The following is a 280,142-nucleotide window of genomic DNA, read 5'->3' as shown; positions in this document are numbered from 1 at the left end:
GGACATTGACTGGAGACTGACAGGCAGGTGGGCGCTAAGACCCAGCACCCAACCAAAGGGGTCAGAGGTGTCCCTGCTCCCATCTGCCCAACAGCCTCCTCTCCCAGGCCACTGAAACTGGAGACTCAGGGACGCTGAGACCCTGCCTTCAAACAGTGGGTGGGGGTGTCTGCCTGCCAGCATCTGACTGAACCAAAACTAAGTGAAGCATCCTCAGGCTAGGAGCCTCTGGCAATCCAGCACCAGGGCGTGCCCCACAGAGTTACAGAAAGACTCACAACTAAAATCAGCCCAGTGCTCCACAGAAATTGCAGGGAACTAAAGGGCAGACCAGCAGGGGCCAAGCTCCTACTCCCAGAGCCAGCAAGGCACGGCTCCAACCTGGAAGCCCACATTTGGCTGGGCCTCACCCCTGGGAACAGAGCCACAAACTAGCTGCTGGGCTAGGTGAGAGCCCAACTCCGCCCTACAGCCTAAGCCCCGAAACTGCGGGCGCACAGTGGGGCCACTGGTTGGGCTAAGAGCTAGCTGTCAGTGGCACACTGTCCTGGGAACGGGCTGACACACCTGTAAAAGCTGCAAACTCCAATCCAGTCAGCAATGGAACTAATTTGGCTGAGAATCCCATGTATACACAGATTCCCAGAACCACCAGCCCCAAACCAAATAAAGACTGCCACCTACCCACCACAGAGCAAGCCTACAGCTACAATCTCAGCCCCAATGCGGAGCAAATCGCAACGACAAATCATGAAATATATAAACAATCAAAGTCCCACACAAATACCAAAAGGAAACAAGAGTAAAAGGACAAGACAAATGTCACCATCCAAAGAAATAACACGTGAAGGGACACGAAACATGACTCTGTGCAAGGAGGTGATTGTGCACATGACTAAAGAGATCAAAGAAGAATTCCAAAAACAATTCCAGGAACATATGCAAGAAATCAACAAGGAGCTCCTCGATTTCAAAAGAGAAATAGAAAAAAAAATTACTTCCTTAGAAGAAAAGATTAATACCCTCAGAGTAGACATGATCAGCTCAGTGTCTACAATGCAAACAAAAATGGAAGCATTAAGCAACAGATTGATTGAGATGGAGACTAGGACATCTGGAACGGAGGATAAAACACAAGAGCTAGAACAGAGAATCATCAGTCTGGAGAAATCAGTCGGAATTCAACAAAGAGACAGACACAGCCAAGAAATCCAATCTTCATATAATAGTAATCGAAGAAAGGGAGGAGTTTCAAAATAAGGGAATGCAACCCTTATTCACCAAGATCATAGCAGAGAACTTCCCCAACCTCAAAAGTGAAAATACTCACATTATTGAAGGCTTCAAAACTCCAAGCAGACAAGATCCTAGAAGGAACTCTTCTAGACAAATCATAGTAAAAACATTAGACCTGAATACTAAGGAGCTGATCTTTTTTTCATATATTTTTTTATTGTAATTAAAATAAGGGTTACATTATATTTGCCAGATAGCAGGTGCATTACTTCACATACATTGATACCCTTTCTCATGTCTTGGTCCCCATTTCCCTCCCCCCTTCCCCCACCCCTCATCTTGTTTTCCCCCCTTCCTGATCCAATTTCAAATAACCAAATACAAATATATCCAATATATTAGAGAACAAAGTGAGATTTTGTAACAATATGAGATAACCAAGGGACAGCAAAAGAGATGAGAGATAACATAGTACATTAAGGACAACAATCACTCATTAGATGGCTTTTGTTTCTATATCCTAGAGGTCCTTTCATTTAGCATCATACTATATGGCCTTATGTATCTAGGTTTTGCTCTATTGCTAATCTCTGCTAGGAGAGCCCAAGGTTTCTACTGGTTATGACAAATGAGGGAAACCATTGAGCCTATGTTCCTTTGAGTCTGGCTTAGTTCACTTAATATGATTTTTTCTAAGTCTTTCCATTTTAAGGAGCTGATCTTAAATGCCACAAAAACAAAGAAAGAGCTACACTACAATAGAAAAAAATAGAATAACTGCAGACCTCTCTACACAAACCTAAATGCAAGAAAATCTTGGAAAAATATCATTCATGCCCTGAAGACAAACAACTACCAACCCAGACTGACATATCCAGCGAAACTAGCATTTATATTTGAGGGAGAAACAAGAATATTTCATTCCAAAGAGAAGCTATTTGAATACATGCACACCAAACCAGCATTACAAAAATATTATATAATCAAGAGCAAATTGCAGAACAGCAAGAACACCCATCAAGAAGCTATCACCTATAAATCAGTAAACACAAGGGGGGAAAAAAGAGACAGAAACTCAGAAGTAAAGATAAATAATGTCGAAGGACACTAATCACTTCTCCACAATTTCCCTAAATGTGAAAGGACTGAACAATCACATCAAAAGACACAGAGCAGGGGCCGGGAGTTTGGTCTAGTGGTGGAGTGCTTGCCTTGCATGCACGAAGACCCGGGTTCAATTCCTCAGTACCACATGCATAGAAAAAAAGCTGGAAGTGGTGCTGAGGCTCAAGTGGTAGAGCTCTAGCCTTGAGAAAGTCCAAGGACAGGACTTAGGCCCTGAGCTCAAGCCCAGGACTGGCAAAAAAAAAAAAAAGACACAGAGCAGCAGACTGGATTAAGAAACAAGACCGATCAATATGTTAACTCCAAGAGACCCACCTCACTACCAAAGACAGAAGCACACTCCAAGTGAAAGGATGGAAAACAATTTTCCACTCCAATGCACCATGCAAAAAGCAGGAGTAGCAATCTTAATCTCTGACAAATTAACTTCTCAGTAAAATCAGAACATAAAGATGGCCACTACATATTAGTAAAGGGTACAATTTATAACCAGAATATTACAGTTATAAACATTTACTCCCCCAATATGGGAGCACCTAAATTCGTCAAGCAAACTGTCTTAGAATTACAGAACTCAATCACAGTCATAGTGGGAGACTTCAAAATGCCACTCTCACCAAATGACAGGTCAACTCAACAAAAGATAAGCAAAGACACCACCGATTTACATGACACCATAGCCCAGCTGGGCTTAACAAATATACACAGAGTTTTGCACCTGAGGATGAAACTTTATACATTTCTCTCAGCAACACATGGAACATGCTCCAAGAGGACTGGTATAATCCCATGTATTGTATCTTATCACAATGGAATCAGACTTGTTAGAACAACACAGTAAAAGGTAAAAAAAAAAAAAAAACAAAAAAACATTCAAACACTTGGAAGCTGAATAACACACTTCTGAATAACTCTTGGGTTACAGAACAAATCAAAGAAGAAATTCTCAGCTTTCTTGAATGTAATGACAATCAAAATACATCACAAAGGAACTTATGGGACACGGCAGAAGCAGTACTAAGAGGCAAATTTATCGCAACTAAGAACCCATATTAAAAAGACAGAAGAAGAGCATGTAAATAATCTAAGGAGAAATTGAAGCTCCAAGATGAGCAAGAAAAAGTTAATTCTAAAACAACTAGAAGGACAGATAAAACAAAAATAAAATTGGAAATATCAGAGATTGAAATAAGATCCACCATATATAAAATAATAAATCACAAAGATGGTTCTTTGAAAGAGTCAACAAAATTGACTGGCCCCTGGCAAGACTAATCAAAAAAAAGGAGAGGGGACTAAAACAAACAAGATTAGAGACCCTATGAGAAAAATCATGACCGATATCCAAGAAATTCAGTCTATTATGAATAAGTACTTGCAGGGCCTATCATCAAAGAAACAGGAAAATCTAGTAGAAATGGATTATTTCTTAAATAAATATAGGCTATCCACATTGAACCATGAAAAAGTAAGCAAATTGAACAAACCAATTTCATACAATGAAATAGTGGAAGCAATCAGGGAAATAACAACCAAAAGGAGCCCAGGTCTAGAAGGTTTCATGGCGGAATTCTATAAGACTTTTAAAGATGAAGTAATACCTATACTATTGAAACTCTTCTGAGAAATAGAAGCAGAAGAGGCAATGCTAAACTCATTTTATGAAGCTAATATTACACTCATCCCCAAACCAGGGAAAGACCCAACAAAAAAGATAACTACAGACCTATCTCTCTAATGAACACATATGCAAAACTCCTCAATAAAATACTAGCCAACAGAATCCAGAAACAAATTAAAAAAATTATACACTACGATCAAGTAGGCTTCATCCCACAGATGCAAGTCTGGTTTAACATTCACAAATCAATCAATGTAATACATCATATCAATCGAGCTGAGGATAAGAATCATATAATAATTTCTCTGGATGCAGAGAAGGCATTGACAAAATACAACATCGATTCGTCTTGAAAGCACAAGAAAACAATAGGATAAGAGGTACATTCCTTAAAATAATTTAAGCCATATGTGACAAACCTATAACCAGTATTATACTAAATGGAGAAAGACTAGAACCATTTACCTTAATATCAGGAACTAGACAAGGATGCCCACTCTCTCCATTTCTCTTCAATATATTCCTAGAACCCTTGGCCAGAGCAATAAGGCAAGAGAAGGACATCAAAGGGATCCATATAGAGAAAGAAGAAATTAAACTATCCCTATTCACAGATGACATGATCCTCTACTTGAGTGACCAAATAAGCTCCACTCCCAAAGTCCTAGAACTAATAAACCACTTTAGCAAAGTGGCAGGATACAAAATTAACCCCACAAAAGTCAGTAGCCTTCTTATATACCAACATACACAAACAGAAGGCAAATCCAGAAAATGATCCCATTTGCAATAGCCCCTAAAAGAATAAAATACTTAGGAATTAACTTAACCAAAGACATAAAGGAATTATTTTTTTACTTAGTGTGTATTTCTTTAATCGTGAATCACATGTAGTACATGCACATATACATAACAACCACTTCTCTTTCTTTTTTCATATATTTTCATTGTACTTAATAGAAGGGTTACATTATATTCACCAGATAGAAGGTGTATTACTTCACATACATTGATACCCTTTCTCATGCCTTGGTCCCCATTTCCTCCACCCACCCTCACCCCTCATCTTGTTTTCCCCCCTTCCCTATCCAATTTCAAATACCCAAATACAAATATATCCAATACATCAGAAAACAAAGTGAGATACTGTAAGAATATGAGATAACCAAGGGACAGCAAAGGAGATGAGAGATAACAGTACATTAAGGACAACAATCACTCATTATATGGCTTTTGTTTCTATATCTAGAAGTCCTTTCATTTAGTGTCATACTGTATGGCCTTATGTATCTAGGTTTTGTTCTATTGCAAATCTCTGCTAGGAGAGCCCAAGGTTTCTACTGGTCATGACAAATGAGGGAAACCATTGAGCCTATATTCCTGTGAGTCTTGCTTACTTCACTTAATATGATTTTTTTCTAAGTCTTTCCATTTTCTAACAAATGGGGCAATGTCATTCTTTCTGACAGCGCATAGAATTCCACTGTGTACAAATACCACATCTTGCTGATCCACTCATCAACTGAGGGACATTTGGGTTGGTTCCTTATCTTTGCTATGGTAAATAGTGCTGCAATGAACATTGTTGTGCTACTGGATTTAGTATGTCTTGTTTCTGGATGGTTGGGTAAATGCCAAGTAGTGGAATTGCTGGGTCATAGTGGAGCTCTATGTTTACCCTTTTAAGGCACTGCCACACTGCTTTCCATAGTGGTTGAACGAGTTTGCACTCCCACCAACAGTGTAGTAGTGATCCCTCCTGGCCACATCCCCTCCAGCATCTGTTGTTATTCGTTTTCCTGATCCTGGCCATTCTAACTGGAGTGAGGTGGAATCTTACAGTTGTTTTGATTTGCATTTCTTTTATGACCAGAGATGATGAGCATTTCTTCATGTGTCTATAGGGCATTTTTATTTCTTCTTCAGAGAATACTCTAAGTCTTTGGCCCATCTTTTTTTGTTTGGTTGGTTTTTTTGCCACTCCTGGGCTTGAGCTCAGGGCCTGAGCACTGTCCTTGGACTTTCTCTAGGCTAGAGCTCAACCACTTGAGCCTCAGCAAAACTTCCAGCTTTTTTCTATGTATGTGGTACAGAGGAATTGAACCCGGGTCTTCGTGCATGCACGGTAAGCACTCCACCACTAGGCCAAACTCCCAGCCCCTTTGGCCCATCTTTTGTTTCTTTGGAGATTACTTTTGGAGTGATTCAATTTTTGGAGCTGTTGATATATTTTGGATATGAGGCCTTTGTCCGTTGTATCGTTAGTGAAGATCTTCTCCCAGTCTGTAGGATTCCTAAAAGCTCTGCAGTTTAATGCAGTCCCACTTATCCAGCTTTTCCCTGATTTGTTGTATATCTTGGTCCTTATTAAGAAAGTTTCAACCTGTACCAAGGAGGCCTAGTGTATCTCTGATTGCTTCTTGTAAAGTTTTCACTGTGTTGGCTTTTACCTCTAGGTCTTTGATCCATTTGGAGTTAATTCTAGTGCAGGCTGACAAGGAAGGATCCAACTATAGCTTTCTGCAGGTGGAGTTCTGCCAGCACCATTTGTTGAAGAGGCTGTCTTTCTTCCATTCTATTTTTTGGCTCCCTTATCAAAGATTAGGTGGCCATAGGTCTGTGGTTTAATATCTGGGTCCCCAGTTCTATTCCATTGGTCTTCAGGCCTGTTCTTGTACCAGTACCAAGCAGTTTTGATAATTATAGCTCTGTGATAGAGTCTAAAGTTTGGTATTAAAATTCCTCCAGCGCTGTTCTTTCTGCTAAGAAGTGTTTTTTTTGCTATATGGGGTCTTTTATTATTCCATATGAAATTTTGGATTGCCTCTTCTATTTCTTTAAAGAATGACATTGGGATATTGATGGGTATTACAATGAATTTGTAGTTAGCCCTTGGCAAGATTGTCATTTTCACAATGTTGATTCTTCCAATCCAGGAGCATGGGATGTTTTTCCATTTCCTCAATTCTGCTTTAATTTCCTTTTTCAGGATTTTAAAGTTTTCATCGAAAAGGGTAAAGGAATTATTTAATGAAAACTACAAAAGCCTCATGAAAGAAATTAAAGAAGATACTAGGAAATGGAAAGACATTCCATGCTCATTGGTAGGGAGAACCAATATAGTGAAAATGGCCATACTGCCAAAATTGGTATACAAATTCAATGCAATCCCCATCAAAATCCAAAAGACATTGTGTACTGAAATAGAAGATACAAACCAAAGATTCATATGGAACAAGATAAGACCTAAATTAGCCAAAACAATTCTAGGCAAAGAGAGCAATGTAGGTGGTGTAACAATACCAGACTTCAAGCTCTACTATAGAGCCATAATAGCAAAAACCGCATGGTACTGGCACAAAAACAGACCAGAAGATCAATGGAACAGAATAAGAAATCCAGAAATAGAACCACATACCTATAGTCAACTTGTATTTGACAAAGGAGCCAAAGATATACAGTGGAACAAATACAGACTATTCAATTATTGGTGCTGGCAAAACTGGGCAGCCACATGCAGAAAACTAAAAATTGACCCTAGCCTTTTGCCATGCACAAAGCATTAACTCAAAATGGATCAAAGACCTCAATATAAGACCGGAAACCATGAAACTGCAACACGATAGTGTTGGAGAGACACTGGAACTCATAGGCACAGGCAAAAACTTCCTGAACAGAATCCCAGGGTCACAACAGATTGGAGAGAGACTCAACAAAGGGGACTACCTAAAAATAAACAGTTTCTGCACAGAGAAAAGCATAGATACTAAAGTAGGAAGACAGCCAACCAACTGGGAAAAGGTATTTACCGATAATACATCAGACAAATGCTTGATATCCACTATCTACAGGGAACTCAAGAAACTAATCCCCCCTCCCACCGCAAACCCAACAAACCAATCACTAAATGCGCAAGGGAACTAAAGACAGATTTATCAAAAGAAGATGTTAAAATGGCAGAAAACCATATGAGAAAGTCTTCATCATTCATGGCCATAAAAGAAATGCAAATAAAAACAACCCTAAGATACCACCTTATTCCAATAAGAATGGCCATGTTTTTGAACTCAGACAATGTCATATACTGGTAGAGTTGTGGAGAAAACCCTACTGCACTTCTAGTGGGAAGGCAAATAAGTTCAGCCACTCTAGAAGGCAGTTTGGAGATTTCTTAAAGAACTGAAAATAGACCTTCCCTTCAATCCTGCCATTCCACTCCTGGGCATCTATCATGAACATCATAACCCAGGATATGATAAGGACACCTGCTCAGCTATGTTCATCTCTGCACTATTCACAATAGCCAGGCAATGGAAACAATCCAGACACCATACTACAGATGAATGGATACAGAAAATGTGATATATATATATATGTATATATATATATACACACAGACACACAGACACACATACACACAATGGAATTCTACATAGACAAGAGAAAAGATAAAATAATGGCATTTTCCGGGAAGTGGATGAATCTAGAGTAAATGATGTTGAGAGAGACAAGTCAAGACCATAGGAACAAAAGGGGCATCGTATCCTTAATATGTGGCTATTACATCCAAACATTATAAGAGCAAGGAATCAATATTTGAATACCCAATGACCTTGGAGATATAAACACTATATTAACATAAAAATTTATGACTCTATAGATATAATGTTTTATTATATAGATTAATAAATATCTATGACATAAAAACCCTCAGCCTAATTTTAATTGTGTTCTAAAATCTGAGTGCCAGTGATTGTATATAGAGATTCTCTTCTTCAGTACTTGTTTGTTAAATACATCATTTGAAATATGATGGAAAAATCAATGTTAATAAATTTTTAAGAAAGAAAATGGAAAAAAATCATTATTGGTGCCAAGTGTGTGGCCTACGGTGTAGTAGCACACTTGCCTAGCATGCATAAAGTCCTGGATTCCATTTCTTGGTAGCACAAACACAGAAAAAGCCAGAAGGGATATTGCAACACAAATGACATTAGCCTTGAATTAGCCAAAGGATATCACCCAGTTCAAACCACATGGACAGTCAAAAAACAGAAAGAAAGAAGGAAAGAAAGAAGGAAGGAAGATGAAAGAAAAAGTAGAACGAAATAAAAGAAAATGCAGTTTTTGCCAATTCTGAGCTTGAACACAGGGCCTGAGCATGGTCCTTGGACTTTCTCAAGGACAGAGCTCCACTGCATGAGCCTTCCTGTATTTTTTCTACGTATATGGTACAGAGGAATCGAACCCAGACCTTCCCTCATCTAGGCAAGCACTCTATCATTAGGTCTATCCTGACCCAAAGAAAATGCATTTTTTTGTAAAGTGCCTGAAGTGTATTTATGACAATAACAAGAACATTTTTCCTAAGAAATCGTTTAAGCAAGGCAGGATCTTCCTATACCATTTCCCTTAGAGAAGAGATGCATTCAAGTGGCACATTTATTAACTGTCACCTGAGGCTTGTTGCCAAGCACTCTAGTGATCTAGCCTCAGGACAAGCCACACTCCAGGCAGAATGGGAGCACATAAACCTGACCAAAGACGCACATGGGAGACCCAGTCTCTGCCCCTTTCTCACACACACAGGCACCTCTCCTGGGCACACTGAACCCAGGGCAGCTCAGCCTCCACAGAAACTGACCTGTGCTCTGTCACATGTCACTTCTCATGATTCATGGAATAACTGTTACTCTGTGCTGTGATAACAGGGCTTAGAAACTATGCGTAGCAGGAGTTTCTGCTTTGTTTTCTTAGGTATAAACTCTGAGGTGAGGATCCACCTCTCAGTCAGTGCTGCATACCAACTCACGCAGGCCTTGGCATTATTGATGCATGTGAATGCATGCACAGACCCAGAATGGTGTGCCCAGGACAAGGCCATGACAAGCTTCCTGCACTCCGAGCAGGCCTCCTTGCTTCTCTAGAAGGCAACAAGTCACTGCACTGATGATGGACAGACCCAGGCCTGGAATCCGCTGAGCAGCTAGAAAGAGGCTGAGGGGTGGAGCTGAGTGCTGCAGGGGCATTAAAGATGCAATGAAAAGCCAAGCCATTGATCTGGAAGGTGAGTGGGGACAGTCACTTGGCCCAGGGCTGGTCACCCCTTCCTTCTCCCAACCCCCACACTTCTGTGGGCTGTGGCACTCACTGGGAAACAGGGATTCATTCCCAGACCACAGGGCCCTGTGTCAAGGGGAGGGCAGCTTTGCCTCCCTGATAGGCCTGGCCAGCACAGTGCACATAGGGTCTGTGGCTTTCCTTTGCTGAACTGGGTCCCCTTCTGGAGGAATGGACGCCAGCTTTGAGTCCTCATGGAGGATTCATGAGTGATCACATGTCCATCAGTGGAGCTCTGGAAGTGGCAGCTCAGAGGACCTTGGGACTGCTTGCCACACAGTGGCCACTGCTAGGACAGCTGCTCAGTCATCTGTGTTGCTGATCAGCTCCTGCAGGAGCGGGGTGGTGAAGAAGTAGGTGGAGTCTTGGATTTGAGGCACTTTCTGGGTATAGTAGGCAGTGATGCTCCGTAGCTCTGTGAGCACAGCCATGATCTTCATGAACAGGAACCTGTGGGTCAGCCAGAGGGAGAGGCTGGAGACACAGCCTCCCTCTCTCCCATCCACCTGGGCACATATGTGAGGGTGGAAGGTCAATCTCAGGACAGCTACAGTCATCCCAGAGGTGAGACAAAGCTGAATTCCTTAGTTTCTCTACCAGGGGGGAAGAATGCATGCCAGCACTTGAGGTAGAAGCTGGAATTCCACCCTAGCCACAGGCTCCAGTCCTGAAAGCCTTGAGGACATAGAGATCTTAGTGGGAAAGGCATTTATGGTACCAAATGTATTTAGTTGACAGACATCACACACATAGACTAAGGGCCAGGGGTGTGGGGTTCACTTCCTTGGTTAAAGTCCAGGAGCCAGGACCTGCAGGGTCAGATCCCTTCCTGGATTGGACTCTGCATTTGGTGTGGGGACACATCACATGCCTCCTTCCACTCCAGCTGATAAAGACAGATGGCTGGAACCTCGGGCCACCTGGTTCCATCCAGAGGGAAGACTGGCCCAGTAAAGACATGGGCACTTCAGTATCACATGTCTTTTCATCACAAAAGAAAACTGGTGTGGGCCAGGGGAGAATTTTAGTTTCAAGCCAACCCCTTAATATCAGGCCTGGTTGCCTAATCCTCAAGACATCAGGCTTTTTGAAATCTAAAGTTCTCCTGGCATGCCAGCCTTTGGACACAGGATGCAGGAATACTAAGGTCCATTGAGGAGTGGTAGCCCTTGGTGAGGCCAGTTTCCAAGTAGCATTCATGTGAGTTGCAACCAGAACCAGATACATAGTTTCTTTCCTGTCCTTGGTTTGTGTTCTACCAGGGAAATTCATAATCTCTGGTTTTGATTTGCTCTGCTTGGGTCCATGCCAGCCTCCACAAATCTGGAGAGCCCTAGGTCCTAGACTTAAGCCATGGCCCTTTACAGGACAGTGTTATACCTACTTTCTAGGAGGATTAAAGATAATAAAACACAAAAACTGTTGGGCACTATGGCTGGCACTTCCCAATAAATAATACCTGCAAGGAACACCTCACGGCCAGAGGCATTGTTATCTTCACGATCACTGTGGTTCTTTATCATCAGGGCTAGGACACCCTGTAGGAGACTTGGGGGCATCTGGTTCTTGCTACCTCATGTGATGTAGCCTCAGGCCCTTACAGGTGTCATCACAGCTGGCCTGGGGCTGGGGCTGGGGCTGGGGCTGAGCAGGAAGGGGAGGTGTCAGTGGACATCACAGGATGCAGTCCCAGAGCCTTGGAAGTCAGAGGCTCAGGCCAGTAGACAGCTGGAGGGCAGAGCTGCCAGGAGGGCCCAGGCAGCCCTATGAGCCTTCTCCCTGCCGGTTCTCACCGGTGTGCAGGCTGTGGCCGGTTGCACTCTATGTAGGCCTTCAGGGTGAGGGCAAACCTCTCCTGTAGCTGGTCCACAGTCTTGCGCTCCACTACTCCAGGGCGATCTGTGGGGCAAAGGGAAGGGAGTGACATCAGCAAGGGTGAGCTGTGCAAGAGCCTCAGTCAGGCCAGAGACCAGGAACTCCCAGCCCAGGGCCTCAGGGCTGGAGTCACCAGGCAGGCCTGTGAAGGAGGGTTGAGGCTCTCTCTGCATCACCCCACTGACCAAGGAGAAGCCAGGGTGTCTGCACCCTAGCTGTGTGGTGATGGGGGAGCCTGGCCAATGGTGGGAACCTTCCCTGGGGCGAGGGCGGGTGGGCAGGGGCAGATCATCAGAGGCCAGGTCACCAGCTGGGGAGAGCCATCACCTGGGGAGAAGAGGGAGATGGCCTGCATCAGCACATACTCCTCCTGATGCAGCTGCAGCTTCTTCAGCATGTAGTGGAATTTTATCCCAGGTTCCAGTAGAAGTCTCTGGGATTCTCCTGTGGATGGGGATATTGATGGGGAGACAGTGTCTCAGGAAGCTGACCCAGGAGCCAGGCTTCCCTAACCATTGCCCAGTCTGCTGGCCCTGCAACCTAGGCAAGAAAGTTGTAGCTCCCTTCCTTCCACCACCAGCTCCTCCTTTCCCCACCTCCCTCTGCAAGGTCACCTTCAGGGACTTCAAAACAGTAGATGAGCCGGCCACACCCCCAGGTCCTTTTGTCTGTGTTCAACAAGGTGTTGAACCTCAGTTCATACATTTCGAAAGTGGCCCCCTTCAGCAGTGCAATCTGGTCCTGGATGGGCAAATCCCTGGTAGTAAAGATGGGGAGGGGATCAGAGCTTCCAGGGAAACTAGCCAGACACCGCAGGCATAATCCAAGAGGTAAAGGAGGAAGAACAGAAGAGGTAGGAGGAGGAGAGAAGTAAAAGAGGATGGCAGGGTGAGGAGGAACAGGTGAGGCAGTAGTTGAAGAGGAACAAAGTATAAAATGGCAACAAGATCTGAGAGGGCAGAGGAAGGCAGAAGAAAGATGGGAAAGAGAGAGAAAGGAAGGGGTGGAAAGAGGGAACTAGTAGATGGAAGAGGAAGGGCAGAAGAGGCAGAGGCAGAAAGGAAGAAGAGAGGGACGAGCATCAGAGAAGAGAAGCATGAGCTGGACGGGGGGAGAGAACTGGAGAAATGAAGAAGAGCAGGAATAGAGGGTGAGAGGTAGGAGGAAGGGAAGGAGAGGCGATAGGGAAGAAATTAAGTAGGGCCAGGAAGGAAGGGGAAAGAGGCAGATGAGGAGAAGGAAGAGGAGAAAGTAGGAGTAGGTTTAGGAAGAGCAGAAGGAGCAGAAGACGTAGGAGGGAGTCCTCCAGAGGACTACTGTAATGGCATCCTGGCTACTTCCAGTCTCTGCCAGTCACAGGCCAGCCCAGCAAGTTACTGTCTCCTACAACATCCTCTCCTCTCCTCTCCTGCGGCCTTCAGGGGCCATCTAGGTCTAGTTAGCGTGACATCTGGGTGCTTAACAACCTGACCCATCTTGTCCAACTTCCCACATAGCCATTGACCTACAGTCCATGTCTTGGTTCTTCTTTCTCAACCGCACTTTCTCTATTTAGAATGCTTCCTTCACCTGAATAACTCATTCCTATTTTTCAGGACCAGGTATCTTGGCTCCTCCTATGGCTGTTTCCAGAGTGCAGAAGCCCATGGGTATCACTCGTTTCTGGGCTCCATGGGTTGGAAATAATTGCTCCCTGGTATTACATTGGATTTCACATGGGCATGTGTCTGTCCTTTCTCTCCAGGTAGCCTGATAACTTGAGCGCCACAATTAGTGCCTGCTCCCACCCTACTATGGAATCCAGGCTTTCTGCATGTGTGATTCAGCCCCACTTGTGCAGGCTCAGGAGGACAGGAGGCTAACACAAGTGCAAACACACAATGCACCATCTCTAGCCACAGAGTTTTCATATGATGGGACTGTGGTTCTCATCACACAGGGGTGCTGGGTCACCTGTTGATCCAGCTCTCATGAAGGTAGGTTCAGCTCTGGGGAGAACTGGCCCTGTGGATCCCAGTGCCACCCATCCTTCCCTTGGAAGCTATCAGCTGGAAGTCTAATATCTATCCTCTGTTCTGAAAAGTAGAATTGTGATTTCTGCCATTAAGGCTGAACTGGAAAGGGAATTGCCATCTGAATCTCCCCTAAGTGGACATTTCTTTTTTGTTTTTTTTTTAATTGTATTTTATGGTCACTGTAACGTATAGTGGAATTATAGTTACATTCATCAGGTAATCGGTACATTACTTCTTCAACATTGATGCTTCTCATGTTATTCTCACAGATTCCCATCCCTCCAACTCACTTTTTTTCTTTCTTAAAAAGCCTTTTTTACTAGGGGGACAAACTGTCTCCCCAGCAGAAAAACAAAGGGGGCCTGGACACTGAAGTCAATCCCCTAAACTCATAGGTCCTGCCTCAGCTCCTTTGAACCTCTAGGCCATGTCTTTCCTCTCCACACTCGATGTCCAGCACCATGGCCTACCTGAAGTAGGAGATGTCTTTGGCAAAGTTAATGACACCTTTTATCATGTAGGTTGACATGTCGGCCAGGTGTGGCAGCATAGGAATGATCTCTTTGCCGTCTTTGTTGTTAGGGGGATTGTAGTTCCAGACACTGCCATCTTCCCCTTGCAGCTGCAGAGAGAACTTCAATGGACACAACTTCTTCACAAACTCCCTCCAGATTAGAGATAGTTCACCTGAAGCATTCCGCAGGAACTCTGGGATCTCACAGTCACTGCCAAACATATTTGGTAGCTGGAATGCACAATCGGAGGTTGGGGACAGAAGAGTCTGTATTATCAAACAGATGATTCAATGTGTGAGTGGGGGGGTTGGTTCTCTCCCCTCTGGTGGTCCAAACATACCTCTGTTGCACACATCACCTGACACTCACAGAGAAGGCTTAAGGAGCTGCAGGTGGACAGAATAGAAACTGAGATTTCTGGGCTAATGTAATACTCTAGCCAGGGAGGGCAGATCACCTGAGATTCTTGTGCACCCTCAGGGAGAGAGGAGCCAGGCATGGCGGGCAGGGCGAGGGAAGGCCATAAGTCCAGCACACCTGACCCTGTCCTCACCAATCCCCCAATGCCATCCACAGGCTGCAACCGCTTGGCCTCACACCATGTCCTACTCGAAATGGAACCACTGGCCAGAGATTTTCCAACCCAGGGAGTCTTGCCCAATCTCCAGGAGTGCTTGGAAGTGTGCCTTTCTAAAAACTCCCCAAAGGTTCTGACCTTGCTGAGTGCAGAAGAGCCCCTCCTCCCCCCGAGTCTGCCCTGGAGGAAGGCCTGGGGAGGAGACTGGGGTTTGGAGGCTGTGACAAGGCTGGCAGGCCAGGTGCAAAGCTCTTACCCGGAAATCCTTGAAGTGGGAGAAGGTGGTGTCGAAGGTTCTGGTCTGCGCGTCCATCAGCTCGTGGATCAGCGCGCGCTGCTCGTGGGTCAGGCCCTGCGGCCCGGGCGGCTGAGCGTCCATGCGCTCCTTCTTCTTCCTCTTGATCAGGGCGCGCCTCTGCTCCACAGCAGCTTCTGACATGATCACTGCGCGGGGCAGAGCAGCACAGCGCCCTGCTCAAGGTGCGAGAAACCCAGGGCGCCTGCCATCCCACCCAGAGCTGGGCCACAAGCGCCCTGCTCCAGCTCCCAGGAGCCCACGAGTCCCCGCAGCTGCTTCCATGCTTGCGTGCAGCACCGCCCAGGCCCAAGGCATGTGCACGCCCAGCGTGTGCCCACAGCGCCCAGACACCCCACCCAGAGCGCGCACTGGCCTCCCAGGGGCTGCCTGCCCCCACCACTCACTCTCCTTCTTCATGCCGCTCTCCAGGCACTTTCGCAGGCGACAGGCCTGGCACTGCCTCCTCGTCTTCCGTGTGATCTCGCAGGTGCCCTTGCGGAAGGGGCACCGCAGCCGCACATTGCGTTTCATGGCCCTCCTGTGGGAGCAGAGAGAGCACTGGACACCGCGCATGCACACCCCTGGATATGAACCAGGCAGGGCCTCCAGGTCACTGGAGTCTCACCCTCCTTACACCACTGGCCTAGCCAGGGCTCTTCCAGGAGGGCTGGCACCCTGCCGGCCACAGGGAGAGCAGGGAGGTAACTTTCCAGCACACTGTGCACAAGGCTTGGTGTTGGCACCTAGGACTTCTTCCCTCCTGTGACACTGGACCTGGTCCAGCACAAAACTTGCCACCATGATCAGCCCAGGCCTGCAGTCTTCCCGCGTGTCCTGAGGCACACGGCTGAGTCCCATGTCCGCATGGACCAGCACTCCATCTTTAGGGCTGTGGGTGCAGGACTTGGCTTAAAGGTGCGTGAATATTCACCACCAGGAAGAGCCAAGAGGGCGCCCATTAGGCTGGCCATTTGGGAATCAAGGGAAGCTCAGGGTGGCCTTGAGGTGCCTTCATCCCTTCCTGAAGGCAACCCACTGCTCTTCCTCACCCATTCCTCGTCCCCTCCCTTCTCAGTTTGGTTTGAACTCCATGCTCAGGCACCTTTGCTGAGCTGGCTCTCATCTTCCTCATGCTTCAGCTAGACAATCTGATTCTTCTGCCCAGGCCTGTGTTGCTTTTGAGATGATATACTTTAGTCTTTCATTTTTGGGTCATCCCTGTGTTTTCAGATGAGACTATAATGTTCATCTATTCATTTTCTGCCAAACTTTACTCAACTTCCCTACAAGACTGAACTGAACACTTATATTTTGGATTTTCAAATTCTTTCACTTTTCTTGATTCATCTTTTATTCAAGAACACACCAGGAGCTAGGAAAGTTTTAGTGGAAGGGGTCCTGTTAAATCCAGGAAGAACTGAAGATGAAGGACTCCTCTGATATAGAACTGGCTTATCTGAACTGATGAGGAGAGGGTTGGGTGAGCCACCAGCACACCCACTCTCCAGACTGGAGACAGAACAACTGAGGCCCCTGAGACACTGCCTGGAGAGCTAATGGAAGATCCAGTTCCATGTGCCACTGTGTGCATGGCAGCAGGAGAGTGAAGGTTGCTGGTGTCTCTACCTGAAGAACCCCTTGCAGCCTTCACATGTCATGACATTGAAGTGATAGCCATTGGCCTTGTCCCCACACACACGGCAGATTTGAGGACTGTCATCTTCTTCGTCTACATTGATCATGGGCCTTTCTGAGTCAGAGTCTGCTTCTTCCTGGGACACAGGAGCATTGTGGCTCCATCCTTCTCCAGGTCTCATCTCCAGGTTGTCTTCTTGGCCTCTTGAACAAGGAGGGAAAAAGAACAGAGCATGAAATGGCTGGACAGTGAAGGGCTAGGGACTGCACAAGGAACACTGTGCCTTCTGTACACGGCTCTCATTTGGGTCTGATGCTAGGCTGAAGAGCTGACTGCTCATGGAAAGAAAACTGTGGGAGAAGGCTGGAATGACACTGTGACCTTCTGTCCATGACAGACCTTTGTAGTAAAACACTTCTAGGAGAGTCAGCAATAATCTAGAGGAAGAAGAGAGTTGGGAAAGGGAGAGAGGCAGTGTAGGTGTGTTCAAATTGTACTTAGTGTAGAAGAAAGAAACTTCCACCATGGTGGAGGTCGAGTGTGATTGGATAAACAATAGTTTGTGATCATTACTGGCAGCTGTGCTCAGGATGTCTTTCCAGGCCCAGGCCATCTTGACAGCGTGCCATGAGTTTCCCTTGGAATGGGAAGTGTAGATTGTGAGCCGCAAATGGCAAGTGACCCCACTGTGCTCACAAGTGTCTCTAGGGAGCCGGAGAGGTTGTGATGTGAGGATCTCACTGTCAGTGTAGCCCAGGCAGGAAAGTCCCTGAATCTCTTGGAGCAATAGTGGTAGTGGTGGAACAACAGCCTTGAGCAGAACAGTTCAGGGCCTATGCTCAGGCCCTGAATTCAAACCCCAGTATTGGCCCATGTGCGTGGATACACACAGACAAACAGAGACAAACACACACACACACACACACACACACACACACACTCACACACACACACACACACACACACACACACACAGGTCTATCTAGTGCAATCTTCCACAGATGATGCTATTTTTTCTATAATCAAAATAAAGCTCCCAGGAACATTTCCACACAGAGGATAATTTCTGTTGGTATTATCAGGAAAGACAGCAGCCAGCATTTCTTCCCTAATAGTGAACAGGGAATTAACTTGTCCTTGATCGTAGCTCTCTAGAAATGGAATAAAAGAGGTTATTAGATGGTTGAACTGCACTAATATGGAGAGTGGATCTCCTCTGAGTGCTCTAGTTATAATTTTCAGCTTATGTCAGCTTGCAGAAATAAGGTATATTTTAGTTGTTCACAAAACCCTGAAGCCAAGGATTTGATGTAAAATTCTCTTGGGCTCATAGTTCTGTCAGATTCCCAGAGAGGGTGTGTTGCCTCACTGCACTGAAGTTATGTGCATTACTTCCAAGAACTATGAGTAAAAGCTCACTAATCATGAACCTAAAAGGAATAAAACGCCACAAACAAGATTCAACCAAAGCTTACTCTACAAGTAAACATGTTATAACTCCCCCAATCAATAAACACAAACATGCTTAAATAAACATTAAAAGAGATAAGCAAAGAACCGCTAAACAAATGACCATGAAAGATGAGTAAAACTCCATGTCATAATCTGAATAGTGATTATGTGATGCAATAACATAACAATATCACTGGAGTTAGAAATAACCAAGTATGTTTGTTCAAATGCCCAGCAAAATGTGGAGGAATCGAATATTTTACTTGGTGGCTAAGAGGAAAGAAAAATTGAAGGAAGCATTCCACAGAACGCCATGAGGGATAGAAAAGGAAAGCACTAGAAAGAGAACAAGCAGCTAAAAGACAACTTGCATGGAAAACACAGGTAATGTGGTAGAAGCTGAGACAAAACAAAAGGAAAACACCCTAAGGTGGGTACAAACATTTTTATTACACATGTATATACCTATAAGTGTGTGTGTGTGTGTGTGTGTGTGTGTGTGTGTAATCCCAAAACCTAACAACAGAAGCCAATGTACAAAAACAGATTCATATCACATTAAGAACCTTTTCTATGCTAAAAAACTGGAAGAGAGAAGGAAAGTGTAATACTCTTTAAAAAGAAATGTACTTATTTTCTCCCTTATATAAATGTAACCCCTCTGTAATCACTTTTACTCCCTATCTTTCTAAACAATGAAGTAACATGACAGCTTACATTCTCAGGAGGCTGAGATCAGGAATCTTGGTTCAAAGACAGCTTGAAAAAGAAATTCTATGAGATTCTTCTCTTTAATTAGTGACCAAAAATCTGGAAATGGAGCTGTGGCTCAAGCGGTAGAGCACTAGCCTTGAATGAAAAAAGCTCAGAGGCTGGGTGCAGTGGCTCATGCCTGTAATTCTAGCTACTCAGAAGGCTGAGGTCTGTGAATATCAGTTCAAAGCCATCCCGGGCACTAAAGACCATGAGACTCTTATCTCCAATTAACCACCAGAAAACTGGAGGTGGCACTGTGGCTCAAGGAGTAGGGTGATAGCGTTGAGTTGAAGAGCTCAGGGATAGCACCCAGGCCCAGAGTTTAAGCCCCATATCTGACAAAAACAAAAAAGAAAAATGCTCATGGCTCATGCCCTGACCTGATTTTAATCCCCAGGGCCAGTATAGAGCAGAGGCAGGCACTGGTGGCTCACACCTGTAATCCTAGGTATACAAGAGGATGAGATTTGAGGATCAAGGTTCAAAGCTAACCGGGGCACAAAAGTCCCTGAAACTCCAATTAATCACCAGAAAACCAGCAGTGGCACTGTGGCTCAAGTGAGGGAGTCCTAGACTTAGCTGAAGAGCTCAGGGACAGCCCAGGCTCAAAGTTCAAGCATACTACTGACAAAGAGAGAGAGAAACAGAGACAGAGTCAAAGCCTGAGACACAGAGACAGAGATGAAGAGAGAAGGAGGGAGGGAGGGAGGGAGGCAGAGAGGAAGAGAGAATCTATAGTTGGGGGAAATATGTACAAACTGATCATGTAACAAAGGATTGCTATGTAGACTACATAATGAATTCACAAAACTCATCATAAAAATCCAATTAAGAATGGGAAAATAATCAGAATAGACACTTCCTCAAAGAAGATATATAAATGGCCACAAAATATATGAAATCACTGGTCCAAATCACTGGTCACCAGAGAGATTCCACTGGAAAAGACAATGAGATTTCACTTCAGGGTGTCTGGGGACAAGAATGAATTTTTTTTTGGTTCTGGGGCTTGAATTCTGGGCGTGGGGGCATTGTCCTGAGGTCTTCAGCTCAAGGCTAGCACTCTACCACTTGAGCCAGAGCACCACTTTCCAAGAATGATTCTTACCTAAACAAACTAAATACATGTCAGTGGGGTTGGGAATGTTGCTTATTGGAAGAGTTCTTGCCTAGCATTTATGAAACACTACATTTGATTCCTCCAGAAAGAGCCAGATATGGTGCTGTGGATATAGCCCAGGCCAGGAGTTCAAGCCTCAGAACTGGCACCAAAAACCAAAACCAAGAAAGCATGCTGGCAAGCATTCAAAGAATGGTAAACCTCAGACATTGCTGATGAGTATATAACTTAGTAAAGCACCATAGAAAACAACATCAAAGCCAGGCATGGTGACTCACACCTACAATCCTAGCTACTCAGGAGGCTGAGATCTGAGGATCAAGGTTCAAAACTAGTCTGGGCACAAAGGGACCTGAGACTCTTATCTCCAATTAACCACTAGAAAAAGGAAAGTGGAGCTTGGCTCAATGGTAGGGCTATAGCCTTGAGCTGAAGAGCTCAGAGATAGCACCCAGGAGAGTTCAAGCCCCATGACACACACACACACACACACACAAAGAAAAAGCAAAAGAAAGAAAAGAAAAAAGAACAAAAAGAAAGAAAGTCCAAAATTCCACCAAAAAAAAAAAAGAATTTCACCATATGACTCACCTTCTCCCTAATCATAAATGCACCCACAGGAAATGAAATCAGTCTTTAAAAGCGGTATCTCCACTGCCACATCTACTGAGCACTGCTCACACCATCTGAGATCTGGAATCAACTCCCATATCTGTTGATGGATGGCTAGATTAAAACATGTGGCACAGGGTTATCTTATAAAGCCATAAAAATAATGAACTCTGTCAATTCTGGGAATCATGATAATACTGAAATATATTATATTAAATGAAAGGTAAATACTGAGAAAGACTCGCCTGCTCTCCTTTATGGAGCTGAAAAAATGATTTTTTTCTTTGGAAAAGTAAGTAGAATACTGCTTGCTAAAGATCAGGAAAGGAAATGAAGAGGAGAATTAGAGACTAGATAATGGGGACCATGGTATGTTTAGACAGGAAGAAAGATTTCCAGAGTTTCAAAGGTCAACAGGGCAATTACAATCTGCAATAATTTATGATGTCTCTTTAAAATAACTAGAAGAGTCCACATGCTCTTTTATGTGTGTTTGAACACATGGAAGTGGTATTCGATTTGATCATTTTAGACTGCTTATATGTATGGCATTACTGTACTCTAGCCCTTAAAAATGCAAGTGGTATAGACCAATAACAATATTTTTAAACATATTAGTTTCAAAAGACCAATTCGATGCATACTTTTAATCAAATACAGTTGTATTTGCTTCAAAGAAAGGTGTTAAGCCTATGATATCCAAGCAGAAGAGGGTTGGAATGATGATCTCTTGTACTCAGTGAAAGTAAAATACATCTTCAGCTGTTGGAATTTTTAGTCCTGACCCGCAAAAGGGACAAGGAGAACACGCTCTGAGTAAGACGAGACCAAGAAAGGTGAGGTCCGACGGGTGGCCCACACCCAGCCCTCCCTCGCAGGAGGACAGACAGATGCACTAGGGAGATCCGTCATGGCAGGAAGTCATTTACTGGGCAAATACTATGGGTAGGTATATGATGCAGGAGCCTATCAGCATAGAGGTGGGCATGGCAGGGGAAGGTAGGTGCTGTCTGAGAAGGCGGGGGGGGGGGGCAATCCCAGAGTTAGAGGCAGCCTCACTGTACATCACAAACCACAGCCAAGCCTTCCAACCAGGTGACAGGCAGGTTGGACCTCAAGACCAGGAAATGAGCCCATTTATGTGATGTGACGTGCCCCACATTCAGCCAGGCTTTTGCAAGAGAAAAATAATAATAAAAGAAAGAAAAGAAAAGAAAAAAAAAAGGAAAATTCAGCATTTGTACTGAAAAACCATAGGAAGCACTCTGTTATCAGCATGGGAATAAACAATGAATGTGGTGTGTCTCCACAAAGGAGACATGATACTATCAGACTTAGAAGAGCACATGCACTGAAGCCACTCTCTTTGCGTAGAAGAAGGAAGAGGTGAATCAGAGTCCCTCTCAGTCACACTCAAAATAAGGTTTTCTTAATTCAAAGAAAAGCAGAGGCTACTTCCTCTCCTCCCTCAGCCCAGCAATCTTGGAAAATAACAACCACAGTTCATCATAACTCGAGGGCTGTCTCTCAAGAATAGCCACGAGAAACACATAAATGATAAGCAAGCAAGCACCACAGTTCGTGACCTGGAGGAAGAGAGCTCATCTGCTATCTTCATGTGACCATAAATGGAAGTTGGCCTTTGTGCTTTCAGGCACTCAGTCACCAGACCCAAGAGGTCAGAAGGCAGTTACTCTCACCCAGATCAGAGGTGGCAGCTGGCATCAGCTCCCAAGTACACTCTGTCCCCTTTCCAATGTTTAGCAGGCCGCAATGTTTAGAGCTCTGAGTTGACTGCCTAGCCCGGTTCAGTCCATGTAGTGTCTTGTCACCTGCAGCTTTATACTAGGAGTCCCTTGTTTGGAATGTAGAGTGTATGGTGTACTTCACAAGGGGTAGGGACATGCCTCTATCTCTCACGTTTCAGTTGGAATCAGGGTCTGATATTTCCATATTTCATAGAACTGCAGGAGGGGTGGGCAGACGCTCAGGTTCTGGCAGACAGAGAGCTCTACCCAGTCTCATCCCTAAATGCAAAGTGGATTGGGTGGGGGCGGGGCTCCCATGCATCCATCACACATCACCTGGAGTAGGAGAACCAGGCTGGATGGATGGCTCAGAAAGAGGCAGCAACTGCATCAGCAATCTAAACCAACATTGCTCCCCTTCCTGAGTCACTGTTCTTGATGAAGAACTCAGAGCTCTACTATGTAATTAAGAGAGTCCAACCACCCTGCAAATGGAAGAAACCCAAGTCATTCTCTCTAGAACATAGAAGATTGGAGAGCTGAAGATGGAGACAGCTCAGAAAGACCTCCAAGCATTCCTACTTGCCTGCACACAGGGCAGAAGACAACTTTCATGCTTTTTTCTCACCAACTCAACTATGCAGCAAAATATATATATATATATATATATATATATGAAACCATTATTTTAAGTGGACCATTCCAACTATGTTTTCTGTAAATGCTTTATTTTATCAGCACACAATCTCTATCTCTTCTTAAATGAGAATTATTCTAACGTTTCTCAAAGTAGGGTATATTGTAAATATATTTGAAAACTCTCTTCTATCAATCAAATTCATGAAAGATCCCTTCCATTCTTTCTGTCTAACCAAGAACTTTTAAATCTAAATAGGTATTCAGTTTTGCTAATTTTTTTTTCTGAACACTAATTGATTTCCTCATTTCATCCTATGAGAGGGAGGAAAGGGTATGATTTCCTCAACTCTGTGAGCTCTTATTTGGGAGAAACACTTTCATAGCAAAATGCATACTTAAGAAATTACAAGCAACTTTTTAAAAAAAAATATGGATGTGTGGGGGACGTCACATTAGGGAAATGGGTTCATTTCCTGGTTTTGGGACCCAACCTGTCCGTCACTTGGTTGGAAGCCTTGGCTGTGGTTTGCGATGTAAAGTAAGGCTGTCCCTGGGATTGTCCCTGAACTCTTCCGCCATCTCCACAGCACCTACCTCCCCCTGCCCTGCCCACCTTTATGCTGATAGGCTCCTGCATCCTTTACTAGCTAATTGTACTTTCCCAATAAACAATTGCCTGCCTTGACGGGTCTTCCTGCATGTCTGATTGTCCTCCCTCTGGCGAGGGAGGGCTGGGTGCAGGTAGTCAGTCAGCCCTTTCCTTTCTTGGCCTTGTCTTGGTCAGAGCGTGTTCTCCTTGTCCCTCTTGCGGGTCAGGAGGCAAGAAGGACTAAAAACTTTGACATTCTGGGACCTAATCGTGGGACACAAAAAGAACGCTCATCAGACCGGAACCTTCGGCAAGTTGAGACAAGTGGGTTACGAGGTAAGGGTCTCCCTGAAAAGATCGGGCAAACTTACACCAGGAATGAGGACCCAGTGCTTAAAGCATTGACATTTATTCTTAGAGGCCAAGGTTCGGAGATCTCAGATCCCCAGGCTGAGAAGATCTGGGAGACCTTTAACATGTGCCGCTCCCGGGTTAGTGGTGGCCAATGTTTTCAATTGGGCCACATGGGACTGTGTAGAGCACCTGGTGAGAAGGAGGGAGATTAATTTGGGGGAGGATCTTCCCCTTCCCCTAGGGGACTACCCGACTGTGTCTGCCCTCAAGGCCTGCTTCTATCCTGACTCAGTTAAGGAGACATCTAGGGACAGCAGAGATGCCCCCAAGACAGCCTCAAAGGGCGACCCAGTTGGGGAAACCTTTACTGAGGAGCACTTAGGGTCATGGTGAGTTGGCCCCCCCACTGATCAGGAGGAGTGTTTCAAGCCTGCCCCTAAGGAGGGATTGCTGGTCCCCTTTGATCCTGAGGTCGGGCCCCTGGGCCCTACACCACGTGCTCCTGCCCCAGAATTTGCGACCTCCGCCATTTTACTATCCCTCTTCCCCCAAAAACTCTTCACCACCTCATGTTAAACCCGAAGAGGAGGCTAAGCCGCCATTTTACAGCGACGGCTCCTCCCCTACACCGGAAGGGCGGGTTAAGCTGCCATTTTATAAAATCAATGGTGACTCTTCCCCACCATGCTTGGCTTTCCTGGTAAATGCTAACCCTGGGGGAAATAGACCAGCCCTATGGTATTCCTGGGAGGCCCAAGATTTAAAAGAGCTTAAGAAAGCAGTCTCTGAGGATGAGCCTAATTCACCCTGGGCTGAGACCATCCTCCAAGGCCTGGCTCATCAGCAGTGCACCACCCTAGACTGGAAAAACGTAACTAAGGCTGTGCTTCCTGGCCCCCTGTATCTCAAATGGTGTGCCTTTTTTTTTATGAGGAGTGCCATGCCCAGGCTGAGAGGAGCCAGGCTGTTAATACCCCGGTCCCTGTGACTTATGGGATGCTATCAGGATCCAGTGATCACTTTTCCACCGACCCCAGCAGGCTGCTATCCCTGCCCCCTACCAAGAACAGGTGCGGGCTTTGGGACTGGCTGCATGGAAAAAATTGGAAGAAGGCCCCTCAGTGCCTCCAATATCAGGAATTTCTCAGAAGGCTACCGAGGACCCTGCCACCTTTATAGAACGAGTAGAATGGAGGGGCCGGGAGTTTGGCCTAGTGGTTAAAGTGCTTGCCTAGCATGCATGAAGACCCGGGTTCAATTCCTCGGTACCACATATAGAAAAAAAGCCAGAAGTGGTGCTGAGGCTCAAGTGGTAAAGCTCTAGCCTTGAGAAAGTCCAAGGACAGTGCTCAGGCCCTGAGCTCAAGCCCAGGACTGGCAAAAAAAAAAGAAAAAGAAAAAGAAAAAGAAACAGTAGAATCGAGCCTCCAAAGAAAGCTCCCTTCGGGGCCCCCCGAGATCAATTTGTCAAGATGCTGGTCAGGGAGGGGATGACCGCAGACCACAAACTGGCCTGTGCAGGAATGAAGGAGAGATCTATGGGGAGGTGGACAGTTGCCACTAAGGATGTGGGCTCTCAAGCCCACCAGTCACAGATGCTGGTTGCAGCCCTACAAGCCCAAGTGGCTTCACTTGCTGAGGTGCTTTCTACCCCCTTACCTCTTTAAATGGGGCTGCAAGAGGAGTTTGTTTTGGGGGTGGCCAGCAAGGCCACTTCAAAAGAGATTTCCCTAGAGGGCAGATACCTGATCCGCCCCCTAGGGGACATCTTTCAAACCAGACCAAAGGCCAAACTCCACCTAAAACACCCTGTCCCTGCTGCAGGAAGGGATTCCATTGGCAAAGAAATTGTAAACTAAATTCAATATTGAGGGAAAGCCTTTAAACTAATGACGGGGCACCCTCCAGCCCTGTCACCCAAAGGAGGCATCTCTTCTAGAGATCTGCCTAGGGCTCACTGGACCATCCCAGTAATCCCAGGGATTACGCCAAAAATGGATATTTTCATAGTGAGGGGAAGGGGGGAGAAGTTTCGCTGCCTGATTGACACCGGAGCAGATCAGACAGTACTGAGAAAGGAGGAGGTTCTCCCCCCCACCCCCAGTGGAAGCTGATTCCCAGACCCCAGTTGTTAGGGGTGGGGGGGTGATACCAAGTCTGAGAAGGCTAGGGACTGGCTCCCTTGGAAAGATGTGGATGGTAGCCAGGGGGAGGTGCACCCCCTAGTGGCGTCTGCTCTAACAGCCAACCTACTGGGACAAGATATTTTGAGAGAAGCAAAGGCATTCATCACCACAGACCATGAAAGGTTTTGTAATGATATCCTAGAGTGTTCCACCTTTGGAGGCTACAAGGCGGAACACTCCTGCACCCAGTGTAAGGCCTCACTCCCAATCCTAGAGGCCACTGTTCCTACCGCCCCCCCATCCATTGGCTTCCAGGCCCTCCAGTTTGGGTGGAACAGTGGCTGCTTCCTTGATATAAATTACAAAAACTAAGAGAGATAATATCAGAACAGCTGACCCTAGGACATATCAAGCCCTCTCTAAGCCCTTGGAATAGTCCTGTGTTTGTCATACAGAAGTCCTCAGAAAATGGAGAATGTTACAGGACCTAAGAAAGATTAATGAGCGGATGGTTCATGTTGGTACCCCCTTGTGAGGGTTGCCTTAGAATCCTTCCATCCCTCGAGACTTGACCCTCATTGTGATTGATATTAAGAATTGCTTCTTTGCTATTCCTCTGGATCTCCAGGATTGTGAAAAATTCGCCTTCTACATTCCCTCAATCAATTTCCAGGGGCCAGATGAAAGATATGAGTGGGTGGTGCTGCCCCAAGGCATGCCCAATAGCCCAGCCTTTTGCCAACATTATGTCTCACAAATTCTGCAATCCCTTCGGAGGAGATCAGACATAACTATATATGTATACATGGACGATATTATTATTTGGGCAACTGACAACGAGACATTAAGCTCTGCCTATAAGGAACTTCAGATTCTTTTACAGAAGGGAGGATTGAATATATCTAATGACAAGGTCCAGACCTTGTCTCCCTTTAAGATTCTGGGGACTGAACTTAGACTGGACGCTGCCTGTCCTCTCAAACCCCAATTATTCTTCCAATCATCCTACATCTTGGTAGAATTACAGAAATTGTTAGGTGAGCTGAATTGGCTGAGACCTTGGCTTCACCTGTCTACAGAAGAACTCCTTCCGCTTTTTTACTCTCTAAAGGATAAGGCCCCTACAGATTATTACTATGACCTCATTACATCAATCAATATTTAATAAGATTCAGATACCCTTAAATGTGGCACAATTGGCTCGTTATAATTCCCAATGCCCCCTCTGTCTTTGGATTCTCCCCGGCTCTAACCTATTTTTTGCAGCAATTACTCAGCTAGGCCAGCCCCTTCAATGGATACATGTGTTGATAGGAGGGGCTCCTAGAGTTTATTCACAACTTGACCAGTTGGGTAGAGATGTTTCCCTGAGGCATTATGGTCGAGATTCAGACGTGCTGGTAATCCCCTATCGGTTGTCAGACTTCGAGTGGGTCAGAAGAAACCATGGTCGGGTTGCCACTGCCTTGGAAGGTTTCATGGGTAAGTTGGATTGCCATTATGGTACTTCAAGATGGGTGTCGTCATTTTCAAGGTTACAATGGACGCTCCCCCATACTATTTTCCACCAGTTCCCTCCCTGGAGCAGCAAATATATTCACAGATGGGAGAAAGGCGGGATCTGCCATAGTGATATGCCCTGCCTCCCTACTTACCAAAGAAAGGAAAGGCACCCACTATTTTGAGCCAGTCACAGGATCTGCACAGTTGAAGGAGCTGTATGCAGTTGCCTTGGCCTTAATCCATGGATCAATGAACTTGTTTTCTGATAGCCTATATGTAGTCAATTTGCTACCAATGTTAGTGTCAGCCTATATAAAACTGGACAGAAGCCCAATTACTCCCTTAATAATTCAAGTCATATCTCTGTTAAACAAATGAGCTAATCCCATTTTTTTACAGCATCTAAGGGGACACCAGGATTTGCCTGGGAGGCTGACATGAGGAAACCAAATGGCTGAGCAATTGGCATCCAATGGGATTATTACAGCTACTGCTCAGCTCACCAGGACTTTCAATTAGTTCAAGGGTTACATGAACTAACTCACTTAAATTGGAGAGGGTTGCATCAGAGATTCCCCCTGGTCCCTACAAAGGACTTTAAAAAGAACGTGAGAACATGTAAATCGTGTATGCCATTTTTACAAGTCCCACCTCTACAGTCCCCTGGGGTCAATCCCCTGGGCCTTAAACCTAATGTTATTTGGGAGACTGATGTAACCCACTATGCACCCTTTGGGAAATTAAAATACATATTTATGGCTATAGATACTTATTCACATGCTTGTTAGGCTACTGCGCATTCCGGAGAAAGAGCCTGACATGCAGAAAGCCATTTTTTACAATGTTTTGCAATCTTGGGTTTACCCCTACAGGTTAAAATGGATAATGTGCCTTGTTTTATGAGTAAATCATTACAAGATTATTTTCAGACTTGGAATATTAGACATACCCCTGGATACCATATAATCTCAGGGGACAAGCTATAATTGAGAGACATAATAAGACCTTAAAAAATCAACTAATAAAACAAAAAGGGGGAGGCAACCCCCATGATCAATTGAGGACAGCCATGCTTACACTAAATATTGTAAATTTTTCCAAGGATCAGCCTCTGACTGCCTTTCAGAGACATTGGTCCAATCAGACACCTTATTTAAAGATTGAAGTACATTGGAGAGATCCTCTTACTGGATCATGGAGAGGCCCTGATCCTCTCATTAGTGTGGGGAGAGGATTTGGATATGTCTTCCCAGTGGGAGAACCAAACCCAATTTGGGTACCGGCTAGAGATTTAAAATATTGTCGGCAAACTAAAAAGTAATTACCCAAGAGCACCCCCTCTTGAGGTATGATTTTCCTTCTCCCTCTCGTTCACAGGAATGAGGAGACCATACTGGATGCTCTGCCTAGCTGTGATTGGATCCCTCAGTCGCCTTCCTTCTCCTCATCCTGGGCATCATTAGCCACGCTGCCCACAAAGACCTACAATCTCAAATTGATTCCCTGGCAGCAGTGGTCCTCCAAAAGTGCTGAGGCCTTGTTCTGCTTTAAAAGACTATAGGAGGTTCTCAAGTGCCACCAAAATGAACTTGATGCAAACTATCTATGGACTGGACTAAATGGTTGGCTTCCTTACCTTCTCCCCTTTGTGGGTGGGCCCCTTGGTTACAGTGGTTTTTGTATATACGTTCAGACCTTGTGTAATCAATAAACTCCTTCAGTTTCTTAGAGATCAGGATCAGGTTAAAGCTGTTCAGCTAATGGTACTCTGGCAACAATATGCTGTGCTATGAGATGGCAGACTGCGAACACTATGAGGTTGGCCCTGGCCCTTTCCAGGATGTGCAGGTGTAAACAGAAGGGTTTCCTTTAATGACGTTGGCCATCCCCACTATTTCAAATCTCCATTTGGGTCTGCCAACCCTACAGGTAAATTGCTTGAAGCACTAGAGTGGTAGTCAGTGACAGGTAAGATCCCCAAGGGGAAGAACCTAAGACAGGCACACTTCTCGTGTAAGGCAAACACCTGCTTAATAAAACAAAAAGGGAGGAGATGTGGGGCACGTCACATCAGGGAAATGGACTCATTTCCTGGTTTTGGGACCCAACCTGCCCGTCACCTGATTGGAAGGCATGGCTGTGGTCTGTGATGTAAAGTCAGGCCGTCTCTGGGATTGTCCCCGAACTCTTCTGCCCTCTTAGACAGCACCTACTTCCCCTGCCCTGCCCACCTTTATGCTGATAGGCTCCTGCATCCTATACTAGCTAATTGTACTTTCCCAATAAACGAGTTCCTGCTTTGACGGGTCTCCCCGTCTGATTGTCCTCCCTTTGGCGAGGGAGGGCTGCGTGTGGGCAGTCAGTAGGCCCTTTCCTTTCTCAGCCTTGTCTTGGTTGGTGCGTGTTGTCTCTATCCCTCTTGCAGGTCGGGAGGGATGAAGGACTAAAAACTCCAACATGGATGAACATTCCATAGAAGGAAAGCAACTGACTCTGGAAAGAGTGTAACTGCTTGGAACTCTGACCTTGAATATTATGTTTTATTTTTACTATCTTTACATGGCTATACAAAGGAGATACCATTTAACAAAGCAAAGCAATTTTGTTCAGTGCTACCCCCTTCACCATTCTCACCCTTAAAGATTATCTTAACAAGTTCACAGTGGTGGTACATATAGAAAAATTCCAGCACTTGGAAGGCTGAAGCAGGAAGATTATGAGTTCAAGGTAAACCTGGAACATAGTAAGACTCTCTCTCCAAAAAAAAAAAAGTCAAGAAAACTCCTGGAAGGGTAGTCTGCCCCTGATCTCTTTGGACCTAGTTGTTGTCTCTGAAGCCTTAAGCTCTCCTCAGTGATGGAGGATTTCCCTTTTGTCTTTATGAGGGAAAGGGAGGAGGAAGAGGGGAAATATCTTTGGTTTAGTGAAGCAGCAAGAAAATATAGTTTCACATAACTAGTCTGCAGTTGGTGAGCTATACTGAGGTTCAACCCTACTTAGGTGTGTACTCCAAGGTATGGTCCACTTGGTACTGACCCTCCTCCTGCCAAAGGCCAAGAAAAATCCTTTGGAGGAAAAGAGTCTCAACTCAGGGATTCACAATGAGAAGGTTCCAGGAAATGAGTTCAAAGTATGAAATAAGTGACTAAAAGTAGGCAGACGACAAAAGTATCTAGAATATCTAAGTTTTGGTAAGCAATCCTCCCTACAATAGTGAAGTGTGCAAACCACAGGACAGTTTGCATCAACCCTCACTGTTCACTGTGGTAACTGTTGTTCACCAGTGTTCTATAGGCCAAGAAAATGCACTAAGCACAATTCTCTTCAGTTAAGTAAGAGATGAGGAGGAAACACACTCTCATTATATTTAGATAATATGATTGCCTTCCTGCAAAGTTCTAAAGAATATAATTGTTAAGAGAATTCAACAAAGCAACGGATAAAATACCAGATTAAATTATTTTCCTACTTATTAAGAGAAAAGTGAGTAGGAAAAGGCAAAAGCTCCAGTGGAGATTGGCTAAGGAGGAAAGAATAAATACAGAGGAAAAGAATGCTCATGTGTGTAAGTGGGAATTTCTATGATAAATAATAGAGGATATTTAAAATAAGTAGGGAAAACATGAACTTTACATAAATGACACTGAAATAATTTATTCAAATAAGTTGCATGAGGGTGAACAATCTGTTTTTCCAGTATCAAAGCTTGAACTTAGTGCCTCCAGCTTGCTTAACTGGCACTCTGCTACTCTACCAAAATTTTCAGGCAAGCTTTTAGCTGCTTAATTGGAAAGAAAATCTCATGGACATTCTTGCTCAGGCTAGCTTTGAGCATCCAGTCTCTGGGTCTCAGCTTTCTGTTTAAGAAGGATTGAGCCAATACAGCTTGACTTCACACTTTTTCTTTTTTTTTACTCACTCCCACCTTCCCTTCTCTTTTCTTCCTTCCTCCCTTCCTCTCTAGCTTCCTTTCTTTCTTTCTTTCTTTCTTTCTTTCTTTCTTTCTTTCTTTCTTTCTTTCTTTCTTCCTGGTCTACACCATGGTCTTGAACTCAGGGCCTGAGCATTGTCCCTGAGCTTCCTTTGCTTAAGGCTAGCATTCTTAACACTTGAGCCACAGCTCCACTTCTTTTTCTGCTTGTGTGGTACTGGAGAAATGAACACAGGGTTTCATGTATGCTAGACAACACTAGCACTGAGACACATTCCCAGCCAGTGACTCTTTTTCTCTTCTTTTTTTTTTGTTGAGATAAAGTATAGAGGGGTTAGATATATTCTTCAGGTTGTAGGTGCATTAGCTTCACTGTTTATGTCATTGGGGCTTGAACTCTGAGCCTGGGCTCTGTTCCTGAGCTCTTCAGCACAAGGCTACCACCCTCTGCCTTGAGCCACAACCCCACTTTCTGTTTTGTTTGGTTTTGTTTTGGTAGTGATTAATTGGAGATGAGTCTCATGATTTATACTGCCCTGGCTGGCTTTGCAATCCTCACACCTCAGCCTCCTGAGTAGCTAGGATTACAGGTATGAGCCACCATGCCCATTTGACTCTTTTTTTTTAGGGGATGAAAACATTGCAAGAAAGTTTGCCAACGTATGCCGTTTCCTCTTACATAGAGCTCCCCTATGACCCAGGTATTCCACTGCTTAGCATTTACCCAATTGTCCAGACACAAGGACATTCTAAAGCCACTAGCACAACGATGTTCATTACAACACTATTTACCATAGCAAAGATATGGAATCAACCCAGATGCCCCTCAGTAGATGACTGGATCAGCAAGATGTGGTATTTATACATAATGGAATTCTATGTTGCCATCAGAAAGAACGACATCCGTCCACTTGTAAGGAAATGGAAAATCTTGGAAAAAATCATATTAAGTGAAGTAAGCCAGACCCAAAGGAACATAGGCTCAATGGTTTCCCTCATTTGTCATAATAAGTACAAACCTTAGACTCTCCCAGCAGAGGATTACAAAACGCAACACCTCTATATATCTAACTAAAAACCTAGATACATAAGGCCACCATATAGAATGAGGCTAAATGAAAGGACCTGCAGGATATGGAAACAAGAGAAATATAATGTATTATTGTTGTTCTTAATGTACTATGATATTTCTCATCTCTTTTGTTGTCAATTGGTTATTCTCATATTGTTACAGTATCTTACCTTGTTAGCTGGTATATTGTATATACATTTATGTGTTGATTTGAACTAGTAAAGGGAAGGGGGGAAAACAAGATGAGAGAAGGGGTGGGGGACAGAAATGAGGACAAAAGCATGAGAAGGGGTATCAATGTGTGTGAAGTAATGCACCTTCTATCTGATGAATGTAACTGTAACCCTTCTATTAATTACAATAAATAAATGAAAAAAGAAATACCTTCCTTATCTTAGAAGCTGAGAGAGCTCCGTGAAATAAGCTCCAAAGACTAAAATAAATAAAAATGGAAAACAACTTTACTGACTGGAAATTACCACCAGAACAATAGTAGTAAGAATTACATTGACAAAAATATTCTATAATGAACGTTAACATCAACATATGTACCATAGGATTAACACATTAAGAATAGGTAATGAAATGCTGGAGGTATAGCTCAGGAATAGAGTGAGGGGTGGGTACTATCAAGTGTGAATGAGGCTCTGGGTTCAACGCTCACCACCATAAAAATCAATCAAACAACATTAATCAGTCAATCACTCCTACAAATAAGTAAAATAATGCAATAAAAAAATTAACTAATCAGGGCCGGGAGTTTGGCCTAGTGGTAGAGTGCTTTCCTAGCATGCATGAAGACCCAGGTTCAATTCCTTGGTGCCACATACATAGAAAAAAGCTGGAAGTGGTGCTGAGGATCAAGTGGTAGAAAAATCCAAGGACAGTGCTCATGCCCTGAGCTCAAGCCCACGACTGGAAAAAAACAAAACAAAACAGCAACAACAACAACAAAAAAATTAACTAAGAACATAGGTGGGACACTTAAGTCAAGGAAATACAATATCCAAGAATTTGATAAAAAAAAAAAAAAAGTATGTCTAAGCCGGGTTTGGTGGCTCACACCTGTAATCCTAGCTACTCAGAAGGCTGAGTTCTGAGGATCAAGGCTCAAAGCCAGCCAGGGCACAAAAGAATCTGAGACTCTTACCTTCAATTAACCTCTTAGAAAACGGGAAGTGGGGCTTGGCTTAAGGTAGGGTGGTAGTCTTGAGCTAAAGAACACAGGATAGCACCCAGGCCCAGATCCATCTCCATGAGACACACACACACACACACACACACACACACACACACACACACACACACAAACACAAAGGTGGCTCATGTATGCAATTCCAGTTACTTGGGAGGTTGCGATTCAGGGATTTTGGTTCAAGGCCATATGGGAAGGAACATTTGTGTGACTTATCTCCAATTAAATACCCTTGAAACCCTGAAGGAAGTGGAGCTGCAGCCCAAGTGGTAGAGCCCTGGCCTAGAGCAAAGAAAGGCTCAGAGGCAGCACCCAGGCCCTTAGTTCAAGTCCCAGGAAGAAGAAGAAGAAGAAGAAGAAGAAGAAGAAGAAGAAGAAGAAGAAGAAGAAGAAGGAGGAGGAGGAGGAGGAGGAGGAGGAGGAGGAGGAGGAGGAGGAGGAGGAGGAGGAGGAGGAGGAGGAGGAAGAGGAGGACGAGAAGGAGAAGAAGAGGAAGAAGAGGAAGAGGAAGAGGAAGAAGAAGAAAAAGGAGAAGAGGAGGAGGAGGAGGAGGAGGAGGAGGAGGAGGAGGAGGAGGAGGAGGAGGAGAGGAAAGAATGTACAACTTCAATTACAATTATAATATCACAGGCATAACTGGCCTGTGATATTATATCTGGCTAATTTTGGATTTAGACTACGATAGGCATATAAATATTTACATTATGCCAATCTTAGGGCTTGAACTCAGGGCCTAAACACTGTTCTTGGGCTTTCTCAAGACTAGAGAGGTCTACTACTTGAGCCACAGAGCTACTTCCAGCTTTTTCTATGTATGTGTTACCAAGAAATCAAATCTTCATGCATGCTAGGCAAGCACTCTACCACTAGGTAGACTACCAGGCTCCATAAATAAAATATTTTCAGTACTTACATGTCCAGAAAAACCCATATTTTCTATTAGTCAATGAATTAAGTAAGCTGTATTTACTGAGGTCTGGCTAAGAATTCTTGAGAGTCATCAAAGTGGAGATAAGCTATAACCCACTAGCCCCACAGCAGCAGTGCCACACAGCCACCCTACAGACACAGCAGACTTTCATATGACTCATGAAGGCCTTAAAAATATCTTCTGACCTGCCCAAGAGTAACAAAGGTCTTAGGTCACTGCCCCTGGCTCTCACCTTGGACAGGAGGGGTTTCCTGGATGGGGCAGGGGAGGCGGAGAAGGCCTGGGAACACTGAACATTTCAGGGCAGAGCCAGTCCTGCAGGATCAGGTGACCCCCATACAAGAAAAAAAAAAAACCTGAAGTCCAAAACTGATACAACCACAATTCTGAGCTTGGGTAGGATGGGATTGGGAGAGGGAATTCTCCAATGAGGGGCACAGCCTGGTCTGCTGCTGTCCTAAGAACAGAAGCAGCTAACTCTCACCCAAATAAGCCCACAGGACCCAAGGTAAGTTATCCTGGCTCCCATAGGCCAGACCAGTAGGATTTTCCATGTCAGGGAGAGGGCTGTCCAGACAGATGAGTCACAATAACTCACTCCTGCATCTACTGCCTGGATTCCTCTGGCCGGGAGAGGCCAAGGAAGCAGGGCCATGGGCTCAGTACTCAGTGAGGGTCTTCATTCTCTTTTTCAGCTGAGCCATGAGGAGAGTCTCACCTTCCCAGCCCACAATTGCCAACCTCCTGTGTGAGGCAAGCTGCAGCTCCCATGGAGCTCCTGCAGGAGCTGGAGGACAGTGCCCCAGGAAAACCAGGAAAGAAAGGCCATACCTGCTGGGGTGCCGCTGCTTTGTTCCCACTACTCCTTTGGATGCCACTTTGAACAACTGGGAGGCAAAGGATCAACCACAGACCCAGCACAGCCACCGAGGCTGTCCTGTGAGGTGGACCCAGCTGGTCTCACATTTGGTAGGAGGGAAGACTGGGCTGGCAGGACAGGCCTGGGCTCTGCTGAGGAAAGGACAGAGTTTCCTTCTCCTGTGTGGCCTCAGCTAGGGCATCTCCGGATATGAGCTAGGCTTGTCTCTCACCTGCATTGCAGCCCAGGTCCAATGTAGGCTCTAACTGGCTCCATTTGGCACTCCTAAGTCCCAAGTCCAGCACAGGAACTAGCAAACCAACAGATTACCGTATTTACTCTCATTACATTACCCTCCCTTTTTCCCCTCCTGTCCAACACTGTACTGGAGGAGCAGGATACTCTCCACTCTGCCCAAGGAATTCTGGACACACTGTGTGTCTGAAGATCTCTGTGGTCCGGCACTTGGAAGCAAAGATCCTTTCCTTTGGTCAGTCCTGGTTCTTGAACTCTGAGCCTGAGTACCATCCCTGGGCTTTTGTGCTGAAGGCTAGCAGTCTACCACTTGAGTCAAGCTTCAGTTCCAGCTGTTTTGTGGTTAATTGGAGATAGGAGTCTCCTGGAGTTTTCTGCCCAGGCTGCCTCAGATCCCAGCCTCCTGGGTTACTATGATTGCAGTAAACCACTGTTACCTGGCTACAGAGAAACAGTAACATTGGTGACATCAGCATAAAAGTGCCAAACCTGCCCTCTTTTAAATAAAATATTAAAAAGACCACTCCCAGGTAAAACCCAGGGGAAAAGTCATCTAAGTTTACCATGCAGTTGTTTACCAAAAATAGAGGAGGTGAGTCTTAACTTTTGCTCTTGGATTTAAGTCAAGGGACTGTATAGAAGTTGTGTAAAATCAGTATGGAAGTTCATTGTTGGTTTTCTTGCTCAGTGATTTTAAAGAAACTTAATAGTGTGTGTGTGTGTGTGTGTGTGTGTGTGTGTGTGTGTGTGTAATTTCTTTCTTTAGAAAATACTGCATTTCTATGCCCACCTACAGCATGCCCATATATATTGGCTATTACAGTGTTTCAAAAAGTGAGATACTACTTTAATATATACAACCCAGAATGTTGGTGCTTTGTATGGATCACAGGTAGAGCAGTCTCTTAATTCTTTCTACCATTTGTCACAATTGTTATTTAAAGAACCAAGACTGTATTGCATGAAAACATTATGACCTTCTCCTCTTAGTTGAAATAAACTCCAAGATAACTGGACTTTGGAGACATCTTTCTGTTGACCCAAGATCTTCGTTAGCAATAAGTTTTTTTTATAACCCTCTGATTCAACAAAGTAAATAAAAGTCTATTTTATCGCTAGAAAAAAAAACAAAAAACAAACAAACAAAAAAAACCTGAGGGGAAGAAGATGGCACCAAAACAATAGGGACCCAGCTCAGCTCTCTCCCACAAAGTAAGTGAATCAGAAAATCCCGCGAGCCAACTATCTTGAGAAATCCACAAAAACAAATTCAAGAAGCAATGGAGAAGTACACAAACCAGAAAACAAACCCACATAAAGCTTATAGTCAACGTTCTCAAAGAAACTGAAACCCGAGGACCCCCCATCCCGACCCCTTGCTGCAGCTCCAAGCCTAGAAAGCCGGGTGGGTGGGACCGGCCCAGGAAGCTCTGAACTCCAGCAACTCCAGGAAGTGGCAGAATCCAGATATAGGAACCCACACAGACCTGGCAACAAGGGCAGCACAGACAGCAGTGGAGACCAAAGGGGAAGTGAACGACCCTCCAACACCATGGAGCAGCTCACATCTAACCAATAAGTAGTCCAGCGAGTTCCTCCAAAACCATGGGGAAAGCAGAGCTGGAGGCGAGCTACAGAACTTAACTCAGACCCCTCCACCCAAGAAAGACTGGCAAGTGCAGGGGGGCAAGGAATCCAGAATCCTGCCTCTTCCCCAACTTCCCCCTCCCCAGGACATTGACTGGAGACTGACAGGCAGGCGGGCGCTATGACCCAGCACCCAACCAAAGGGGTCAGAGGTGTCCCTGCTCCCATCTGCCCAACAGCCTCCTCTCCCAGGCCACCAAAACTGGAGATTCGGGGACACTGAGACCCTGCCTTCAAACAGTGGGTGGGGGTGTCTGCCTGCCAGCATCTGACTGAACCAAAACTAAGTGAAGCATCCTCAGGCTAGAAGCCTCTGGCAATCCAGCACCAGGGGGTGCCCCACAGAGTTACAGAAAGACTCACAACTAAAATCAGCCCAGTACTCCACAGAAATTGCAGGGAACTAAAGGGCAGACCAGCAGGGGCCAAGCTCCTACTCCCAGAGCCAGCAAGGCACGGCTCCAACCTGGAAGCCCACATTTGGCTGGGCCTCGCCCCTGGGAACACAGCCACAAACTAGCTGCTGGGCTAGGTGAGAGCCCAACTCCACCCTACAGCCTAAGCCCCGAAACTGCGGGCGCACAGTGGGGCCACTGGTTGGGCTAAGAGCTAGCTGTCAGTGGCACACAGCCCTGGGAACGGGCTGACACACCTGTAAAAGCTGCAAACTCCAATCCAGTCAGCAATGGAACTAATTTGGCTGAGAATCCCATGTATACACAGATTCCCAGAACCACCAGCCCCAAACCAAATAAAGACTGCCACCTACCCACCACAGAGCAAGCCTACAGCTACAATCTCAGCCCCAATGCGGAGCAAATCGCAACGACAAATCATGAAATATATAAACAATCAAAGTCCCACACAAATACCAAAAGGAAACAAGAGTAAAAGGACAAGACAAATGTCACCATCCAAAGAAATAACACATGAAGAGACACGAAACATGACTCTGTGCAAGGAGATGATTGTGCACATGACTAAAGAGATCAAAGAAGAATTCCAAAAACAATTCCAGGAACATATGCAAGAAATCAACAAGGAGCTCCTCGATTTCAAAAGAGAAATAGAAAAAAAAACTACTTCCTTAGAAGAAAAGATTAATACCCTCAGAGTAGACATGATCAGCTCAGTGTCTACAATGCAAACAAAAATGGAAGCATTAAGCAACAGATTGATTGAGATGGAGACTAGGACATCTGGAACGGAGGATAAAACACAAGAGCTAGAACAGAGAATCATCAGTCTGGAGAAATCAGTCGGAATTCAACAAAGAGACAGACACAGCCAAGAAATCCAATCTTCATATAATAGTAATCGAAGAAGGGGAGGAGTTTCAAAATAAGGGAATGCAACCCTTATGCACCAAGATCATAGCAGAGAACTTCCCCAACCTCAAAAAGGAAAATACTCACATTATTGAAGGCTTCAGAACTCCAAGCAGACAAGATCCTAGAAGGAACTCCTCTAGACAAATCATAGTAAAAACATTAGACCTGAATACTAAGGAGCTGATCTTTTTTTTCATATATTTTTTATTGTAATTAAAAGAAGGGTTACATTATATTTGCTAGATAGGAGTTGCATTACTTCACATACATTGATACCCTTTCTCATGTCTTGGTCCCCATTTCCCTCCCCCCTTCCCCCACCCCTCATCTTGTTTTCCCCCCTTCCTTATCCAATTTCAAATAACCAAATACAAATATATTCAATATATTAGATAACAAAGTGAGATACTGTAACAATATGAGATAACCAAGGGACAGCAAAAGAGATGAGAGATAACATAGTACATTAAGGACAACAATCACTCATTAGATGGCTTTTGTTTCTATATCCTAGAGGTCCTTTCATTTAGCATCATACTATATGGCCTTATGTATCTAGGTTTTGCTCTATTGCTAATCTCTGCTAGGAGAGCCCAAGGTTTCTACTGGTTATGACAAATGAGGGAAACCATTGAGCCTATGTTCCTTTGAGTCTGGCTTAGTTCACTTAATATGATTTTTTCTAAGTCTTTCCATTCTAAGGAGCTGATCTTAAATGCCACAAAAACAAAGAAAGAGCTACACTACAATATAAAAAAATAGAATAACTGCAGACCTCTCTACACAAACCTAAATGCAAGAAAATCTTGGAAAAATATCATTCATGCCCTGAAGACAAACAACTACCAACCCAGACTGACATATCCAGCAAAACTAGCATTTATATTTGAGGGAGAAACAAGAATATTTCATTCCAAAGAGAAGTTATTTGAATACATGCACACCAAACCAGCATTACAAAAATATTATTTAATCAAGAGCAAATTGCAGAACAGCAAGAACACCCATCAAGAAGCTATCACCTATAAATCAGTAAACACAAGGGGGGAAAAAAGAGACAGAAACTCAGAAGTAAAGATAAATAATGTCGAAGGACACTAATCACTTCTCCACAATTTCCCTAAATGTGAAAGGACTGAACAATCACATCAAAAGACACAGAGCAGGGGCCGGGAGTTTGGTCTAGTGGTGGAGTGCTTGCCTTGCATGCACGAAGACCCGGGTTCGATTCCTCGGTACCACATGCATAGAAAAAAAGCTGGAAGTGGTGCTGAGGCTCAAGTGGTAGAGCTCTAGCCTTGAGAAAGTCCAAGGACAGGGCTTAGGCCCTGAGCTCAAGCCCAGGACTGGCAAAAAAAAAAAAAAGACACAGAGCAGCAGACTGGATTAAGAAACAAGACCGATCAATATGTTACCTCCAAGAGACCCACCTCACTACCAAAGACAGAAGCACACTCCAAGTGAAAGGATGGAAAACAATTTTCCACTCCAATGCACCATGCAAAAAGCAGGAGTAGCAATCTTAATCTCTGACAAAATTAACTTCTCAGTAAAATTAGAACATAAAGATGGCCACTACATATTAGTAAAGGGTACAATTTATAACCAGAATATTACAGTTATAAACATTTACTCCCCCAATATGGGAGCACCTAAATTCATCAAGCAAACTGTCTTAGAATTACAGAACTCAATCACAGTCATAGTGGGAGACTTCAAAATGCCACTCTCACCAAATGACAGGTCAACTCAACAAAAGATAAACAAAGACACCACCGACTTACATGACACCATAGCCCAGCTGGGCTTAACAAATATACACAGAGTTTTGCACCTGAGGATGAAACTTTATACATTTTTCTCAGCAACACATGGAACATGCTCCAAGAGGACTGGTATAATCCCATGTATTGTATCTTATCACAATGGAATCAGACTTGTTAGAACAACACAGTAAAAGGTAAAAAAAAAAAAACATTCAAACACTTGGAAGCCGAATAACACACTTCTGAATAACTCTTGGGTTACAGAACAAATCAAAGAAGAAATTCTCAGCTTTCTTGAATGTAATGACAATCAAAATACATCACAAAGGAACTTATGGGACACGGCAAAAGCAATACTAAGGGGCAAATTTATTGCAACTAAGAACCCATATTAAAAAGACAGAAAAAGAGCATGTAAATAATCTAAGAAGAAATTGAAGCTCCTAGACGAGCAAGAAAAAGTTAATTCTAAAACAACTAGAAGGACAGATAAAACAAAAATAAAATTGGAAATATCAGAGATTGAAATAAGATCCACCATATATAAAATAATAAATCACAAAGATGGTTCTTTGAAAGAGTCAACAAAATTGACTGGCCCCTGGCAAGACTAATCAAAAAAAAGGAGAGGGGACTAAAACAAACAAGATTAGAGACCCTATGAGAAAAATCATGACCGATATCCAAGAAATTCAGTCTATTATGAATAAGTACTTGCAGGGCCTATCATCAAAGAAACAGGAAAATCTAGTAGAAATGGATTATGTCTTAAATAAATATAGGCTATCCACATTGAACCAAGAAAAGGTAAGCAAATTGAACAAACTAATTTCATACAATGAAATAGTGGAAGCAATCAGGGAAATAACAACCAAAAGGAGCCCAGGTCTAGACGGTTTCCTGGCGGAATTCTGTAAGACTTTTAAAGATGAAGTAATACCTATACTATTGAAACTCTTCTGAGAAATAGAAGCAGAAGAGGCAACGCTAAACTCATTTTATGAAGCTAATATTACACTCATCCCCAAACCAGGGAAAGACCCAACAAAAAAGATAACTACAGACCTATCTCTCTAATGAACACATATGCAAAATTTCTCAATAAAATACTAGCCAACAGAATCCAGAAAGAAATTTAAAAAATTATACACTACGATCAAGTAGGCTTCATCCCACAGATGCAAGTCTGGTTTAACATTCACAAATCAATCAATGTAATACATCATATCAATCGAGCTGAGGATAAGAATCATATAATAATTTCTCTGGATGCAGAGAAGGCATTGACAAAATACAACATCGATTCGAGTTGAAAGCAGTAGAAAACAATAGGATAAGAGGTACATTCCTTAAAATAATTTAAGCCATATGTGACAAACCTATAACCAGTATTATACTAAATGGAAAAAGACTAGAACCATTTACCTTAATATCAGGAACTAGACAGGGATGCCCACTCTCTCCACTTCTCTTCAATATATTGCTAGAACCCTTGGCCAGAGCAATAAGGCAAGAGAAGGACATCAAAGGGATCCATATAGAGAAAGAAGAAATTAAACTATCCCTATTCACAGATGACATGATCCTCTACTTGAGTGACCAAATAAGCTCCACTCCCAAACTCCTAGAACTAATAAACCACTTTAGCAAAGTGGCAGGATACAAAATTAACCCCACAAAAGTCAGTAGCTTTCTTATATACCAACATACACAAACAGAAGGCAAATCCAGAAAATGATCCCATTTGCAATAGCCCCTAAAAGAATAAAATACTTAGGAATTAACTTAACCAAAGACGTAAAGGAATTATTTTTTTTACTTAGTGTGTATTTCTTTAATCGTGAATCACATGTAGTACATGCACATATACATAACAACCACTTCTCTTTCTTTTTTCATATATTTTCATTGTACTTAATAGAAGGGTTACATTATATTCACCAGATAGAAGGTGTATTACTTCACATACATTGATACCCTTTCTCATGCCTTGGTCCCCATTTCCTTCACCCACCCTCACCCCTCATCTTGTTTTCCCCCCTTCCCTATCCAATTTCAAATACCCAAATACAAATATATCCAATACATCAGAAAACAAAGTGAGATACTGTAAGAATATGAGATAACCAAGGGACAGCAAAGGAGATGAGAGATAACAGTACATTAAGGACAACAATCACTCATTATATGGCTTTTGTCTCTATATCTAGAAGTCCTTTCATTTAGTGTCATACTGTATGGCCTTATGTATCTAGGTTTTCTTCTATTGCAAATCTCTGCTAGGAGAGCCCACGGTTTCTACTGGTCATGACAAATGAGGGAAATCATTGAGCCTATATTCCTTTGAGTCTTGCTTACTTCACTTAATATGATTTTTTTCTAAGTCTTTCCATTTCCTAACAAATGGGGCAATGTCATTCTTTCTGACAGCGCATAGAATTCCACTGTGTACAAATACCACATCTTGCTGATCCACTCATCAACTGAGGGACATCTAGGTTGGTTCCATATCTTTGCTATGGTAAATAGTGCTGCAATGAACATCATTGTGCTACTGGATTTAGTATGTTCTTGTTTCTGGATAATTGGGTAAATGCCAAGTAGTGGAATTGCTGGGTCATAGGGGAACTCTGTGTTTAGTCTTCTGAGGAAAATGCCACACTGCTTTCCATAGTAGTTGAACGAGTTTGCACTCCCACCAACAGTGTAGTAGTGATCCCTCCTGGCCACATCCCCTCCAGCATCTGTTGTTCGTAGTTTTCTTCATGCTGGCCATTCTAACTGTAGTGAGGTGGAATCTTAGAGTTGTTTTGATTTGCATTTCTTTTATGACCAGAGATGTTGAGCATTTCTTCATGTGTCTATAGGGCATTTTTATTTCTTCTTCAGAGAATACTCTAAGTCTTTGGCCCATCTTTTTTTGTTTGGTTGGTTTTTTTGCCACTCCTGGGCTTGAGCTCAGGGCCTGAGCACTGTCCTTGGACTTTCTCTAGGCTAGAGCTCAACCACTTGAGCCTCAGCAAAACTTCCAGCTTTTTTCTATGTATGTGGTACCGAGGAATTGAACCCAGGTCTTCGTGCATGCAAGGTAAGCACTCCACCACTAGGCCAAACTCCCGGCCCCTTTGGCCCATCTTTTAATGGGATGGTTGTTTCTTTGGAGATTACTTTTGGAGTGATTCAATTTTTGGAGCTGTTGATATATTTTGGATATGAGGCCTTTGTCCGTTGTATCGTTAGTGAAGATCTTCTCCCAGTCTGTAGGATTCCTAAAAGATCTGCAGTTTAATGCAGTCCCACTTATCCAGCTTTTCCCTGATTTGTTGTATATCTTGGTCCTTATTAAGAAAGTTTCAACCTGTACCAAGGAGGCCTAGTGTATCTCTGATTGCTTCTTGTAAAGTTTTCAGTGTGTTGGTTTTTACCTCTAGGTATTTGATCCATTTGGAGTTAATTCTAGTGCAGGCTGACAAGGAAAGATCCAACTATAGCTTTCTGCAGGTGGAGTTCTGCCAGCACCATTTGTTGAAGAGGCTGTCTTTCTTCCATTCTATTTTTTGGCTCCCTTATCAAAGATTAGGTGGCCATAGGTCTGTGGTTTAATATCTGGGTCCCCAGTTCTATTCCATTGGTCTTCAGGCCTGTTCTTGTACCAGTACCAAGCAGTTTTGATAATTATAGCTCTGTGATAGAATCTAAAGTTTGGTATTAAAATTCTTCCAGCGCTGTTCTTTCTGCTAAGAAGTGTTTTTTTTTGCTATACGGGGTCTTTTATTATTCCATATGAAATTTTGGATTGCCTCTTCTATTTCTTTAAAGAATGACATTGGGATATTGATGGGTATTACAATGAATTTGTAGTTAGCCCTTGGCAAGATTGTCATTTTCACAATGTTGATTCTTCCAATCCAGGAGCATGGGAGGTTTTTCCATTTCCTCAATTCTGCTTTAATTTCCTTTTTCAGGATTTTAAAGTTTTCATCGAAAAGGGTAAAGGAATTATTTAATGAAAACTACAAAAGCCTCATGAAAGAAATTAAAGAAGATACTAGGAAATGGAAAGACATTCCATGCTCATTGGTAGGGAGAACCAATATAGTGAAAATGGCCATACTGCCAAAATTGGTATACAAATTCAATGCAATCCCCATCAAAATCCAAAAGACATTCTGTACCGAAACAGAAGATACAAACCAAAGATTCATATGGAACAAGATAAGACCTAAATTAGCCAAAACAATTCTAGGCAAAGAGAGCAATGTAGGTGGTGTAACAATACCAGACTTCAAGCTCTACTATAGAGCCATAATAACAAAAACCGCATGGTACTGGCACAAAAATAGACCAGAAGATCAATGGAACAGAATAGGAAATCCAGAAATAGAACCACATACCTATAGTCAACTTGTATTTGACAAAGGAGCCAAAGATATACAGTGGAACAAATACAGACTATTCAATTATTGGTGCTGGCAAAACTGGGCAGCCACATGCAGAAAACTAAAAATTGACCCTAGCCTTTTGCCATGCACAAGCATTAACTCAAAATGGATCAAAGACCTCAATATAAGACCGGAAACCATGAAACTGCAACACGATAGTGTTGGAGAGACACAGGAACTCATAGGCACAGGCAAAAACTTCCTGAACAGAATCCCAGGGTCACAACAGATTGGAGAGAGACTCGAGAAAGGGGACTACCTAAAAATAAACAGTTTCTGCACAGAGAAAAGCATAGATACTAAAGTAGGAAGACAGCCAACCAACTGGGAAAAGGTATTTACCGATAATACATCAGACAAATGCTTGATATCCACTATCTACAGGGAACTCAAGAAACTAATCCCCCCTCCCACCGCAAACCCAACAAACCAATCACTAAATGCACAAGGGAACTAAGGACAGATTTATCAAAAGAAGATGTTAAAATGGCAGAAAACCATATGAGAAAGTCTTCATCATTCATGGCCATAAAAGAAATGCAAATAAAAACAACCCTAAGATACCACCTTATTCCAATAAGAATGGCCATGTTTTTGAACTCAGACAATGTCATATACTGGTAGAGTTGTGGAGAAAACCCTACTGCACTTCTAGTGGGAAGGCAAATAAGTTCAGCCACTCTAGAAGGCAGTTTGGAGATTTCTTAAAGAACTGAAAATAGACCTTCCCTACAATCCCGTCATTCCACTCCTGGGCATCTATCATGAACATCATAACCCAGGATATGATAAGGACACCTGCTCAGCTATGTTCATCTCTGCACTATTCATAATAGCCAGGCAATGGAAACAATCCAGACACCATACTACAGATGAATGGATACAGAAAATGTGATATATATATATATATATATACACACACACACACACACACACACACACACACACACACACACACACACACACAATGGAATTCTACATAGCCAACAGAAAAGATAAAATAATGGCATTTTCCGGGAAGTGGATGAATCTAGAGTAAATGATGTTGAGAGAGACAAGTCAAGATCATAGGAACAAAAGGGGCATCGTATCCTTAATATGTGGCTATTACATCCAAACATTATAAGAGCAAGGAATCAATATTTGAATACCCAATGCTATGGACATGACCTTGGAGATATAAACACAACTATATTAACATAAAAATTTATGACTCTATAGATATAATGTTTTATTACATAGATTAATAAATATCTATGTCATACAAACCCTCAGCCTAATTTTAATTGTGTTCTAAAATCTGAGTGCCAGTGATTGTATATAGAGATTCTCTTCTTCAGTACTTGTTTGTTAAATACATCATTTGAAATATGATGGAAAAATCAATGTTAATAAATTTGTAAGAAAGAAAATGGAAAAAAATCATTATTGGTGCCAAGTTTGTGGCCTACGGTGTAGTAGCACACTTGCCTAGCATGCATAAAGTCCTGGGTACCATTTCTTGGTAGCACACACACAGAAAAAGCCAGAAGGGATATTGTAACACAAATGACATTAGCCTTGAAGTAGGCTAAGGATATCACCCAGTTCAAACCACATGGGCAGTCAAAAAACAGAAAGAAAGAAGGAAAGAAAGAAGGAAGGAAGATGAAAGAAAAAGTAAAAAGAAATAAAAGAAAATGCAATTTTTGCCAATTCTGAGCTTAAACACAGGGCCTGAACACTGTCCTTGGACTTTCTCAAGGACAGAGCTCCACTGCATGAGGCTTCCCATATTTTTTCTATGTATATGGTACAGAGGAATCGAACCCAGACCTTCCTGCATGCTAGGCAAGCACTCTATCATTAGGTCTATCCTGACCCAAAGAAAATGCATTTTTTGTAAAGTGCCTGAAGTGTATTTATGACAATAACGAGAACATTTTTCCTAACAAATGGTTTAAGCAAGGCAGGATCTTCCTATACCATTTCCCTTAGAGAAGAGATGCATTCAAGTGGCACATTTATTAACTGTCACCTAAGGCTTGTTGCCAAGCACTCCAGTGATCTAGCCTCAGGACAAGCCACACTCCTGGCAGAATGGGAGCAGATAAACCTGACCAAAGACGCACATGGGAGACCCAGTCTCTGCCCCTTTCTCACACACACAGGCACCTCTCCTGGGCACACTGAACCCAGGGCAGCTCAGCCTCCACAGAAACTGACCTGTGCTCTGTCACATGTCACTTCTCATGATTCATGGAATAACTGTTATTCTGTGCTGTGATAACAGGGCTTAGAAACTATGAGTAGCAGGAGTTTCTGCTTTGTTTTCTTAGGTATAAACTCTGAGGTGAGGATCCACCTCTCAGTCAGTGCTGCATACCAACTCACGCAGGCCTTGGCATTATTGATGCATGTGAATGCATGCACAGACCCAGAATGGTGTGCCCAGACAAGGTCATGACAAGCTTCCTGCACTCCAAGCAGGCCTCCTGGCTTCTCTAGAAGGCAACAAGTCACTGCACTGATGATGGACAGACCCAGGCCTGGAATCCGCTGAGCAGCTAGAAAGAGGCTGAGGGTGGAGCTGAGTGCTGCAGGGGCATTAAAGATGCAATGAAAAGCCAAGCCATTGATCTGGAAGGTGAGTGGGGACAGTCACTTGGCCCAGGGCTGGTCACCCCTTCCTTCTCCCAACCCCCACACTTCTGTGGGATGTGACACTCACTGGGAAACAGGGATTCATTCCCAGACCACAGGGCCCTGTGTCAAGGGGAGGGCAGCTTTGCCTCCCTGATAGGCTTGGCCAGCACAGTGCACATAGGGTCTGTGGCTTTCCTTTGCTGAACTGGGTCCCCTTCTGGAGGAATGGACGCCAGCTATGAGTCCTCATGGAGGACTCATGAGTGATCACAGTGTCCATCAGTGGAGCTCTGGAAGTGGCGGCTCAGAGGACCCTGGGACTGCTTGCCACACAGTGGCCACTGCTAGGACTGCTGTTCAGTCATCTGTGTTGCTGATCAGCTCCTGCAGGAGCGGGGTGGTGAAGAGGTAGCTGGAGTCTTGGATTCGAAGCAGTTGCTGGGTGTACTGGGCATTGAGGCTCCGTAGCTCTGTGAGCACAGCCATGATCTTCATGAACAGGAACCTGTGGGTCAGCCAGAGGGAGAGGCTGGAGACACAGCCTCCCTCTCTCCCATCCACCTGAGCACATATGTGAGGGTGGAAGGTCAATTTCAGGACAGCTACAGTCATCCCAGAGGTGAGACAAAGCTGAATTCCTTAGTTTCTCTACCAGGGGGGAAGAATGCATGCCAGCACTTGAGGTAGAAGCTGGAATTCCACCCTAGCCACAGGCTCCAGTCCTGAAAGCCTTGAGGACATAGAGATCTTAGTGGGAAAGGCATTTATGGTACCAAATGTATTTGGTTGACAGACATCACACACATAGACTAAGGGCCAGGGGTGTGGGGTTCACTTCCTTGGTTAAAGTCCAGGAGCCAGGACCCGCAGGGTCAGATCCCTTCCTGGATAGGACTCTGCATTTGGTGTGGGGACACATCACATGCCTCCTTCCACTCCAGATGACAAAGACAGATGGCTGGAACCTCGGGCCACCTGGTTCCACACAGAAGAAATACTGGCCCAGTAAAGATATGGCCACTTCCAGTGTCACATCTCTTTGGGGCCCAAAAGGAAACTGGTGAGGGCTAGGGGAGAATTTGAATTTCAGATCAGCACCCTAATATCAGGCCTGTTTCCATAATCCTCAAGACATCAGGCTTTTTGAAATCTAAACTTCTCCTGGGGTGCTGGCCTGTGGACACAAGATGCAGGAATAGTAAGGTTCAGTGAGCAGTGTGGCCCCTGGTGAGGCCAATTTCCACGTAGCCTTCTTGTGAGGTGCAACTAGAAGCAGATAGGTAGTTTCTTTCCTGTCCTTGGTTTGTGTTCTTCCTGGGAAATTCATAAGCTTTGGTTCTGATTTCCTCAGCTTGGTCCATGCCATCCTCCCCAAATCTGGAGAGCCCTAGGTCCTAGTCTTAAGCCATGGCCCTTTACAGGACACTGTTATACCTACTTTCTAGGAGGATTAAAGATAAAAAAACACAAAAACTGTTGGACACTATGGCTGGCACTTCCAATAAGTAGTACCTGTAAGGAACACCTCACCGCCAGGGGCATTGTTATCTTCACTATCACTGTGGTTCTTTACCATCAGGGCTAGAACACCCTGTAGGAGACTTGGGGGCATCTGGTTCTTGCTACCTCATGTGATGTAGCCTCAGGCCATTACAGGTGTCATCACAGCTGGCCTGGGGCTGGGGCTGGGGCTGGGGCTGAGCAGGAAGGGGAGGTGTCAGTGAACATCACAGGATGCAGTCCCAGAGCCTTGTGTGTCAGAGGCTCAGGCCAGTAGACAGCTGGAGGGCAGAGCTGCCAGGAGGGCCCAGGCAGCCCTATGAGCCTTCTCCCTGCCGATTCTCACCGGTGTGCAGGCTGTGGCCGGTTGCACTCTATGTAGGCCTTCAGGGTGAGGGCAAACCTCTCCTGTAGCTGGTCCACAGTCTTGCGCTCCACTACTCCAGGGCGATCTGTGGGGCAAAGGGAAGGGAGTGACATCAGCAAGGGTGAGCTGTGCAAGAGCCTCAGTCAGGCCAGAGACCAGGAACTCCCAGCCCAGGGCCTCAGGGCTGGAGTCACCAGGCAGGCCTGCGAAGGAGGGTTGAGGCTCTCTCTGCATCACCCCACTGACCAAGGAGAAGCCAGGGTGTCTGCACCCTAGCTGTGTGGTGATGGGGGAGCCTGGCCAATGGTGGGAACCTTCCCTGGGGCGAGGGCGGGTGGGCAGGGGCAGATCATCAGAGGCCAGGTCACCAGCTGGGGAGAGCCATCACCTGGGGAGAAGAGGGAGATGGCCTGCATCAGCACATACTCCTCCTGATGCAGCTGCAGCTTCTTCAGCATGTAGTGGAATTTTATCCCAGGTTCCAGTAGAAGTCTCTGGAAGTCTCCTGTGGATGCGGATATTGATGGGGAGACAGTGTCTCAGGAAGCTGACCCAGGAGCCAGGCTTCCCTCACCATTGCTCAGTCTGCCTGCCCTGCAACCTAGGCAAGAAAGGTGTAGTTCTCTTGCTGCACAACCACCTCCTCCTTTCCCCACCTTCCTCTGCCAGGTCACCTTCAAGGTCTTCAAAACAGTAGATGAGCCGACCACAATGCCAGGTCCTTGTGTCTGTGTTCAACAACGTGTTGAACCTCAGTTCACACATTTCAAAGGTTGCCCCCTTCAGCAGTGCGATCTGATCCTGAATGGGCAAATCCCTGGTAGTAAAGATGGGGAAGAGATCAGAGCTTCTAGGGAAACTACCCACACACAGCAGCCATAATCCAAGAGGTAAAGGAGGAAGAACTGAAGAGGTAGGAGGAGGAGAGAAGTAAAAGAGGATGGGTAGGGGGAGGAGAGACCATTGAGGCAGTAGTTGAAGAGGAACAAATTATAAAATGGCAAAAAGATCAGAGAGGGCAGAGGAAGGCAGAAGAAAGATGGGAAGGAGAGAGAAGGGAAAGGAAGGAAAGAGGGAATGAGGAGATGGAAGAGGAAGGGCAGAAGAAGCAGAGGCAGAATGGAAGAGGGGAGGGACCAGCATCAGAGAGGAGAAGCATGAGCTGGATGGGGAAGAGAGGGAGAAATGAAGAAGAGCAGGAATGGAGAGGTAGGAGGGAGTCCTCCAGAGGACTACTGTAATGGCATCCTGGCTACCTCCAGTCTCTCCCACTCACAGGCCAGCCCAGCAAGTTACTGTCTCCAACGCCATTCTCTCCTCTCCTCTCCTGCTGCCTTCAGGGGCCCTCTAGGTCCAGTTAGCTTGACATCGGGATTCTTAACAACCTGACCATCTTTTCCAACTTCCGACATAGCCATTTACCTTCTGTCAATGTCTTGGTTCTTCTTTCTCAACCTCACTTTCTCTATTTAGAATGCTTCCTTCACCTGACTAAATCATTCCTATTTTTCAAGACCAGGTGTCCTGGCTCCTCCTATAGCTGTTTCCAGAGTGCAGAGGCCCACAGGTATCACTCGTTTCTGGGCTCCATGGAGTGGAGATAATTGCTCCCTGGCATTACCTTGGATTCCACATAGGCATGTGTCTGCTGTTTCTCTCCAGGCAGCCTGATAACTTGAGCGCCATAATTAGCACCTGCCCCCTTCCTACCAAGGAATCCAGGCTTTCTGCATGTGTGATTCAGCCCCACTTGTGCAGGCTCAGGAGGACAGTTGGCTAACCCAAGTGCAAACACACCCTGCACCATCTCTAGCTGCAGAGCCTTCATAGGGACTGTGGTTCTCATCACACAGGGGTGCTGGGTCACCTATTGAGCCAGCTGTCCCAAATGTCATCTGTATGTCCAGCTCTGGGGAAACCTGGCCCTGTGGATCTCAGTGTCACCCATCCTTCCCTTTGAAGCTGTCAGCTGGAAGTTTAATGTCCATCCTCTTTGTTCTAAACAGAAAGGGAATTGCCACCTGAATATCCCCTAAATGGACATTTCTTTTATTTTTTTTAAATTGTATTTTATGGTCACTGTAACTTATAGAGGAATTACAATTACATTCATCAGGTAATGGGTACATTACTTCTTGAACATTGATGTTTCTCATGTTTTTCTACCAGATTCCCTCCCTCCACCTCACTTTTCTTATTTCTTACAACAGCCATTTATACTAGGGCGACAAACTGTCTCCCCAGCAGAAAAACACAGGGGGCCTGGACACTGAAGTCAATCCCCTAAACTCATTGGTCCTGCCTCAGCTCCTTTGAGCCTCTAGGCAATGTCTTTCCTTTCCACAGTCTCCACCCAGCCCCATTGCCTACCTGAAGTAGGAGATGACTTTGGCAAAATTAATAACACCTTTCATCATGTAGGTTGACATGTCCGCCAGGTGTGGAAGCATGGGAATGATCTGTTTTCCATCTTTGTAGGTAGGGGGGTGGTAATTCCAGACACTGCCATCCTCGCCTTGCAGCTGCAGAGAGACCTTCATCGGACACAGGTTTTTTCCAAACTCCTTCCAGATTGGAGATGGTTCACCTGAAGCATTCCGCAGGAACTCTGGGATCTCATAGTCACTGCCAAACATATTTGGTAGCTGGAAAGCACAATAGGAGGTTGGGGACAGAAGAGTCTGTATTTTCATACAAATGATTCCATCTGTGAGGGGGGGGTGGTTCTGTCCCCTCCAATGGTCCGAGCATCCCTCTGTTGAATCCATCACCTGACACTCATGGAGAAGGCTTAAGGAACTGCAGGTGGACAGAATAGAAGATGAGATTTTTGGGTTAATGTAATCCCCTTGCCCGACGGGGTAGATAACCTGAGATTCTTGTGCACCCTCGGGGAGAGAGGAGCCAGGCATGGCGGGCAGGGCGAGGGAAGGCCATAAGTCCAGCACACCTGACCCTGTCCTCACCAATCCCCCAATGCCATCCACAGGCTGCAACCGCTTGGCCTCACACCACGTCCTACTCGAAATGGAACCACTGGCCAGAGATTTTCCAACCCAGGGAGTCTTACCCAATCTCCAGGAGTGCTTGGAAGTGTGCCTTTCTAAAAACTCCGCAAAGGTTCTGACCTTGCTGAGTGCAGAAGAGCCCCTCCTCCCCCGAGTCTGCCCTGGAGGAAGGCCTGGGGAGGAGACTGGGGTTTGGAGGCTGTGACAAGGCTGGCAGGCCAGGTGCAAAGCTCTTACCCGGAAATCCTTGAAGTGGGAGAAGGTGGTGTCGAAGGTTCTGGTCTGCGCGTCCATCAGCTCGTGGATCAGCGCGCGCTGCTCGTGGGTCAGGCCCTGCGGCCCGGGCGGCTGAGCGTCCATGCGCTCCTTCTTCTTCCTCTTGATCAGGGCGCGCCTCTGCTCCACAGCAGCTTCTGACATGATCACTGCGCGGGGCAGAGCAGCACAGCGCCCTGCTCAAGGTGCTAGAAACCCAGGGCACCTGCCATCCCACCCAGAGCTGGGCCACAAGCGCCTACTCCAGCTCCCAGGAGCCCACGAGTCCCCGCAGCTGCTTCCATGCTTGCGTGCAGCACTGCCCAGGCCCAAGGCATGTGCACGCCCAGCATGTGCCCACAGCGCCCAGACACCCCACCCAGAGCGCGCACTGGCCGCCCAGAGGCTGCCTGCGCCCACCACTCACTCTCCTTCTTCATGCCGCTCTCCAGGCACTTTCGCAGGCGACAGGCCTGGCACTGCCTCCGTGTCTTCCGGGTGATCTCGCAGGTGCCCTTGCGGAAGGGGCACCGCAGCCGCACATTGCGTTTCATGGCCCTCCTGTGGGAGCAGAGAGAGCACTGGACACCGCGCATGCACACCCCTGGATATGAACCAGGCAGGGCCTCCAGGCTGCTCACCCTCCTTACACCACAGTCTCACCCTCCTAACACCACAGGCCTAGCCAGGGCACTTTGGGGAGGTCCCACACCCTGCCGGCCACAGGACCAGCAAGGAGTTGACTTTCCTGAACTATGTGCACAAAGCTTGGCCATGGCAGCTGGGGCCTCTTCCCTCCTGTCACAATGAACCTGGCCCAACACAAAACTTGCCACCATGATCTGCCCAGGCCTGCGGTCCTCCCGTGTCCTGAGGCACACGGCTGAGTCCCATGCCCACATGAACCAGCACTCCATCTTTAGGGCTGTGGGTGCAGGACTTGGCTCAAGGGTGAGTGAATATTCACCACCAGAAATAGCCAGGAGGGCGTCCATTAGGCTGGCCATTTGGGAATCAAGGGCAGCTCAGGGCGGCCTTGAGGTGGCATAAACCATCCCTTCTTGAAGGCAACCCATGGCTCTTCCTCCCTCCCCTCCCTTCTCAGTTTGGTTTGAACTCCAGGCTCAGGCAGCCTTGCTGAGCTGGCTCATCTTCCTCATGCTTCAGCTAGACAATCTAATTCTTCTGCCCAGGCCTGTGTTGCTTTTGAGATGACATACTTTAGTCTTTCATTTTTGGGTCATCCCTGTGTTTTCAGATGAGACTATAATGTTCATCTATTCATTTGCTGCCAAACTTTACTCAACTTCCCTACAAGACTGAACTGAGCACTTGTATTTTGGATTTTCAAATTCTTTCACTTTTCTTGATTCATCTTTTATTCAAGAACACACCAGGAGCTAGGAAAGTTTTAGTGGAAGGGGTCCTGGTAAATCCAGCAAGAACTGAAGATGAAGGACTCCTCTGATATAGAACTGGCCTATCTGAACTGATGAGGAGAGGGTTGGGTGAGCCACCAGCACACCCACTCTCCAGACTGGAGACAGAACAACTGAGGCCCCTGAGACACTGCCTGGAGAGCTAATGGAAGATCTAGTTCCATGTGCCACTGTGTGCATGGCAGCAGGAGAGTGAAGGTTGCTGGTGTCTCTACCTGAAGAACCCCTTGCAGCCTTCACATGTCATGACATTGAAGTGATAGCCATTGGCCTTGTCCCCACACACACGGCAGATTTGAGGACTGTCATCTTCTTCGTCTACATTGATGGTGGGCCTTTCTGAGTCAGAGTCTGCTTCTTCCTGGGACACAGGAGCACTGTGGCTCCATCCTTCTCCAGGTCTCATCTCCAGGTTGTCTTCTTGGCCTCTTGAACAAGGAGGGAAAAAGAACAGAGCATGAAATGGCTGGACAGTGAAGGGCTAGGGACTGCACAAGGAACACTGTGCCTTCTGTACACGGCTCTCATTTGGGTCTGATGCTAGGCTGAAGAGCTGACTGCTCATGGAAAGAAAACTGTGGGAGAAGGTTGGAATGACACTGTGACCTTCTGTCCATGACAGACCTTTGTAGTAAAACACTTCCAGGAGAGTCAGCAATAATCCAGAGGAAGAAGAGAGTAGAGAAAGAGGGAGAGAGGCAGTGTACATGTGTTCAAATTGTACTTAGTGTAGAAGAAAGAAGCCTCAACCATGGTGGAAGTCGAGTGTGATTGGATAAGCAAGAATTTGTGTTCATTACTGGGAGCTGTGCTCAGGATGTCTTTCCAGGCCCAGGCCATCTTGACAGTGTGCCATGAGTTTCCCTTGGAATGGGAAGTGTAGATGGTGAGCAGCAATTGGCAAGTGACCCCACTGGGCTCACAAGTCTCTCTAAGGAGCCGGAGAGGTTGTGATGTGAGGATTTCACTTTCAGTGTAGCCCAGCAGGAAAGTCCCTGAATCTCTTGGAGCAATAGCAGTAGTGGTGGAGCCACAGCCTTGAGCAGAACAGCTCAGGGCCTATGCTTAGGCCCTGAATTCAAACCCTTGTATTGGCCCATGTGCGTGGATGCACACAGACAAACAGAGACAAACACACACACACACACACACACACACACACACACACACACACACGCAGGTCTATGTAGTGCAATTTTCCACAGATGATGCTATTTTTTCTGTAATCAAAATAAAGCTCCCAGGAACATTTCCACACAGAGGATAATTTCTGTTGGTAATATCAGGAAAGACAGCAGCCAGCATTTCTTCCCTAATAGTGAACAGGGACTTAACTTGTCCTTGATCGTAGCTCTCTAGAAATGGAATAAAACAGGTTATTAGATGATTGAACTGCACTAATGTGGAGAGTGGATCTCCTCTGAGTGCTCTAGTTATAATTTTCAGCTTATGTCAGCTTGCAGAAATAAGAGTTCTTGCCTAGCATTTATGAAACACTACATTTGATTCCTCCAGAAAGAGCCAGACATGGTACTGTGGATTTAGCCCAGGCCAGGAGTTCAAACCCCAGGACTGGCACCAAAAACCAAAACCAATAAAGTATGCTGGCAAGGATTCAAAGAATGGTAAACCTCAGACATTGCTGATGAGTATATAACTTAGTAAAGCACCATAGAAAACAACATCAAAGCCAGGCATGGTGACTCACACCTTTAATCCTAGCTACTCAGGAGGCTGAGATCTGAGGATCAAGGTTCAAAACTAGTCTGGGCACAAAGGGACCTGAGACTCTTATCTCCAATTAACCACTAGAAAAAGGAAAGTGGGGCTTGGCTCAATGGTAGGGCTATAGCCTTGAGCTGAAGAGCTCAGAGATAGCACCCAGGAGAGTTCAAGCCCAATACCCACACACACACATATACACACACAAAGAAAAAATGAAAGAAAGAAAAGAAAAAAGAACAAGAAGAAAGAAGTCCAAAATTCCACCAAAAAAAAAAAAATTTCACCATATGACTCACCTTCTCCCTAATCATAAACGCACCCACAGGAAATGAAATCAGTCTTTAAAAGCGGTATCTCCACTGCCACATCTACTGAGCACTGCTCTCACCATCTGAGATCTGGAATCAACTCCCGTATCTGTTGATGGATGACTAGATTAAAACATGTGCCACAGGGTTATCTTATAAAGCCATAAAAATAGTGAACTCTGTCAAGTCTGGGAATCATGATAATACTGGAATATATTATATTAAATGAAAGGTAAATACAGAAAAAGACTCGCCTGCTCTCCTTTATGGAGCTGAAAAAATGATTTGTTTCTTTGGAAAAGTAAGTAGAATACTGCTTGCTAAAGATCAGGAAAGGAAATGAAGAGGAGAATTAGACACTAGATAATGGGGACCACGGTATGTTTAGACAGGAAGAAAGATTTCCAGAGTTTCAAAGGTCAACAGGGTAATTACAATCTGCAATAATTTATGATGTCTCTTTAAAATAACTAGAAGAGTCCACATGCTCTTTTATGTGTGTTTGAACACATGGAAGTGGTATTCGATTTGATCATTTTAGACTGCTTATATGTATGGCATTACTCTACTTTATCCCTTAAAAATGCAAGTGGTATAGACCCAATAACAATATTTTTAAAGATATTAGTTTCAAGGCCGGGAGTTTGGCCTAATGGTAGAGAGCTTGCCTAGCATGCACGAAAACCCGATTTCAATACCTTGGTACCACATACATTGAAAAAAGCTAGAAGTGGTGCTGAGGCTCAAGTGGTAGAGTTGTAGCCTTGAGAAAGTCCAAGGACAGTGCTCAGGCCCTGAGCCCAAGGCCAGGACTGGCAAAAAAAAAAATAAGATATTAGTTTCAAAAGACCAATTCGATGCATACTTTTAATCAAATAAGTTGTATTAGTTTCAAAGCAAGGTGTAAAGCCTATGATATCTAGCCAGAAGAGGTTTGGAATGATGGTCTCTTGTACTCAGTGAAAGCAAAATACATCTTCAGCCATGCTTTTGCAAAAAAAAAAAGAAAGAAAGAAAAGAAAAGAAGGATAATTCAGCATTTGTACTGAAAACCATAGGAAGCACTCTGTTCTCAGCATGGGAATAAACAATGAATGTGGTGTGTCTCCACAAAGGGGACATGATACTATCAGACTCAGAAGAGCACATGCACTGAAGCCACTCTCTTTGCGTAGAAGAAGGAAGAGGTGAATCAGAGTCCCTCTCAGTCACACTCAAAATCAAGTCTTCTTAATTCAAAGAAAAGCAGAGGCTACTTCCTCTCCTCCCTCGGCCCAGCAATCTTGGAAAATAACAACCACAATTCATCATAACTCGAGGGCTGTCTCTCAAGAATAGCCACGAGAAACACATAAATGATAAGCAAGCAAGCACCACAGTTCGTGACCTGGAGGAAGAGAGCTCATCTGCTATCTTCATGTGACCATAAATGGAAGTTGGCCTTTGTGCTTTCAGGGACTCAGTCACCAGACCCAAGAGGTCAGAAGGCAGTTACTCTCACCCAGATCACAGGTGGCAGCTGGCATCAGCTCCCAAGTACACTCTGTCCCCTTTCCAATGTTTAGCAGGCTGCAATGTTTAGAGCTCTGAGTTGACTGCCTAGCCCGGTTCAGTCCATGTAGTGTCTTGTCACCTGCAGCTTTATACTAGGAGTCCCTTGTTTGGAATGTAGAGTGTATGGTGTACTTCACAAGGGGTAGGGACATGCCTCTGTCTCTCACGTTTCAGTTGGAATCAGGGTCTGATATTTCCATATTTCATAGAACTGCAGGAGGGGTGGGCAGACGCTCAGGTTCTGGCAGACAGAGAGCTCTACCCAGTCTCATCCCTAAATGCAAAGTGGATTGGGTGGGGGCGGGGCTCCCATGCATCCATCACACATCACCTGGAGTAGGAGAACCAGGCTGGATGGATGGCTCAGAAAGAGGCAGCAACTGCATCAGCAATCTAAACCAACATTGCTCCCCTTCCTGAGTCACTGTTCTTGATGAAGAACTCAGAGCTCTACTATGTAATTAAGAGAGTCCAACCACCCTGCAAATGGAAGAAACCCAAGTCATTCTCTCTAGAACATAGAAGATTGGAGAGCTGAAGATGGAGAAAGCTCAGAAAGACCTCCAAGCATTCCTACTTGCCTGCACACAGGGCAGAAGACAACTTTCATGCTTTTTTCTCACCAACTCAACTATGCAGCAAAATATATATATATATATATGAAACCATTATTTTAAGTGGACCATTCCAACTATGTTTTCTGTAAATGCTTTATTTTATCAGCACACAATCTCTATTTCTTCTTAAATGAGAATTATTCTAACGTTTCTCAAAGTAGGGTATATTGTAAATATATTTGAAAACTCTCTTCTATCAATCAAATTCATGAAAGATCCCTTCCATTCTTTCTGGCTAACCAAGAACTTTTAAATCTAAATAGGTATTCAATTTTGCTTTTTTTTTCCTGAGCACTAATTGATTTCCTCATTTCATCCAATGAGAGTGGCGAAAGGGGTATGATTTCCTCAACTCTGTCATCTCTTATTTGGGACAAAAACTTCTATAACAAATGCATACTTAAGAAAATACAAGCAACTTTTTAAAAAATATGGATGTGTGGGGCACATCACATCAGGGAAATGGACTCATTTCCTGGTTTTGGGACCCAAACTGCCCGTCACCTGGTTGGAAGGCTTGGCTGTAGCTTGTGATGTAAAGTAAGGCTGCTCCTAGGATTGTCCCTGAACTCTTCTGCCCTCTCCACAGCACCTGCCCGCCTTTATGCTGATAGGCTCCTGCATCCTATACTAGCTAATTGTACTTTCCCATTAAATGAGTTCCTGCCTTGAGGGGGTCTCCCTGGCGCTGTCTGATTGTCCTCCCTTTGGCGAGGGAGGGCTGGGTGTGGGCGGTCAGTAGGCCCTTTCCTTTCTCAGCCTTGTCTTGGTTGGGGCGTGTTGCAGGTCGGGAGGGAGGAAGGACTAAAAACCCCAACATGGATGAACAATCCATAGAAGGAAAGCAACTGACTCTGGAAAGAGTGTAACTGCTTGGAACTCTGACCTTGAATATTATGTTTTATTTTTACTATCTTTACATGGCTATACAAAGGAGATATCATTTAACAAAGCAAAGCAATTTTGTTCAGTGCTACCCCCTTCACCATTCTCACCCTTAAAGATTATCTTAACAAGTTCACAGTGGTGGTACATATAGAAAAATTCCAGCACTTGGAAGGCTGAAGCAGGAAGATTATGAGTTCAAGGTAAACCTGGAACATAGTAAGACCCTCTCTCCAAAAATAAAAAAAAAGTCAAGAAAACTCCTGGAAGGGTAGTCTGCCCCTGATCTCTTTGGACCTAGTTGGTGTCTCTGAAGCCTTAAGCTCTCCTCAGTGATGGAGGATTTCCCTTTTGTCTTTATGAGGGAAAGGGAGGAGGAAGAGGGGAAATATCTTTGGTTTTAGTGAAGCAGCAAGAAAATATAGTTTCACATAACTAGTCTGCAGTTGGTGAGCTAGACTGAGGTTCAACTCTACTTAGGTGTGTACTCCAAGGTATGGTCCACTTGGTACTGACCCTACTCCTGCCAAAGGCCAAGACAAATCCTTTGGAGGAAAAGTCTTAACTCAGGGATTCACACAGAGAAGGTTCCAGGAAATGAGTTCAAAGTATGAAATAAGTGACTAAAAGTAGGCAGACGACTAAAGTACCTAGAACATCTAAGTTTTGGTAAGCAATCCCTCCTACAACAGTGAAGTGTGCAACCCACCGGACAGTTTGCTTTGACCCTCACTGTTCTCTGTGGTGACTGTTGTTCAAGAGTATTCTACAGGCCAAGAAAATGCACTAAGCACAATTCTCTTCAGTTAAGTAAGAGAGGAAGAGGAAGTATGTTCACATTATATTTAGATAATATGATTACCTACCTGTAAAGTTCAAAAGAATATAATTGTTAAAAATTCAACAAAGCAACTGATAAAATATCAGATTAAACTGGTTTCCTACCTACTAAGAGAAAAATCAGTAGGAAAAGGCAAAAGCTCCAGTGGCGACTGGCTGAGAAAAGAATAAATACAAAGGAAAAGAATGCTCATGTGTGTAAGTCGAAATTTCTATGATAAATAACATGTCACCTCTGAATAATAGAGGATATGTAAAATAAATAGGGAAAAGATGAACTTTACATAAATGACACTGAAATAATTTATTCAAATAAGTTGCATGAGGGTGAACAATCTGTTTTTCCAGTATCAATGTTTGAACTTAGTGCCTCCATCTTGCTTAACTGGCACTCTGCTACTCTACCATATTTTGAGGTAAGCTTTTAGCTGCTTAATTGGAAATAGAATCTCATGGACATTCTTGCTCAGGCTAGCTTTGAGCTTCCAGCCTCTGGGTCTCAGTTTCTGTGTAAGTAGATTGAGCCAACAGAGCTTGACTTCACACTTTTTCTTTTTTTTTCCTCCCTCACACCTTCCTTTCTTCCTTTCTTTTTTTCTTCCTTCCTTCCTTTCTTCTCTCCTTCCTTCCTTCCTTTTGTTCTTTTGGGTCTAGACCTTGGTCTTGTATTCAGGGCTGAGCACTGTCCCTGAGCTTCCTTTGCTTAAGGAGCACTCTTAACACTTGAGCCACAGCTCCACTTCTGCCTTTTCTGTTTGTGTGGTACTGAGGAAATGAACCTAGGGCTTCATGTATGCTAGACAACACTCTACCACTGAGCTACATTCCCATCCTGTGACTTTTTTTTCTGGTTGTTTGTTTTTGGTTGAGAGAATGTATAGAGGAGTTAGTTATATTCTTCAGGTTGTAGGTGCATTAGTTTGACTATTTATGTCATGAGGCTTGAACTCTGGGCCTGGGCTCTGTCCCTGAGCTCTTCAGCTCAAGGCTACCACCCTCCCCCTTGAGCCACAGCCCCACTTTGTTTTGTTTGGTTTTGTTTTGTTTGTGATTAATTGGAGATGAGTTTCATGGTCTCTACCTCCAAGGCTGGCTTTGTAATCCTCACACCTCAGCCTCCTGAGTAGCTAGGATTACAGGTATGAGCCAACAGGCCTGGGTTGGCCCTTTTTTTTAAGTGATGAAAACATTACAAGAAAATTTGCCAGAGTATGCCAGTTCCTCAAAAGACTAAACACAGAGCTCTGCTATGACCCAGTTATTCCACTGCTATGACCCAGGTATTCCAATTGCCCAGAAGGACATATTAAAGCCACTAGCATAACAATGTTCATTACAACACTATTTACCATAGCAAAGATATGGAATCAACCCAGATGTCCCTCAGTTAATGAGTGGATCAACAAGATGTGATATTCATACACAATGGAATTCTATGCTGCTGTCAGAAAGAACAACATCAGTCCATTTGTAAGGAAATGGAAAATCTTGGAAAAAAATCATATTAACTGAAGTAATCCAGACCCAAAGGAACATAGCTCAATGGTTTTCCTCATTTGTCATAATTAGTACAAACCTTAGATTCTCCTAGCAGAGGATTACAATCCTCAAACCCTCTATGTACCTAGCTCTGAACCTAGATACATAAGGCTACCATTTAGGATGAGGCTAAATGAAAGGACCTGTAGGATATGGAAACAAGAGCAATATAATGTATGATTTTTGTTCTTAATGTACTGTGATATTTCTCATCTCTTTTGTTGTCCCTTGGTTATTCTTATATTGTTACAGTATCTTACCTTGTTATCTGGTATATTGTATATACATTTATGTGTGGATTTGAAATAGGAAAGGGAAGTGGGGAAAACAAGATGTGTGGAGGAGGTGGGAGGAGGGAACTGGAGACAAAAGCATGACAAGGGGTATCAATGTGTGTGAAGTAATGCACCTTCTATCTGATGAATGTAACTGTAACCCTTCTATTAATTACAATAAAAAATAAATGAAAAAAAAATACCTTCCTAATCTTAGAAGCTGACACAGCTTCTTGAAATAAGCTCCAAAGACTAAAATAAACAAAAATGGAAAATAACTTCACTGACTTGAAATTAACAAAAACCAGAAAAACAGTAGTAAGAATTATACTGAAAAAACACTCTATAAACAAAGTTAACAACACCAAAAACAACTGACACATATGTGCCATAGGATTACCATACTAAGAATAGGTAATGAAATGGTGGAGGTATAGCTCAGGAGTAGAGTGAGGGGTAGGTCCTATCAAGTGTGCATGAGGCTCTGGGTTCAAGCCTCACTACCATAAAATCAATCAAACAACACCAATCAGTCAATCACTACTACAAATAAGTGAAAAATTGAAAAATTCAATCAAAAATGAACTAAGAACATAGGTGGTCCATTTAAGTCAAGGAAATACAACAGCCAAGAATTTGATAAAAGGACTACCTAAGCCAGCTATGGTGGCTCACATCTGTAATCCTAGCTACTCAGGAAGCTGAGATCTGAGGATCAAGATTCAAAGCCAGCCAGGGCACAAAAGAATCTGAGACTCTAATGTCCAATTAACCTCATAGAAAACTGGAAATGGGGCTTGGCTTAAGGTAGGGCAGTAGTCTCGAGCTAAAGAAGGAAGGGACGTCACCCAGGTCTAGTTACATCTCCATGAGCCACAAAAAAAAAAGGTGGCTCATGCCTGCAATTCCAGTTACTTGGGAGGTTGAGATCCAGAGATTTTGGATCGATGCCATCTGGGAAGGAATATTCATGTGAATTATCTCCAATTAACTACCATTGAAATCCTGTAGAAAGACGAGCTGTACTTCAAGTGGTAGAGCACAGGCCTAGAGCAAAAAAAGAAAAAAATTCTCAGAGGCAGCACCCAGGCCCTTAGTTCAAGTCCCAGGAATTGCAAAAAGAAGAAGATGATGAAGATGAAGAAGAAGAGGAGGACGAGGAAGAAGAGGAGGAGGAGGAGGTGGAGGAGGACGAAAGGGAGGAGGAGGAAAAGAAGAGGAAAGAATGTTGAACCTCAATTACACTTGAGGTTATAATTAAAATATTTAGTAGTAGGACATCAGTCCAATAAGTCATTGCTTTTTTTCACCCAAGTGGAATAAAATGAGCTACTGAACTGACATCAAGTGCTCTGCTGACCATGGTGGAGGTTGGCCTAGACACTGAGGAGGGCTGCTCAACAGTTCCACAAGCAAACCACACATGAGCTACGATGCAGGGATTCCTCTCCCCAGTGTCTCCTCTAGATACACACCAGCTTCCCCACATGCCACTCACATATGCAAATGAGAACGGCGAGGGCCACCAGTAACCCTGAAACACCAAAACCCTTCCATACCTATCAAAGCAGTGGCTCAATGAAGTGATTTCATGCTGTGAACTCTTAGATAGCAGTACACTAAATGAGGTAGAGCTCCACACACACATAACTAATGTCCAAGCCGTGCTGTGCAGTGGTAAAACACAATGACAAGATATGACAACAAACACACCTGCCAGCACCCACATTCATGTGTACACATGTGTGGTGTGCTAATAAACACAGGAAACTGGTTACTTTTATGGGAACAGGAGGTCAGGATTAACAAGGTGAACGAGAGAGAATTTAGTCTTGTCTACACTGCTTTGCCATTTTGCAAGGAACACAGAACTTTTTTTAAAAATTACTTTACAATTCAAAAAGTGAGTACCTATTTAAAAAAAAAAGAATAGCTAATGTTTGGAGGTCTGTGGTGTTTATTCCAGAATACATTGGGATCATTTGATAGCTAGGAGATATAAATGCTTTCTAGGAAGGGCCAGGTAGTTAACAATTCAGGATATGTGGGCCATGCCATCTATTGTGCAGCTGTTATCTTCTGCCATTGTAGGACAAAGGAAGTGCAAACTGCATTGTAAATGGGCATGACAGTGTTTCAATAAAACTTTATATAAAAAAATACAACACGTAAGGCATTACTGGCCTGTGATATTAAATCTGGCTAATTTTGGGTTTAGACTAAGATACACATATAAATATTTACATTTTGCCAGTCCCAGGGCCTGAACTCAGGGACTATACTCTGTCCTTGGGCTTTCTCAAGGCTACAGAGGTCTACCACTTGAGCTACAGAACTACTTCCAGCTTTTTCTATGTATGCGTCACCAAGAAATCAAATCTTCATGCATGCTAGGCAAGCATTCTACCACTATGTAGACTACCAGGCTCCATAGATACAATATTTTCAGTACTTACATGTACAGAAAAACGCATATTTTCTATTCGTCAGTGAATTAAATAAGCTGTATTTTCTGAGGCCTGGCTAAGAATTCTTGAGAGTCATCAGAGTGGAGATAAGCTATAACCCACTAGCCCCACAGCAGCAGTGCCACACAGCCACCCTACAGACACAGCAGACTTTCATATGACTCATGAAGGCCTTCAAAGTGTCTCCTGACCTGCCCAAGAGTAACAAGGGTCTTAGGGCAGTGCCTCTGGATGTCACCTTGGCCAGGATGGTTTTGCGGGATGGGCCAGGGGAGGGGGAGAAGATCTGGGGACACTGAACATTTCAGGGCAGAGCCAGTCCTGCAGGATCAGGTGACCCCCATACAAGCAGAAAACTCAGAAGTCCAAAGCCAACACAACCACAGGGCTGAGCTTCAGTGAAATGAGATTGGGGGAGGGGAATCTCCAATGAGGGGCACGGCCTGGTCTGCTGATGTCCTAAGAACAGAAGCAGCTAACTCTCACCCAAATAAGCCCACAGGCCCCAAGGTAAGTTCTCCTGGCTCCCATAGGCCAGACCAGTAGGATTTTCCGTGTCATGGAGAGGGCTGGCCAGACAGATGAGTCACAATAACTCACTCCCGCATCTACTGCCTGGATTCCTCTGGCAGGGAGAGGCCAAGGAAGCAGGGCCATGGGCTCAGTACTCAGTGAGGGTCTTCATTCTCTTTTTCAGCTGAGCCATGAGGAGAGTCCCACCTTCCCAGCCCACAATTGCCAACCTCCTGTGTGAGGCAAGCTCCAGCTCTCATGGAGCTCCTGCAGGAGCTGGAGGACAGTGCCCCAGGAAAACCAGGAAAGAAAGGCCATACCTGCTGGGGTCCCGCTGCTTTGTTCCCACTACTCCTTTGGATGCCACTTTGAACAACTGGGAGGCAAAGGCTCAACCAAAGGCCCAGCACAGCCACCGAGGCTGTCCTGTGAGGTGGACCCAGCTGGTCTCACATTTGGTAGGAGGGAAGACTGGGCTGGCAGGACAGGCCTGGGCTCCGTTGAGGAAAGGACACAGTGTCCTTCTCCTGTGTGGCCTCAGCTAGGGCATCTCCGGATATGAGCTAGGCTTGTCTCTCACCTGCATTGCAGCCCAGGTCCAATGTAGGCTCTAACTGGCTCCATTTGGCACTCCTAAGTCCCAAGTCCAGCACAGGAACTAGCAAACCAACAGATTACCGTATTTACTCTCATTACATTACACTCCTTTTTTCCCTCCTGTCCAACACTGTACTGGAGGAGCAGGATACTCTCCACTCTGCCCAAGGAATTCTGGACACACTGTGTGTCTGAAGATCTCTGTGGACCGGCACTTGGAAGCAAAGATCCTTTCTTTTGGTCAGTCCAGATTCTTGAACTCTGAGCCTGAGTACCGTCCCTGGGGGGCTTTTGTGCTGAAGGCTAGCAGTGTACCACTTGAGTCACAGCTTCAGTTCCAGCTGTTTTATGGTTAATTGGAGATAGGAGCCTCCTGGAGTTTTCTGCCCAGGCTGCCTCAGATCTCAGCCTCCTGGGTTACTATTATTGCAGCAAACCACTGTTACCTGGCTACAGAGTTCCCTGAAGACTTCCTGGGTCTAGGCCATCTTCCTGCCTGGTGTTATTTCAGGGAAATTCAAGCCATGTTCTGAATTATGACAGTGTCCACCACTGGGATGTTGATGTGAGAGGAAGGGAAACAGAGGCAGGACAGTAGGGGACAGAGGTCAGACAAATGAGTTGCCTGCTCTCCAGTGTCAAGACACAAGCTGACCAGGAACAGAGCGATTGGACCTACGGGAACTTCTGAAGTTCTTTCCTCTTGCACATCCTGCCAGGGCTGGCAAGCATTGCCTTAAACCCTAACTTCCCAGGAGGTTGCCTCGGGCAGGAAGGATCTAGAACAAGTGAATGCTGACGTTGCTTCTCAGTGAGAGCCTGTCTCGTGTGTTCTGGGTAGAAGACAGCCTGGTCGATGCCCTAGGTGGACGTCCCTCAGAGAAGAAGCTCCAGATCCTCTGCCACAGCCCAAGGACAGGGGGAGGTTGAAGGGGGTTAAGAATCCACCCAGGATGTTCATTTACAAGACAGATAGTAGCCAGGCAGGTCTGTACCCAGGCCAACATGGGCAACATCCCAGCTCTGGAAAAGCAGCTGGAGTCATGGAATAAACACATAGCTTGTATCATCTCTCCGATCTCTTCTGGCTCAGGAGGCCTGGCCTTTCCTCTCTAATATATAAAACATGGTGAATTATTGACAGCACAAACAGGGAGTGAAGGGCAACTGATGCCTCCACTAAAGCGAAGGAACTCGTTGAAGTCAGATCTCTAAAGAGACCATCTGGATCTTTTTCTTCCTGTGTTGAGGTTTCATAGGTTGCAGGACTGCCAGGCTTAGCTAGTAGATAATTACAGAATCTATATTGAGCATGGATGCCTTAGGAGAAAAACAAAAACATCCACATATTAAACAACAGCTTACTGATACCCCCAGATGGGGCCTGAAGTAATCCACGCACATGTGGGTATCAGGAGAAATTGCACCTGACCCACCATTTCTACTGGCAAGAATAAGCAGAGTAAAGCAGATCTGAAAAGCAGGCATACTTTCCTGGCTTTGGAGTCATCAAGTATTTTCTCTTCTACCAGATAATATTTGCATTTAAAAATATGAATATAGATGTATGTACTGTTCTGTGCCAGTAGCTCAAGCCTGTCATCCTAGGTTTTGGGAGGTAGAGATGGAGGAGTGCTGTAGTTGTAGTTTATGGCCATTCGGGGCATAAATGTTCTGGTGATTCCAGCTCAACCATGGCTGCCATAGGTGCTCATGCTTGTCGTGTACAGTGACTTAGGGATTCACAAGTAAGAGGATGGCAACCCGGATATCCTAGGTATCATAGCAAGACTGTACCTCAGAAATAATCAGCATGGTGGGAACTGCTTTCTCACTGCTATTTCCTTGTTACTCAGGAAGCTGAGATCCGAGGATCAGAGTTTGAAGCCAGCCTGTGCAGGAAAGTCCATGCAAGTGTTTTGTGTTTCCCCACTCCTGAATCTTAAACTCAGGGCTAAGTTTCTATGTCTGTGTCTCTTTTGCCCAAGGCTATTGCTCTACGTTGGCACTTCCGGTCTTTTCAGGGTATTTTATTGGAGATAAAAAAAAAGTGTCTCACAAATGGGCTAGGAATATGGCCTAGTGATTCAGTTCTTTCCTAGCATTCATGATGCCTTGGGTTTGATTTCTTAGTACCTCATAAACAGAACAATGCAGAAGTGGCACTGTGGCTCTAGTGGCTAGCCTAGAGAAAAAGAAGCACAGGGTCAGTACCCCAGGACCTGAATTCAAGCTCCAAGACTGGCAAAAAAAACATTCTCACAGACTTACCTGCCTGTGTTAGATTCTAACCAAAATCCTAAGAATCAGCCTTCTTAGTAGCTGGGATCACACACATCTGGCCATGTGACTATATCTACAATTAAACACTAATAAGCCAGAAGTGGAACTGTGACTCACGTGACAGAATGTTATTCTTTAGAAAAATCTTAGGTTCAACATCAGCAAAACAAGACATAACAAAACAAAACATCAAAAAACAATAACAACAAAAAAGCCCTGTGGGCTGGGAGTTTGGCTTAGTGGTGCAGTGCCTGCCTAGCATGCACGAAGACCCAGGTTTAATTCCTGGTACCACGTACTTAGAAAAAGCTGGAAGTGGTGCTGTGGATCAAGTGGTAGAACTCTAGCCTTGAAAAAGCCCAAGGACAGTGCTGAAGCCCTAGGATGGGGAGTGGGTGGAATCCATAAAAACTAAAACCTGAAGGAAGTAACTAAAGGATATACATTGATAATATAAACATTGGAGTAATAGCAGCAAAACTAGCATTTCTCAGCCAACCAAGTGTTCTTTCTTCAAGTCTCCCAATATCATCTTGGGTGTGGTCCAGGGATCAGAGTCTGAGCCTCTGCTGGCAATCTTTGAGGAACCATCTCCTTTTATCCTTCGTGGTGGCAGCAGCAAGGTCTCTAGAAGAGTAGGAAGAGGAAGCTTTTCTTTGAAAGCGGCTCCATTTTACCATGAGTAGAGCAGTGACACATTTTTCCCTTTTTAGACATGGCAGGCCCTTGGAAAGATGACTAAAACTGAGCTCCAGCTGTTTGAGGCCCTCCCATTACTCCTGCTGTGGCTGAAATGCCAATCTTGCTCAGTTCAGAATCTCAGAATGCTTTGTTTTCACCTCATGAATTGCACAGCAGGGTGTGCTGTGTGTGACTTAGTCTCCCTCTCTGGCTCTAATCTCGAATTCCCACAAAGGTCCGTGTGTTACAGGCCTGGCCCACAAGGTAGTGCTATTGGCAGGTGGTGGAGTCTAATGAGAGGACTTTAGGGCATAGGTGGTGATCCCCACAGGGATAAGAGGAGCCTGAGGAACCAGGGTGATTTGGCTCTTCCATTCAATATATATATATTGTCTTATGGTAGACTGAAATCTCCAAAACTGTGTATCAAATTGACATAAGTTCATTAATGCAGATATTAATTATAGCAATAAAGCTCTGACTGGCATAATCTTCTTGGTGGTAGACAGTCTTAACTGTATGTTTGATTATATTGTACCAAACTACTTTGGTAGTAGTTTATTAGGCTTTTTTGTGTGTGTGCATCATGGGGCTTGACCTTGGCCTGGGCCCTATCCCTGAGCTCTTCAGCTCAAGGTTACCATACTACCCTTGAGCAAAGCCCCACCTCCCTTTTTCTAGAGGTTAATTGGAGATAAGAGTCTCAGGTCCTTTTGTGCCCCAGCTGGCTTTGAACCTTGACCCTCAGATCTCAGCCTCCTGAGTAGCTAGGATTACAGATGTGAGCCACCATGTTGGCTAAGTAGGCCTTTCTAATATGGTTTTTACTGATACTGTGGAGCAACACGGGTATGGGGAGGGACACCCAGGGCCAGCCTGAAGTCCCCTGGAGCCGAGCAAGATGGTAAGTATCGATGACCCAGCCCTCCCCCAATTACCGGGGAAGAAACCACACTGAGCCAGGAGCTGTGTCAGCCATGAAAGTGCAACAGATCTCTCTCTTTTATTGCGTTAGGCAATTAGTTATATACTGTCGGGGAAAGAGAAGGTGGGAACTAGAAGCTAGCCAATAGGAAGAGGGCCACCGTGCTACCAGTAAGGGTCAGGGCAAACTTTTACTGGGTGTGACAAGTGCAGGAAAGCCCGCGAGACCTGCGCTGCTGCGGAGGGTCTCAGTCGAGTCATGTACACTGAGATGCCTTAAGAGAGGTATGCAAGGAGCTTCAGGAATGCCTGGCCAAAGCCCTTCAATGGCCTCTGAGCCGGAATGATGATCAGGCCTTAGACATAAAGGTCAGGCCCCAACAACTCCCCTTTTTGTTTTTAAAAAGGGGGGACAAGTGCGCAAAGCCCCTGTCTTAGGTTGTCCCCTTCAGGGGATCTTACCGGTCATTGAGTACTCTGTGGCCTTCTGTCCCACAGTACAGTTCACCCCCAGGCCTGTCTTGGGTTGTCCCCGCTCCAGAGATCTTACCCGTCATTGGCTCTCGGGGAGACATCTAAGGGGAGTTGAGAGATCCCTCCTCGTCATAGGGCTTTCGTTGGTCATAGGGGTCATTGGCATCGGTAGCAAGCCTCTGGTACTGCACCTGTACGTTCATCAACGGAATGGCTTCTATCCTGCTTTGAATGAATTGTATGACCTTATTGATAACACAGGACCCAAAAGTTAAAAGTAAGAACAAGAGGAGTATAGGACCAAGAAATGGAAGGACATAGGGTAGCCATCCGTGCAGTCTGGTCCAGAGGAAGTTGGCTTGTAGCTCTTTTCGGTGTCTTAAGAAGTTGAGTCCTCGACGATTTTGCAGAAGTACCTCAGCCAGGGAGTCCAGTTGTTCCTGGAGATCTAAAAGAGTACTAGCAACAGCTTGTAAATCATTAATCATCTGTTGAAATAAAGCTTTATAATAATGTAAGGAGGTTCCCAGCTCCACCGCCCCAGTAGCGGCCCCAGCGACCACTCCGAGGCCTATAATCATAGGAATCATCTGAATTGCTCTTTTTGCTCTCCCCCCAATATGCTCAATATCGGGGAGCACAATAGCAGGGGCACAGAGCCTAGTCCAGTTTCTGAGTAGGAAACTGAGTGCATCCCCTCCACAAATAAAGACCGTTCTGTTAGGAGGGCAAAAGAAGGTACCATTAATGGTAATATTGTTTTGACAAAATGAATGATGAATATGCCCACATCTATATTACTAGAACTGTCGGGGAATGGGTCGGATTTGAAACATGAGCTCTTGGGAGAAAAGGGGTCCAGATAGACTCTGGGCCTTGGTGGCAAGAGGGGGCACTGGGTATTATGCTGAGAGGAATTAATAAGAATAGCATTGGCCCGTAAAGGCCCACGCCTTATACAAAGCCAGCAGTCTCCTGCTAACTTTGGATTTGTAATGTTAAGTAAATTAAAGGCAGCTTGCAGGATTGATTGTGTCTCGAGGTCAAGAAACAGCTTGCCTCATATTTCAGGTATAGCAAGAGGATGATAGACTGGTGGGGTCTGGTTCTCAATAATTTTATCTACTATCTTTTTAATTAAATATCTTTGAGTTTGGTCCTGTACCCCGCCCCCATCCACTATACCGACAGGGGCAAGGGAAGGCCAGCACACATGATTGCCCCTGCCTTGTTTACAATCTGCATACTCTAGCTTACCCTTAGTGAGTTGGGCATACCAGGTTTTGTTACCAGACATACATGATATGGCTTCCTGGTAACAGTTAGAGTGAATGGTGTACTGAAACTCAGTGCAAGGGCAAGGGGGTAGGGGCTGGCCAGATGTCTGAGGTTTGATCTTGGGGCCAGACCAGCATATATGAGAAAGGACAGGCCCTGGATAGCCGGCTTCTCTTCCCTGTATTAAAGTGGCTGTCTCATTACCATTGGAGCAGGATTTGGTGGCAAATCTCAGGATGGGGGGAGGTACCATACACACAAGCACTGCATGGGTCCCCAATGATCTTTTGTAATAAAGCTCTGGCCTGGTCATCAAACCCCACACTGATGATGGGTATCTTGACTTCAAGAAGAAACAGGATCAGCACTGTAAGATCCATTATTTATTCTGAAAAACAAGAGAGAGAGAGATATCCTCAGGAGGCAAAGAGCCTTCTGGGTCCTCTTCAATATTATTGGGGTCCCTTCCCATTTAGGGACAATATTTAAGATTCCTTGCAGGGACCCAAATTGGCTTTGTTTCATCAGAGGGGAAAACACAACCAAATCCTCTTCCAGCTGTAATGAGGGGATCGGGGCCCCTCCACTCCCCATTAAGGGGGTCCTTCCACCAGACATAGATAGTTCAATAGGGAATAGAGGTTCTCCAGTGTTTCTGGAAGGGTGAGAGATGTTCCCCTTTGGCAAAATTTAAAATATTGAGAGTAAACAAGGCCATTTCTAGCTGATCATGGGGGGGAGGAGGGTTCCCCCTTTTTGCTTTATTAATTGAGATTTAAGGACATGGTTATAACTTTCTACTATTGCCTGTCCTCTTGGATTATGAGGGATGCCAGTAGTATGGGTAATTTGCCATTGTTTAAAGAAGTCATCAAGAGACTTGCTTACAAAACATGGACCGTTATCGGTTTTTATTTGGTCTGGCAATCTGAGAGTAGCAAAACATTGAAGAAAATGACTGATAGCATGTTTAGCTCTCTCCCCGGAATGGGCTGTAGCCCAACAGGCATGGGAAAAGGTGTCTTTTGTTTAAAAAATGTATTTAAGTTTTCCAAAAAAGGGAAAATGTGTAACATCTGTTTGCCACAGATTATTAGGCCTAAGGCCTCGAGGGTTAACACCGCCCATTTGGAGTGGTGGAACCTGTAAGAAAGGGTGGCATGACTTACAGGTCCTAATAATCTTTTTTAGGTCTTTAATAGCAACTTGGGGAAATTGGTGGTGTAGTCCCCTCCAGTTGACATACGTGAGCTGATGGAAAGAGATAGCCTCCTGTAAAGTGTAACATTCAGGATTAGAGGCTAACTGGTCAGCGAGGGCATTGCCTTTGGTCAAAATACTCGGAAGGCTTTGATGTCCCCTCAGAGGTTGAAGAGACATAGGAGCAATCCTTTGTTTGAGCAAATTTCTAGCTTGAATCATCAAAGGAGTGATAGGGTTTTGATCAAGTTTAATATGAGCTTCTATGAGGTTAGGTAACAAATTGACCACATAAAGGCTATCTGAGAAGAGGTTAAGAGGACCAGTAAACTCAGATAGCGCTAAGACCACCACATAAAGTTCCTTAAATTGTGCTGAGCCCAGTATTTCATGAGACAGGGTCAGTGCAGAAGAAGAATTGCCTTTACCTGGGGAGAAAATAACAACAGAAGCCCCCTTCTTGCCTCCATCCATGAATACGGTGGGGAAGGAGGGATAGGCTTCACTTAGAAAAAGTTTTGGAGGGCGCCACTCTAGCTGACTAAAGGAGCTCATCCATTTATGGGGACCATAATGACAATCTACTTTACCTGGAAAGCCTTCCATGGCTATTGCTCGTCTAGCCTTATTTCTTTGTAGCCAAGAGAAATTATTAATCCTAAAAGAGACAATAAGAGAGTGGGGTTCACTCCCAAAAAGACGAGTGGATAAATCTCGTCTTTTGACAATACAATCTGCCATTTAGTCAATCATGGAGTAAACTCCAGGCATTCCTCTGACTGAGAGGTGAATCCAGTGAAGAGATTTCCCTTCCTGGCCTAAAAGGGCAGTAAGGAGGGTCTGTCCTGATAGGATATAGAGCGTTAGGGGCATAGCAGGATCATACCTCTTTAAGACTGCTTCATTGATAGCTAATTGAATTTTATGTAGAACCTCTTTATGATCAGCTGACAACGTTACTATGGAGGTCAGATCAAGACCCTTTAAGAGATCAAAAAGAGGTGTGAGGGTTGCAGAGGTTATGGGGATCCATGGCCTCATCCAATTAATTTTACCAAGAAGTTTTTGAAGTTGGGGCAGGGTGTAGGTATCTTGGATAGATAATTGGGGCTTTAGAGGAGACACAACATCCAGTGTTAGGACAGCTCCCAGGATTTTAAAGGGAGGTATCTTTTGGATTTTTTCTGGGGCAATTTGGAAGCCATTATCTTTTAACAGTTGGAGACATCAATTAAAAAGACAATCTAAATGATGAATGTCTGGGCTTCCTATCATCCATATATACATAGAAAAGCGAGCCTGTCTCCTCGTTAAGAGGGGATAAGGATCTTTTGGGGGAAGGAAGATGGCGCGAGACAATAGGGACGCTGCCTAGCTCTCTCTCACAAAAAGAGAGAACCAGGGAGTCCCACGAGCCCATTATCTTAAGAAATCCACAACAACAAACTCAAAAAGCAATGGAGAAGGACTCAAACCGGAAAAGAAATCCAGATAAAGCTCACATCCAACTTTCTCAAAGAATTCGGAACGCGAGGACCCCTCCCCCACCTCTCTCCGCCAGCTCCAAGCCACGAAAAGCAGCGGCGGGCAGAGGGAGCCGGGCCAGGAGCCCGACTGCTGCAGAAACCAGCACAGGACCGGGCCAGCGAACGGCGGAAGCAGCGGAACCCAGACGCGGAACACAGGCGGCAGCGGAGACCCGAGGGGAGCGAAAGACTCCCCACCACCGTGGAGCACCCACAGACAGAACGCAGAGGCGTGAGTAATACAACGCGTCCCCAAACACATCGGGAAAGCGTGGCTGTGCCAAGCAATAGAACTTAACTTAGACCCCTCCACTCCACCCAAGAAAGACTGGCCGGAGCAGGGGGGCAATGAATTAGGAATCCTGTCCCTTCCCTCAACAGCCCCCTCCCTCAGGCCATTGACTGGAGATTGACAGGTGGGCTACCTAAGACCCAGCACCCCACCAAAGGAGGCGGGGCTGTCCCGACTCCCACCCGCCCAAGGGGCTCAACCCCCAGCCCTCTGACTGGAGACTGACAAGTGGGCGGACCCTAAGACTCAGCACCCCACCAGGGGAGGCGGAGCTGTCTCAGCTCCCACCCGCCCACCAGGCTCCTCTCCCAGGCCCCTGGATCTGGAGAGTGGAAGGCACTGGGACCCTGCCTTACAACAGTGGGTAGGGGGTGTGGGAAAATAGGAGCCAGCATCTGCCCCCCCTCAATTCTTGAGCGGGGCATCCTCCAGCTGGGAATCCTGAGCAAGACAGCACCCAGGGGCCCCCCACAGTCACAGACTCTGACAAAGCAGTGGAAACACAGCAGGGATCTGAACCAGCAGCCAAGCTCCCCTTCTGAGAATCAAAAAGGCTCAGCTCCACCCTTGGAGCCCATGTCCTCAGCTGAGCACCGCTCCTGGGAACAAAGCGGTCTCCTGCTGGTCCTGCTGAGAGCCCCTGGAAACTCTCAAACCCCAGACCCTTGGCTGGGGGCCGCCCCTGGAAGCAGCACAGGAAAACGTCTGCCCAGCGCGCTCAGACTGAAGCTCGCAGATCCATCTCATGGTCCACTGTGAGGCCACTGGTTGGGCTAAGAGCTAGTCATGCAGCAACACATAAGTTTTATTCTAATACTTTCCAAACTTTGTACTCAAATACACTACCTACTTACCAACTTAGGTCAGTTATCCTTACGCTATACCTTTTCTTCATTACTACAATATTCTTACACTCCTACGTTAATCCTCTTGTACCTCCCCTGACCTCTCTCATTCTATTTTTCTATCTCTGGACCTCTGTTCGTCTTTCAACCCTTATACTGCACGGATCTACACTTGATGGCTGTTGAGCAATACTGTATATGTGGTGTTTAATTATTCTCTAGGCTCAGAGGGACTTAAAGACAATAGAGATTGGATTGAGAGGCTTATTGTTTGGGGTATAAATGGCTTATCAGTGGTTGTATTAGACTGGTCTGTAAGTGCACAAAAAGAAAGAGTGATAAAAACCAATCAAAAATTGTGAACATCTAGTGTCTGCCAGCTACAGAGGTCTAGGTTGGTTATATCTGAAAAACTATAATCGTGTTTAGTATTAATCTTGCTCCCATTTTCAAATGGGCAGAACAAGAAACTCAAGAAAAATGTCAAATCAAGAAACAACATCCCCCACCCAATGTAAACAGACAATGGAACAGTCACTGGCAAACCTAGAGGAGAGTCTTCCAAGTGCTATACAAATGCAATTGATAAACATCATTAATGAAAAATGTGAAAATATAAAGAAAGAGATAAGGGAGGAAGCCATAAATAAACAAGAGGAAACCATAAACAAGGTGATAAGTGAAAAAGAAGAAGCCATAAAGGAGGCCATAATAAAGGTTTTTCAAAGAAAGATGGATGAATTCATAGAATCCAAAAATAAAAAAGTGACTGAACTCCAGCAAATGTCCAAAGAAAATAAAGCTAATGAGCTAACCACTCAAATAGAAATCAAGGAGCTAAAGAAATCCATACATGAACTAAAAGACGAGATGCAAGGCATCAAAAATGAGCAATTAGAAGCAAGGGAGATGAAAAATAAAGTAGATAGCTTTGATAGCAGGTTAGACAACGCAGAGGAGAGAATTTCCGGGGCTGAAGATAATTTAGTTATTATAGAGAAAGAACAGAAAATGAGTCAATCCAAATCTAGGAAAAATGAGAGATCGCTTCAGGAGGTCCAAGATACAATTAGGAAGCCTAATTTAAGGCTAATTGGTATTGAGGAGGGCCTGGAGAAAGAGGTCAATGGTATTGGAAATATACTTCAGGGAATCATCTCAGAGAATTTCCCAAATATCCAGAAGGGCAGGCCCATCCAGATACAAGAAGCTTTTAGAACCCCAAACAGACCTGACCAGAAAAGAACATCCCACTGCCACATTGTGATCTGAACTGGATCAATAGAAACCAAAGAAAGGATCCTATAGGCAGCCAGGGAAAGGGGATCAGTAACCTATAAAGGCAAACCAATAAGAATAACCCCAGATTTCTCAGTAGAGACCATGCAAGCAAGAAGTGACTGGAAGCATATATGTCATGCCCTGAAATCAAACAACTACCAACCAAGAATACTGTACCCAGCTAAGCTCTCATTCATAACTGAGGGAACAATAAAAACATTCCATTCCAGGGAAAAGCTGTAACAATATGTTGCAACAAAACCAACACTACAGAGAATTCTCAAAGATGTTCTATACAAAGAAAACCAAAATAAATGCAATATAGGGAAAGAAATGGCACTTAAACAGCATACCATCTAAGGACCACAAGAACTGTCAAGACACAGGCCCTAATAAAAACTTTTAAAAATGGTAGGAACTAATAAATACCTCTCAATCCTAACTCTCAATATCAATGGACTTAACTCTTCAATTAAACGGCATAGGCTGTCTAGTTGGATCAAAAAGCAAGATCCATCGTTCTGCTGTCTTCAAGAGACACGTCTTACCCAAAAAAACAATCATCTTTTCAAAGTGAGAGGTTGGAATAAACTCTATCAAGCTAACGGCCCCCATAAACAGGCTGGAGTTGCCATCCTCATATCAGATAAAATAGACTTCAAATTAAAATTAGTAAGACAAAAAAGGTTACTACATACTACTAAAGGTATCTTTCCTCCAGGAAGACATAACGATCCTAAATATTTACACACCCAATCCCGGAGCTCCGAACTTCATCAAGCCAACTTTACTTACACTGAAACCATACATAGATCGAAACACAGTGATTGTCGGTGACTTTAACACACCACTCTCACCTATGGACAGATCAACAAGGCAAAAACTCAACAGAGAAAACTTAGAACTGAACAACTATATAGACCAACTAGATCTAACAGACATCTGCAGAATATTCCATCCAGCAACAACACAATATACGTTTTTCTCAGCAGCACATGGAACATTTTCCAAAATAGACCACATCTTAGGCCATAAAACAAACCTGGACAGATTTAGAAACACTGAAATTATTCCATGCACACTCTCAGACCACAAAGGCATCAAATTGGAACTGAACACACATCTCCACCAATGAAAACCCTGTAACTCATGAAGACTGAACAACACATTGTTGAATCACCAATGGGTCATCGAAGAGATCAGAACAGAAATAAAACAGTTTATGAAATTTAACAATAAGGAGCACACAAAATACCAACTCCTTTGGGACACAGCAAAGGCAGTACTCAGAGGAAAATTTATAGCGCTGAGTGCCTACAACAACAAGTTGGAAAAATCGCGAACCAACAAATTAATGTCTCACCTTAAGCTCCTGGAAAAAGAGCAACAAACCAACCCTAATCCCAGTAGAAGAAAGCAAATTATTAAAATCAAAGCAGAATTAAATGATTTGGAATCCAAAAAAAACTATAGAAAGAATCAACAAAACAAAGAGTTGGTTCTTTGAAAGAATCAACAAAATTGACAAACCCTTAGCAAATCTTACCAAAAAAAGAAGAGAGCATATCGAAATAAACAAAATCACACATGAAAATGGTAATATCACGACAGAAATTACCAAGATCTAGAATATCATGAGGGAATACTTCTCAAACCTTTACGCCAACAAATTTGAGAATCTAGAAGAAATGGATGAATTCCTAGCCAATATTAACATACCCACACTGAACCAAGAACTAACCCAACTCAATAGGCCTATTTCAAGCTCTGAAATAGAAATGGCAATTAGAGAACTTACACCTAAGAAAAGGCCAGGACCAGATGGATTCACAGCTGAATTCTGTAAGGTCTTCAAAGCAGAGCTCACACCAATACTCCTCAAGCTCTTCAACGAAATTGAAAATGAAGGTTCTTTACCGAACTCATTCTATGAAGCCAGTATAACCCTCATCCCCAAACCAGACAGAGATTCATCAAAGAAAGAGAACTATAGACCTATTTCTTTGATGAATATCGATGCAAAACTTCTCAACAAAATACTAGCCAACCGTCTACAACAACTCATCAAAAAAATTATACACTATGATCAAACTGGATTCATTACAGGGAGGCAAAGCTGGTTCAACATATGCAAATCAATTAATATAATTCAACACATCAACAGGAGCAAGGACAAAAATCAATAGATGCGGAAAAGGCATTTGACAAGATCTAACACCCCTTTATGTTAAAAGCTCTGGAGAAACTAGGAATCCATGGAACATTCCTCAATATAATAAAGGCTGTGTATGAGAAACGCACTGCTAGTATTACACTTAATGGTGAAAATCTAAAGCCATTCCCTCTAAAATCAGGAACGAGACAAGGATGCCCACTCTCTCCACTACTCTTTAACATAGTACTAGAATTCCTAGCCAGTGCAATAAGGCAAGAAGCAAGCATAAAGGGGACCCAAGTAGGGAAAGAGGAAATAAAACTCTCCCTCTTTGCAGATGACATGATTCTGTATTTAAAGAATCCTATAGACTCTACTCCCAAGCGCCTTGAGCTGATTCAAAACTTTGGAAGAGTAGCAGGCTATAAAATTAACCCTCAAAAATCAACTGCCTTCCTTTACGCCAACAGTGAGAGGAACGAGGCAATAACCAGGAAAACAACTCCTTTCACAATAGCCTCAAAGAAAATAAAGTACCTAGGAATTAGCTTAACTAAGAATGTAAAGGACCATTTTGATGAAAACTTTAAAACCCTAAAAAAGGAAATTAAAGCAGAACTAAGGAAAAGGAAAAACCTCCCATGCTCCTGGATTGGAAGAATCAACATTGTGAAAATGACAATCTTGCCAAGGGCTATCTACAAATTCAACGCAATACCCATCAATATCCCAATGTCATTCTTTAAAGAAATAGAAGAGGAAATTCAAAATTTCATATGGAATAATAAAAGACCCCGTATAGCAAAAACACTTCTTAACAGAAAGAACAGCGCTGAAGGAATTTCAATTCCAAACTTTAGACTCTATTACAGAGCTATATTTCTCAAAACAGTTTGGTACTGGCACAAGAACAGGCCTGAAGACCAATGGAATAGAACTGAGGACCCAGATATTAAACCACAGACCTATGGCCACCTACTCTTTGACAAGGGAGCCAAAAAAGTAAAATGGAAGAAAGACAGCCTCTTCAACAAGTTGTGCTGGCAGAACTGGTTAAGCACCTGCAGAAAACTAAAGCTGGATCCTTCTTTGTCACCTTGCACTAGAATTAACTCCAAATGGATCAAAGACCTGGAGGTAAAAGCTGACACACTGAAAACTTTACAGGATGGAATAGGAGATAGATACACTAGGCCTCCTTGGCACAGGTCGAAACTTTCTTAATAAGGACCAAGAATCACAACAAATCAGAGAAAGGCTGGATAAGTGGGACTGCATTAAACTGCGGAGCTTTTGTATGGCAAAGGACATAGCTAGTAAATTAATTAGGAAGCCTACAGAGTGGGAGAAGATCTTCACCAACCAAACAATGGACAAAGGCCTCATATCTAAAATATATCAACAACTCAAAAAATTGAATCAATCCAAAACTAATCTCCAAAGTAACAACCATCCCATTAAAAAATGGGCCAAAGGCTTAAAGTCTTCTCTGAAGAAGAAACAAAAATGGCCTATAGACACATGAAGAAATGCTCACCATCTCTGGTCATAAAAGAAATGCAAATCAAAACAACTCTAAGATTCCACCTCACTCCAGTTAGAATGGCCAGGATCAGGAAAACGAATAACAACAGATGCTGGAGGGGATGTGGCCAGGAGGGATCACTACTACACTGTTGGTGGGAGTGCAAACTCGTTCAACCACTATGGAAAGCAGTGTGGCACTGCCTCAAAAGACTAAACATAGAACTTCCCTATGACCCAGCAATTCCACTACTTGGCAGTTACCCAATTGTCCAGAAACAAGACATACTAAATCCAGTAGCACAACAATGTTCATTGCAGCACTATTTACCATAGCAAAGACATGGAACCAACCTAGATGTCCCTCAGTTGATGAGTGGATCAACAAGTTGTGGTATTTGTACACAATGGAATTCTATACTGCTGTCAGAAAGAATGACATCGCCCCATTTGTTAGGAAATGGAAAGACTTAGAAAAAATCATATTAAGTGAAGTAAGCCAGACTCAAAGGAACTTAGGCTCAATGGTTTCCCTCATTTGTCATAATCAGTAGAAACCTTGGGCTCTACTAGCAGAGATCTGCAATATAGCAAAATCTTGATACATAAGGCCATATAGTATGAAGCTAATTGAAAGGACCTCCAGGATATTGAAACAAAAGCCATATAACGAATAATGAGTACCAAGACATGTGAAAGGGTATCAATGTATGTGAATTAATGCACCGTCTATCTGGCAAATATCATGTAACCCTTTTATTAATTACAATAAAAATATTTTTTAAAAAAAAGAGGGGATAAGGCTCTAGACATATAGTCCTGACATATAGGAGGACTATTGGCCATACCTTGAGGTAGCACTGTCCATTCAAAACGCAAATCAGGGCCTTTATAATTTAATGAAGGAAGGGAGAAGGCAAACTTCTTAGTATCTTCCAGGTGGAGAGGAATAGAGAAAAAACAATCTTTGATGTCTGTGACTATGAGATATTGGTCATTAGGAATGGCAGGTATCCCGGGCATCCCCCTTTGGGGGGGGTCCCGAAAAGTTCCATCCTCTCATTTTTTTTTTTCTCAAATCTTGGAGTAGTCTCCACTTGCCATTAGGCTTTTTAATCACAAATACTGGGGAGTTCCAAGGGCTCAGAGAGTGTCGGAGATGTCCCAAATGGACTTGTTAGTCAACCAAATGATGAAGTTGCTCTAATTTTTGGCAAAGTAGTGGCCACTGCCCCACCCAAGACAGGGGGACCCGGGGTCCAACGTATTTTCGGTGTCCCTGGAGGAGCAGTGGCCCTTAGGATTGGGGGTGAGGCCGAGAACAGGAAAGCGGTTGATCCCTTCTGATTATCGCAAACGCAGGGTGGTCCCTATAATTTCTTTGACCCTCAAGAGAAGACTGCCGATACTTCTCATCATCCAGGGGATTATCATAAAAGGCTTTATGGTCAGTGGTAATAAATGCTTCTGCTTCCCCTAATACATCTTGGCCCAGCAAATTGGCGGTTAAGCCTGAGGCCACTAGGGGGCGAACTTCTCCTGTATTGCCATCGGGATCCTCCCAAGTTACCCAATCAGCCGTCTGCGGCAATCCTGTCTGTCCTCCAACCCCCAACGGAGGCGGGCCGGCAGCCAGCTTCCACTGAGTGGGAATTTCCTCTCTTCTAAGCACTGTCTGATCCGCACCTGTATCAATGAGGCACTCGAAGGGCTTTCCCCCTATAGTGAGCACCACCTCTGGCCTGCTCCCAGACATGAGAGGCACCAGCCAATGCGCACACGCTGGAGTTTTCCCCTTATTTAACGGGGCTGGGGTACACCCCTCTTGGAGTTTAAAGGCCTGCCCTGAATATCAGTTTTGGATTGGCAGTCTGTAGCCCAGTGAAATCCTTTTCTGCACTTTGGACAGGGGGTGCGAGGCATGCTGGAGTCTTGTGATTTACTGGGTGGAAGCAGGCGAGGTGGCTTATTGGGGAAGTCTTTCTTAAAATGTCTCTCCTGACCGCACCCAAAACAAGTACCACCTCTCCCAGGGAGTGCCTGCCTGAGGGCGTAAGCAAGGGCGGCCATAGCATCTCTGCGGGAGGCCTGCAGCACGGCTGCCATCTCTGTGCCCAATGGGAATGAATACCTATGTCCTGGGTGGCCACGATCCACCTCTCCATAGATCTGCTTTTTAATCCTGAACAAGCCATTTTGTGCTCATCGTTCATACCCTCCCAAGCCATCATCTTAACAAACTGGTCCCTAAGCTCTCCCGGGGGGAACTTTCTTTTTATGCTCCTCTCAACTCTATCAATTAAAGTGGACAGGTCCTCTCCTGGTCTTTGGTTAATTCCTGCTATCGGAGACTCAGAGGGACCCTCCTCAAGTTTTCTCCAGGCCACTAGGCCCGGAGCTCTGATCTGGTCCTGATAGGGAGGGGGTATGGCTGCCTGCTGGACCCCAGCTGAGTATTGATCAGAGATCCCTGTAAGCATCCCCAAAGTAATGGGGATTACAGGTTGGGCCTGCTGGTTCCTCTCAGCCTGTTGGCGGCATTCTTCCTTATACAGGGCACACCACGTAATAAAAAGGGGGCCCGGAAGAACTGCTTTGGCCAGAGCCATCCAATCGGCCGCAATACATGGTCGATGAGCAAGGCCCTGGAGGAGGGTTTCCGTCCAAGAAGCATTAGGGCCATCTTCTAAGACATCCTTTTTGAGTTCCTTAAGGTCACCAGGCTCCCATGGATACCAGCCTGCAGAATGGTTACCGCCTGGGTTAACATTAATAGGGAATAGCTGGCAGGACTCCAAACCAGATGGTGGGTGGAGTCCTGGTGCCATGGGGGTTGGGAAGCTAGCAGGGCAGCCCAGGCCCCAGACCCTTATGCAAAACTGCTGAGGCCTCAGGGTCTGGGTATGATGGGGGAGGAGCAGAGGGTGATGTCTTTTGGAGCTCTTTCACATCTCCCAGATAGGAGTCTGGCCTTTCTGTAGACAATGAGAGATTAGGATCTCCGCCCAGGAGAAAAACAAGTCTTTAGAGCATACAAGACTGAATAAACTCCTAGTGGAGGAATCTCACCTGGATTAATCTGGGCATCTCTGATCACTTGCTCTATCTCATCCCTGGTGTTCCAGTCAAACAAGTTGCTAGCTGGCAGCCACAGAGCTATTTTAACTAAAGTATCCCAAGCTTTAGCTGTCTGTGCAGCTAAAATCTCTAACCCTCAACTCTTAAGGAGAATCTTAAGAGAATCAAGAGAAGGGTCATTCTTAGAAAAAGTCTTTCTCATATTTTATGGGAGTATACTTACCCGCAGTCGGATTGGCTCATCGGTGGTGAGTTCTCGAGCACGTGGAGCCCTCACACAAAGTTTCCTCACACGGGGCACCAGTTGTTGCTACTGTAGAGCAACACGGGTATGGGGAGGGACACCCAGGGCCAGCCTGAAGTCCCCAGGAGCAGAGTGAGATGGTAAGTATCGATGACCCAGCCCTCCCCCAATTACCGGGGAAGAAACCACACTGAGCCAGGAGCTGTGTCAGCCATGAAAGTGCAACAGATCTCTCTCTTTTATTGCGTCAGGCAATTAGTTATATACTGTCGGGGAAAGAGAAGGTGGGAACTGGAAGCTAGCCAATAGGAAGAGGGCCACCGTGCTACCACTAAGGGTCTGGGGCAAACTTTTACTGGGTGTGACAAGTGCAGGAAAGCCCGAGAGACCTGCACTGCTGCGGGGCGGGGGGTCTCAGTTGAATCACATACACAGAGATGCCTTAAGAGAGGTATGCAAGGAGCACAAGGAATGCCTGGCCAAAGCCCTTCAATGACCTCTGAGACGGAATAATGATCAGGCCTCAGAGATGAAGGTCAGGCACCAACAATACTGCTCAAATATAATTCTACTTTTGTCAAAAAAAAAACCCACTTACATTTTCTCTTAGCTCATTGTCACTATTAAATGAAGCTTATATTTAGTTTTATTATCATGAGTTGCCGATCAAACATGTGAAATGTAAATTCAAAAAATTTTTTCATATATTTTTATTGTAATTAATAGAAGGGTTACAGATAGAAGGTGCATTAATTCACGTACATTGATACCCTTTCTCATGCCTTGGTCCCCATTTCCCTCCCCCCACCCCCACATAAATTTTAAAATTTAAATGTGTATGATGGCAAATGTCATGATGAAGACAGAGAGATAATTGGGTCATATATATACATATATATATATATATGTGTGTATGATTAGAAAGACTAAGATGTGATTTGGGATTTTACATTTAGTTTTAAACAACCATGCAATCAATCACAAATATCTCATAGTTAGATGCCAGTGACTTATGCCTTAATCCTAGCTACTTGAGGGGCTGCAATCTGAGGATGCTGGCTCAAAACTAACCTGGATAGAAAAGCCCATAAGACTTTTTAGCTCTATTGCTATTTTACAAAGCACTTCTCTGGTAGTCCTCCTTGCCCTGACCTTTACTTTGCACACTGCAGTAACAGAGTCACTCTAATGTTCATGTTTTTCTCTTGGTCTTTTCCTTCTATTCATGCTCATGCTCTGTTTTAATATTGTAAGACATTTTTTAAAATCATACAGTTGGGATTCTTTTTAAAATAAATAAACAAACTACAATATTAAGTAGGCATGGTATTTCGTGCCAGTATTGCTAGCTCCTTAGGAGGCTCATCAGGAGGTTCACAGTTTGAGGCCAGTCTAGAGAAAGAGTTTCCAAGATGGCTTTGTTGAATGCCTGAAAAAATAAAATTTCTTATAATTTTTTTGGAATATATTTTTAAGAAAAAATATTTTTATCTCAACAAAGGCTTCTAAAGATGAAACAATGCAATGAAAAGTTTTAGAAATTTTGTTTGTTTTAGCCCGTCCTGGGGCTTGAACTCAGGGTCTGAACACTATCCTTAGGCTTTCTCAAGGCCAGCCTTCTATCACTCCAGGCACAGGACCACCTACAGCTTTTGTGTGTATATGTGTTACCGAGGAATCAAACCCAGGGCTTTGTGTATGCTAGGTGAGCACTCTACCACTAAGCCAAACTCCAGGCCCTCAGGATGCTTTTAATTGGGGTAAACTAGAATTTGAAAATGTAGATCTATTAGGTCTGGTTTAGAGTAATTATGATAATTAGTTAATAATACTTGACTGAAGCATTCCTGCTAGTGATGATAAGTGCTGCCTCCTCAGATCTGATCTGATGTTTGAAATCCCACTTTCTAAAATAAATCTTTTCTGTATGTGGCTGGCTCTGTGAATGAATAATTCCTGAAGAATGAAGAAGATTAAGTCATTCTGGGAGTTGTTTCAATTTATTTTTTAAAAAAGAAAAGAAAGAAAATGTCTATGGTCAGAGATTTTCACATGTGTTTCTTTTTGTGTTCATATATAGCCTGTATATCCCCTAGACATTTACTCCATAAAGAGTGTAATCACAAACCTTGTGACTAGAATATTTTTTGTTTGTTACCATGTTGTTCTAGAAACTATGGATAGTCATTGTTAGCAAAAAACAGGTATTTTCTCATCCAATAAAATCTCCACAATTAGGTACATAGGAGAGAATAGCCTTTACTAATTCAGTAAATGAATTATGAATATGACAACAATAATTGCTAGGCTTTGAATAATGAAGAATAATAACCTTCCTTCTTTCCTTTTTTTCTTTTTTCTTTTTTGTTTAGTATTGGTGTTTGAGTTCAGGACCTCACACTTACTAGACAAGCATTGTATGGTTTCAGTCAGGCCTCCAACTCTAGAAATAATTTTATTAATTTGAAATACTGAACTAGTTAATGATGATTGCAACTCAGGTTCTAGACCACACTGTATGCTTGGAAAAGAGCCTTGGGTACCAGGGAGGAGTTCATGTTACTCTGAGTTTCCAAGTGGCTAAATTAATTAAGGAAATGCTTTCTATTATTCATTGGATAAAAAGTATATTGGTGACTTAGAAGACAGTGTTTGGGGCCCTGATGCTTTAGATGTTTCTTTTTCCCCTCTAGATATGATACATGGCACCAAAAGAAATATAAAGTGAAGTTCTCATTAGTATTCCAGCAAAAATACAGTAATGGATTTGGGGGATAGATGCTTATTTTTTTAAGTGTTCCAGTCCATGGTCTAGATGAAGAGATTGAGTACATGGTATTAACAACTTCCTGTATATATTTACATTTGTCACCATCTGGAAATGTGATATATATATTATTTAATAATTCCTTAAAATATTCATGCCAACTGCTTTCTTTAGCTTTAATCTCCCTATCCATAAAGTAGAAATAGTTCTTTCTGTATAGAACTGTGAGAACAAGGTTGAAATGTTAAAAGTACTTAGCCCTTTACCCGCTAATTCAGTAAGCCCTTATTGTAAAGAAAGGACAGACCCAGACTTGCTTAAGGGGGAGAAAAACACATTGACAAACTTTTATATACTGACCATGAAAGAATCCGTGACTCTGGGTAGATGGAACCTATCTTTTCCTCACAAACATGAGCAGAGCTTTCCTCACAAAAACATTTCAAGGTACAGAGAAATAAACTTTCAGTCCACAAAGTTCTAGCCCTAATCTATCTGAGAATGGAAATTCTCCAATTTCAAGTCTTCAAAGTCAGAATCTCTATAATCATTCACACTAGTATACTACCATAGTAATATGTCCAGCATGGTTTGGGCTTGATTCAGTAAGAATATGTTACTGAATTAGTTGGCTTACTTGATACAAGCCAGTGTATTAGAGAACATACATCTGAATTAATCGGTATTTTAAGAGGCAGATCCACATGCACTTGTAGTTAACAAAACCTTATCAATAACAGAATAATGCTTATTCCCAATAGCAAATGGCTGTGCTTTCTAATAGTCATCTAAAAATAATTTTGGATCACCAAAGTAGGGATTCAGAACCAAAGCAAAACTTGAAATTACCATCTTCTCATTTAAAATACTATTTCTGCTGATCCTCAGCACCAGTGCAGTTTACATTGTTTGTCCAGACGAAGGTTACAGGAGCACAGGACTACCTCAGAAGCTTCTGAAGGTTACAGGAGCACAGGACTACCTCAGAAGCTTCTGTGTTTATGTCTGGCTTAAACAGAATGAAATTCTTTGGCTTCATATGGACCTAGGATCAAAGCTTAGTCCTAAAGCAGATGCAATGAAATAAATTTTGGATTTGTTTGCTTTCAATGACTAGTAGTAGCCAAAGCTATTAAATGACTTATAAATGTTTAGGTCCTACTGAATTTAAAATATAGGCAGACATTTTGATGAATTATATTGCTCTTTTTTGAAGTGCAGAAAGTAGACCTATTCTGATTGTAAGGTCTCCCGAAAGGAAACTCCACACAGTTCAGGAGAAGAGGGTTTATTGCGTGAAGATAGAGCAGACTCCTGCCACCCAAGATGGAGTCAGGAGAGCAAGAGAGTTTAGGGCGGGAAGTGAGAGATTATATAGGGGGAGGGGTATAGACAGCAGAAGTGGATGTGATCTCAGAGGATGGGGAAATACCTCAGTGGGGACTTCCCACTGCCCCCAGGCATGCCAGTTACAGGTGCTGCATGGGGATTTCCAGGGCGCAGGGGGAGAGCCAAGGGAAGAAGTCATTTCTTCCAATGGGACCTAACATTCCCGCATTCTGATAGTTGTAAAGGGGCACCAACTCTTTCTGGCTACTTCCTGCTGACAAGGAGCATCAACATGGAGGGCAGAAGGTGGGGATGCTATCCATCCAGAAGGAGCAGTTACAGTTCCATGGTAGTGAATGTGCATATGTGTCCTCGGATGAAATTCAAAAGAAGTCTTAAGAGGCAGGGGTGCCATCTTCTTCAGGGTTGCAAGATACCTTGGTGTCATAGAAGGGGCAAGAGCAGGAGCCTTTTCACTCTTGACAGAAGAAACCACTGTGGCTGTCCGTTGAGCTAAACTGCAGTGGGAGCGGTCAGCAGGACCTGATGAGGGCCTGTCCACTTAGGGTGTAAACCAGACAGATTAAGGGTCTTAAGAAAAACTTGATCCTCAGGCAAAATTGGGGGAGAAGGAAAAGGGCTTTAAGGGGCTGAGGGAGTCTTGGATATGGGACAGCGGGATAAGATTAGAAAGGAATGTAAAAAAGGAAAGTTATCTGTTCTACATGGGTAGTTGCAGAGCAAGTAAGAAGGCCATCTACACCCACTACTGAGAACTGGGAAGGAAAAGACAGGCTGGAATACAATGAATAACTGGCTCCCATATCCAAAAGAAAGGATACACATAGCTTGCCTGCAACCTGGAGACATACCTTGGGCTCCTCCATCGTGATGCTTGTGGGATCCAGCGGCCCTGGGCAGCATCACACTTCCTTTGCCAAGCTGAGTATCTTGGATAAGTTGGGCTCCTCCCCATGTGTGGGGGGTAAGGGAGGGACTGGACCACCTTGTAGAGACGAGGAGGGATAGTCAACTCCCCAGTGTCCCAGCTTTGGCAGGGTCCAGAGGGTGGTTGTAGAGTAGGGCAAGCCCTTGCCCAGTGGCCTTCCTTGCCACACTTAAAGCATGGTCTGGGTGGTGTGCGTTGGGTGCTTCTTCTTTGAAGAGCCCGAAGGGCAGCAGCCAGGAGCTGGCAATTTTTCCTATTATGGGCAGCCTTATCAGCTTTTTTCTATTCCTCCTGGTTGTTAAAAACCTTAAAGGCCATGCTCACCAGATCTCCTTGTGGGGAGGGGGGTGTTTGAGGGCCATTCTCAGCCTTTTTCAACTTTTTTTTTTTTAATATCGGGAGCTGATTGGGAAATGAAATGGCTATTAAGGACCACTATACCTTCCTTTGACTCAGGGTCCAGCTTAATATAATGCTGGAGAGTCATTGTAAGGTGATCAAGAAATTTGGCCGGGTTTTCAGTGGGTCTCTGGGTAACCTCCTTTAGTTTATCATTGTTGACTGCATGGTGGGCTGCCTTCTGGAGGCCAGCTACCAGGCAGGTTACCATTCTATTTCTGCCAACCCTTCCAGGCGCATTATTTTCATAATCCCATTTGGGCTCTTCCCTGGGCACAGCTGTTGCCCTTACTGGGAAAGTATTGTCTAGGCTGTGGGTTTCATCAGCATGTGCCTGGGCTGCAACCCAAACCCTTTCCTTTTCTTCAGAGGTAAGGGTAGAGGACAGGACTGTATATAAGTCATGCCAGGTGAGGTCATAAGTCTGAGCAAGGTATTTAAACTCTTTGGTAAAATTATTAGGGTCTTTGAAATAAGATCCCAGTCGCTTCTCGATCTGGGAAAGTTGGGTCATGGAAAAGGGGGCCTGCCCATGAAAATCTCTGTCTTCCCCTGCCACCTCCCGCAGAGAAAATAAGGGGGCTGCTGGAGGCTGTGAGCCACCAGTGAAGGACTGGGTGTGAGCTTCGGGAGGTGAGGAAAAAGGAGATGAAGTGGGAGGAGCAGGAAGGAAAGTTTCAGCTTGGGGAGGAGAAGCAGAGTCTTCAGTGTTGAGCAGGGGATCAGGCACTTTAAGTTTAGGAAGAGGTTCCGGGCTCTTAGGTGATTTGGCAGGGACAGGCTGCCCCTGTGCCAAGAGGATAGGGGAAGTTGAGCAGGATTGGTAGAGAGAAGGGCAAGCATGGAGAGCAAAGAAAGCCTGAACATATAGAACCTCTGGCCATTTAGCATTGCGTCGGCAGAAACTGTCTAAATTCCTGAGAATATTATAATCCAAAGTCTCGTTTTGGGGCCATTGAGACCAATTGTCTAGCTGATACTTTGGCCAGACACAATTGCAATAAAAGATGAGCCATTTTGGCTTTATGGAGTCCCTGAGTAGAAGAACATCTAAAGAGAGTAAAAGATATCCCAAAGGGGTATCCCAGTTTGGGTAAGACTGATGAGACCCCATTGTAATAAGAAACACTAAGAGGAAGTGAAGTCTGTGAGGATGGGAGTGGTCAGTGAGGAGGTAGGGGAAGAGTTAGTGAGGACATGGGGGGGCCCAGTCGGTGAGGACACCAGGAGGGGGTGGAGTCACTGAACATGGGGCAGAGTCAGTGAGGACACCAGGGAGGGGTGGAGTCGGTGAGGACTGTCATTGGGTAGAGTCAATAAGGATGTTGACTGGGAAAGTAGAGTGTGTGTGTGGGGGGGGGAATCCAATCTCACCAGACCAGATTGGGGGTGGGAGAGTCTTAAACTAGACACAGGGAGAGAGCCCTAGGCGGGGGTCGGTTAAAGGAGACAGAAAAGAGGCCTGCAGGCAGGAGTCACTCACCAGGCGCAGATAGGAAACATTGTAGCGAATGTACCTCCAGGAATAGGAAAGGCAGAGGTCTGAGAGTGGAGTTTCCTTTCTCTGGTCCGAAGGAGGGGGGACAGAAGGCGGATTGACCCTCAAGAAACCGAGGGGATCCAGCCACTCCTGACCCTCTCCCCCATCCGAGTTAGGCACCAAATGTAAGGTCTGTCAAAAGGAAACTCCGCGCAGGTCAGAAGAAGAGGGTTTATTGCGTGAGGAAAGAGCAGACTCCTGCTGCCCAAGATGGAGCCAGGCGAGCAAGACAGTTTAGGGCGGGAAGTGAGAGATTATATAGGGGGAGGGGTGTGGCCACAGCAGAAGTGGATGTGATCTCAGAGGACGGGGAAATTCCTCAGTGGGGACCTCCCACTGCCCCCAGGCATGCCAATTGCCAGGGTTACAGGTGCTGGATGGGGATTTCCAGGGTGCAGTGGGAGAGAGCCAAGGGAAGAAGTCATTTCTTCCAGGCGGACCTAACACTTATCTAGATTGGATAAATGTTTAAGCTTTGTGCTTAAAAGTTAATTTTTGTGCCATTTTCAAAAAAATCTATTATGGTTATTCTAGGAATAGATGGATAATTGTTATTCTCTGTGAGCTCTGAAAAAAATCTCTGAGTACCAAATTGCAATCTCACAGTAATTTTTCCTTTTCTTGAAATTTGTAGAGATATGCTGCTGTATCTTCTTAAGCTGGATGATATCACCACTCAGAAAACTTAATTTGCAGGCGTTTCAACTATTCTTTGTGGTCAGGTAGTGATCAATCAATCAGGCATTGATAAAAACTTGTTGGTAAACCCTATAATATATAGCAATCAGAGTTCATATTTTTAATTCACTAATCACAAATTAGAGCCTTTATTTGTATGATAAAACTATTAAAACCAAAAAAGTTACATACAAATAACATAAAATAAATTGAAGCAATCAAATTTTATGTATAACAAACAAGGGACCTGACCTTCTGAATGATCAGCAATAGAAAATATCTCTTCTCTTTCTCCTTTTTGTGCTGGTACCGGGTCTTGAACTCAGGATTATTTTTTTGCTTCCAGCCAGCACTCTCTCACAGAAGACACACCTGAAGTCACACCTGCTGATGAATTGAAGATAGAGTCTCACATTTTTTTTTTTTTGCCCAGGCTGGCTTCAAACTGTAATCCTCAGACACTGGCTTCCTATCTAGGGAGTATCGCAGGTATAAGCTATTGGCAGCCAGAGGGATATAGTTTTCATACACATAGAATCTCCACTTTTATGTGGACATGACAAGCAATTATTATGGATCCTGTAAACATTTACAAAAATATTCTATGTGGGAAAAAATTCTAAAATCTCATGAAACATATTAACAACTATGCTCAAATGTATGTTTGCATGTAGATAAGGATTATATAATTAGTAGGTAAAAGATGGTGTTTTTCACTTTCCTCTGCTCAAACTTTCATATTGTTTTCCTTTTTAAACCACTTCTAGCCAGGAGTTTGGCCTAATGATAGAGTGCTTGCCTAGCATGCACAAAGACCTGGGTCCTCACTACAACATACATAAGAAAAGCTGGAAGTGGTGCTGCGGCTCAAGTGGTAGATCTCTAGCCTTGAGAAAGTCCAAGGACGGTGCTCAAGCCCTTGCTCCAGAACTGGGAAAACCAAACCAAACAAAAAATACTTCAGCATCTTGGGACCTTGCAGTTAAATGTGACTGAATACTGTGAAAGTAACACACAACTTAAGTCACCCTTTCTAGAGTGAGAGTGTTGTGTATGAGGATCTTTGGATCTAGGATCAGGGCAGTTGAATGTGAGATGTAGAATATTTTAGTCTATTGATCTTCTGGGTAAAGTACTTGATTATTTGTGTGTTATTGCTTTGTGTTTTTTTCTAGTTTGTGCAGTGATCATGTTAAAAATAAATTTGAAACACACTGATGTTAGTTCACCTGTTTATTTAATCTACTAGAACACTGTCCTTTCCCAGCACCATCTATTCCATGTATCTCATCTTTGTATCACTCTATTAGAAAGTTTATACTTTGACTTTCTTATACTTGTACTTTATACTTTGTACATTCTTCCATTGGTTAAACCTGTGGTGGGCTACACAAGCAAACACAAATCTTGCTAACATGCCCCTCTCTCATTTTTGCTCTGAGGTGTAAAGTGTTAGATTTTCTACACCATCTGTATCATCTTCACCTGTTATAGAAAAGCAAGCTTTGGGGCTGGGAGCTTGGTCTAATGGTAGAGTGCTTGGCTAATATGCACGAAGACCCAGGTTTGATTCCTAGGTACCATATACCTAGAAAAAAGCCGGGAGTGGTGCTGAGGCTCATGTGGTAGAGCTCTAGCCTTGAGAAAAACCCAAGGGGAGTGCTCAGGCCCTGAGCTTAAGCCCAGGACTGGCAAAAAAACCAAAAAACAAACAACAACAACAAAAAAAACTTGCCAGTTTTGATTTATTTAAGTGCTAATAAAATATATCCAAGGGGGGTTGCTCAAGATTGTTCACTGCTAGCCAACTTATTTCAGGCCAGGTTTATTAGGGATTACTGTTCTTGTGGGGTTGGTGATTTTTTTACTATAGCTTTTTTCTTTTTCTTTTAAAAAAATTTTTTTATTGTCAGAGTAATGTATAGAGGGGTTACAGTTACATTTGTCAGATAGTAGGTACATTACTTCTCACACATTGATACCCCTTCTTATGTTTTTGTCCTCCTTCTTCCTTGATTAGCTCTGGACAAGATTCCCAATAAAAAAGTCACACGTAAAAGAATTTTATTTAGTAAAAGCAAAATAACAACAACAAAACACATAGGAAATTGCAAGTGTGTAATCCAGTTTAGATTTGTTTCTTTAACTATAGATTCTGAACTTAATGATATTTAAAATATGTGGACTGTCCTCACTATTTGAGCAGTATTTTGCTTCTTAGGCTTTTTTTTTGTGATATCCCTTCTAATAGGAAAGGCAATCATGATAGTATTTAAATAAGGCCTGTCTTATCATTTTACCTGGTCTAGGGGCTTGAACTTTTTCTTGATCTTGTGTTCAAAAGCTCTTGGTATATTACCATATTTAAACCCATTCTGGCCTGTCCTTACAGGTCTACAGTGTTGTTTTCTACTCTTCCTTGAATATGTGTTCCCTTCTTCCAAAATCATAGTTCGTTGTTTTTCTTTTTTGTTATTTTTTTATTAAAGAATTTATTAACATTGATTTTTACATCATATTTCAAATGACAAATTTAACAAACAAGTGTTCAAGAAGGGAATCTCTATATAGAATTACTGAGACTTAGTTTTTAGAACAATCCAAATTAGGCTAAGGGTTTGTATGTCATAGAAACATGTTAATTTATGAAATAAAACATTATGTCTATAGAGTCATAGGTTTTTATGTCTGTATAGTTATGTTTATATTTCCATTACCATGTCCATAGCATTGGGTATGCATATATTGAGTCCTTGCTCTTGTACTCTTTGGATTTAATAGCCACATATTAAGGATACCATGCGCCTTTTGTTCCTTAGGTCTTGACTGTCTCACTCAACATGATTCGCTCTAGATTCATCCACTTCCCTGTGAATGCCATTATTTTACCTTGTCTGTTGGCTATGTAGGATTCCATTGTATATATATATACGGCATTTTCTGTATCCATTCATCTGCAGTAGGGCATCTGGATTGTTTCCATCGCCTTGCTATTCTGAATAGTGCAGAGATGAACATAGCTGAGCAGGTGTCCTTATTATATCTTGGGTTATGATGTTCAGGGTAGATGCACAGAAGTGGTATGGCGGGATCATAAGGAAGGTCTATTTTCAGTTCTTTAAGAAACCTCCACGCTGCTTTCCAGAGTGGCTGAACTAGTTTACAATTCCACCAGCAGTGTAGTAGGGTTTCTTTTTCTCCACAACCCCGCCAGCAACTGTCATTGTCTGAGTTCAAAATCTTCGCCATTCTTGTTGGGGTAAGGTGGTTGTTTTTATTTGCATTTCCTTTATGACCATAGATGATGAACATTTTCTCATATGCTTTTCTGCCATTTTAACCTCTTCTTCTGATAAGTCTCTCTTTAGTTCCCTTGCCCAGTTAGTGAATGGTTTATTGGCTTTGGGGGGGATTAGTTTCTTGAGTTCCCTGTAGATACTGGATATTAAGTATTTTTCAGATATATTATTGGTGAATATCTTTTCCCATTTGGTTGGGTGTCTCTCTACTTTTGTGACTATGTTTTTATCTGTACAGAAACTTTTTATTTTTAGGTAGTCCCATTTATCAAGTCTCTCTCCAATCTGTTGTGACCCTGGGTCTGTTCAGGAAGTTTTTGCCTGTGCCTATGAGTTCCAGTGTCTCTCCTACTTTATCATGTAGCAGTTTCACAGTTTCCGGTCTGACGTTGAGGTCTTTGATCCACTTTGAGTTAATGCTTGTGCATGGCGAAAGGCTAGGGTCAATTTTTAGTTTTCTGCATGTGGCTGCCCAGTTTTGCCAGCACCAATAATTGAATAGTCTGTATTTGTTCCACTGTATATCTTTGGCTCCTTTGTCAAATACAAGTTGCCTATAGGTATGTGGTTCTATTTCTGGGTCTTCTATTCTGTTCCACTGATCTTCTGGTCTGTTTTTGTGCCAATACCAAGTGTTTTTTGTTATTATGACTCTATAGTAGAGTTTGAAGTCTGGTATTGTTACACCACCTACATACCTCTCTTTGCCTAGAATTGTTTTGGCTATTCTAGGTCTTTTCTTGTTCCATCTGATCCTTTGGATTATATCTTCTATTTCAGTAAAGAATGTCTTTGGGATTTTGATGGAGATGGCATTGAATTTGTATATCAATTTTGGCAGTATGCCCATTTTCACTATATCGGTTCTGCCTAGCCATGGGATGTCTTTCCATTTCCTAGTGTCCTCTTTAATTTCTTTCATTAGGCTTTTATACTTTTCATTGAATAATCCCTTTACATCTTTGGTTAAGTTTATTCCTAAGTATTTTATTCTTTGGGGGGCTATTGCAAATGGGATCATTTTCTTGATTTGGCCTTCTGTTTGTGTATTGTTGGTGTACAAGAAGGCTACTGACTTCTGAAGGTTAATTTTTTTATCCTGCCACTTTGCTAAAGTAGTTTATTAATTCTAGGAGTTTAGGAGTGGAGTTTGTTGGGTCACTCAAGTACAGGATCATGTCATCTGTAAATAGGGATAGTTTAATTTCTTCTTTCCCTATGTGGATCCCTTTGATGTCATTTTCTTGCCTTATTGCTCTGGCTAAGGGTTCCAGCACTATATTGAAGAGAAGTGGAGAGAGTGGGCATCCCTGTCTAGTTCCTGATTTTAAGGTAAATGGTTCCAGTCTTTCACCATTTAGTGTAATACTGGCTGTAAGTTTTTCATATATGGCTTTAACTATTTTGAGGAATGTACCTCTTATTCCTACTTTTTCTAGTGCTTTCAACATGAATGGATGTTGTATTTTGTCAAATGCCTTCTCCGCATCCAGAGAAATTATCATGATTCTTATCCTTAGCTCTATTGATGTGATGTATTACATTGATTGATTTGTGAATGTTAAACCATCTGTGAGATGAAGCCTACTTGATCGTACACTATGTTGTTTTTCTTTTTGAACTAATGAGGTCATTAGGAAAACACTTTTAGTTTGAATACTTCCATTTATTTGATCAAAATTGGTTTTTAAAAATGATTGTTTTATTGACAACCCCAAATCTTATCTGCTTATTTTCCAAGCTTTTCTAAATTGTTTTCTTAAAACTGAGTTGAGATTTAGCCAATGGCTACAGTGTGCTTTTCTTACCTCTATTTTATTTACCCCAGAATTCCTGTCACCTTTCATATTGCCAGCTGCATCTTCTTACTCAGGTAGAATTACCTCAGAATATTCCCTCTTATTGTTTATATGCTATCATTGTCTTTGAGAGAGAAAATGCCAATAAATTAACTTCATTTATCAGGTGCTTACTTTCTAAAATGAGACTCCTCTCATCCTTCCCCAAGTACTTGCCTTTTGACCTTGTTCTCTGTACCCATTTCAGATGTGCACTGGTAAAGCTGCGTTCCTGTCTTGTGTGGTTGTCGAATCTGCAGTTGTGTGGCCTCCTGGATTTCCTCTTGTAATCCAATCCTTTCTGTTTTTGTTTAGTGTTATAACTTAGCAGCCCGATGTTCTTTGGTTTTTGTTTTTTTGCTTTAGTAAGAATGCTTAACCTGCTTGACCATCTGCATGTGGTTAGGACCACGTGGACATAGTTACACCCTTATGGTTATTGACTGTGGGCATCCAGGTGACAGCATGAAGCGACCATCACCTGAGTGTGGTTCTGATCACCTACGTGATCCTTTAAAAGCTGAGCCCCACTGAAGCTCGAGGCTGCTCTCTATTGACCCAAAAGGCGGAGAGCAGTCACTACACTGACATTAAAATGACTCCTCCCTTCACTGGGTGCTGGTGACTCTATTGTTTGGGGTTCCTGCCCCCCCCAAGTGGCTGGGATATTACACTTAGCTTTATCCTTATGTTGTGCAATTTTGTAAAACTAGATGAGGTTCATTTTTTTTAAGCAGGGATTTTTATTTATTAAAAGAAACACAGGCTGGGTACAAGCAGCTCACGCCTGTAATCCTAGCTACTCAGGAGGCTGAGATCTGAGGATCATGGTTCAAAGCCAGCCTGGGCACAAAAGTTCATGATACTCTTCACCATCAGAAAACTGGAAGTGGCATTGTGGTAAAGAGCTCAGGGACAGCATCCAGGCCCATAGTTCAGCCTCAGGACGGGGAAAAAAAGTAAAAAAAAGTACAAGCTGGGTACAGGTACTACTCATACCTATAATCCTAGCTACTCAGGAGGCTAAGATTCGCAGATCAAGGTTTAAACCCAACTTGAGCAAGAACGTCTGTGAGATTCTTATCCCCAATTAACAACTAAAACCCAAGATGTTGAGCTGTGTGTGTCTCAAGTGGTAGAGTGCTATCCTTGAGCTTTTGTGCTCAAGGACAAAAAAGTACAAAAATTTATCATTTTTAGTGTACATTGATTAAAGGGATGCTTTATTGTGGTATATCTATGTATGAGTGTGATGTTATAATGTTCAATTCCTCTATGTTCTTTTACTTTAGTCATTTCTGTCTCTAATATCCATTCTTTCTTAGCTTCCTTGCAGATTTTTTAATGGGTTTCATGATGACCTTTCCATACGTATATAGAATGTACTTTGATCATCTTTGGCCTCCTCTCATTATTCTTCCCATCCCTAACAATTCCCCAGACCAAGTAGTCTTCCTCTTTTTTTTTTTTTGCGGTAGTGGGATTTAAATTCTGGTCATGGGCACTGTGCCTGAGCTCTTCAACTCAAGGATAGCACTCTACTACACTGAGCCACAATGCTACTTCTGATTTTCTGGTGGTTAATTGGAGATAAGAGTCTCACAGATTTCCATGATCAGGTTGACTTTGAACCATGATCCTCAGATCTCAGCCTCTAGAGTAGCTATGCTTATTGGCGTGAGCAACTGGTACCCAGCTTATTCTCCCTTTTATTTGGTGTACTCATAAGGCTGAAATCATGTAGTACTTTTTGTTTTGAGATTAGTTTATTTGGATTCACATAATGATTTACAGTTTAGTCCATTTTCTTGCAAGTCAGATAATTCATTCATTATGACTGAATAAAACTCTAGTTTTTATGCATGTGTATATACATATGCTTTGATGTTTTCTTTTTTATTGTCAGAATGATATGTAGAGGGTTACAGTTACATTCATCAGGTAGTAGGTAGTAGGTGTTTTCTTTTATCCATTCATCTGTTGTTGGGCATCTGCATTGATTTCTTAGCAGTTTTGAAGTATGCTGAAATAGCATGGATGTGCAGGTGTCTTCTGTGTGCTGACATACAACCCTTCAGGCATTATGTCCAAGAGTGGTATAGCAGCATTGTCATTTTCAGCTGTTTTGAAGAACATTCATGTTGATTTCCGTAGTGTCTGCACCAATGTACATTCCCAGTAGTAGAGCAGAAGGTTTCTTCCCTTTTCCCCTGGATCCTCACAGGCATTTATTGTAGTTTACTTGATGATAGCTATTTTGAGTGAGGTGAGGGAATCTTAACCTTTTGATTTACCTTTCATCAATGGCTAAGGGTGTTGGATACTTCTTCATGTTCTTTTTTTCCACTTCTATTGAAATCTGTTCAATTCATGTATCCATTTATTGATTTGATTTGTTCTTTCTGTATTCAATTTTTGCCATTTCTTAATCTGTAGGCTGTTTACTCTGCTAATTTTTTCCTGTGTTGTGCAGAAGCCAGTTAATCTGTCACAGTCACATTTGTTAATTCATGTTATTATTTTCTGAGCTACTACTGGAGTCCTATTCAGAAAGCTGTGGCTGTTTTCTTATAATACATTATGCAGCACATAATATGTTATAAAACATAAAACAATTCAGGACTTACATGAGGTCTATGATCCATACTGGTTTTATTTTATACAGAGCAGAGCGATCTAGTTCAGTCTTCTACATGTGGAAGTCCAGTTTTTGCAGCACTATTTGTTGTAAAAGCTATCTTTACTTCAACATATGTTTTTGATAGTTTTGTCAAGAACCAGAAAGCTATGTAGCTCTGGGTCCTCTAGTCTCTTCACTGGCACTATGTGTCTGTTTTTCTTCCAGTATCATGCTGTTTTTTTATTCTGTTTCTGTAATATACTTTTTTTTTAGCATTGTATTTTTTTAGTATATATTTTTTATTGTAATTTATAGAAGGGTTACATGATATTTGCCAGATAAATGGCGCATTAATTCCCATACATTGGTACATGGCTTGGTCCCCATTTCCCTTCCCTCCTCCCCCACCCCTCATCTTGTTTTCCCCCGTTCTGTAATATACTTTATTCATGTATTGTGATACCTCCAGCATTGCTCTTTTTGCATAGGATTGTTTTGCTTCTCAGCATCTTTTGCACTTCCATATAAATTTTAAGGTTTTGCTTTTCTGTTTCCATGAAGGACGTCATTAGAATTTTGATGGGGATTTCATTTTATTTGTAAATGAATTTGGTTAATGTAGCCTTCCCCCCCACAGAATTTATTGTCACTTAATGAATATAGAAAGATCTTTTTATCTTCTATTGTCTTCTTTGTTTCTATAGTATTTTGTTGTTTTCACTGTCGAAGTCTTTCATGCGCTTGTTACCAGATGAGTTTATTCCCAGATTCCTAGATGAGTTTATTCCCAGATTTGGTTTTGGTTGTTTTGTCTTTTAGGTTTCTGTGAATTGATTTGTTTTCCTGATTCCTCAGCCTGTTTGTTGTTGTTATTGACAAAAGCTACTGATTTTTTTAAAAAATGAATTTTGATTTGTTATGCCAAGAGATTTTTGATAGAGTCTGTAAGGTCTTAAGTACAGGTTATTATCTATAAATTGGAATGTTTTGGCTTATTCCTTTCCTATTAGAATCACTTTTATTTCTTTTTCTTGCCTTACCGCTCTGGCTACGAATTCTTGCAAGTACGATAATTCAATTTTTTTGTGGCTGAATAAAAGTTTCTTTTGTATATGTATATATACACGTGACAATTTCTCTCTCTCTCTTTCTTCTTTCTCTTTCTTTCTTTCTTTCTTTCTTTCTTTCTTTCTTTCTTTCTTTCTTTCTTCCTTTCTTTTTGCCACTCCTGGGGCTTGAACTCAGGGCCTGGTCACTGTCCTTGGATACTTTTTGCTCAAGGCTAGTGCTCTGCCATTTGAGCAACAGCAGCACTTCCAGCTTTTTTCTGTGTGTGTGGCACCAAGGAATCGAACCCAGGGCTTTGTTCAGGATATGCACCAGATGGAGCAAAACTTCACAAACATTGATACCCTTTCTCATGACATGGTCCCCATTTCCCTCCCACCCTCCCCCAGCTTATCTTGATTTCCCCCCTTCCCTATCCAATTTTAAATAACCAATTAAGCACATATAAAATATATCAGATAACAAGGTGAAAAATTGTAACAATATGAGATAACCAAGAGATAGCAAAAGAGATGAGCGATAACATAGTACATTAAGGACAAGTCACTCATTATATCATGGCCTATAAATATTTTAATGTATTGATGAATTCTATTTTCAATTATTCTATTGAGAATTTTTACGTGTATTCTCAGCGACATCATTGGGGTATAGAATTACTAATATTTTGTTGATATCCTTTCTGGTGTTGGCATTGAGTGATGCTGGCAATACTCCTTTTCTAGTTCATGAAATAGTTAGAGAAGCACTGGTGTTCGTTCTTTAAAGACTGGTAAAATTCATTATTGAATCCATCTGCTACTGGGCTTCATTTCATGGGAGACGGTTACTGCTTCAATCTCATTGCTTTTCATAGTTCTGGTTAAATTGTTTATATCCATTTGGTTCAATATTCATAGGTTATATATGCCTCAAAATGCACCCATTTCTTCTAGAACTTCCAGTTTATTAGAATGTTTTCAAAATATTCTCTGATTACATCTGAATTTTCAAAGAATGCACAACACTAAGTGTTGTGGAAAAATGTCTGTAATCCCAGCACACTCAGGAAAACTAAGGCAAGAGGATCAAGAGTTTGAGGTCAGCTTGATCTACATTGTGAAACTGTGTCTTGAAAAATCATGTATGTGTGTATATATATATATATATATGTATATTTCTAGTTTCTTATTGCCCTTTATATCTACTTGTAGCCTCTGCTGGTATAAAACCAAAAACAATTTAATTTGGCTTGCTCATGAGAATCCTGTACATATATAAACATATGACTGAATTTATTTTACCTTTTTAAATGGACATGCTGGTACTGAGTCATGTCCTTTGGCTCACTCTACTAGAGTTACACCTCTACTTTTGACATTTTGGTACTTAATTGGGGATAAGAGTTTCATGGACTTCTCTTAGGGTGACTTTGAACTGTGATTCTTAGACCTCAGCTTCTTGAGTAGCTATGATTACAGGTGTGAGCCACCAGAGACTGGCAATGAATTAATTTTAAATGTGTTAATTGTTATAAAGAAGCTGCAAGCAACTGAGCTGAGTTATAAAAAAAATAGATAACTACTTAGTGCTCATCATTTTACAGCAAGGAGGATAATACTTGAGAACATGAAGAAATCTCTTAAATGAACGCAAGAAAACTTATTATTTTCCCTACTTCTAGATTCACCAGTCTCTCAATTGGCTTCTTCACTCAAGGCTGGCACTCCATCACTTGAGCCACATTTCCACTTTCTGTTCCTTTTTTCTTTTTGCTGATTAAGTAGATATAAGGTTTTCACTTTCTGCTTGGGCTAGCTCTGAACAGCAATCCTTAGACCTCAGCCTGCTAATCATAGACTCTTTTAATTCCTTTATTTTCTTTGCCAGGCCCAGAACTTGAACTCAGGGGCTGGGCACTCTCCTTGAGCATATTCAAGGCTAGAGCTCTACTACATGAGGCACAACACCACTTACAGCGTTTTCTGTGTATGTGGTACTGAGGAAGTGAACCCAAACTTCATGCATGCTAGGCAAGCACTCTATCACTACGCCATGCTCCCGGCCCAACATTGGGTTTGAAAGTAGGGTCTTATTGGGTTGGGAGTTTGGCCTAGTGGTTAAAGTACTTGCCTAGCATGCACGAAGGCCCGGGTTCGATTCCTTGGTACCACATACATAGAAAAAAGCCGGAAGGGGTGCTGAGGCTCAAGTGGCAGTGCTCTAACCTTGAGAAAGCCCATGGACAGTGCTCAGGCCCTGAGCTCAAGCCCAGGACTGGCATAAAAAAAAATAAAAAAAAAAAAGAAAGTAGGGTCTTACTTCCTGCCTGGATCGTGGTTTAAGTGTCACACCCAGCTGGGATGTCAACCATGTGGGGTGGAGTCTCATGGACTCTTCTGTTGTGCTGGTCTGGAACACCTGATCTCAGTCTCCAGCATAGCCAGGATGACAGGTGCGAGCCATCCTGCCATCTTATTGGTTGAGAAGGGGTCTTGCATGTAATGCTCAGCTGGCCTTGAACTATTGTGCTTCCAAACTTCACTTCCAGAAACTAGCTAACATTACAGGGATGACCCACTAGTGCCCGCTTCCAGTATTCACTGTTGAAACATCCAAGCGGTTCCCCAAACATTAAACCAATGTCTGTACGACCCATACAGATGATAAAAGCAATGTGTCTCAAAACTAGTTGAGATTCCACACTTGGTGCACTGAAGAGTCACAGGATGCTTTCTAGCAGCTTTGTGGTTGTCTACAGGGGGAGGAGCCATTCAACATTTCTATTCTCAAGCATTTCAATTCCCTTTTCACCCCCTTCCTTGAAACAAGAACTAGATATCTCTGTGGCCACTGGCTTCTTTTCTTCTACTTTTTGTTTCAGGAGGGCAGGATTCAGTCTTCAGAATTCAGAAGAAAGATCTTTATTAAGTTACTGCTATCTCCTGGTACTCATTAGCCCTTTTGTGTCTTGACATGGACAACGTATCATGTGGGAAGGGTGAGTGGCCTCTCATTTCTGGAGGAAAGCAGTTACAAGATCCCCACAGAAGCCTGTTCACATTCATCCAGTTCAAGTAGGGATGGTATTTCCTGATTACAGCAGCTATGAATCCATGCCAGGTGTGGGCTTGTGTCACAAGCAATGCTCTTTTGCTATATGTGTTCCCTCCCCCAGTGAAAGGAATCAGTCTAGCATTACTTCAGTAAATAAAGAGAACAAGACTTTATCGAATATAAATTTATTTTTATTGAAGAAGCAGCAGTCACATGATCTTTTATCTACCCTTTAGGTTAGGCCTGGCAATTAAGCCAGCCCTAAGGAAAAAAGATGTTTCTTTTTGCACTAAGAGACAGAACATGTTTACATACATCATCCAGTATTGGAAATGAGCAGTCACACACAATGTGTTGGTTAGTGGGAGGTATTGCTCCACTGTGGTGTTCATGTTTTACAGAGACCCTCCCCAAAGACCATCATTAATAGGTCGAAAGTGAAAAGAAAATACAGCTACACCAAACCATGAACACAGTAATCAAAAGACAGCAGCTTTTACACCTTTTTACAACTGTCCCTTTCGTGGATATTTACTTTTCAAAGCAGTGTCTGCAATGCTTCCTCAGTATCAGATCCAAAGGTTTCCAAGCTGGAAGCTGCACCTCCTGGCTGTGCAGCGGAGTGAGGTTATTTCAAAGAATGAGACATGATGTTGAAGCTTGAATTTTGCAACAAAAAGTCATGTTTCCCTAGAGGGAGGGAGGTGAGGTGACTACATTATTACAGTGGCAACATAGGTAGGGTGGAGAAAGTAGGGTGGGCACTGAAATAAAGACCACACACTTGTGAATTTTAATTTCATTTCCAGACTAACCTACTTTTTATTTAATGCAAATTACAGTACCAGTTAACTATTTCCAAACCAAGTCACATAGAACGAAATGTATTTACAAGGGAAAGGGGGAAAGGGAAAAAAAACATTGAGCATACTTTTCACAAAAAAGTTTATATTTAAAATGAAAAAAATTCAGTCACAGAGGCATTCAAGTAGTAATAATGTTATACAGATTTTGCTTTTCCTTATATCAAGACAGATTTGCACAAGTGTTTGCAATAGTTTGTATACAACCCACAGTCCTTTATATATATATATAATAAATTTTTAGATTTGTTTTTAAGATGGAAGTGGTCACGCTAATTGGTATGTGTACAGGCCCAAGTGATCCATCGGCAACACATTTAGAAATGCAAATTTTACAGGCAAGCACATTTTCATACATCTATCTGTATCTGCCTGTAGACAGATATAGTAAGAAAAAGAAACTTAAAAAATTACCACAAGGAAGTCTACTTTGTCAAGAGAACCCCTCATGTACTGGTTGTCACTTTACTATTATTGTGGAGGTGCAAAACGGAGCAACAAACTTGAATAAAATGGCATAACCTTTGTGAAAATTATCTAAACCCCAGGGATTACTTTCAGACCCTCACATGTAGAATTTAAGTTTGCTTCTAGTTGTTTCTCTTATTTTCAGTGGCTCAGATTTCCACCAGAAAAGAGAATTCATTGTAAAGCATGCTTGTTCTTTCATATAGGGGAGAAGAATGTCAGTCTCTGTGATGACAATGATCACTAACATGAATAAGAATCAGATACAATTCTGATAAAAGTAAAGCAAAGAAAACCCCAAACTCCTGGGGATCTGGCATAGGCCAAACTTCCTTTGGAAGACTCCAAATTCTTTTGAGAAAAAAAAAAAAGCCAGTGTCTTTAAATCCACAGGGTTAGAGAATGAATAATCCTCTCAGAAACCTTTATACTGGTGCAGACAAGATGGTTGGCTAGGCATACTTTTGTTAAAACACAAACCAAAGGGATGACTCTAAAAATTAAGAGGGCCTTTTAAACGATGACGCATGTCATTGGAAAGAAGGTATAGTCTTCTGCCTTGCTGGAACAAACACATGACGTTTCAAAAATAGCAACCTTTGGTTGTTTTTTTTTTTCTTTTCTATTCAAGACATCATATAAGGAGCAGTTGGAGGCAAAATAATACTATTTTTCTTAAAACTAAAAAAAGGCCTTCATTTTGGGCACACAATAAGAATGAATCTTTTTTAAGGAAGAAGTTAAAATGACATTTCATGGAGCAGGGCTAAAGATGGCAGGGTGGAGGGAATGGGTGAAGACTTCCCTTGTTAGACAATGGCCCTTCCATTAGCACGGCACCAGTAACTGCCAACATCTACTTGAAAGCATGTACATGGTTCATGGAACAAAATACAACACTACTAACATACCTTGATTTGTGTCAAAAACAAAACAAAACAAAACCAAAACCCACCTTTTCCCCCTTGCTTTTATTTGGGAAGGAAGTATATAATGAGAGAGCCAGCACAGAAGCCTCTCAGACTCTGTTGTTCCTAGGACCCAGGGCTGGGGCTTGTGGAACAGATATACTCTATTGTACATCCTCCAGCTCTAGGGCTCTCTGGGGTACACTGAGTCCCCACATTGAATGCACACAAAATGAAATCAAAACCAAGGCCAGGCTTGAGTGAAATGAGATTATGAACATGTTTTCTTCTTCCCACTCCTGAGCACGCTGTCATTGAAATTTATCTGGAGGAGTAGATATTGTTATTTCAAAGGGAAACGAGATGGATGGGTGACGTGGATAAAGGAACTCAATTAAAACTTTAAAAATGAAAGCAAAACAAAACAAAAAACTAAACACAAGGAAGCGAAGGCACTCCAAACTATATAGATACACTATACATTGCTAGAGTTATTGTTACAATAATACAGGCCAGTACCTACTGTACAGAGTTAAAACTATATGGCTTTAAAAAGCTCGTCTACATTTTGTCTGATTATTAAACAGAATCACTGCCCTGAACAGTAACTTTTTGCTCATTAATAACAGTTCCTGGGTCCATATATTTACATACAAAATAATAAAACTTAAATTTAAAAACAGTGAAAGAAAATATAATGTACAAGCTTGAATTTGGTGAGGAGCTTTTAATTATTATTATTATTATTATTATTTACACAAAGATATTCAGAGACCTGGATCTCACTTGTATAAAAGAGTTCTATGATCCTGCCATGATCCTTGAGAAAGAAAAATCATGCACCTCAGCCCTCACACATGCATGTGAATGCACACACATGTGCAAACACACCCACACACGCACACTGAGAGAAAAGCATCGACTTTCCTCTCCTCTTCTCTCCCTCCCATTTGTAGGGGGAAGTATTCTCTTACAACAAGCATTGATCTTTCTGGACTCTATCAAGTGCCCCAAGTCCAGCTTAGTGTTTGTACTCAAACATCTGGCTGGGCATTTTGATCTGAAAGCTGGTCCATTTCTGTCATGGACTTGCCTGTTCAGATTCAATATAAATCCTTTCTGAAAATGGTGTTCCAGGTAATCCCCTGCTGCTAAGTAACTTTGATTTCAATTCTTAATGAACTCTTACAAGTACTTTTTATAAAAAGGAAAGTTCATTTGGATTTGGTTTGACTGAAATTTCCTTTCTCATGAACTCTGATATAAGCAGAGGTCTGAGAACCCCCTCTTGTGACCCAAAGAGCTTAGCGAAATAGTGAGTGAAAATTAAGATGGCTCACAGTCATCCTTCTGGGTATCAGCAGGCAGTATGGCTCTTGAAGAGTCACACAAATGGTTAAGCAGAATAGGGTGCTGGGGCCTGTGTGAGGGCTGCCAGGAAACTCCCTTTCCTAACCACCCAGAAGACCAGACCCTGACCTTGACCTAAGGTGGAAAGAAGAAAGGTATAAGGAGGCTACACATAACCTAGGGCACAGCTCTGAAGCCCTAAAGTTAGCATCTCGAAAAGAGAAGTGCAGGGAAGGGCCGGGTTGGGAAGGAAAGGAGGCCATCACTCACGTGATCTTTAAATGTAAGATCTAACTGATTGTGCCTTAAAGATTCATAGGTCAAGTAATGGCCCATAAGCACCAAGGTGACTAAGGTTCATTTTAGAGTATATAAGGCCCATGAAGATACCAACCTTAAAAGTATTTTAAAAAAAAACCTAGTTATGAAAAATCTATTTCCTCACTGCATACATAATCCTTCAATCCTCCTTGTTTTCCAAGGAATATTGCTTTTTCTTCAAAAACAAGAGACTGATTTTTATACCATTCACTGATTAACAAAGAAAACAGAAAATAAAACCTCTGAATGGGGTGTGGGGAAACATTCTTCTCATGCTTCAACCAGTCAATTTTGATACTGTAGACAGAAACAAAAAGGCAGTATTGAATATATGTATATATAACATATACACACATTTATAGAATGTTTCCTATAAAGTCAGCAGGTACAGGTGGCTGTTTATCATTTTGCTGTGTACTTTTTAATATTCCTACCATCTAAAATAATGGCCTATCTGACATGCATCAATAAATAAATTTTAAAAGCATGAGTTTTAAAAAGCTGAAATTAAATAGTCTAGTTTTGGATTTAAAATTAAAACTATAGTAGAACGTGGCAATTCCCATAAGCTTGATTTCCAATTCAAAATATGAAAAAAAAAAAAAAAGCAGTAGACTCTTACAGTTCACATTATTTGCCTATCATGTCCTCTTCTCAAGTGTATCTCTTCAAGGGAAGTAACTTTAGATAAAGCTCTGGACAAATTCATTCACAGTGGTGAGATCTGCCCCTGGCCTGGTGGCTCTTCCCCTAGGCCTGTCAGCCTCTGGCTTTGCAAGCAGATGGCTTGCTCAACACTCTCCAATCTCTTCCTAGGGACCTGGTTTAAAACTGTATGACTTGCAGAGAGCCTTTGGTCAGGCAAACAAAGATCCACTTGCACAGCAGAGTTCTGTGTGCTGCTTCTTTTTCACAAACTTTTAAGCTTTTACCAGCTACTCCACCACTAGCACTGGTTAGGACATAAACAAACCTTAACCAATCAATTCACAAACTCATCTTGTAGTTTCAAAGGCTATTAACCTTCCTGGCTTAAAAAAGATACATGTATCCTTTTTTGTTTTTTATTTTTGTCTGCCTGCCACACCATATGCCAAAGGCAAGTCTTCAAATACCAAGAATATGGATTAATTTTATAAGTGACATTTGAGTCCCTGTTGAGTTATACCTGCTAAGCTCCCAACCAATTTCAAGTTTTGCACTATACCAAAGTCTTATACTAGACTTTAAAAGAAAATAAAGTTCAAAACAACCTCAGCACAGAACAAGGTTTTCTTCTTTTGTGGAAGGGGCACGCGGCAGGAGTCCTGTTTTTAAATATACAACAGCAGACTTTTGATTTAAAAAAAAAAAAAAAAGATTGTCACGGGAGAGAGATTATGTGTTCGAGTGCTCCGCTTTCCCCCTCCCATCAGCCCTTCCTCCCCCTGGATCTCCTACAAAGTGAGAATACAATGAAACTGGTTTGTATTTATAGGTATTTTACAAGGTTAAATAAGAACAATAATAAAAAAATTGAACACTAAAATGAACAGGTTTTTTTTCTCTTTTTAATTTTCTTTCCAAATGTGACCAGTGTTGCTGAGTGACACTCAAGTAACTGGTGGTTTTTCCTGTGCAGCTGGCTACTTGGGACTGTTCAGGTGGAATTGGAAGCTGATGCAGAAGCGGCATTATTGGTCTGTCCACGGTCTCCAGCATTAGCATCTGCAAAATAAAAGTCCCAAGAATGCGTAAGTAATGCTTTAACACTCAAAAGAACAAGTCCATTGCCTCAACTACTGACAGAGCTGCATTATAAATGGGATGAAATCTGTTTCTTGCTGCTTAGACCTAAGTTCATGGCTTTGCATGGTTCTGGTACAGAGAAGAGTATCTTTGAATAAATTACAGACTCAGAGATCATTTCTGTCAAAATTTTGCCACACCCAGGATTGATAGTAGATGAATGCTGTTAAGACTCTAATTTGCTAACATGAAAATAAACCAATAGGGCACAGCTGGAAACTTGTACTAATTCTGAGCTATATTCTAAATATGGTGAATGAGAGAGGACAAAGAAAGACATATGGGTCAGTGTTATAAGCAAGAACACTGCGTATAATTCAAACCCAGTTACTTGTTTTCTAAGTACTCTTATTTTTCAATATTAACAGAGATGGAAGACAAGAAGTTGCCAGTGTAGTCTTAATGCACTCATTCAATAAAGCAGTTTGTAGTCATGTGTCTTGTCTGATCTCCCCAAGGGTAGGATGCATGAAGACCCAGGTTCTATCCTCAGTGTCACATATATAGGAAAAGCTGAAAGTGGTGCGTGGTGCTATGGCTCAAGTGGTAGAGCTCTAGCCTTGAGAAAGCACAAGAACAGTGCTCAGGCCCTGAGTTCAAGCCCTAGGACTAGCAAAAAAAAAAAATATACATATATATGTATGTATATAAAAATTATATACACACACATATACGTGTGTGTATATACATATATATATGTATGTATATATATATGGAAAGGATAAAGACCGTGCTCAAAAAAATTATATATATATGTGTGTGTACGCACACGTGCGTGTGTGTTTTGTGTGTGTGTGTGTGCTGAATAAAGGACAGCTTTTACAACAAATGGTGCTAGGAAAACTGGAATTCCACATGTAGAAGACTGAACTAGATCCCTCTGCTTTGTATAAAATAAATCCGGTATGGATCATAGATCTTATGTAAGTCCTGAATTGTTTTATGTTTTACATATACTATATGCTACATAATGTATTATAAGAAAACAGCCACAGCTTTCTGAATAGGAATCCAGTAGTAGCTCAGAAAATAATAACATGAATTAACAAATGCGACTGTGACAGATTAACTAGCTTCTGCACAACACAGGAAAAAATTAGCAGAGTAAGCAGATAGCTTACAGAAACAAGCAATTAATATCCAGAATAAGAAACAGCAAAAATTGAACACAGAAAGAACAAATCCAATCAATAAATGGGTACATGAATTGAACAGTTTTCAATAGAAGTGGAAAAAAAGAACATGAAGAAGTATCCAACACCCTTAGCCATTGATGAAAGGTAAATCAAAAGGTTAAGATTCCCTCACCTCACTCAAAATAGCTATCATCAAGTAAACTACAATAAATGCCTGTGAGGATCCAGGGGAAAAGGGAAGAAACCTTCTGCTCTACTACTGGGAATGTACATTGGTGCAGACACTACGGAAATCAACATGAATGTTCTTCAAAACAGCTGAAAATGACAATGCTGCTATACCACTCTTGGACATAATGCCTGAAGGGTTGTATGTCAGCACACAGAAGACACCTGCACATCCATGCTATTTCAGCATACTTCAAAACTGCTAAGAAATCAATGCAGATGCCCAACAACAGATGAATGGATAAAAGAAAACACCTACTACCTACTACCTGATGAATGTAACTGTAACCCTCTACATATCATTCTGACAATAAAAAAGAAAACATCAAAGCATATGTATATACACATGCATAAAAACTAGAGTTTTATTCAGTCATAATGAATGAATTATCTGACTTGCAAGAAAATGGACTAAACTGTAAATCATTATGTGAATCCAAATAAACTAATCTCAAAACAAAAAGTACTACATGATTTCAGTCTTATGAATATACCAAATAAAATGGACTGGGGAATTGTTGGAGTTGCAAAGAGTAATAAGGTGAGGCAAAATATGATCAAAGTACATTATATGCACCCATGCAAAGGTCATCATGAAAACTATTTAAAAATCTGCAAGGATATTAAGAAAGAAGAGATATGAGAGATGGGAGCGAATTAAAAATGAGCAATAGAGAGATTGAACATTACAACACTGTACACATAAATGGATATACCACAAAAATCAGAGGGTGGGAGTGTGGCCTAGGGACAGAGTGCTTGCCTAGCATGCACAAAGCCCTGGGATCGATTCCTCCATACCACATACACAGAAGAAGGCGCAAGTGGTACTGTGGTAGAGCGCTAGCCTTGGGAAAGCCCAAGGACAGTGCCCAAGCCCTAAGTTCAAAGCCCCCAGGACTAGCAAAAATAAATAAAAGAAATAAAACCTGCCTTTAATCAATGTATGCTAAAAATGAAAAACTTATGTACTTTTCTTTGTATCCTGAGCTTTTATGTTCAAAGATAGGACTTACCACTTGAGCCAAGCTCTACTTCTTGCTTTTTAGTGGTTCATAGGGGTTAAGAGTTTCAGATGTTCCTGCTCAAGATGGGTTCAAACCTTGATCCTTAGATGTCAGCCTCCTGAGTAGCTAGGATTACAGGCATGAGCAGTACCTGTGCCCATCTTGTATTTCTTTTAATAAAGAAAAATCCCTACTTTAAAAACAACAACAACAAAAAAAACCTCATGTAGTTTTATGAAACTGCACATAAACCTGGGTATGCTAGAGAAAACAGAAGCCAGGCACAGTGGCTCATGCCTGTAATCCTAGTTACTTAGGAGGCTGAGATCTGAGGATCAAGGTTCAAAGCCAGCCTGGGCACAAAAGGACCCGAGACTCTTATCTCCAAATAACCTCTAAAAAAAAAGCGGACCTTGGCTTAAGGGTAAGGTGGTAGACTTGAGCTGAAGAGGCTGATTTCATGCCCTAAGATCCACAAGAAAAGAAAAAAGGAAACAACAACAACAAAAAGGAGAAAACAGGTAGGACTGGATTATAAGAGGAAATCCAGGGAGGCCACACAACTGCAGATTCGACGACCACACAAGACAGGAACGCAGCTTTCCCAGTACACATGTGAAATGAGTACAGAGACAAAGGTTGCAGTGCAAGTACTTGGGGAAGGATAAGAGATGAGAATTCTCATTTTAGAAAGTAAGCATCTGGTTTATTTGAAATAGGATAGGGAAGGGGGGATAACAAGATAGGGGCGCGGGTGGGAGGAGGGAAACAAGGACTAAGACATGAGAAAGGGTATCAATGTTGTGAAGTAATGCACCTTCTATCTGGTGAATATAATGTAACCCTTCTATTAATTACAATAAAAATACATGGGGAAAAAAAAAAAGAAAGTATGCACCTGGACCAGGAGCATGGCCTAATGGTAGTGTGCAAGAACCCTTGGGTTTGATTTCTCATTACCACTATCTTCTATTAACCAGCAAAATGTGTAACTGGAGGTATGTCTCATATGATAAGAGCACTAGCTGGAAGGGTGCGGGGGGGGGGGGGGAGAGGAGGAGGCCCTCCCTGAGTACCAGCACACAAAGGGGACAGAGAAGAGAGATTTTCTACTGCTGACCAATCAGAAGATCAGTTCCCTTGTTTGTTATATATAAAATGTGGTTCCCATACAACTTATACTATGTCTATGCTGTAAATGGTAGCTTTTCCCCTTTTAATAGATTTATCATGAAAATAAAGGGTCTAACTTATGATTAGTAAATTAAAAGTATAAACCCTGATTGCTATACATTATAGGGCTTACCAGCAAGTTTTTATCAATGCCCGATTGATTGATCACTACCTGAACACAAAGAATAGTTGAAACATCTGCAAAAATAAGTTTTCTGAGTGATGATATCCAGTTTAAGAAAATATAGCATACCCCTACAATTTTCAAGAAAGGGAAAAATTATTATGAGATTGCATTTTGTTACTCAGATATTTTTGCAGAGGCCTCAGAATAATAATTATATATTCCTAGAATAACCATAATGGGATTTTAAGCAAAGGGCACAAAAAATTAACTTTTAAGCACAAGCTTAAACATTTATCCAATCTGGATAAGAAAAGGTCAATTTTCTTCACTTCAAGAAAGAACAATATAAAGAATTAATCAAAATGTTTATTTCATTGCAACTGCTTTAGTACTAAGCTTTGATCCTAGGTCCATATGAAGCCAAAGAATTTCATTCTATTTAAGCCAGACATAAACACAGAAGCTTCTGAGGTAGTCCTGTGCTCCTGTAACCTTCAGAAGCTTCTGAGGTAGTCCTGTGCTCCTGTAACCTTCATGTGGACAAACAATGTAAACTGCACTGGTGCTGAGGATCAGCAGAAATAGTATTTTAAATGAGAAGATGGTAATTTCAAGTTTTGCTTTGGTTCTGAATCCCTACTTTGGTGATCCAAAATTATTTTTAGATGACTATTAGAAAGCACAGCCATTTGCTATTGGGAATAAGCATTATTCTGTTATTGATAAGGTTTTGTTAACTACAAGTGCATGTGGATCTGCCTCTTAAAATACCGATTAATTCAGATGTATGTTCTCTAATACACTGGCTTGTATCAAGTAAGCCAACTAATTCAGTAACATATTCTTACTGAATCAAGCCCAAACCATGCTGGACATATTACTATGGTAGTATACTAGTGTGAATGATTATAGAGATTCTGACTTTGAAGACTTGAAATTGGAGAATTTCCATTCTCAGATAGATTAGGGCTAGAACTTTGTGGACTGAAAGTTTATTTCTCTGTACCTTGAAATGTTTTTGTGAGGAAAGCTCTGCTCATGTTTGTGAGGAAAAGATAGGTTCCATCTACCCAGAGTCACAGATTCTTTCATGGTCAGTATATAAAGTTTGTCAATCCTGACTAATGTGTTTTTCTCCCCCTTAAACAAGTCTGGACCTGTCCTTTCTTTACAATAACAATAAAAATAATAAAAAGCAGCTCTCTTTCACTAAAGGCTTACTGAATTAGCAGGCAAAGGGCTAAGTACTTTTAACATTTCAACCTTGTTCTTCCAATTCTACACAGAAAGAGCTATTTAGTCTTTCTATTTTATGGATAGGGAGATTAAAGCTAAAGAAAGCAGTTGGCATGAATATTTTAAGGTCTTATTAAAGAATATATATATATATCACATTTCCAGATGGTGACAAATGTAAATATATACAGAAGTTGTTAATACCATGTACTCAATCTCTTCATCCAGACCATGGACTGGAACACTGAGGAACACTTAAAAGAATAAGCATCTATCCCCCAAAGCCGTTACTGTATTTTTGCTGGAATACTAATGAGAACTTCACTTTTATATTTCTTTTGGTGCCACATATCACATCTAGAGGGGAAAAAAACATCTAAAGCATCAGGGCCCCATACACTCTGTCTTCTAAGTCACCAATATACTTTTCATCCAATGAATAACAGATAGCATTTCCTTAATTAAGCCACTAGGATGCTTAGAATAACATGTAATCGTCCCTGGTTCCCAAGGAGGCTCTTTTCTAAGCATACAATGTGCTCCAGAACCTGAGTTGCAATCATAGTTAACTATTTCAGTTCTAGAGTCAGAGGCATGACTCAACTGTACAAAGCTTCTAACAATTATTTTTCTTTTCTTTTCTTTCCTTCTTTTTTTTTTTTTTTTTTTTTTTGCTGGTCTTGGGGCTTGAAGTCAGGGCCTGGACATTTTGCTCAAGGCTACTGCTCTACCACTTGAGCGGCACTACTTCTGGCTTTTTTTTGTATATGTGATACCGAGGAATTGAACCTAGAGCTTTGTGCATGCTAGGGCAGCACTTACCAATAGGCTATGCTCCTGGTCCCATGAGCAATCATTTTTATAAGTAAGCTATATTCTAAGAAAACCCTGGAAAGGAGCTGAGTAAGTAAATGTGTGTTTACAGTTATGGTCTACTTTTTGTGAACAATCAATACAACAAAAAGTGGCACATGTAAATGAACAGGTCATAATGATTTTTGTTCTAAATAAACAGGTCATAATGTTTGGCTCTGTAACTGCATTTTTACATAAAAAATATAAGGCACATTTTTGTATATATTTGATTTTTGCATTACTTTGGGACAGTACTGCTATTCAAATTAAACAAGAAACTAACAGAACTGGAGATTCATGTGATTTTTTTTCCAGAAAGAATATGTGCTAATGTAACTGGAATTAGGGAAAAAAAAACACACATTTCTTCAGATTTGTCCTGAGAGGTAGGACATACACTATAGTGAAAATTTTTTTTGTTTTGTTTTGTATTTTAAATATTTTTATTTTTTTGCCACTCATGGGGCTTGAACTCAGGGCCTAAGCACTGTCCTTGGACTTTTCTCAAGGCTAGAGCTCTACCATTTGAGCCACAGCACCACTTCAAGCTTTTTTTCTATATATATGGTACTGAGGAATCAAACCCGGGTCTTCGTGCATGCTAGGCAAGCACTCACCACTAGGCCAAACTCCTGGCCCCTAGAGTGAAATGTTTTTTAGACATTATAGAAGATAAACTGAATAGGGGCTGGATACTGCAATTCATGCCTAGCTGCAAGAGCATGGATAGATAAGCAGATTGAGGTCTAGGACTGGCAGTGGGCAAAACCACATGAAACCTTGTGCAAATAAGTATTTTTGTATCAAGCACACATACATCATTATATAAATCACACACACTGTATTTATGAATGCTTTTGTGTGTTCTGGAAATAAATTTAATCCATTGTACTCATTTGGTTAGGCTGTGCTTTTGGTACTTAAATATATAATGGAATTTTACTCATCTATTAGAAAGAATGAGAGTATATCATCTGTTGAGAAATAGATGGATCTGGAAAAAAAATCATATTGAGTGAAGTAAGCCAGGCCTGGAAAGAACAAAGAGTGAATGTTTTCTCTCATATGTGAACTTAGACCCAAAACAATCACGTAAATACACAAAGGGGCACATACATATAAATGTGATCAAGTGGAGTAGAGTATATGCCAGAGTGAAACATTATAGTGCAAATCCTCTGACAGATGAAAAGACAGTCAAAATGAGTATGGGAGTAAGGGGGATGGAAGGGGTGTGTATGAATGGAAAATGGAAATGAATAATAGACAAATAGATATAATAATCAATGTATATATGTGAAAAAGGAAACAGTGTGACTGGTGGGGGAAGGGATAGAAGAGAGGATAATGACAGAAGTGGTGGATCTCATCATGGTACATTATACACATAAATGGAGAAACATGTTCAATTATAACCCCTTGTACAATTGTTTGTATAAAAAAAACCCAAAAAACAAAAACAACAATGAAAAAAACAGGATGGGGTGCTCGGCTTAGTGGTAGGTATGCACAAAGACCAAGGTTCAATTGCTTGGTACCATATACAAAGAAAAGTTGGAAGTGTGCTGTGGTTCAAGCCCCAGGACTCGGTGGGGGGGGGGGGGTGGTTCATACTCTTTGTATGAAGTGGAGACAATCAAAGCTCAATATTTTATAAATAGAAAGGCCTTCTGTTGCCTTACCTGAGGCTGCTGTGGCATTGGTAGGGGTTGAAGCAGCTGCTTGAATCCGGGCATGAGGAGGAATAAGGACGGTAGCCAGAGGTGGATTACTTGACAGTTCTAAAGAATGAGAGACAAGGAGATTATAGACTACTCACCTCTACTTTATATGTGAAAACTTAAAAAAATATAGGATGCTAAATTAAAATACAAGTTCATCAGGAAAAAGACACAATGAACCTCCATGAGATAGTAATCAATTTAACAGTGAAATCTGAAAAAACATGATACACAGCAAAAGCACAAGTTGCTAATATTAAAATATGTCATGAGAATTAAGTATATTTTGGGGAAAGGTAGTAGCTCACTCAGTTTCAGAGAAAGCTTACTAGTATGATATATTTCCATTATTACAGGCATGAGCCACCAAAGGCTGGCAAAAAAAAAAAGGACTACTTTTATGATGTTTGGAATAGGTTTCTTTACCTATTTGTAGGAAGGTTAGCTCTGCCAACTGTATACAATCTAGCTATGTCTAAAGATCACATTCTTGAAATAATTTTAAGATAACATTGAATTTAGTCCTTGTGAGTGGGTATGTATATGACTCTGGTATTAGATTTAGAAAATGTAACTGGTTTTTGACTGCTTGTACAGCATTGAACTTATAAGCATTCGTTTTCACTCCTGCAAATGTCAGTTGGAAGGAATAATTTGAAGGCATCATCATACTAGTTACAGGAAGGTATTATCCTCTCAGCTACAAATCTGACAATTTATAGACATGTTATAGACTAAGAATAGTTAGAAAATAGTATTTTTAATGAAGATAAAATTCACATAGTATATAAATCAACCATTTAAAGTGTACAATTCAGTTGCATTTTATATATTTGCAGTGTTATATAACCGTCACTTCTATGTAATTCTAAAACATTTTCATTACCTTAAAACAACCCTCAAATCTACACACTCAGTTATTCCCAACCAACTTCATCTTCTAAAGTCCCTAGGGAAAGGAAGTAAATGCCTCAATGCTTTAGTTTTTAAAATATTTTTGGATGTAAAGTCCCTTAAAAACACTGACTTACTTAGCTTGCTACTTCATATAAATATTGTTAATTTGATTTTAAATGATAATACAGTCTGACAAAGAAACTGATGTCATGGTTTATGAAAAATGGATAAGAAAATGAAATGGAGAAAAGACTATTGTCTTTTTTTATTGAATGAGAAAAATTAGACCAGCTCTGCAAGCTCTTAAAAGACAATTGGAAAATCACTGCCTTCATTATCAGGTTTTAAAAGATACCATTTTTGGCTAGATGCTGGTGGGTCAGACCTCTATAATCCTAGCTATTCAGGAAGCTAAGATTTGGGTATCACAACTCAAGGCCAGCTGAGGCAGGAAAGTCCATGAGACTCTTCATTTCCAATTAACCACTAAAAAAGCCAGAGAGAGATCATTTTTGTTTCCCACGATGAGATTAAGTGACAGCTTTGATTATTATTGAGCAATACAAAAATTCTATCCTATTTTATTTTAAAGTCAGAAAAAATGGAATCTGAAATCTTTTATCCAGGAAAAAGCAACAGAATTTCTGGTAAATGTCATGGCTGATAGCCTTATGGTTCTAGGAATATAAAAAAACTAATACAGAATGTGGATACCCTTCAATAATTTCAAATTAGTTTAGACTTACAATTTCAATTAAAATTAAAATCTCCTAAAATAGAAATCCATTCATCTACTCACCCACCCACATACCCATCCATCTAATACTGAGCATGAAACAATATTGAGTCTCAGGACATACAGAGAAAATATAACTATCCTTGTCTAATTAACATAAATAGACACTGAAACCAGCGGACAAGAAAGGCATTCAATGTACTTAGGATAGTTTCAATTAAAAGTACTCTATATTGAACTAATATATCTTGTCTAATTATTGGTGGCTGAGGCCTGACCAACAAGCAAGTCACCTTCAAGACTTTCTTTTGCCCATCAGTATAGCCTCTATTCTCTTACCTAAAGAATGTACAAACTCCCCCTCCCATCTTTATTTCCCTTAACATTTCAAAGGAAAAGATAGATTTAGATGGCACCTCAAAGTCTCTTATCCTTGTAATCGTACATCAAAAAGGAAATATGATTGGTTGTACTTTTTCCAGGCTTTAATTTCTGAGTCTTGCCCTTTAGATGCTTGGTAAAAATAGTATAATTTCCCCATTGCCTTATCTTGCTATCCAGCCTGGTTCTGGGGCTGTTTTTACCTATCCTGCAGGGAAGTGTTATTTTCTGATGAGCCTAGGTTTGGATGGGCCTGGAGGGCTCTCGCCCTCAGTGTGTGTCAGAGCTTGGGCCTAACCAGGCAGTTGCAGCCTCAGTGATCTGACTTTGATCTCTCTGGAAGTTAAGACAGTGTAGGATTTTCAGGTGAGGCATAAAAATGGCTTGATAAAATACATTTCTAGTTTGTGACATCTGAAAACAATTTTTTGTGGGGGGGGGAAGGGCATGAACTCAGGGCCTAGGTGCTGTCCCTGAATTCTTTTGCTCTAGGTTGGTGCTTTACTATTTTGAGCCACAGTGCCATTTCTCATTTTTTTGGTGTTTAATTGGAGATAAAAGTTTCACAGACTTTGCTGTCCTGCATGGCTTTGAGCCATGATCCTCAGATCTCAGTTTCCTGTGTAGCTAGGATTACAGGTGTGAGACACACGCGCGCGCACACACACACACACACACACACAGAAGTACTCTATATTCCCAATCTAAAAGAAAACCCCAAAAATGGAAAGATATTAATATTAAACATTTTGACAAAGCCGCTGTTCTGAAAAAAAAACAAAAAACAAAAAACGAGTATCAGCAACCTGTAGTTAATTTCCTATGGTCCACAATGCCCATTTTCTCCAATTCATTTACTCTCTTCCCAACTCATCTATCCTGTGTAACTGCATACTGACTGGTGGCTATGCAGTTTGGGTAAAGGCATGTATATGCCCAGGCACATGTAGGCACAGAGCATTTTTCTTAGGTAATAGTAGTAGACTGTCATTCGTTTTTTAAATTGGCCTTAGGTGACTGTTTTCACTATTTGGGGTCTTCTATTATTCCATATGAATTTTTGGATTGCTTCTTCTATAGCACTGAAGAATATTATTGAGATTTTGAAGGGTATTATATTTGCAGAAGGCTTAGGATAGTATTACAATTTTCAAGATGTTAATCCTCACAATCCAGGACCCATGGGAGATTTTCCCAGTTCTGTAAATCTACTTTCATTTCCTTTGTCAGGTTTTTTTAAGTTTTCCTCATAGAGGTCCTATCTTGGTTTCCCTCATTTGCAATAACTAGAAAGTGACTATAAATCTAGAAGTTAATCTAATGAATAAAAGGCAAATAATTGCACTTGGAGATGATTAAGTAAACAGCACTCTAAGCATTTGCACAGTGACAACAAAGGAGAGTATTCTTAAGGGAGCATCACAGTGGCTCCACAGCTATGTGCATCTGACTATAGAAAATGATGCTAATCTAAATGAACTTGAAGAAATGGAAACAAAGTTGTTGTTTTTTTAACTTGAAGTGTCTAGAGTTATTTCTGTTTTTCTTTCTTTTATCCCTTAGTTTTCCCCTTTTGTCACTGGTTTTTATATCTGTGCCCTTTGTTTTGTATGTAGGTTTAACTGATATGGGGTGGGGAAGAAGAATTACAGAAACAGTGAGAGAAAGGGTGAACCAAATCAGTAGTGATACTCACTAGATGCTGGAAATGAACTTTATAACTGGGGGGGGGGGAAGAGATTCAGGAGGGGAAAAATTGTAATAATTATCTCACTTATGTAACTGTAGCCACTCTGTATATTACCTTTACAATGTAAATTAAAAAAATAAAAAGGTGATATACCAAGTGGTTACAGTTACTTAAGTCAGGTAGAGAACATTTCTTTTGGGACAATGCCTCAGTTTTTCCCTCCCACACCCACCCATTTCTGTGCCTCTTTTAAAAAATATTTTTATTGTAATTAACAGAAGGGATACATTATATTTGCCAGATAGAAGGTGCATTACTTCACAAACATTGCTACCCTTTCTCATGTTTTTGTCGCCATTTCGCTCCCCCAACTCTGTGCCTCGTATTTACCCTCCCAAAGACAGATAAACAAACAAGCATGACCCCCCCCCCAAAAAAAAACCAACCCAGCAAAACAGAGAAAAACTGTATCTGCATTTCCAGGAGTTCATTTTGATAAACATTACTTTATATGATTAGTTGCACATAGCCATTGTGCCTTTGTATTTTGGGTACAGCTTCCATATATGACAGAACATGTGCCATCTGGCTCTCTGATTTGTTCTAGGTCCATTCACTTCCCTACAAATGACATAGTATTACTCTTTTTAATGGCTATGTAAAATTCCATTCCATTTTTTGAATATATTCATTTACTGCAGGGCATCTGGGCTGTTTCCATAGCTTAGCTATTGTGAATGAACATGGATATGCAAGTAACTTTATGGAATCATGGCTTGTGATGGGGTAGATGCCTGGGAATGGTCTAGCTGGGTTGTTGGGAAGATCTAGGTTTAGTTTTTTGAGGAACCTCCAAAGTGCTGTCCAGAGTGTACTAGTTTACATTGCCACCAGTATTGCAACAGGGTTCCTTTCCCCCACATCCCTGCCAATGTTTGCTGTTGTTTGAATTCACAATTATTGTGAATTGCATTTTCTTTATGGCCAGGGATAATGAATATTCCCTTGTGTTTCTTTGCCATTCTTGGCTCTTCTGAGAAGTCTCTCAGTGGCTCCTTTGCCCACCTAGTGATTGGTTTACTAGCTGTGGGTAGGATTGATTTTTTTTTTTTTTTTTTTGCCAGTCCTGGGCTTGAGCTCAGGGCCTGAGCACTGTCCTTGGGCTTTTCTCAAGGCCAGAGCTCTACCACTTGGGCCCAAGCACCACTTCTGGCTTTTTCCTATGTATGTAGTACCAAGGAATCAAACCTGGGTCTTCGTGCATGCTAGGCAAGCACTCTACCAATAGGCCAACCTCCCGGCCTCTTTATTTTTTTTTAATTGTAATATATAGAGGGGTTACAGTTACATTCACCAGACAGTAAGTGCATTACTTCTCATACATTGATACCCCTTATCATGTTTTTGTCCTCATTTCACTTCCCCCCATCATCTTGTTTTCCCCCCTTCCCTTTCCTATTTCAAATAAATAAACACATATACAATATACCAGGTAACAAAGTCAGATACAGTAAAAATATGAGATTAACCGAAGGGCAACAAAGGAGAAGAGAAATAACATAGTATGTTAAGAACAACAAGCACACAAGATAAAGCTCATGTTTCCAAATCCTAGAGATCATTTCATTTAGTCTCATCCTATATGACCTTATGTATTTAGGTTGATTTCTTGAGCTTTTTGTATGTTGTGGATATTAAGACTTTTGTCAAATGTACTGCTGGTAAAGATCTTCTCTCAGTCTATTTGGCTATATCTTTCTCCTATCTGCTGTGCACCCAGGACTCTCTTCATAAAATTTCTGCTTATGTTTATGAGTTCCAGTGTTTCGCCTACTGCCTCTTACACTAATTCAAAGTTTCTTTCAGTAGACAGTTATTCTTGAATTGGACAAGGAAAGTAGGGCAGCAATAATGAGAAAGAAGGGGAAAGAGGGATGCTCCAGAATCCTGAAGCCCTTGCCACACACCAAGACCCAAGGGTTTTTGTTAATTCTTTTAAGTTAAACATCCTTAAATATTAAGAATTATGAAATGTACAATCATTACTGGTTCTACAACTTCTGTATTTCACTGTCTTTTTCCTCAATTATAAGCATTCTTTAAGAATGCACAGCATCCAGCTGTTTGGTCTTTACAACTTCAGAAAACATCAATTCATATGCCATATTTATTGCCTGCACTCTTCCAAATAAGATTGTCTTGCTGCACTTCTCTTATTATAGTCTTGTTCTTTCCACAAGTCTATATCATTTATAAGATGACTATAAGTGTTTCTAATGGGGCTATCACAACTACTTCAAAATGGCTCTCTTTGTTTTTTTGGGTTTTTTTGTTTTTTACTCCTATTGATTACTATGACTTCCAATTACCCTAAAACACTAAACAATGAGGAAATGGAGGATGTGAGTATGGACACAATCTGTAGCAAAAGAATGTAAAACTGGGAGCATTTTAGAAAACACAAACAGCAAAGAAATTACGCTTATCAGGATCAGAAAAGCATAGGTATGCTTGAGGCAGAGCAGATATAGAAATTGAAAAGCTAGGTAGTATTTATTTACTAATTATGAGTGCTAAGAGTAGAGAGATAAAAACTTAGAGCTGGGTACGGTGGCTCACACCTGTAATCCTAGCTATTCAAGGAGCTGAGATCTGAGGATTGCAGTTCAAAGCCAACCTGGGCACTAAAGTCTATGAGACTCTTATCTCCAATTAACCAATAAAAAAAACCCATAGGTAGTGCTGTGGCTCAAGGGGCAAGACAGTAAGTAGTCTTGAGCTGAAGAGCTCAGGGACAACGCCCAGGCCCAGAGCTCAAGCCCCATGACCCACCAGAAAGGAAAAAAAAAAAAAAAAAAAAAAAAAACTGAAAGAAAGGAAGAGTCAGAGATGGATGGTTAACTTACTGGAGACTTAGTTATAAAAAACAAACAAACAAATAAACAAACAAACAAGATGGCAACAGGTTCCAAAAGACTAGGAAAGTTAAGTCATGGTAAGGATATTTTTTTCAACTAGTTGCATTTGCAACGACAATTATTTGCTTTCAAAAAAGAAAAAAAAAAAAAGACCAGACACTGGTGGCTCATGCCTGTAATCCTAGAAACTTAAAGGTTAAGATCCAAGGATGGTCATTTGAAGCAAGCCAGAGCAGGAAAGTCCATGAGACTCTTCTCTCCAATTAACACCAAAAAGCCAGATGTGGAGTGGTGGCTTCAGTGGCATTGAGCAAAAAAGCTAACGAACTGCAACTAATCACCAAGTTTACGCTCCAAGACTGGCTCCAAAATAGGGGAGAGAGAAGAGGAATAACTCATAATAATATTACATGTTGTGATGATTTAGAAATCATTACATAATCCATAAACAAACTTTTTATTTTTTGCCAGTCATGGAGCTTCAACTCAAGTGTCTGAGCACTGTCCTTGGGTATTTTTTGCTCAAAGCTGCACTCTGCCACCCGAGCCACAGTGCCACTTCCAGCTTCTTCTGTGTATAAGGTATCAAGGAATCGAACCAAGGGCTTTGTGAGCACTGTACCACTAGGTAATGTTCCCTGCCCCATAAACAAACATTTAATGCACATTTTAAACAAAGCAAGATGGTATTTAAACAAAGCATAGGTATAGATCATCTTACAAAGACAAATATAAACCAAAAAGTTAATAAAATTGAAATAAAATTTGTTTCACTATTGTTTATACCACAAAAATTCTCATGAAAAGGCAGATTAAATATACTCAATTCTGTCTAGTAAAGCATCTTTTAAAATGTAATAACCTAAATCTAGTTGGCAAACCTGGTTTCCTTTAATCTAAACTTAGGTTTTCTCAAATAAGATTCCCAAGTCCATTAGTAGAAAGGAGTCATCACTCCCCACCCCGCCGGCCCCAGGTTTTTGTTGTTGCTGTTGTTTTCTTTTGGTGTGGATGGGGATGGGGATGGCAGTGGGCAGTGACATTTGTTTGTTCATATTATTGTGCAAAAGCTGAGGATAAATTTAAGACTCACATACAGTATATGAGTCCTAAGAAAGAAATCTGATAGAAGTAGTTTTGAAGCTTATCTTGCATATCACCAGAAGGACACTGATAAACAGGGAGACATCCCTTTCATATGTCGTTTGAGACCTAAGGGATCTAGTAGGATTTCTAACAGGTATATGAAAACTGCCAGTGATTAATCTATATGGCTAAGATCACTTTCTCTATATGTAAAGAGGCTTACATGACTTAACAGTGGAGAGACTTGTCTCATTTTTGTACTTGTATTAGTCATTGATTTAAAGCTAAAATAGTTTTCCTTGATCTCCTACATCCAAGAATTCTGATGTTACTGGCCAATATTTTTTAAATGATTAATTAACCACATCCTTACCTTCTTTACTAGCACATCCACAATGCCCAGGAAATCTATGTCCAATTTTTTGACACTGCCTGCACATTCCATACTGTCAGAAGTTTTTTTTAGAAAATTATGAGTTTAAATATTTTAAAAATATCATCAGTGTCTCTACAACAGAAAGACTAGAGTTGGTAATTTGGTTATTCTTTGTCTGAATTTCTGGCAATTTGTTTAAACAAAGTTCATGTGTTAGCATTTTTTAAATCTAGCAAAATGTTAAAAGTTCTGAAAAATTATAATAATCCTCATATAAAATTGATCATTTAGGGGCCAGGAGTTTGGCCTAGTGGTAGAGTGCTTGCCTAGTATACACGAAAACCAGAGTTTGATTCCTCGGTACCACATACTTAGAAAAAAAGCAGGAAAGTGGTGCTGAGGCTCAAGTGGTAGAGCTCTAGCCTTGGGAAAGTCCAAGGACAGTGCTTAAGCCCCGGAGGTCAAGCCCAGAACTGGCAAAAAAAAAAAAAAAAAAAAAAAAAAAAGATTATTTAGAGTCTAATACCCTGAATAAGTCAGTTGTTTTGGTCATTACTAATGTGGTTTCCTAAATTAAATCTTACTTTCCCCATCTTAGCACATTTTGAATTTTCTTGCGCTCTCTTGCAGAATCTTTCCTTTAGCTTCTATTTTCAATGCCAGAAGAGTACAGCCTGACTACCTAGAAATTTTCTTCTTCTTGATTATTTATAAAGTATTAGAAAAAACATTCTAACATAAATTCCTTTGATGTTTCTACATATAAAAAAATCTGTTGTGAAAGTATGTTAATCCATCGAGACAGAAGCACATTGATGCCTGGGGCCAAAAGATGAATTACTAAGAAGTTACTATTTAATGGAGACAAGGTTTTCTTTAGGAACAATGGAAGTTGTGATAGTTGAATAACACTGTAAATGTATTAACTAGCACCAAGATGTATGCTTTTCAAAAAATTTATCTTAATAGATAAACTTTGCTTCAGATTTTTTTAAAGCTTAGAAATTTATGGATTTATTTTATTTTCTTTGACAATGGAAGATTCAAACTAGTGACTGAAGAATCTCATGTAAACAATGGAACTTAATTCTGAAGGGTTTGTTTATACTACTGAGAGTCAAATGCAGAGTACCCCACCCCTTTTGTCCATTTTTGTTTTTGAGCCAGTATCTCCTACTAACTACTCAAGATGACCTCAAACTTAAGATTCTCCTGTCTCTGCCTCTGCCTCACAAACAGCTGAATTACAAACACACATCACCAAACCTGTTTTTTTTTTAATTGTTTTTAAACCTGACTAAAATAAAAAGATTGCTATCTCTTGTAATGCTGAGGATCAAACCTAGCTAGGGCCTTGTATACACCTACACAAATGCTCTATCAATGAGCTACCATCTCAGTCTAGAGGGAGGTCAACTTTGATATACATGCCCATATACAAAGATGAGTGTGCAGCAACTATTTCCCAATATAAGAGAAATATCTTCAAATGAACCTGTCATAGATCTTACTTAATATCTGAATTTTTGTCAAGTCAAACACCTGATGAGAAGGGGTGTTTTTACTTAGTCTATCCTGAACTACAAAGTTCTCTTTGGTAAGGACAGGCCTTAATCAATGATGGTTTATGAACTTTTAAAGTCATTACCAACAACAAAAAAAGTCCACTTATAGATAACATATACCTAAAATTTATACATGGATACTTATAGACTTTTCTTTTTTTGTCAGTTGTGGGGCTTGAACTCTGGGCCTGGACACTGTCCCTGAGCTCTTCAGCTCAAGGCTAATGCTGTATCACATTAAGTCACCTGGCCATTTCCAGTTTTTTGGTGCTTAATTGGAGAAAAGAATCTCATGGACTTTTGTGCCAGCTTACTTATAGACTTTTCCTTACATAGGTTTAAAGAATGCTTTACATAGAAAAATTTAGGTGACATCATCTAAAAAATTACACAGTTCAAACATAGTTCTATTTCTTATAAAGACACATAGAAGATACACTTAAAGAATCTGAGGAGCTGGGGAAGTGAGGCTGTGGCTCAAGTGGTAGAGCACTAACATTGAGCTGAAGAAGAGCTCAGGGACAGAGCCCAGGCCCAGCGTTCAAGCCCCATGACTGACTGACCTGGAGGGGGGAGGGGCGGGGAGGAGGAGAAAAAAAGAATATGAGGGGCTGGGACTCTTATCTCCAATTAACCACTAGAAAACAGGAAGTGGCACTATGGCTCCAGGGATATAGGGTGGTAGCCTTGAGCTAAAGAGCTCTCTCTCCTCTCTCCTTCTCTCCTTCTCTCCTCTCTCTCTCTCTCTCTCTCTCTCTCTCTCTCTCTCTCTCTCTCTCTCTCTCTCTCTCTCTCTCTCACACACACACACACACACACACACACACACACACACACACACACACACGCACACACTCACAAACTTTATGGCATGGAGCTGGCTCACACTTGTAATACTAGCTACATTGAAGGCTGAGATCTAAGGATAGCGGTTCAAAGCCAGACTGGGCAAGAAAGTCAGGTTAGACTCTTATGTCCAATTAACGACTAGAAAACTGGAAGTGGTACTGTGGCTCAAGGAACTGAGCTTTAGCCTTGAGTTGAAGAGCTCAGGGACAGTGCTCAGACTCAGAGTTCAAGCCCCAGGACTGACAAATAAACAAATAAATAAAAACTAAACCAAAACAAAATGAAAATGAAAAACAAACAAACAAACAAACAAACGAACAAAAAAACCCTGTATGGCATGGAATCATAGAATCTTTGCTAAGTCTACAGTCTATTTAATGCTTTGTCAAATGAGAATAATCCTATCTCCCTTATCTAATAGCTTTCTTTTGAAAATCTGGTTATAGACATTCATATTTCGAAGGCAAACAATTCCACTGTTTTAACTGAAAATTTCATCACTGATTCATGAATAATTTTATTCAGTCTCTTTACCAGAGACTTATACCCTCTGAACTAAGTTCAAGTACTTACTACTTAAGAAACTGTATGCTACTACTTTCATTTTTTCAGTCTGTAGGAAGAACTTATTTTCTCTCTTTTTTTTTTTTTTTGCCAGTCCTTAGCCTTGAACTCAGGGCCTGGGCGCTGTCCTTGGGCTTTCTCAAGGCTAGAGCTTTACCACTCAAGCCACAGCACCATTTCTGGCTTTTTTCTATATATGTGATACCGAGGAATCAAACCCCGGTCTTCGTGCATGCTAGGCAAGCACTCTGCCACAAGGCTAAACTCCCAGCCCCAAGAAGTTATTTTTTTCTTAATAAAATATATCACGTTCACTTCTCCAAGCTCTATATTTAATTCTGCTTCTTTGGGTATCTTACCCTATACACTAATATTCTTAAAATGGGGTAACCAGGACTCCAAGGAACATTCCAGATGGTTTCCAGTTTTAAGTAACCAGAATTAATAGTCCCAGAATGTCTGCATATTTCTTTTAAATCTGAGACAATCTGAGACTGCATCAGTATTGCTAGTGGGTATATAATATTGACAATGGAGTGTATAGTCAATTTTACTATTAACTCAAGTCTTCCATGTATTACTGCTAAGATCATGCATCTTCCCACATTCAATGTCAGGAAAGTTTAAATATGGGAAGAAAAATATGCACTTTAAAGGAAATGTACCTTTTTTTAGTCAATAGAAAACTTAATATAATTTAGTCAATATTTTCTAGCTCAAACCTTACTACAAACGTAATCAATTTATCCACATTTCTATTTATCTTTTTATGGTCAGTTTAAGGGAAAAAACAATCATTTGGGGTGTCATCATCAGAGGAAAAAAGTGAACACAAAACTGAAGAAATCACATATTATTACTTTTCAGAAACCATCACAGAATACACTAATTCAGTCTTCCTTTTAATATTCTTCTACAGCAGCAATGCCAAATCCAAAAGAAATGGGAATTTGCATATATTTATTGTACAAGTTCTTAGAATGTATTTATAGGGTTATAGTTCAACCTCTGTTTTTACAAGATCACTGAGTTCATACAAATACAGCTCCTAATTTATTTCCAGGTTTTACAATGGATATAATGTGTGAGAAATGAGAAATGACTAATAGTTTTTAAGTTTCAGGTTCAAACCCAAGCATTACATTGTATATCAGTTTTTTTGCAAAAAGCCTCACTCATTAAAATCTTAAAACACTTTTCAGATGACAAAATTGACAATAAAATGCTAGAGCTGAGGGAAATAGACTAATTAAAAATTTTCTCTTGTCACTGTTTTGTTCAATACCACACAAAGATTTGCTTAACAAAGTAGAGGGTGCTTCCTCTCAAAGTAATATAACTATAGTTATCATTTATAGCTTAAGGGTATATAGCCTTCCCAGAAACAGTAGAAAGAGGTGTTTGAGATTACCTTGGGTGGTAAAGTTGAAGAGTGCAGGTGTGTCTCGCCCATTTGGTAGTTTGACATTTGGGTCCCGTAATTCATCAAAAAATGAATGTGCACAAGCTTCTAGTGGTGTTAGTCGGGCAGTTGGTGTATACTCCAGGAGACGGCTACATAGTGCAATTGCCTCTGGTGGAGTTCGAGGTCGGAAGACCTAAAGGACAAAGATGGGAAATAACAATTAATGCGTAATAGGAACCCAAGCAAATAACCCCCTTAGTACTAAGTAAATTCCCATCATGTCTAAAAACAAAGGTTACATTTTTGAGAAAGGAGCCATCTAGAGTGACACATTAATCACATGTGATTTACTACAACAGTGTGAACTGTACTATATATGAGAAAAGCTCAGAGAAAATCTGCATATGCTAAGCATAAAGCTCTACAATCAAACTTTCATATAAAATATGATAGGCACATAGGCCGAGTTCTGGAAGCAAACACAACTAAGAGAATATAAAAAAAAAATTTTGAGCTGGGCAGCAGTGGCTCATGCTTTTAATTTTGGCTTTACAGTAAGCCAAAATCTGAGGAATACAGCTGGAAGTCAGCCTAGGCAAGAAAACGCATGAGAGCCTTATCTTCAATTAAGCACCAGAAAGTTGGAAGTAGAACTATGGCTCAAATGGTATAACACTAGCCTTGAGCAAATAAGCTCAGGAACAGTATCTATGCTGAGTGCAAGCTCCAGGACTGTTCGCACACATACATACACACACAATTAGTTCTGACTTGTGGCAGTAAACCAAGGATTGCTTTTTTTTTTTTTTTGGCATTTTTAAGTATATAATTATTGATAATGGATGGTACCCTTCTAATTTGGCAATCTTTAAAAAAAAACAATAAATACCTATTACTGTAGTTCCATAAATGCTAATACTTTGGCATTACCTCTTCCATAATCAAAGCCTAACATTATTTGAAGAAATTCTTGAGTATTTATGTTCTAATGAACTGTCTGATGTTTTCTCAAGTAGCTATCATGAAATGTAGAAAGATTACTCTCATTTTAATGTATTTGAATAAATAAATGGTCCAGAGTTTTAATCAGCAAGAAAAAAATGTATTTTCCATTGAGTCATCAAGTCACAGAAACAGTCAAATAATATAAAACAAATATACTTAAACTATCTTGTTTAAAGAACAGATAGCTTTCTATTCACTATACTTTAAAACAAATCAATACACAAAACAATGAGTAAATATACTTGTTCTAAATGATGGCAATTTAAAGGATTAAAACAGAAGGGAAAGAAATATAAATATAAACATAGACAAAAGATCTTTGAAACTATAGAAAAATGAAACATCTTGATAGAATATACAACCAAATAAAAGGTGTGGCAGGAAGGTGAACAGATATATAAAGAGAAGCAAGCGGCCATAAATGAAAAGATGTTCACTGGTAAGTGAAGTAAAGAGCATGCACACTGTAATAGGGAACAAAGGACTCTGGGAGGCTGTGGTTTCCTAATGAGAATAGCTATGTCTTCTGGCTATTCATTCAGGCTGAAAGCAGGATAACTATAATGTTTGTAAGATGTCCAGGACACTGAATACTCTCTACAAAATCAGTTAAAACTAGTTTCTGGTTTTTGCTTTTATACACAGTGTGTTACTGAAAATGCTTACTTATTTCTATGGAAATTGAGAATTTTCCTCATTCCTTGGATATGTCTTAATTTGTTGGCTTTGTTTAGAAGGTCCTTTGTAAGATAAAAAACTATCTTGCCTTTTTTTCCTCTGAGTATTTTTGTTTGCCTTAATCAAAGACATCTTAAAGTAATTACATTATTATGTTTAACTCTTTCACAAGTAAAAATATTGCCTGCAAAAATTCAAATATAGAGTAGCAAGATGGCAAGTCATTTTAAGTAAAACTTTCCATTAACCAAAGTTTTGTGTTGAATGTGTTAACTTACTAAGTATCACTGCCAGTTTGTTTCTGACTTTGAAAATGCTAACTATGTCTCTTTTGATTTTTTTCTGGCTACATGTGAGCATTTATTCTGATAGTAAAAGACACATAAGCTTTTTTTAAAATCAAGAAATTGGAACTCATGGGTCCAGAGTTAAAAAAACAATAAAGAAAACAGTTCATTCCAAAAAACATTAAATCATAATTTTAAAATACTTTAAAAAGTATTATGGGGCCGGGAGTTTGGTTTAGTGGTAGAGTACTTGCCTAGCATGCACAGACCAGGGTTTGATTCCTCGGTACCACATATGCAGAAAAAAACAAGATATGGTGCTGTGGCTCAAGTGGTAGAGCACTAGCCTTGACAAAACCCAAGGACAGTGCTCAGTCCCTGAGTTGAAGCCCAGGACTGGCAAAAAACAAACAAACAAACAAAAAGTATTGTTATTTTAAACTCTTTGAGAGTCTTGATGAAAAATGTACTCAGTACTTTGTGGAAAATTAATTGGGATCAAAACCAGGCACCTCCCAGAGTTTAGATATCTGACCATAATGTGGAATGTGGTAGCATGCAACTTCCAAAATTATGGTTCACACTGAAAACGAGCTCTTCTGAATTTCCTGTTTTTTAAAAAAAAAAAAGGAAAAAGAGAGAAAGAGAGAGAGAGAGAGAGAGAGAGAGAGAGAGAGAAATTAAAAAGAAAACCCAAAAGATAAGAACTAATAGTTGATATCAACTAATAAACTTTCGCTGCCACATCATGACTTACTTGTCTGAAAGTTTAATGCTCAGAACCTTTGCTTTCCTGAATCTTCATCTATATTTATTCTTATAAAAATAATGACTTAAAAATGCCCCAACTTCAATATGTGTATCAGTGGATCACCTAAGAAATTGTTCATCTAAGTCTATTGTAAGAAATACTAGACCACAACAATAAATGAAAACAAATCACAACTACCTTCACTGACTATGTTTTAAGAATGAAAAAATTGCTTAGTCTTCCAAAAATGTTTTCCCCTGAATTTTATAGACTTGCCCTGAAATTTTGGGGGGGAAAAAAATTTAAGTACATACCCGAACTCCTGAGGTGAAATGTCCTGTTCCTGATGAATCCTAAAGATGATAATGCAGTGAAATAATCCAAACAGGGGAAGTCAATCCAAAAGAGAATAGTCAGGCAAGGAAAAATATATCCACTGTTATAAGAAATCCATGGTGTATGGGGGGACATAGGAAATGTTTATACAGTTATAAACTTTAAACATCAGTCTCCACAGTAGCAAGTCCAAATTTTAAAAATTATTTCACCACAAGTGTATGTAAAAATTTTTAGATTTGTGCAATGGTGAGGCACAGTAAAGAAACATTTCAATTTTAGTTCATTATGTTCCAATGCCAGTGTGTTTATTAAAAAAATATAAAACCAAAAAAAGTTAAAAGCAAAATGAAATCTATAAGTAAAATTCCCAAAGTAAAATGGTCTTCTATGACCTGGATTCATCATCCACAGACATGGCTGGGAAGGGGGCATATTAGTCTGCTTTTAAAAATGTGTCCCAGTTGCACAGTATAAACATTTTTGCAAAATTATTAGCAATGGGAAAAAAAGCATTAAATATATTTGATTATATTAGGCTTTAAGCCAGATATTTTACTTTGTGTGAGCTAAGAAGGATCAGGCCACCGCGGATTATTCTCCATTTTTTTGGATTGACTTCCCTGCTAGAAAATATTTATTTGCTGACATTATCTTAGGACTCTTCGGGAAATTGACATATCACCTCAGGAGTGCGGGTATAAACTTACTTGCTCTATTGTGGGCTTTGTCCCCTCATACCCTTGCACCCATTATTTAGGAAAAATTAAAATAGAACATTCTATCCTTTTTGGAAAAACTGAAAAAATATCTTCTATCTGTGAGCACTACAAATTCAACACAATTCCGTCTACAAATATGCCCAATTCACCCACCAAAAGCTAAACAAAAGTGTATACAATAAACAAAACAACTAAGGGACAGTCACAGTTACAGGTGACATGAATAGCGATGCACAGCAACACCTAGGCACAACGGAGCCAAATACGCAAGGGAGGTAGCAGGGTCCTATTATGTCTAGGTATTGTGAACAACAACGACAACAACAACGAAATAGCAGAACTCACTCACCAGTAGCTGTGAACTCCCTTGGCTATTCTAAGAGAATGTAACATTCTTTTAAGATAGTTTCCAGTGGGAGAATTAAATATTTTGCAAAAAATAAATAATCCGCGGGTTACTTTTAGTCTGCAGACTAAAATTTAGTACATGGATTAAAACTCGGCCCATCAGAATAAACATCTCAAAATAGAACCAGGTGAGCAAAATAGGAAGCTATACTAAAAGAATGGACAGAAGACTCAACTGGGCCAACTAATAATTAGTGCGCAGACTAAGTATGGCCAGGCAAGTATGCAGCAAGGCCATGGACACCCCTTTAGAAACTAAAATGTAAAAACAAAATAAAACAAAACAAAGCAAAACTAAATAAATGGGTAAGAGAAAAAGGAAAAGTAAAAAGAGAAAGGAAAAATTCAAAAGAAACAAAACACTGACATGAACTCTTTAAAGTGATTTAAATACTACCTCACCTATGCAGCAAGGTATTTTCTTAAATTAAAACGGTATCAGCTCTCATCACAAATACTAGTCCATATGAAAAAACTAACAAAAATTCATCCCCCTCCCAAATGAAAGTCTCTATGGCACTAATTAAATGCAAACAAATTCTTAAATGAAGAATTATTCAAAATAAATTTGCATTTGGATAACTGAAAAATAGCGAAGGCAATTTTCTTCTTACACATCCTACAACAGACTTTGACCATCCAAGTTCAAACTAAAGCTGATTGTTATAGCTGAATCTCAAGCCCTTTAAAATGATCATTTATAAACACTCACATACATGTCAGACCATATCAAGGACTAACATTAAAATTCCATCTTGTGAGCTAGGCACTGATGGTTCATGCCTCTCACTGTAGTTACTCAGGAGGCTAAGACCACAGGATTGTAGTTAAAAATCAGCCCAGGAATAAAAGTCCATGAGATCATTATCTCCAATCACTCATGCAAAAAAAGCCAAAAGTAAAGTTGTGGCTCAAGTGGTAGAACACTAGCCTTGAGCAAAAAAGCTGAGGGACAGAGCCCACACTCTGAGTGTCAGCCCCAGAATCAGCCCAATAAAATGCACTGCGCTTCTCACAGCTTCAGTTCACACCACCTCTACTATATTATGCAGTTAACCAGAACAATATAAAATTGGCTGCTTTTAATGGCTATCAACAGAGGTAATTAATCTAATAGTACACTGACAAAAATGCTGTGACTGAAAAACAGTATATCCTCACTAGTTTACATTGTAAGTTTACATTGTTAACACATTTTTCTGTTCACCCAAATGAATCCAAAGTTCCCAGCTTAAAAACATGATAGAACATAAATACTCTGTACAGTAACTCAAATATTGTTTCTAAAGTAATATATTAATCATTTTAAATTATTTGCAACTTGTGGGCTTAAACACAGGATTAAAAGTGAGACAATATAATGAACCTACTGTATAACTGTTTCTATTAATTAGCTAAGAAAAGAAATCTAATTCACTTAAGTGCTTTTATGTAGTATATAATTTAATAATCACTTTACACTAAAAAAAGTCTTTGTTGTTTTACATGGTGTTTGCACATTTATTTAATTATGCCCTTACATGCAAGGTAATCCAACCTACTTTAATATTATAAAAACTGATTACCAGTAGCTATGGAAAATGAATGTTAGAGAGTCCACAAACCAAGTGAAATTTCTTTGTCTGAAATTAGTATCTAACCAAATAGATATATAAACTAAATACAGCTCAAGCCTACTAATAAGATATATTTTATAATCTTTAAAAGCAGGGCCGGGAGTTTGGCCTAGTGGTAGAGTGATTGCCTAGCATGCACAAAGGCCCGGGTTCGATTCCTCAGTACCACATATATAGAAAAAAGCCGGAAGTGGTGCTGAGGCTCATGTGGTAGAGCTCTATCCTTGAGAAAGTCCAAGGACAGTGCTCAAGCCCTGAGCTCAGGCCCAGGACTGGCAATAAGTAAATAAATGCATCAGTACAGGGGCTGGGAATCTGGCCTCATGGCAGAGTACTTGCCTAGCATGCACAAAAACTCAGGTACCACCTATATAGAAAAAGCTGGAAGTGGTATGGTGGCTCAAGTGGTAGAATGTTAGCCTTGAGAAAGCCCAAGGATAGTGCACAGTCCCTGAGTTCAAGCCCCAGGACTGGCAGAATAAATAAATAATAAATGTCAGTTCCTAAACTTTGACAAACATAAAAAATCCTATTTAGCATTCAATAAAGCTCCATAAAAAGGTTAAATGAACTTTCTTGAGAATAAGAGCAGTTAGTTATGTGTATAAGAGCACTATGCAGATGTCAGCACTGAATGATGCAATGTAACATCACTCCCTGATGAAACAGTAAGTACCTGTAGGTCTAACCAGACGAAAGCATGAGTTGAGAATGAGTTGACAAATGCCTATTTAGCCAACTAAATCTTTGTAAAAGTTACTGTCAAACTTATCTTCCCCAAAAGATTAGAGGTAAAATACATAGTCCCTTAAAAGCTTACACTTGGAGCTGCAGTCCTAGTTTGAGAGGAAGAGCACCTGCCTAGCAAGCACGAGATCCCCAAGTACTGCTGGGGGAGGGGGGGGACGGGGGCTGGGAAGCTTACATTCAAAAAGCAGTTCAGTTGAAATAAACAATGTTTAAGTGTTCAAAGGTATAAATGGTTCAAATGGTATAAATGTTAGAAGGTGGACTTGGTGATGAAGGAAAATCTTAAAGATAATAGAGGAGGCCAGCTGTAGAAGACGTAGCAAAAGGCTGGGCTGGAAGCATGGCTCAAAGGTGGAGCACTAAGCTGTGAGCAAGCAAGAAAAAGAGTAAGTTCAAGTCTCTGTGTAAGCACAAAAGAAAACAATGAAAAGGTTAGGAATTGTAGCTTAGGTAAATATCTTTTGGGGGGGTGGGTCATGGGGCTTGACTAGGCCTGGGCACTATCCCTGAGCTCTTCAGCTCAAGGCTACCACCCTACCCTTAAGCCAACCCCCACTTCCGGCTTTCTAGAGGTTAATTGTTTATAAAGAGTCTCAGGTCCTAGTGTGCTTTGAACCTTGATCCTCAGATCTCAGCCTCCTGAGTAGCTAGGATTACAGGCGGGAGCCACTGCGCCTGGCTCACATACACTTTAAAATGCCTACTTTTGACATTCATAGCAGACCGAAATGATATGAAGCTGAAGGAGAGAGTGAGGAGGTAGGAGGTTGTTTTATAGTGCTGATATGACTACAACCTAAACTGAGGGTGGGAGAGACAAGAGGACATATCAGAACTAAATTGGAGGAAGAACTTCTACATTTATTCCAAACCAAAAAAAAAAAAAAATAATAATCCTTTAAGCCTATGATAGTTATATTTTCAAAAGAACTAGAAGAAAAGATGTGGCAGATAATCACTATCTTACAAAAGAGAAAGGCTGAGACATAAACATTAAGAAAAGGCATGTTTAACCTAGATCCTTACTTCATCTTTAGCAAGCTATCATTAAAGTGCATCTTCATGAACTAACTACAGAATTTATACTTCTTCCAACCAATCTCTGACTCTTATTTTTCATTCTTTGAAGTATACAGTATATAACAATGCAGAGGACTTTTATTATCCCACCTCTATAAATGATGCCTGTTTCAAAACAATAGCGTCCATTTCCTATCCAACTTAAAATACAAGTGCTTTATTAATGAATTAGATTGCACTACTATGAGACAATCAAAGGCATCTTAATGGAACTTCAAAGCCTCAGTATCCCTTCCATATACCATCCAAGGATGTTCACAATATTTTCTGTTTTCCTCTAGCTTTCTTATACATCTGTAGTCTATTATCTTGTTTCTAGAAGTACATTTCCCCTCTCCTAATATCCTTGTTTCTGCCCAATTTTTGGGAATAGAAGCCTGCATTCCAGGGATCTAGTTGAACATTGCAGCCTAGGAAACCAGGGTTCACATGCCCCTAGCTTCAGAAAATGGGTACCCCAAGTACAAGATGCTCTCCTTTCTAGAGAACATCATATATGTTTTAAAAATGATTCCCTCTGGCTAACTAGCAAAAGGCAGCAGAGGGAGAGCTATCCTTGGAATCTAAATTTGTACTATCATTTTTAGGTTTTTAAAAAAGCATTACAAGGCTATTTCGGTCATCTAGTTGACAGAGTGGAACCATGGAATTTTTGTACACCACCATCTGATACTGTCTGTAATCATCAGAAATTAACACAAATCTTTTTACTATATACTGCATTTTGATGACATGAAGACCAACCAGATTATGGAAAGGACTGGATGAATGAGTGGTTCACAGTAATTTCAACAGACAAAAAGTATCAGAACTGAGATGTTGCTGTACACATGGTATAGGAATAGAGATCTAAGAAAAAGGGTCTTATACAGATTATTCAAGTTTCAAACTATTAAGGGATGTTAGAGAAACATCAGAATTTCAAAAAAGTGTAGTTAATTTAAACCATACAAATTTACCACAGCTCTACTGTTGGCTATATTTTATTCGCTTTATATTTTGGTTCTATTAGGGTTTGAACGCAGGGCCTTGCACTTGCTTAGTAAATGCTCTATATCTTCAACCTTGCCCCAGCTTTTTTTGATATTGTTATTTTTCAGATACACTCATATTTACCAGGAGTCTACCATTGGACAGTGATTCACTCACTATTCCTGCCTCACAAGTTGCTGCGATTTGAAAATGAGCAATTCCTAGTAGGCATGTTTGGGTGCATTTTAATTATGATTCTTCACACTTCACTCTAGTTAATGCTTCCATTGGAGTTGAGGGGGAACTGTAGAATATGATACATACTATTTTTTTAAAAAAAAGGAAAATGGGTCTGTTAAATAGGATTTCAATTTCAGCATCAGTCGTATATTGAGGAAGCTGAGATCTGAGGATCCTGGTTTGATGCCAGCCTGAGTAGAAAAGTCTGAGAGACGCTTATTACAACACTTGGGAAACAAAAATCCAGAGTGGCATGACTGGAGATTTAGCTCAGTGGAAGAATGCTTTCCTGATAAGTGAAAGGCCCTGAGTTTGGTCCTCAGCTCTGCAGCAACAACAGCAATAACAAGAACAACAGCAACAACAACAAAAACAACAACAAAAACTAAAAACAGCCTTCAGTAGCAAAAGCTAAGGGATAAAACTCAGACCCTGAATTCAAGCCCCAGTACTGGCACAAACAAACAAACAAACAATAAAAATGATTATCAAAGAAAATATGAATAGGTAAAACAAAGAACATAAAATCTCTCACACTGCTCCTACTCAAGCCTGTTAGTATTTTGGTGTAATTTCTTGTATTTATTCATTCAATACACAGAATTATCTCTGCTGGAATCATAGTACGCTAAAAATTACCTATTAGAATTATTTAACTTGTAATAATCTTAATGGATTCAAACTGCAACTCAATGCTTAAATCTAAACTGGTCACCTCAGATTCTTTGGATTTAGAGCTAGTGAGAGCCCCTCAAGTATCTAATAACTCAGAGGCAATATAAACTTTAGGGGCAAAGATCAAAGAATATTTTATGAAAAGCTATTTAGTACTTCAGTGCTTACCATAGACTTTAAAATGGATGAGCTAAGCATTTTAGCTTATTGATCAGTGAAAAAATATAGAGCCTAAATATTACTATGAGACATTAAAATACTATGGAAGTCTTTGTTTCAGTAGGAAAGAAATAATCAGTAAGGGAGCAAATGAGCCTGTGAGAACTTTTCTTAAAGTAATGAGAATCATAACAGAAAGGCGAAGAGGGAAAAAGAATCAGGGATACTTTAATTCTAAGATATTTACATTATTTTATCTATAGCTTTAAATTACTTTATCTTATAAAAGATCTATAACCAACTCATTTATCAATGTATGAAACAAACTGTTAGGTGGACATTTTAAAATATAAAAGGTCTCTGCTAAAAATACATATTAAAAATTGATCATTTCTAATCCCCAAATATATGATATAAACATATGGTTCATGGTACATGACTAAATTTAAAATACCCAGCATTATTAACACATATATGTGCTACTGTGCACATGTGCACAGGTAAGTGAATACACGTAAGTAAATACAAGCCTGATACTAGCTCTGGTACAAGTCAACTATGTAGTCATGAATAATTTACTTGATAACTTTGGCCAGAGTTTCTGAATTTGTAAATGCAGATTTATTCTATCCTAAGACATTCTACTGTTTTCTCTGCATATCTAATCTCACAAATCAAATTAAGGTGGAAAAATAACTTAAGTGTTTCTTAAAAATTTTTTCAAACAAACAAAAAATTTTTCAAACAATACCAAGATGGAAAAGATCATATTGAAAAGAAGTAACTGTACTCTCAAGAACTAATTATGTCTAATGTTAAAATTAGGCTTTTCCAACAGCTACTGACATCCTCTAAACTTACCAATTGCTTTCTTTTTTTTTAATAAATTTTTTTATTGCAAATAATAGAAGGGTTACATTATATTCACCAGATAGGTGCATTACTTCACAAACACTGATACCCTTTCTCATGTCTTGGTCCCCATTTCCCTCCCCACACCCCCGACCAATTGTTTTCAAAGTACACTTCTGGAAAGATTACACCTTTGTTTTTTCTTTTCTTTTTTTTTTAAATACTGCTCCCAAAGTATCAATAAGAAAGTAAATTAACAAAACAAAAACCACATAATACCATATTATGGAAATGTGTGCCTGTATGTGAACAAAGAGGTTAACTTGTGAATTTTATGCTATCAAAACTATACATAAGATTCTTTCCCAATATTTTAATGATATATGTTCATTGTTCTTACCTTACAAATGAAAGCCCAGGTTGGAAACTGTCAACAGGAATCAATGGGAACAAAACTATAAACAGTCAACAGAACTCTGAAATACAACTATTCAACTGTCTTTACATATAGAACTATTATGCAATTGTGTGTTCAGGCAGCTATCTGGTTTCAAACTAGCTTAGTTCAGAATCAGAAAAAAAACCCAACAAGTATTAGTTAACTACTGATTAGTAAGCTTTCTTTAAAAACTCAGTTTGACTCACCTTTGTCCAAGGATGTGCCTTAATTTGAGGGAATTTGAATTCTGTGTAGTTTGGGTTCATTTCACGAATTTGCTCCCTTGTTGGTGTTCCTAGGACCTAGAAAAAAGAAAACAACATTACAAGCTATTCTTTTTTAATATACTTACAAAAGTGTCTTTAAGTTTTAATACACTGGATATGAAAAAAGAAATTCTAAACTTATGTAGGTTACATATTATTATATAAAAGTGGACTCATTATTTGTAATAGACTACAGATTCCATGTTACATTATCTAAGACAGACTTCTCTGATTATGATGTTAACCCTGAATCAAAAAAAAATTAGTAGAAAATATTCACATAACTGTGGCTCTATTTCCTATACCTGATCACTGGTCTTTGTAGTTGTAGAAGGAAAAAAAGTAATACTCAAATGGCCTTCCAGTGCCTGGCATATAAAGTACATGGGCAAGCTTTTAAAGTATTTTTAAGTGATATTCTAAAACTTATATTCTATTTAAGTACAAACCAGGCAGCCTTTATGCTTTGGAAAGAAAAAAAAAACTATCCTATCATTAAGCAGTTCTCTCTACATGAATCAACAATAGTAATGATCCAGACAAAAATATCCATAGAGATAATGTGTGAAACAAAAGTGCTCTGGAATGATGAAGGAAACAGGACAAGTTCTGGAAGGAGAGAAAAATGCTGATTTAAGAATATCCTTCCATATGATTTATTCTAGCTGAATTATATATTTCACTTGTGAAACTGAACAAGAGAAATTCATGGGGGCGGGTGGGGACTGGGAATGTGGCTTAGTGGTAAGGTGCTTGCCTAGCATGCATGAAGCCCAGGTTCATTCCTTAGAACCACATCAGCTGAAAAGGCCAGAAGTGGTACTGTGGCTCACGTGGTAGAGTACTAGCCTTGAGCTAAAGAAGCTCAGGGACAGTTCCCAGGCCCCAAGTTCAAGATCCAGGACTGACACCCCCCCCCAAAAAAAATTCATGGGAGTGGGGAGTAGAAAGATTCAAAGCCTCAGTCTCTCATATCCCCTTGGAAATGCTATTTATGCTTCCCTACTTCAGTCCTAGCCACATTTCTTGGTAGCAGTATTTTTATCATTTCTTAGTTACAAATTATCCAGACACTGACATGACAAATAAAAAATTAGGAACTATGAATCAATAGTTACTGTCTCCAATTAAAAAAAAAACCCACAACGGAAATTCCTATCGAATCTTTTCCAACATAGGTTTTTCTCACAGACAAGCTTTTTTATAGTTCAACACCAGAGGTCGCCAAACTTCAGCAATATAGCCCTATGTGTAGGTAGTTCTGCAGACATTAAGAATGAGGTAAAAGCGGGGCCTTGGCTCATGCCTGTAAATCCCAGCTATTCAGGAGGCTAAAATCTGCGGATCACAGTTCAAAGCAAGCCAGCCTGGGCCACTAAAGTCCATGAGATGCTTATCTCTAATTAACCACCAGAAAACTGGAAGTGGTGCTGTGACTCAAGGGGTAGGGTGATAACCTTGAACTGAGGAGCTCAGTGAGGACAATGTCCAGGCCCAGAGATAAAGCCCCATGACCATCACCACCACCAACAACAACAACCAAAAAAAAAAAAAAAAAAAAAAGAAGTAAAAGAAACCTTATTAGAAAAATATCACTGCTATGCTTAAAACTGTGCAGTGGCTTTCAGTCTCCTGTAAACTAATGTGATCTGGCTACTGTTCATACCTCTTCACTTCTTCCTAAACTCATATTGTAGAATACTTTACTTTCATAACCATAAATTGCAACCATAACTAACATATAACTGATCTGATTTCAACAAGAATTTAACCATGTTCTCCCTTTCTAAATAGAGAAAAACGTTTCCATGTTCAAGATTTAGTTCAAAGGTTGTCTTGTCTCCCCTTCTGAGATAGGGTCTGACTATGATCCCAGGCTGCTCTGGAACAAGCTCCTGGAGTGCTGGGATCACGGGTTAGCACACTGGGCTTTCCCTCCTCCTTCTTAAAAATATAGCTTTGTTATTATTAAGGTATTGTACAGAGGGGTTATGAGTACTTTTCTTCGCTTTCCCCCAGTCTGCCCATCCTTTCCTTGCTCACAGGTTGTACAGTTCATTTTCTACAATGTCTACTGAGTGTCCATGCCTGCATTTGTTCATCTTTCTTCCCCAACCTCTGCACCCACCTTTGCCACCCCATCCAGCCAGAAAATGCACTATCCATTATGTGCATTTCCTTGATGACTAATAACGCTGAGCACCTTTCATTTGTTTACTAATCATATAGATCTCTCCTTTAAAAAACTGTCTTATCATAGATGTTTTCCTTATTTAAGACCATAGTTTTATTTTTGGTGAATTACTAAATCCTATGTGTGTTTTGGGAACCAATCTCTTATCAGAAATTGTAAAATTTATTGTCTTTGAAATTTCCTTCTGCAGTCCTTTATGAAACAAGAATATTCACTTCCATAAGCTCCAATTTATCTACTTTATTATTTCTGATTTTCATGATACATTTGAAATCCCAAATATGTATGATCCCTAAACAGATATGACAAAAAGAGAATCTGTGGTATATTATAGCTAAAACATCAAGAGTACAAGACAAAGAACCGGAAAATTCGAAGCCCAATTTAATTAGAGTCAAACCTGTAAGAGTAAGAAAAGATCTCTCAGCTTAATTTTCCTTAAAAGCCAGATGAGCCTGAACTGATGTGGTTCAAGCCCAGCAACAAAATTACTGCAAACCAAGGCAACTACCTCAATCAAAGTTATACTTTAAAATCAAAGGATAAACTGGGCACTGGTGGCTCATGCCTGTAATCCTAGCTACACAGGAAGCTGAGATCTGAAGATCATGGTTAAAAGCCAGCATGAGCACATGACACTCTTATCTCCAATTAACTGAAAGTAGTATACTATGGCTCAAGCAGGCGAGCACTAGCCTTGAGCTGAAGAGCTCAGGGATAATGCCCAAGCCCAGAGTTCAAGTCCCATGACTGACAAAAAAAAAGAATTAAGATAGACTCAACTATTACTTCCGTAAATCAGCAAACCTCTAAGATGAAAAAGAGAGTAATAAGTACAAACTTCTTAATAATAACAGTATATAGTCTTAATTTTCCAAGAGGGGGAGAGAGGACTGGCTGTATAGATTAAAAACAAGATCTAACTACTGTTTGTTATCTACAAGAAGCTTACTCTATTTGCAAACATATATATACACATGCAAAATGAAAGACTTAAAGCAATATTCCAAATAATCTAAACCAGTAAGCAGCGATAGCTATACTTCTCACTAAGTAGACTTTTTAGACAAAATTAGTTAGAAAGGATAAAAACAATGTTTGCAATTACACGAAACAAAACTGCTAAACATAAGGGGACATTAAGATACAAGGATTTTCACGCCTCACCCCCCCCCTCGGGGGAGTGGACGTTGGTCATTAGGCTTGAAGGTCTGGGCACTGTCCCTTAGCATTACTGCTCACGGCTAGCACTCTCCCACTTGAGCCACAGCACACCACTTCCATTTAATTAAGAGTCTCCTGTGCCCGGGCTGGCTTTGAACTGTCACCCTCAGATCTCAGCTTCTACCACTTTGAGCCATAGCATCACATCCATTTTCAGGTTAACTGGGGATAAAAACTTTCCTTTCTCAGGGCAAGTTTTGAGTTGTGAGTCTCAATTTTTACAGCTCAGCTAGGATAGCAGGCATGAGCCACTGGTACTATCTTACTCTTACTAACAGATAAACTTTATTTTGAGCCCTAAAATGTGATCTATTGTGGAGAAAGTCTAAAGGAAAACAAATGCTATATAATCCAACTATACCACTCTTGGGTATGCACCCCAATGAGTCTAATCACAGAGGTTATTTCTATCACAGAGACACCTGCATACTCATTTTTATTGCAGCACTATTCACAATGGCTAAGTTACAGAGTCAGTCTAGGTAGCCATCAGCAGCCATTAAGAAACGAAATTACATCATTTCAAGAAAATTGAAGAACTGAAGATCACCTTATCAAGTGAACGAAGCCAGATTCAGTTAAATATCATGTTTTCTCTCATATGCATAATCTAGATTTTTTAAAAGACATTAAAGTAGAAAGAGAGCTACTTGGGACCAACTGGAGTGAGGCAGGGACTATAAAAGCAATGGGAGGGGCCGGGAGTTTGGCCTAGTGGTTAAAGTGCTTGCCTAGCATGCACGAAGACCTGGGTTCGATTCCTCGGTACCACATACATAGAAAAAAGCCGGAAGTGGTGCTGAGGCTCAAGTGGTAGAGCTCTAGCCTTGAGAAAGTCCAAGAACAGTGCTCAGGCCCTGAGCTCAAGCCCAGGACTGGCAAAAAAAAAAAAAAAAAAAAAAAAAAAAGCAATGGGAGGGGGCTAGGAGCGTGGCCTAGTGGTAGAGTGTTTGCCTAGCATACACGAAGCCCTGGGTTTGATTCCTCGGTACCACATACACAGAAAAGGCCACAAGTGGTACTATGGCTCAAGTGACAGAGTGCTAGCCCTGAGAAAGCTCAGGGACAGTGCCTAGGCCTTGAGTTACAGCCCAGGTCTGGTTAAAAAAAAAAAAAAGCAATGGGAGTGAATATGATCCAAGTATACTGTATATGTTCATGAAACTGTAATAATAGAAACCTATTTTATACAACCAATCTGGTGTAATAAAGAAATTATTGCCTAGTCGTCTGTTTCCTTTGAAGAACTTTATAGGTCCCTCTATTCCATTTTGAGTTCATTTCAAAAAGTCAATTAATTGATAAATTATAATCATATATAATTATGGGTGTAGTGATTTTTACATGTATTCAGTGTAAAATGGTTAAATCAAGATAATTAACCTATCCATTACCTTAAATGCTTACCATTTATATCTAACTGCAATTTTGTATAGTCTGACCTATGTTTCTTATTCCTATCCCCTAGGCCTCTGGTAATAACACTCTATTCTCTGTGTCTGAGTTCAACTACTTTAGATTACCTTAAAATTTAAGTTTTTTCATTTTATGCTTAGCATATTTCTTGATCATCCATGTTCAATATTTATATTTTGCAAAAAACACAGAATAATATTCCATGCACACATCTGTCACATTTTCTTCATTCACATAACCACTGATGAACACTTAGAATGATTTAATATGTAAGACAATGTTGCGGGGCTGGGAGTTTGGCCTAGTGGTATCTAGTGGTAGAGTGCTTGCCTAGCATATACAAAGACCTGGGTTCGATTCTTCAGTACCACATACATAGAAAAAAGCCATAAGTGGTGTTGTGGCTCAAGTGGTATAGCCCTGGCCTTGAGAAAGCCCAAGAACAGTGCTCAGACCCTGTGTTCAAGGTCCAGGATTGGCGAAAAAAAACACAAAAAAACAAAAAAGATAATGTCGCAATGAACCTAAGTGATTTCTGGTACTTAATATATGGAAGTAGAGCCGGGCACTGGTGGCTCATACCTGTTTATCCTGATCTGAGAATCATGGTTCAAAGTCAGCCCAGGTATGAAAGTCTTATCTACCAGAAAATCAGAAGTAGTGCTGTGACTCAAGGAGCAGAGTGCTCGTCTTGAGCTGAAGAGCTCAGGGACAGCACCCAGGCCCAGAGTTTACGCACAAGAAAGGAAAAAAAAGAGAAGAAGGAGGAGGAGGAGGAGGAGGAAAAGGAGGAGGAGGAGGAGGAGGAGGAGGAGGAGGAGGAGGAGGAGGAGGAGGAAGAGGAGGAGGAGGAGAAGGAGGAGAAAGAAAAACATAGAAGTAGGAAGCTAGGCACCAATGACTCATGCTTATAATCCTAGATACTTGGGATGAGGTCTGAAAATTGCAGTTCAAAGACAATCCACATAGACAAGTCTGTGAGACTCTTATCTACAACTAATTACCAAAAGTGCAGAAATGGAACTGTGGTTCAGTGGTAGAGTACCAATTTAGAGCAAAAAGGCTGGAGGACAGTGCCCAAGGCCAAAATTCAAGTCCCAGTGCTGGCATGCATACCATGTGCACTTGCACATGCACACATGTACACACATACAAAGATATAGGACTGCTGAGTTATACTATAAATTTATTTTTTTGTTTTTTAAGAAACTTTCAGTTTCCATATTCTGTGTACCAATCAACATTCCCATAAACAGTATATTAAGGCTCAGTTTTCTCCACAAACTAATTTTTTATATATGGTGTGAGGTATCTCTATGTGATAGCCAGTTGTCTAATCACCATTTGTTGAAAATACTATTCCTTCCCCACTATGGTGTTTGGGAATCCTTGCCATAAATGTGATTCTGTTTCTTAAATCTGTACAGCAACATTCATACCATTACTACATTTTCTTAATTATAGCCTACATAAGAACTTCTTGTATTTTTTTCAAGACTTTTTTTATTTCGCATACTTTTCTTCCTAAATAAAATTTTAGTAACAAGCTCCTTCTTCCCACCGAAGAGGTAACTATCATTTCGCCCAAAGTTTTATGCCCATGAAAAAGTATAAAATAGAAATAAGTATCTGAAGGTCTTAAGCAAAATAATAAAAACAAACTATTTCCAACTTTTAAATATTCTTTTTGTAGCTGGGCGCTGGTGGCTCATACCTGTAATCCCAGGTACTCAGGAGGATCATAGTTCAAAGCCAGTCCAAACACAAAAGGACATGAAAGTCTGTGAGACTCTTATCTCCAATTAACCACCAGAAAACTGGAAGTGGCATTGTGGCTCAAGTGGCAGAGCAGTAGCCTTGAGCTAAGTGTTCAGGGACAGTGCCCAGGCCCAGGGCCAGACAATAATAAGAATATTAATATATAATATATAACTTTGTCTTTTGGGGGTTAGGGGAAAGGAAGATACTGGGATTTGAAGAGCTTGGCACTTGTAAAGCAGGAGCTCTGTTATTTTAGCCATGCCTCCAGCCCAACTCACTTTGAGACATAAACATTTTGTGTACACACTAGACAATTCTTATGGCTTCTTTTTGTGGGGAGAAAGGGACAATATTAGTGAATTCAAGGCTTTACATTGTTTTTTGTACCCAGTATAACTTGAACCATGATTCTCCTACCTCCACATCCCAATAGCTGGGATTACAGAATGAACTACCATGTCCAGCTTGCTTTCCCCCCCCCCCACCCCCACATCCTGAAGCTTGAACTAAGGGCCTAGGCACTGTCCTTAGGCTAGTATTCTACCCCCTGAGCCACAGCACCACTTCCAGCCTTTTCTGTGTATTCAGTTCCAAGGAATCAAACCAAGGGCTTCATGCATAGTAGGCAAGCACTCTACCACTAGGCTACACTCCCCACCCCAGCTTGCTTTCATTTTTGTCGGTCATGGGGCTTGAACTCTGGGCCAGCTTGCTTTTTGAGACATAGTCTCATCAACTTTTTTTTTTCCAGTCAGTTATAGGACTTGAACTCTGGGGTGAGGTACTGTTCCTGGCCTTTCTCAAGGCTAGTGCTCTACCACTTGAGCTATTTCTGGTTTTCTAGTGGTTAACTGGTGATAAGAGTCTCACAGACTTTTGTGCCTGGGTTGGCTTTGAACCTTAATCCTCAAATATCAGTCTCCTGAGTAGCTAGGATTACAGGCTTGAGCCATCGTACCGGCTCCCTCCCTTACCAGCCCCTAGTCTTAGGTCTTCAACAGCCCCTAGGTACTGTCCTTGAACACTTTTGTTGTTGTTTTGCTCAAGGCTAGCACTCTGCCACTTGAGCCACAGCACCACTTACAACTTTTTTTTCTGTATATGGTACAAAGGAATCAAATCCAAGACTTCATACATGCTAGGTGAGCATTCTACCACTAGGCCATACTCCCAGCCCTCTTCTCACCTTCTCAATAGCCAGTTCTTACTTCTTTGGAAAATTAGCAAATCTAGTTCTTTGTATCACAATATGCCTATATTTCTTGATGTTTTTCTTATACTCTATGTATCAATAAAACAGTAAAAATCTTGTCTCAAAAGTTATAAAACTAAATTGGGCATGGTGACTCACAGGTATGGTAGCTCACGCCTGTAATTCTAGCTATAAGGAGGCTCAGATCTGAGGATCAAGGTTCAAAGCCAGCCCTGGCATAAAAGAATGTGAGACTCCTATCTCCAATTAATCTCTACAACAGAAAGTGGGATTGAGGCTTAAGGGGTAGGGCGATAGCCTTGAGCTGAAGAGTTCAGGGACAGCGCCCAGATAGAGTTCAAGCACCACGACCAACTGACTGACTGACACACTGACACACTGACACACACACACACACACACACACACGGATGCTCACGCCTGTGATCCTAGCTACTGAGGAGGCTGAGATCTGAGGATCACAGTTCAAACCCAGCCTAGGCACTAAAGTATGTGAGACTCTTATCTCCAATTAACCACTAGAAAAAAAGAAAAGTGGCGCTGTGGCTCCAGGAGTAAGGTGGTAACCTTGAGCTGAAGACCTCAGGGACAATGCCCAGGCCCAGAGTTCAAGCCCCAGAACCTATGACAAAAAAAAAAGGCATAAAAGTCGGTATGTTTTTAAAATCTAAACAGCCCCTTCTACAAGACTGCTATATTTCCTTGTATTTTTTCTACTGCAACTGTTAATAGTTGTTAATTAAAAAAAAATTTACCATTGTTTAAAAAAAAAAAACCCTCAAAATGTTACTGTACAGAGTTTGCATTTGATAAATAAAGGGTATCATATCCCAGCGAATCATATGGACAAATGAATTAGGTGCTATTAACTATCACAACAACTAAAGTCAGTAATGTTGAGAAAGTTTTCTATGGTGTGGAAAACATTGTTTACATAAATAATGTATAATGGCAACTTAGTAAAAAAATTTTTTCAGTTAATATTTTGGATAAGATTTCAAATGGATGTCATCTCCAAGAGAAAAGCTAATCTGAAGCATATTGCACACATGACAAGCAAGTATATAGAGATTTAACTAAGTGTAGGTTATTGTAGACTGACTGAAATTTCTTAGTATTAGGTCAAAGCTGATTGATCCTTTGGTTTGCAGGAAATATTTTATTGATGTACAATGGTGGGGAACAGTTGTTACATTATATTAATTCCTTTAAAGGCTTCTTTATTCATTCACTTGTTAATACAAGAATATTTTGTCAAAGATTTATGGATGAGTTCTGGAAAGGCCACAAATCACTTGGAATGCTATGCAAAGTTTTAGCATATATGTAGCACAGAATCCATTATTTGGACCACAAAGTCTAAAATATTTTATGTAGCCTATCATAGACATTTTATCAACTTCTATATCAAGAGTAGTTTAGACAAAAGAGGATGCAGAGGTTTGGGGGAACAGAGAAAACTATTCAAACTTAGATATGAGTCTAGTGCAGAAATCAAGTAGTATAGTGTTAATAATATTAAAGGTTCACTATAAAACAAAGATGATTACCACAGTGGTCTCTGCTGCAAATTTTTTTAAATTACATAGATTGTAAGAAGGAACTCTGATCACATGATCACACTGGTCTTCTTTTCAACCAAATGTGTATATAATATTTGGCAAAATCACCTTTTATCAAAAGAGAGTACAAAGATAAAATAACTTGATCAGTCTTGTATTCAACTGGTTTTAATTACCAGAGGAGCTATAACCAAGCATAATAAATAAAATCAAGCTGTCAAACAATGCAATGGGTGCAGCCCAAAGTAGCAATCTAATGTTGGAAATGCTCAAGAAAATATCAGAAAACCATCTGTCAGGAACATACCTGAAAATCTTTTTCATTAGATTGATGAGAAGACTGCATTTTTCGTAAATTTGTAAAATTAAAAATCTCCTTAGAGATAAGGAGATTTTTAATTTTACAAATTTACGAAAAATGGGAGAAACCATGAATAAGGCCCAAACAATAGTTGATATTGCTGCTTTGAGAAAACTGAAACTTTAATTAATCCATGTAGTAGTTTAAATATAGATACTTAAGTTTTTAGAAGGCATGTGTTGAGGTGGGGGGGGGTGTTCCTTTAAAATCAATAGTAAAAACTTTTTTTACATAAAAGTATCCATTCTTACATTTAGTAAATACTGATAAAACTGAATAAATATAAATACCCTTCATGTGTTCCAGAGTATTAGTAGAGTACATAATGACCAAAACCTTATATAGCTTCTGCTTTTATTCAGCTTACATATACTTTAATGAGTTAACACTCTAATTTTTTTTTTTTTTTTTTTTTTTTTTTTGCCAGTCCTGGGCTTACGCTCAGGGCCTGAGCACTGTCCTTGGACTTTCTCAAGGCTATAACTCCACCACTTGAGCCTCAGCACCACTTCTGGCCTTTTCTAAGTATATGGTACCAAGGAATCAAACCCGGGTCTTCATGCATGCTAGGCATGCACTCTACCACTATGCCAAACTCCCAGCCCCCTAATTTTGTTTTTAAGTACTTCCAGTAATTGATAAATCTCTTTCCTGCATCAGATTTATATTTTCCCTTCCCCTGCCCCAAAACATAAAACAGATGAAAAGCTCAAATTCTCAATCTATTCCAATAAATTAGCAATTCTTTTTTTTTTTTTTTTTTTTTTTGCCAGTCCTGGGCTTGAGCTCAGGGCCTGAGCACTGTCCTTGGACTTTCTCAAGGCTAGAGCTCTACCACTTGAGCCTCAGCACCACTTCCGGCTTTTTTGTATGTATGTGGTACCAAGGAATTGAACCTGGGTCTTTGTGCATACTAGGCAAGCACTTTAACCACTAGGCCAAACTCCCAGCCAAATTAGTAATTCTTTTACCTATTCTACAACTGTACTTGCTAAGTGACCTTAGAACACTTTCTCCATTTTTTTTTTTTTGGTTTCTTGGACATATGCTCATGCATGTGTATTTGTGTATATGTGTTTGTGATATATTATTAAAATAGTAACAAAATTACTTTCAATTAAACAATTCTACTTAAACATGCTCACCTTGATTATTTCCACCAACTGATCCACACCACTGTCTCCTGGAAATATTGGTTGTCCTAGCAATAATTCAGCCAACACACAGCCTGCAGACCATACATCTGGTGAGAAAAGAAAAGTAAACTTATTAAAACAAAGTAGCTTAAATGGAAATACTTACATAGTTTCTAGTTTTACTTTGCTTACAGATAAATATAGAATTATATAAAACCTAAAACAGGAGGAAAAAATACTGTATAAGTTACAAAAATAATGAACTTTCTTTTCAGTACTAAGAATTGATAGGGCCTATGATTGCTAAGCAAATTATCTATCACTTAAGCAAAACCCCCAGCCACCAAATAGTTGACTTTTCAGTGAAAATAGGAATCTCAATCCTGAAAGAAAAATTTAAAGAGTAATGTATCTTGTTAATTCTATTGATAAAACCTAAAAAATAATTTAACCCAATGTCCTGGCTTATCCAGAATATGCTGGGGGGGGGGGGCGGTGGCTTATTTTTGCTGGGTTTGGGACTTAAAACTTGGGCCTGGGTGCTATCCCTGAGCCTCTTTGTACTCAAGGCTAGCAATCTACCACTTGAGCCACAAGCACCACTACTTTTGACTTTTACTAGAGATGACTCTGATGAACTTTTCTGCCCAGGCTGATGGTTAAAGGTAGATCCTCAGATCTCAGTCTCCTGAGTAACTATGATTACAAGTATGAGTCACTGGCCCAGCAAGAATACTCTGATTTTGAACTATTATCCTGAGATAGCCATAAATAGGATTTTTTTCTTTCAAATGTAAGTCATTCTGTTTAAAGCCTACTATTAAGACTTCTGCTATTTAGTTCTCAAGTTTCTGGGATTTCTATGTTTTATACAGATGAACACTCAAGTGCAGTTTACAGGAATGAACATAAATCAGTGCTAGTCAGAAAGAAATAATGCTGAATGTCATGGAGATGATTAGGTATACTATCACTGTCTAACAGAAACTGGAAATCTCTATTCCAGGGACTACTTATTTTTTTGCCTTTTTTTTTTTCTGTGTGATCTTTAGTTGTTTACGTAGTGCTGGTAATGGAACTCAGGGTCTTGTACATGTGAGACAAACTACTATTGGTCAAAGCCTGAACCATGACCCTGTTTATTTATTCAGTGACATCCCTATCTTAACTATGCTCTGACTGGTCATGACTCCTGGTTTCAAGGGATCTGTGATTACTTCCTACTCACCGAGAAAAGGATTATAGAATTCATTTTAAAAGAGGCTGGGAGCATAGCCTAGTGGCAGAGTGCTTGCCAAGCATGCAGCAAGCCATGGGTTGGATTCCTTGGTACCATTTACACAGAAAAGGTCAGAAGGGGTGCTATGGCTCAAGAGGCATAGTGCTAGCCTTGGGCAAAAACTGTCCAAGGACAGTGCCCAGGCCCTGAGTTCAAGCCCCAGGACTAGCAAGAAAAAAAAAAAAGAATTCAAAAAGTTGATTGTGACCAGTTGCAAATAATAACTGAAACATCTACTCTGTACTAAGAGTTCTATCTGATATATTTGGAAACTGCTAAATGAGGCAAATAAAAAATTTTGCTAGGGACTTTTTACTTCATGTAAAACCAACACTAAACTTTTATAGTCAAGTACAAATATATGATCTTATTCAATGCTTTTTCTTTTTGGTGGGGCTGGGGTGCTGCACCCTACTACTGACCTACATCCCAAATTTCTAAATTTTTTTTGGGAGGGAGGGGGTGTTAGGCTTGAACTCTGGGCCTGAGGGTTGACCCTGAGCTCTTCAGCTCAAAGCTACCACCTTACTCCTTGAGCCACAGTGCCACTTCTGGTTTTCTGGTGGTAAATTGGAGATAAGAGTCTTATGAACGGTGATCCTCAGATCTCAGCCTCCTGAGTAGCTAGATTACAGGTGTGAGCCACTGGTGCCCAGCCCAAACTCCAAAATATTTTGACCCAAGTTTTAAAATATTCCTTTACCCAGCTAACTAAACGAGAGTAATACATTTGCACCCATTTATTTCCTTTGTGATATAGAATTAATCTCAGAAGTTGCAGTAAATAATTATGTCTCATAAAGAACAATGAAAAATGTTTTCTTAGGATTCAGTTATAAATGTAGAAGATAAATAAGAAGGAATACTAATACCTATCCAAAGATTCACTGTGGGGCCCGGAGTTTGGCCTAGTGGTAGAGTGCTTGCCTAGCATGCACGAAGACCCGGGTTCGATTCCTTTGTACCACATACTTAGAAAAAGCCAGAAGTGGTGCTGAGGCTCAAGTGGTAGAGTTCTAGCCTTGAGAAAAATCCAAGGACAGTGCTCAGGCCCTGAGCTCAAGCCCAGGACTGGCAAAAAAAAAAAAAAGATTCATCGTGAATTTTAAGTACCTTCAAATTACTACAAACAAGATACTTGCTATTCACTTGCTAGGAAGTAACATGGATCTCTTTCTTATTTCATAAGATACAATGACAAACCTCTTCAAACAGAAGAAAACTAAAACAAAGGTTTAGTTAAGCTAAAATGGCATTTTTGCTTCACATTTAACACATGATCAAAAGGTCTTTTGAGACCATTTAGCCAGACACTTCAGAGATAAGATAATAAAGGCATAATAAACCTTGAATGACATGCCAAAAGCAAAATTCATACTGAACAGCACAGGGTTTGGAAGTCATTGTTAAGTCACAATCAGGCAGTCTTAAAAACCCATATACACTCTTTCCTTGTCCTAAACAAGCCTTTCATTCTCATTCCGCTCAGTTAAGACCATCTAATAAGAATGAGAGCTTCTACTCGGGAAGGTGAGATCTGAGAATCAAGGTCCAAGGCCTGGGCATAAAAGGACCTGAGATTCTTACCTCCAATTAACCTCTAGTAAAGGGAAGTGGGGCTTGGTTCAAGGGTAGGGTAAAAGAGCTCAGGGACAATGCCCAGGCCTGGGGGTAGGGCAGCAACCTTGAGATAAAGAGCTCAAGGACAGTATTAGATGGAGTTCAAGTCCCATCACCTATCCAAAAAAAAAAAAGTGAGACCTTCTGTTTTGGTTATTTGATACAACAATAACAATATCTGGTCAGAATCAGTGACTTATATTTCCACGAATCTCAAGATGTACCTATATCAGTATACTTCCGGATCTCTCAGTATCTATTCACCCACTCCCCCCTCCTTTTCTCCCCTCCCTCAGTATGTATACAAATCTGTCAAGGGGTAAGCTTCCTAAATCTCAAAAGAAAAAAAACAAATCTAGGTAAAAGGCCACAGTTCATATAAACATTCCTTAAAGTAGCAGATGATATATTATGAAGGTTTTAGAATAATGAAACTGTCTTTATTTTAGGTGACTAGGACACAACTCAACCAGGATCTTGTATATAGAGATAACAATCTACTTTATAGCTAGCTCAGCAGCAATAAAGCTGCTAGACAAAATAGTCTTTGTAGTACTTATCAATTAATATAATCCACATAATATAGCCACCGTAAGATTTAGCCAGCATATCCATAAAAAGATCACACTTTCCTCTGTGCTGGTCTCAAAATGTAGTCTACAGAGCCCGAGGTATTCTGGATATGCCCAGAAGTCTTACAAGGCAAACCTACTTTAGTTTATTGCTCTTTTGCAAAATAAATGCGTTTTGGTTTAGGGATGTTCACATTAGAAAATTTCTACCTCAAGGCCTGGGAGCTGTCTTGCCAGAGCTTTATTTTGCTCAAGACTATTATTTTATCACTTGATTTACAGCTCCACTTCTGCTTTTATGATGGTTAATTGGAGTTAAGAGTCTCACAGACTTTCCTGCCCAGGCTAACTTCTACATAGGATCCTCAGATCTCAGCCCCTTGAGTAGGTAAATTACAAATGTGAACTTTTGTCTCTATATTTCTTACTAAGAAGTTCTCTATAGAGAACTTCTATATATGAGGAAATGGCGCTGTGGCTCTAGTGGCAGAGCGCTAACTTTGAGCAAAAAGTGTCCAAGAACAGTGCCCAGGCCCTGAGTTCAAGCTCCAGGACTGGCAGAAAGAGGGAGAGAGAGGGAGAAAGAGGGAAAGGGGGAAAGAGAGGGAGGGAAGAAGGGAGAGAAGGAGGGAGGGAGGGAGGGAGGGAGGGAGGGAGGGAGGGAGGAAGAGTGAGAGGGGGAAAGAGAGGGAGGGAAGGAAGGAGGGGGAAGGGGGGAGGGAGGGGGAGGGAGGAAGGGAGGAAGGGGGAGGGAGGGAGGGAGGGAGAGAGAGGGAGGGAGGGAGGGAAGGAGAGAGGGGGAGGGAGAGAGAGGGAGGGAGGGAGAGAGAGAGAGAGAGAGAGAGAGAGAGAGAGAGAGAGAGAGAGAGAGAGAGATAAAGAGAATCATATGAGTAAAATTATTTTTGTCTCCACCTGTATACCTAGCCTAAGCTTACTCCTTGTTCTTTAGCTTACTATTTATATTCAACTAATCAAGGACTCTGTTCACTTCAGGCCACTGCATTAAAATGTGAGGTAAAAGGTCAAAGAAGAATGTAACTAATTGTCCTTGTTCTTACTCTTTCTAAAAATCCCAGATAAAGATTTCTGAAGAAATCAGTGGGTTTAACTCAAATACTAATGACTTAAGTAGACCTGAAATAATTAATTGAGGTGGCAAGTAGGAATTCAGAAATAGTCTTCCTATTGATTTCATTATTAGTATAGTGAAATAACATTTAATTAATAAATTCTTTAATTGCGATTAAGCTCAAAAACAAGCTTATCAGAAAGTAATTTTTTTAAAGAATCTAAGCATAGGGCTGGGAGTTTGGCCTAGTGGTAGAGTACTTGCCTAGCATGCACGAAGACCTGGGTTCTATTCCTTGGTACCACATACTATGCTGAGGCTCAAGTGGTAGAGTTCTAGCCTTGAGAAAAATCCAAGGACAGTCCTCAGGCCCTGAGCTTAAGCCCAGGACTGGCTTTAAAAAAAAAAAAAAAAAAGAATCTAAGCATATCACTTAGAATGTATTTGAAACCTTTAAGGTATATGTGTATTAACTGACCAAAAGAGACTAGTTGCTTTTTTGTTTTTGTCAGTTCTGGGCTTGAGCTCAGGGCCTGGGCACTGTCCTTGGACATTTTCAAGGATAGAGCTCTACCACTTGAGCCTCAGCACCACTTTCTGCTTTTTACTACATATGTGGTACGGAGGAATTGAACCCAGGCCTTCGTGTATGCTAGGCAAGCACTCTACCACTAAGCCAAACTCCCGGCCCCCAAAAGAGACCAGTTTTATAATTCCAATAAAATAAATAATCCCCTAAAAATGGAATAGCAAGTACATCTTAAATCCAAAAAGTGAATTGTTTTGTGTGTGTGTGTGGTATCGAGGAATCGAACCCCAGTTTTGGTGCATGCTAGGTAAGCACTCTACCACTAGGTCAAACTCTGAAAATTATCTTGTCTTTAAGAAAATTTCTATTATACAGGCACATTATTCCTTGCACAGCAGTGAAAACAATAAATAACTAAACTCAAGATACTAACAAAATTACAAGCGTTCTAGTCAATTTGGATACTTACCTATACTAGAGGTATAATCAGTGGCCCCAAAGATCAACTCTGGTGCCCTATAGTACCGAGAACAGATATATGAAACATTGGGTTCTCCTCGGACCAACTGCTTTGCACTAATAGAGAAAAAAAATAAGAAGTAGAGTCTTTAAGTCAATATATTCAAGTATATACTGCTGTTTCATATCATTTTAATTATATAACATAAAAAAGAAAATATAACTATGACTCTCCCCCAAAAAGAGAAATACATATAATTTTATAACATCACTCTGAAAAAAAAAAATTAGAAGAGTAATTTATGGGGAGGGGCAGTGTGCACCAGTCCTGGGGCTTGAAAACTCAGGACCAGTTACTGTCCCTTAGATTTTGTGCTCAAGCTAGTACTCTACCACTTGAACCAGGGTTTCACAACTCCACTTCTGGCTTTCTGGTAGTTTATTTGAGATAAGCATTGCACAGAGTTTTCTGCTTGGGCTGGCTTTGAACTACTATCCTCAAACCTCAATCTCCAGGAAGCTAGAATTACAGGTGTAGGCCAGTAGCTACTGGCCACTGTTTTAGAAAAGTAATTTTTAAGTAAAGTATTTGTCAATTGTCACTAAGGAAAAAAAGAGATTAAAAGTCACAGGAGGACAAATGATTAATTTTTTCTGATATGCTATTCTTTAAATTCAACTTGTAAAACATAGAGAGGGAAGGCTAGAAAAGTGATATCTCTTGCCACCAAAAAGCATGCCAATAGGTCCTAATTAATCTGCTTTTAGGCTACTTGAATATTGAAATAGCTTTTAGCAAAATTGCTAACATCTTAGGGTTGATGATACTGCATCCCACCACTAAGTTATGGATTCAAAGCTCAGCTAAAAAAAAAAAAAGAATATTTTATGGGGCCAGGAGCGTAGCCTAGTGGTAAAGTGCTCACCTAGCATGCATTAAATCCTGGGTTCCATTCCTCAGTACCACATACACAGAAAAAGCCAGAAGTGGCAGAGCCTTGAGCATAAAGTATCCAAGGACAGTACCCAAGTCCTGAGTTCAAGCCCCAGAACTGGCAAGGAAAAAAAAAAGGTAATATTTTAATGCACCCCCCAATCCCCCCTTCCCCTCACCCTATACTGGGGTTTGAACTTAGGGCTTTGAGCTTGTTTTGGTGGTGTTTTAACATTTGAGCCTCTAATCTGAATTTTTGGATTTTTTTTTGCCTCTAATCTGGTTAATGGAAGATGGAGTATCATGGACTTTTCTTCCAGAGCTGGCTTTGTATTGCCATTATGAACTTCTTGAATAGCTAGGATTAGCTAAGTGTCCAGCTAAAAAGTATATTTTTAAATTAATTAAATATAATCAGAAAAGTCGATGTATGATAGTAATACTGAAAGCCCATCTTCTTTATTTTATACATGAGGTTGGAGTATATACACATAATATAATTCAGACAATAATAAAAATACGAGAAAAAATTAAGCTTCTCAAGTATACTGTATTCCCCAAGTTTCCCCTACCAGAAGCAATCAATGTTTTGGAATTATTGTATATTCTCTCAGAAATAAACAATTATATATCTATAAATACAAAGACATATTCACACCATCACAACTCATGTTTTCTTTTTTCATATAATAACTTTTTTACTTACCACCCACAAGATTTTATTATCTTGCAGCTTTTCACCAGGTTCATATAATCACATTTTTGAAATATTGGATAGAGGCACGGCTAGCTTACCTTCCAAAGTCACAGAGTTTTAAGACAGCTGTATCAGGATCCAACAAGAGGTTCTGTGGTTTAATATCCCGATGGCAGATTCCAAAGGAATGGATATAGGCTAAACTTCTGAACAGCTGATACATATACAACTGGTATATATATGTGGGGAAAAAAAACCATCTTATTAAATACTTTCTATTCCAAACAAATCAGAATCATCAAACAGCAAATAAAGTTAACTGCATTTGTCCCTATTTGTTTAATTCTTACAATGGCTTAATGAGCCACACTTTTATTCTCATTGATATATGAGCAGAAATTAAAGGTGAATGAACAGTTTGAATACAGTTCTAAGTTGTCAAGTATAACTCAAGCCTACTATTTCTCTTTTTGAGACAATGGTAAGGACAAATAATAAAATAACTGTGCTGTTTACCATGGCAAAGGAAAAAATGCATCCAGATCTTTTATATACTCAAATATTGTCCTTATACAAGCTTTTTGTTTTTTTCCACTTAAATTAAAACCTGGTATAGTGGTACTACCTGTCACCTCTGTTACTTAGGAGGCTAAGGCAGGCTTGAGCCCAAAAGTTCAGGACCAACCAGAGTGATACCTAGAAATTCTACTTTTCTAAAACAAACAGCTGGGTGTCAGTGGCTTCATGTCTGTAATACTTGCTATCAAGAGAATGAGAGCTGAGGCTCATAGCTGAAAATCAAAACCAGGCAACAAAGTCTTTTAAAGACTCTTTTCCCCAATTAGCACCCCAAAAGCCACAAGTAGCGTTTGTGGCTCAAGTGGAGAGTACTAGCTTTGAGCAAAAGACTTAAGGGGACAGTGCCCAGATGCTGAGCTGAAGCCTCAGAACCAGCAATAAAGAGATACATAGGGGCCCAGGAGGATAACCTAGTGGTAGAGTGCTTGCCTAGCATGCATAAATCCCTGGGTTCGATTTCTTGGTACCATATACACAGAAAAGGCTGGAAGTGGTACTGTAGCTCAAAGTGGCAGAGTGCTAGCCTTGAGAAAAAAGTGTCCAAGGACAGTGCCCAGGCCCTGAATCTCAAGCCCCAAGACCAGCAAAAACAGAGAGGGAGAGAGAGGGAGAGAGGGGGAGAGGGGGAGAGAGGGAGTGAAGGAGAGAGAGGGGGAGAAGGGGAGAGGAGAGAGGAGGAGAGAGGGGGAGAGAGGGGGAGAGAGGGGGAGAGAGGGGGAGAGAGGGGGAGAGAGGGGGAGAGAGGGGGAGAGAGGGGGAGAGGGAGACAGAGAGGGGGAGAGGAGGAGAAAGAGGTAGAGAGGGAGAGAGAGGGAGAGAGGGGGAGGGGGAGAGGGAGAGAAAGAGGTAGGCAGGCAGGCAGGCAGGAAGGAAGGCAGGCAGGCAGGCAGGCCGACATTAAGTTCCTAACAATGATTTTATCTTCTGGTTTAGAGAAGCATCATAAGATCCTTTAAGGGAAGTGGTGCTGTGGCGCAAAGTGGTAGAGCACTAGCCTTGAGCTGAAGAGCTAGGGGACAGCACCCAGGCCAAGTTCAAGCCCCACAACCACCATCAACAAAATAAAGAACCTACAGTATGAGAATGTGACCTAGGGATAAGAGTGCTTGCCTAGCATGCACAAAGCCCCGGGCTCAATTCCTCAGTATCACATACATAGAAAAAGATGGAAGTGGTACTATGGCTCAAGTGGTAGAGCTCTAGCCTTGAGAAAGTTCAAGAGCAGTACCTAGGTCCTGAGTTCAAGCCCCAGGGCTGGCAAAAACAAAAAACTGAAAAAGACCCATTAAGTTCTGAAAGGTGCTTACTAGGAACAAAAACTTTTTGACTGTATCAATTGCAAAAAAAGTAATAGTATAAAACAAGATGCAGAAAGATTCAGACAATAGGGTAACAGAACATACTCAGTGCATGAAAACAAGTCTTGCTTGCTACCAGAGTAGCAACTGCACTTCCTTATGGTTGATCTTCACTTTTTTTTCAGGATTATAAAGTATGTTCTGCACTGTCTCATAACTCTTTTGCTCAAGGTTAGTGGAGCCACCTGCACTGCCACCTGCCAAACAGCCACCAGCTGTTTGTTGGTTGTTGAGAGGTAGAATTTCTAGATATCATCCTGGTTAACCCTGAACTTTTGGGCTCAAGCTATCTTCCTGGGCCACCAAGTGCCTGCCTAATTTTAAATTTTTTTTCTAACAAATTCACACAGAGAAAATTGACAGGTCATCCCTAACAGGATCTAATGAGGAATTAAAGGAACTCTATAAGAATCTCTTAAATGATTCTCAAGTGGAGGTCACAGTAGTATCAGGATTGTTTATTCTCGTATATTCTCCATAGGATACAATAGGTACCAACTATGCTGCTACCATTGATGGGATTTTCCACGTTAAGTAAAAAGACAGTACTAATGTGAACTTATGGTTTATTTATCTTTGAAAAAAATAGATGTACTTTATCTCTGAAAAAATATGCACAAATTTTGCTAAAAAGATCCAAAAATAATAACCCTATGGCAGTGGGCACCTCTAGCATTTCAAATACCAATTTGGTAAATACCAACATGGTCTCCTTAGAGTAGCCCAATTTCAAATATGAGAAAAAAATGTGTAAGACAACCTGAAAATACTGTCAGTCCAAATAGCACGGAAGCTATCAAATAGCATCAATAATTATGACAAGCACTTTAAAATATACAAGTAAGAAAACACCTACCAGGACACTTATCTATGAAACATTCTATGGAACTAACTAATTAAAAGTTTTGATAAGTGAAAGGTGGGACTCATACGTATTGTACGCCTTATCTTTTAATTCTAACTACATCTTAGTATATAAATAAGGGAAGTTTTTCTTTATAGAAAAAAACTACAACTTAAAAAGGACTTAAAAACATTAAAATCTTAACATTTTACAACTCTTGGTGAATAAATTTAGGCAATGGTAATATATAGGTAGTAAACATCAAAAGACTTCTTTTTCCTCAAGTAATCACCAGTCATTATAACTAGTCTCAATTCATATTAAAAATGCATTTAAGCTGGGCACTGGTAGATCATGCCTATAATCCTAATTACTCAGGAGGCTGACATCTGAAGTTCACAGTTCAAAGCCAGCCTGGACAGGAAAGTCCATCAGACTCTTATCTCCAATTAGCCAGAAAACTGGAAGTAGAGCTGTGGCTCAACATGGTAGAGTACTAGCCTTGAGTGAACGAGCTGAGGGACAGAGCTCAGGGACAGTGCCCAGGTCCCAAGTTCAAGCCCAACAACCTCCCATAAGCATTTAATTACTAATAGTCTAAGGAGATACAAGACAGAACATATAGAAATCCAATCAATAAAAGAGACCTCGTTTGCTTCTTTTTGTGATGTTCCTGGGACTTGAACGCATGCGCCCAGTGCTGTCCTTGAGCTTTTATGCTCAAGGCTACTGTTACCACTCAAGCTGCACACAGCCCTACTTCTAGCTTTTTAGTGATTAATTGGACATAAAGAGTGTCATGGACTTTCCTGCACAGGCTGACTTCAAACTGTGATCCTTAGATCTCAGCCTCCAAAGTAACTAGGATTACAGGTATGAGCCCCCAGCATCCAGCATGTCCTAGTTTCCTTAACAAAAAAAGGTGAGAGGATAAGAACCTACAAATTGAAAGAAACATTAAAGGCACTTAAAACATAGGCCTTAACTGGATGCCAATTCATACATATAATTGTCAAACATGGGAAATCTAAACTGCATATATATGGGGCACTAGTGGCTCATACCTTGTAATCCTAGCTACTCCGGAGGCTGAAATCTCAACATCTCAATTTGAAGCCCGCCAGGACAATCCATGATGCTCTCATCGCCAATGAACCACCAAAAAAGTCAGAAAGGGAGCTCAAGTGATAGAGCAAAAAAGTCTTGAGCAAAAAAGCTGAGGGACAGTTCTTAGAACCTGAGTTCAAGCCCCACTATTTACACATACATACACAATTTATTTAATGGTACTGATAAAACACTATCTGTACTGAGTATGACAATAGTGTTTTAACTTGTTTCCTATTTTATAAAAATATACCATAGCATTTACATAAGAAAATAATAAATAATAAAGGGAATATATAATAAAGGGAATAGAGAGTGGTAGACAAGAGATGAAATTAGCTATGAAGTAATATTATTAAAGCTGTGGGATGGGCATATATAGAGGTTATTTTGTTTGCTCTAGTTTCATGTATGTGTGTGTATGTGTGTGTATTTGTGAGTGTATTTGTGAGTCATGGGGCTTGAGCTTGGCCTGGCACTGTCCCTGAGCTCTTCAGCTTAAGGCTACCCCCCTACCTCTGGGCCTGGGCATTGTCCCAGAGCTCCTTAGCTCAAGGCTACTGCCACCTACCCTTGAGCCAAGTCCACTTCCCATTTTCTAGAGGTTAATTGGAGATAAAGAGTCTTAGGTCCTTTTGTGCCCAGGCTGGTTTTGAACCTTGATCCTCAGATCTCGGCCTCTAGAATAGCTAGGATTACAGGCATGAGCCACCACGCTCGGCTGCTCTTGTTTTATATGTGCTTGAAATCTTCACTTGAAACAAGTGCTTAGAGTGACTAAAGAGAAGATGCTTGAATGAGCACAATTTCTGCAGGCAGGTATGAACAGAAAATCATCTGGCATATCTTAGTTAAGCACTGAGGAAATTTATACTGCTCAGAAAGATATCCACCCTGATCTATCAAACAATATATCTAAACCTGGAGGGTAGATTCATCAGAGCCCTCTCTAAATTTTTCTCTTTCCCAAAGATATTTTGACCATTAAAAAATACCTGACATTCCTAGCTTCTGAACCACTTTTATAATACTTTACTTTGTTTATTGTTACTTATGTAGCTGTTTTTTGCCTATAGGAAGAATAATGAAACCTATGGTGTTAAATCAGATTACTATGAAATAGTTTACACTTACTTGCTATTTAAAGAGCTGAAACAAAACTAGTCCAACTACTATGCACACCTCACTGAATGTCCTTAATATGCCATTTCGGATCAAGTTAAAGCCTTCTATTACTTCTACTTTCAGCCCCCATGTGTTTTCTCATATTAAGCTCATTTTACACCCCAGCTATGTTGTGGGGACAAAAGAAATAGTTTTACAAATGTGGAAGACAATGAATGACTCATGCAAAAGTACCAAGAGTATACCGGGCTTCAGAACTGAGTCTCTAGGAGCCAAACCCAGTATTTCTTATGATTCATGTATTTACCAGTATTCTGCACTGTTAGCAAGGCATATTATTCTAAACTAAGCTGTTCAAAAAACTGACCATTTTAGATTTAGGGAATTCAAAAGGATACACTGCTGTGTTAGTAAGACAATATAGGCTTTACTACTCTAAAATGAGAAGAAATTCATACGAAAATCTGTATGTTTTTTAATTTCTACTACCTTCAAGTTAATCATAACCTAAAACAAATTTTGATAAACCTAAATCAAATTATACTGAAATGTGTTTTTTAATCTCCAGTTGAGTTCAACGGGACTCCTGAGCTCCTTAGAAAAACTGATCTAGCTACCAAAAGTATTAAAAGAAATTCTATTATTAATGTTTCTCAAGTCTAAAACTGTTAACAATTAGCCAGATGCCAGTGGCTCCTACCTGTAACCCTAGCTACTTGAGAGGCTGAGGTTGAAAGGGCTGTAGAAGTCAAGGCAAAAAAGTTTCAGAGACTCCATCTCTGTGAAGGGAAGATGGATACAGTGGCATACATCCATCATTTCCATGACAGGAAGCCATAAATAGGTAGATAACGGCCCAGGCATTTGCCTCAAGAAAGAAAGACCTTACTTTAAATACAACCAGAAGAAAAACAGGGCTGGAGGTATACTCAAGTGATAGACCACCAGCCTAGCAAATGCAAAGCCCTGAGTTCAAACCCTAGTAATTCTAAATAAAAGGAAAAAACATATAACTACTAAGAAAATATTCAATTTTAAACACAAAACACAAGTTAATACTATTTGCTAGGTTCCCAAAAGTATATGCCAGTTATACTTAATGATAATATTTATTTCTTCTTCCCTCTGCCACCCTCCTCACTCTTCCATCCCCCTTTTTGTGTCTCACGTATTTCTTTAGGGCTTTTGAACATAGGGTCTTGAGCTATAGGCAAGGGCTCCACTACTAATACCTCCAATGCTCTCCCACTTTTGAGAATATAGAGAAAAACTTGCCAAACTTCTGATACAGCTGCAATATATTTATAACTTGATAATTTATTTACTTGAACTTGAGCTGGGCACAGTGGCTCAGACCTGTAATCCTAGCTATGCAGGAGCCTGAGATCTGAGGATCAAGATTCAAAGCCAGCTGGGGTACAAAAGGATCTAAGGCTCTTATTTCCAACTAACCATTAGAAATCAGGAAGTGGGGCTTGGCTCAAGGGTAGGATGGTAGCCTTTAGTTGAAGAGCTCAGACACAACGCCCAGGCCCAGGGATAGGGTGGTGGCCTTGAGCTGAAGAACTCAAGGACAATGCCCAGGCCAAGGTCAAGCCCCATCACACACACACACACACACACACACACACACACACACACACACACACACACGCTTGAACTTGAATATACTTACAATCATATAATTCTACATATGCAAGTTCATTCATGATGCATTTATTTTGGTTGGAAGGATAATAAAAACATTAGACTTAGCATAACATAACAATGACTATGTGCTATGGCTATCAGAAATAAAATCTAATTTTCATGAAAAATTTATCAAGAGTCATAAAAGTTTAAAAAGGGAAGACTTCATAGGTAGGTATGGTGGTATACACTTGTAATCCCGGATTAGGAAGACTAAAGATCAAGGTCAAAACAGGATAAACGTTAGCAAGACTATGTCAACAAATAAACTGATAGCGGGATTGTGGTCCAAGATCTGCCTGGGCTAAAAACCCACAAGATCCAAACCAAACATTGACTAAAGCTGAGCTGAGGTGAGCTGAGCTGAGCTGAGCTGAGCTGAGGTGGTTCACGCCTGTAATCCTAGTTACTCAGGAGGCTGAGATCTGAGGAGAGTGGTTCAAAGCCAGCCCTGACAAAAAAAAGTCCATCAGCCTCCTATCTCTATCTCCAATTAATCACTGGTAAACCAGAAGTGGAACTATAGCTTAAAGTGGTTGTGCGCTAGCCTTGAGCTGAAGAGCTCAGGGACAGCACAGAAGCCCTGAGTTGAAGCAACATGTCCAAAAAAAGAAAAGAAAAGAAAAGAAAAAGTTGGAGAGACAGCTCAAGCAGTAGAGCATCTGTCAAGCAAGCACAATACCAAGTTCAAATTCTAATAACAGCCTTCCCACTGCATAAAAGTTTTTAAAAGTCTTAAAATTTTTTTAATTATACATGAATAAAAAACTGTACAAATACTTACTCTGCAATTTCCCCCCTCATATTAAATAAAAGCAGTAATAAAATTAATTAAAATATACTCAGTATTATCCCTGGCTCACAATAAAACAAAGGATTGTATTTTTACATACCTTGACATAGATCACAGGGAGTGTCTGTTTGGCTCGACTATAGTGTCTGGCAACTCTGTATACTGTTTCCGGAACATAGTCCAGCACCAAGTTAAGGTAGACCTCATCTTTCTGCAAGAGTTTGTTATAAAACAAAAACATAGATTAGAAGCCAGGTGCAGTGGCTCACGCCTGTAATCTTAGCTACTCAAAAGGTTGAGATCTGAGGATTGTGGTTCAAAGCCAGCTTAGGTACTACTACAAAGCCCATGGGACTCTTATCTCCAATTAATCATCAGAAAAGGGAAGTGATGCTGTAGCTCCAGGGCAGTAGCCTTGAGCTGAAGAGCTCAGAGACAATGCCCAGGCCCAAAATTCAGTCCCACTGCCTACAAAAATAAAATAAAATAGAGCTCTAATAGGAGTAAATATGTAAGTTGTTTATGAATGTATCTCACATATAAGTTCAATATAAATGTATTTCGTGTTTAGACTTGGACACCATTCTCAGATTACTTCATTATGTATAAGCAAATTTAAGAACTGATCTCAAGCATTTCATACAAGGAGACAGATACCTGTAGAAGTAGAGTTCAAAGAGAAAATGTTTAGAAAACTTTGTAAGGAGGCCTTTGCAAATAAATTTATATATAATATAGAGGCTCATAAAAGAAATAATTCTGACATTTTTTTTCTTCCCTGGGATATTATAATCTCTAGTACTTAATAACAAAAATCCATGAATATATAAAATTCCATTATTAGAGATCTATAAACATAACAGATGCTCCATAATCTTACCTGGGAAAGTTCAGAAAAAGGTAAAGATCCATGAAAAGATTAAAGACAGGAACAAAGTGATTACTAGGTTAAGAGGGGGAAAAGTAGCATGACCTAAAGAACTTAGGTGGGTGGGGGGGGTGGGAGGAAGCTCACAATATTTATGAGGGTTAATAAAAGGAGAAATACCATTTAAATTAGCTTTGAAAAATGGAACTGAGAAGCAAGTATCAATAAAGGATCAATTTGTTAATTATGAAATGAATTAGCTAAGATACTATTATTTGTGCTGCATACACAGATATCCTTTCATAGGCTTTGTTTCAAAGGGAGGAATTTTTAAGGAAATGTAAATAAAGTATCAGGAAAAAGTATTAAAAACTAGCAAATCTGGGGGGCACAAGTATGGCCTAGTGGTAGAGTGCTTGCCTAGCACTGGGTTGATTCCTTAGAACCACGTATACAGAAAAGGCTGGAAGTAGTGCCATGGCTCAAGTGGTAGAACACTAACCTTGAGAAAGCCCAGGGACAGTGTCCTGAGTTCAAGACCCAGGACTGGAAAAAAAAAAAAAAAAACACTAGCAAATCTTGTTGAATACTGCAGAAAGACTTACCAAACTAAAAACAAAACAAGTAAGCCTACTGAGGATGCTAGGTTTGGGGTGGGGAATGGGAAGAGAGTGGGATTAAGGGGTGGGATTGACTGGAATACAATGTGAACATGTGTGGAGACTAACAGTAACATCCTCCTTTATATAATATAAGCAAATTTTTAAAATTCTGTCACAGGGCCAGGAGTGTGGCCTAGTGGTAAGAGTGCTTGCCTAGCATGCATGAACACTGGGGTCGATTCCTCCGCACCAAATACACAGAATAAGCCAGAAGTGGTGCTATGTGGCTCAAATGAGAAAGCTCAAGGACAGTGCTCAGGCCCTGAGTTCAAGCCCCAGAACTGGGAAAAAAAAAAATCTGTGACATTAAAAAAGTTATTTGAAGACAAAAGAACTATGAGCTATAAATCAATAGGCATGATGGATCTAAAGTCATTAGATACTAAACTATAAGCATGAAATCTGAACTCCAAAATGTCAACTGAACTTTTCTGTACACACACACAAAAAGTGATTTAGTTGCTACTCCACCATTTTCCATCTTAAACCAATAAGGTGGGTAGGAAAGGGGGGCCTCACAGACTGAAATTTGGCAGAAGGTACAGTCATAGGCAGAACGATTTTTAAAAGGTAGACAAAAGAAATTAGTTTTCTTTGCTTCCAGCTTCAATGAGTACAATGACATTGGTTATTGTACCCTCTAAAGAGAAAAGAAAATGGGTAAGGGATTCATAGCACAGCCACAGGCACACTTAACTTTTGCAAAACTAAATATGATCAGAAATAGTAACTATATACTACGAGCTCTATAATACTATATCCCTTTTCCAACTGGCTAGGGACTGGTTAAGCTGGCTTACAATGTCTAATCCCCAATCTAGTCCAACTAGTCCTCCTCCTTCCTCTTCTCTGTAGTCAACTTCCACTTAACAAAATGACCCAATTTTCCTCCAATAAACAGATGAAATTATCAATTTCATAAGCATATAAGGGCCATAAAATATTAATAAAAGATATTAATTTGCTTGAAAACTAAAGACAGGTGTTAAAAAAAGAAAATTATTTTCCCTCCTTTCCTTCCTCTCTAATTATCCTTCCTTTCACCCCTTCTCCTTTTTCTGAAAGACAAGGCTATGGAGCCCAGGCTTGCCACTAATACTGAGATTAAAAGTATATACCATACTTCCTGGCTAAGACAATTCTTAAATGCATATCCTCTTTTATTTTACATTAACATTTTCTTGATATAACTAATAGTTCTGATGGGCATATTCAGGTTCAGAACCACTGTGGCCTGTGCTTTATATTGTTGTATTCCATTACTAAAACTATTTTGTGGAGGTGGAGGGTGGGGAAAGGTTATTTTGAAAAGTGTTATCACAGTATTTAGTGAACAGTTTTGTCAAACTTACCTTCTCACCGCTTGAGTAGAAGAAATAACGCAATCGGACTATGTTACAGTGATCTAGCTTTCTCATGATTTGGAGCTCTCGATTCTGAAAGGGAAACATGAAAACAGGTTTTAAATATTTTTCAAACTCTTTATTATGACCTGGATGCTTCCAAGATAACACCAAACATTACAAACAGCAGGCGAAAGATAGGCAAAACAGTGAACCAGGTATGGTGGCACCTAAAAGTAAACTCCATACATGGGAGGCTGAGGCAGGACTACAAGTTCAAGATCAGTCTGAGGTCACAGCAAAATCCTGTCTCAAAAAACAATCTTGGGGGATCAAGAATTTGGCCTAGTGATAGACTGCTTGCCTAGCATGCATGAAGATCCGGGTTTGATTCCTCAGTACAGCATATACTGAAAAAAGCTGGAAGTGGTGTGGTGGCTCAAGTGGTAGAGCGATGGCCTTCAGGAAAGCCCTAGGACAGTGCGCAGGCCCTGAGTTCAAGCCCCAGAACAGGGGCAAAAAAAAAAAAAAATCAGATTTATAGATACACAATTATTTTCAAATTGCTAAAAAAAATTCTGAACACTTAACTGCTACATTTATATCCTTGCTGAGCAGTAACAAACAGCAAAGACTTTGCGGAATAGTACTCATCCAAGAGTACTAGGGTTGTGCATGCTAGGCAAGCACTCTGGCACTAGGCCAAACTCCTGGCCCCAAAATTAGAATCTTATAGGTTAGTTTGTATTTATTTATTTATTTATTTATTTATTTATTTATTTATGCATGCCAGTCCTGGGGACTGAACTCAGGGCTCTACCATTTGAGCCTCAGCACACCACTTCCAGCTTTTTTATGTATGTGGTACCCAGGAATCAAACCCGGGTCTTTGTGCATGCTAGTGTAATCTGATTTTTTTTTTTTAATGTTTTCTTCTTGGGGACTGGCACTGGTGGCTCATGTCTATAATCCTAACAGCTCAGGGGGCTGTGATATGGAGGAGTGAGGTTCAAAGCCAGCCTAAACTTTCAACTGACCTCATTTTTAAAATAACCAGAAAAAAGAGGCATGGTTCAAGCCAGCTGAACAAGCTAGCTAAGGAGTCAAGAGTTCAAAGCCTTATACTACAACCCCTCGCCCTTCGAAAAAGCTTACTTATTTATACTGTATTTTGCAAAAATGTCAAGTCCACTGACTACAAATAGCTTATAGGCTACAGTGTGTAAGAAATATCTGTAATGGTTACCAGGGCCAAAAATTTTGCAAATACATTTAAAAATAAACTTCTCGGGGCCGGGAGTTTGGCCTAGTGGTAGAGGGCTTGCCTAGCATGCACGAAGACCCGGGTTCGATTCCTTGGTACCACATACTTAGAAAAAACCGGATGTGGTACTGAGGCTCAAGTGGTAGAGCTCTAGCCTTGAGAAAAATCCAAGGACAGTGCTCAGGCCCTGAGCTTAAGCCCAGGACTGGCAAAAAAAAAATAAAATAAATAAATTAAAAAAATAAACTCAAAAAATGAATTAGAGAAGGGAAGGGGAACGACAAAATGGTGAGACAAAGGACAAAGGGTGAACCAATGTAACAGCAATACGAGACAGTATGCTGGAAATGAAAATTACAAACTGGGGAGGGGAACAACAGGAGAGGGAGGGAAGGGGTAATAATGTCCAACAATAAATGTACTCACTACATTATATAGGAACTGTAACCCCTCTGTACATCACCTTGACAATAAAATTACATTGGAAAAAAAAAGAAATTGGGCCTTAAAAGAAAAGCTTGCAATCCTATTGTTTATCTGAGTTATAAGCAACTGAAAAGTTAACTCCCTGGAAAGAGCTCAGTTAAATCTTAGAAAGAGTTAAAATACAGTTCAGTAGCAACTGAAAGGCCATAGTTTGTAAATTTTCCAATTCATGCTCATTCTTCTTAAGAAACAAACACTAAATAGTAATATAATAGAACTAGATAAAGTTCTTGTATAGGAAGGGGCAATTTAGTACGATATTGCATACACGTACACGATGTACTTCATTAAATTAACTCCATCATTCACCCTTCCTATTTCAGGGCTTAACTATCACGCTATTCTATTTCCGTACATGTCTAAGAAAGACTATATTTAATCTCTCTACTTCCCTGTCTCCTTTTGTCCTCTCCCCCATATGCTAGCTCTCAATATAGAAAAGGTAATCAGAAATACCAAAACATAAGGTACTTTCAGTTAATATGATTCAGAGAGCTACAAAACATGGAATACATGCTTGAGAATCTGGAAGATTACTAGTGTTATGGTCAGGAAAGAGACCAAATATGAGGAGTGTACAGATGTCTAAGAGCCACAAAGGCAGAGGAAAAAAAAATGAATTCTCCTTTAAACTGAAATTCTGGTCTAGGCTTCTGTATGATATGATTTTTAATTCTTTTTATAGTTTAACAATCTGTCAAGACATTACTTATTAAACACGTAAGTAAAGCAATAAGTGACAGTGCAGAATAACTACCTTAACAAATATGACAGGGGATGTCAGACTCTAGCTTTTGGCCTTGGCAGATAGCAGAACACAAAGAACTACCAATTTCAAAACTTCCATTTCCATTCTAAATTCAAACTGTTTCTGAAAACATTTCTATACTTTGCAATTTACATTTAGGTGACTAGATTCGGGGAAAAAAAAAAAAAACCACAAAGCCTGCTGTTAAAGCGAGACTTATCCTTCCCGTGATACATCAATAATAAAACTGATGCTCTGAAGGCAGAGGACTATGGTTACAGGGACTCAAAATATAAATATTTAGAGATAGGCTTGGAAATAACCAGAAAGAAACCATATGCTGGTGGCTCATGCCTGTAGTTCTAGCTACTTAGAAGGCTGTGAATGGAAAGACTGCAGTTTGAGGCCAGCCTGGGCAGAAAAGTTACTGAGAGAACACTTCTCAATGGAAAAGAAGCTGGTATGGTGGTGCATACCAGTCGTTATGCACACCTGTCATCCTGGCTATAAAGGCAATCTTAAAAAAGGTAGAAGCTGGGTGTGGTGACTCACACCTGTAATTCTAGGTACTCAGTAGGCTGAGATCTGAGGATCGTGGTTCAGTGCCAGCCTGGGCACCAAAGAGTCCATGAGACTCTTATCTCCAATTAATTACCAAGAAACCAGAGGAGGCATTGTGGCTCAAGGTGTAGGGGAGTAGCCTTAAGCTGAAGAGCTCAGGGACAGTGCCCAGGTCCAGAGTTCAAGTCCCACAACCAACCAAAAACAAAACAAATAACAGATAGACTATATTCCAGGCAAGTTCCCAGGCAGAAAGTGTGACTCTATTTCAAAAATAATCACTAATAAATCATTTGAGGTATGGTTCATTGACAGAATGCCTATGTAGCACGTATAAGGTTTAAACCTCACTTCTGCCACTACCATCCCCCCCCCCGCAAAAAAACAGCACTCCTCTTTAAAGGAGAATGTGTTTGCATCATCTGAGTAAAGAAAGACCAGTAGAGGATATTCAGAGATGTAGGCAGAAACAATAATGTACATGTTCTCATCTGTCATGGTAAAAAACTGAATTTCACTCAAAATATGCAGTAAAGTAAATGCAGGTTTGAGGCTTTATTTGAATTCAATCTTCTCTCCCTAGAGCTCAAACTGTAGCAGTCAAAGAAAGATAGGACAAGAAAAGTGATATGAACTGGTTTACCTTTCCAAAAGAGCATTCTAAAATCTAAAGAGAATAAATTTGGAGACTCAAGTTGGGCAAGAATTCTGTTATGCTTCTCCTAAAACCAGGAACAGGTAAGGATGCCTATTCTTTCCATTCTTCTTCAATATACTCCTGCAATTCTTAGCCAAAGCAATAAGGCAAGGAAAGGACATAAAAGTAATTCACAAAGGGAAAGAAATTAAACTATCCCTATCTGCAGATGACATGACCTTATACCTAAAGGACCTCCAAACTCCTACAGCTTGATCAACCATTTTGTATCCTGGATAGAAAATTGACCTGCCAAAATAAATAGCCTTTCTGTTTGCCAACAATGTACAAGCAGAAAGGGAAATCATGAAAACTACCCCATTTGCAATAGTCTCAAAAAAAAAAAAATCTTGGAATTAACCTAGCCAAATATGTAATCTTTACAGTGCAAACTATAAAAATCTGAAAAAAAAAAAAACAGTCAAAGAGGATACCAGGAAATGGAAAGATCTTCCATGTTCATGGATAGGTAGACTATATCGTGAAAATGGCCATACTGTCAAAAACGATACACAAATTCAATGCAAACCCCATCAAAATCCCAATGACATTCTTTTCTAAGATATAGAAATCCAAAAATTCGGGGGCCGGGAGTTTGGCCTAGTGGTAGAGTGCTTGCCTAGCATGCACAAAGACCTGGGTTCGATTCCTCGGTACCCCACATACATAGCAAAAAAGCCGGAAGTGGTGCTGAGGCCCAAGTGGTAGAGTGCTAGCCTTGAGAAAGTCCAAGGGCAGTGCTCAAGCCCTGAGATCAAGCCCAGGACTGGCAAAAAAAAAAAGGAAATCCAAAAATTCATATGGAACAACAAAAGACATAGAATAAGCAAAGCAATTTCAGATACCAAAAAAAAAAGGTATCCCAATACCAGATTTCAAACAACTACAGAGCCTTCCTTAATAACAAAAACAGCTTGGTACTGGCACAAAAATAGACCTGAAGATCTACGGAAAGACTAGAAGACTCAGAAATAAAACCATATAACTTAGTTATCATATATTTGAGAAACAAACCAAAGACATACAGCAGAAGAAACATAGCCTCTTCAACAATTGGTGTTAGCAAAACAGGGCAGCCATATGCAGAAAACTAAAGTGGATCCCTGCTTGTCACCATGCACTAATACCAATTCAAAGACTTCAATGTCAAACCCAAAACTCTGAAACTACTGCAAGAAAGTGTAGAATAGAGATTAGAACTTATAGGTATAAGCAGAAATTTCCTGGATAGAGTTCCAGGAGAGAGACTTGACAAGTGGCACTAGATTAAAATAAAAAGTTTCTGCACAGCTAAGGACATAGTTACTAAACTAGAAAGACAGCCAACCAACTAGAAAAAGACCTTTACCAACAATACATCAAAGGCCTAATATCCAACATGTATAAGGAGCTCAAGAAACTAAACCCTCCCAAACTTAAATACACCACTTACTAAATGAGCAAAGAGCCAAGAAGAGACTTGTTAGAAGAGGTAAGAATGGTAAAGAAACACATGAGAAAAAGCTCACCATCCCTGACCATAAAGGAAAATGCAAATCAAAAACAACCCTGAGTTACCATCTTACCCCAGTTATATTGGCCAACACTTTAAAATTGAATAACAATAAATGCTGGTGGATATATAGTGGGGAAGGAACCCTATTGCACTGATGTAAGAATGTAAACTAGTACAACCACTCTGGAAAGCAGTCTGGAAGTTCCTCAAAATACTACACCTAGGCCTTCCCCATAACCTAAACATACCACTCCTTGGCACCCTAAGCATCATGAGCTAGGATAGAATAACGACATCTGCAAATCCATGTTCATTGCTTCACGATTCATAACAGCCAATATATGGAAACAACCGAGATGCTCCACAATAGATAAGCAGATCCAAAAAATCGAGTATCTTTATACAATGGAATTTTACAAACCCATTAGAAAGAATAAAATAATGCCATTTGTAAGGTATAATGGAACCAGATCAAATCACATTAAGTGACCTAAGTCAAGATCAGAGACAAAAGACACATGCATGTTCTCCCTGATATGCACAAGTCAGATCTAAAACATACTGGGATATAAGAAACTACATCGGATTCTAGATACTCACATATAATGAGACCAAAAGAGGAGAGAGACTCACAAACCATCTCTTCATATGTATATAAAATAATATGCATATCAAAACGAATTCCAAAGGACTTTTTTCTTAAGTTGCTTTTTCTTTTGCTGATGATTCTGTATTTTTTACCTTCTTTATGATGTATTCTTGTGCTCATCTGAGGGAGAGTGAGGTGAGGGCAAAGAATCCAAGGGAAAAGGGTGGAGAAGTAACAGTAGTGGAGTGCACTAGACAATGATGAAAGTGAACTATGCAACTCAAGAGTGGAGATGGGAGGGAACAGGAGATGAGGGAACAGTCTATGACACTGTATGAAAGGAAAAATACTTACTACCAGATGTATGCAAATGTAATCCCCACTGTGTATCACCTCTAAAACAACAGAAAAGAATTTTTTTAGAGGGGGTCTGTGGTTAAGTTTAAAATCCATATTATGCGGCCAAGAAAGGCTGCAGGTTAGAAAAATGTAGCTGAAGGTCATCTGCATAAAAATGATTTAAGCTAGGCACAGTGTCTCACACCTATAATCCTAGCCACTCAGGAGACTGAGATCTGAGGATCGAAGTTCAAAGCCAGCCTGGACACTAAAGATCATGAGACTCCTATCTCCAATTTTTAACCACTAGAAAATGGGAACTGGGGCTTGGCTCAAGGGTAGGGCAGTAGCCTTGAGCTGAAGAGTCTAAGCCCCACAGCCCATTTAAAAAAAAGAAAAAAGAAGAAGAAGTTTAAATATAGGGATCTTATGATGTCATTAAGGAAGAAATTGTAGGTGGGGGAATCACAAAATAAAAATGAATAGAGTGGTGTAGAGTAGCTAATGAACCAGAAAAGACAGGAGAGAATGCTATCTTAGAAACCAAAACTTTTCAATCCACCAAGTGCTGAGAGGCTGAATAACAATAATTGACAAGGTTAGTTTCAATACAACAATGGTGACAGAAACCTAATGAGATTGAATTAAAGTGGGCATGGAACATTTTGAAGGAGATTTCCAGCTAGAGGGATAGCAAGATCAGAAAATTCATTCCGCTTCCCCCACAACACCTATAATACTAGAGTATATTATATAAGCCCATTATTTCAGAGATGTGAAAACTGATCAAAAGAATGAGCAAATTAAGAAGCAAATGGGATGCTATCATTCATCTATTACCATTTAATACAACTTGTTTTACTATGAAGGCTGGCTATGAAGAATAGGTATTTTGCTTTGAGAGAATGACCATACTTCAGAACAGAAACAAAAAACTCATGCCTAGTGGCACTAGAAACAATAGCAAATTAATAGAAAACAAAGTGTGTGGTGGGAAAGAGAACCATATCTCTGCTAAGCTGAGGCTTCAGTTTTGACTGAGAAAAAAGACAGATTGGCAGGATATCCACAAATGTAACAGGAAGATTCTAGAAATGAGAGGGGGATAAGGGAACTAAATAAGCAATCTATTTATTCCTGGCTAACTGAAAGCTATATGTTCAGACAAGACTCTAGATAGCCTCAGACAAAGTAAAAGCCAAGGCACTTGATGAAACATGTCTGAATATTAAATGCATTCTCTCACAGAATAATTACCTAAAAAAGGATGGAAGCTATTACAAACTGTATTTCCATACAATCTAATGAACAAGCTGACCAATAAACTATGCAGATGAAAATGTAAACATAAGGAAAAGAGGCACACACACAAAAAAAAGAGAATGAAAATTTTAACTCAGAATTCAAGGGTTTTTAACTGCTATGGATAAGGATTCTACCATTACAACCAAGCAAATGACAAAGACATAGACACCTACAGAAGATTTTTTTAAAAGTTGCTATATATTATGGAGTTGCTATATATTATGTAAAATATTGAAATTTTGAGACATATAAACAACAGAAAAAGTTGCCCTGTATTTATTAAGTTTTTTTATTAAAGAATTTATTAACATTGATTTTTACATCATATTTCAAATGACATGTTTAACAAACGAGTATTCAAGAAGGGAATCTCTATATACAATCACTGGCACTTAGTTTTTAGAACATAATCAAAATTAGGCTAAGGGTTTGTACATCATAGATACATATTAATTTATGAAATAAAACATGTCTATACTAAGTTTTTTTAAGTAATCAATGTAAGTTGACTGGGTATTCATACCTACTGCATTTAGCAAAGAATACAAAACAGCTGCTATAACTACAAATTACAGGAAAGCATGTTTTAAAAATTAAAGATGAGAATTACACTAGAGGGAATTTCAATAAAGGTTAACTTTATAATTAAATTAATCAAGAGTTGAAACCACAATAACAAAAATAGAAGATTTGCAATTAGTGACAATGACTCCTATAATCCTATCTGCTCTGGAGGCAGATCTAAGGATCAGAGTTTGATGGCAACCTGAGCAGGAAAGTCTGTGAGGCTCTTTTCTCCAGTTAACCAACAAAAGGTAGAGGTGGGGCTCAAAATCAGAGAGCACTAGCCTTGAGCAAAAAAAGAAAGTTCAGGAACAGTGTCCAGGCCCCAAGTATAAACCCTAGGACCAGCACCCAAATAAATAGAAGATTAAGGGTTAAAGATTTTAAATGGCATTAAAAAAATCAGTGAACCTGAAAATGGTAAAATAAAATTTATACAATAGAAAAAACAAAGAGAGGGGCTGGGAGTCTAGCCTAGTGGTAGAGTGCTTGCCTAGCATGCACAAAGACCCAGGTTCAATTCCTCGGTACCACATACATACACTGCAAAAAACTGAACAGACTGAAGAAATCACATATATCTTAAGAAATCACACATAGCAACATGTGTGTGAAGGAATTATTAGAAAGACAAGAAAGTAAAAGGAAAAATATGTGAAGGAATAATAACTGCAATCTTCCTAAACTAGAAGGGAAATACAAACTATGAAGCTCAAAGAATCTTAAATATGAGAAACACAGAAATCTACATCTAGGCACATCACATTCAAAGAGTCTGAAGCTAGAAAGTAAAACTCATAAAAATACAGGCACAGAAATTATTTACCATAAATAAAGTAAAAGCAACCCACAACTAATTGGGAAAGCAGGATAGCAGCAGAAAGTAATTTAAAAAAAAATAAAACCTACAAACTGAAAATGCTACAACAAAATTATTACCCATATATTATCAAAATACAAGGAACTTGAGTGAAGACAGTGAAATTTGTTTTAATTATTTTTCTATGAACAGAACTACAATGTATAGTTTATCTCAGTTTAGGGACGTGGTAAAAATCAGAAATCTGGCTAGGGGACTATACCTTAATGGTAAAGAAATCCCCAATCATTAACCCCACAAATCTGAAATCTATTACCTACAGAATGACCTGTCTATAAAGGTATATCTTTTATAAAGCAAAGACAACAAATACTAGTAAATTCTCTTTTTATTATTTTTGTGCCAGTTGTGGGGCTTGAAATCAGGGCTTGGGCGCTGTCCCTGAGCTTTTTTGCTAAAGGCTAGCACTCTGCCACTTGAGCCATATCTCCAGTTGCAGCTCTTTGGTAGTTAATCAGGGATAAGAGTCTCATAGATTTCCCTGCTTGGGCAAGCTCGCTTCAAACTATGATCCTCAGATCTCAGCCTCAAGTACCTAGAATTATTCTATCTCACTTAAAAAATTAAATAACTGGGCCGGGAGTGTGCCCTAGTGGTGGAGTGCTTACCTAGCATGCACAAAGCCCTGGGTTTGATTCCTTTGTACCACATACACAGAAAAGGCTGGAAGTGGTACTGTGGCTCAAGTGGTAGAGTGCTAGCCTTGAGAAACCCCAAGGATAGTGCCCAGGCCCTGAGTTGAAGCTCCAGGACTGGCAAGAACAATTTAAAAATAAAAATAACTAGACAGAATAACCATTATATAAATTATTTTCCTTTAACCAATAACCACTCAAATATTTCCATCTTTTATGTAAACTGTTGTGGTTTGGATATGAAATGCTGCCTCCCCCGAAATGTTTAATTAAGGCTCTGTCTCCAGCTGAGGAGTTCAATGATTGAGAAGCTATGATCTAAACAACTGGTTCATATGTTGATAAATTCATAACATGATAATGGCATTATTGGAATGTGGCCCTAGCTAGGAGAAGTAGATTATGGAGGGAAAATGTATATTCCCCCATACCTTCCTGTTTCCCTGTCACTGCTTCCAAAACAACATGCCATGAGCAGCTCCGCTACACAATGCCCTCTTGCTAGGACCTCCTCTCTACGAGTCTAGAAACAACGAAGCCAGAGAGACATGAAATAAAAACTGTAAAGCCATAGCCAAAATAAATCTTTTCCTTCCTTTAAGTATGTTATCCCTGCAACAGATTCTAACTCACAGATACAGAGGCTTTTGTCCATTTTTACATGACTTGCCACCACACACTTAAAGAAGAAAAATTTCTGGAAGCTGGAAGCATGCAGTCAAGAGATTCCCAGAAGGAATCTCACAAAAATACGTAAAGTTCAGTTAAGAAAAGTCAATTTTAGATGAAGAGACAATCTGCAAGCTTAATGCCATGGCTTAATGTATGGCTGTCTATCATCTTCATCAAAGCTTATTCTATCAGGAGATCTTTTCTCCTCACTATAGAAAACTCCACTTTCAAAAGTGATAGTATATGGAGGGACAACTGGTGGACAAATGCAGCAGTGGTGCTCATTAGATATTATGTTGAAAATGAATAACACAATGAATAAGGACTGGAGGGGAAAACAGAGAGAGAGCAAGGGAAGAGATGACACTGTCTAAAAAGAAATGTACTCTTAGCCAGCCGGTGGCTCCTGCCTGTAATCCCAGCTACTCAGGAGGCTGAGATCTGAGGATCAAGATTCACAGCCACCCCAGGCACAAAAGGACCTGAGACTGACACTCTTATGTCCAATTAACCTTTAGAAAACAGGAAGTGGAGCTTGGCTCAAGGGTAGCAGTGGTAGACTTGAGCTGAAGAGCTCAGAGACAGCACCCAGGCCTAGTTCAAGCCCCTGACACCCCCCCACACACACAAAAGAAATATACTCTTAACCTAACTTATATAACTGTAACCCTTCTGTACATCACCTTTATAATAACAATAAAAAATTAAAAATTAGTATAATAGCATTCACTTCAAAGGTTTTGTCTTAAATTCTTCTAAAGATGAGGATTTTATCCAAGTTCTATTTTCCACTTTTGGTTATCACACTAGTATCAAATCAGTGCTTATATCTAAAGGCTTGATTCCACAGTAAATCAAAACCCCTAAAGACTCTAAAATTGGATTTAAAAAATATCAAAATTAGCCAGGTACGGTGACTCACACCTACAATCCTACTCAAGAGGTTGAGATCTGAGGGTCATGGTTCAAAGCCATCCCAACCACTGAAATCCAGGTTATCTCCAATTAACCACCAGAAAACCAGAAGTGGCTCTGTGCCTCAAGGGGTAGGGTGATAGCCTTGAGCTGAAGAGCTCAGGCATAGTGCCTAGGCCCAGAGTTCAAAGCTCCACAACCAACAAAAATAAACCAAAATAAATTTCGAAAAATCTCAAAATAACTTCATGTATATTTTCTTCCAAAAATATAAAAATTCAGTGTTCAAAACTTTCATATTTTATGAAAGGAACTGTAACAAAGTATGATTAAGTCTAGCTTAATCAGAAAATGCATTAAGCTACTGGACACAGAAGAGAATAAAAGCACATTATTTCTTGGTGAAATTCCTCAGAAAGGTCAGTTAGTCTTAGAAAAGACTGAAAACTTTAAATATTATAAGCTATAAAAAAAAACCACTGATAAGGATGAACAGTGAGATATATAAAATATATAGACATATATATGTATGATATACTATATTTTATATTAATGTTATATAAGAAAGTATATGTTAGAATACAATATAATGCATAATATACTATATTGCACATATGATATATAATATTAAATATTAATAGGTTGTTAAAAATAAGAAAAAAGAAAAAAAAAACACCGATAAGACAGTTATTTTAGGAAGATCACTATGAACAATGCTTTTAAAAAGAGATATGGGATGATAAAAACTAGGGTGGGGCCAGGAGTTTGTCTTAGTGATAGAGTGCTTGCCTAGTATGCACAAAGACCCAGGTTTGATTCCTTGGTTACCATATATATAGAAAGTAGTGCTGTGGCTCAACTGGTAGAGCGCTAGCCTTGAGAAAGGCCATAGACAGTGCTCAGGCCCTGAGTTCAAAACTGGCAAAAAAGAAAAATGAAATCAGAAAAACTATGGCAGTAATTAGGTAGAAATAGTGAAAAAAAATTTATGGAAAAAATAAATCTGAGAGAAAAGTCAACAGTTAACTGACCACCTATTGCTGTTGGATTGATGATGTATGGGGAGGTGACTTTTCAGAGGTCCTTGGCAGTGGAGTCCACTGGCATAGAACGTTGGGGAGCAGGAAAGAATGAATTCATCTTAGCACATGTTCAGTTTGAAACGAAATGAAACATAATAGTTGTATGTTCCAAAAAGTAACCTCAATGTGAATGGTACTTGAAGCCATACAGTATCTAACAACTATTTACAGAGTAAGAAATGACTAAATTTGGCTAGATTTCCAAAAAGCAGAAAACTTATGCCACCACCCCCCAAAAAAAAAAACTGGTCAGGAAATGGACTATACACAGTAGTACCACATATGCCTCAAGAAAGAGCATTAGCTAGGAATGACTTACACTTAAAACAGGAGAGAATCAATATAAAAGATTAAGAATGAATCTTGTGTGATTGTTGTTCTTAATGTACTGTTATTTCTCTTCTCTTTTTTTTCTTGCCCTTATGGTTAATCTCATATTGTTACTGTATCTGACTTTGTTACCTGCTATATTGTATATACATTTGTTTATTTGAAATAGGAAAGGGAAGGGGTTAGGGGAAGGATATGGGGACAAAAACATGAGAAGGGGTATCAATGTGTAAGAAGATGAATGTAACTGTAACCTCTACTATATATTATCCTGACCAAAAAGAAAAAAGAAAAAGAGATCCTAGCAATACCCTATTATTATCAACTCTACTCAGTGTTTGATGTTCCCAAACACATTCACTGTTTATCTGCTGTCTATTATTTACCAAATTATTTGCATAGTTGGGCATGAGTGGATTGGTAGATGTTTTGTTTGTATTAGAATTCAAATAAAGCCTATGCACTGTAAAAAAAAAATGATTGAGAATGAGCAAAGTTGTAAGAGGAGAGCCTCAATAGACTACAGAAACAAAGGAGAATGAAGATTTTTTGGTGGGGGGAGAAAGGATTCCTTCATGGGCTAAAAAAAAAAAAAAAGTAAATGAATTCTATTTCCTGTCAGCTACTTCAGAAATCAGCTCCTTGAATGCCTCATTTGAGAAGACTATGCATCTAAGTTAATAATTCACAGTCTTTCGATACTACATATCCAGTACAGTACTTTAGCAATAATAAGCATAAGCATAACACTAACAATTAAAAAAATATTGAGAATTTACTGAGTCCGGTACTACATCAAGAACATTATCTTTGTAACTTCATTTAATTATCTCTATAAATGTCTCAAATAACCAAGACTAGAATGCTCATTTTAGAGGAATTGCAGGATACACAACGAACTTGCTAGCAAAAAGATGAACAAAAATTAAACCAGATGTGTCAGATTCATGCTGTAAACCACCACAGTGAACTGGAACTCAATTTCATCCCACCTTTCATTTACTGTTCTATTACTGAAGCATACAATGGCAATACAGAAGACCTCAATATTGAAAGAGTTTATAATTCAGAGTGACTGTGGTGGCATTCACCTTTATTACTCAAGAATAGTACAACTCATAAGGTAGAGATGGGGGGCTTAAGGTCCAAGGCCATCAGGGGCAAAAAGTGAGACTCCATCTCAACAACCACTCTTGATGCATTAGAATGTACATATAAGCCAAGCTACATGAAAAGTTTAAGTAGGAGGATCAAATTCCTCCAAGGCAGAACTCAGGCTCCCTTAAATCTATGCCACCCACAGCCTTATATTGCAATACTTTCTCACTTACTCAGGCTAAAAGCCTTTAAGTGAGCATTCTTCTTTTTCTCTGACCTCATATCACCTGTCAAGAAATCTTGTTGGCTCTACCTTCAAAATATACCCAGGATTAGAGCAACTACACCCTCAAGTATTTATTTAATGGAAAGAATTGTTTTTTATATTTTATTTTTTATTGTCAGGGTAATGTATAGAGGGGTTACACTTACATTCACCAGATAGCAGGTGCATTACTTCTCATACATTAATACCTCTTCTCATGTTTTTGTCCCCATTTCCCTCCCCCCACTCCCTCCCAATCATCTTGATTTCCCCCTTCCCTTCCCTATTTCAAATAAACAAATATACAATGTACCAGGTAACAAAATCAGATACAATAACAATATGAGATTAACCAAAGAGCAAAAAAAAAAGAGAAGAGAAATAACATAGTACATTAAGGACAACAATCGCACAAGATAAAGTTCATATTTCCATAACCCAGAGATCCTTTCATTTAGTCTCATTCTATATAATCTCATGTAGTTAGCTTTTGAGCTATTGTAATCCTCTGCTAGGAGAGTCCTAGATGTGTACTAATTATTACAAATGAGGGAAACCATTAAGGCAATGTTCCTTTGGGTCTGGCTTACTGGAAATAAAATTTTTGTGCCACAGAAAAATCTACACATGGATATTCAAACTGCTCTATCTGAACAACTACCACATGTCCTTTAGTAGGTGAATGGATAAACAAGCTGTGGTACATATACACCCTACAATAGTACACTACTCAGTTATAAAAAAAAAAAGAATGATACATGTAACATGCATAAATATCCAGTGAATAATGTATGAGTATTGGCCTACAGATTATAATAAATGTATAACCCCACATGAAGGTATTATTAATACTAGAAAGTTGGGGAAAGTAGGAGGAGGTTTTATGGGAATTGTCTATTCATTCTACTCATTTTCCTGTCAAAAAACTTCCAAAAAGAGGCAAATAATTTTTTGAACTTGTAATTTAAAAAAAAAACAATTAAAACATTAAAAGATTTATTTCCAAAGAAGACATACAAATAGCCAATGAGTGAACACATTAGAGCATGTTAACATCATTAATCACTAGAAAAATGTAAACTAATTTGACAAAGAGGACTAGCCATGTAGTCACTTGCTCTCCATGAGTGAGGACCTAAGTTCAATCTCCAGTAACACACACACACACACACACACACACACACACACACACACACACACACGCACGCACGCACGCACACACGCAAACACACATGGTGCTGAAACCCCTATACCCACCAAGTTGGGTTTAATTTTTTTCAAGTGTTTTAGACAGTTCGGTGAAATTAATACTTATCCACTGATACAGGGTTGTAAAATAGTACAGCTGTTTGGAAAACAGATTAAGAATTCCTTGAATTATTACAAATCACTACATGACTCAGAAGTTCCTTTCTAGATATAGAGGCCCAAAACAAACATCATCTTTTTTCCTCAATGGTGGTCTCCTTAGAACTAAAAGACCTCACCCACCCTCATACCAAAAATGTATTGTAAGGTGTTTTAAGACAGAAAAGTCCTCATAATAGTCTCATTTAATTCACATAACACTGAAGGTGAGAAAAAAAGAAACATACACTAATATTTACTTTATTTTATATGGCAAACACTGGGCTGAATCACTGGTAGAGCAATAGTAATCCCATGTTGCAGATGATAAAACTGAAGTCCATCAAGTTAATAGATATGTGCATGTCTTCAAACCCACTATGTTGGCTCTGAAAAATACTGAGATGAATGGAGGGCAAGAGTGGAAAAATTCAGTCACTATATCCAATGTACATCATTTGAAAGTTGGAAAATTCAGTCACTGTATTCAATGTACATCATCTGAAAGTTGAACTATATAACGTGAAGGTATGGATGGGACTGGAAAAGACAGGGGAGAACAATGAAGAGTCACAATCAAGATGCATTGTGCTCATAATCTGGCTTATGAAATTACAATCCTTTTGTATAACTATTTAAAATTTCTTTTTTAAAAAAGGATACACAGCCAGACACCAGTGGCTCACATCTGTAATCCTAGCTACTCAGGAGGATAAGATGTGACAATGGCGGTTCAAAGCCAGCTTGAGCGTAGAGTCCATGAGACTCTTATCTCCAATAAACCAGAAGTGGTGCTGTGGCTCAAGTGGTAGAGCATTAGCCTTGAGCTCTTAAGAGCTCAGGCCCAAAGTGCAAGCCCCATGACCGACCTCCCCCCTCAATTTTTTTTTAATTTTAAATTTTTTTTTTTTTTTTTGCCAGTCCTGGGCTTGAGCTCAGGGCCTGAGCACTGTCCTTGGACTTTCTGAAGGCTAGAGCTCTACCACTTGAGGCTTTTTTTTTTTCTATGTATGTGGTACCGAGGAATCGAACCTGGGTCTTCATGCATGCTAGGCAAGCACTTTAACCACTAGGCCAAACTCCCGGCCCTTTTTTTTTTAATTTTAAAAAGAGAATATGCACACATATATTGAAGCTGTGGATTTTAGATCAGTAGTAGCATGTCTGCTCAGTATGTGCAAGATCCTGGGGTACATTTCCAAAAACAAGAACAAAAACCAAAAAAAATGGAAAAAAACAGAAAACTAGAGCTACAATCTACATCAAATCAACAATAACACTTTAAATCATCTAATGTTTTACCCACAAAACAAGTGAAAACAAGCAGGAGACCTTAAAATCTAAGAGTTGGTACAAAGGAAAACTGAAATTGTTATGGAAGCTAAGATCACTAAGTAATTAAAAATGCAACTTCCTGAGTTTCAAATTGGAAATGCTGACCATGACAAGCATAAGTAGTTTTGGGGGCTGACTGATCAATTCCTTGTTTTAATGCTAAAACTCTCCATTGATTAGGGATCTAGTTGAACTTTATTTAATATTCTATTAAGCACTTTCAAAGGGCCTATGTGAAGTAGATTGTTTGAGTGAAGTAATATGTCATAATAAAATGAACATTCAAACTGTACACAAAATAGTATTAAAATGAAGCTATCATACAAAATTATTTTAAAAGTTCAGTGCTAATATAGGTATAACTACTCTTTGGATGCCCCCCTCAACCATTATCCTCCTCATCTTTTCACCAACACACACTATCTCTCATGTCACCAGGATTACTAAACAGTTTACTAAGAAACAGGTTTACTTAACTGGGCAAGAACAAGATCCTATTACAATCTTTTCTCTTAACATACCTAACTATTTAATGCAACCCCAAGTACAAACTATTCTTAAATTTAAGAAACTGGTATTGTTTGGTGATAACCAAGAGAAACAAGTTGGTCAATGTATCAGATTTTGTATTTTCATCCCAACTACTTATACAGTTAACATTAAAGAAGAACAAAGAATGTTCTAAAATGGAAGAGTAAGAAAAACAGCTTTCTTAGTGTAAGGTAGCCTACTTTTTAGCATGTATATATTCTAACAATAAACACAATTAAAATCTTTAGGAATAAACACAGAATAGACTTGAACAAAAGGGAAAATATCTTATTCCTGGATCATATGGGTGCCTATATACATAAACACGTATAAACACATTCACATTCTTACTAACTGCCTACTGTAGGCACACATGAGCATGTGCATATACTCATAAGCCATGAATTCACACTTACAGTTTGTTGGCTCGGAGGCCTCAAGAGTTAATTTGAAAGGACTTTCAATAGCCATATCTGAGCCAATTTAGGTAGTTTAAAAAAAAAAAAAAAAGACCAAAAAAGCTGGGTGTTACAATCCTATCTACTTAAGTAAAAAGCTAAGATCCAAGGATTGATGTTCAAAGCTAGTCTAAGCATGAAAAGTCTATGTAATTCTTGTCTTTAATTAACTGCCCAAAAGCCAGAATTTTCTTTTGCGGTAAAGGCTGTTATTGGGGCAACTGGAGACGTTTACAAGATCTGTATATGACAAGATATTGTATGTATACAACTTTTGTGTATACAAATATTACAATAGAGTGAGATGAAGCACTGGGATTTTTTTTGGGGGGGGAGGAATGATTCAGTGATGCTACAATGTAGGAAGGCTCTGGAATAAGGCCAGCTTGGACTGGAAAAATCTGTGAGACTATTGTCTCCAACTGACCACCAAAAAGCTGGAAGTACAATTATGACTCAACTGGAGGGCGCTAGCCTTAAGCAAAAAGGCTAATGGACAGTGAATGCATGCACACGCACACACATCAAAGCAAAACCTCTTTAGAGTATTTTTTTTTGCCAGTCCTAGGGCTTGAACTCAGGGCCTGAGCATTGTCCTTGGGCTTTCTCAAGGCTAAAGCTCTACCACTTGAGCCACAGCACCATTTCCAGCTTTTTTCTATGTCTGTGGTATCAAGGAATTGAACCCTGGTTTTCATGCATGCTAAGCAAGCACTCTACCACTAGGCCAAACTCCTGCCCCTCTCTTTAGAGTATTTTAGGCAGTTTAGAGCAGTAAACATCAGAGTGCTATTTCAGAATAGTAATCACTTTATTTCACTCGATTGAACATTTAGCATAGTCTTCAGTACATGGGAATCTCTCAGTAAAATGTTGCGTAAGTAAGAGAAATAGAAGAGAGGACATCAGCAGGGCTTGTTACTAGCAGAGCTATAACTGAAGCATAGTTCTCCTGACTCCACTACACAATACAAAAATATCATTTCCATGCATATAGTGTGTTACTTCAGGTTCCTAGGGGTACAAGGAAAAGGGAAGGCATCAGAGAATGATGAAGTGTTATGGAGTGGGGAAGGGGTGACAGTGCTGCAAGGATGGAAGGACTTATTCAATATGAAACATATTCAACTGTATCAAATGCACCAGTCAATGCTTCTCTAATCTCTCACACCAGTAAAGCACAATGCAAGGAAGGATTAATTTTCATAGGATTTTATAGCCTCACTTAGCAAGGTTTACAAAAATGTTCATCTTTGGTTAAGTTTATCACTATAAAATATATAACTAGAAATTAAGTAGCTATAGTAATCAAGCTAAACAAAAATTAACACAACAGATGAAATATTAAGCAAAATGAAGCAACTGAAATCAGTCTTTTACATGCATCAAAACAGCAACAAAACACATTAAATACTCCAAAGTCTTACCTTAAATCTCTTGTCCTGCAATACTTTCTTGATGGCAACCAATTCTCCTGAATCACAGAGTTTGGCTTGATATACCACACCAAATGATCCATTTCCAATCACTTTAGTGTCTGTGTAGCTGACTTCTTGTGGCCGGTCTGGACCCTGCCCAGGAGTTGCCACCACTGTGGTCACCTTGCTGCCATCCTTATCTCCTAGAGAGGGGGACGGGGCGGGGGGGGGGGGGAGAGAAGGAGAGAGAGGGAGAGAGAGATGTATTTAAAAAGATAAAGAACTAAACAAAATAATACTACAAAAACTGTCTAAGCATATAAAGTAAACTATGTCCTTACTACAAATCTTTTATTTTGATTTTTTGTTATGGGTAATGAGGCTTGCACTCTGGCCTTGGCACTGTCCCTGAGCAATTCAGCTCAAGGCTAGTACTCTACCACTTGAGCCACAAGATCATTTCCTTTTTTTTTTTCTGGGGGGGGGGGGTAATTGGAGGTAAAAATCTCAAGGACTTTCGTGCCCGGGCTGCCATTCTCAGATCTCAGCCTCTTGAGTAGCTAGGATTACAGGAGTGAACCACCAGTGACCAGCTACTACAAATCATTTTAAAATATTCATCTTAGGTTCTAATACAGAAATGTTTCCTTTTAAAGAACTTTTTTTGTTTGTTTTGGTCGGTCATGGGACTTGAACTCTGGGTCTGGGTGCCGTCCTTGAGCTCTTCAACTAAAGGCTACCACTTGAGCCACAGCGCCACTTCTGGTTTTCTGGTAGTAGGAGATAAGTCTCACAGACTTTAGTGCCCAGGCTGGCTTTGAACCATGATCCTTTGATCACAGCCTCCTGAGTAGTTAAGTTTATAGGCGTGAGCCACCAGCACCCGACCACTACAAATCATTTTTAAATGCTCATCTTAGGTTCTAATACAGAATTGTTTTAATGATAAGCATCTTTAACCACCATCCAGTTACTCTACAGATCAGGTAGCATATTTAATCTATACATTATTATTATTATACATACATAAAATATATGATCTATAAAACAAAACATTATTTTCTAGGAATAAAAACTTCTCATGAAATAAATATACTGTTCCTATATTAAAAGTAGTAAGAAAGCCAAAAGTAGTGACACCTATCTGTAATCTCAGCATTTGGCAGGGAGAGGCATTCTAAGTTTGAGAATAGTCTGGGCTACACAGCAAGGCATTATCTCAATAAACAACAATGGGGGCTAGAGGTATGACTCAGGTGGTAGAGCACCAGCCAATGAGTGAATGCATCAGATGTGCTTGGGTCCCAGTCTCAGAATAAAAATAAATAACAAGGTGAAAGGAAGAATGCTAATTTGCCTAAAGTCATATACAAATAATGGACCTATCAGGAATTATATGTAAATATAAAGGACTCAGTTCTTGCTTTGAGGTCTTTCACCTGAAAATAAAATATGTACAGCTGAAAATATCTAAATATGCTAATTCTACTGAGAACATTCTATCTTTATGGAGGCAAGATTTTGAATTTTTTTTCTTCCCTGTACCTTTTCCTTTAAAAAATAAAATTAACACAGTATCTTTTGGAGAATGGTCAGATGGGAAGAATTTAAATTTGGGATTAATAAATGTAAAACCTAAAAACAAAATCAAACCCATTCTAAAAGTAGTTTACCAGTGTGGTCCTGCTCACTCAGGGCCCACTTACCTTCTTCTTTCTTGGTTTTTCCTCATCTATAGCAACAAGCCAAGGGCTCCCCAATTCAAGCTCTAGAGCCACATGTTACTTAACAAGTAGGGATAGTCAGTCCAAAATCATCTTATTCTTTGACTTCTTCACCTATTTTCAACTATTTAGCATCTGATTTTTTAAAGTTTAAATTGTTCTTGTCAGGATTTTGGAATAAAAACAGGTTCTAGAGACTAGAATTTTTAAGGTAGTACGCCTTCTCCTTCTTACTTTCCTGAAATGTCTGAAATTAATCTCAGTAAAATTTAAGTTCCTTGGACTCATTAGCTAAACGATGCTTTTTCTATTACTCTCCCATTATATTGTAGTCACACAGTACCTAAATTCACATAACCTTATGAGAGAAAAATAGTATCTTATAAGCACTTCCCCTATCAGATAAAAATTGCTTGATAGTGAATATTCAAAGTGTTGCTGGCATACTATAACCAGTATTTATATCCATTTACATTCATCAAGTATTAATACAGACAAATGCTAATAAGTAATGTCTGTGTGACTGACAATTTTGCTTGCTTAAAAGTTTAGTTTATGAAAGATACAAAAGCAATAAGTAAAAGCAATAAATAGTTTATACATATGATAAGTGATTTACAAATAGTGTCATGGTTGGATGTCTTGAACATGTATGCCTTTAGTTCCAAGGTAAAACACCCATCAAGTATCATCATTAATTAGCACAAATCACAAGTTAGCACAATACCACCTGTGGAAAGACAACTCAAATCTTATGGCTACAAAATGTTCATTTAAAGCATTAGGTATGCTTTGAATACATTCAGCTCTCAGCAAAAGCCAACTTAAGTGCTCAAAATTTTCAAATGTTCACTGAGTCTCAACTCTACATAAAATAAATATTGTTACAATATTTCACCTTGTTATCTGATATATTTTATATATGCTTAATTGGTTATTTGAAATTGGATAGGCAAGGGGGGAAATCAAGATGAGTGGGGGGTTGGGGGAGGGGGAGGGAAATGGGGACTATCACATGAGAAAGGGTATCAATGTTTGTGAAGTAATTCACCTCCTATCTAGTGAATATAATGTAACCCTTCTATTAATTACAATAAAAAATATGAAAAAGAAAAAAATAAATCTTAGATACATTTGCTAAAAGCCTAGTTTAATCTCACTGAGTTCTAAGCTATGTCCCATCCCTCCAAAAAGGTTAAGTCTTAACATAAATGCTATCATAAGTTTCTTTCTTTCTTATTTGAAAATTAAACCTTTCTTTTCCAGCATTTCTGCATTCTTGAAGATTCAGTCTTCTGAATTTAAACTCTAAACAAAGAAAAATAACAAGTTGAAATCCAGAAAGATTAAATCCAAATTCTTATAATCCAACTGCCCCAGAAGATAAAAAGCAGAAATTTCAAATTTTAAAACAATCTTTTTCCTAAGTCATCTAAATTAAAATCACCAAAGATGTAAAAAACTTTGAATTAATAATTCCACTCAGGCCAGGCACAGTGGCTCACACCTGTAATCCTAGCTTCTCAGGAGGTTGAGATCTGAGGATCAACATTCAAAGGTTCAAAGCCCACCTGGGCACTAATGCCTGTGCACCACAGGAAAACAGGAAGTGGCAGCGTGGCTCAGAGGATAGTGTGGTAGCCTTGAGCTGAAGAGCTCAGGGACAGCGCCCCAGGCCCAGAGTCCAAGCCCCACAACCAAAAAAAAAAAAAAAAAAAAAAAAATCCACTGAACAAGTTGCTCACAAAGTCGAACAGGCCTAATTCATAAACAAAGCATCATTATCTTAATTAATGTCAAAGTTCACAGACATTAAAGAATGGTTGCAGTACTTCACAATTCTAATTAAAAATGAGCATTACTATGTAGTTCAACCAATTTAGGTCTTTCTACTGTGTGATGTTATTTCATAAAGAACACAAGAGTCACTGTTTTCTATTTGCTCTAGTATAATAACTTAAGCCATAGAAGCAATTGTGATAACCTCCCCCACTTGCCTCCTCAGATTATACTTCTAGGAATGTCTTTAAATTCCAGGGGATTTGAAAAGGAATATAAAATATACCTGCCACAAACTGTGTCTAGCATTCACCATTCCAGCTACTAAGTCTGGGAATATCTGTCCCAGCATGATGATTTCAAATGGGAAAGAGTACAAATGAAATAATTCTGCTGAAATATTAAAAGCACAAGGGAAAGATTAAACGGGAAGGCTATAACTATGCTACCACTGAAAGAGATTCTTGAGGCCTCTTAATCTTAAAAGGGCACTGAATGTAGATACAGACCAATTCTCACCCTCTTACACTGAGAGAAATGTACTTAACATGGTAATAGGAATTAATATTTTTGCTCTGTTTTCCTTCAAAAAGAGAAACAGCAGGAAACTCTGTCTCCAGTATTATCAAACATTAAACTAGATAAACTAAGAGCGATGGAGCTCTCTTAAGCTCTCCAAAGACTTCAAGCATTCTGGAATTTTTATTCAGAAAACATCAAGTTCTTTCCGACTGTCAAACCAAAGATGTGAAATAACAGAGCTGAAAAAAACTACAGGGTAATACCAGGGATGACTTGGCATGAACACTACTAGCACTGGCAGTCTGCCACTAGTGTGCCAAGGCAAAGTATGCCACTGCTTACCGTGAAAGGGTAACTTAGCAATAAAGTAACTACTATAAAATGGCATTGCTTCAAGGAACTTTCTGATTCATTGCCTTATCTACTCCAATACCTACAGTATGTGCAAGAGTGTGTGTGTGTGTGTGTGTGTGTGTGTATAAAATTGTCTACTATTCACATGAAATAAAATGATAATGAGAACTTTAGCACAATTCTTTACATGCCTGGCACTGCCTCTGTTTTACTTTACAGTCTTTTAAAGGATACAAAACCAACTTTATGTCCTTTTTCCAATTCCCTGCCCCCCATGGAGATTTCTGCTAATATAATATAAAAAGATCAGCCCCAGAATAACAGGAAATGAAGAATGAACAATTTACTACATTTTTTAGCCTAAATTACTTGCTCCAAGCAATTTAGTAAGAGATCTGTTTCCAATTGATACTTAAGGAACTTTAAATTTTCAAACTTACATCCTCAAAAAGTCCTTAAAATTATGGGCTAGGAATCTGGCTTAGTGGTAGAGTGCTTGCCTAGCATGCACAAAGACACAGGTTCAATTCCTCAGTACCACATACATAGGGAAAAAAAAAATGGAAATGGTGCTGTGGTTCAAGTGGTAGAGCTCTAGCCTTCAGAAAGCCCAACGACAGTGCCCAGGCCCTGAGTTCAGGCCCCACAACTGGCGCACGCACACACACACACGCGCACACACGCACACACACACACACACACACACACACGAAAAGGTCCTTGAAAATTAAACATTTAAGCTAGGTATGGTGGTTCACACTCTTAGTTCAAAGCCGAACCAGGCAAGAAAGTATGTGAGACTCTCAGCTGACGTGGACTTAGGGTCTGTGGGTGTCCATGTGTGTACGAAAACACAACTGGGCACAAACACAATTGGGCAGGGTGGGGCAAACCTAAAGTCCCAGCTACTAGGAAGGTGGAGGTAAGAAATTGGTTGTATGAAGCAAAACCAAGACTGGGGGGGTGGGGGGGGAGGAAGGATTGATTCAAAACAACTTAGGGGCTGGGAGTTTGGCCTACTGGTAGAGTGCTTGCCTAGCATGCACCAAGACCTGGGTTCGATTTCTCAGTACCACATACATAGAAAAAAGGCAGAAGTGGTGCTGAGGTTCAAGTGGTAGAGCTCTAGCCTTGAGAAAGCCCAAGGACGGTGCTCAGGCCCTGAGCTCAAGCCCAGGACTAGAAAAAGAAAAAAATATTTTAATTAAAACAACTTAATCACATTCAAACAGTTTAACATCTGTCATGAGAACTGGGTTTTTTGTTTTGTTTTGTTTTGTTTTTACAACAGCACAGCATTGCTTGCAAATAAAACAAAATCCTCATTTAAAAAATAAAAATCCCAAAAGTGGCACTGTGGCTCAAGTGGTAGAACACTAGCTTTGAGCTAAAGAGCTCAGCCCTTTTAGCTCAAAGTTCAAGCCCCATGAACAACAACAACAACAAAAAAGGCAAGGACTTTGCCTAATATTGTTCCCAACAATACATGGTACAGTGATTCTCATACTAATTACATGACATACTGGTCAATTTATACTAAAAACTAGTCTTCAGAAAGTCACTGTCAAGTGCAACAGCAGATCAATGGGAATTATTTAAGTTCCAGGCTCTCTCCCTGGCCAGAAGACTTAAAGAGAACCTCTGTAACAATTGGAATCTACTCATGTGGTTTCCTGCTATAATTAGAAAACAGAATTATATCCTTTGCTTTCTACCACAACAGAGAAATCTCAAATAAATAAACCATGATAAATCATGAAACAATGGAAAGAAGGCATACAGCAAACACTTTCTAGTAAACAATTACATAGGATGTAATTTTTTTTAAAGCTTTAGCCAACTAAGTCATATTCTGAAATGATACATGGCCTACTTCTCCAATTTCTCAAACACAAGACTTATAAAGAACATCTTGTTGTGATATTTATTAGGTCTTTAGAAGTAACTCTTCAAAACAACCCACCCTGATTTAAACAAACTGTTCAATGTAGAATAATCAGTGAAATGTTAAAATGCCAGTTTAAAATTAAGAATATTTAAGCACGGGAGGGAGGAGTCTGGTCCTGAGATTCTAATTTTATATGATCAAATTTCAATGTTGAACATACTTTGTTGATTTAACAAAGCCATTAATTTGATGTTGTTGTGGGGTGTGTGTGTGTGTGTGTGTGTGTGTGTGTGTAAGGGAAGGGGTCCTCCCTTAAGGTCAGTTCATAAGATTCAAGGCTAAGAAAAAGCAACAACTGAGACTTTTAGAGAATATTAACCATACCACTGAACATACTAAGCAAGTTATGAAACAATCCAAAAATTTCTTCATTGACTATGCTGTAGGGAACTGAAACTATAACAATTGACTAAAAATCTTCCTTTACCTCACAAAGATTTTAGATAACAGAAGATAATAAGATGGCAACAAAACTCCAGAGAAACCAGTATGCCATCTTGTGACTACAAGGCAGACACAAAGCATCTCCATGGCATTTTATACCTATGAAAATTATTAGTATTGCCAGGCCCTGGGGGCTCACACCCATAATCCTAACTACTCAGGAGGCTGAGATCTGAGGACTGAGGTTCAAAGCCAGCCTGAGCGAGCCTTATCTTCAATAAGGACCAAAGTATTGCGGAGCCCCCACTTCGTGATTAGGAAATGCTTAGAGAATGCCAGAGAGGGGTATCATTTCATTTACCTACTGTTTATCAGAATAACATTTAGCACAAGGGAAGTGTTCAGCAAATGTTTGTTACTCAATTTACAGAACCATTTAAGCAGAATTACTAGGATTTGGGAGCTGACTACATGTCAAAAGTAAGTAGTGCTTTTACTTCTTTCCATATTTGCCATTGGTCAAATATAAACTGATGGGGAGAAGGCAAATAGAAAAGCCTTTACCAGTAGTAAAACAGAATGGAGAACTTACTGAGGACAAAGAGATAAGTAGCTAAAACAAAAGACCCAATCTGGTATATGTTTATCTATTTATAGGTAGAAAAATTACTCTATCATAGAACACTCTTCCAAATAACTGTTTCCTTAGGAATATCAACAATGAAACTGGGAAGACATATCTATGATCTATTTACAATATTTATCAGTATGCTATTCTTTGGAAACTGATTTACAATTTGTAAGCACCACTCACAATAAATGTAAGAAATTCACTTGGGAGAGTTTAGTAAAAAATATTCTGCAATATTCTATTCCCCCCTACTACAAAATTCTATTCCCCCAAAGCCAATGGATACAAAGTGGGGCTGACAACATTATATTCTTTTTCTTTTTCTCTGTTTGTTTGGTTATTTTTGCCAGTCCTGGCTTGAACTCAAGGCCTGGGCACTGTACTTGGACTTTCTCCAGTATAGAGCTCTACCACTTGAGCCACAGCACCACTTGTGGCTTTTCTATGTAGGTGGTACCAAGGAATTGAACCTGGGTCTTTGTGCATGCTAGGCAAGCACTCTGCCACTAGGCCGAACTTCCAGCCCCCAAATTATATTCTTAATAAACATCCCAAAGCAATTCTTAATGTTGTTTCAGCTACACTCTGTGAAAGAATATACGATATGATCCTACAACAATCTTATAAAACAGAGAACAATCATTTAATAAATGGAAGATTATAAGGTATTTTAAAATGTTTGTTAATTTACCCAAGTAACCCTTTCAATAAGCATACCCTACAGAATTCAGATCTGTTCACTCTAACATTTGTACACTACAACACTACTTTGCTAAGGATCATGCCACAAAGGTAACACAAAATTCAACTACTAAAATTAACTTTCCACATTCAACAAAACTGAACATTCTCAACTATTTGATAAGAGTATCTAACTAGCTACTCTGTATTTTGAACTGCCTATGCTTGTTTTCAACTAATTTTAATTGACTCATTTTGTATGTAAATATTAAGTCATTTAATTTTAAAATGTTATGTACATAGTGTTTACACAGCTATAAAGCTTAAAGACAAAAAACTATTCAGCAGTTACACTGTGGATAAGAATTGCCGGGCACCCGTTCACCTGTAAGCCTAGCTACTCAGGAGGCTGAGATCTGAGGATCCCGGTTCAAAGACAGCCCGGACACAAAGGTCTGTGAGATTCTTATCTCCAATTAACTACCAGAAAACCGGAAGTAGCGCTGTAGCTCAAGTGGGAGAGCCCTCGCCTTGAGCTGAAGAGCTCAGGGACAGCACCCAGGCCCAGAGTTCAAGCCCCACAACCAACCAAAAAAAAAGACATATCTTCACTCTGGAGCAAGTCCACGTTCAACCTCAGTGATGTATACAGACTTAATCCCAACTGTTAAAACACTTTGATCATAACCAGCTATACGGCAAAACGACCCTTAACACCTAGTTACCCAACAAAATGACTAACATCAGAAGCATGCTTCAAGAGAAACAAGAAATATAACCCATCTCTTCTGCTTATTAGCAACTTGTCACTCCTGAGCCAGTGCTCATCACCGAGATCTGGAAAGTCTCATTTTTCACACTCTTCTGAGTGAAAGATGGTATGACTTAAGTACAAACACAATATATTGTAAACAATTTCTAACCAGAACTTAAACCAAAGCATTTCACAGAATTTACTACAAAATGCCATAAAAACTGCCTTCACTTAAGTTCTCTTTCTCCCGCATCCGGCGAGCCAACTGGATGCCTTTGGGCATGGTGGTGACTTGGTGTGGATGGCAGAGAGATTGGTATCTTCACACAAGCCCCCCAGGTTCGCTGCAGTCCTCCAGGAGCGCCCCAACGGCTGCTGCGCTGCTCGGAAACCTCAACTGGGCTTTGAAACCCGGGCGATCCCTCACCCACCTCTGAAAAGGCAGCTTCCGGATGAGAAGCTTGGTCCATTTCCATAACGACGAATTGCTTAAACCGCCACAGCCCCTGGTCTGCAGCCTGGTGGTTTCCTGGCCCGCAGGTAGGGGAGGAGGCCCTCTCCCGCAGGTGCCGGGCCAGCTGTTCGCGGGGGGGCGCTTTCCCACCGTGGACGTAGGGGCAGTCGGCTTGGCTCGGGCCATTTTCGTTGACCACAAAGCCTAAGTACTGGACTGGTCCTCGGAGCGCAACAGAGAGCCTCAGTCGCGCAGCGAAAGAACGATGTTCCTCCAACGAACGATCAAACTGCACCAATTGACTTTTTTTTTTTCAATCTTCTTTGAAGACTGAATTTTACTTTAAGCCACACAACGAATCAGAAAGTCAGAGTGAAGCATGTTAATTTTCAGGAGCCTACCCTTAAATCATTTTACTTTAAAACAAGGATCTGCAATCAAGTACATTTTCTTTTTATCTAGCTTCTGTGAAATGGAATGAAATCAAAGCAAAGCTGTAATGAATAAATATTTCACTTGGTCTATGTTCGCTTACTTGAAATAATTTCGAGATGCACTTTAGAAACAGGCCTATTTTCTGTTAAAATCTTGCAATATGTGCATAAAGAACTCTGTCTTTTAGGAAATAAGCCAGTCTTTAAATGTACTTATCTGGCTTAATTAATGAACCTTCCAATTCAGAGGGAAAGAGAGGACAGGCAATATATTTAAGTTTGGGGCTTTTTTTCTTTCTTAAAACATTGGTTCTCCATTATCAAAGAAACAGTTTACTACACATGTGGGAAATGATTAACTGGTAAGTTTAAAAATTGTTTTAAAAAGAGTACCTTATATTTAAGAAATCATAATTAAGCCAGGCTCATGCCTGTAATCCTAGCTACTCAGGGGGCTGAGTCTGTGGATCATGGTTCAAAGGTAGCCCGGGCATAAAATCCTGAGATTCTTATTTCCAGTTAGTCACCAGAAAACTGGAAGTGGTGCTGTGGTTCAGTGGTAGAGTGCTAGCCTTGAGCTGAAGAATTCAGGGGCAATGCCAAGGCCCAGAGTTCAAGCCCCACAATAGAAGAAGAAGAAAGAAGGAAGAAGAAAGAAGAAAGAAGGAGGAGGAGGAAGAGGAAGAGGAAGAGGAGGAGGAGGAGAAGGAGAAGGAGGAAGAGGAGGAGGAGGAAGAGGAGGAGGAGGAGGAAGAGGAGGAGGAAGAGGAGGAGGAGGAGGAAGAGGAGGAGGAGGAGGAGGAAGAGGAGGAGGAGGAGGAGGAGGAGGAAGAGGAAGAAGAAGAAGAAGAAGAAGAAGAAGAAGAAGAAGAAGAAGAAGACGTCGACGACGACATAATTAACTTTATGAAATGCAATGAGTTGCTGATCCTGTAAGTGGTCACTCAGAGAACATCCATCTTGAACAGCCAGAATTCTCAAGACAGCAAGTGGGGGAAAAAATGCTTTCAGCCCTGGGCTGATAGCTCACACCTATAATTCTAGTTACTCAGGAGGCTGAGATCTGATTGTGGTTAAAAGCCAGACCAATCGGGCCCTGGAGTTTGGTCTAGTGGTAGAGTGTTTGCCCAGCATGCAGGAAGACCCAGGTTCCATTCCTCGGTACCACATACAAAGAAAAAAAGCCAGAAGTGGTGCTGAGGCTCAAGTGGTAGAGCTCTAGCCTTGAGAAAGTCCAAGGACAGGGCTCAGGCCCTGAGCTCAAGCCCAGGACTGGCACAAAAAAAAAAAAAAAAAAAAAGCCAGACCAATCATGATCGCCATACATTATCGCACAAACAATATATCTGTGGTATTTCATAATATACAAGTTACCTAAACTATATTATTTTATTCGAGTAATAACCCCCCTATGAGGAAGTTAGAACCAATATGAAATCAGAGAGGAGGGTGTTGAAGCTCAAGCAGTTTAAGATTGTCTAGTAACAACTAAATCCAGGTTAAGTTTCAGGGCTCATATATTTTCAAATCTCTACAAAAATGATAGTGGACTGAGCTATTTATATTCCAAAAAAAATCTACAAAAATAACTTCGCCCTGAGTCAGGAGTTTGGCCTAGTGATAGAGTGTTTACCTAGTATGCACAAAGAACCAGGCTCGATTCCTCGATACCACATACATAGAAAAAAGCCAGAAGTGGTGCTGAGGCTCAAGTGGTAGAGCTCTAGCCTTAAGAAAGTCCAAGGACAGTGCTCAGGCCCTGAACTCAAGCCCAGGACTGGCAAAAAAAAAAAAAAAAAAAAAGCCTACCACCCTCCCACAAGTCTCTATCTACTCTTTTTATCTTCCTTGGATTAAACCCTTTCTCAATTAGGTACCAGGAAAACCAGGAAGATTTTTCAGATATTTAGGAAGATTCTTTCAAAACTAATTCTTTTGCTTTTTAAATTGTTAACTGCTGTTTCTGTAAAAATATTACTTTCCAATATTTGGTATTATAAACATCAGTATTTACAATAACTGGGGCTTAGTTATTAAGCCTCTATAGGATAGCTTAGGAACCTGTTCACATTTACTTTATGTTATTTATAAAACTTTATATGGAAAAAAAAATTTTCCAGCCGGGCATGGTGACTCATGCCTGTAATCTTAGCTTCTCAGGAGGCTGAGATCTGAGGATTGCAATTCAAAGCCAGGCCCAGGCACTAAAATCTGTGAGATTCTTATCTCCAATTAATCACCAGAAAACTGCTGCGGCTCAAGGGGTAGGGTGGCAGCCTTGAGCTGAAGAGCTCAGGGACAACGCCTAGGCCCAGAGTTCAAGTCCCACGACCAACAAAAAACAAATAAACTTTTGAGAACATAATTATTTCAGAATAATGAGGGCAAGAGATAAGAAATACTTCTCAAATAGTCCAAAGTATATTTAAGACTGCTATAATGGGTATAGAATATCTCCTAATAGCTTTACAACTTTCAACTAGTCATGAAAAATAAACTAGTTAACAATTAAGAGTTGTGACATTTATTCTAAATTGTATAAAAGAATCCATTTTCACATAGTGGTTAATTTTATAATTGTTTACAATTACTAATAATGCCATGTTTATAGTTAGTAAATAAAGAACATGCCTAGGACAAAAACAAATTAACATCCCAAATGATTCTAATTATTTAGGATCAAATCAATGTGGGATCAAATCAATATTAGTTTTTATATTTGCTTCATCATCACTCTTTCTTTAAAAAACTGGCTTGAGGATTTGGGAGCCTAGCCTAGTGGTAGAGTACTTGCCTAGCATACATGACACCCAGGATTCGATTTCTCAGTACCACATACACAGAAAAAGCTGGAAGTAGTGCTGTGTTTCAAGAGGTAGAGCGCTAGCCTCGAGAAAGCCCCAGGACAGTACCCAGGCCCTGAACTCAAGCACCAGGGCAGGCAAAAAGAAAAAAGAAAAGAAGAAAACAAAATTGGCTGCAGCCAGGGGCTAGTGGCTCACACCTATAATCCTAATTATTCAGGAGGCTGAGCTCTCAGGATCATAGCTTGAAGCCAGCCTGAGCAGGAAAGTCCATACGATTTTTAACTCTAACTACCCAAAAGCCAAAACTGGAGCTATGGCTAAAAGTGGTAGGCGGCTAGCCTTAAGCCAAGAGCTCAGGGACAGCACTTAGGCCCTGAGTTCAAGCTCCAGGACCAGGCCAAAAAAAAAAAAAAAAGGTTTATTCATATCCTCTCACCATTTCCCTCTCCCCAAAAGAAATAGACTTTCAGGGAGCAAAATAAGACATGTCCAAGTCTACCTCTCCAGTGAGGAAGAGTACTGTTAACTGGGTCAATTTACAAAACAAAACCACTTAGCATTTCACTCTACAAAGCTTAAAAGAAGTTAACTGGGTTCTATTAAAATAAAGGCCACTAAATAACTCATTCCTATAATAAGGGGCCTATAATAAGATTTGCCTCCCATGTTACTATCTAAGCTTTGGCTGCTCTCTTGTTAGTGGGTCAAAGGATACCCCTTAACAAAGTAGCTCTTATCACACTGCTTACCTACTACTTGTCAAAACATAGCAGAGCATAAAGACAAGAAACTTTCAACCTTGGAAAACCTCTACATTGCTATCTTTGCACTTTTCAGATAACCTTTGCCACCTCCAGACAGATATTTCCATTGAAAGTAAAGAGCTTCTGCACTAAGCAGATTGTTTACAAAATTAAGATGTCATACCAGCCTACATTATGAAAATAATAATCAATGAGTAAACACAAACCACATATGCTGTTTTCATTTTTAGAACTCATCCAGGCTGAGTAAGTAAAATCAATTAATACTACACTTATCTAATACTACTAATACTACTCTTGCCTCTTAATAACAAAGAAAAAATTATATTAAATTGAGAACCATGTATATATACTCTCTAACAAGATAAAAAGTAGGTCATGAAAATGCCATGGTCAGGTAGAAAAGGGAAAATTCAGAAAAAAAAAAGTCCACTATATATAGGTTATATACCCCCACCCTAAAAAGTCTCCTACTTACGTATTACCATTTTCCAAGTTAGTATATGAGACTGAGTGAAAAAAACAAAATTCCACCAAATTGGAATGTGCTTCAATTTTGGCAATGAAACAGATATGAAACAACTTTAGAAACGCACAGGGGCAGTCTACGGCCATACCATCCTGAACATGCCTGATCTCGTCTGAAGAACACAGGGGCTGGGAGTGTGGTAGAGTGGTAGAGTGCTTGCCTAGCATATATGATGCCCTGGGTTCAATTCCTCAGTACCACATACACAGAAAAAGCTGGAAGTGGTGCTGTGGCTCAAGTGGTAGAGCACTAGCCTTGAGAAAACCCAAGGACAGTGCTCAGGCCCTGAATTCAAGCCTCAGGACCAGTTTCTTGATGAAGAAACTCTCTTTATTTCAATCTAACACCCTTAGGCTACAACCTATAAAATCTTTTTTACAAATACAGTAATATTTGTAAGTTGCAGAAAGTTGACATGAATAATGTGACTGGCTAAATGTTGGAATTCCTGGTAAAAATCACAGGCTAAATAAGACAGTATTTAGATGTAGGGCCTCAACAGGTAAAATTTAGATAAGAAAGGCCCTCTGTGATAGGTTCATTGTTCTGTAATAAGAAAACACCAATGCTTCCTCTGTCCACCATATGAGGAAACAATGGTGGCAATATTCAAGTCAGGAAGAAAGCTTCCACCAAAAACTGAATCTACTGGAATTTCCAGCCACCAGAATGGAGGGGGAAAAAAAGTCTGTTTAAGCCAATCACTGAATTTTATCATAGCAAGCAGAGCTAAGACAGATCTTTTGAAAATATATTTTTTGGAGTTAACCACTGTTCTCAATTTGTCAGCTCAACAAAGCAATCACAGATCCTAATAAACTAAACCTAATAAATGAACTAGAAACAGCAAAGAACAGAACAATGAAAAGTGGCAGGAGTCAAACTATGATCTCAAGCAGTAACGTGTGAGCCCTGAGGAAAAAGCTAAAAGACAGTTCCTAGGTCCTGAGTTTTAAGCCCCAGTACCAAAACACACACACACACACACACACACACACACACACACACACACACACAAAGTGTTTTTTAAAAAGAAAAATGATGGGTGCAGTGGCTCACACCTGTAATCCTAGCTACACAGGAGGCTGAGATCTGAGGATCAAGGTTCAAAGCCAGTCCCTGGCACAAGGAGACTCTTATCTCCAAATAAATTCTTGAAAACCAGAAGTAGGGCTTGGCTCAAGGGTAGGGGAGCAGCCTTGAGCTGAAGAGGTCAGGGACAACACCCAAGCTCCATGACCCACAAAAAAACAGGGAGGGAAAAAAAATCATACTGAATTCAGAGGTAATTAATGAAAATATTAAACTAATTCTGGAGAACATGCTAAACATAAAGACCTGGAGCGGTGGTTCATGCCTGTAACCCTAGCTGCTCAGGAGGCTAAGATCTGAGGATCAAGGTACAAAGACAGCTAAGACGCAAAAAAATCTGAAACTCTTATCTCCAATTAACCTCTAGAAAACAGGAAGTGGGGCTTGGCTCAAAGGTAGGGCAGTAGCCTTGAGCTAAAGAGCAGAGGGAGCAGAGGGACAGTGCCCAACCAAGTTCAAGCCCCATGACCCACAAAAAAAAAAAAAAAAATAGGCTTAATTTTTTTTTTAGGGGGGGGATGCAGAACTGAGGATCAAACTCAGGGCTTTGCACATACTAAGCAACTTCAGGGCCATGGAGCCTCCAGTCCTAAAATGTAAAATTTTTTAATTCTTAAAATTATTCCCCAACATTAAGCAAAGCATGTTTTAAAAACAATAAAAATACAAAAAAAAAAAAATACTAGGGGCCGGAAGTTTGGCCTAGTGGTAGAGTGCTTGCTTAGCATGCACTAAGACCAGGGCTCAATTCCTCGGTACCACATACATAGAAAAAAGCTGGAAGTGGTGCTGTGGCTCAAGTGGTAGAGCTCTAGCCTTGAGAAAAGTCCAAGACAGTGCTCAGGCCCTGAGTTCAAGCCCTACAACTGGCCAAAAAAAAAAAATTTACTATATAGCCTAGCACCAATGGCTCACACCTGTAATCCTAGCTACTCAGAAGATCTGAGGACAACAGTTCAAAGCCAGCGTGGGCAGGAAAAGCTATGAGACTCTTATCTTTAATTAACCATTAGAAAACTGGAAGTAGAACTGTGGCTCCAGTGGTAGAATGCTAGATTTGAGCAGAACAGCTCAGGGGCAGCACTCAGGCCCTGAATTCAAGTCCCCAATAAGGAACACACATACACACACAAATTTACTATGTAAAGGAAAAAATTTGTTAAGGACAATAAGAAGTTTTCTGCCAGGTGGGGCATGGTGGCTCACACTAGCTACTCAGGAGGCTGAGATCTGAGGATCAAGGTTCAAAGTCAGCTTGGGCATGAAATGAAAGTCCGTGAGACTCTTAGCTCCAATTATACATCAGAAAACCAGAAGTGGCCTTGTGGCTCAATCGATAGGGTGGCAGCCTTTAGCTGAAGAGCTCAAGGACATCGTCCAGGCCCAGAGTTCAAGTCCCATGACCGACCGGAAAAAAAAAAAAATTTTCTGCCAGGGCAGATAAGAAGTATATAGAAGAAGTAATTCTCAACACAGACACTACAAGTCATTGTAAAACTCTGAAAGTGAAAAAGAATCCTCAAACTCATATAGAGATCAACCACTGTTGGTTCAGGAAAACCCTGTCATACCCCCAAATAAATATATACAAATTGATTTTTAAATATGAGCTTTTGTAATAAAGTATAAGCAGGAGCAGCAACAACCAGCTCTACTCTTTGGACCAGCATGTGCCTTTCTATGAATGTGGTAAAAGAAAACAATGAGAAACTAGGATATAAAAATTGACTTACATATGCAATGAAGCTCCATTTACAATATCAATCTAGATGCTCAACAGCAAGAAAAATATTTGAACAGAATAGAATATTAAACTATGAGATTACATGTTCAAGGACTGTCTAAATTATAAGAAACATTGACAAGATCACATAAAAGAGGAGGCTTCAAACAGCTATTTATCATGTGATTTTAATTTTGAAAACAAGTATACAAACAGGTCAGAAAGCAAATTGTTTTGTCTGGTTAATGAGACTGCAGGCAAATTTTTAAATTGTTTTTTGTAACTTTGTAATTTCCAAGTTCTCTGCAATTAGATATACTTTTTTTAAACAAATAAATTTGCTTGAAGTTCTAAATGTGGGATTTTATTTTTACTCAGATATATTCTTGTTATAACTTAAATTTATTTCTCCAATGGGATCTGAAAATAATCCAGTATGTTTTGATTTATATAAACTAAAAATCTGCAAATCTCTTCCTTGTAGGATTCATCCTTTGTTCTAAAATTAATATTATCAACCTTACAAGAAGATGGAGTATCTTATTCACAGTAAATGTTTATTCCTTAAATATTGATTCTTCTATATAGAAAAATGACAAGGAAATAAGTTTGCTAGACTCATGATGCACATGTAAGAGAGTTCCTAAAACATTCTATCTTATTCAGTTCAACTTTTCTCAACTACTATCTGACTATTCATTTAAACTGTAAAATGATCATTAAGTTATTATAACTATTTACCAAAAGAAAGAAGCCAGCTTAGAGCCTTATCACATCACAACTATACTTACCAGCCAAAATCTTGTTTTCCATCAAACTAGTAGAAACCTTCCTAAACTATACCACCAAGGCCATAGAACCTTGCAGTCTAACGGACTGTAAGGAAACCAATCACCCCTTTGTTTACCTAAGACTCTGTAAGACTCACTAGCCTCTCCCATTTGTCAGCTATCTCTGAACTACTCTATCTTTCCTATCTGAGTCAATTCCTCAAACCTAGCCCCTCCAAAGGCCTACTAAACTCTTAATTGTGATGCAAAACTAACCTTTGGCCTTAAGAAAACTGTAATTCTTCCAAAGAGGTTACTATAATGGTTATAAACAAGTTGCTTAATCTCAGTGAAAGAAAATTATATAAATAATCTATTTTCTATTCACATCTGTAAACTTAAAATTCTTCCTTAGAAAACCTATTAAATTTAAATGAAGAGAAAAAGGAAATGATAAAAAAGAAACAAGGTACATGGGGAAAAAAAAAAGAAAAAAACAAGGATAATAAAATGCTTCTAAGTCTTTAGACAGTTTTTCAATGGGAAAGTTTACTCAGTATTAATATTTTAAGGGGACACAATACCTAAGATATATTGTTTAGCTTCATTTCTGTAATCTTTGTACACATAGGGTCACCTCAAACCTAACAAAAATGAAAACTTTAGGAATGGTTCCCTTGTAGATCTATGTTTGTAATGCCCCTAGGTGATTCTATTATTAACTTGATAGCAAACCAGCAGGATTAGAAGTCTGGTTTGACTCTTAATATGCACTAAAGCATAACATTCCTCAAACGTAAAATGAGAGTATTAAACTTGACAGAAGAATGAGCCAGAATTATAGGACCATTTTTTACCTCAGAAGCTCTTTCCCTCTAAAAGAACCTAAGATTGTACTTAAACAAGCTTTAGGTGGGAATACAGCTTCTTGTAAGAATGCTTGCCTAGAGGCATTGGATGTGATCCTCTACCACTGCCAAAACCAACACTATGGAAATTTTCTCTTCATAAGAATCTACATTTAGGGTGGGGAGTGTGGGAGGAGGAGGAGGAGGAGAAGGAGGAGGAGGAGGAGGAGGAGGAGGAGGAGGAGGAGGAGGAGGAGGAGGAGGAGGAGGAAAGAAGGAAGGAAAGAAGAAGGAAGGAAGGAAAGAAAGAGAAAGGAAAGAAAGAAAAAGAAAGAACATTTAGTCTTTCTCAACTTTTTAGCAGGGTATTCAAAAAGATTACCAAAAAGAATCTGAAGCCAGGGCATGGTAGCTCACGCCTGTAATCCTAGCTACTCAGGAGGCTGAGATCTGAGGATCTAGGTTCATAGCAAACCCCAGCACAAAAGGACCTGAGACTCTTATTTCCAATTAACCTCTAGAACACAGGAAGTAGGGCTTGGCTTAAGGGTAGGGTGTAGCCTAGAGCTGAAGAGCTCAGGGACAATACCCAGGCCAGCCCAGGCCAAGATCAAGCCCCAAGACCCACAGAAAAAAAAAAAAAGAAAAAAAAAAAAAAAGAATCTGAGAGCAGGGCAAGAGTGGCTCATGCCTGTAATCCTAGCTATACAGGAGGCTGAGATGTAAGGATGGTGGTTCAAAGCCACCCCAGGCAGAAACGTCCAGGAAACTCTTATCTCCAATAAACTACTCAAATAAAGCTAGAAATGGCTCCAGTGGTGGAGCACTAGCCTTGAGCACAAAGCAGCTCAGGGACAGTACTCAGGCCCTGAGTTCAGGCCCCAGGACAGAGAGGGGAGAGAGAAAAAAAGGGGAGCGGGGAGAATGGGGAAAGGGGAAAAAGAGGGGAGGGGAGAGGGGGGAAAGGGAGGAAAGAGGAGAGAGGAAAGAGGAGAGAGGAGAGGGGAGAGAGGAGAGGGGAGAGAGAGGAGAAGGGAGGAAGGGAGGGAGGCAGGGAGGGAAAGGAAACTGAAATAACTGTAAGAAATCAGTCTCATGTAGGTAGTCCAACAGAGAGCATGCTGGCAACCTTCTCTTATTTCCTAATATTCAGGTGAGGAATGATCAATTCAAACTAAGCCCCATACTAGCACAGTTCTACACTCTTGTCTCAAAAATGATGTATCAGGCCAGGCGTGGTGGCTCATGGCTGTAATCCTAGCTACTCAGGAGGCTGAGATCTGAGGATCAACGTTCAAGGCCAGCCTAGGTACAAAAGGACCAGCAACTCATCTCCAATTAACCTCCAGAAAACAGGAAATGGGGCTTGGCTCAAGGGTAGGGCATTAACCTTGAGCTGAAGAGCTAAGAGACAGCGCCCAGGCCCAGTTCAAGCCCCCTATCCACCAAAATTAAAAAATGGTGTATTATACTAGTTATCAAAAGCCTTCTGGCTAAAATTAACTAAAACTGATCATACATCCTTAATACCTGCTATTAAAACAGCACATGGTTGCTACAGTCTAAGGCACAGGCCACATAATTGCAACTAATTTGTCTAACAGCAACATTACAGACTTGTGAATAAAGCTGAAATTATCTTAAGACAAACCAATACAATGTTAAACAAAATAAAGTAAAACAAAAGATTTGGTTATTACTGATGAGAATAAAGCCATATAAATAATGGTGAGCATGTCCCATACTTATCTATGTAGGTAATGATAAGTTACCAAGTTATACACTTAAGCTGTATGCAATCTGCTATAAAGCTCCAAGTTTTCTCTTTAACTCTGTTAAATTTAACACTGGAAGAAGACATGAGAAAGGGTATCAATGTATGTGATGTAATGCACCTTCTATCTGGTGAATAGAATGTAACCCTTCTATAAATTACAATAAAAAATATATGAAAAAAAATTTAACACTGGAAGATCTATCTCACCTAGCTTCAATGATCATTTTCTCTTAGTTATCACAATTATTAATATACATCCAAATGGAGGGACTCTAAAGCTGCATTGCTACATAAAATTACAAGTTCTAGAATCACATCTATGATTTTGTTTCATTATATATACTTAAGTTCCCAATTATAATGTACTGTTACTCCTACAGTTTCTTTGCATAAACCTAGGCCAAAAACAAACAAACAAACAAAAAACCCTTTTGTCTCAACTCCAATTAAGGGATAAAAACAGAACTAAGCTAACCTGAGTTCTCTGAGTTAAGCATGGTGGCACACAATGGTAATCCTAGCTACTTTGGAGGCGTATTTGGGTGGATGGCAGTGAACAGGCTAATATCCAAATGACAGGAAGGGAAAAAAAAAAAGACTCAAGTAGTAGTACAGTGACTGCCTGGAAGCACAAGGCCCTGAATTCAAATCACAGTACCATTAGGAAAAAGGAAGGCAGGGAGGGAGAAAGGGAGGGAGGGAGGGAACAGAGATCATCTACTACTTATGATAAATCTGTAATAGGTAAAATATATATTACAAAAAAAACAACTCACCTTTACTATTCAGTGCTGCTTCATTTCCCTGCTGGCCCAAACGCCAGAAAGAAGGTAAGGGCTCTCTGCACTCAAAACTGTTCCATGACCCATCCAGAGAAAGGCCAGTGTAGTTACTAAGAGCATATACTCTGAAGCCAGACAGTTTTTTGGAAATTCTGGCTCTACAATTTACTAATTAACCGTCAGTCAGGCCTATTTTTTTCCTTTTTTCTGTGCCTCAAGTTCCTTATCTATAAAATACTGTACGACTTTATCTCATAGGATTGGTCTTATTTCCCAAATCAACTTAAGTCAGTTAATTTATGCATTGTACTTAGAGCAAGTGTTGGTACACAAAAAACACAACCAAGCACATTCAATCTAAATTGTTTCTTACATATGCAATATGCAGAATCATACTTATAATGCTTAACTGATAACAAATTATTAATAGAAGTTGATCATATTCCTAAAACAGAAGGGGAGGACAAATATAACAAGAAGGAAATTAGTGAACAATAACAAAGTCCATTTTCAGTGTGCTTAGCTAGTCTGATTTTGATGAATGTCCAAAAAGAATGTTACGGGGCCGGGAGTTTGGCCTAGTGGTAGAGTGCTTGCCTAGCATGCACAAAGGCGCGGGTTCAATTCCTCACTACCATATGCATAGCAAAAAGCTGGAAGTGGTGCTGTGGCTCAAGTGGTAGAGTGCTAGCCTTGAGAAAAGTCCAAGGACAGTGCTCAGGCCCTGAGTTCAAGCCCCACCACTAGCAAAAAAAAAAAAGAATGTCACTTTTTCAATAACTAAACTAATATTTGCCCCTAGTGTAGATTTAGCATTTCCCTCAAAATCATCAGAGGATATAAAACCTGTCTTAGACCTAATTCTTGTTTTGACAGTCAAATCAGGAAGAATCTAACACAAAGGCAATTTGGTCAACAGCCACTTTGTGAAGGAATAATTCAGTCACTAGCTCTGAGTCTAACACTGTTTGGTTTTAGAAGTCTACTAAAGGAGTCATGTGAGTAAAATTGTACAAGAAAGATGGAATTGTCTAGAGTGTCAGAATACTTCATTATTAATCACTTTTCATTACAATGAAAAAATACCTGATAAAACAATGCAAAGGAGAAAAGCTTCTCTTTGGTTCAGGGTTTCAAAGCGAAGGGGAATGATGACATCCAAAACAAAAATAATAATAATAACAATAACAACTCAAAATAAGAAAGTGAACACACAAGAAAACAGAGCACTAAGAAATAAAACTGAAAAAGCAATTCAAAATCAAATTTAGTCAGTGCGGTTTAGGTTTTATAACTGTAATAAGAGTTTTCAACAAAAGGCAGAAAAAAACCCATGTTAGTGGCTCCTGTCTATAATCCTAGTTGCTCAGGAAGCTGAGATCTAAGGATCTCAGTTCAAAGCCAGCTGGGGCAATAAAGTCCTTGAGATTCTTATCTCTAATCAAACAACAACAACAAAAAAAGGCCAGGAGTTTGGCCTAGTGGTAGAGTGCTTACCTAGCACGCACGAAGACCTGGGTTCGATTCCTTGGTACCCCATACTTAGAAAAGCTGAAAGTGGTGCTGTGGCTCAAATGGTAGAGTGCTAACCTTGAGAAAGCTCAAGAGTACCCAGGCCCCAAGTTCAAGCCCCAGGACTGGCAATAAATAAATAGCCAAACGTGGAGCTATGGCTCAAATGGTACAGCCCTAGCATTGAGGGGGGAAAAAAATCTCAAGGACAGCATTCAGCCCCTGAATTCAAACCACAGGACCAGCATGCATAGAAGAAAGAAAAGAAAAGATTTAATAATATGATATAACCCTAGAGCAACCAAGTATACTTATTTGCATAGTTAACTGAAACTAAAGTTTTAGAATATTTTGTTCATTAGTTCTTTTAGTTTAAGTTAAGGCAAGCTTCCATAAGTTATTGGAACTTCCTATTGTCACTGCTGTTCTCAAAAGTAGCAAAAATAACCTCTTAATATTGTCAAAGTTCACCCCCAAGTTAAAAAATACTAAGCCAAAGTAACTCTGCCTCTTTCATAAATAGTACAGTAGTTTCCTCAACTGATGGGTAGTCAACATTATTTCAACAGTCTACAGAAATTGTTTTGCTTTGCCATTCTAGGAAAATCAGCTCAACTTTAATGATCAAGATTGCTACTTATTGTTGTTGTCTATCAGCTCTTCCTATTGATGGGGGGGGGAACTGTATAAAAAGTCAGAATCAAAGCACCCATGAATCACTGGGTTTGACTATAGACAGGGTTATAAATAGGTTTTTGTTTTTTTTTTCCCCCCCCAGTCAAGGGGCTTGAACTCAGGGCCTGAGCACTGTCCTTGGGCTTTCTCACTGCTAGGACTTTATCACTTGAGCCACAGCACCACTTAAGGCTTTTTCCATGTATGTGGTACCGAGGAATTGAACACAGGTCTTTGTGCATGCTAGGCAAGCACTCAACCACTAGGCCAAACTCCTGGCAAACAGTAATCATTTTTTTAAAAAACTAAACAAACCCTCTAATAACTCATTAAACCATTGCTGAACTTAACATTTTTTTGTCCTAGACTAGGTCTTGAACTTGATATCCAATGTTTTCTTTCATTGGCTTTCACATGACTACCAAAGCTACACCTCCAACCCCTATATTTAACTTTTTAATAAACCAATTATCAGCAAAAGGTAAAAAAACAAGCCAAAATTCCTCTGTGGGCTTAGCAATAATAAACTTTAAACCTCATTAATACATCCTGAAAAATTTGCATAGAGAAATAGTTTAGTTTAATAATTATCAACAAACTGCATTTACCTCTCCTTTATAAAGGAATTCTGCATATGTAAGAATTCAATGGAGGCTGAAATCTAGGATCATGGTTCAAAGCCAGACCAGGCACTAAAGTCCGTGAGACTTATCTCCAATTAACCACCAGAAAACCAGAAGTGGAACTGTGGTTCAAGAGGCAAAGCACTAGCCTAGAGCTGAAGAACTCAGGGACATAACTCAGGCTCCCAAAGTTCAAGCCCCATGACCAACAACAACCACCAAAAAAAAAGGGGGGGGGGGGGAGAAGGGAGAAAGCTATTCTACAAAATAGGATTTTCCACCCAGTCTCAATAGCACTAAGAAACATCCAACAAACTAGGACAATTTACATGATAGATGGGAGAAAAAAAAATAACTATGGTCATAGTCATCATATCCTAGATAATGTGATTCTTCTCTGTCTCTATTTTAAGAGTACAAGTCATATATACTAAAGTCAACATAGGCTTTTTCAACCATAACAAAAAAACCCTATCTTCCTGCCCTCTAAGTATTGCCCTGGGTTAAATTACTGGCTACCCAGGAGTTCTGATACTAAACCTGCAATATTCATGAAACCCAGCAGGTAATGTTAATGTCCTGTCTTAAAATACACTTTCCACAGACCTCCACTGATTACCTCCTACACACACTCAAGTAAAATATCTCATAGTAATTTTTTCATATTTTCCTTGTCTCTCATTTTTAAATACTTTATAGTACTCAAACAGAAAAAAAAAAAGGATTACAGAATCACTTCAAGAAATATGTTCCCAAATGCTTCTAGGAAAAATTTCCCTAAATAGCTGTATTAAGCAACCAATCTACCTCAGAAAATAAAATTTGCAAATGCTGCAATTTCTTACAACCTCTCCAAATATAAAATCTGTTGTATTATTCCATGTGAATCTATTCCTTTTCAAAATAGTATAACTGACTTCTAATCAACATTTCCAAAAAACATCAAGCTTGAAAAATCCTAATTCTGAGAACTATTAACAATGTTTACCTACCAAGTGCACTGTGCAAAGCTGTGTTTTTCTCATGTGTGGTATCACTTTACTACAACAGTTCTATAAGGCAAGTACTACATTCATCGTTTTAAATTTGAAGAAAATTAAGTTCTTAATATGTGTCAGAGATAAGAGTTTGGAGCTGAGATTCTAAAGCAGTTTACTGATAGAGTCCTACATTAACAGACTTTGGCATCCAAGAAATATGGTTAAAGGTCTACAATTTATAAGCTAGGGACTTTAAGCAAATTATTTAACCTCTGTAAACTCCTTTTCTTATTTATAAAACACAGGTAGTAGTATCTTTCTCTCAGTATTGCTATAAGCACTATATTAAGAGAATAAATATATTAAATAAGTATGCTTAATACTAAATGCTAATTCCTTCAAAAAGAAACAAACATGCAAACTCTGGCTCACTAGCTAATTGTCCACCAACATTACATGATTAGACATAATCTTAATATTTATGGCCCACATTAACTTTGTATTTTAATTATATCAAACCTCAAAACAGCCAAGAAAATAAAACCCTTTGCCGTTTAAGCAACGTCAACCTAGAAGCTGCACTGTGGAACAATTTTTTAAATCTTCAGTTCATTACTCAACCATCTCTATTTAATTTTTCTATTTTTAGAAACCTAGAAGGGCCTTGCATATAGTTGGTCTTGAATGTTCTAGTCAAAACCTTTAAACAAAGCTATGATGCAGCAAGTTTTATACAACTCATTTTCTTAAAACATCCAATTTCCAAATGAATGTACTCACAAACACAGTATTCTGGGGTATAATGCCAAAGTAGAGCAGGAGAGAAAGAAAGAAAGATTTCTGATATCTTAGTAGGTATTCATTTAAGAATATTTAAAATAAGCTATTATGACCAGGGAACAAACTTCTGAAATTCTTACTTGCCTATAATTTAAGTATATTACTAGACTTAAAATGAGACAACACTACCATCGAACTATGGAACTGTAAACTTCTGTGAACACTTAATTTTACCTCCATCAATACCAATCCAACTACCTAACAATGCTAATGGCTTCTATTAGTTTATTCAAAGGAATAACTGTTATAATCTCATGTGCCAGGTTGTCGCTTCAAACTCTGAGAGTGTATTAAGAACTAATGAAAATACCAAAAGCCTTTATTAATGGACCTTACATTTTAAAAGGAGAGAACACAAGAAAAAGTAGACGAGTGTTATATTACAAAGTAATGAATGTAACAGACTGGAGTCTCAGTTAAAAGAAAGTGGGTACTGTCAGGTTCTAAGCAGTAATTTTTTAAACACATGGAAGAATACCTAAGAAAAATATTTTAATGAAGTCTTAAAAGATGAAACTACATAAAATTATCAAGATCATCACCCTACCTGGTGAACTCATTTTTTTTCTCTTTTCCTTCCTTCCTTTTTTTTTTCTTTTTTTTTTTTTTTTTTTTTTTTTTGCCAGTCCTGGGGCTTGAACTCAAGGCCTGAACACTGTCCTTGAGCTCTCTCAAGGTTAGCATTTTACCACCTGAGCCACAGCACCACTTCCAGCTTTTTCTGTGTATGTGGTACCAAGGAATTGAACCCAGGGCTTTGTGAATGCTAGGCAAGTACTTTTCCACTACACCACACTCCTGGCCCCTGAACTCATTTTTTCCCCCTTCTTGTAAAGGGTAGGAGCAAGACCAAGTGTTAAACTCAGAAGATTTAAAAGAAACTGACTTTAAAGAAAATGAGTAGCTAATGACTCACACCTATAATCCCAGTTTCTCAAGAAGTGGACATAAGAAGGATCACAATTTGAAGTCATATATAGGCAAAAAGCAAGATCTACCTATCTCAACCAACAAGTTTAATATGATAGTTAGGCATATCCCAATTTCACAGAAAGTAAATGTAAGAGAACAGTGGTTTGAGAGCAGCATAGGCAAGAAGTACACCTGAAAAACAACTCACACCAAAAGAACTAAAGGTATGGCTCAAGTGGTAGAGTGTGTGCAAACACTAAAGCACAAAGCCCTGAATGAAAAACAGTACTGCAAAAATAAGGAAAAGGGAAAAAGGAAAGGAAGAAGCCAGGCATGGTAGTTCATGCCCATAATCCCAGCTACTTGGGAAGTAAAGATTGGAAGTGGCTGGCCTACACAAAAAGTCTGCAAGAGTCCATCTCAACCAATAAAAATGTGGACATGAGATCATGTGTCTAGCATCCCACCTCTATGTGGAGCATAATGGGAAGATAAAGTGTAAGCTTGACTAGGCAAGAGATGTAGCTCAGGTGGTTAACCTATCTGCCTAGCAAGCCTGAGGCTCTGATTTCAAACTGCAGTACCACATACACACATGCACACACAAAGAAAGATGAAGCAATAAATAATGAATAAACAATGATAAAGAACTATAAAGTGAACTATATTCTACTGGGAGAAAAGACATACCTGACTGCAGTATCATGAAAAGGTGCCAATCCATTCATTCATTCATTCGTTCATTCATTCATTTTGGGAAAGCTTCACAGCCACCAACCATGATGCTACTGTCAGGCAACCAACTTTAGATGCTTAAACTTGACTTTCTATTTTTCCCACTTCTATCATCAAAAGACAGGGACTGGGAATTTGGCCTGGTGGTAAAAGTGCTTGCTTACCCAGCATGCACGAAGACCAAGGTTCGATTCCTTGGTACCACATACATATAGAAAAAACCCAAAGGGTGCTGTGGCCCAAGTGGTAGAGCTCTAGCTTTAAGAAAGTCCAAGGAAAGAATCAACATTGTGAAAATGACAATCTTGCCAAGGGCTATCTACAAATTCAACGCAATACCCATCAATATCCCAATGGCATTCTTTAAAGAAATAGAAGAGGCAATTCAAAATTTCATACGGAATAATAAAAGGCCCCGTATAGCAAAAATACTTCTTAGCAGAAAGAACAGCGCTGGAGGAATTTCAATTCCAAACTTTAGACTCTATTACAGAGCTATAATTCTCAAAACAGCTTGATACTGGCACAAGGACAGGCCTGAAGACCAATGGAATAGAACTGAGGACCCAGATATTAAACCACAGACCTATGGCCACCTAATCTTTGACAAGGGAGCCAAAAAAATAGAATGGAAGAAAGACAGCCTCTTCAACAAGTTGTGCTGGCAGAACTGGTTAAGCACCTGCAGAAAACTAAAGTTAGATCCTTCTTTGTCACCATGCACTAGAATTAACTCCAAATGGATCAAAGACCTGGAGGTAAAAGCTGACACACTGAAAACTTTACAAGAAGGAATAGGAGATACACTAGGCCTTCTTGGCACAGGTCGAAACTTTCTTAATAAGAACCAAGAATCACAACAAATCAGAGAAAGGCTGGATAAGTGGGACTGCATTAAACTGCAGAGCTTCTGTAGGGCAAAGGACATAGCTAGTAAATTAATTAGGAAGACTACAGAGTGGGAGAAGATCTTCACTAACCATACAACAGACAAAGGCCTCATATCTAATATATATCAACAACTCAAAAAATTGAATCAATCCAAAACTAATCTCCAAAGTAACAACCATCCCATTAAAAAATGGGCCAAAGACTTAGAGTCTTCTCTGAAGAAGAAACAAAAATGGCCTATAGACACATGAAGAAATGCTCAACATCTCTGGTCATAAAAGAAATGCAAATCAAAACAACTGTAAGATTCCACCTTACTCCAGTTAGAATGGCCAGGATCAGGAAAACGAATAATAACAGATGCTGGAGGGGATATGGCCAGGAGGGATCACTACTACACTGTTGGTGGGAGTGTAAACTTATTCAACCACTATGGAAAGCAGTGTGGCAGTGCCTCAAAAGGCTAAGCATAGAACTCCCCTATGACCCAGCAATTCCACTACTTGGCATTTACCCAACCATCTAGAATCTAGGGCATACTAAATCCACTAGCACAACAATGTTCATTGCAGCATTATTCACCATAGCAAAGATATGGAACTAACCTAGATGTCCCTCAGTTGCTGAGTGGATCAACAAGTTGTGGTATTTGTACACAATGGAATTCTATGCTGCTGTCAGAAAAAAACGACATCGACCCATTCGTTAGAAAATGGAAAGACTTCGAAAAAATCATACTAAGTGAAGTAAGCCAGACTCAAAGGAACTTAGGCTCAATGGTTTCCCTCATTTGTCATAACCAGTAGAAACCTTGGGCTCTACTAGCAGAGATCTGCAATAGAGCAAAACCTTGATACATAAGGACATATAGTATGAAGCTAATTGAAAGGACCTCCAGGATATTGAAACAAAAGCCATATAATGAATGATTGTTGTCCTTAATGTACTATGTTATCTCTCATCTCCTTTGCTGTACCTTGGGTATCTCATATTGTTACAGTACCTCACTTTGTTATCTGATATATTGAATTTATTTGTATTTGATTATTTGAAATTTGATAGGGAAGGGAGGAAAACCAAGACGGGGGTGGGGGGAGAGATAAAGGGTACCAAGACATGTGAAAGGGTATCAATGTATGTGAATTAATGCACCTTCTATCTGGCAAATATTATGTAACCCTTTTATTAATTACAATAAAAAAAAAAGAAAGTCCAGCTCAGGCCCTGAGTGTAAGCCCCAAGAATGGGTAAAAAAAAAAAAAAAGGACTGGATTAGCAGAAACAAAGGTTGTACAAGTAAGCTTAAATTCAATTCCTTTATCATGCACAGGAATTTCTATAGAACTAAATTTCTAAATTAAATTCTATATTAACATTTCTAAATTACCTAAAGGGTTGACTGTTTATAGGACTTTGGAAGTAAACCCTTTTGCAAAAATCAAAAAAGACCTTAAAACATAACAGGGTTTTTGTTTGTTTTCTTTTGGTGCTTTGGTTTTGGTTTTGGGGAGATTTGGGGGGTTTCATGGGGCTTGAACTCTGGGCCTAGGCACTGTCCCTGAGCTCTTCAACTCAAGGCTACCGCCCTACCCCTGGGTCTGGGTATTGTTCCTGAGCTTTTCAACTCAAGACTACTGCCCTACCCCTAGAGATTAATTAGAGCTAAGAGTCTCACATTCTTTAGTGCCTGGACTGGCTTTGAACGGTGATCCTCAGATCTCAGCCTCCTGAGTAGCTAGGATTACAGGCGTGAACCATCACGCCCAGCTTGGTTTGTTTTTTTTTTAATTATTAGACAATAAAGGTTCACTGTAGAAAAATTAGAAAAGAAAGAAAAAAGAAAGATATTAAGAAGATAATTACTTAATTTTAGATATTATTCTCACAGGTTATCCTCTAGATTTATTGCAGCCAATGGAATCACACTCTAAATATAGACCTTCCCAATAAGCTACTGTCATTCATTATTGAAAATTTATTTCTAAGCTAGATGGTTGCTAGTGGCTCATGCCTGTAATCTGAGCTACTTAGAAGGCTTAGATCTGAGGATCACAGTTTGAAGTCAACCAGGGCAGAAAAGTCTGTGAGATTCTTAACTCCAACAAACTACACCAAAAAAGTTAGAAGTGGTGCTGTGGTTCAAGTAGAAGAGCACTAGCCTTGAATACTAAGAGGCTCAGGGACAGCACCCAAGACCTGAGTTCAATCCCCGAATCTGGGGGAAAAAAAAAAGTATTTCCATGTCACACACAACTGTCATCTGATGTGTATCATGTGAATCATAGGACTAAGACTACTTAAAGGAATAATTAAGGTAATATTTGATAGAACTACATTTTAAAAAATATTTCAAATACTGTTATAGGAAAATACCAATGCTAAAATGACAAATAAAAAAAAAGGACAGAGAAGGTTTGCATACTGTGATCCAGTTACAATATCTACAGTGAAACACTGGGGAGAAAAGAATGGAAAGCATGAGGAGCTAGTCGCTGTCCTAGGTACTAGATATCCAATGATGAACAATATAGGCAAGGGGTTTCCCTGTTGGCTTACATCCTTAATCCCGGCCACTCTCGAGACTAAGATCTAAGGATCATGGTTCAAAGCCAGTCTGGGCAGGAAAGTCTATAAGACTCTTATCTTCAACTAACCACCAAAAAGCCAGAAGTGGAGCTGTGGCTCAAGTGGTATAGCTTTAACCTGGGGCAAAAAAGGACAGTACCCAGACCCTGAAAGCAAGCCACAAAACTGACACAGATGAAAAATATATATATATATGTATGTATATATATATAATTTCATTTTAATGGTTAATATGCAGCTTCACTTTATCTGGTTTACTTTTATTATCAAGCCATACTAGATGATAATTTTTTAAATCCTCATTTTTCCCCCCAAAACTAAGTGTGAGTCTTTTAAGGGGAAAGTAAAACAAAATTTAGCAACTCATACCATAGCAAGAATTACAGAAAATTTAGAAAGTACACACATACATATACAGTCTATACATATATATGACAGACAAGGAAAAATACCTCAAAGTCATTTTTTAAAGTCCTATTTCTATTCAAGAATCTTCACCCATTATTCAACATAAAGCTTAACTGACACAACATTGAAGTTTAAAACACAAAAACAACCAAGCAGAGCTAGGCAGTGATACAATCCAGGAAATCAGGAGGCTAACACAGGAGGATCATAAGTCTGAGGCTAACAGGCAATATAGTGTGATTTTCTCAAGAGGAAAGATTGGAAAAGGGAAATGAGAAAGAAAAGAAATTTATCTAGACTCTCAAAAGAGTAGACAAAACATGGTGCCAAATGCCTATAATCCCAGCCCAAAGGAACAGCTAGGAAGACTACAGTCGCAGGTCAGCTGAGACAAAAATGTAAAACTCTCTAAAAACAAACTGAAGAGAGAGAAAAAAAAAAGGCTAGGGGCCGGTCTCAAGCAGTAGAGCACTATAACAAGCACAAGGTATAGAGTTCAAACCTCTATATATCACCAAACAATAAATATGACCTGTACACTACACAGGCAGTGATTTATGCCCATAATCCCATCTACAAGAGAAGCAATCATCTGGAAAATTGCAGTTCAAAATCAGCCAGAGAAATCTTATTTTAATCATTAAGCCAGACATGGTATAGTCATAGCTTGTCAGGGCATACACAGGAAGATGACAGTCTGAGTCCCAACCCTGGCAAAACCACAAGCTCTAAAAAATAACTATGGAGACAGAGTGAAAAGAATTCAATGACACAAAAGTCACCAGATTCTGAAAGAGTTGAAAGAAAAAAGGCTACTGGTACAGTGTTTGCCTAGCGTGCACAAAGACTGGGGTTCAAATCTTCAGTATCACATACATAGAAAAAGCCAGAAGTGCTGCTGTGGCTCAATTGACAGAAGGTTAGCCTTAAGCAAAAAAAAAAGTCAAAGGACAGTGCCTAGGTGGAGTTCAAGTCTCAGGACTGGCAAAGAAAAAAGAAAAAAGGAAGGGAGACACGGACTTTCAACAAGGAGATTTCTAGCTCTATCAGCTAGGAGAAAGGAATCTAGGAATGATCTGGCCAAGGATTGTGGAAGTCAACTTTGGGGAAAGCACACAACCAGCAAGCCTCTTCTCCAGCACCGGGGTCCAGGAAGCAGTGACTAAAATCCATTGTGAGAGGCTGGATTGAGGTAACTAAGAAACTCTGCATCTCCCTATACCTAGGGAGGAACAGTCACCACCTTTAGAAAGATCGTCAGCCTGAAACATCTTAATTCACAGGACTCTGGTACAGAACATGGGCATAAATCAGTTATAAGAGGTGTATGAGATGAGGGAAGAATGTCTATCAAATATTAAAAGCCAAAGGCTGGAGAAGCCAGTGACCGTACCAACACAAGAAGGATTGGAAGTTCAGGCTGACCTAGATAGCAGAGGCACCTGGATGGCAGCTGTGGCAGCCACCTTGGAAAGATCTACAGCACCAAAGAAGCAGAGCACATGCCTGGAACTCCTGACAAGCTACTCCATAGTTTCTGCAGCAAAGGAGGGTAAAGCAGTAACTCAAAAAGAAAAAGAAAAAAAAAACATGTTCACCTCAACTTCGCCAAACATTAACTAGGAAAAATATAGTTAAATGATAGACACGAAGTTAAAAAAAGGGGGGGCGGGAGGATGAGTAGCTAAACCCAATACTAGGGCTAAAAGATCTAGCTACCACCAAATAATAACCAGAGACACTACCTACTGTAAGCTCCAACTTTTTTTTTTTTTTTGCCAGTCCTGGGCTTGAGCTCAGGGCCTGAGCACTGTCCTTTGGCTTTCTCAAAGCTAGAGCTCAACCACTTGAGCCACAGCACCATTTCTGGCTTTTTTCTATGTATGTGGTACCGAGGAATTGAACCCGGAACTTCATGCAAGCTAGGTAAGCACTCTACCGCTATGCTAAACTCCCAGTCTAGCTCCAACTTTTTTTTTTTAGTTTCTAGTTTTTTTCTAGTTCCCTCTTCTACACTCTCTTTAGTTCATAGTAGCACCTTTTATCTTCCCTGAACTTCAGTGTACACAAGCTTTCTTGAAAACATGTGACAAAAACAAAAAAGATGGTTTTGTTTTTTAAACAAGACAAAATGTAAAATACATTTCAAGTATCTTACTTCTAAATACTGAAAGTGAACAAATGGTGAAATATATCCTGACACTACATACAAAGCAGCAGAGTTGGTCTCCTACTTCTGGAAGACTGAAGGTTTTCTCTAAGGACCCCAGGAATGGGCACACTGCCTCCTATTTTGCTTTCTCCTAATAATTGTTCATCTTTCTAGTAAGTTCACACCCAGCAATGTAGAGCAGAAACTCAATAATAAAATAGTTCATCTGTCTAACAAAGTATAAAGCCATTCTTTAACTTTCCAAGAGCAAAGGGGAAATTGCCTATTAAGTCTAAAGTCTTCCAGTAAAATGTATCCCTTATGTTCTAGTGAACATACAGCGAATTTTTGAAACCTGTAGAAACTGTTTTAAGAAGAGAAGGAAGGGGAGTAGGAAAAACTAACAGAAGGGAAGATTAGGATACACTTATCCATGTATGAAAATGTCACAATGAACCCCTCCTTGTATAACTAACATATGTAAATTTTAAAAGAAAAATTAAAAAAGGCCAAGAGCATGGCCTAGTGTTAGAGTACTTGCATAGAATGCACGAAGCACTGGGTTCAATTCCTCAGTACCACATACACAGAAAAAGGTGAAAGTGATGTTGTGGCTCAAGTGGTAGAGTGCTAGCCTTGAGCAAAAGAAGCTCAAGAACAGTGCCCAGACCCAGAGAGTCATATTTTACAGTTTTTGTTGTTGTTTTTCCAATCCTGAGAATTGATGAACTCAGGGCCTGGGCATTGTCCTTGAGCTTTTTTTTTTTTTTTTTTTGCTCAAGACTAGCACTCTACCACTTGAGCCATAGCACTGCTTCTGGCTTTTTCTGTTTATGTGGTACTGGGGGGATAGAACCCAGGACTTCATGCATGCTAAGCAAGCACCCTACCACTAAGCCACATCCCTAGTCCTTACAGTTACTTTTTAAATATTTAGCTACAGGATCTATACTGTTAACACTTTAGGCCCTTGGGAAAGCTCTAAAACTGATATGATCATGTGTTTTAGTTTTCAAAAATCTATTATTAAAGACTCAAGTTTTCATTTCTATCCCACAATACTAGTACATACTTAAGTACACCCATGAAGAAAAATTGTTCTTTTTATTTTTTTGGGGGGGGGCAGTCCTGGGACTCAGGGTCTGAGCACTGTCCTTGGGCTTTCTCAAAGCTAGAGTCCTACCACTTGAGCCACAGCACCACTTCAGGTTTTTTCTATATATATGATACCAAGGAATCAAACCCAGGTCTTCATGTATGCTAGGCAAGCATTCTACCAATAGGCCACACTCCTGGCCCATAAAACTTTTCATTCGTAAATCTTTTATTCTTAGTATCTGCAGACTAAGCTATTTGGTGAAAAGACAATGATGTCAGGTTTCAGTTTTGTAATTCTCTTTCCTATCCTCATCCACCCAAAATAAAATACCAGGACTTGTACATGTTCAATGTTTCAAAGATACTACGTTTACCAACAAACACAACCTAGAACCTGGATTCTTTCCCACTTTCTGCTACCCATCTTAAGAGTTCAGAACCACTCAACGCTAAGTACACAAGGTAACAAGTGTGTATTTCTCTTTCCCTACTACTGTCCCTTAACATTTACGAGGTGAAAAAAATCAGGTTTACATTTTAAGTTCTCAAAAATCAAAACTTTAAATATTCCTAGGTATCAGCAATCAATGTGATTTAGAAATTCCTTATTATATCCCTACTATACAGCATAGCACAATGACAAACTGCCTTCCATAGAAAGCCCTACATTTTACACTGTAGGAAATACCAACATGAGTAAAATATGTATGCCTGTCGGGGTTTTTAGTCCTCCCCGCAGGAAGGATAAAGAGAGAACACGCCCCGACCAGGACAAGCAGAGAAAGGAGAGGGTAGACTGACCGCCCGCCCGCCCGCACCCAGCCCTCCCTCGCCGGAGGACAATCAGATGTGTCAGGGAGACCCGACAAGGCAGGAACTCGTTTATTGAGGAAGTACATTCAGCTAATATGGGGTGCAGGAGTCTATCAGCACAAAGGTGGGCAGGGCAGGGGAGGTCCACGTGTTTACTCTCACTATAGGTCTCAGCAGAGAGTGATAAAGCAATAACACATTTGTACCCAATAGTAATCAAGTCTCAGCAGAAAGTGATTCACAATACCAACAATATAGCTCAAAGTTAGGCATGTCGTTCGTACATGACAGCTCATTTCTTTGTGTGGTTATCTTAGTGATGCAGATTCATGTGCCAGCCTGACCCTGCACTCAGCTCCCAACATATACCATGTCAGAACTTATGAGCTCTTTTTTTTGGTGCCTGTCCTGGAGACTAAAGTCAGGGCCTGAGCACTGTCCTTGGGCTTTTTTTTCCTCAGGGCTAGTGCTCTACCACTTGAACACCACCACCACTTCCAGCTTTTCTATGCAGGTGATAGTGAGGAATCGAACCCAGGTCTCCGTGCATGCTAGGCAAGCACTTCAACCACCAGGCCAAACTCCCAGCCCCTTATGAGCTCATTTGAAAGAAGGAGTTAGCTAGTAAGTTAGCTAGACTATAAGACATATATATTATAAAGGTCAAAGAAAGTGCAAAAGCAGTTATAGCCAAGTGCATCTCAGGCCTGAGGGTAAAGAATGAATGACTAAGTCACTGGGGGTGGCACCTGATATTTCAAAAGCTGAGTAGATCTTCAAAAGAAACATCAAGGGAAAAGAACATATAACAAAGATCATTTGGCCCAACCAAATTTCTTGGAGCCAGGACAATAACAGCAGTGACAATATCCAGTCACTTAATAATTGTACTAAACTATGGGGGAGAAATCATTAACCCACACAATAAGGTGAATATATAAAATTCACCTTATTGTGTGCATAAACTTGTCCTGGGGTTTGGATTCAGGGACTGGGCACTGTCCCTGAACTTTTATGCTCAAGGGTAGTGCTTCTACCACTTAATCCACAGCTCCATTCCTGGTATTTTAGTGGTTAATTGAAGATAAAGAGTCTCATGGACTCTCCTGCCTAGGCTGGCTTTGAACCCCAATCCTCAGATCTCAGCCTCCTAAGTAGCTAGAAGTACACACATAAGCCACTAGTGCCTGGCAAATTCATCTTCTTTAATTACAAAAAACTTCAAAATAAAAACACACACTGAAAACACACACACACACACACACACACACACACAATATAATGGCACAAATCAATTTAAACTGGATATACATTCTATTAACTTGAAAATATTCAAAAAGTATTATTTGATAGGTTGAAAACAGTAATATAAATCCTGAACAAAGTTCTGAACCTAAATACAATACCACTAGAATCTTGTATTTACTTAACACTTGAGATACAGTTACTCAAACCTTCATGATAAATATGAAATACTAGGTTATAAAGATTACTTAAAAACACAAAATAATTTTGTATTCATTACATATTGAAATAATTTTAGATATTTAAGTTAAATAAAACTTAAATTTTATTTCGTGAATGTCTTACTTGAGATGACCTGTAGAAAATTTGAAATTGCCTGTGTGGTTTGCCTAATTCTGAATAGCTCTAATCTAAATAATTTCTTAGTATTAAGAGTTGTAAGAAGTGGTACTGTGGCTCAAGGGGTGGTAGAACAGTAGCCTTGAGCTGAAGAGCTCAGAGACAGCACCCAGGCCCAGAGTGCAAGTCCCATGACCAACAACAACAAAAAAAAGTAACCTGCTGATATCTTTTCTATGTCTCCATACAGAAAAGTTGCTCAAAAGAGTGTCATCTTCCTAACTACCCTTCTGGAGCAAATATAGAAAACAAAATGAGCCCACGGGGCAAGGGGGTGGGGAGGGGGTTCAGTATATCTAAGAGGGCAGAATGAACACATATGTGGGGAAGGGAACAGGAGAGATGAAAGAGGGAAAGCGGGGAAGGGAGGAAGACAAACAAAAAAGCAACTTTTCCAAATTATTTTTACCAAAGAGTAGGTAGTAATTTAGGTACTGTTGGCTAAATGCTGGAAGATTATATGAGATAGTAAATATTTAGTGAAACAAACATACTGGATCTAGCAAACAGGAGAGCCAACCTGACAAACAATAAATGAAATCAGAGGATGAAGCTGTTCAATGCATCCTGGAAAACAGGTCAGATACCAGCAACAGAAAGAGGGCTCTAAGAAACAAGATAATCAAAAAAACAACAACAAAACACGTATATGATTCCAATAGTATCTTCTAAGCATTCCACAAACAGGCATACAGGCAAGTAAAACTCTAAACTGGAATTCCACATATACACCAAGTAGAAAAAATAGTAAAATAAACCTTGAAACAGATAAAGCCCTGTTGTTAAGCAATAAATGTAGACAGCTGATAGAGGAGCTAGAAAGAGAATACTATTGGAACAGAATACTAAAGACTCTAGTATCTTTTTTCCTTATCATTGAAATCCACTGGTCAATAAGGCAACCTCATTTTAGTGAGCAACAAATTTAGAGATTTGATAAACTACTCTCCACAAGATAACTCTTCTGTCTCTTGCCCCTTTAAAAGAGAATTAAAAGCAGGCACCCACACCTATAAACCTAGACATTTAAGAGATTAAGAACAGGAGGACAACCTTGGACAATCTAATTCTTGTAAGATCCCTTTTCAATCATCGGCCGAGAGTACTGAGAGTAGAGGCATGTGTTTGTAATGCTAGTTTTGTGGGAAGCTGAGATTAGGAAAAGGTTGGGTCTAGGCCCAGGCACAAGAATAGGAAGGACTATACTGAAAGGGAACGAGTTAGATATGGCATCCCAACTATGATGAGAAGCCAAAAATAGAAGATCAAGGGCCAGGTATAATCATAGCAGGAAAGTAGACTCTCCTCAAAACTAATCAGTGCAATCTGAAGAAAGGAGAGAGGACTCAGAATCAGCAGAAAGCAAGAGAAAAAGTGCAACAGCAGGGCCTGTCAGCTGCACTAGATGTTAATGGAAGTCATCTAAGCAGGGCTGGGAGTTTGGCCTAGTGGTAGAGTGCTTGCCTAGTATGTGAGAAGACCCAGGTTCAATTCCTCGGTACCACATATTCACAAAATGCTGGAAGTGGTGCTGTGGCTCAAGTGAGAAAGTTCAAGAACTTGAAGTCATTGTATTTTGTAAGTTTTGTACATAGTGCGAAAGTAAAAAATGATTATGTGATGGTACCTAAGTATAACTACACCACAGTACTGCAAAATATGTGATCATTCAATTCTCAATAAAGAAATTAAAAATATTATATTAAAAAACTAATCAGTACAACGAAAGGGGCTAGAAGGATAGCTTTACAGAAGACTGCCTGCCTATCAAGTCTAAGGCCCTAAGTTCAAATGCCAGTATTCCCAAACTAAGAAAAGAGTTAAGTTAGTATGCTTTTTTTCTTTTTCAGGTCAATGGCTTTAACTCACTTGGCACTCACTGTCCCTGAGTTTTTCTTGTTGTGTTGTGCTTTGCCAGTCCTGGGCTTGGGCTAAGGGCTTGAGCACTGTCCTTGGACTTTCTCAAGGTTAGAGCTCTACCACTTGAGCCTCAGCACCACTCCCGGCTTTTTGCTATGTATGTGGTACCGAGGAATCGAACCTGGGTCTTCGTGCATACTAGGCAAGCATTCTACCACTAGGCCAAACTCCCAGCCCCCTGAGTTTTTCTTAAGGTTAGCATTCTACCACTTGGGCCACTGCTCTACTTCTGGCTTTTAGTGATTTAATGTAGCCGAGTCTCACAGACTTTCCTGCCAAAGCTGGCTTCAAACTGCAATCCTCAGATCTTAGCTCCTGAGTAGTTAGGATTACAGATGTGAGCCACCAGTGCCCAACTATACTATAACCTTTAGGTAAATACTTTGGATAATTATCAGAGTGATATCCCCTGGAGCTATTTGAACCTACTGTCAAGAGTAATTTCCCTGAAGCTATTGAACCTACACTAAATAATTCCAAATTTTACATACTGAAGTATGTCCAATGTACAGTTGACTAACTGAATATGCAATTTAAAAAATACTTCTTGCAGTTTGGCAAAAAAATTTTAGAAGAAGCCTGGCGCAGTGGCTCACACTGGTAATCCTAGCTACTCAAAAGGTTGAGATCTGAGATAGTGATTCAAAGCCAGTCTGGGCATTGAAGACAGTGAGACTCTTATCTCCAATTAACCACTAAAAAACTGGAAATGGTACGGTAGCGCAAGGGGTAAGGTGGTAGCCTTGAGCTGAAGAGCTCAGGGACAGTGTCCAGGTCCAGAACCCAAGAACCAATACTGAACAACAAAAAAAACACTTTTTTTTAAGAAGGGTAAAGAGATTTTTCATGGGCAATTATAAGGGAGATATGGAGAATAATCCTTAATAATGACTAATTTTAAAACTTAATAATGACATATTCTAATATTACCTAGGACATAAATATACCAGCTTCATTTATAAACTGTCATTACTATTCAATGGAACACTCTGACTTAAAGAAATTATGTATTACTTCTTGCATTGTCATAAACTTTAATATTTTCATTATTGTTTGTCTTAAGGAGTGTGCCTTGAAACTTTTGAACTAAGAAGTTTGTTAAATACAAATATAAATGGATTAGTACTATATTTGCTAACAGACAAACCTAGAATAATTTCAAAGTACTAATGATGAAAATCTTACCCGAGTTATCACTATATTAACACAAAAAGACTACCCTAAAAGCAAAAAAATACTTAGAATTTATCTCTGGAATCCAAAATGTTCAGATAACAGCAATCCATTCTCTGTAACACATGTTCTAGATTCAGAAGCCTGAGCATAACCCTGGCCAAAGCCACTCCCCAGCCAAGTAATGATAGAGTCTTTTTTCATATCTAGAATCTCATCTACCTTTGCTATTAAGTGGAGATAATAATACTTTGGATTTCTTAACATTGACATACAAATTAAAGTATGGGGAGGGAGCATGGCCTACTGGTAAAGTGCTTGCTCAGCATGTACGAAGCCCTGAATTCAATTCTGCAGTATCACATACAGAAAAGGACAGAAGTGGTGCTGTGGCTCAAGTGGTAGAATGCTAGTCTTGAGAAAGCTCAAGGACAGTGCCCAAGCCCCGAGTACAAGCCCCAATACTGGCAAAATAAAATAAAACAAAATATTGCATGTGGAATTTGGCAGTGTTTAGTAATTACTCAGTAAGTATACCACATGTTAATTACACAATTCACAGCCACTTCTACTAAAACTGGTTTTTTTTTTTACCTTCCTAAGACAAAAACTGCATGGTACAGTTAATGATCATGAAAAAATAAAGAAAATGAGCACTAATGGCCCATGCTTATAATCTTAGGTATTCAGGAATCTGAGATCTGAGAATAATAGTTCAAAACCAGCTACACAGGAAAACCTATGAAACTATTACCTCCAATAAACCGAAGAGCCAAAAGTGGAGCTGTGGTTCAAATTATAAAACACTAGCCTTAAGGGAAAAGGCTAAGGGACAGGGCCTAGACCCTAAGTTTAAGCCCAGGGTCAGGAAGGAAGGAAGGCAAGCAGGCAGGCAGGCAAGGAGGGAGGAAGGAAAAAAAGGAAGGGAAGGAGGGAGGGAAGGAGGGAGGGAGGGAGAGAGTGAGGAAGGGAAGAAGGGAGGGAGGAGGGGAGGAGGAAGGGGAGAGGGAGGGATAAAAAACGAAGTATAATTGTTATCTCTTTATACCAATGTTCCTTGTATTTTTGCCTACCTGTTGACTACCTTTCTGTGCATCAAAAATGACTATTCAATCCGAAGCATAAATCAGTTTAAATAACTATAATTTTTTTTCTAGAAAAAAAGGCAATCAAGAAACTGGAAATTGGGCTGGGAGTTTGGCCTAGTGGTAGAGTGCTTGCCTAGCATGCATGAAGTCCCGGGTTCAATTCCTTGGCACCACATACATAGAAAAAAAAAAGCCGGAAGTGGTGCTGAGGCTCAAGTGGTAGAGCTCTAGCCTTGAGAAGTCCAAGGACAGTGCTCAGGCCCTGAGATCGAGCCCAGGAGTGGCCAAAAAAGAAAAAAGAAAAAACAGGGCCAGGAGTTTAGCCTAGTGGTAGAGTGCTTGCCTAGCATGCACAAAGACCCGGGTTCGATTCCTCGGTACCGCATACATAGAAAAAAAAAGCTGGAAATGGTGCTGAGGCTCAAGTGGTAGAGCCCTGGCCTTGAGAAAAGTCCAAGGACAGTGCTCAGGCCCTGAGATCAAGCCCAGGACTGGCAAAAAAAAAAAAAGAAAGAAAGAAGAAACTGGAAATAAATAAAGATCCGCTTTGTACAGTTTGCTATGGTATCCTGGAAATAAAATGGGAAAATTGGTTTGGCGAAATTAATTTTAAGAAAAATATATCATCAAAAATACTACACATAGCCAAGCACGGTGGCTCAGGCCTATAATCCTAGCTACTCAGGAGGCTGAGACCTGAGGACCTGAAGACCTGAAACCTGAGGTTTAAAGCCAGCCAAGGCACTAAAGTCCAAAAAAAAATAAAATAAAAAAGAAACAACTAAGGACTATAAGACTCCATCAAATACAAAACTTTAACATGCCTACTTTTTCAAAACATAAGCAAATGAGAATACTACTAATATAAATCTACAAAGTTTTGCCTTGGTATATCATACCAGACCAAGGATATTACACATACAAATATAACTTAGAATAACATACTGACTGTCCATTATGTGCTCCATACTACTTTTTTAAAATATAAAACTAGAATAAAAATGCTCTTAATAAATACTAGCAAAGAATAAATATTCCTTTATTTTACATGTTTACTGATAGGAAACATCTGGGGTATTCTTTTTCTTGCTGTTTCATTCACATAGGTTTTAATATAAGCATACATTTCTATATCACATTCAAAAAATTTTGGGATAAGAGTTTGGCCTAGTGGTACGTAGAGTGCTTGCCTGCCATGCACAAAGACCAGGGTTCAATTCCTCAGTATCACATAGATAGAAAAGCCAGAAATGGTGCTATGTAGCTCAGGTGGTAGAGGATAGCCTTGAGGAAAAAACCCAATGACAGTGCTCAGGCCCTGAGTTTAAGGCCCAGGACTGGCAAAAAAAAAAAAAAATCTAAAACATTTGGTAGAAGGAAGATATGTATAACCAAATATAGGAACAAAGACTGCAAACTCTACTTTAAAACCCACAAGCCATGAAATTGTTTGTATCCCTGAAATTGTGCAAAATGCTCTTTCTCCTCCTCCTTCTCCTCCCCTCAAAAAAAAAAAAAAAAAAAAAAAGCCTGGAAAATAGTGTTAAATAGTGATTATCTTCCTACAACAGTATCTGAGGAATCAGGTTGGTCCTGTTAAAAACCAGCATACACTACTGTTACACCCATTGTCTCTGACCCTCCATTATGCATTGCAGTGTACAGCATCACAAGAGGTACCAGTCTCACACTCTACCATCCTCATCCTTGTCATCAATCTCCAGTAGTATTTAAAGGAACTACAGAACTGTAGGACCAAGGTGAGCATATTGTATATTTTTCAGCCTTCACTATGCACAGAGCTTACATAAAAATAGCTCCCTTAGTCTCAGAATCAGCTGCAAGCACTTTGAAACCTCTGTCTATCCAAAATAGTATCTCATGCTTGCAACTCAAGTCCAATATAACACACATACAAAACAAGGTACAAGTACAATAGACCCTTAGTATCAGCAGATAATGATCCCAAGGAGATCACCACTGAGAAAAAAATTTGTAAATATGCAGGATGAACACAGTTTAGTAATTTACTAGATATTTGATTCATTTTTTCCATAATCCAATTTCCACTAAAGACTTGTCACTTTTCAGTAAGTCTAAAATTTTTACTTTTATCACTTAAGAACATTGACTTTAACCTTGCTTTTTATAAGCACCATTTGCTTTGGGGGAAGCATATTTTCACAAAATTAAAGACAGGGAAGCACTCAGCAGATCACACAATTTAAGGACAAAAATAAAACTGACAATAACGTGGGACTGAGATATTGTCTACATCAACCGAGCTGCCTAGTGAATGTGTGGGAATTTAAATTTTTTATTTTTGACATTTCATTTGATTTAGGGTTTTTGTTTTTTTTCTTTTGCTCCACTGGCCAAAGCTCAAATAAAAGTTCCAGTGAAAAGAGATGGCTCATTATTTTCTAAATACATTTCCTTATCAACCATAAATTTATTTGTGAATCTCTACATTCCTTAGAAACTGTATCCTAGTGCCTGTGGCTATCACTTGACAATTAGCTTTCTACAGGTACATGCAATGACAACAACAATTCTGGCGTGATTAAGTATTTTAACAACTATGTTCTAATTGGAAAAGAAGTAAAACCAAAGTTCTGATTCAGTCTCACTCATGAACAATCATTCACACAAAATAAGAAACCAGGAAAATTCTACTATTATTTCTTTTTCAAATTTTAAGTAAGCAGGTTCTTTTTAAGTATTCATGATGCATTCACAGACATTAATTCTAAAATCAAGTCTTAAAAAGAAAAAAAAATGAATCTTTACATGTCTACTATTATTTTTAGATGACACAACTTCCCTGGAAAATAGATTTAAGCACCATACAACTTAATGCTGAAGAATACTACTCAACTACTTTAATCAAAAGTTTTTTTATGAGAAATTGAATTACTTCCTCTTCTCAAAACCCATATTTTAGCATTAAATCTGGGAAATTAGCTAAATTTTTTCCTATTATCCCAAAAGTATATATTACCAGTATTTTGACGGACATTTCTATGGTAGTCCCTTACTTTTTCTATTTTGAGTAAAATATCATGTCCTTACTATATATTTAATAACATATAATCTTGGGTGCGAACATCAACAAAAATACCTCGCGCTGGGTGCAATTGGTTCATGCCTGCAATTCTAGCTACTCAGGAAGCTGACATCTGAAGATCATGACCTGAAACCAGCCTGAGCAGTTAAAAGTTCTTAAGACTTTTTTTCTTTGTTTGTTGTCTTTTTTTTTTTTTAAGATTCTTTTTCCCTCACAGATTTTTATTTTTACTTTGCCAATCCCAGGGCTTGAACTCCGGCTGAGTGCTGTTCTTGGGCTTTCTCAAGGCTGTGAGCCACAGCACTATATCCAGTCTTTTTTTTTTTCTACGAATATGGTACCATGGAATCGAACCCTGGTCTTCATGTATGCTAGGCAAGCACTCTACCACTAGGCCAAACTCCTGGCCCCAGTTCTTAAGATTTTCATCTACAAATTAACTACCAAAAAGCTAAAAGTGGAACTATGGCTTAAGTGATAGAGTGCTAGCCATAACAAAATAGCTCATTGAAACTTGGTACCAAAAAAAATACTTTTTAATAAAATCAACTATTAATTTCTGCTAGAGCAAATCACTAAGTGAAGAGTCTTACTACTATTATTTTAAATATAACTTTTACCCAAGAATAGTCATGTATTTTAAATAAAAGCTTTAAGCATGTACCAAGGATAAAGTGAAAAGCTTATATAAACTTACCTAAAATGTTTAAGTCACAATATTTTCATTATTTTCAATATATTATCATAGAACTATTACAACTAGTTTCTAAGAGGAGGCATTTTTAAATCTATGCTACAAATTATTTCTAAAAATTGTATGCTAGGGCCGAGAATTTGGCCTAGTGGTAGAGTGCTTGCCTAGCATGCACGAAGACCTGGGTTCAAGTCCTTGGTACCACATACATAGAAAAAAGCTGGAAGTGGTGCTGTGGCTCAAGTGGTGGAGCATTAGCTTTTAGAAAAAGTCCAAGAATAGTGTTCAGGCCCTGAGTTCAAGCCCCATAACTAGCAAAAAAAAAAAAAAATATATATATATATATTAAAAAACATTTGTATGCTAAAATATCTTTTCTTTTCTCCGAACTTTTAAAAACATTTAAATATAAGCCTCTTACTTACTGCTCACAAATATGAACCTAACATTTTTAGGCACAGAGAAATTAGAAACTGCAATTAAAAGACTAGAAAGTTACATATTCTTGCCAGCAGTAAACTAAGGAAATCTATTGTATATGAATTTTTTTTAAGTGAACTCATCTACCCTCTCATCTCAGCATTTTCTCTATTTTCCCATTACAATTAACAATATAACTTAGCAGTCAAGTCTTCCAGACCAGTAACCTCAGAATTTATTTTTAACTCCTGACTCCTTCACAAATATTCCTCTGCATTCAGTCCAATCCCAAAAGTCCTGCCAGTTCTTCACTTACACTGCCCTCAAATCTGTTCATATGTCACTCTATTTTCATATTTTGATTTTTTCTTCCTTATGATTCACAAGATATTCTTACTATCTCTCTAACAATTATTATATCTCTCCACTCAACTATCTGCCCAAATCATCCTCAAATACCTGGTTCAACAATCCTCACTAGTCAGATCGCTCTTGAATATGAGCCAGTCTTCTATCATTCCTTTATTCTCTATCGGCTAAGCTAGTAATACTTCTTAAATTCCATCTCTTAATTTCCTTCCAAGCCATTTAATTCAGATTTACCAACTCATTTGCTGTCTCACACTAAACTCACCACTTTTTGATTTTATACATTCTTCCCATCCTAGAATCACACCATCACCTAGAAATGACAACTGCCTGTTTTAAAACACACCTTCTCTGCTAAAGCTTTCCTTCCCAATCCCTTCTCTTTTTTTGGTCATCTTTATTCTTTGTTTCTCTTGAATAAACTTAATTTACATTTAATAAATCATGTTATTTGTTTTCTATCCTCTGCCCCCACCAAACATAATCTGCCTTTATCACTAAAGCTGGAGGCCAAGTTCTGTAATTTCTTCTATATTTTTAGTTTTGAACAGGAGTCCCTTAGAAATCCTAACAAATGTTTAATGGCTCCCTTTTTTCTATAAGCTGCAGTTGTCAAAAGCAAAGCCATCAACATTAAACACCAACTTTTTAAATATTAAACTGGCCTTTATAACATAAAATTCAGCACTTTTTAACATTTTTAACCTGAGATTCTCTTTTCCATCAACACCCCTATAAGAATTATAGTCATTTCCAAAGAAAATCCTAGAAACAAAAAGTCCCAAAACTTAGCATATTAACTGAGCATTACCCGACTCTGAAATAAACCTAATAAATGTATAATCTAAAACTGACTGAGTGGTTTTAAGCTTTCTGACCAAAATATGAAAACATACAAACACTCCAGTACAAGAGGCTCTTAAGTAGCTACTGTCATATTTGCTTCATCATAGTTGAAAATTACTCCAGAATTTTTAAAAAATTCCTCTCAAATGCCCCCATAAAATGCTTAGAAAGCATAATCATTCTCTGAACTATGCAAAATCAGCTTCCTTATTCTACCTTGAGTTAACTTTCAAAAACATTTCCCCCATTCTATTACCTTGGACTACCTAGTTTCAATGAAGTATCAAAAGCCAACAGGAATTGAAATCTTGAGTGCAACTAAAGGCAATCACTTTATGTCCTTAAGGATACCATTTATTTCACATAATAGCATACACATTTGTACTCTTTAAAACCTTAGCTATCCAGTTCTCTCAGTTCTTCAAAGGCAACAAAGTAGTTTAGTTTTTCCCTCATCAGGGCCTTCAGAAAATAAGGAAACATATTTGTTGTCAAATTCTGGTATGTTTAAATAAGCTATCATCAAATACCACATAAACAGCTCCACAAATAGATACACTGGAACACTAGATACTTAGAATGCTACAAAACTTCCAATAATCCACACTTTTCAGCACAAATCCAGGGCGACAGTCTGACTAGCTAGTGATGACCACAACCCTGAACACAACTGAACCAAGACCAATACAGCCCAAATATCCTTTTATGTCTAGCACCACAACCTTTTGCGAAAGCTAGGATGAAAAAAACTAAATCCATAATCTTGTAATTAAAACCAATCTGAGATAAATGTGACAAATCAATGCAGTAGTAAAGAGTCCTAAAAAAGGAATACCCTGTACTCCAGAAAGCAATAGCACCTCAAAACTGAACTTAAATGACAACCAATGACAATATTTAATTTCAGTCTGAGGCCTATGACAATACAAAAGTCTGATCTGCTTCCAAGTTACCTTTTGATCAAACAAATTACATAGTGGCAGACTGGTGAAGTCAACAGGAAGGTTGAGAGATAACACATTAAGGCACTTATCCAATTGAAGACAATGCACGGAGAGATGAAACTGCTGCTGGGTATTTATGGCCCCCACCCGATCCCAGTGAAGGGAGGAATCTATGGCAGATCCAACAATAAGGCCAACTCCGGGGAAGTTCATCCCCAGATTAAAAAGAAATACTTTGTAGAGTCACACTAGCAAATGAGAAATAAATGTTAGGAGGCGCCGATGTTCCTATTAATGTCTTTACAAGAATAGGGAGGCTTTCGCCGTCTCCATGAAGATCACAAAACTAAAACCTTGGGGATGTGAACTAAGCAAAATACTCTCAGTCCAGAAGACACACATACACTCTGCAAAGGCACATCATGGTTATGAATCAAGGCTGTCCTCTTTATTCAAACGATGGGCCAGAAACCCCTTCCGTTGCCATTTTAACGCAGAAACCCTGGAACACTTGATAAAGCGAACTACCAACAGCAAGCCAAGTATAAGACAGAAATAAGTTTCCAACGGAATCATCCAAATAAAAATCCTAGTCTCTCAATTCAAGGTTAAGGAGACCTGGGGGAGGAAGGAGGGGGAGGAGGGCAGGGATGGGAGGAGAAAAGAGGGAGCGGCCTCATCCCTGAGTGAAGACAGGTTTTGCCCCGTTCCACTACCTTGGATTGTTCCAGTAAGAGATCTAACATTTTGAAGATCCTGGTATCCCGAGGTTTTCCTATTTTAAGGGTGAGATGACAAGGGGGTGGAAAATTAAAATCGATACTCACTGCTAACTTTCATGCTGCCAAAAGCCGAAGGCTGCTGCACTGGCTTGCAGCTCTCCGCAAAGGAGGTGGTTCTGGGCCGCCCTGACATGATTGCACCTTTTTCCTTCCTTCCTCCTTTTTCTTCCTTTTGTTTTATGTTGGAGTGTTAGGTTAATGATAAATGCAGCATTAAGTTTCTCCCACAAGAAGAAAAAAGAAAAAGGCGAACAAAAAAGACTTCGTCCTCTTGGCTTTTGTAACAGCTATATTGTTCTTTTTGAAAAAAGCAGAGGGTTGTAGTTCTTCTTCCAGACAGATCGGTACGGATATTTAACATATAGATGATGTGGGACTGAGGGGGATGGGGTGGTTGAATACAATTCCTTCACCTCCCTTTCCTGAGAGAGGAGTAAAAGGATAGCGCGAAGGGTCCTTTAAAAATATATGTATATATGTATATATATATATTACATATATATATATCACATGAAAGGAAAGGTCAAACAGTTCACTGAAAATAAGTACTCTGAATATTCTATTTTCCTCGGGGATTTTTTTTCCCCGAGTCAATGAAGAAGGAGAGCGGCGGAAGGATCACGAGTCTCACGCCTGGAGAGAAGGGGGATGGGGAGGAGGGCGGGCGGGAGGGAGGAGGAGGAGGAGGCGGCTCCGAGATGCGACGGGCAGCGCTGCGGCTCGGGCAGCGGCGGGATCCGGCGGGTGACGGCGAGGGCCCGGCGAGCCGGAGGGCGGCCGAGTGGCGAGTCCGTCAGGGGCGGGCGGTGGCTGTGGCGGCGGCGGCGGCGGCGGCGGCGGCTGGGGTGGCGGCTGTGGCGACTCCGCTCCTCATTGCGCCAGGAGCAGCTGCAGGCGGCGGCTGAATCCAGCGGCCATGGCGGCGGCGGTGGCGGAGGCAGCTCCCTTCAGACCCCAGGCAGCGGCTCCACGATTGCTCCCCATACGCTGGGGACATGGGAACCCGGCAACCGCTTCCGTCTCTCAGGGGGCCCCCTCCCCCGGCCGCGGCACCGGCGGCGCGGCCGCCCTCGGCTCCTCGCCTCTGCTCGGTGCGGCTCGGGAAGTGTCCGCGCTGTGCCCCCAGCCCGGAGCCCTGTCAGCGGCTGCGGGGTCAGCTCCTCCTCGCTTCCGTCCTTCCTGCTTTCCTTTGTCAGTCGGCCCGGGCCGCGGCGGTAGTGGAGGTGGCGGTGGTGGCGGTGGTGGCGGTGGCGGAGGCGGCGGCGGCAGCAGCAGCGCAAGCCCGCATTCGCCCGGGTCGGGGGCGGCTCTGTGTGAGGAGCGCCGTCTGCGCAGCCGCCGGGCGCTTCCCCCTCCCCTCCCCCTCCTCCCCTCCCTCCTCGTCCTCCGCCTCCTTCCTCCCCCACCCAGCCTTACACCGCCCTGCGCCCCGCCGCCCGCGTAACCTGCGTCTGGGAATCGCCCGCCGAGTCCGCGCCCGCCCGCGGTGGCTGGAAAGCCGAAACCCAAAGGCCGAGCCAATCAACGACGTCGTTTGTTTGCGGCTCCTGCCGGAAAAAGCCGAGGGGTCGGAGGGACCAATTAGAAAGTGTCTCTGGGAAGCGACGCCCGGAGAACGTAGAGGGCCGAATGGAGCCGAAGGGGAAGAAGGTGGGCTCTCGCCTAGTTCTATAGCTGGCTGGAGGTGGAAATTCGATGTTAACAACACTGGCCAATCAAAGTTTCCGGCCTTTGGGGGGGGGGGAGAAAGAACGAAGAATTCTTAAGACAGTGAAACGCACACTCGCAGGAGAAACTTCACGGCGGGGCACTGCGGCCGCTCCCTCATTGGCTGGGAAACTCCGCTGGGAGTGTGTCCTGCCCGGTGATTGGTTAAGGCAAGAGGGCTTCCGAGGATGTCTGGCCAATCAGAAGCTCTCCTTCCTCGCCGAGGTGGGCCGTAGCGGCGGCGAAGGGAGGGCGTCTACAAAGTGCCGTCTCATTGGCCTGCCGCTTGGAACTGGGGCGGGGAGGGAGGGCAAAGGGAAGAGGCGGGCGGCCGAGTCCCGGGGCAGCGGCCAATCCGTGCTCGATGCCGTGCAATCGCAAGACCTAGCCGCAGTACGATTGGCCTCCTGGGGTCCCTAGAGCAGAGGGTAGCGCGACCCGGGTCTTGGCCGGCTGTCGTCTGACGGACGGGCTGGCCTACGGCGGCTCATTATCCGTGTGAAAACCACAGAGAGGGGCGCGGGCTTTGTGCGCATCCCGTCCGAAACTCCTGCGGTCGGCTGGCAGCGCCCGGGGCGCTGGAGCGCAGCGGGGTCTAGGGGCCGTCCCCACCCAGCGGAGGCTCTCTTCGGGGCGCGGCTCGTCCTGCGTTCTCTGGGCTCCCTCTGCGCGGGATCGCAGGAGCGTGGGGGCGGTGAGGGTGGGATGTCTTCCCCCCACCCCTCCCAAACCCACCGGACAGGCCAGAAAGCCGAGGTCGGCCCGAGCGAGCGCCTCGAATCTGAACAAAGCTTCCGACGAGGCGGGCCTCCGGGGGAGATTGGGGGAGTGGCCGCGCCCCTCGCATCCGCGGGGCGGGGGGGGGGGGGAGGAGGGGGGAACACTGATAGAAGGAGGCCCGCCGCCCGGCCCGGCCTCGCCTCGTGGAAACGCCCCTGAGAGATGAGCTCATGCTGGATGCGCGCGCTCCTTGGGCGCGACTGCCCGGCGCTAAACGGGCCCGAATGCAGGTGAGGGGAAATGCCGCCGGACTGGACAGCCTAAAGCCTCCCGGGAAGTGAGGAGCCGGACTGGCACCCCTCAGTACTTTGGGATCTCTTCGGGCCGGCATGGGCTTGGTCTACAAAAGTGCTTACAGTCGGTTTCACACAGGGAGGCCAGTGTCCTTTGTTCTACCAGGGAACCCATTTCTTCGGCCTACCTGAAAGCGGTGAAGTGTGGGGTGAGACCGAGTTGGCCATCCTGGTTGTACTCCAGAGGTGCTTGTTATTTCCACCTGCAGAGTCAGCCCTTTTTGTTCAGATGCCACCTCCAGATAGTCCACGTGCTTGATCAGATTACCTAGCGAATGCTTTGAAAAACTGATAAGAGTTAGGACAGAACACAGAGTAAGCTTTGATGGGAGACAGGAAAGGTCTAAATAGGGTTTCCAGACCCAGAAGCCACAGAAAATATTGAGGCCGGCCTGGTGTAAAACAATGAGTGTAATTGTTTAATGAGGAATATGTCAGGAATATGGAAACTGGAATATCCATGCTATTGTGAGGGCAGATTTCCACCCCGAGAAAAGTGAAAAGTGGGTCCAGCACAATGACACATTCTGTTTTTCTTCAGGCAGACCCTGAAGTTGGATTTCCTCATGAGCTCGCTAGACTTTTTCTTTTTTTTTTTTTTTTTTTTTTTTTTGCTAGCCCTGGGACTTGAACTCAGGGCCTGAGCACTGTCCTTGGGCTTTTTCCTCAAGGTTAGCACTGTACCACTTGAGCCACAGCATGGCTTTTTGTTTTTTCTAGGTATGTGGTACCAAGGAATCGAACCCGGGTCTTGGTGCATGCTAGGCAAGCATTCTGCCATTAGGCCAAACTTCCAGCCTAGACTTTTTTTTTTTTAACGTGGGCAACCAATATTTCAAAACCCTTCAGGCCAAAGTAAAAATATCCCAGAGTAAATGTGGCCAAAGTCAATTTGTTATCCCAAACCTGGTCGCAAATTTTATATATCCTGAAAGCAGGCGAGGCTCTTGTTCTTCACCATGAAAAGAGAACAGGAGGTTTCTGGATGTGAGGGAGGGGTAAAGAATGCTAAAAGCAATCTCACTGCTTGGCAACTCTGTCATCCTTGTGGTGTTTCACCATGCTGCTATGGATGAAAGACCTTGGCCACTGTTCTTAAAATGCTGTGAAGCAAATCTTTCTATCCTGCCTACCTTTTCTCTATTTCCCATCACGGCTCCCAATTATAGCAGCAGGAAAGTGAATGACAAATATTTAAGTTATACACTCTGGAACCGTGGCTATTCTTGTATGTAGTGAGTACAAAAATACCCTACCTCAAGATTATATTAGCTTTTCTGTTCCTGCCTTCAAATATTTTTAACTGATGCTGTTTACAAGCAAAAAAAGTATCACTATCCACCAGTGATTCACATCTATACTACTAGCTACTCAGATGATTGCAATTTGATGATTAAGCTTCAAAGTCAACCCAGGCAAACAAACATCAGAAACAGCAAAAAAACGGAAAAAGACGCGTGGCTCAAATGGTAGAGAACTAAGAGCAAAAAAGTTGAAAGCTAGAAGCTCTGAGTTCAAGCCCCAGTGTACACACACACATAAAGAGGGTGAGAAAGAAGGAATCTTACGGGAAGAGGGGCCTTGTAGGAAAAAAAAATTACATTTACTTTGATCTAAAAATAGAACTTGTGGAGGAAAACATTAATTTTTAAAATACACAACTACAGCTGTGTGCTGGTGGCTCACCTCTGTCCTAACTACTCAAAATGCTGAGATTGAGGTTCAAAGTCAGCCCACGCAGAAAAATTCCCCATGAGACTCAAAAAGAGATAGAAGTGACAGTGTGGCTCATGTGGTAGTGGTAGAGGACTAGCCATGAGGAAAAGAAGCCTAATGACTGAATTCAATCCCTAGCACTGGGAAAAAATAAATAAAATTATAAACGTATGTGACTACTGAAACTAAATTTAATTGTTTTTCTAAATTTTTTAAATCTCTTCACCTGAGTCCCACCACTTATTTGTAATTCTATTGTGTATTTTGCCATGTTTCAATCACTGTTTTTTGTGCTTTAATATGCATATATCATTATTTTAATTTACAACAATAATGTAAAATCAGTAATGTTACCAGCTCCAATTTTCAGATGAAAAAACTGAGACCCAGAAAGTTCACAAACTCTCCAAGATCTACAATCAGGATTCAGATCCTACTGTACACTTCCCTCACACAGTCCCCATCCTTCTTTGTTTATCCTATGGCAAAAATATACAAGGCATGTCTTGTACTTTGTGTACCCAGAATCAAAATAATATGGTTTCCTCAAGGGTATGGTCCCTGTGAAACCAGAAGTAATGGTAAACAAAGGGATTTAAAAAACAAGTAGGAGGGGGCCGGGAGTTTGGCCTAGTGGTTAAAGTGCTTGCCTAGCAAGCATGAAGACCCGGGTTCGATTCCAGGGTACCACATGTAGAAAAAAGCCGGAAGTGGTGCTGAGGCTCAAGTGATAGAGCTCTAGCCTTGAGAAAGTCCAAGGACAGGGCTCAGGCCCTGAGCTCAAGCCCACGACTGGCAAAAAAAAACAAGTAGGAGGCAGCCAGGAATTTGGCCTAGTGGTAGAGTGCTTGCCTAGCATGCATGAAGATCCAGGTTCAATTCCTTGGCATCACCAACATAGAAAAAGCTGGAAGTGGTGTTGTGGCTCAAGGATAAAGCTCTAGCCCTGAGACAGTGATCATTCCCTGAGTTCAAGCCCCGCAACTGGGAAAAAAAAAAATAGGAAAGCTAAATAATGCAGAACAAGAGAGTAAAAAAAAAAAAGTCTAGATAGATAATAGATGTAAGTTAATGCATGAGAAATAGCACTTGAAAATTGCTTTGCAGTTTATGAAGTAGCATCATATGCATTACATTGTTTAATTTTCATAGTACAGTAAAATAGGAAGGGAAGCTATTTTTCTATTTGCACAAATGAAACTATACCTCAGAATGATTAAATGGAATGTTTCAGAGTCACTTAGCTACATTTTAATTGAAGCTAGAAGAAAATGTAGGCAGGCTTAATAACAAAGTAGCAAATAAAATATGAGAGATGGTTTATTTAGATGAACCAAAACAGAAACTAGTGAGCAGACACTTCCTGAGGTTTCATTTATTTAGCAATATACATTAAATGCCTAACAGTTACTGGGTGCTGGTCTTCAAATTTGTTGTTGTTGTTTATTTTTGCCAGTTCTGAGGCTTGAACTCAGGGCCTGAGCACTGAACTTAGACTTTCTCCAGGTTAGATCTTTACCACTTGAGCCACTACCCCACTTCCAGCTTTTTCTCTATGTGTGTGATACCAAGAGATTGAACCCAGGTCTTTGCTAGGCAAGCACTCTACCACTAAGCCAAACTCTCAGCCCCTGGTCTCTGTGACGATGGGAAGAACTGTTAAGCAATAAAACCAAGAGAAACTTTCCAATATCAAGGTCAAAGAGGAAAGAAAAACATTTACATTGATACCTTTGTAGTTACCTTTGTAGTCCTACCCAAAACCTCCAGAGATAAACAGCATTAGCCTTTTTCTTTTAGTGCCCCCAAGGGCTTTTGAACTCAGAACCTGGGCCTGTCTTAAGAGCTCTTTTGCTCAAGGCTAGTGATCTACCACTTTGAGCCACAGCACCACTTCCAGTTTGCCAAGGGTTAATTGGAGATAAGAGTTTCTCTATGGGACTGGGAGTTTGTCCTAGTGGTAGAGTGCTTCCCTAGCATGCGCAAAGACTTGGGTTCAATTCCTACGTACGACATACATAGAAAAAAAAAAAAGTGGTGCTATGGCTCAAGTGGTAGAGCCTAAGCCTTGAGAAAGTTCAAGGACATTGCTCAGATCCTGAGTTCAATCCCCAGGATTGGCAAAAAGAAAAGGGTTTCACAAGGACTTTTCTGCCCAGGGATCTTAAGATCTCAGCCTCCTTGAGTAGCTAGGTTTGGTTTACAGGCATGAGCCACCAGTGCCTGGAAATCATCATCATTCTTTTTATGAAATGATTGAAGATGGAAGATGAATTTTAAAATACACACATTGCTCAAGGACTCACAATAAATGCTTAGTTGAGATAGGATTTAAAGCAAGACAAAGTCTATTCCTTAGACCATTCTGCCTTCCTTCTAGAATAAATGCTATTATATTTATTTGTGTAAAATTACATATGTACATCTTTGCATATGTGTACAGATATGTCTGGAAATACTAGCTGTGTTAGCTTATTATTCCCTTCATGGTTTCCAATATCTTAATTTACTACATTTTGACAATATTTTTGCTATCTATCCAATAGAATAGGAATTTAATTCTAACCTAATAGGCCAGTATCAGTAGTTTGGCATTTTTAGAAAGATTCAGGAAGCAGTTCCAGGGTTGTGCACAAGAAAGAACTGGAAAACCAGGACACTTTTTTTTTTCAGTACTAGGCTTTGAACTCAGCACCTCATACTTGCTTAGCAAGTATTCTGCTGAACCATGCCCCCAGCCCTTTATGAGCTGGTTAGTGTTGAGATTAAAGTCTTTTTGTGTGTGTGGCTATCCTGGGACTTGAACTCAGGGCTGGGGTACTGTCTCTGAGGGTGTTTGTTAAGGCTAGTAGTCTTCTGACTTTTTGATGGTTAGTTGGAGGTAAGTCTTATGGAATTTCCTGCGTGGGATGACTTTAAACCGCAATCCTCAGATCTCCTGAGTAGCTAAGATCCCATGCATGAGCCACCAGCACCATAATTCTACCTGGGCAGGCACAAAAAAATTCAGTCCTCTTTTTTTTTTTTTTGCTGTACACCATAGCTGGGATGCAGATACACACCTCTAGGTCCAGCTTCTTCCATTGAGATAGGAGGCTCATGAACTTTCCTGCCCAGCCTGACTTCAATCTTTGACCCTACTGTTGTCAGCTTCCCAGCTAGCTGGTATTACAGTCATGAGTCACTGGCATTTAGGGAAAAGGAGGAAGGGAAGAAGACAATTATATCCAAAGTTGAGTACATAGACATGGGTTGGATAGGATGATTCTTTTTTTTAATTGTAATTAATAATAGAAGGGTCACAGTAATATTTGCCAGATAGAAGGTGCATTACTTCTCACACATTGATACGCCTTCTCATGTTTTTGTCCCCGTTTTCCCTCCCCACACCCCCTCCTAGGATGATTTTTAAAGTGTTGGTTTATAAGTTTACAATTTCATTTCCAGTGATTAATTCCCTAGTGCCCTCTTCAGTCCCTACATCAACAGAACAAATGTTACATGGTCCACAAAATAACCATCTTAAGGATACAATATGAATCCACATTCTTAAAGGGATTATAAATTTAGGTACACTCCTGCTCTTTTACTTTCAACAGGATATTACATGTGCTTTACAAAAACCTGCTATCAAGTCCCTGATCTGTAATTCTAGCTACTCAGGATGCTGAGATCTGGAGGACTGAGATTCCAGAACAATCTTGGCAGTAAAGTTTGTTATATTCTGTCTCCAAAATAACCAGTAGAATGCAGTGTTGGAAGTATAGCTCAAGTGGTGGATTGTCAGCCTATCAAGCTTGAGGCCCTGAGATCAGTCACCAATACCATGGGAAAATATAAAGAAAGCAAAAAAGAAATGGAACTTACACTTAAGTAAGTGGTCTTGCAGCTCATATTTGATTTTTAACTAAATTGATATTCAGAGGTTTAAAAAAAAGTTCCTGAGGGCCGGGAGTTTGGCCTAGTGGTTAAAGTGCTTGCCTAGCATGCATGAAGACCCGGGTTCGATTCCTCGGTACCACATACATAGAAAAAAGCCGAAAGTGGTACTGAGGCTCAAGTGGTAGAGCTCTAGCCTTGAGAAAGTCCAAGGACAGTGCTCAGGCCCTGAGCTCAAACCCAGGACTGGCAAAAAAAAAAAAAAAAAAAAAAAAAAAAAAAAAAAAAAGTTCCTGAAAATAAAAATAAAAGTTACAAATTTTACTAATAGTTCAAAAGTTAGCATATTGTTACACCAAAGGAGGATTCTCTTAGGGGAGGAATATAAAGGCACGATGCCTACGTACATCAGATCATATAACTAATATTTATCAAAATGTTGATCAGATTTAGCAAGTGGACCTGTGACTTTTGTCATTGTCACTTTTTTTTTTTTTGCCAGTCCTGGAGCTTGAGCTCAGGGCCTGGACAATATCCCTGAGCTTCCTCAAGGCTGGTTCTCTACCCTTGAGCCAGAGCACCACTTCCAGCCTTTTCTGTGTATGTGGTACCAAGGAATCAAACCCAGGGCTTTGTGCATGCTAGGCAAGCACTCTACCATTAGTCCACACTCCCAGCCTTATTGTTATGTTATTACAGATTGACAGATAATAGTTGCACGTATTTATGGAAAACAAAATGCTATTAATAATTTAAATACAACATTGAATGATCAAATAAAATAATAAACCTAAACAAACTCTAAAATATTTGACATTTTATGGTCATGGGAACATTTAAGATTCACTTCTTTAGTGATACTGAAATGCATAATACTCAGTTCGCTAAGTGAATACACTTATTCACTAAGCTGTGCTGTCGATCTTTTTTAAAAAATAAAGAAACCAAGTGGCCCTGTGGCTTAAGGGGTAGAGTGATAGCCTTGAGCTGAAGAGCTCAGGGACAACACCCAGGCCCAGAGTTCAAGTCCCACGACTGACAAAAAAGAAAGAAAGATCAAACCTTTCTCCTATCCTATGAGACCTTTTACTGATCACCATCTCTCTGATCATGAAGTTTTTAAAACACAAAATTACAACCTGGTGTTGTTAAAGTCAGTGTTCACCTTAAGTTGAAATATGATTGAGCTACGGCTAAATAATATGAGTCTTCACCATCACTAATACATTTACAGGTGCTGTATCTGGAATACTGTTAGTAATTTGGGTCATTGAAGTTTAAAAACAACAACAAAAAAAAAATGTGGCAGGAGTGTGGCCTAGTGGTAGAATGCTCACCTAGATTCGCGAAGCACTGGGTTTGATTCCTTGATACCACATACACAGAAAAAGTCAGAAGTGGTGCTGTGGCTCAAGTGGTAGAGTGGTAGCCTTGAACAAAAAAAGCTAAAGGACAATGACCAAGCTCTCCCTGAGTTCAAGTCTCAGGACTGGCAAAAAATTAAATAGATACAAAAATGTGTGAGAGCTTAAATATTAAACCAGTTTTTTTTTTGCCAGTCCTGGGGCTTGAACTCAGGACCTGAGCACTGTCTTTGGGCTTTCCTCAAGGCTAGTGCTCTACCATTTGAGCCATAGCACCATTTCCGACTTTTCTATGTATGTGGGAATTGAACCCAGGTCTTCATGGCTTCTAGGCAAGCACTCTACTACTAGGCCAAACTCCTAGCCTTAAACCTTTAAAAAACAAACAAACAAACAGTAATGTTTACTGAAAAGTTCAAATTAATGAGGATGGAAGAAAAAGTAAGTGTAAACTCTAGTGCTCTACCATTTGAGCCACAGCACCAGATGTGGCTTTTTCTGATTAGTTGATTGGACATTAGAGTTTCACAGACTCTTTTGGCCAGACAAGCTTTAAACACCTTGATCCTCACATTTCAGCCTTCTGAGTAGCTAGGATTATAAGCATGAACCATCAGCACCTGGAGAGAATTTCTTTTCTTTTTTGTCAGTCCTGGGTCTTGAACTCAAGGCCTGGGCACTATTCCTAAGCTTCTTTTGCTCAAGACTAGCACTCTACCTCTTGAGCCACAGCAACACTTCTGGCTTTTTCTGTTTATGTGGTACTAAGGAATTGAACCCAGGGCTTTATGCATGCAAGGCCAACATCCTACCACTAGCACACATTCCTAGCCCCTGGCAAGAAATTTTTTAAGGCAAGGAAAACATAAAATGTGTGTAACAAGATATTCAGAGATCTAGAGGTAGACTAAAATTATGCAGTATATAAGATCTAAGACAAGAAAACATTATTAGGTAATTGAAGGTCATTAAATCAATTAGCTCTATATTAAGTAGACATTAAATAAAATGAGCTAGGCCCTGGTGGCTTGTGCCTGTAATCATAGTCAAGTAGCTGAGACTTGGAAGATTGAAGTTTGAAAGGAGCTTAGGCAGAAAACTCTTCAAGATTTCACCTCTAATTGACTAGCAAAATGCTGGACTGGAGATCTGGCTCAAGTGGTAGAATACCAGTTATGAAAAATTATAAACCAAACAAGAGCAAGAGGGCTAGAGTTCAAGCCTTAGTATTGACCCAAAATTTTTTTATGTGATCAATTTAACAAACAAATATCCAAGAAGGGAATTTATATAATCACTGACACTTAGATTTTAGAACATAAGTGAAATTAAGCTGAAGGTTTATATGTCATAGGTACATATTAATGTATGTAATAAAACATTATGTCTATAGAGTATATAGCCCATCACAGATTTTTAAAAATATGGAACGCTTCACGAATTTGCGTGTCATCCTTGCACACGGGCCATGCTAATCTTCTCTGTATCGTTCCAATTTTAGTATATGTGCTGCCGAAGCGAGCACTGGCCCAAAATTTTTTAGATAGATAAATAAGTGAATAGTGTAAAAACAACTACACTATCTTTATAATAAAATATTGATTGGTTAATGTAGAACTTCAGGTTGTATATATACCATATTTATAATTCTGAAAGACCTAAATATTCTCTCTCTCTCTCTCTCTCTCTCTCTCTCTCTCTCTCTCTCTCTCTCTCTCTCTCTCTCTCCCTCCCTCGCTCCCTCCCTCCCTCCCTCCATCTCCTTCCCTCTTTTCCCCCCTCCCCCCCTCCCTCTCTCTTTTCAGTAATGGTGCTTGAACTCAGGCCCTGGGTACTATTCCTGAACTTATTTTTGCTCAAAGTGTTCTGCCACTTGAGCCATAGCTCCCTTTGGATGGGGGGAATTTTTTGGAGATAAAGATCTCAGATTTTTTTCCTTCCTAGGCCAGCTTCATATTGGGATCTTAGCCTTCTCAGTAGCTAGGATCACAGGTGTGAGCCACCAGTGCCCAGTCTATGTGCACTTTCAAACTTTCAAATTGATACTGAAAATGAAGACAAAAATTAATTTGTTAGTATATTGATGTATCAAATTATAGGTTAAAACTATTGAAATGTCTTGGTATTTATAATAAATTCCTATTTGTTTGATTTTAAAAGAAATTTGGCCCCTGAAATTAATGTATTCCTTTTCTGATTCACACATTCCTCAGAAACTTCCATTCCAAGAGAGATTCTTAACAAAATTCCCAAATTCCTCAGGAAACCTTTTTTTTCTGCTTGAACTCTGGCCTGAGCACCGTCCTAGGGCTTTCTCAAGGCTAGAGCTTTACCACTTGAGCCACAGCACAACTTCTGGCCTTTTCTCTGTATGTGGTACCAAGGAATCAAACTGAGGTCTTCATGCATACTAGGCAAGCACTCTACCACTAGGCCACACTCCCAGCCCCTCAGGAAAGCTTTCTAACCAACACTACTAATAATCATTGGTTATACTACTTAAATCAGTAAAAGTGGCCAATTTTCATTATACATACTAAATCATCTACTAGGCATCTAATATAAAGAAGTACCTGAGCGGAGTTGTGTCCCGGAAGAGCTCACCCCCTAAGGAAACAGCTTCATGGAAAGCTAACTAATAGTGACTCATATTGAATCCATAATAAAAGGTTGTGAAGCAGAATGCATCTGCTAACATAGTTGTTACTCATATGTGCCAGTAAATTGCTCATGCAGTCTTCTGTATAATAAGGGAGTGGAAGATACTTGTATCTAAAACAAGTCTTTAAGGATGAGTAGTAGGATTTGGAGATGAGGAAAGGAAAGGAAATACATTTTCTTTTCTTTTCTTTTTAATGGGTCATGGGGCTTGAACTCTGGGCCTGGGCGCTGTTCCTGAGCTCTTCAGCTCAAAGCTACTGCCCTACCCCTGCCCCATTTCCCATTTTTTAGTAGTTAATTGGAGATAAGAGTCTCACATTCTTCAGTGCCTGGACTGGCTTTGAACCTCAATCTTCAGATCTCAGCCTCCTGAGTATCTAGGATTACATGCCTGAGACACCACGCCTGGCTTGCTTGCTTTTTTTTTCTGCCAGTCCTGGCACTTGAACTCAGGGCCTGAGCACTGTTCTTGGGCTTTCTCAAGGCTAGAGCTCTATCACTTGAGCCACAGCACTACTTCTGGCTTTTTTCTATGTATGTGGTACCAAGGAATCGAACCCTGGCCTTCCTGTATGCTAGGCAGGCACTCGACCACTAAGCCATGCTCCCAGCAGAAATGTTATTTTCCACCACTTCAGTACCAACCCTTCTTCAAAAATCCTTAGGTGGGAGAACTGTCAGTACAGTGTGAGTTGACTTGTGGAACTTCAGAAAAATCAGTTTGGCTGGAATAGAAAGCTGATGAAGAAGACTAATAGGAGAGAAGATTTAAAAGTTAGTTTGGGGTTAAGTTAAAGGGAGTTTGAATGTTATATCAGGAAACCTGGGAATAGGCCTGTAAACTTGAGAATTATGGGAGCTATTTTAGCTGACATAAGATTATCACTGTAAGAGAGCTTCTGAAATAATGTACGCTGGGTGGCTCTTCTTGTTACTGACAATGTTTGCTGGGCTAATAAGTTACAACATACTTAGTCATGCATCTTATATCTGATAAGGTATGCTCAAATAGGATGACCACCTAAAAAGAAGATGGAGAAAGTCAGTAGTAGAAATCTTAGACATACCATATAAATAATTTTAGCATCTAACAATTTAACATCTATACCATTTAACATCTATATAATAAAAGAGAAACACAGCCTTGGTAAGTTGTTTTCATTTTTTATGCTTGCTTTTGAGTATAACTAATGTGATTCACTACATCATGACTGATTAGATTACTTTGAACTAATTCAATTTTAATTTATGCCATTTCCACTCGTTTTTTTTTTTTTCCCCAGTCCTAGGGCTTGAACTCAGGGCCTGGGTAAAGTCCCTCTGCTTCTTTTGCTCAAGGCAAGTGCTCTACTACTTGAGCTACAGCACCATTTCTGGCTTTTTCTGAGTATGTGGTATGGAGGAATTGAACCCAAAGCTTCATGTATGCTAGGCTAGCACTCTACCACTAAGCCACATTCCCAGTTCCCCACCTCTCCCCCCAAAAATAAATTTTTAAAGACAAGAATATCACTTGGCATTGTTGGCTTGTGCCAGTGATAAAGTGCTACCCTTGAGCCAAAGAACTAGACAATGTCCAGGCCCTGAATTTCAGCCTCTGGACCTACGCCCACCCCCCCAAAAAAGTAATAAAAATAAAAATATAAAGACAAGAATATAGACATTTAGGTGGGCACCAGTAGCTTACCACTGTAATCCCAGCTCCTTGAGAGGCTGAGATCTGAGGATCATTCATGGTTAAAAGACAGCCACTGTCGGAAAGTCTGAGACTTTTTTTTTCTTAATGTATAGAGGAGTTACATTTATATTCACCAGATAGAAGGTATATTACTTCTCACACATTGATACCCCTTCTCATGTTTTTGTCCCCTTTTTCCTCCCCTCACCTCCAGAAAGTCTGAGACTCTTATCTCCAATTAATCACCAAAAAGCTGGAAATGGAGCTGTGGTTCAAGGGGAAAGTGCTAACCTTGAGTGAAAAATCTAAGAAATAGTTCCCAGCTCCTGGCACAAAGGAAAGAATGTAGGAAGGAAGGAAAGAAGGAAGGAAGGAAGGAAGGAAGGAAGGAAGGAAGGAAGGAAGGAAGGAGGGAAAGAAAAGGAGTAATGTACTCACTACCTGAGGAATATAACCGTAACCCCTTTATATATCACCCTGACAATAAATTCTAAAAATAATAATTATAGAAAAGAGATAATTTTATATTGAATAAACTAATTTACTTTTTTTCCAGTCTTGAGCTTGAATTCAGGGCACTTTCTTAAAGTTAGAACTCTACCAATTGAGCCATCTCCAGGTTTTTCTGTGTATGTGGCATTGAGGAATTGAACCCAGGGCTTTGTGTATGCTAGGCAAACATTCTACCACTAGGCCACACTCCTGGTCCTAATGTACATGAATTGAAAATACTTATAACAAATTCTAGATAATTCAGCTATTATTTAAAATAAAATAAATGCAAGCATAAGAGGTCTTAGAACAAATAGGTAGACCTCATCGTCCAGCAGTAAATAAAAAATGGTCACTTTCTTTATATGGAGATAGCACTCACATCTGTCAGAACAAAAGTTTTTAAGTCTTTATATTACACTGATAGCAAATGGTGAGCGCTACAAGAAAAATGACATTCTGTTTCTTGGTTATTTAATATGTGGCAAGGAGAGTTAAAAAAAAAACTTGGAAAAAAATTAAGTCCCATGAGTCAAACAGAAGGAATTCCAAAATGCAAAGGGGGCCTGTCCCCTTCAGTCAGGCAAGCCAGTTTCAATTGGATTGTGGCCACAGAGTTGCACATGCCTCTGACTTCATTCCTCTGCCCTGTTGGGTGGAATTCTGAAAGGAAATGGGAGGGAATATACCAAGCCCGAGGAATGTGTGTTTCCGTGTGACATCCGAATCAGACATCAGACTATGAAAGCTTTGCAGGGAGTGGGTTTACAGCTCTGTTTTGTAAAAGCACATTAATATTTACCATGCTTATTCTTTTCCGTTTCTTTTTTTATTTATATTATCTATGCACCAGAACGTAAAAGCAGTCCATTGAGTAGTATGAGGCCTGGAGATTAAGCAGCACACACACTACGGCATGCATGGCATGATCATTTTGGAAGAAGAACCAGTGTTTCCTAGATAGTATCTCAGGAAAATATCAGTTCAGTTGTTGTTGTTGTTGTTGTTTTTCAGAATCAATAGGTTTTGAAATATTGAAGCTTTGCTTCTGTTAGTACACTTCTGCCTTTTGTTCTGAACCACTATTTGACAATTTTGAAGGGTTTTCATTTTTAGTCTTAGCATATTGCAGTTATTCTAGTTTATATCTTTAAGTGCTGTTGATGTGGTCGTATAGGATTTTATAAGTTTTGTTGGCTGTGTTGTATAACACATGAAAAGATAGCACTTACTGTGTGTTTGCCGTATGCCTGGTAGCATACCAGATATAACAGGAAAACACAGTTGTTCACAGCAATACAGAAAACTGCTGTAAAATTTTCATATCTAACTTTGGTTTATACAACTGCATTTTTTAAATATCTCTAGAGTCAAAGGGATATGGGCCCTTTCACAATTAGAAACAGATCTTCTACAGAATCACATCATCAGCAACTCTATGTAAGTACTAACTAACTCACGTTTACTTACTTACTTACTTTACTTCCATTTACTTACTCAGAGTGAAGATTTTAACCAGAGAGGACTTCAAGTAAAGTACTTTTACACACCAGAGAAACCATCAAGTAATTAAAAAAAAATCAACCAGAGTTGCCAAAAAAAGGACACAGATTACCTTCTGATCTAGTCTTCCATCTTACATGGAATTTCACAGATATGTGGAATATTTCCCTTGATCTCCAGGGGTATTGTACATAGTGTGAATGTGAAAGTGTTGACAAAGTGAGCGGTATGCATATAATTGGGAAAAATGAATGGCAAGTGTTGAAATTATAAATTTTATAAAGTAGGTGCCTATGAGTGCTCAGAAGAAATGTTCAAAGATTACAATGACTAATTTTTCATTCTCTGAAATTTTTTACATATAAAATTTTTACCATGGTTGTTGCTTCAATATATCCTAAAGATCCCCTTTTTAAAAAAATTAGATGAAGTGGGATATGGTAGAGAATCCCAATTGAGGATAAAGTCCTGTCCACCACTGTGTTTCAAACCTGTCTTAACCTATCTGGCAAAGTGGTGGGTTCAGACTGCCAAGAGGTGATTTTACGTAAGGGATTTGGCACAAGAATGCAGACAAGTGTAAGTGCCAGGGAGGATAGGGGGTTTGGCCTGGCCGATTTTCTGTTCAAAGTACTACAAATTTCCAGAGAGGGTTCCAGTTGGTCAGAACCCATGCCAGTGCCAGCTGTTAATCTATTTTGGCTGTCACCTTTGAATTGAGGGGACAATACTTACCAAACTGAAGAGATGATGTTCCAGAAGCTTTATGGAGTCTACTGGAGAGTGCCAGAAACAAAAACAAACAAAAAACAGAAATAGGCATGTACTAAAATCATCCTGGTATCACACTATACACAAGAAGCTGAGATTTGCCTCCACTCGTGCAGAAAATATGTATATTTTTTCAGTATCAGAGGCTCTAGAAAACACAGAAACATCCTGATTTTTTTTTTGAGGGCACAATGTAGGTCACGAAGATGCCCAACAGAAAGGAATAACCTGGGTTAGTAGTAACTGGTTCACTGAGGGGTCCCAGAGGTACTCAAAGACAGCAGAGACCTCAACAGCAGATGGTCATATGACTGATGATGGTAAGACATGTTCTCTTTTATAATGAGTATATATTAGTATTTATTTGTGCAGTATATTATGATAATCAATATATAGAGGCAATGTATGGTAACCATCCAGAGTGATTAGTATTTCCATCTCCTCAAATATCATTTCCTTATTATACTTCTAGCTATTTTGCATTATCTACACATTACGTTTCTGGTTATTTTGAAATGTAAAATTAATTGTAGATTAGCCTCAAACATCAAAACTACTTTCCCTTCTCAAGCTGTGTTTCAGTACTTACTATCCATACTCCCACTAGTCACTCCTTCCTTTCCAAGCCTCTACTGAGAAAATAGCCAATGCCTATAGCTAGAAGAGCACTTTATTTTAAAAGAATATTCAGTTCGGGCCGGGAGTTTGGCCTAGTGGTTAAAGTGCTTGCCTAGCATGCATGAAGACCTGGGTTCGACTCCTCGGTACCACATACATAGAAAAAAGCTGGAAGTGGTGCTGAGGCTCAAGTGGTAGAGCTCTAGCCTTGAGAAAGTCCAAGGACAGTGCTCAGGCCCTGAGCTCAAGCCCAGGACTGGCAAAAAAAAAAAATATTCAATTCATCATCAGAAAGCAGTCAGAGGTCTCTGTGATTGTACAAAGTCAGAATTATTAAGGTGAATCATATTGCAGGGCAAGTTTTAATAGATAGAAGAATACATAAAGAAAACAAGAGTTATAGATATGCAATAAACCATTAAGATGAGAAGAGATGCTAATGTTTTCCTTGAAAGCAAAACACACGTTATCCTGACTATCCTCTCACTTCCAAACTGTCTGGAAGAGACATCTTGAGGTCAATATGATAACCATTTCGTAAGCCAAGAATGGGCACACAGACAAGAATGCTTCTATCTAAATGAAGATTTATATTCTTTCCTAATAGAGTAGAAAATGTCTGGTTTGCAATTACCTTCATGAAAATAAATACAAATGAGGTTGAGAAAATGTACATTGGTATTGTACATTTTAAGAGAATGATATTCTACAGGATTTTGTGAAACATACACAAAACTTATTTTTAAGTGAATGGGTCAAAAGTTACAAATTTTAGAGACTAGTAAAGACCTCAAAATCTAATAGATTTTTTTTCCTTTCTGAAAGTGCCCAGGTGGGCACAGGTTACTCATACCTATAATTCTAGCTACTCAGGAGACCACGTGCTTCAACGCCAGTCAAAGTCAGAAGAAAACTCTAGAGACCCTTATCTCCAATTAACCAGCCAAACAAAAGTGGAGCTGTGGCTCAAATGGTAGAATGTTAACTTTGAGTGAAAATAAGGCCCTGAATTTAAGCCTTAGGACAGGCAAGAAATGAAATAAAATTTAAAAAGTGATTTAGGATCCAGTGAATAAGGAGATAGGCTTCAGTACTTTTGTCAGCTTCCCATCTGAAGAAGTCACTTGTCTTTTGCCTTGAATTCAGGGGAGGCTATAACCTACCAGTATCCAAATGATTTAGGAAAGGAACCCTCAACTGACTCCCCCAAGAAATGACTCGTTCTCTGCCCAAACTAGGATTATCTTGCTTTAGGAAAAGAACGTTGACTGTGCTCACAAGCCAATACTCATTTGCTATATTTACCTCATGTTACCCAGAAGTCAGGAGACCAGTCTGCATGAGAGATGACCTTATGAGAACTTACTGCAGGCTGGACTGTAGGACAGTAGGACAAACTGATTGAATAGCACTTACTACTTGAATGGTCTGGCAACTGGGAAAACACTTTTATGCAGCTAAAAGACCTAGGCCAGGCAAGAAAAAAATAAGGATATCCACCAATATTCTTTGTACCAAAGCAGGCTTGATGCTAGATCACTCAGCTTCTGGATTTGTCTCAATTATTTCAGCATTTGCCCTAACTTCTACCTGTCAATGGGAATTCTCAGGGCATTTTAAAGCCTATTTTCTTGTCTAGAGATGGGCTCCATGTGACACACCCTATCTACCTTCAGATAAAGGACAGTTACTCTGAAAAGCACTTGACTGTGTGAGGTTCTCACACCTCATAGAGGTTGGGCAAGATGATAGAATGAGTTGACGGTCCAAAAGGGATCCACTTGCTGTGTAGCATGGTGCAAGGTGAACTTGTATGCCTTATTATTCCTGACCCACACCCCGGAGTCTCTGCTTCTGGCAACCATCAGCTGTGTGCACCCTCTCAATAAGGAAAAGCTAATGTGGCCAGGTTGCCTCAAAGGGTGTACAGTCAGTTTTTTCCTCCACCTGGCTTCCATTGTTGGAAAGTCCTTGATTCCTGGGGTGAGGATATAAAACTTCTCATCATCATTTCTACATTATAACGTCACATAGACATTATTAGCACAGATTCAGATGGTTACAATTTAGAGTATTAATGCCAAATAAATGGAACCTGAATTATTGAAGATTTAACATGCCTACAAATGGATGTATTAGTCCCGGCTAAGAGTTCAATACTTTTCAACCCTTACCATTAAAATGCCCCTATTGCAGCAAGACTTGCCCACAACAAAGACAGAGAGCACACATTGTCCTCTCCTGTACAAAAAAATAGCTGTTTGTTTTAATAAGAAGTACAGGCCCAGATGCACACAGTCCTAGGTAACTGAGTCTTCTGTCATCCACAGCTTCACCCGTTCCTGGCACACAGCCCAGGTGGACAAGAGCCCTCCACAAGCCAGGGTAACAGGCAAGTGTTTGATTTGTTTACAAGTAACAAGTTTAGAGACTGTGTCATCAAACTAGAGTAGGGGAAAGTAGCCTTCACATGTAGGCATTGTTATTGTTAGTGTTTTGTTGTTGTCAATTTGTAATGGTCCTGGCCAGGGTGCTGTCCCAACCTTTTTCTTCTTTGCTGAAAGCTAGTGCTCTATTACTTAAGCTACAGCTTCACTCTTGGCTTTTTGATGGTTAATTGGAGATAACAGTCTCACAGTGTTTACTTCCTAGGCGAGTTTCAAACCATGACCCTGAGATTTCAGTCTCCTGAGTAGCTGAGATTACAGGCATGAACCACAGGCTCACCAATTTTATTTTTGAGATAGGATTTCACTGAGTAGTCCAGTTTACCCTCAAACTCACTATGTGGCCCAGACTAGATCTTTTTTTTTTCTTTTGCCAGTCCTGGGCTTGAGCGCAGGGCCTGAGCATTGTCCTTGGACTTTCTCAAAGCTAGAGCTCTACCACTTGAGCCTCAGCACCACTTCCGGCTTTTTTCTATGTATGTGGTACCGAGGAATTGAACCCGGATCTTTGTGCATGCTAGGCAAGCCCTCTACCACTAGGCCAAACTCCCAGCTCAAGACAACTCTTTGCTACAGAAAATTCCTCTCTAAATATAATGTATGGTAACGAAAGGGTCAATAGTCCATGGTCCTCTGGACTTAGGTGCACAGTAAGATAGGTTTTCACTGTCTCCTTCTATGGTTCACTGGAAAGGAAAGGTTTGGTAGAAAGGAACTTGCACATGGTTTATCTGAGGGTAAGAAGAGAGCAAACTGCTGGCCTCCATGCGATGGAGGTACACAGAAACAGAGGGGAAGGAAAAAGAAGAAAAGCAAGGAGGACAGAGAGAAAAGAGGGAGTGGGAAGGAGAGGGGGATGGAGAGGAAAGGAGAGGGGAAGGGAGAGGGAGAGGGAGAGGAAGAGGGAGGAAGATAGAAGGAGAGCTCTTATGTTGAGCTGGATTATGTAGGGAAAGGCAGGAGGTGGGACCACAATGGATGAGGGAGTGATCACAGAGCCTGGGGATCCTCTCACTGTCCTATCCTAGGAAGGCCCTGACTGGGGTCCAGGAAGTCCTCAGCCAAGAGGAAGTGATCTCAGAGCCTGGCATCCTGTGTTGACTCACAGTCATGTGGTTGACAGTCAGGTGATTACTTATTAAAGGCAGGTGAAGAGGAAGGAGGATGACCAAACACTCCTCCCTCCAGTAGGCTTGGCTTTCTTCTCACCTCAGTAACTCCACCTTCTTTCAAATAACTCTTGCCTATAAACACACATTTCTCAAAGCGCAGCAGTGAGAGTGCTTACTGGGTTTTGCCTCTTGCTCCAAACATAGTTAGAAAACCCTCGCTGTGTGGCTTTGGCACACGGTCATGTCAGAATCCATTCCAGGGTTTGCCTTCCTGATGCAGGAGAGGCAGAATCACACAATTCTGGCTCCCTTCTCTGGCTGAGCACACACACCAGACAGGTCACAGTGTTTCAGCCTTGACCACGTCCCGAGCCTTCATGTAGGAGACTCCAGAGAACCTTCACCCGCAGGTCCAAGCCTGCCTTAGCCTGTGAGTCAGTTCTTAAGGATCAGCAGCTGAGCTTCAACCACATCAGCTTAGGTTTGCTGGGTAGTGCACTATCAATGAAATCTTGGGGCCTATAAGGGTTTGGGGTAATAGCATCCTCATATGAGTTGGCCTCAAGCCAGGCAACCAGGAGGTAGCAGAGTCAATAGACAGAGCAGTGGCTAAGAAACCAGGGAGACTACGAAGGTTAAGGTTACTCTTTCCATACTGACCTTTAGCTATGTGGCCTTGGGCCACATAGCATCCCTGAACCATTATCCATTTTCATCTGTCAAGAGGAGATTATCTCTAATTCTCACCTGCTTCAAGACCTCTGGATGGTGTTTCTATTACCTATGTGTAAATAAACATTATTATATATTATTTTATAATACATATGTGTACATATGTATATGATTTTTCTCCCAGTGTTTCTATTACAAATATATTTTTGGAATAGTCTCACTGTGTAGCCCAATAGTGTCATGGAAATTGAGATTCTCCTGCCTCAGCTTTCTAAATGTTGGGATATGGTGTTCCCCAACACACCCAACTATTATCAAATTCACAATTACACTATTTTCAAATTCTATATAAGTAGAAAGTCACCTCTTGTTTTGATAAGTCATACTGCCGGCAAGGATGAGAGCAACTAATAGAAGATTGATTATCTACTCTCAGCATTTCTATATAAAAATTCTTGTTTTTTTTCTATAACCTTAAAGTGAACTTTTAAACCATAAAGTTTTTTGCTATTTTTATTAAAGAATTTATTAACATTGCTTTTTACATCATATTTCAAATGACAAGTTTAGCGAACAAGTGTTCAAGAAGGGAATCTGTATATACAATCACTGGCACTTAGTTTTTAGAACATAATCAAAATTAGGCTAAGGGTTTGTATATCATAGACACATATTAATTTATGAAACAAAACATTATGTCTATAGAGTCATAGGTTTTTATGTCTATGTAGTTATGTTTATATTTCCAATATACCCATAGCATTGGGTATGCAAATATTGAGTCCTCTCTCTTGTACTGTTTGGACCTAATAGCCACATATTAAGGATACCATGCACCTTTTGTTTCTTTGGTCTTGACTTGTCTCACTCAACATGATTCACTCTAGATTCATCCACTTCCCTGCAAATGCCATTATTTTATCTTGTCTGTTGGCTATGTAGGATTCCATCGTATTTATATACCACATTTTCTGTATCCGTTCATCTGCAGTAGGACATCTGGATTGTTTCTATTGCCTGGCTATTGTGGATAGTGCAGAAATAAACATAGCTGAGCAGGTGTCCTTATCATATCTTGGGTTATGATGTTCAGGGTAGATGCACAGAAGTGGTATGGTGGGATCATAGGGAAGGTCAATTTTCAGTTCTTTAAGAAACCTCCACACTGCTTTCCAGAGTGGCTGAACTAGTTTACAGTCCCACCAGCAGTGTAGTATTGTTTGTTTTTCTCCACAACCCCGCCAGCAACAGTCATTGTCTCAGTTCAAAATCTTGGCCATTCTTGTTGGGGTAAGGTGGTATCTTAGGGTTGTTTTTATTTGTATTTCCTTTATGACCATGGATGATGAGCATTTTCTCATATGCTTTTCTGCCATTTTAATCTCTTCTTCTGATGTCTCTCTTTAGTTCCCTTGCCCATTTAGTGAATGGTTTGTTGGCTTTGGGGGGGATTAGTTTCTTGAGTTCCCTGTAGATACTGGAAATTAAACATTTGTCAGATGTAATATTGGTAAATATCTTTTTCCAATTGGTTGGCTGTCTCTCTGCTTTTGCGACTATGCTTTTATCTGTGCGGAAACTTTTTATTTTTATGTAGTCCCATTTATCGAGTCTCTCTCCAATCTGTTGTGACCCTGGGATTCTGTTCAGGAATCTTTTGCCTGTGCCTATGAGTTCCAGTATCTCTCCTACTCTGTCATGTAGCAGTTTCACAGTTTCCAGTCTGATATTGAGGTCTTTGATCCACTTTGAGTTAATGCTTGTGCATGGCGAAAGGCTCGGGTCAATTTTTAGTTTTCTGCATGTGACTGCCCAGTTTTGCCAGCACCAATAATTGAATAGACTGTGTTTGTGCCACTGTATATCTTTGGCTCTTTTGTCAAATACAACTTGACTACACGTATGTGGTTCTATTTCTGGGTCTTCTATTCTGTTCCACTGATCTTCTGGTCTGTTTTTGTGCCAATGCCATGAGGTTTTTGTTATTGTGGCTCTATAGTAGAGTTTGAAGTCTGGTATTGTAATACCACCTGCATTGCTCTTTTTGCCTAGAATTGTTTTGGCTATTCTAGATCTTTTCTTGTTCCATATGAACCTTTTAACCATAGGTTATTGCAGAGCAAGAATACCTAATATTGGGCCAGGAGCATGGCCTAGCCCAACAAAAAACTCAGCTAGCATGCACAAAGCCCTAAGCTCAATTCCTCAGTACCACATACACAGAAAAAGCCAGAAGTGGTACTGTGGCTCAAGTAGCAGAGCACTATCTTTGAGCAAAAAGTGTCCAATGACAGTGCCCAGGCCTTGAGTTCACACACCAGGACTAGAAAAAAAAAAGAATGACTAATGTTAATCATAGTAATTGCTAGTTGCTAATTAGCGAAAACTATGTGGTAGATACCGTACTAGATACTTGATATGGATTGTTGCACTTAATCTTTGCAACAATCTAGCTACTTGCTTGGTAGACATGGTAAGAGGGGGACAAATTGCCATGGTAAAGGGAGAATGGTGAGATAGAAGATGTTAGGCAACTAGCTCAGGGTCAGCTAGAAGCTAGAAAGTAGATAGGAGCACCTCACAGATAAGGAGAGAAAGTTCTTATTAAAGCAACACTGTGGCTGTCTCTTAGTGCTTACCTAGAGTGTGTGAGGCCCTTGGTTGAATTCCTTGGTATCACATAACCAAAATTAAATAAGGCTGGACGCTAGTGGCTCATACCTATAATCATAGCTACTCAGGAGGCTGAGGCCTGAGGATCAAGGTTTAAAGCCAGCCTGGGTAGGAAAGTACATAACACTCTCATCTCCAATGAACCACCAGAAAACTGAAAGTGGCACTGTGGCTCCAGTGGTAGAGCTCTTGCTTGGAGTTGAAGAGCTCAGCGACAGTGCCCAGGCCCAGAGTTCAAGCCCCATGATGAACAAAATAAATAAATAAACACATAAATACATAAATTAATAAATAAAAACAAAAAAATCCAGGTTATCTTCTTTACCCTTTCCAACATGGGTGCTATTTCTTTTTTTTTTTTTTGTCTTTTCTTTTTTGGCACTGGGGATCGAACCCAGGACGTTGTACTTCCTAGGCAAGCGCTTTGCCACTGAGCTACATCCCAGCCCCATGGGTCCTATTTCTTGTGTGTGTGTGTGTGTGTGTGTGTGTGTGTGTGTGTGTGTGTGTGTGTATGCACATATGCTAGTATTGGGGCTTGAACTCAAGACCTGGGCCTGTTCTTTAGCTTTTTCATTCAAGGCTAATGCTCTAGCATTTGAACTACCATTACTTCTAGCTTTTGGGAGTTTAATTGGAGATAAGAGTCTCAGGGACTAGGCCTAGGCCTTCAGTTCAAGCCCAGGACTGGCAGAAAATCAAAACAAAACAAAAATCTCAGACTTTCCTTCCCTAGCTGACTTCAAGCAAGTATCCTCAAATATCAACCTCTTAAATAGCTAAGGTGATAGGCCACCCGTGCCTGGCTAGTTCTGGCTCATTACAGAGTAAATAAGTAATATCATTGCCTATCATGTCACTCATTTATTTGTTGAACAGATCTTCAGCAAATCCTTGTACAGGGAGATATTCACTTTATGGTCCCTGAAAACTAGCAGCTAATAGGGAAATAGTGATATATAAAAAATAGTTAAAAGTAAAATATAGTAAATTGATTTACAGTGCTATAGATTAAGTGCTCAAGGAGAAGCACTGTGTTTCAGTGGTGTTCAGAAGCTGCATTAGAAAATTCACCTTTATCATGTACAATAACACATGCTACTTGAGAGTTGGAGATCAGAGGACTGAGATTTAAAGCCAAAGTTCACATGATTCCATTTGGATCAATGGCTGGATGCAGTGGTACATATCTGTCAGCCCAGTGACGTGGGGACGCACAAATGGGAGGATCTCAGTCCAGGCCTGCCTAAGCACAGAGTGAGACTCTATTGTGAAAAACAACCAGTGTAAAAAGGAGCTGGCAAAGTAGCTCAAGTAGTAAAGTACCTTCATAGCATGGGTGAGGCACTGAGTTCAAATCTCAGTACAAACAAAATTTATTACAAGGTTGTGTTTGAGTTGAATATGGAAAAGTAAGATGTTTAAGGGCAGAGAAGTGAAGGGAAGAGTCCAGGAAATGAAACCACAAGGAGAGATTCAGACTGTCAGTATTGCCTCATTCGGTGTAAGGTTTGTGCCTGGAATAGCAAGCCTTGGGGTATCTGAGAGGAAGTCCTCGTAGGCAATAACAGAAAGGGAAAATGACAGAAGGTGGAAATTGAAGGTCCCACAAATCCTCTAAGTTAATGACCTACCCAATGTATACACCTCTTCAAAAGGCTCCACTCTGGAATGCTCCTACCATCCGCCTCAAATCCTCCTCCATCAGATCAGTGCAATCTCCCACGTCTGCTGACTCCATCACTTTCTGAAATATTACTCACCTGCATCCTGCTTCCTGTCCCTCTGTTATACCATAACTCAAATTCCATGAGGCTAGAGGTTGTTTCACCTCACCATATGCCCAGTGCCCAACACAGAAAAGGATATAGTGAATATTTGCTGTCTCCTAGGGGCTTTCCACAAGATTGTATAGATACACCTCTACTATCCTCTCCCTGAATCTTTTCCAAGTTAACAAGCTCTAGTTAGTCATCATTCCCTTGTGAGAAATCATATTGGACATTTTTACTGTTTTGATTCTTCTCCCTTACAGTCTCCATGTGTCTCTGTGTTAACCTGTTGTGAGAGCCAAATGTGTTAGTCCCTTTCACAACACCTCTGTATAGAAAGGTCCTGTTCTATCACATTGCTCATTCGAAGCCTTAAAAATTCAAGATTAGGGCCGGGAGTTTGGCCTAGTGGTTAAAGTGCTTGCCTAGCATGCATGAAGGACCCGGGTTCGATTCCTCGGTACCACATACATAGAAAAAAAGCCGGAAGTGGTGCTGAGGCTCAAGTGGTAGAGCTTTAGCCTTGAGAAAGTCCAAGGACAGTGCTCAGGCCCTGAGCCCAAGCGCAGAACTGGCAAAAAAAAAAATTCAAGATTACAGTCCCTTTGTCCAGGTCCACCGCTGCTTCAAGTTTTGTTTAAGGGTCAGCTAACCACCCACCTTCTCTTTTCTCCCCTCCACCTCTAGCCTCATTCTAGGGCTTGCTCCCAGCTCTCTTGTCTTGACTTGTACAGGTAGATTTTGAAAGCTAAGCCCCAGGCCTTACCTTGAGGTGGCTAGTGCAGTAATCCAGCACAAAGGACACAAGGCATTGAGTTAGAAGAGTGTGGCCAGCAAAGATGAAAGGAGGAACATATTCAAGGCGTTCGGGAAGTCCCGCGATCTCCTGATGGAGCGATGCTGGTCTACTTTCATGAAATCACCCTGGCCAATCCCAGCCTCTCCCTACTTTGTTGTTCTTGAAGCAAACAAGTCTTTTCTCACTCTTTCATATATATTTTTTCCTAGTTACTTTCTAGAAGTGTTTTGGAGGCAGTCAATGACAGTGAGATGTGTAACCTGAAAAGATAGTGGTTTCATAATGTGGTAGGAAATTCAAAACAAAGAGATTTCAAGGTGACCAGGAAGCATTTGTTTGGGGACAGGCGGAATTTGAAAACTTCAGTATCTCCAGCAAGCACTTATTATATTTTAGTGCTTAGGTCTGTCACACAAAGCTGAAATGTCAATCTGTGTGAGTCCCCAGCTGAGAGCTTGAAGCTTTCCCCAGAGGATGAGAATGTGGAATATCATCAAGGCTGAAAAAAAAAAAAAGACAAGGCTAAGGGCAGGGTGGGGGTAGAGGAGGACTTTTTAACAATGGCGACATGAAATAAGGCGTTGGAGGATGAATTTCCCAGGAGAGATTGGAGTACTCAGGGTATGAGGAAAGCTTGGCGAGTTGAATATCAGATGCACTAAGCTGGACATTAATACAGAAACAAGATACATCAGTCACATCAAATGTAGCAGCAAGTATCCAAAGAACAAAAATTTTGCTGCCACTGCTGAGGAAGTAGAATAATGACCTTGTAGGAAATCAGGAAAGAAGAAGGTTTAGAGTCAGGTTGCAAGCAATTGAAAACCAACTGAATTAAGCTAGGTACCAGTGGCTCTTACACGTAATCATAGCTACACAGAAGACTGAGATCTGTGGTTCAAAGCAAGCCCAGGAAGGAAAGTCCAAAAGACTCTTATCTTCAATTGACTACCAAAAAGCTGGAAGTGGGGCTGTGGCTCAAGGGGTAGAATACTAGCTTTGAGTAAAAAAGCTCAGGGACAGCACCCAAACCTCAAGGGAAAAAAAAAGAAAGAAAAAACGAAGAAAGGAAGGAAGGAATTAAAATGAAGTCAAATTAATCATTGTAGACTGTTACTTAGATTTGTTGTACAATATATGTAATTTAAAACATGGTAGATACATGATCTAATATTCTAAAACGGGGTTATTATTCTTTCACTTTAATTTCCGACTGACTCTAGAATTAGGCACTTCGTAAGTCTTACAACAGTAGCAGTAATTCAACAGATGACACTATTAATAAAGAGTGAAAATGCATTTTTGCTTCGATTGTTTTATCACAGACTTTTATTTCATTAAATATTCAGATAGCCTTACAAGACAAATTAAGAATATGCCATCTGAAAAATCCTTTATCATACCAAAGTACACTATTTTTTATCTTTATTTTATTGTCAGGGTAATGTTACATTCATCAGATAGTGGGTGCATTACTTCTTGAACATTGATATGATATCCTTTCTCATGATTTTGGTTCCCCTTTCCCCCTTCCAATCATCTTGTTTTCCCCCTTCCCTTCCCTATTGCAAACAAACAAATATATGTATATACAATACAATAACCACATGAGATTAACCGTAAGGGGAAAAAACGAGAAAAGAAATTAACACACCAAAGTACATTATTTTTGTAACTTTATTTTACATTTTATTGGTATCAATTAGTTGTAGATGGGAACTACATTGTGACATATCCATATGTTCATACAATGTGACTTGATCAGATACACCATCACTCCCTCATCCCTCCCAGTTGCTTTCCAAACCAATTTTGACAGCCTTCATTGTTCCATTTTCACACACATTCAGAAAGTACTCCAGACATAAGGAATAGAAGTAGTTTTTTATGGATGGATTTATTAAACCTTAATGCGGCTGCATGTATTTCCTTGACTTTATTTTCCCCTTGTTCTTTTTCAGAGATCCATTTGTTAGGAGATTTACTTGTTATCCTTGACTTCAGTTCTGTCTAAATCTGTGTAGACTGCATGAGAGATAAAACTTTTTAGACTTGAACCCTAATGCACATTCTGTTAAAATCACCATTAGGTCTGATGAACTGCCATATGTCTTCTAATCCCTTGGGGTGTGAATATGAACCTCTAGGAAGCCCCCTTCACCTCTAACCCCAGTCTCTGCCATACACAGACTGGTGGGTTACCAATCTAGAAAAGACCTCAAAGGTCTTATAGCTCATCTCCCTCATTTCATATATGAATGAGCTGAGAGGTCTGCAAGCAGGGAAGTGACTTGATCAAGAAAGTATTATTGCATGAGCATTAAGTCAGATCTAAGATTCAATCTTGTATCTGTGATCAACTAAGTATATGGCATTAGGCTAGGCTCCTTACCTCCTGAACCTGAGTTTCCTCATTTCAAATCAGAGTTGATGAAGGCTAGACATCAAAAAGACAAAAGCACTGTCTTTTCTTTCTTTTTGTTTTTATTTACAGTACTGGTGTTTGGACTCAGAGTCTCATGCTTGTAGGCACACCTGTATTTCTGTATACATGGGAGGTATAGGTGAAAGGATCATGGTCTGAATCTGATTGTGGGCAAAACGTGGGGAAATAACTCTCTGAAAAATAACTACAGCTAAAAGTGTTGAAGCATGGTTGAAGTGGTAGAGCACCTGCCTAGCAAATGCAAGTCCCTGACATCAGACCCAGAAAAAAAATATTGTATACTTGCCTTATATAGTTGGCTGATGTGTATGGACTGAATGAAACAGGATAGCATCTATTTAGTTCCTGGAATATGGTTTTTTTAAAAAAACAAGCAACAATAGTGGGTTTACTCGCTTTCTACATAAGATGACAGAAGCAAAACTCAAAGCAAACATCAAACTTCTCACTTCTAAGCCAGAACCTTTTTCTTTACTTTTTTTTTTTTTGCCAGTCCTGGGGCTTAAACTCAGGGCCTGAGCACTGTCTTTGGGCCTTCCTTAAGGCTAGAACTCTGCCACTTGAGCCACAGCACCACTTCCAGCTTTTATAGGTATGTGGTACCGAAGAATTGAACCCAGGTCTTCATGCATGCTAGGCAAGCACTCTATCACTAGGCCAAACTCCCAGCCTATACTTTCTAGAAATGTTTTAACAGTGATGGAGTTTGAACTCATGGCAAATACTCCACCATTTGAGCCATGTTCCACCCTTTTTTGCTTTATTTTAATATAAGATCTTGTGGCTTTGTTCTGTCCTGCTTCCAATTGTGATCCTTTCTATCTCCATCTCCACCTCTTACATAACCAGGATTACAGGCCTATGCCACTACACACAAGCTTTCTCTCCGAGGAAAGATCTTACTAATTTTTTCATAATTTTTTTCACTATACAAGGAATCTTCAAATTCACATGGTGGCATATGAGGACCACAGTGGATGAGGAAGTAATCTCAGAGCCTGGGATCCTTCTCTGATGCATAGTCAGGTGATTGCTGGTTTGGGGCAGGCGAAGAGGAAGGGAGTAGGGGCTGTTTTCGGGGCAGACCAAATATTCCAAGAAGTTGGGCCTCAGTTTCCTCAGGACCAGATGTCATGAGGGATCAGTGTAATGGATGCAAGGCCAGTAATGCTAAGAGCAGAAAGTCCCAAGTGGGGTTCCTCTGGCTTTTGGCAGTTTCGTCTGAGGAGGGGCGGTCAAGGAGACAGATTAACCCTCTGGAAAGAAGAGGGAGAAGGGGATCCAGCAACTCCTGACTCTGTCTCCTCCCCGGTTTCGGCACCAGAGGTAATTAAGGTTTGTAGTAAAGGAAAGGAATCCGCCACATGGTTCAGGCAGAGAAGAGTTTATTGAGGGGAGAAAAAACACAGTCCCACACAAGACGGAGGAGGTACGCAGAGGCAGAGGGGAAGGAAAAGGATAAACAAGAGAAAGAAATCTAGATCTAGACTTTCTAGACAGACAGAAAACTTCCATTAAGTCACATCTTCTAAGGAATGGATCAGGCTACCATGTTATTTCCTCGTAGGGTTTTATCCCTTCTGCTTCAGTTAATATGATGAGTATTATGTGATATCCCCTACTTGATGAATTTTTGAGCATATTTATTTAAAACCATGATAATGATTTAAGTCAAAGCCCTGGCATCAGAATACCTGGCTTTAACTCCTGGCTCTGCTATACAGCTTTCAGAAAGTTACCTGCCTTCTTTGTGCCTGCAGAAATTCTATTTAACATGGCAAGAAGAGTGATCCATCCATTCCCCAAAGGCATGTTGTAAAGATTAAGTGGGTTAAGTACTCAGAACGAGAGTTGGAATGAGTCTAACTGTATACCATTATGAATGCATTAGTGCCAAGAACAGTGCTACATTCTCAAGAGAAAAAGCTAACAGAACAGACAAGAGAATCACTTTCCACTCCCAAAGTTCCCAGCCTTGAGGGAAACAGCTCCAGTACCAGCAGGCAGGTACAGAACAAGGGAACATGGGCGGGGTGGGAGTGGGGGCGCGGAAGGCCTGGCTCCAACATTTTGTTTTGGTTCTCTGGAAGCTATGCAAATATTCTGCATGGTGAGGTTTGATTTGAGTTTCTTCTTAGATGAACTAGTTAGTCACAGTCACTGAACACTTGCCCAGGAGTCTGCATAGTCCTTAAGCATGTGAATTCCTAATCTATTTGATGGGTAAAAGTAATGCTGTTTCTGCTCCTTCTGTTCCAACAACGCTGACCTCAGCTGGGGTCATGCTCAATTCAGTCTGCTCATTGTTCAGAGTGGCTGACTTGCTCTTCTCTCTGCCCACAAAGCAATTCCCCTACAGGTCACGTGGCTCACCTCCTCCTTTCTTCTTTCAGGTTGCTCTGCACATGTCACCTTCTATGGAAAGCATCTATCATTCTGTTTAAAATTGCATTCTCATCCATCGAGAAAAAAGGTATTATGTCATTTACAGGAGAATGGATGGGCCTGGAAAAAATTATGGTAAGTAAGTCAAGCTTAGAGATGTTTTCTCTCATGTGTAGAAGTTAAATCTAAATTATATATATTTAAACATATATATAATACACAAACATATTAACTAAAGTATAGTATATGCAGGGGAGAGTTCCTATGGTGCAAACTCTCTTCAATAACTATCATACAGTTTAACAAAATGAATATCAGGAGGTTGAAACTTGTAATGTCAGGTGGAGTGGGGGGTTGTGAGGTCAATGGGAGGGGAGCAGATCAACAAAGAGAAGACTGGTGGGAGAATGTAGTCATAACATTCAATGCATGTATGTGAAAATGGAGAGATGAGGGAGAATGACAAAGAGGGTGACATTCATCAAGATGCCTTGCACTCATAAACTGACAAAATGAATTAAAATCCCTCTTTCCAGCTGCTTAAAGATAATAAAATGATAAGTTAATTCAAATAGTAAAAATAAAATGAATTTATGATCTCTTTCTCTCTCAAGACTCTGTATTCTCTTTCCCTGATTTATGTTGCTGTAATGTACATTTCACTCTTCTGTTGTAAATCTCAGTTTACTATCAATCTCTACTATGAAAACATAAGATCCCCAGAGTCAGGAGTTTTACCTGTTTCATTAGTTGCTGGAGCCTGAAGAGTGACAACAGTTCCCACATTTTGTAAGTACTCTCAATTAATATTTGTCACATACATTGTCTTTTTTTTTGTTCAAAAATGATACTGTAACATACAAATCATTCTAGGATAACTCATTAAACAATTCAACTTGGATGGCTATCTTTTTATATTAGCATATACAGATCTGCCTTATTCATCCTTTTCATCCTTTTTTTTTTTTTTTTTTTTTTTTTTTGGTCATGAGTCTTGAACTCTGGGCCTGGGCGCTGTCCCTGAGTTCTTCAGCCTCCACCCTCTCCCTTGAGCTACAGAGCTATTTCCTGTTTTCTGGTGATTAATTGGAGTTAAGAGTCTCACAGAGTTTAGTGCCCAGGCTGGCTTTGAACCGTGATCCTCAGATCTCAGCCTCCTGAGTAGCTGGTGTTACAGGTGTGAGCCACTGCACCCAGCTGCCTTATTCATGTTAACAACCATGTGATTGCTCAAAGTAGGCTTGTATCATGTTTTTTTTATTAGCAGATATTTTGATCATTTCTGATTTGATGATATCACAAACAACATTACAATAAACAACAGTTCTATATATGTGAAATCCTAGTTTTATTGTTCCATTTGTTCATCTTGAATAGTGAAACATAAACACAGCAACTCAGAGGTTGAGATCTGAAAGTGGCAGTTCAAGGCCAGCCGAGGCACTAAAGTCTGTGAGACTCTTTATCTCTAATTAACCACTAGAAAACTGGAACTGGTGCTGTGGCTCAAGGGGTAGGGCGGTAGCCTTGAGCTGAAGACCTCAGGAACAACACCCAGACCCAATCAGGTCCCACGACCGAAATAAATAAATAATAAATAAATAATTAAATAAGTGTATTTTTATTTTGAATTATAAAGTGTGACTAAGTGTAGTGAATATACTTAGTGATAATGCATATGAATTATATTTATTATACCATTTTTCTTCCCTCCTTTCTTCCTCCTTCCTCACCCCCCTTCCCTTGCCCTCTCTCTCTTTTTGTCAGTCCTGGGGATTGAACTCGGGGCCTGGGTACTGTCCTTGAGCCTCTTTGTGTTCAAGGCTTCCTGTCTACCACTTGAGCCATAGCACTACTTCTGGCTCTCTCTAATTAGTTTATTGGAGATAAAAGTATTATGAACCTTTCTTCCTAGGCTATCCTCCAACCATGATCCTCACATCTCAGCTTCCTGAGTAGCTAGGATTACAGGTGTCAGCCGCCAGTGTCTGGCTTGCATCATTTCCTGTTGCTTATGGTTTCATTTTCTGTGTATGATACAAGCTTCCAATTGAAAGTGAGAAGAAATTGTTCTCTATATCTTGGTTCCCTTGTTTCTCACATATCATTTCAGAGTGAGTTGGTGCATAAATAAGCACGAGTCACAAAAGCAACCGAAATTAACAGTTGCATGAAACATACGTCTCTACAACATTCAATGTACGTTGCTTCTTCTTATTCATGAAACACACAATTTGAACAGCTCTCCTCTTTTCTGTACTACTCTGTTTTACTGAGGAGGCACCTTGCTGAATTTTCCTGCTTAGTAAGCCAGTCGCGTATTAGAACTAGGGACTAACCTTAAGCCCCAGACCAATTAAGTAATGTCTAGCTCTTATCCATCTTTTCCCAAGCGGGGAGACCCAGCTACCATATTTGCCGAGAATGAACAGATGGTCTCATACTAAGTCATGGCTACAGATGGTTGTCACTTGACTTTAATCTATTTATTACCATGCCTTGCCTATCAGACTGATATTAACCCAATACACACTTGCATATGCCTGAGGCTGTTGGCTCACCTCCATGGATCAACCTAGGGGAGATCACTTTGTTGGCCAGGAACTGTTTCTAGACAATGCTATCATTTTAATCTAGGAAGAGACATAGCTTTCAGAGTTCCATTCATGTAAATGTTTGCCCAGCCTAAGTTAAAAGGTACAGTACAAAATAGGACCCAGCTAGAGGTGAGATTCTAGACACATCAAGAATTCAGGCTCTAACTCTGGGCTAGTGAGAGGAGATCAAGTAGAGACAGAGTATGTTGGCAGACACAATAGCATAGTGGATATTTGGCTTGGCATGGCCCAACAGAGATTCATAATGAATATGAATATTAAGACATATCTAAGCTTGGCATTGGTGGGTCATGCCTATAATCCTAGCTACTCAGGAGGCTGAGATCTGAAGATTACAGTTCAAAGAAGACAACTGCAACAGGAAAGTTCATGAGATTCTTATCTCCAATTAACCACCAAAAAACTAGATGTGGAGCTGTGGCTTAAGTGATCGAGTGCTAGCCTTGAGCTGAGGAACTCAGGGATAGCGCCCAGGCCCAGAGTTCAAGCCCCATGATGGACCAAAATTTAAAAAAAAATATATATATATCTAGATCCTACTAGGTGGTAGGTCCAGATTTCAAGAGCAAATAAAGTAATAAAAGCAGCCTTTTCTTTCTTTCTTTTTGTCGGTTGTGGGACTTGAACTCTAGGCCTTGGTACTTGTCCATGAGCTCTTAGCTCAATGCTAGTGCTCTACCACTTGAACCACAGCACCACTTCCAGTTTTCTAGTGGTTTATTGGAGAGAAGAGTCTCAGGAACTTTTGTGCCCAGGCTAGCTTTGAACCACAATCCTCAGATCTCTTGAGTAACTATGCTTACAGGAGTGAGCCACGGGGGCCAGGCTCAGCCTTTTCTTAATTAGGAAAAAAAAAAGAACAAAACAGAACATTTGTTACGTTTGGAAAGGATTTTCTGAATGGTGTTTATTCATCTACTACTTCATTCACTATTCAGTGCCTCATTCCTTGATTCAATATGCAACCCTCGGTAATGGATCTTGTTTCATTCTTGAACAGTTAGAAGTTCTCATTCTTTCCTTTTTTGTTCCTAACAGAATGTCAAAGGCATGTGGGCATATTCAGATTACTTGTGCAATTTAAATATGATGATTTTTGTTGGCTACATTTTTAGTCTGTAGCATCAACGGGGCCCAAATGACCAAAATGTAAAGCTAGCACTTTGCCACTTGATCCACAGCATCCCTTACGGCTTTTTCTGTGTACGAGGCATGGAAGAACCAAACCCAGAGCTTCGTGCATGCTAAGTAATCACTCTACAACTAGGCCACCCACCGTGCCTCCATAATAAGTTCTTTAATTGTGGGGTTTTTTCCTCATGAGTGAATGGTATTATGTAGATAGAGATAGTGACAAACTTCTGAGAACATAAAGTAGATTCTCGGGGGGTACATGTTTAGTTCTGAAACTGAGGTGTCAGGATAGAAGTTGTTGTTTTTTGTGTTTTGTTTTTTTTAATTTGTGGGTCATGGAGCTTGAATTCGGGGCCTGGGCACTGTCTCTGGGTTCTTCTCTCTCTCTTCCTCTTTCCCTCCCTCCTTTTTTCCCTCCCTCCCCCCCCCTCTTTTTTCTTTCTTCTTCTTTTTTTTTGGTCAGTTGTAGGGCTTGAACTCTAGGCCTGGGCCCTGTCCCTGAGCTCTTCAGCTCAAGGCTAGTGCTCTACCACTTGAACCACAGCATCACTTCTGGTTTTCTGGTGGTTAATTGGAGATAAGAGTCTGATGGACTTTAGTGCTGGGCTGGCTTTGATTGCAATCCTCAGATCTCAGCCTCCTGAGCAGCTAGAAGCAGGCATGAGCCACCAGTGCCCGGCTCAATCCTTGAGCAATTCTGGTCAGGGCTAGCAAGCCCTCTACCACATTGAGCCACAGCACCACTCCCGGTTTTCTGGTGGTTAATTGGAGATAAGAATCACATGGACTTTCCTGCCTGGGCTGGCTTTGAATTTTGATCCTCAGCTCTCAGCCTCCTGAGTAGCTAGTATTACAAGTAAAAGCCACTGGTACTAGTCTTTCTTGATTTTCTTAAAATCTTCCTTCCTTTTCCGTAGCCCTCAAGTGTCCCGAGTGAGTATGCAATAATCTGCTAAAGTCTTGAGATTAAATAGAAATTTATATACACATTAGATCTTGCTTATCCTGAATCCCTAGGATCTCGATCTCCCCTTTGGATCCTTTAACTCAAGCACTCTCTGCCTGGGGGTAGAGAAGACAAGAATGCTTGTCTTCCTGCAGTTTGACTCAGTAAAGCCCCTCAGCTGAAACAAAGGAACCTTTAACTCTAGGCATCTGCAATTAGAAGACCCAGTAACCAAAATAACATCAATTGGGTTTAAACCGCTATTCTGAGTGAAAGCCATGCTTTATACTTCTGCAGAGTGACTTGTAATAGTTAAGTGTTGCAGAAATACCTTTGAATGAACTTCTTTCTTTCCTTCCTTCCTTCCTTCTTTTTCTTTTTTCTTTTTCTTTTTTTTTGCAGGACTAGAGTTTACACTTAGAACCTTATGCTTGCTAGGTAAGTGCTCTACCATTTGAGCCACTCCACCAACCATAAACAAATTATATTTCTAGCATGGTTAAGCCCCATTTAGCTATTAATTGGTTACATGTAATTAAGAATATATTTTAGCATTCAAGTGCCATCTCCTTGCACCTAAATAGTTCTATGATATAGTTCTTGGCACCAGGGTTAGAGACCAAGTATGCTGAGTCTAGTTGTGGAACCTGAAATACCATGACATAGATCCGGAAGTGGTAGAAGTAAGTCAGTGAAGTAATTAAAGATAGGAAATTCCAAGAGGAAAGGGTGACCGAAGGCAAGATTTCAAAATAGCCACAGGAGACGTCAGAGTCAAGAAAAGATAAGTGTGGGGATCATACTTACCCAACGGAAACTTGGATCCAAGCTGTCGGTGTTACTCAGAGATCAGACAAGAGAAAAATAGGGGATGTGTGATAGATCCAGATGACCTGTCCAGGAAACACTTGCCATAAAGGAGCTCTTGTGGTGGCCCTTGGGGCTGTTTGGTGGATTAGCCTCTTCAGGATCAGGAGGCTGGGAGCTTCCCGGGCAGCTGTCGTGGCCACATTCAACCAGCTGCTGGTCACATCCCTGTGATTAGTTGCATACAGGACCCCATAGCTCTATGAAATGATGATGGGATTATTCAAACTAGGCTCTGACAAGCCAGGATCGTCAAGGGTGACTGGAAGGTCACTCTGTACTTTTCAGTCTCAAAAACCTAGGTATATTTAGAGGGCAAAATACTATGTATAGAAGGTATATTATGGACTGTATAGTCTGGCTTTTTATTAGAGAGGTGCACCCCAAAGCATCCAAACTCTATGTGTATGTGTACACACATGTATGTATATATGTGTGTGTGTATGTAGTTTAAAATATATAGATGCATAAAACAAACTTGATAGCATATATTTTTTAAAGTGTTAGGCTGGGTGTTGGTGGCTCCTGCCTGTAATCCTAGCTGCTCTGGAGGCTGAGATCTGAGGATTAAAATTTAAAGCCAGCCCAGTGGAGAAAGTATGAGGAACTCTTCTCTCTGATTAGGAATATATAATCTCTAGTAGAAATAGAAATGGAGGAAAATACAAACCAAAGTGGGACTGTGGTTCAAGCGGTAAAACACCAGCCTTGGGCATACAGAGTAGGAAGATGGTTATGGAATCGCAAACCACACCACAAACAAGTCTTTTGAGTAGCCAACACTGCCACCAACTCCTAAACTCTGGGTATCACTGCTGCTGAGCTGAACACTTCTTTGCCGACCTGTCCTTGAAATGGAAAGCTGCTTCTTAGTGACAATTGTTCCTACTGTGGATATTATTGGATCTGTCCTTAGGATGTTTTCCCAGGCCCAAAGACAAATGAACTACAAAAGTGAGCATCTGAACTTTCAGCTCATATAAAAGATCAAAAAACTCTTCTTAGCAAAGATGTCAACATAGAAATTAAAAACTCCTCCTTCTAATACTTTTGAAAAGGTAATAAAGCAAAACAAGAAAAGGCTCAGCGTATATCAAACCAAATCAAAACAAGTGAAACCAAAATATCTACCATGAATGTGAATGCTTGAAGAAAGATTGTCATTTAAAAAAAAACAAAAAACAGATATAACCAAGCTGAGTGCAGTGGTTAACTCCTGTAATCCTCGCTACTCAGGAGGCTGAGATCTGAGAATCCCAGTTCAAAGCCAGCCTCGGCACAAAAGGACCTGAGATTCTTATCTCCAATTAACCTCTGGAAAACGGGAAGTGAGGTTTGGGAGCCTTGAGTTGAAGAGCTCAGGGACAGCGACCAGGCAGAGTTCAAGCCCCATGACCTCCCCACCCCCTCCACACACAAAACAAATGTATCCACACCAGACATATCCGGGGAAAGCAATATAGTTAGGTTGTCTGAATTCATATTTGAGAATCATCACCTCATGTTCCTAATCAAAAGTTCAGCTCATAGTATTCACCATATTTTAAATCTCTCTGATGAATTTATTGTCACTAGAAGCTATTTCTTTTAATGTGCCAATAGATATAAAAGATAAATTAAACATAAATAAATTAGACAGCATTTGATGACTTAAGCAGCCAAACTTTGTAAAGTCTGATGAACTGAGTAATTTTTCTCCAAGTCATACATATTTTTGCTATAAAAATAGAATTTCTAAAGTGGTCAAAAATAGCATGTACTCCAGGGCATATTTACTTATTTACTTGAATTAATAATAAAGAATAATAAAGCAACACTGAGCATGACTCAAAAATCCCAAAGACTTAGGTATAATTAATTGTAATTGCCTTTATCTCTTTTGAATTTTCTATATTTTCTGAATATAAGTATAATATGAGCACAAATTTCTTTAAAATGCACTTTTTCTTTTTTTTTTTTTTGGTGCTGGTCCTAAGACACTCAGGGCTTTTGCACTATCTTCACTCTTGGGCTTTTTTTTTTCTTCCCAGTGCTAGAACTCTATCACTTGAGCCACCATTTACTTCTAGCATTTTTTCCCCTGTTAGGGCTGTCTTCAAATTACAATCCATAGATTTCAACTTCCGGAGTAGTTCAGATTACTGGCAACAGCCACAAGCACCTAGCAAAAGGCCATTTTTATTTATTTATTTTTATTTTTTATTTTTTGCCACTCCTGGGCTTGAACTGAGCGCCTGAGCACTGTTTTTGGGCTTTCTTAAGTCTAGAGCTCGACCACTTGAGCCACAGCACTACTTGCAGTTTTTTTTTTTTTTAGGTATATGGTACCGAGGAATTGAACCCCGGCCTTTGTGCATGCTAGCTGAGCACTCTACCAGTAGGCCAAACTCCAGGCCCAAAAGGCTAATGTTATAATGCTAATCAGATGCTTAAAATCTGTCGGTATCTTTTCATGACTTTAAGAAAAAAAAAAAAAACTAGACCCTTGCAGCTGTCAGGACATGAGAGGTAGAGGAATAATTGACACCACTTGGTAACTGTAGAAACCTTGTTTGAGAAAACACAAGGCCACCCCATTCCCATCCCTACTTAGGAACTTCCAGAAATAGTTGAGAAAGGTGTAAGAGTAGCCAGATTTCCCAGAATTGAAAGTGACAACAGTTAGAGAAGGGCCATTTTTACTATTTCTGTGACCTTATTTTCCTTCAAACCTGAGTGACCTGAGATGACACAGGTTTTATTCACACGTGTTTATTTGCATTTAAAGCCACATAAGACTCTTTTAACAATCTGACAAGAGTTGTTTTGGGTGAAGTAGTTGTGGCTAATATTTATGACCACAGTTTATATGGTTTTTTTGTTTTGTTTTGTTTTGTTGTAGAGCTTGAACTCTGGGCCTGGGTGCTATCCCTGAGCTCTGCAGCTCAAGGCTAGCACTGTACCACTTAAGCTACGGTGCCACCTTCATGACCACCATTTAACAACAAATATATAGTTGTATTGCTACAGCAAAATTAACAGATTATAAATATAGTCAGGTACTTGTGGCTCCTGCCTAAATTCTCAGGAGGCTGAGATCTGAGAATCGTGATTCAAAGCCAAGACAGGCTTGAGCTGAAACACTCAGGGAGAGTGCCCAGGCCCAGAGATCAAGCCCTACATCTGACCGGAAAAAAAAAAGAAGAATATAAATATAACATATTATTAAATGTTACCACAAACTACATATATGTGTATTTACATAGTATACACATGCACATATATGTATATGCATGTATTTCATGTATGCATATATTTACATATATACATATATTTCATGTGTATATATACATATATATTTCACATTCTGCTAGGAAAGGCTAACATATTTGGAGATAGAAGCAGGAAGGTGCTATGGGGATATAATAAGGAACTATAAGAGATGAGTAGTCACTTCCTACACACTAATATAAAGCAAGCAAGTGTAAGCTCTTAGGGAAGACTAATTTATGGACAGATGAGGTCTTCAGTTCTAGCCCCAGGTCACTTTCATCTCCTTGGACCTAAGTTTCTTCCATTTTCCTTTTATGCCTTTATTAAAGTTTATAAAAGTGAGTTATTTCTTCCACCTATTATATTGTTTCTTTTTTCTTTTTTTTTTTTTTTTTGTGCCAGTCCTGGGCTTGAGCTCAGGGCCTGAGCACTGTCCTTGGACTTTCTCAAGGCTAGAGCTCTACCACTTGAGCCTCAGCACCATTTCTGACTTTTTCTGTATATGTGGTACCGAGGAATTAAACCCAGTTCTTCATGCGTGCTAGGCAAGCACTCTACCACTAGGCCAAACTCCTGGCCCCTTATATTCTGTTTCTTGCACAACAGCTCATTCTCTGCCCCATTCTGATTTTGCTTTCAGGTGCAAGCTGGGAGATCCTGGATCCTATACAGTGCCCTGTTAAGCCTTAGGAGAATCTTCGTGTTCACCTAGTTGTGAACACACGGGCTGCCTAACTCCGAGGCTGACACCTGCTGTCTAGCCTTGTGGATTTTCACCTACTAGAGATGAGTTTTGGTATAGACTTTGGCAATTGACAATTTTATATATATGGACTGAGCTTCCCCTGGTGCCTGCCTGCCTGCCTCCCTTCCTTCCTTCTGGCCTCCTCTCCCATAGCTTGGCATGCCCTTTTCCCAGGCCTGTTTGGTCAAAGCAGTAAATAATTAGTGCTGGCCCAGGGCCCCTACCCCTTCTCCCATAGTTTAGTGCCAGACACAAGCAACACCAGGCTCATCTTTGATTAAAGGTAGTAAATAGCTATCTCTTACCCCTTTACCTTGAATAACCATTTAAGAATACAAGGTCCCCCCAGCGGGACTTCAGACCAAGGCATCTGCAGAACTCCCCTTATCTATCATTTGGGCAGCAGCCCTAAGTCTTCTACCATGATCAAGCCCCTAGTCCCCAGTCCATCCCAGGGTCTCCTCCTCCTCTCTACCCCCTAAACCCTACAGGTTATATAGGCTAACCCAGACAATAGCTAGAGCTTCTTCTCACATGTGCTTATGAGTAGGGTCTGCTGGTCCTTTTCCTGGCACTAAACTTTTCCTTTGTTCCCTGTACCTGAACATCTGCCTGGTTCTTGGAAAAGTCTTCATACTGTCTAACAGCCACTTCTGCCTTTTTCTGTATACGTGGTACTGATGCATCAAATCAGGGCGTCATGCATGCTAGGCAAGCACTCTACCACTAGGCCATGCTTCTGGTCCCATCCTTCCTTTCTTATTATCCCCAAGAACTTACTTTGCTCTGACTCACAATTCCTCTGACCTTAAGAGAACTTGGGAGCCATGTTCTACTCATGGAAAGTACTGTGTGAATGAGGCTCATGCTAGGCCATCTTCTCTGTGAAGATTTCTGAGTTTACTGTGTTTTAAACTCGGTGGTCTCTCATGTATACCATTCAAGTGAGCCCATTCTGAAGCCTCCATCCATCACTGATCACAGGATCCTCCCTATCCCCATGGCAAGTGGCTTGCTCATTCTTGGTGTTGTGTGACAAACTCAGTAAGACAACCATGCTTTGCGTTGGAGGTGTCTAGCAAGTTCAAAACACCAGCGCTAAAGAATCCCAAAACTTCAAAAGACGAAGAAGAAGAAGAAGGAGGAGGAGGAGGAGGAGGAGGAGGAGGAGGAGGAGGAGGAGGAGGAAGAAGAAGAAGAAGAAGAAGAAGAAGAAGAGAAGAGGAGGAGGAGGAGGAGGAGGAGGAGGAGGAGGAGGAGGAGGAGGAGGAGGAGAAAATGGAAGAAAGAAAAAAGAGGAATGGAGTGGAGTGGAGAAAAGGAAACCCCACTCAGAGAGCAGATTTGCAGAGACTGAGAAATCCTCATCTGTATTATCTGCACTCTGAATACTGCTGGTGGGCACAGTTCTTTATGGCCCAGTAAAGGTGACTAATTTCAGTTGCAAATCAAACAGTGCCTCTCAGACCTTACAGAGACACCACACCTACTGTGAAATGCTGGAGCCTAAAAGTGTACTCAGGTCAATGTTCTCAAACTTTAATGCACATGAGTCACTTGTGATTTTGTAAAAATGTAGATTCTGATTCAGTAGATCTGAGTGGAGGTTAAGAGTGCATTTTCTTCCTCCCTCCCTCCCTCTCTCCCTCCTGTCCTTCCTTCCTTTTTTGTTTCGTTGCTGTACTAGGGTTCGAACACAGGGCTTGAGTTTATTAAGCAAACACTATAGTACTCAAGTCACAATTCCAGCATTTTTTGCTTTCATTTCCTTTTAGATAGGATGTCCCACTTTTGCCCTCAAGCCTTGGACCACACCCAGGTTCCTACCTTTTCCTCCTGAGTGGCTGGGATTTTAGCCATAGACAATCATAACCAGCTTTTTTTTAATTTAAAGATTTTATTAACACCAATTTTTTACATTATATTTCAAATGTCAAGTTTAACAACAAGTATGGAATCTATATGCAATTACTGGTACATAAATTTAAGAACAAAATTAAAATTAAGCTGAGAGTTTATATGTCATAGATACATATTGATCTATTTATTAATGTGTCTATAGAATATATATCCTACCATAGATTTATATGTCTACATAGTAATATTTATATTTCCAAGTTCATGTCAATGACCTTGAGTACCTGAGTATTGAGTCATTGCTCTGTGCTGTTTGGATCTGATATCCACATGTCAAGGAGACCACAGGCCTTTATTCCTTTGGTCTTGGCTTATCTCATTCAACATTATTTGCTTTAGTTCTATCCACTTCCCCTTGAATGGCATTATTTTATCTTGTCTGGTGGCTATGTAGAGTTCCATTGTATATATGTACCTCTTTTTTTGTATCCATTCATCTGTAGTGAGGCATCTGGGTTGTTTCCATTGCTTGGCTATTGTGAATAGTGCAGAGAAGAACATGGCTGTGCAGGTGTCCTTATCATATCCTGGGTTATAATGCTCAGGGTAGACACCTAGGAGTGGTATGGCTGGGTTGTAGGGAAGGTCTATATTTAGTTTTTTGAGGAACCTCCAAACTGCTTCCCAGAGTGGTTGTACTAGTTTACATTCCCACCAGCAGTGCAGTAGGATTCATCTTTCTCCACAACCTCACCAGCAACTGTCATTGTCTGAATTCAAAATCTTGGCCATTCTGATTGGGGTAAGGTGGTATCTTAGGGTTGTTTTTTATTTGCATTTCCTTTATGACCATGGATGATGAGCATTTTGTCATATGTTTCTTTGCCATTTTTACCTCTTCTTCTGATAAGTCTCTTTTTAGTTCCCTTGCCCATTTAGTGAGTGATAACCAGCTTTTTGGGGGGTGGATTCTCACTAACTTTTCTGGGTTGATCACCTCAATTCCATCTCCTTCACACAGGCTGGTGCATCCATACCTGGCCAATAGAATATATATGTCAAACAAGGTCCCAGATGATTCAAATACTCCTGAGACTATACATTCATTGGTGAGACTCTGAAGGAAGAAGAGACAATGGAAACCACAGCGAAACCATAGCAGAGTTCACCGTCCTTTGTGTGGCCACAAGTTTTTTGCAGTTGAAAAGGAAGGCAACTTTGGCTTTTACCAAGGGAAATAACCTTCCTCTTTCTTTCTTTCTTTCTTTCTTTCTTTCTTTCTTTCTTTCTTTCTTTCCTTCCTTCCTTCCTTCTTTCTTTTTTACTTTTGTTCATTCTTGCCAGTCCTGGGGCTTGAACTCAGGGCCTGAGCACTGTCCCGGGGCTTTCTCAAGGCTAGAGCTCTACCAATTGAGCCATAGCACTACTTTTGTTTTTTTCTATGTATGTGGTACTGAGGAATCAAACCCAGGTCTTTGTGCATGCTAGGCAAGCACTCTACCACTAGGCCAGCCCTAGGGAGATAACATTTCTTTATGACAAAGCAGAGAAAATAATCTCAAC

The 280,142-nt window shown here is 40.5% G+C and overlaps 4 protein-coding genes and 1 non-coding gene across 7 annotated transcripts; all 5 read right to left on the bottom strand.

Moving 5' to 3' along the window:
* Positions 1-10,404: 10,404 nt before the first annotated feature.
* Positions 10,405-21,027, bottom strand: LOC150069285 (nuclear receptor subfamily 1 group I member 2-like). Its single transcript, XM_090332226.1, has 9 exons — positions 20,938-21,027; positions 17,009-17,221; positions 15,787-15,920; positions 15,341-15,528; positions 14,463-14,737; positions 12,592-12,734; positions 12,305-12,421; positions 11,896-12,001; positions 10,405-10,552 (listed from the first exon to the last, which is right to left on the bottom strand). The coding sequence occupies exons 2-9, from the start codon at positions 17,197-17,199 to the stop codon at positions 10,405-10,407; spliced, it is 1,302 nt and encodes a 433-aa protein (XP_090188352.1). The 5' UTR covers positions 17,200-17,221; positions 20,938-21,027.
* A 26,891-nt stretch (positions 21,028-47,918) lies between these two features.
* LOC150069284 (nuclear receptor subfamily 1 group I member 2-like) lies at positions 47,919-54,953 on the bottom strand. The gene is made up of 8 exons (XM_090332222.1): positions 54,756-54,953; positions 53,529-53,662; positions 53,084-53,271; positions 52,209-52,483; positions 50,513-50,655; positions 50,227-50,343; positions 49,818-49,923; positions 47,919-48,476 (listed from the first exon to the last, which is right to left on the bottom strand). The coding sequence occupies exons 1-8, from the start codon at positions 54,944-54,946 to the stop codon at positions 48,329-48,331; spliced, it is 1,302 nt and encodes a 433-aa protein (XP_090188348.1). The 5' UTR covers positions 54,947-54,953; the 3' UTR covers positions 47,919-48,328.
* A 27,171-nt stretch (positions 54,954-82,124) lies between these two features.
* LOC150069283 (endogenous retrovirus group K member 113 Gag polyprotein-like) lies at positions 82,125-83,152 on the bottom strand. The gene is made up of 2 exons (XM_090330816.1): positions 82,677-83,152; positions 82,125-82,506 (listed from the first exon to the last, which is right to left on the bottom strand). The coding sequence occupies exons 1-2, from the start codon at positions 83,150-83,152 to the stop codon at positions 82,125-82,127; spliced, it is 858 nt and encodes a 285-aa protein (XP_090186942.1).
* Positions 83,153-104,673: 21,521 nt separating this feature from the next.
* Gsk3b (glycogen synthase kinase 3 beta) lies at positions 104,674-236,213 on the bottom strand. 3 transcript variants are annotated; one of them, XM_090345700.1, is made up of 12 exons: positions 235,438-236,213; positions 187,473-187,666; positions 168,459-168,542; positions 165,677-165,787; positions 158,180-158,310; positions 156,461-156,567; positions 150,929-151,026; positions 139,994-140,089; positions 131,853-131,891; positions 128,824-129,010; positions 116,312-116,410; positions 104,674-108,786 (listed from the first exon to the last, which is right to left on the bottom strand). In XM_090345700.1, the coding sequence occupies exons 1-12, from the start codon at positions 235,523-235,525 to the stop codon at positions 108,719-108,721; spliced, it is 1,302 nt and encodes a 433-aa protein (XP_090201826.1). In that variant the 5' UTR covers positions 235,526-236,213; the 3' UTR covers positions 104,674-108,718. The 3 variants fall into 3 exon arrangements, with proteins under 3 accessions (XP_090201826.1, XP_090201809.1, XP_090201815.1); XM_090345683.1 differs by lacking the exon at positions 131,853-131,891; XM_090345689.1 differs by lacking the exons at positions 131,853-131,891; positions 235,438-236,213 and adding an exon at positions 196,472-196,617.
* Positions 236,214-246,549: 10,336 nt separating this feature from the next.
* On the bottom strand, positions 246,550-246,656 carry LOC150069281 (U6 spliceosomal RNA). The gene has a single exon (XR_016538625.1). It is a non-coding gene; the product is annotated as a U6 spliceosomal RNA (small nuclear RNA).
* Positions 246,657-280,142: the final 33,486 nt, after the last annotated feature.

This window comes from Megascapheus bottae, chromosome 1, assembly GCF_031878675.1.
Source record: "Megascapheus bottae isolate mThoBot1 chromosome 1, mThoBot2.hap1, whole genome shotgun sequence".
In the NCBI taxonomy this organism is placed as follows: Eukaryota; Metazoa; Chordata; class Mammalia; order Rodentia; family Geomyidae; genus Megascapheus; species Megascapheus bottae.
Note: the sequence above shows the minus strand (reverse complement) of the source record. Positions and strands in the feature narration are given on the sequence as shown.

What these genes read in the sequence shown, in the direction of transcription:
- LOC150069284 (XM_090332222.1), bottom strand. Translation starts at nt 54,946, where the DNA reads ATGAGACCTGGAGAAGGATGGAGCCACAGTGCTCCTGTGTCCCAGGAA. An exon ending in GGCTGCAAGGGGTTCTTCAG is followed by an intron (nt 53,663 to 54,755) that starts GTAGAGACACCA and finishes CTGCTCCCACAG; the next exon opens with GAGGGCCATGAAACGCAATG. An exon ending in AAAGTCATCTCCTACTTCAG is followed by an intron (nt 50,656 to 52,208) that starts GTAGGCAATGGG and finishes CTTTACTACCAG; the next exon opens with GGATTTGCCCATTCAGGATC.
- LOC150069283 (XM_090330816.1), bottom strand. Translation starts at nt 83,152, where the DNA reads ATGGCACCAGGACTCCACCCACCATCTGGTTTGGAGTCCTGCCAGCTA. An exon ending in CTTGAGGAGGGTCCCTCTGA is followed by an intron (nt 82,507 to 82,676) that starts GTCTCCGATAGC and finishes TGGCTTGTTCAG; the next exon opens with GATTAAAAAGCAGATCTATG.
- LOC150069285 (XM_090332226.1), bottom strand. Translation starts at nt 17,199, where the DNA reads ATGAGACCTGGAGAAGGATGGAGCCACAATGCTCCTGTGTCCCAGGAA. An exon ending in GGCTGCAAGGGGTTCTTCAG is followed by an intron (nt 15,921 to 17,008) that starts GTAGAGACACCA and finishes CTGCTCCCACAG; the next exon opens with GAGGGCCATGAAACGCAATG. An exon ending in GAGCGGCATGAAGAAGGAGA is followed by an intron (nt 15,529 to 15,786) that starts GTGAGTGGTGGG and finishes TGCCCCGCGCAG; the next exon opens with TGATCATGTCAGAAGCTGCT.
- Gsk3b (XM_090345700.1), bottom strand. Translation starts at nt 235,525, where the DNA reads ATGTCAGGGCGGCCCAGAACCACCTCCTTTGCGGAGAGCTGCAAGCCA. An exon ending in AAACTCTGTGACTTTGGAAG is followed by an intron (nt 156,568 to 158,179) that starts GTAAGCTAGCCG and finishes TTTCTCTATTAG; the next exon opens with TGCAAAGCAGTTGGTCCGAG. An exon ending in AGGCACATCCTTGGACAAAG is followed by an intron (nt 131,892 to 139,993) that starts GTGAGTCAAACT and finishes TATCATCTTTAG; the next exon opens with GATTCATCAGGAACAGGACA.